This window comes from Danio aesculapii, chromosome 13, assembly GCF_903798145.1.
Source record: "Danio aesculapii chromosome 13, fDanAes4.1, whole genome shotgun sequence".
NCBI lineage: Eukaryota > Metazoa > Chordata > Actinopteri > Cypriniformes > Danionidae > Danio > Danio aesculapii.
The window spans coordinates 17,870,683-18,123,779 of record NC_079447.1 but is presented as its reverse complement, the minus strand read 5'-3'; the positions used below and the strand labels follow the sequence as shown (position 1 = coordinate 18,123,779).

The window sequence follows — 253,097 nt, the reverse complement described above, 5'->3', positions numbered from 1 at the left end:
GGTTCCTCAAAACCTTTCAAAGAATGTTTTTCAAAGAACAGATTTTTGTTAAAGATCATTTTTAGAACCTAAAATGACACTCTAAAGAGCCGTTTGTGCAATAAATCTGTAAAGGAAACATGATGCTGCCTTAGAATAATAATGTTCTAAAAAAACACAAATATTTTAAAAATGGCCCCATGTCACTACAGTCTGCCAACTTTAATAAGCAACAGGTGTTTATCACATGAACAGTTCTGGTGTTTTATGTTAAAATGATGGATTATGGAAAACATTATGGATGCAGATTTGACTCTTTTGTTCCCTCTGTGTATTAGCTTTCCAGTTTTTACAGTACAGTACAATATAATTAAGACCTCATGTCTGTTGTCGTCTCATCTTCAACAAATATCACTGAGCTATTTCAGCTCTGGGCTGTTTGGAATTTTTTATCTGCATGCCACACTTTTGTGCTCAGATCTAATGCCTTCCTCCTAATTAGTCTGAGAACACGCATTTCAAATGACGTCGATCTCAAAACAGATGTTTTCTCATCAACATTCCAACAGCTCCATTTGCACACATTTCCCCTTCTGTACTTTTCACATGGTTCTGTTGTTTCTTTTTGCTCCTTATCTCTCCCTCTTACACACGCAGCTCTTTAATAGCATCTACTACACGGCATTGAGTTACAGCTGTTCTCTGACTGCAATGCTTCTTATCTTTGTCCAGACCAGCATCCCAGTTGTTTTATGCCAAAATTCATCTGAAATCTTTGATTACAATCTCCAACATCTAACACACCATCAAAGCATAATTCACCTAAATGGATCATGTATCTGTTTTGTCTATGGATTTTAAGAGGCATTTGTAATACCTATTTGGGCACTTTAACAATTTTTAGCCTTATACTGTCAATTTGATCCATGAAATTTAATTTACCTCACATTACCCAGGTAATTTTTTTTTTTCACACTTGCGGTTCTCGTCATTTATTTTGGCAGACAATATCTATATATCTATCCATCCCAGTGCATTTTAGATGAAAATGTTTAATGGAATTAACAAGATACAAATACATTTTGAAATGTGCATAAAAATTTTTTACAACTGTTACTGTAAACTTTATTGTCCTTTTTTGGGGCGATTAGTTGTGCAGCATAATCGATTCAAAACATATATATCATACCACACACTTAGAACAAATATTATAGTGCAAAAAAATGTCCGACCACCTCATTCCATTAAAACTTAGCAAATAGCCTTAGGCAATAGCCTAGTTGTTAAGTGCTCTGACATATAGCACAGAGGTGCACACGGTGAGTTTGATTACCGGCTTGAGGTCCTATGCTGATCCTTCCACTCTCTCTGCTCCCAATGCTTTCTTGTCTGTCCTCCACTATCCTATCTCAATAAAAGATGAAAGCTCCTAAAAATATTTATTTATATATATATATATACATATATATATATATATATATATATATATATATATATATATATATATATATATATATATATATATATATATATATATATATATATATATATATGTATATATGTGTGTGTGTGTGTGTGTGTGTGTGTGTGTGTGTGTGTGTGTGTGTGTGTGTGTGTGTATAAATCAGTAAATCAATAGCACAAGGAACAAATGAAAATTTTAATCTGTTGGTCTTTGCCAAAGTGACCCTATACAGACAGCCCAAGGGAAGGGTTTTAAATGAATTAAAAACTTTTATAAACTTTTTATGCCACAAGAAAAAATGTTCATAAGCTATTATGGAAACACATGTACCAAACAAGTTCCAACATGCACATAAAAAAAAAAAAAAAATCACAATTTTGTTTTCATGTAACAAGAAAAAACTGTCTGAACAGGGGTGTGATAAGATGGCATTAATGGACAAACCAGCAGACCGACCACATAGCGCATCATCTAAAATGTTATTTTGGTTAATCTAAAATGCCTTGGACAAAAGCTGTTATGTGTATTTTTCCTTAAAGTATGCAAAATAAGCTTGTTTTTCCTTTTGACATTATATTATTTTGCTTACCCCATTGGCGAATTTTTTGCTTGTTTCAAGGATTGTCTTTTGCTTGAATTTTTTGATATTTGGACAAGGAACAAGAGAAAAAAAAAGAAAGAAAAGCCTTTTTCCAGTGTATTAGTAGCTTACAGATAGAACTGGGCGATTAATCGGAAAGTAATCAAAATCAACATTCAGAATCTATAATTGATCTAATTAGTCCAGGTCAATTTTTCAAATACTTTCCCTACCGCATGTGGAGTCAAGCGATTCCGCTCTGATTTATATTTCTACAGCCACATCTGATCTCTGGTCAAGTAGGACGATTGACCCATTCTTGAGTCTTAGTATGCACTTCATTGACGATGATTGTAAGTTGCACCAGAGATGTGGCGGCATATTTTCCATTACATTCAAATTACTATTTACATTAAAATATTTGTTTACAGAATATACAGGATATGCACTGTTTAAAATAGTATTTACATGATGTACAAGAGTTACTTTATTCAAAAAAGATACTGCTTATTTTCTACTTTTAATATGAAAAACACTGAAAAATAAATTATTTTTTTTTAAAAGTGGCTGTTGGTTTTAGGTAACGTGTGTTTTCCGTTGTTCATTGTTGATGTTCAATAAATAATCATAGATAGTAGATGGTGTGTTTCCTTCCTTCAGGTATTTTAAAATCTCTCAGGAATCTCTCACTTGTAATATGTGAACATATTTACTGTACAAAACCTGTCAGTGAACTATGGGGGCAAAAAAAAAAAGAAAGAAAATAATCATTTATTAATCGTAAACGAGTTAAAATGTTCAATTAATTGAGATTTTGATTTTAGGTCAAATCGCCCAGCCCTATTTCCAGAACTGTCAGTGATTCATGCCTCTGAAAATTTTTTATTACTATGTTCATAACATTTCCTTTTCTGAGCTGCAAGTAATTTATTATTTAAAAAAAAAGGCCACGATAACTTCTCCTACTTGCAGCAAATTCTTTTTCTTTCTTTCTTTTTTTTGGTATTCTTTTGATATTTGGTTCCATTTTATCAGAAAGTTTTTTATTTTGTTCTCTTTGACACTGATATTCCAGTTTTGTGCAAGTTTAAGTCACATCTTTGGGTGGAGACACTGCTATTTTCTAATGCACTGATCTTTGAAACAAAAAATAGAAGCACTATAAGAACACTGTAAAAAAAACAAAAAAAAAACGTGTCATTCATTTAACACTGCAAACAGGACACTGCACAGACAATTAAACACAAAACACACTTAATTACCCATCAATCCATCACAAAGGCAGGAAGAACAGGCTCATCGGTTTGGCATCAAACACTTGTTGATACGCTTCATGTAAGCATGGACTCGCTGAACCCCAAATGCATACTATCAAAATTCTTTACTCTGCTGTGTTTTTCCAAACAAATCACAAAACATGTAGAGTTGAAGTCAGAATTATTAGCCCTCCTGATTTGTTAGCCCCCCTGTATATTTTTCCCCAATTTCTGTTTAAGAGAAAGAATATTTCTAAACATAACAGTTTTAATAACTCATTTCTATAAACAGATTTCTTTAATCTTTGCCATGATGACTGTACATAATATTTGACTAGATATTTTTCAAGTAACTATAGTATTCAAAGTGACATTTAAAGGTTTAATTAAGTTAAATAGGCAAGTTGACATAATAAGGCAAGTCATTGTTTTAATGATGGTTTGTTCTGTAGACAATAAAAAACATATTGCTTAAGAGAGCTAATAATACAGACCTTAAAATGGTTTCAAAAGTTAAAAACTGCTTTTATTCTAGCCGAAATAAAACAAATAAGACTTTCTCCAGAAGAAAAAATATTATAGGAAATACTGTGAAAATTTACTTGCTCGGTTAAAGGGGTAATCCAGAGTGTATTTTTAAGGCTTTGTTGTGTTTATAAGATGCAAAGCAATGTGTGCCCATGTTTCATTTGTAGAAAATCATGTTATTTTTTTCAAATATCTTAGTTTGATTATATACAGCTACTCTGCTAACATTAAAACGACGGTCATATTTTCTAGTTTCTCCGAACGTCTGCCCTCAAGAGGCTCTGATTGGTCACCTAACATAATTGTGCTGTGATTCATGGATCGGCTCCACATCAACAGAAAAAGTGTCACGCTTTGTCTCTGCTGTGTAAACACTGTCAGTCAGAGTAGCTGTTAGCCATATCAATTTGAGCCTGAATCAGACAGAAAATTAAAAGAACACAGCTGAATCTCGCACCTGCTCTCTAAAATAAAATCAGACAAGTGTCTTTCATATATATTTGGAATAAGCATGTGTAAGTAATATGAAATGTTCACATATCTTTTGCGAGTTCATTATTTGCAATGTAGAACACACGGAAAGCGGCCGCATAGAGAGAGACTGCATGCACCGCTGAAGATTGTGGGTGTTTACAGGGGTTTGACGATAAAAATGAATTTGTAGCTAAATTTTTATAGGTGCCAAACAGCATTTCCCATCGTTTACATCCTTGTTTATGTCCTTGCTACAACATACAGTTAATGCTAGAAAATATGCATGTAATAGCTCAATTTTAACAAATAGAATCACTTACAGGTTGTGGCTCACAATCCACAGCTTTGTCTGTGATGGTTGGAGCTGCTCCTTCTTTGAGGAGTTTTTAGCCGAATCCAGCACTGAACTGGGTGAGATTCTGGAAGTTCTCCTTTGTCAAATGCTAGCTATATATTTTTTATAATTCTCTGGAACATAATTAAAATTGGATTGTAAGCACTTCTCTCTTTGTGTCATGTCCATTGGAAGCCCAAATACTAAAACAGAACAAGTTCTGTGGAAAAGCAATGTTTGTGCATTTTTGCTTTGTCTACTATAAAATTACAGCACCTCTTTGCTGTGCACGGTGTATACGCGTAGTAAGCGCACGTAACCTGAAGCGTTTGGGATTTCCCTAACCCGGATGTATTTTTTTGTAGTCCCCAAACTTTGTTCGCTGTGGGCTTGCTAAACTTATTCTGTAAAAGCCAATGTCTCCCTTTGCATTGAACTTTGAACGTATTACATTCAGAGATGCTGTTTATGTTCAGACAGCTACACGTTACACATCGACTAAAGTTTAAAATATGATATCATAGCGGACCTCTCCTTTAAACCTCATTTTTTTAAAAATCACAGGAGGGCTAATAACTTTGACTTCAGCTGTACATACAATCACCTAATAATATTTTATTAAAAAGTTAACAACAAAAATATGAACTCTCATTCTCCAACCTTATGGGAAATGGGATAAACACCTGGCTGTAACTTGTAAATCATTTTTATTTTACTATTAGATCAGACAACATTGTTTCTACAGCTGACTTTACCGCTAATACTTGCTTTTGCCATTTGTAAAGTTAAGAAAACAGTATCAATCCGATTTTACCCTCCTCCAGTGCTTCATACATTCCAGAGAAGGGAGAATGCTTAAAAAAAAAAGTGGAGGAAAGAGCCCCGAACACATAAAAACATACATCATCTTACGATGCTGCCTGCACCACATGAAGTTATTGCTTTATGCGTTCATATGAGCCGTGCGGATTGAAAAAGCTTTTGTTTACTTTGAAACTAAACGGAATGTCTATGTTAGATTTATTAATACTGACAGGAGCATTTGGAAACAATCATCAGAAGTGTCATGGAAAAACCGCTACGTCATGGCCTGCAAGAGGCTCCTTCACTCCGCCAGCATCAATATTTTCACCCAGCTTCAATTGGTCTGCTGAATGACATGGTACAGTTTCACAGTGAGGTCTGTACACTGTAATAAAACAAAAAAAAAATCTCAGTTGTTAGATAAACTTTATTATAATGGCTGATTGAGCTATATGATGCAGAAAAAGTGCATATAACAGAACGTCAACCTTAACATGACCAATTAAATAGAGTGAAATTCAAGATACAACCACATGTGGTGCACCTAAAGCCACATACAATAGTAAAAAAGTAGTTCAGGTTGACTCAGTGCAGTATTTTAGTAACTAGGGTGCTGATGTAAAGCATGACCATATTGTGGGTTTTTCTTTTCCGTAATATTCCACAATAAAACCAAACATATATTTTTTTTTGGTCACAGGCGTTAAATTATTTCAGCTGAGCAGGATCCAAATGCACCAAAGGGACACTAATCACCTTAACAATGACTCTGAATAAACCACAACTCTTAAAGTCTCTACATACAAAAAAATGAAGTAAAATGGGGCTAAAACATCTGCTCATTCTAAACAGCAATTATTTGCATGCTCTAAAATTTAATTATTCACTTGCAAGGGCTTATTGGTATTCTCCCAGCCACAAAGCTCACTAGCAGATGCTACAATATGAACACTTTGCCTTGATAGCTTTACAACAGCATACTTAACATTTCCATCTCACAGAAGTTTCCACAGACAACAAGTGGACAATACTGCCATTTGTAGAAATACTCTGTCAACAGTTCAAAGGTTCAAAGGTAAATATGCTTTCAGTATATACACATAATTGATATTTCCTATGTTACTTCAGAAAATGTTTCAACTTATATTAATGAGTCATTTACATAATCAATTTGCAGGTGTTATTTGGGAGGGAAAGATGGAAATGACTGTAAAAACACAATGAGTCATCAATATTTTGGCTGCTTCATTGGGAAAGAAATGAAATGGGAAACGCACCTGCTGAAAGCTTTACGATATAGTCACACTTGTAATTTGGTCCTGTTGTTTCTTTTGGTCTTGAACAAAAAAACAAATGACACATTTCATCCGGGTTTATTTAGCATTTATGGTCATTTGAAGACAAATCTTCAACGATTGGTTTCTATGGTTGGGTCATTTACACCATAAGATGCCTTTGAGACTTTAGGATTTCCAAGATAAAAAAAAGCTAACATATAGCTTTGTATTTATTGAATTAAAGGGCACCTATGATGAAAATCATCTTTTGTAAGCTGTTTGGACAGAATTGTGTGTAGGTATAGTGTGTCCACAGTTATATGTTAAAATAGGATCCAAATCCCTCCCATTCGTGGCTCATCATTGCAGAAAGGCTTGAATTAACTCCACAACATATACATCAAATCATTGGAAAAGTTCTTATTGTAGAATTTCTCACAGACGTTATGTGAGATCTGCTTCCTTCATCGCTGTCACTGTGCTGTTTATCTGACTCAGCAGGAGATGGAGACACGCATCAGAGCCATAGGGAAAGATCTATGTGGCTCTGACAGGCACGTGGGAACTGTGGGTGGGGAGAGCTAGCTCAAGTCACAGGCAACAAAAACAGCTACAATGTGCTTAGAGCTGAAAATTCCAATATTCAGATAATATATAATATGATGGGTATTTTGAGCTGAAACTATACAGACACATTGTGGAGACACAAAAGTCTTCTCTTAAATCTTGAAAAGGGTGTAAAATAGATGCCCTTTAAGAAGACAACAACAAGGTCCACAATATCATGGAAAGTATGATGTATATAAAGCAAAATGGTTACGAAAAGTAGATTTTCAGAAATATATTTTGTCCCATTGTTAATAAAGAATGAGAATATAGTTCATAGCCATATTGACCTAGAAAATATAAACTTGTCATTTTCCATCATCTTAGTACAAGATGTAACTAGTTATTCAAAGTAGTCAAGCTTTAAATAAAAAAAAATTTGAATGAATTTTTGAACGAGATGCTAATGGTCTAATCCAAATGAATGATTCAAGCTGGACTAAAAGGCTCGTGACAGACCCAGAGACCAGCTGAATGGATTAAAAAATAGTAAAACTCAACTGTTTAACTCTACACTGTTAACACTTTCCTGTAGAATCTACAGTAACTTACTGTAAATCAAAAATACTGGATTTACATTAACATCACAATTTATCTCGCCGTATATGTATTTACAGTATTGTATGTGCATCTTTACTGTAAAATATACAGTAACTTTCACAATGCAACTTAAAAATACAGTAACATACTGCATAACTGTCCTATAGTAAAATACAATTCATATTACAGGCAAATACTGTGTAACTTCTAAAAATTGTTAACAGTGTAGGGGATTTGTACTGTAAAAATAGCCTATTTCCAAAAAAGTGGAATGTTCCTTAACAGAAATATGATGTCATGTCAAAATTAATTGATTCATCCCTGATTATATTGCTGATGATATTATTAGAGTAAATCTAACTTAAAACTAGGGGTGTGCAATTTATAAATCATCCTGTCTGTATTGCCAAAAATGTTTCTTTTCAATGCTATTATTATCAGCTCAATAAAGTAATGACAAATCAGCTGATAAATTCTGGATTATTTTAGACAGATGACTCACTGAGGGTTATAAATGACATGCAAATGATTTTAAAGAGTTTTCAACATCAATAAAAATAGGACAGAATTGAAAATTGTAAATGATTTTTGGAAAAGTAAAACTTTAACATATCCCTTTAAGGTATTTTTTCTAAGACTAAGATTTTAAAGTAAAATCATCTCTCCAATGTATTTGTTTGCATTTGTTATATTGTTTACATATTGGTATGTCCTTACATAAAACTCTTACAGTACAGATACACCTTACTAGTACCGAGTTAGACCCCCTTTTGCCTTCAGAACTGCCTTAATCATTTGTGGCATGGATTCAACAAGGTACTGGAAATATTGCTCAGAGATTTTGGTACATATTGACATGATAGCATCACACAGTTGCTGCAGATTTGTCAGCTGCACATCCATGTTGCGTAGTGTCTACATGCCTAAATGCATTGAGTTGCTGCCATGTGATTGGCTGATTAGAAGTTTGCTTTAACAAGCAGTTGTACAGGTGTACCTATTAAAGTGGCTGGTGAGTGTATAATTATAAAATAATTATAATATTTCCATCTTAAAATGAAAATGTGGTATTAGTTTTGTGGTATTCTGCTGTAGCAATAATAAAATAATGTTTTACTGTAATACTCACAACTCTTTACTGTAATGCCCCACAAAAAGCCCATAAAGAAGATTCCTGAACGGACATAATTTGACAATTACATAAATGTTTATGATTTACAATATGCACTTGTACTGTTGACATATTTAAAAGGATAATGTATTATCTTCTCAATTCCAAACAAGAGGCTCTACCTGTTTAATGATGTGCTGAAGGAGGGCTTTAAATCCAACAAACCTTGTACTTTATACTGTAAACACTTTATGACAAATTCTGCACGAACAAGACATTAAAGCGTCTGTTTCTGGGCTCTTTATCAGTGCACAGGGCTGCATTTCATCACACAGCGCAGGAGAAAGAGAAGGCAAGTTTGTTTGACAGTTCTCATGCCTCCCCCCGTTAGCTGTTTAATGGGGCAGACGGGTGGGTGAGCGGCAAACTGGGTTAGTAAGACTCTCGCTGCATCCTCAGAGAAATCCATAACTTCCTTCCAACTTTAAAGCAAATAGCTGCACATTGAAACGGTGATTGCTGACAGTTTAACAGTGTGTTTTCAAGTTAATTAGCAACACATCTCTCATTGCAAGCAGAGCCATTACTGTGTAAACACACTTGGGGGAAAGAACACACACGACACTGAGCCAACATTTACACAGGCACAACTACCTCTTAATCCTCAGTGAAAGTGAAAAGTCTTGTTTTGAACGAACTGCAGTAGCAACACTGGCTAGAAAATCTCATGCACCCCTGCTTTGATTGCTTTATACACACATTTGACAGCTGTGAGGTGAAAAAGGAACTTGGATTGGCTGACATGATCGCTGATGGCCAATTAATAGCTTTATATTAAAGTAGTGTATATTAAAGTAGTGCTTTTTACAGACTAGAGTGGTTTTTATTACAAAATGGTATGATTTTATTATATTGACTAAATAATATCAGTATAGAATATACTGCACTGGATATCATTGGTGTCGCAGGGCACAAATTGTCAACAACCAACAAAAAAAAAAAACAGCATTTAAAAATAATATTAAATTAATATAATAAATTATTTATTAAAGATTTAATTACTGAACAGAACAATAGACTTTCTGGATGGACACGTCACTGCTTTGCTCTATTACTCTCTAATGTTTTATCATTTCAGAATTAAATTATGAACACAGAGATTAAACTGTACTATTCATTCATTCATTTTTTTTCTTTTTGGCTTAGTCCCTTCTTTAATCTGGGGTCGCCACATCGGAATGAACCGCCAACTTATCCAGCATATGTTTTACGCACCGGATGCCAGCTGCAACCAATCACTGGGAAACAACCACACACTCCCATTCACACACATACACTATGGACAATTTTAGCCAACCTAGTTCACCCATAGCACATGTCTTTAGACTTGTGGGGGCAACTGGAGCACCCGGAGGAAACCCACATGAACACAGGGAGAACATGCAAACTCCACATAGAAATGCCAACTGATCCAGCCGAGGCTCGAACCAGTGACCTTCTTGCTGTGAGGCGACATCGCTACCCACTACACCACCGTGCCGCCCCCTAAACTGTACCATTAAATTTTAAATATAGTTCTACCTCAGCAGCCCTTTGTGCTTTGGTACTAAAACTTAATACAAGGACTGATCGTTCCATCAGATTTGCAACAGATGGATGTTTGGCATTACCGGCTTTTAAAAACTGTTATGGACAGTGATCTTTCTTTTATGTATTCATAAAAGCCTGGAATGAGATCCCACAATATCTAAAAACAATACCAACACTGAGACTTTTTAAAAAATCCCCTGCTCGTCATCTGATGGTCAACTATCGCTGTAGCCACTGAGAGAGTAGCCTGTTTCTCTTTTATTTTGTATGCTTGGTGATTGTACTGTTCTCATGTGTTGATGGATGAGATGAGACTCAGAAAAAGGCATATTAATATTTTATTTAATGACCATATAAGAATTATCAGTCTCCAATTATAATGAGCTTCATCGGTAATCAATATCAGACCAAATTTACATCTTGGTGTAGCATTACATAAAACTTTTACAGTACAGAGATCAAACCATGTACATAGTAATTGCTGGGTTTCTGGAAATAAAAATTGTACATTCAAGCTAAGTGAGGTCCAATTGTCTTTTAATCTTTTCCTGTTTAAAAATATAAATAAATAAATAAATAAATAAATAAATAAATAAATAAATAAATAAATAAATAAATAATATGTGTACTCGTTAACGAAGACAATCTCCATCAAACACAAACAGAGCTACATGAATAATCACAGAATTGCTAGACACCTAAGAAGTTTAATTTTTATGAATTCAAAGGTGTCTTGGAAAGAGATAAAAGGATTAGACCAACCAAGAAGGAAATGGTGACGGAAGCGTTTGATAAAGTCAATCAAAACCCCCTTTTCCTGTGGATGGGAAATGTGAATAATTAGCCTCACGAGGCCCAGCAAGTCATTTCCTGTCCAAGGAGGACAGAGTTCCACCTCATTGAGAATCTGTCACATGGCACCCTGAGCTAGTGAAGTGGAACCTTCACAAAGTCCCGCAGATTTGAGTCTCGAGAGGCCGATGTGGGAGAGCTTGTGTTATTTCAGAGCGTGCAGAGAGATACAAGCAAGCGCTCCTCACTTCCTTCAATCGGTTCTCTCGTCACATCAATCATCTCCATTCCTACCTTTACCATCACAGTGCCAGCAGCTCCACACTTGTTTTCCTTCCTCTTTCCCTCTCACTTTTTTTTCTCTCACACTAATGTTAGCCCGTACACAGAGGATGTTTGGCATGAGGGGTTGTACCGGCGATGTGAGTTTCCCACACAGCTGTGCTAATGCGACCCTTCACGCACGGCTCAAGTATGTACAGTGGAGCTACTTATGTGCATAAAGCGAGAGCATTCATCTGGACTTGAGATGGCCCACTTATTGCAGAGAAAACAGTGTGCCATTTGACTTGATCACCATGCCCTGCAAACATCCTCTAATCAGTTTAACATATTTTTGCTTCTTCGTTCTCTGCTAAACATCTCACTCGCTATCTTTCAGCTTAAGCCCTGGTCAGATTACACAAATTTGTCACGATTTCCTTGACATAGGGTGTCGTGGGGATTCGTAAACGACAAATTGGCTTCGTGACACAAGATTCAATAGTTTCTTCTCGTGTAATGTGGTATTATTCACAACAACCTATATAAAGCCTGCGACGCCTCACGACACCATCATAGAAAGTCTAGTATGTTAAATTTTTTTCTCAATCTTCACTACTCGTTCAATCACATGGGTGACACTGTGCAATAAGAGTACATCATTTCTCGGTTATCTCAGCAGGTGCTGCTAATCAGGTAATCAAAAAAGGTTGCATATTTACTTATAGGTGTGTCATGGGTGGATAAGATCAATCATTGGTTATGCAAACTTTAACTACACTCAAAAAATATTTGTTTTACCTTGTTCAAACTACTTAATTAAAATGAGCTGAAACAACACAAATCTTGAGATTTCATTGGGACAACTTAATTTTTTTATGTTCAATACACATAAATTTGTTAAAAGTGTTAAGTTAACTTAATTTGTGTTGGGACAACATGAATGAATTGTGTGGAACCCTGCATTTTTTTACAGTGTACCTTTTCTAAAATCTCAAGGCGTTCAAGAAATGTTATCTGATAGACTGGCACAAATATGCAGACATCTCCATTCTCACAACAAGTTTCTGAGTTCTCTCATCCTTCCAGCAGATTTTTTCTAATCGGAGAACATGTTAAGTGCTGCGAATTTACTGCAAAAGCATGTCCTGTTTATTTAAATTTGTCATTAAAAATGAAAACAGTTCAATATAGGCTTTTCCAAAACTGTGAATATTTCACTGTACTTTTAGTTAGGCTAGATTATTATTTATTTAACAAACCAACACAATCTCACAATAATTTGTGTTTTGGCGCTGAAGCATAGCGGACTTGTTTTAAAGTGCTTCACCTCAAATGTTATTCTTTATTTTTGTTTATCTAGATAACTGACCAACAAAAGATACATTAAAATTAAGATAAAAATTATACAAACAAAATCATTTCAACAGGTCGCCACAGCAGAATGAACCGCCAACTTATCCAGCATATGTTTTATGCAGCGAACGCCCTTCCAGCCACAACCCAACACACATACACTACGGCCAATTTAGCTTAATCAATACACTTATAGCGCATTTCTTTGGGCTGTGGGGGTAAACCGGATCACCCGGTGAAAACCCACATGAACATGGGGAGCACATGCATATTCCACACAGAAATGCCAACTGTCCAAGCCGGGGCTCGAATCAGTGACCTTCTTGCTGTGAGGCGATCATGCTACCCACTGCGCCACCGGGACACTGGTTGCATTTTTCCAATATAATTATTTCACTGAACAGTTTCAATGTGAGATTGTTGCATGTTTAATATGCATCTGTAATCTTGTTACTGCTAAAATATATTAGAAGTGAATAAAGGGAAATATATTATTTAATTCAATTTGCCTTTTAGAGTGGTTAGCACTATCGCCTCACAGCGAGTCCCAGGTTCGAGTCCCAGCTGGGCCAGTTGGCATTTCTGTGTGGAGTTTGCATGTTCTCTCAGTGTTTGTGTGGGTTTTCTCCCAACATCCCAAAAACATGCGCTATAAGTGAACTGGATAAACTAAATTGGCTGTAGTGTACGTGTTTGTGTGTGAAAATGTGAGCGTGTATGGGTGTTCTCCAGTACTGGGTTGCAGATAGAATGGCATCTGCTGTGTAAAACATATGCTGGAATAGTATTCATTGCGCCGTGGTAACTCCTGACAAATAGGGATTTAGCTGAAGGAGAATGAATGAAAGATGATTTTTAGATTAAAATTAGCTTTTATATATATATATATATATATATATATATATATATAGCTATAGTTTAACACCAGTGGTTACAGCTAAACATGGTTACTATATCATCCAAATATAAACAAATTTCCCTCCATCTGCATGTGACAGAGTTAATGGTGAGCACAGTGAGAGCTAGAAAGTGACGACAGTCTTTGGTATTAGCATTAGTGAGGGATGATCGGCTCACTTAGTGTGTGCGTAGGCAACACAAGTCATCTCTGCCCCCACCTATGATATGACCGGATCAAAACTCTGGATTATTGAGCATGTTCTCAACGCCAAATCTGACTGCCACACACAGGCCTACAAGTTCAGTCTAATGACACAAAGACCTACAAACACACTCACTCTCATCCCTAATCCATTTGGATCCCTATACTGGTCACAAAACTGACGTACCATACAGCCGAGGAAGAAGGCTTTAACAATGTCACTGCTCCATATGACATCACAGGGGATGAAGTCACAGACTCGTGGCAGACAAGAAGCAACACTGTAGACTGTGATACAACATAACACCTTCTAAGCAGATTTAGGATCAGTCATCTCTTGGTCTGTTTCTCAGGTGTGGATAGAGAATACCTCAAAAGAAATACTGCTTATAAGTACTACTATACTGCACGGACACTTGTCATGCTGAGTTTGAGAAGATTAGGGTTAAAAACTTTTCTGAAGCATTAAAGAATTTTTTTTTAATCTTCATTTCATGCAATATATTAACTCACAGAATAATACATTATTCCAAAACACAATATGATCAATTCTAAAAATGACTTGCATTTACAATGTTGTCATTTTATTGTAGGCCTTCTTTTTTTAGATCTCGCAGATGCCTCATTTTAAAAAAGTTGTTGAAATAATTCACTATTTGTCTAATTTAGCAACTTGCAGTATGCCTACTGTTCCATAAGTGAATGATTGCTCCAAAAATGCATTCTGTTATAACGTTAATGGCTTTAATCCAAGTTAATTAGTCAATTAGTTTCAGACGTGATCGATGAAACAAAAACACCATTAAGACTTCCGGTTATGGCGCGCGGCTGTTAGGTCATGTTGATTTGAGCTGACGCTAACTTTCTTAAAATTAATCCTACAAAGTGTCCAAAACGTACCCACAAACGGTTTAAACCCAAAAGGAATAACCCGACATCCGACTATGCCACCAAAAAACGTAAAGCCGGGACAACAGCTGAGATCTCAACCGCAAACGGGCTCTGGCAACGAGGAACAAGCAAGCAAGCTAACAGCTAGCGAGCAGACTGACACTAATGACAGTGACTCGACAAACTCAATTCTCTCGGCTATCCAGTCATTAAGAGATGACATGACTAAGCAATCGTCCGATATGCTTGAAGCCATTAATGGTTTAAAAGCAGAGCTTATATCACATTCCAAAAGAATCGGCGAGGCCGAGGACAGAATATCGCAAACGGAGGAGGATGTCACTACACTTCGGCATAAGGCTAAGAAGCTGGAGCAGACGGTTGAGACATTAACCAACAAGATTCAAGACCTGGAAGATCGCGGGCGCCGTTCAAATGTAAGAATGGTCGGCCTACCTGAAAAAGCAGAAGGTTCGGACACATGCGCTTTTCTAGAGGACTGGCTCCCCAAAGTATTGACAGATTGCTTTTCCAAACCTCCTGTAATCGAACGGGCTCATCGGGTGGGCCAAATCAACGCGAACCGTCCCAGGCCAATAGTGATGAAGTTTCTAAACTATAAAGACCGCGAAATAACACTAAGAGCGGCCAGGAAATTAACAGAGCTACGCTACGGAGATCAGCGAGTTAACCTGTTCCCGGACCTGTCAGCGGAGACTCGTCAACGCCAACGCTGCTTCGACGGAGTAAAAGCTCAGCTGAAATCCATGGACATCAGGTACGGAATGCTCTATCCTGCTCACTTGATAGTGACCCATGCTGACAAGCGGCAAATCTTCAAAACCGTCTCAGAAGTGGAGGAGTTCATCCGAGAGCTGAAAGTCACCAAGTGAATAAAGCTAAATGGATAAACATTTGAACTATAATACTGTTTAATTTTCAAAAGGAAAATGACTGACATTACTCATCTTGACCTCACCTGCCAAAACTTTGAAAGCTGAACTTGGCTGTCATAAATCTCTAATTACACAGGTACAGACTTGTAAATTTCAGATTTCCTTTTCTATATTGGTATTGTTTTTTGGTTATTCCTCTCAGTTTCTTTTTTCCTTAATAAGGGTAACGTTTTTGGTTATTTCATATTATTTGTAGCGTTTTCAAGTTGGCCACACATTCACATAAGGTTGCTCCACATATTGTGGATCTATTGTTTTCCATAACCAAAGTTTAGAACAGGGGTTCTATTTGTGCAGGATGTTCAGGGAAATGCACAGTTTTTTTGTTCGGGAAACCCATCTGTTGAGTGAAGACACAAGTAGAGTTTCAAAAAGATGGGCAGGACAAGTTTTCTCCGCTCCATATACTTCTCATGCTCGGGGGGTTATGATACTTATTCACAAATCGGTTCCCTTTCAGCTACATAAACAACATGTCGATCCGCGGGGTAGATTTATAATTCTTAATGGTTTGATCGCGAGCACACAAGTAACCCTAATAAGTATATATGCTCCCAATGATGATGATCCTTCTTTCTATCAGAACTTTTTCTATACAATATCAACATTCTCCGGACAGTATGTAATTGGAGGGGATTTAATTGTGTACTGGATACACAGCTAGATCGTTCTACAGGTATAGACAGCACCCACCAAAAATCAAGAAAAATAATTAAAAACTTTATAAAAGATTTAAATTTAACAGAGGTCTGGAGAAATTTGAATCCTAATAAAAAGGAATACTCATGTTTTTCAAATACCCACAAAACCTACTCAAGAATTGATTATTTTTTAGTATCCAGCTCTCTGTTAAGTCAAATAGACAGATGTTGGTACGATAGTATTTTACTGTCTGACCATGCTCCAATATCACTTATAATACAGTTTAGTAACTTAAAACCTACCCCATTTAGATTTAGATTCCAAACAACCTGGCTCCAAAGTTCTAAATTTGTAGATTTCATAGGCAAAAGAATAGAAGAATATTTTAGTATTAACACAAATCAGACAAGTGCTTCTATAAAATGGGAAGCCTTTAAAGCCTATATAAGAGGCGAAATAATGAGTTACACAAGAAGTAAATCCAAAGAATATTATAAAAAACTAGGGGACCTCGAGCAACAAATTAAAGAATTGGAATTACAAGTTTTTGATAATGACGACCCCGAGAACAAAAATAAAAAGCTACTTTCGTTAAAAGCACAGTACAATGAGCTGACTAGCAATAAAATAGCCAAAAACTTGATGTGGTTAAAACAGTCCTACTATGATCAAGGTGAGAAACCTGGAAAACTACTGGCTTGGAGGATAAAAAAAATACAAACAAACAGGACTATAAATTCTATCTTGCTAGATGATGGACAAATATCGTCAGATCCATTGGAAATCAATAATGCTTTTAAATTATATTATGAAAACCTATATAATTCTGAATGTTTGAATACATTAAATCAAAACAGTTTTTTGGATGAACTTCAATATCCTCAGTTGGCAGAAGAAGAGAAATTAGGTCTGGAAAACAATTTAACTATCGAAGAACTGATGGATGCAGTGCAAAGTATGAGTAGTGGAAAGGCACCAGGGCCGGATGGCTTGCCAATTGAGATTTATAAAACCTTCTCTGGAAGACTAATGCCCCACCTTCTGGAAATGTATACTGAATCATATGAAACTGGAATTTTGCCCCCCTCACTAAGGTCTGCACTAATTACTCTAGTGTTAAAACCAGGTAAATCCCCAACAGATAGAGCATCCTATCGGCCAATCTCACTCATTTCCTGTGATACTAAAATATTATGTAAAGCTTTAGCTAAAAGAATTGAAATTCATATGCCAAAATTAATAAGGGATGATCAGAATGGATTTGTTCTTGGTAGACAGGCCTTTAATAATACTCGTAGAGTTCTAAATATATTACATAGAAAACAAAATGCTAAAGACCATGCAATTCTGTCTTTAGATGCTGAAAAAGCGTTTGACAGAATTGAATGGAATTATTTGTTTGAGACACTTAAAAGATTTGGATTAGGAACAAAATATTTAAAATGGCTTAAACTTTTATACAATGAACCGGTAGCCCAAGTAATAACAAATAACAATATTTCTAAGCTATTTACTTTGGCTAGAGGTACAAGACAAGGGTGCCCGTTATCACCTTTATTGTTTTTATTTGCAATTGAACCTTTGGCCATGACAATTAGAAGAAGCCCAGACATCAAGGGTATGAAGATAGGGGAGAGAGATCATCATATATCTCTGTTCGCAGATGACATTGTTCTATTTCTAACTAATTTGAAGAAGTCCATTCCAGCACTTACAAATGTTATAGAAAAATTTGGCAGATTCTCGGGCTATAAAGTCAATAATAGTAAAAGTATTCTGTTATTACTAAATGATCAAGAGAGAAAAGCCCCTTTGACTTATACACAATTTACTAATGAATCTGGGGGTTTCACATACTTAGGGATTAAAATAACACCTGATATAGATAATATAGTCCCCTCAAATTATGATCCTTTACTGAAGGGAGTTATAGAATCTTTGGACAAATGGAACACAATGCCTATTTCCATTGCGGGACGTATAAGTATAATTAAAATGTCGATCTTGCCTAAATTTCTATACCTTTTTCAATCTATCCCTCTTCCATTACCTGACATATTTTTCTCTACCCTCAAAAAAGACTTTACTAGGTTTATATGGAATAATAAACGCCCCCGGCTACGTCTATCCCTCCTCTACCTACCATACGATCGAGGAGGGCTTCAAGTGCCAAACATAAAATTATACTACTGGGCGGCACAGCTTCGAACAGCTATGTTTTACTTTTCTACAGACTGCCCATCCTGGGTTGATATTGAAAAAGTAGAATTGCCACTCCCTTTACAATCATATATATACTCTGCAGAAGTTAAAATACTTAAAAAATCTACCCTTAACCCATTTCTAAGAAATACCCTGTCTGTTTGGCATGAGGCCCATTCCTTTTTGGAGGAGAAAATATCAATTTCCCCCTTCTCACCAATATGGGGCAATAATTATTTTATACCTGGAAGAAGTGACATGGGGTTTAAAAATTGGCAGATCAAAGGATTATGTATGGTAAAAAACCTGTATGAAGGAGGTACACTCATGACTTTTCAGCAGTTAGCTTTAAAATATAATCTTCCACCAAAACATTTTTTTAAATACCTTCAGATTAGAAGTTATATATATTCAAGAATTAAAACCTATTCAGAACCCCAACTCTCTATACTAGAACAAATTACTTTAAATCACATTAACGATAGAGGAATGTTATCCATGTTTTATAAGACATTGCTGACTGGACTAAAGGAAAGCTCCCAATCATATCTTTCAGCATGGAAAAGAGACTTACAGGTAGATATCACTGTTGAGGAATGGGAACGTGCCTGTTTTTTGGCTCAAACCCAATCTATCAACACTAGATGTAGAATACTACAATATAAATGGTTGATGAGGTCATATATGACCCCGGTCAAATTACATAGGATTAATCCTAACATTCCAGATGTCTGTACAAAATGTCAAGATGAAATTGGCACATTGTTTCATTGTATGTGGGAGTGCAGAGAGCTGCAAATATTCTGGAAGGAGGTTCTTGATGTGCTTTGTGAAATGACAGGAGAACATATTCCTATGGAATCAAAGCTGTGTTTATTGCATATATATCCCGAAAATGTGTCTGTAAATGCATGCAAAAAGAAGCTCATAGATTTTAGTTTAATACAAGCTAAACGTGTGATTGCTTTAGTATGGAAAAACATCCAGAGACCTGTTCTTTCACAGTGGATTAAAGAAATGACTAATAACCTTGCACTTGAAAAATTAACATATGCAATAAGAGGTAAAGCAGAGGTCTTTAAAAAGGTGTGGTCCCCTTTTATGCAATTTGTAAATAGATAAAGTGGAATGGTATGTAAAATGACTTTTATTTGGATTCCAATATTTTTATTTCATTTTGATTTACATTTGTGAAGGATATTCTGCAATCTGTAGTTTTACTTTATTTTTCTGTATTTGTATATATTATTTTATTTTTTTTATCTTTATTTTTATTTTTACTTTTTGGGAGGGGAGGAGGAGGGGGGTGTAGGGGTGGGAAAGTCTATTTTGTAATGATATAAAAATTGATTTCCTGTAATGTTCATGGGAGTTTTGTAACAAAAATTAATAAAAAAACAAAAATGAAAAAAAAAAAAAACACCATTATAAAAATTAAGAACACATCAATCCATTTTGTGAATATTCAGTCAGTTCATAAACAAAATCCATTCTAAAGGAATGATATCCTTATCCCTGTGAATTATACTTGGATTTCTATTAATGCATTTATGTAGTGCATCACTACTGCACTAGTTAAAGGCAACCCAGGTAGCAAAGAATTCTGGCCCAGATTTGGCATAAAGCTGGCACAATAGGCATTCATCTGGCACTGGCATACAGCATGTGGACCAAACATGGTTTGCTGGTTTGACGTGGCACATAAGATATAGGCCAGATGTCAAATGTAGTCAAATGTAGTTTGGTCCAGATGTTAAAAATTGATATGTGGGCCATGTAGGTTTGGCCTATCTTGACCCACTTTTAAAATACATTTAAATAATTTTTTGACTAAAGAAATATTTTAGTACACAAAGTAATTTCCATCTTCCTGTTTGCATCTTTTAATGCCTTCATTTTAATCCAGGAAACAATCAAGTTTTAATTATATGAACTACATATTAATAATATTGTCTCATTGTACGCACAACCAAACTTGTTCTTCTTTAAAATGAAAGTAAAAAAATAAAAGAATTCTACCAATCGGGTCACTTCAATAAAAAGCAAGCCCATAGTTCTGTTTCACCATCGTCCACTGCTTCATGGATTTATCAATTTCTTTGCGGTTGTGACACACCAAGTCTGGCTTCCAGACAATAGTCAAACATGCACCATACAGCTAAGATCAGAATTATTAGCCCCCTGAATTATAAGCCCCCCTGTTTATTTAATTTATTTTTTTCCTAATTTCTGTTTAATGGAGAGAAGATTTTCTAAACATAATAGTTTTAAAAACTCATTTCTTATAACTGATTTATTTTATCTTTGCCATGATGACAGTAAATAATATTTGACTAGATATTTTTCTACACTTCTTTACAGCTTAAGGTGACATTTAAAGGCTTAACTAGGTTAATTAGGTTAACTAGGCAGGTTAGGGTAATTAGGCAAGTCATTGTATAATGATGGTTTGTTTTTTAGACAATCGAAAAAATATATAGCTTGAAGGGGCTAATAATTTTGACCTTAAAATGTTTTTAAAAAATTAAAAACTGCTTTTATTCCAGCCGAAATAAAACAAATAAGACTTTCTCCAGAAGAAAAAATATTATAGGAAATACTGTGAAAATCTCCTTGCTCTGATAAACATAATTTGGGAAATATAAAAAAAAAATGAAAAGAAAAAAATCCAAAGGGGGGCTAATAGTTCTGACTTCAACTGTATGGGTTATTAACTTGGCGGAGACTTGGCCCAGATATGGCCCTTGTCTGTAAGCCAGACTTGTTCCAGTCATGTATTGTAATTCACTGCAGCATGTGGGGCAAGCAAAAGCTGATTGTGTGGGCCAGAGCTGGGCCAGAAAAATTTAGCTAAGAGGGAAATAACTAACTTTCACATTTTTAATAATAATTTAGGTTTAAATATATTAAGCTCAAACTCACCTTGTTCTCCGCTACAAAACTAGCTTGTCACTACCTTTGATGATGATTTTTATCCAAGAGCTCAGTTAGTTATTTATATATACACTAACACACACAAACAAGCTGCATTTCATAAAGAACAGCTAAACTATAATCCGTTTAACCAGTCAAACTTTGCCTCCTCCTTTTGACAAGTGAAAAGGAGCCTCTCATACTGATGAGTGGTCAGTTTCCGCTCATGCTGATAGAATAACAGAGGTCAGATGGCATGACCCTGACCTTTCTGGAAATCTCATCATGAGAATGAAGCTGGCTAACGAGACTAATGTTCCCTATCATACCATAGTGATAATCCAGTAATGAAAGCCACATTTCCTTAACACTAATTGCACATGTGAAAGTGAAGAATGCACGATTATACCATTGTCCAGGTAAAAGAGTAGGCTTCGCACAACGTTGATATACTTCACCCAAACAGTTATATAATCATTTCAAAAGATGATCAAAGCTTTAAACCCAGTCAACTAAGTCATAAACCTTGATTGCATCTTTCTTTCCATCTACAACTCCACAGTCACTACTGAAATGTCCATTATTCACTGGTTTAAAGTAAATGTTGAAAATAACAGTTGAGGTCCCACGTTTCATGGGAGAATAATATTTATTTCAGAACCCACCGTCTCTGCCATCTAAGTAAAAGCTGCTCACGTAAACAGAAAGTAAATATTCCAAACGTGTGAGTGAGAAGAGTAAAGTAAAAAAATGGTACGAAGCACTTTATCTCTCTCCATCAAACACATCTTCTTTTACTGGGTCGTCTTTTACTGTCATCTGGTCAGCATCAGTTCTCCCAATCCTCACAAAGTCCCATCAGTAAAGACAACCTCACTGAACAGCTCAATGACCTTCAAAGAGATGAAGATCTACACAAAACTATACTCAGTACAGATACTGTACACAGTCTCTGAAAAGAATATAGCTATAATTTATACAGTTTGCATGAGTTGTAAATCTGCATATGGGTGTTCCTTCAGTTAGGCAAAGTGTCTGAAATCTTGCATATATTCCAAGGCTTTTGGCTGATAAACGTAATGTAATGTATTTTTTACTTAAAGCCATGTCAGCAACCAAGGCTGTTTTCATGGCAAGAACATTTCAATAATAAATATACAATTAAATCATCAAACAAAGGAATACATAAATTAAATAAACATTTTTACGCTAATACATGATTAAAATTATACAATTTTCACTTTGCTAAAAATGTCCTTAAGACAGAAGAGAGTTCATTTCATTAAAAAAGTCTGTAACACTTTATTCTGATGTCCCATTTGAGTATTAGTAGACTGTCCGCTTAATATTTGTTGATACTGCTCCTTCAACAGACATTTAACTGACTATAATAAACTTGGCAGGTACATGTCAATTTACACTAATCCTACTCCTAACTCTAACCCCAACCTAACAGTCTACTTATAATCTAATAAGAACTAGTTGGCATGTAGGTGCAATGTAACTTAAATTCAACAAACGGTCCATCAAAATAAAGCGTGACCAAAAAGTCTTCTGGAATCATTAAAAGAAGACAGTCCAGTGAAATGTGTTTTACTGTAAGAGGAATTGTGCAGTACAAACATTGACTAGGGTCTTCACCTTTGAGCAAAAAAACCATGGGACTTTTGGCTGATAAGATTTTGAATAAAAAAAGTAATTATTATTATGATTATTATTATTATCATCATCCTTTTTATTACGATATTTTTTATAAGGATGCATTGAGTTGGTTAAAAGAGACCGTAAAGACATTTATAATGCTGCAACATTTAAATTTCAAATGAATTCTGTTAACTTTCCAGCTCTTAGCAAATGTTTTTTGAGCACCAAATCAGCATATTAGAATGACCTCTGAAAGATCACGTGACACTAAAGTCTATTAGGCTTTACCATCATAAGAATAAATGACATTTTATCATATATTAAATTAGAAAACCGTCACTCTAAATTGTAATAATATTTCACAATAATACTGTGTTTATGTTTTTGAACAATAAACGCATCCTTAGTGATCATAAGAGAATTTTCAGAAACATAAATTGTACTGACTCAATTTTCTTAGTTTTTTTTTAAGTGCAAAGCAAAACATGTTTAAAACAATAATCCTGGAATGAGAGTAAATTAGATCTAGATTATATTGTTTTTAAATGATTTAATTTAGGAGAAAACATAATTGACTAATCTTTCATGCTGAATATGTGGATATAATCACATTCATTATTTAATATTTCAAAAATGTCATATTGCAAATTTCTGTCATTTTCTATGACATTTACCATCTTTCTTCCACGTTCCACCCTCCTCTCCCAACACAGACAGATTCAGCATGTATTATTTACTCTCTCTCTTTCTCTTTTCACTGTTGAGTCACATGTTGACAGTGCACAATGGTATTATTTTTGGATCAACATTAGTTCGTCATTATTTCCGAGAGACATTTGATTTCTGTAAAATCATGCGCCAACAATGTTCTGTTTCGCCATCGTCCAGCTGTGTGCACTTTGAAGATGCTCAGCACTGATCTTTCATAAATCCTCAGTGCATATCAAACCCTTCAAATCCGTAAACTTAAATATAACATGCAACGACCACCAACCTAGATGTGTGTGAAGAAAAACAACAAAAAAGCTAAACATTTTAACAATAATTTTGACTTAAAGTTGTGGTATGCAAGTTTGACACCCAGTGCTTGAACTAAGTGTTGTACTCCTGGATCAAAACAAACGCAAGTGCAGGTTGCCAGATTAAGGACAGAAGTGAGTGATATAAACCAAGTTCTACATAAAAGCAAGGGCACCCAATAGAAGTAATATTTTCCATTTTAAAAGGAGTTTGTGTCCTAACCAACACCTTGAATTGATATATTAGAAACAGCTTCTATTTCTCACAGGTGAACAACAGAAAACTGACAATGATCACCTCAGGTAAACCTTATGTGCTTTATTCAGTGTTAAATGCTAACAATGTAAGTTTGAATGCCATTTTACATGAAATTTATTGCCATATATGAAAGCAGCAGCAGATAGTTCACCTTTGATCATGGCTATTCAATTGGTGGCCCGTGGGCCGAACCCGGCCCCCGAGGCAATTTGTTACGGCCCTCCAAGGCATCAAAAATAAATTTAGTTCAGTTGAAAAACGGCCGTTGTAGTTATGAAGTGACGTGCATCAGTTCAATACTTCAACGCATTGCAGTTGAAGGCTGCGCAGAGCGTGAGTCACCTGACATTAAGCGAGCGGCGCGAGCAGCCGAAAATATTTGGATATGTTTGCAGAAAAGGTCTTTTATTCAATGCACTGATACCGTTAATAGGGATGCAACGATTTGACGATTCCACTATTAACCGCGCTTTAATTCAATCTGGTTAATTAATCTTAAAGGCTTCTCAGCGCCGCGTTTCTGTTGCACGGAACAAAACTGCTGCAACTAAACAAACTTATGCCAATACGCACACACGTTGGATTTACTATAGCAGCAGGCCGTTCTTCTTTTTCACACTTGTGTCTTTTCCACACGCAAGTTCATTATTTCCAATGGAGACGTGCGCATATTCGGAGTGGTGCGTGCACAGCTCGCAAGCGGACCTCAAGGTGCACACAGTGGAAATTATCTAAAGCTGTAGTAGTGAGAGTTGTGTGTGGCTTTCAGTGCAATGTGAACAAAAGATACGTTAGACGAATTATTACAAATGATTAAAATGATTATGTAAGTATGAACACATAATAACAACAGTTCATTTAAATTCTTAGCTAATATATAGCTTAAATTAACATTAGACAAATACTATTTTTTTATTCTTATTTTTATTTATTTATTGTTCTGTCATTTATTTTCATTGTAAAATTATCAGTTGTGTTTAAATCAAAAAGAAATGGACTATGTTTGTTTTTCATTAATATTTTGTGCTGTATTTGGTTATTGAGTAGCAATAAACAACATTTTAAAATATAAGCAGTTTTCATGTGATTTTCTAAACTAGTAGCGTTTAAAATATAATAAATGCATAATAATGGTGATAGCTGTGAAACCATGATTATTCTTCAGACTATAATCGTACAAACAAAATCTAATAATAATCATTAACTCTCTAATTGTTACGCAGTTTAAAACATAAGATATGAAATACAACATTTGAATATGTTTGTAAAAAAAGCCACATTTTACATTGAGTTTATGTAGTTTCAAATTACAACATATTAACATTTTAATGTAGAAAAAGCCAGCGTGGGTGTCTTAAGGAGCAAAAATACAGCATATGGTCTTTTATGTTGCTGTTGTGTCATCACTTATATTGCAAGTCATATTTCTCCGGCCCCTCATTTGGGATGCTTTTCATAAACTGGCCCCAATGACAAACTAATTGAATAGCCCTGCCTTAGATCTTGAAAATAAAAGAGGAGAGCGGGGCACAAAGTAACACTTTTTAGTAAAAAAGTAAGGGGGTTAGACAAACCATATTTTTTTTACCAACAACACACAAGCCTCTCCTTCAAATGAGAACTGGTTGTATGATCGCTGGACCTATGGTTTCTGTGCAGTATTGACAAAAGTGCCAGGAGTAAAAATGTTACTATTTACCCCACCTGCGGGGCAAGTTGTAACAGACAGAGGTTAGTTGTAAAACATGCTCAATAAGTTAGATTTCACACAATTATTTTAAATTCAGTTTACTTTAAATAGTTTATTTCCTCAGTACTTAACCCAATTTGTTTTCTACATAGCACAGCATGTTTATTTATTTACCTATTGAATAAACACATTTGGATTTATTAGCATTATTAGCATAAAATAAATTTTGTTCTTTAAAATTTTCTTTAAATTTTTTTTCTTTTAAACAAAGTTCTCTACATTACACTCAAAATTCAAAAACTATTTATTTTGTTAGTTTGTTTGTGGCTTATTTTTAACACCGTTACAACTAACCCCGCTGTGTTGTGTTTTTCTCAAAACTGGTTGGCAGTCACTGTGTGTTTTTACATTTTTCAAAATGGTCCCATCTTTTAGCCTAGAAGACGGTAATCACAACAATATAAGATTTTTTTTTAAATAAAAAATATAGATTATAATTAAAAAACACTTTTTTTGCTGCAAAAATGTTTTCTTTTGCGTTTCTCATCCAAATTTCGCCGAACTTTTTCAATAATGGGCAGGAAGACGTCTGCTGACACTGGTGAAAACCTCAGAAGCATGCCATGGTTAAACCTGAGCAAATACCTTAAAACTCGGTGTTACATTTCATCCCGCGTTATTTTGTGCCCCGCGCTCCCCTAAACTATTTGAAATTGAACTTCAGAACTAAACACTTATCAGTGATTCAGCATCTACATTTAATAATGTTAAAGACGGTTAATATGTATTAAATAGATTATAAACCTTACCATTTCGTGAGTGAGTGCATATTCTGTGCTTCTGAATGGCTATATTTAAATTTCTGTCGTGTTTTGTCTGGTTCAAATTGCTTATCACTGCGTATAGCATGTTGTTAAGACACAGGGTTACAGTGTATATATATTTATATTACTTGCTAAATAATAACCTCATGTGGAACTCTGAATCTGCGTTTCATTTTGGAGTCTGCTACTGTCCACCAGAGGTCACATTTTGGTCACGGACACATGCTTTGAGAGTCTTCCTGACTGAATGAATGAAATATGCGGTTTTTCACCAAGGCAACCCAGAGTGCTGAAATATAATTGGCTAAACTGGCATTGGGCATGTTAAAATTACCAAAACAAAGACAGCATTATGCCGCAGAAAACACATTTTCAAAGCAGAATATCTGGCTTCAGCATTGTTTTTCAGATAAACAAGAATGTTCACTTAGCATGTTTCTTAAATAACAGCAAATATATTATAATATTTTTATGCTTTAGAAGAGTCAGAAAGTTACATACAGCACCTTTAAGAATACATGGTTCATGGAATACACTACATGGTTCAAAGTAAAAAAAAAAAAACACCAGTCAGTAATTGTCAGAATCCAGCAGTGAAAGCACATGGGTTTTCTTATTAAGGACATAATCTGTTCCACCACATTCTTGTCAGGCCGGACTGGTGTAATATGAGAGGTGGCAACAAGCTTAAGTAATTGGATTGGTATATAGAAGTGAGTGTCAGACAATAGATAGTCATCTCAGCAACAGCCATCTGACCCTTTGTTCCTGGTTTCAGGCGTGATTTAGGAGCCCATAACTGCCTGGTTTGATCCCAGTCAAGGATGCAAAAAAGGGGGCGAGCAGGCAGAGAGGGACCGGAAAAGTGCAGTTCAATCTGATGACCCGTACACATCTCGGGTCCCCTGTTGAATTTGGGCTCCCCAAAGGTTTGCGGCTCACTTGTGTGGTCATTACTCAAATCACATTAGCCCTGGGGCAGCTTAACAAACACAGGTCCTGGCCTGTGGATATGCTGATATGTAAAAGTCATAAAACACACACACACACACACTCACACAGCTACATCGGGAATGATATGTAGAATTAAAACCATTTCATTCAGAAATTATTACAATTTTGAAGCAGAAAGACTGAAAGAGTATTTTTTTGGTAGACGATGTAATCCTGATGGTGCTCTTCAGACATTTGCAACACATTTGCAACATGTCAAACTACTTTCTTTAGACTATTTGGTAGACTATAGAGGAAAAAATATGATGAAATACTTTAAGTGTTACCTAACATATTTCAGAAATTAGACATTTGAATGTAGAAACTTCATAACTTTATATACGTAAATGATATATTTACATGATTGTCAGCAAAATTAGGACAATTTCTTAATGTAGTGCTGTTTTGGTGGTGGTCAGTAATGACTTTTGTAATGAAATGAATCTATTTTAGCACAACATTGTTACATTTATTTAGAATTATTTACAATAAAATCCAAATTCTGTATTTTTATTTTGTCTTGCACAAACAAACAGCCATGTATCTAAATCTCTGATGGAGTGGGTGTCAAGCACCAGCCAACAGCAAACTCTTTGGAAAAGATATTCCAGACTCAGTCCCTGTTTCTGCCAGTGAGTGAGTGGGCAAAAAACAACTCTTGTTAGACTTTTCTGTTGAATATGGACTGGACTCATTTCACACAATGTACGTTTTGTGCTCAAATAAATCACTCACTAAACGTTTCTGTATATTTTTTTACAATTAAAAAGAAGTGGTATGTGAAATTACTAAAATAGTTGTTAGAAACCTTCAGTACATGTGTTCATCAGACTGCTTCTCCACAAACAAGGGGAGGAAGAAAATCACAAGACATTGTCTGAGAAAAAAAATTCGAAACATTTCATTTAGCATATTATTGTCATCAAATTTATAACATATACTTAGGAGATGTGTGGCTTTTGACTTTAATTATTTTCTGTATTGCTCCAAGAATAATATCATATATTTGTTTATGAAATAATAAAATGTTTAGTGCTGTGCAATTTTTTTTACATTACTTAAGCATCTGCAACTTTTTTTTTTCATTATAAACTCAGGATTATGGATAATAAAGCCTAAAGTGTCTTCTTTCCAAAGATAAATAAACTGTGAATGAAGATCAAATTATTCAGCAATTGTTACTGTTTTAGTTTGGGAAGGTCATTTTTAAGAAAATGCCTATGACGGTGAGAAAAAGAAGGACACCAATATAGCCTCGAAAAACTGCTATCTTCATCAAATGTGAAATATAAACTCATGAGACACTTGGCTTTCCAGGTATATTTTTTCTAGATTATTACATGAATGTTTTCCTTTGTTTGTATATGAAAAAACAAAAATGAACACAATACAATTTTGCTTTCTCATTACTTCATATAGCTCACTGGGGTCAAGAACAGTTACTATATAAAGGTAGGTAGGTGTAAATCCCCAAAAATGACTGCTGGCTAACAGGTTAATATCTTTTTAGGTTTTTGTTACTTTTACCGTACTAAATATTTTTTATCCAGTAGTTTCAATCCATTAATAAATTAGATTAAATTAGAATAAATTAACAGCAATAAACATTTTGTGAGAATAGATCTGAATAGGTCTTTGCTTTTTAAAGCTTTTGTACTTAATTTTGTTCTCTTTTTAAAGAATACACCTGATAGATTTATACGTCATTTTATAAAGTTAAATAAAAAAAGGTGTATAAAAATTGTATTTTCAAATGTGAAATGAAATATACAGTATTTTCATATCATTGTTATGTGATTATCTATTACAAAAAAATGAAGAACTGTAAATAATTAAAGTGATATTGTGTTTCAGAAACTTTTTTAAACATTTTTTTTTATCATCAGCCTTCATTAGATCTTTATTAGTTACTTTTTTCAGGACTGTTTACAGTGCTTAGCATATATAAGTACACCCCTCACATTTTTATCTTTACAATTCATATTTTTAATAGGAAGCTACACAATATTTTATTTGTGCATATACATTAGATTAGTCAGTACTGAAGCCAAATCTGTAGCTTATCTAACAAAATGACAGTCCAGAAACTAGTACACCCAAATTTATGTTATAGAAAAATATTAAATACAAATTTAAAAAGGAGGAAAATCGAAGGAAAAAAAAAGAAAAAAAAAAGAAAAATGTAGTTGAAATTTTGTAGATTGTATTTTTTTTTATTTAAATTTAATTGTATTTTCTTTCAATTTATAAATATGTTTAGTGACTAAAATATTATTTTAATAAATATATCTGTTTAATAACTTTGTTTTGTTTAAATGTACCAAAATACATTGCCTATATTCACTGAGAAATAGATTAAAATATTCATTTTCAAAATGGGGTGTACTCAATTATGCTGAGCTCTGTAACATTCTTAAATCGTGTCCACAATTTTACCATAATATAAGGCAAAAACATTTTCCAGGTTTTGTATCATTTCAAAAAGCTAATAAATCTTCAAATTACATTCTTCAACCCAGATTCTGACTTTCAGACCTCCATCTTCAACAACTTTGGATGTTGCAATAGCAGAGTGAACATGATATTCTCTATATTATAGGACTATTCTTACAAATCCATAGTCGCTTTTAAACCAGCACCATCTTAAAAGTGGCTGGTCAAGATTCTCTAACAAAGGCATTCGCTTAAATCTGTCTGACTTTCAAAAGCAAGGCTTTGGCATCCCAGATGAAATGTGAATGCGGATATCAAAATGGGTGAAACCCTTTGAGAGGAAAGCGCTCAAGTTTTGAGGTCTAAATAGTCTAATTAACCCTTATTACACAGAGTGGCTATTTGAATGCAGTGAGAAACCTGAGACCTCTCTTGGGGGTCACAATCTTTTAAAGGCACAGTGGTCGGTACAAAAGGTCCAGAGCACCTTTAATCTTGAACCTCACCGACAGGAAATATCAGCCTGGCATCTTGCCCTCAACTTGCTATAGATCTCCTTTATGTGGCCACACACACTATTGAGGGCTGTGATTTTGCTGTCATTACAATATAAAGGTGAAGTGGTAAAAGGTTATATATCAAATAAAAATCTCAACTTAAAGTAGACCATTAAGTAAACCATTTGAAGTTTTTTTTTGCACTGAAAGGAATAAATGCAGACAATTCTTACCAATACGCCTTTTTCCTGATTCAGTTAATAAATTCAGTGAATCATTTACTTTTGGTTTGCTCTGACTGGATAATCTGAAAGAGTTACTCTACTTTTGCTATATTTAAGCAAGAAATCACAATATTTTATTTTAAAATAAAATTTCCTAAAGTAAAAATACTGATAAATAGTATTATTACAAACTAGATAAATTACTGTAGCTAGATAAAAATTGGGTAAGCGATCCAGTACACAGCCCTATCCACCCCTGCCAGCAGAACCATGCACATGAAATGAATGTATGTATTGTCAGAAAAGTGGCTAATTTGTATAAATTCATATGATTTAATTTGATTTAATTGCAAAGTGTTGCTTTAATTTTGAAATTGCCTTGAACGACTTTGACTACTCACCCCCATACTATCAAGTACATTGTTGTTTTGGGGGTAAAACTACGGGAGTTTTCTGGGAGAAATAACAAAATGGGAGGGTGGTGGGAGATGGGTCTGAAATACAGGACACTCCTGGGAAAAACAAGAGTGTTGGCAGAAATGGGTAAAAATGGTACCATTTCTGTTTAGGTATACTGTAAAAAAAATCTGTTATTTGGGGTGGGGTGCCGAAAAAAGTTTGATTCCCGGCTCGAGGTCCTATGACGATCCTATCACAATAAAAGAAATAAAAACTAAAATAACGAACATTAAATTACAGAAATTTCCTTAAATTTACAGTAATTTTCTGTAAATTACCGTCTATTATTTTATGGCAATTGTCTATAATTTAACGGCTGTTAAATTACATTTTTACTGTAAAATAAGATATTTTTTACAGTGTACCTATTGTAAAAGTGTTTATAGGTACCATAAATTTACATACTGTATTAGTACCTAAAATTTTGCTTTAAAATACTAATATGTATATAAGTTACGAACCTTTTAGGTACAAAAATTTACCTTTTAAAAAGGTTCTGAGAGTGTACAGTACTTCCTAACACAGATATGCAAGTAAACAGAGGCCCTTACCCATCTTTCAACATCAAGATTTAAAGACTCCCAAAGCTGTGACTAAAGAGCACTTTGACTGACATGTAGAAATGCAGTTCTCCAACTGAGGTTGCTTATCAGACGATTTCATACCACAATCCTGCCTGTTTCACATACTACAGCGGTTGTAAAATGATGTGGCGAAATAAGCCACTAGTTACTGATTATCCACTGTCTCATGCTGTTTGACTGTTTGAACTAAGGTTTGTGGTGTGACCTGTAGCGTGACCTATAACGTCAGAGAAATATCTGGAAGAGTAGAAGATATCTGGCAGACACACAAGTTTGGATTTGCTTTTATATAACCTCTGGATTAGAACAGCTTTTTTAGATTTACCCCATGCCCACAAGAGGGCAGCAGGGGCAATTGGGGCAAATAACTCTGGGTTACTGTATTATATGTGCAACTATAGTGCCTCAGGGAAGTCTAAAACTCAGTGGCATCAGATCAAGACACATTTCTTTCATAAAATGCTAAATGTCAGCATTAAGAAGGGCCCTTTTGTATCAATACTACTACACTGATACATTGTATTAGTTTCTAAATCACTTTCCACAATTGAATAACTCAATCTGCAAGACATTATTTTTAGATGTTGATTAGTTTATTGTTATTGCGGTCTCAAAGTTACTGATCCAAGTGAATAAATATATGGAAAAGGATGAATGCGGTAGATTTACAGTAAAATATAATTTTAACATCATTTTACTGTACAAGAATTCATGTGTACTGCCTGATTAAATAAAACTAGACGCTGATATGTTTATTGTTATTGTGGACAGACAAAATAATAGGCTGAACGTAGATTGGTGGAAGGATGGATGAATGGATGGATGGAAAGATGGAAATATAGATAGATAGATAGATAGATAGATAGATAGATAGATAGATAGATAGATAGATAGATAGATAGATAGATAGATAGATAGATAGATAGATAGATAGATAGATAGATAGATAGATAGATAGATAGATAGATGGATAGATGGATGGATGGATGGATGGATGGATGGATGGATGGATGGATGGATGGATGGATGAATGGCGGACGGGCGGGCGGAATAGATAGATGGATAGATGGATGGATGGATGGATGGATGGATGAATGGATGGAGGGCGGGCAGGATAGATAGATAGATAGATAGATAGATAGATAGATAGATAGATAGATAGATAGATAGATAGATGGATAGATAGATGGATAGATGGATGGATGGATGGATGGATGGATGGATGGATGGATGGATGGATGGATGGATGGATGGAGGGAGGGAGGGAGGAGGGAGGGAGTGAGTGAGGGACGGACGGACGGACGGACGGACGGAGAGATAGATAGATAGATAGATAGATAGATAGATAGATAGATAGATAGATAGATAGATAGATAGATAGATAGATAGATAGATAGATAGATAGATAGATAGATATTTCATCTTAATGTTTTGCATTATTTTATAGTGCAATCTTATACAATTTAAAGCATTTTAAATATTATATATTTTCATATATGACATAAGTAAACTGATAGTAAATCAAATAGATGGATGTGACAGTTCTGCTTAAACTGTGTTTCCTGTTACAGTGTAAATACACTTACGTAATGAGTAATTTGCATATTTTGTTGTTATCACTATGGTAAATGCATGGAACATGTGCAACAAGGACACAGTAAAATGTTTTAAAGCTACATTTACATATTTCATGTTTCACCATAATGTAGTTTACTTATAGTAAGTAATTTAAAACATTGTCCTACCATATATGGTGAGGTTAGCTAATTACTGTAGTATTCTGCCTTCATTTCACTTGAAAATACTAATCTTTTGCGATGTAAGAACATGCGGTTGGTCCATTGTAAGTCACACAGATAAACCCGTCATCTTGTGGGACTGGGGGACACGGGCGGGGCTGCCGCACAAACCACACCCTTTAACTTTTGAATATTAAAATTACGCATGCGTTCGCCACCCCCATTAACTGAACTTGGTGTATTGAATGCGCAGTCAGTCAGTCGCGGACAAACGCTCTCATGGCTTCTGTGTAATGTATACCCGCCGCTGAGAGAGAGACGCAGAACAAGAAAGATAAGAATTTCAGATACGCTGGGATAATAGGAGGCAGTTTCCTACATATTGGAAAATAGTCTTCTGAAAGAAATAAAAGTTGTTCTTCACCCGTGCATGTTAAATCGGGGAGTACATTAGAGCCGTGAGGCGGCTACAACTTCTGAGTCTCAAAGCAACACCAGCAAGAAGGCATGATTCTGCGACGGAGTTCAGTATTTTCTGCTTTTTACCTTCATGCCTTTTTGTTATGCTTGCGGACGACGGTGAGTCTTGATTTATGTTATTAAATAGTTTTGGGTCATTTGTTTAAAAGTTAGATATTTTGAAAAAAGCATATTGTATGTCTGCTATAGGAAAAACTCTTGTTTGTACCTCACACAAACAGTTCTGTATGCTGACACTGACAGATTGCCTGATCATTTTCAACACTGTAGTCACTCCATAAAACAGAGCAATTTCATCTTTCTGTACACGGATTTAAAGTTTGTTCTGCTCAACAGGTGTCTGACGCATCGGGGCACTTCGAGCTGGAAATCTTATCGATGCAGAACGCGAACGGCGAGCTGCAGAACGGCGCGTGCTGCGACGGCGCGAGGAACCCGGCGGATCGCAAATGCACGCGGGACGAATGTGATACATATTTTAAAGTTTGTCTAAAGGAATATCAATCGCGAGTTTCCTCGGCTGGGGCTTGCAGTTTCGGAACTGGATCTACAGCCGTTCTCGGTGGGAATAAATTTTCGACCAAGGGAACGCGCAGTGAAAAGTCAAGGATTGTTTTACCCTTCAGTTTTGCGTGGCCGGTGAGTACATGTTGCTTTATTCTCATCTTGTTTTAAAAAATATTTAACAAGGTCACGCTATGTTATGATAACGCAACGTTTGTGATACATTTTAGCAATGTTTTAATCCACGTGTATAGAGTTACCTGATAGTTTTGATCGTGTGCACCACTGTAAACAAAACAACAACAACGCACTGATGCCAAAGTTCCTTACATTTCGTCACAAGCTTTATGTGTGTATTTGCTGAGGAGGGGTTGAAGTTGTATCACTAAGCATTTATAAACGTAGTAATTAGCATTTCATTCCTGCAGTAAATTCACTCCTCATTCAGTGGCTCCTATAAGTTGTTTTTGGCTGTCAGCTGCTAAATAAATGTCAAATAACAGTCGTCTTGCACATACGCCTCATCATTTGTGTCATTGCATTAGAATGCAAATAAAAGAGGTTTTGTTTGTGTGAAGCACGTGTGTTAAGGCTCTATAGAGGAGACAGATTTGCCAATGTTTGTCTTGCAGCTCTAAAGAATTTATGAGTTGACCTTGATCTCTTGAAATGGCAGTCTTGGGTTTTAAAGTACTTTTATAAACTGTGTTATCAAGAAAGTTTAAACCGCAGGTGATTTGCAGTAAACCTCTGTGTTGTGATATGCACTAAGTGTAATGGAATCCCTTATTGGCGTTTGCAGTGTGAAGTGTGCCAACATGAGGGTCACACTTTGGCTTTATAAACTAAATAAATTGAGGGGCTTTTTCATACTGAGGGTCACAGGGTTGGCTGAGAGTCTGGTTGGGGTCATAAAGGTTCAAAAGCTTGGTGTAGTGTAACGTTAAACTGTTTATTTTGGTAGCAATACTTTAGTTGGAGCTATTTTGGGGCTATCAATCAACTAGTTGTTTGGGATTCCCCATTCAGAAACAGCTTAGCAAGACTTGCACATGGTTCCCACGGTTTTGGAAAACATTACAATTTCATCAAATGTATTTGCAAATTAAAAGTCATATAGCACTTGTGTAAATTCATTGTTCGGGAAGTGTGGGAACCCTGCATTCATGTTTATTTCTCAGGAGCTCTTGACTGTGGGGACACTGAACAGACCTTTCGTACTTTCAGTTGGCGTGAGCGCCAGTGCACCTGCTTGCTTGATGATGTCATTGTGGACACATTCTCAGCGAGGTCAAAATGATAAAAAAAAAAAAAAATCAAAGGACAAACTGTCGGCCTGACAAAGGAAATGTGTCCCTGTTTAAACTGTAAGCTGTCCACCTGTCCAGTACTAGATGATCAGTGGGCATGTTAAACTCTCCAGCTGTTTTTGTGATATGCTCTTCCAAGGCATATTGAACATGGCTGCTTTTAATCATCAAAATTACGATTAAATCCAAAATTGTGATATAGGACACTTCAGTCGGTCGCTAATTATTTTTTCAGTTGGCAGCTGCGAAGAGTTGAAGTTTAGGCTTTGTGTCAGTCACGGCTGACTGGAGACTAGGTATGGCACCTTTTAACTCTGCAACCCTCAGTAATTACTCTCAGCAAGTTCCCAGACACAACAGCTTGTCGCCAAACTTTAAATCCTTCATTTACAGGAATACCACCCATTTATTTAGCACCTTTTGCTGCATTTGCTTGCCCTGTGCTTTTAAAGAGGGATGTAGAGAGTCAAAGAGAGCAAGAGAGAGAGAGAGAGAGAGAGGGTTTTAGGCATTGCCCACCCAGACAGAGTTAGCTTCAGCGAACATGAAACAGGGGGTGACAATAGCTGGGCCAAACTGGCTACAGGGAGGATTACTGTGCATAATGGAGCCAGTCCAGGAATAATGCCGGCCCAGGGCAAGCAACAGGAAGCTGCGTTCGACTCAGCAGTGATGAGATCGGCTCCTAGACAAACCCGCCCCAGCCCTAACCTTACTTCTCATACTGGCCGTTTCAGCAAATTACATCGCTGCTCTCTGGCCCCGTGGCCTTGAATGCACATGGGGCCTGTCTGCTCAGCATGAGCCAAAAAGCTGGTTCACCAACAAATTGGATAATTCTTTTTTTCCTGTCCCATCTTCCATTCGATTTAATGTTTTGTGAACCCGTTCCCTTTCCTATAAGCCAAACTAGTATTTAATACATGTCTCTTTCAAAGTAAATACAAAAGTAATCCAAACCAGATTTGGACAGTCTTCCTTTTGCTTCTCCAAGCACATTCCCTCAATTTCTCTTATGCCATTGTGCTGTAAAATGATTTTTTCAAATATTATTAGAGTACACTTTACAAGAAAATACCACTTCAGTCTCTCAGCTTCAAAATGTAGCTTTAATTCAAGGTAATCTTTGTAATTATTTGTGACATTTACTAGCAATTTATGAGTGAAAATTGTTTCTACATTAATTTCTTTTGCAGTGTGGGAAAGAATGAGGCTGAGGATTGGTGTGGGAATACATATGCAGGTGAACTGTCCGAAAGCCTGAGGGAAAGAGCTACGGGCAGCTAAGGGGATAATTACATGTTTGCTTTATATGGTCCCTTCTGATGTGGCACTTAAGTGCAAATTACTCAAGCCGTAGGACAAGGAAATACATCGTTTGTCTTTTTCTCTCCCTTGTTAAAGTCTTGAATGAGGCATTGTTAGGCCATTGTCAAGTAGTGCAGTACTGTGCTTCTAATGTTCTGTTTAGCAAACCTTTCTCAATCATCTCAAACAAGACTCGGACTTCAGACTCAGATGTGTTACCAGGAAACAAGCTTTAAATACTCATCTTTTGACTGGTTATCTGACAGCTGATGTGCCGTTTGATCCGTTTCTCTACTCAGTCCCTGTCCGCGATCACCTTTGTGAGTGACAGGAGATTAGATGGCTGCCAGTAGCGCTTGTATTCACACAGGTGACTGACAGACCTGTTATCAGAAGAAGCCTGTCTCATTTTCCACACCAGAGAGAGCAATGAAAGATTGTCAAAAGCTTTCCCTACGACCCCCCTCTTATCTCCGGTCACAACTCCTGATAAGAATCTCCCAGGAAAAAAAGGCTTCCCTTCTATGATTGCACCTTCTGGAAGGCAAAAAAGGGTGTCTACTTTCTTGGTCATAATCTAGTTTTCCAAGCTGCTAATGCAAACCCTGTTGACTCTGATTGATTAGAATTTGGCGGAGTACATCCGGAGCCATTGTTGAGGCCGCTTGTCATTCTTCATGTCAGCTTCTCCTTATTAGCAATTACACTTTTACCAGCAGAGGCATCAATCGACAGGCTTCCACCTCAAAGCGGTGGGTTAAAAGCAGAAAAAGTATGATACAAAGAGCCTCACTTTGTGGAACCTGCCGCATATCAGTGCTCAGTGTGAGTGTAGACCTTATCAGATGTCTGTGCAGGCCTAGATTGATAAGGTAAATGCTATGTAAAGTTTGGGCGATTGGTACTGGGCATTGTGAGAGTTCAATGATGACACTGAGGTCAATGACAAGCATGGGAAAAATTAACCTGCTTGGCGGCAACAGGCGTTCAGAGTTGATAACTAGATTGTGAGATCCAGCGCAAGCTGTTTCCTTAAAACCTCTTCTGAATGAAAAAAACATGTGTTTGTTTTTCATTGATTTAGCCTGTTTATTTCTTAATTACTTCCATTTTGTTTCGTATTTGCCAGCTCTTAAAATAAACAGATGGAATGAAACTCTTTCAAGGGAAAAAACAGAACAGCACTTGCTTTGGCAAGGTCATGGGTGTTTGGTTCCCAGGGAATCCAAGAACTGATCAAAAACATTTTTCATGAATACAATGTAAGGGAGCTATTCATGTAGCATGGATTTTTGAGGTTAAAACTTGAGACAGAGCACTGAATTAAATAGAATAAAACCTGGAAAGTCTTTTAAGCTTTTTAAAAGTTTAACTTCTTTTATTAGTGGACCAGCTATGAAATGCAAGACATGGAAGGCTCAATTGTGTATCTGAATCATGTTAGTCTAGCACGATTATGCTGAATTATGTCATTTTTGATAAAGCCTTTGCAAACTTTACGACTCTATACTAAGTCCATCAGCAATTTTAGTTATGCTGTTGCCCCTGGTGTAATGGGAGATTTACTGGCTCATGTCTGGACATGTCTGTTATATCCCGCAGCGGGCACTATTAAAGGTGGTTTGTGGAAGTGCAGGGCAGTTGAAATCAATGATCCATGTGCTTGATACACAGTACATACACTGGTGAGATTTATCACTTCAATAGTGATTCAACTACATGTTTGTGTCAATAAAGCATTCAAGTGTGGACAAGGAGAGGAAGGACAATGTGTACCTCTACGGAAGAGGAACAGATTGCATCAAATTAGCTGATATTTGCACATAACAATGACAGCTGTATCAGTTTGTCACTGTGTGATGGTTTAGTATTTGTTAAGTGAGCTTGGATATTTTACACAGTAAGAAAGGATGTATATTTCAGTTCAAGCACTGTATATGCAGATGAATGTCCTGGATGTTGAATCATGCATTTAAGTGTTTTATGTATGAAACGGGTTAAAAAGATCAGTATCACATATTCATATTATATTATAATATTATATATATTCTGTATCACATTATATCAGTGGTTAAAATAAGTTATTATGTAATTAAATAATGTCAGCTTTTAAAAATGTGTCTAATTCAATATTGTGCACTCCACACTGTATACATTTTTGGCTTACACTATTGGCCTAACTGATTTACCTTATTCTACAATGCGCTCGTTTTTGCAATTGTTTTAGAACTTCTAAATCAGCTGCCTATGCGAGAAATGACTAGGAATAATAAACATCAAAAAACAGTCAAACTACTCACTCTACAAACAAGTGTTTACATTATTGTACAGACAAAGCAGAATCGTATAAGAAAATATCAATTTGCAACATCAAGCAGCAGAACGAGCTGTTTTTAACATCTAAAAATGAATGAAAGTAAATGAGACCGGAAGTCTCGAGCCAAAAAAATTTAAATGGCTGCGCCCGCTCATACGCAAAGAATAAGGTGAATTGGAATGCACCGCAACTAAAATTCTGGACTGAAACTGAAAATTCTGGTGGCAGTTTGACAAAAACTGAAACTGCTTTTTAATAATCATGAATAATTTGATTAAATAATATAATTTTATTGACAGTGAACTAGTCGAGAGACATTATTTTACCAGTGTTGCCATCGTTTGCCAGCATTGCCTATAGCGCTATTGCAAGCAGCAGAAAAATATGCTACATGGAAATAAACAGTATTTGAACTTTATTTAGTATTTAGTATTTGAGCATGGGTGGTCCATTCATAGATAAGTATGTGGGTTCAGTACTATATACAGAGGCGGAATATTGAGCTATTTTGAACTTTGACCATGGTGTGCACACAATATTCTTTCACATTTGTCAACGCATCAACAAACCAGCCTTTCCATGACACTTAAAAATTGAATAGGTTTTATAGAGCAGAACTTTCCGCATCTGGTGTGAAAGCCGTTCCAATCCATGCAGTGACTATGTATGGAAGTAGAGTGAAACCAGTGTGCTGAACACTGCTGGGCAGTGCGGCAAAGCATTACCTGTTTTCAGATCCTATTTTTAGCCATTTTTCTGTTTCGGCAAAAACCGAAAATGTCATTGCATCCTGTCTAAAAATAGAGTGCATCCCTTCTAAATTAGATACTATTATATATAATTTCATATGCTTTTGTTTAAATGTGCCTTTGGCATTTTTTATTTTTTTTTGACGAAGTAGAATAGAATTTATTTCAACTAAGTATTGGACATTAATGAGTTATTTTGATCAACACTTGATTGACATTTATCACTCAAGGGGCTGCTTTGTATTGCGAGGTGGTTGTCAAGATATTCTTCAGGTCATGGAGATCAGAATGACCCAGTCTAAATATAGCTCTTTTTACAGTTAGAGGTTGGTTTGAATGGTCTGGCATGAGCGACTCAAAAGAAAGTGAGAGAGAGCGAGAGAGAGAGAGAGAGAGAGAGAGAGAGAGAGAGAGAGAGTCTTTGCTGCAAATGGACAGCGAGAGCTTTGGTGATGTTGGAAATTCCATGGTGCCTCGTCAAGAGTACGAGTGTGTGAATCTGACAAGTAGGTGGCGAAAAGAGACGCTTCAGTTCTGGCACAGAAGCATTCGCACAGCCACTCGTTTTCTCTCATATACTTCTGCTTTTTTTCATTCAACTTCTAACACTAAAACCTAGATATGGACACTCATTTTATTCTCTCAGGCGGAGCGATTTCTCTCTGTCTCTCTCTCTCTCTTCGTGACTCTTGTTACCTGATACCGGTGAGAGCCATGATGACCTTAAGTCAGACAAAGCGTTTCAGAAGTGCTGAAATGTAGCCAAGCCCTCCAGAGATCTCGGCCTGCATTGGAGTCATGCTAAAAGCAGCCCACCCCCCGCAACTCCCTCAGATCCTCACTCCACATTCCTCTCCGTGGGGAAAAAGAGGAACAAAACGCAGCACACAAAAGACCTGAAAGCGAGAAGTGAAAGGGGATTTTTGTGGGTTTTTCAAAGAAAAAAAGTCCACTTTCAACCTGCCATTTTATTCTCCTGCGCATAACTCTTCCTGTCATATGTAAGGTAATGATGCTGAATGGGCATAGTGGAAATTTATTAGTATGTCTGCCCCTTACTGCAAGGCATTCTGTTCCCCAAACATGTACCTTAACATATCTAAGGAGGTCTATAATTCCTAGAGAAAACAATTAGCATTCCCATTGGTCAACTAGTTTATGGGTAATGTATGCTAACATTCAGATTAGCATACATTACCCATAAACTTCGCTAACAAATGTGATCAATCACATGATCAGCCTACTAGCAGCTCTGTGACTGTCAGAAATTTGCATCATTGAGATGTCTTTTCATTGACAGATAGCACCGGAAAGATTATTATCAATACTACATTATTGTTCACTATTGAAAGCATCAATTTTTGCATTAATTGTAGAACTCAGTATAGAGTTCAGATAGGAAATCGAAGGGTGCGGAAAGGGTAAGTTGGGTGGTTGAACTCTGAGTTGTGCGATATCTGTATTTCAGATGCCAAGTTTTAAAAGTAGTGGCCTGCAAACATATATTTTGTATGACTTAATGGAGATGTTTTAGTTAATACTTAATACTGTACTTAATTGTGTGTAATTACAACATCTACCAGTGGAGGATAATTAAGACATTGTCACCAAACCTTGAACCTAGGGTAAAGCCAAGAAATGTGGTATGCGAGTATGACAATCATTCAGCATCTTTATACAGTGTATTTCCCATTCTCAATTATATATTCCATTATATATTGCTGTGCTTAATAAAACTAGCAGTATGCAGAATGTTGGACTTAATGTCCTTGCAATGACCACTGAACTTATGCCAAATAACTGTCAATGAGACTAACAAACACAACCCAGTGATTCAACAGATCCTCACACATAATAAACACACACATGTAAAAGAAGTCTGAGATTTCAGGAATTTGTATTATTATCTTGAATTGGGTGAAACAGCTCGATCCTGCATTGTTCAAGAACAATGAAAAGCTTAAATGTGTTTAATATGTTGCAGTTTTTTCATAATTTGGGTTTTATTTGCTTTTTTTTAATGACGTACAATGTGTACTAATTTGATTTATTATTACCATTCCAAAGTGGATTTTTACTTTGAGCTACATTCCTTGTAAGAAAGAAACTATACAAATAAATTAAGATAAAAATATATAATAAAGTATGTCACTCATTTTTAGACATTATTTATGGCAGTTCAAAAATGCATGCTCGTCTTCTTCGATGTTTTGCGTGACACAATACTTCCGGTTCAATGAGACCCAATCAAAATCCCCTGAGCCAATAAGAACGAATCGCAGGTACGCCTGCCCCCATGAGAGCTTAGTGTCAGAATCGCAAATGTGAATTTGAGAAACGTAAATGAAAACTCTGGCAGGAAAATCAAAACTGCGTTTATCGAAAGCGAAGCAGAAAGTAAAGCGAACTAATAATAATTTTTTTTGAAGACAGTATTTATTTGTTTGCCATTTGGTTGATTTTGTTTTTTGAGTGTTTTTTTAATTTGTTAATATAACCCTACTAAAAAAAACTGTCTAAACCAGCCTAGGTTTTAGCTGGTTAACCAGGCTGGTTTTAGAGGGGTTTTGGTCACTTCCAGGCTGGTTTCCAGCCATTTTCAGCCTGGTCTTAGCTGGTCAGGCTGGGAGATGACCAGCTAAAACCAGCTTGACCAGCCTAGCTAGGTTGGGAGCCCAGCCAAAACCAGCTATGTCCAGCTTAAAGCAGGCTGGTCAAGCTGGTTTTAGCTGGTCATTTTCCAGCCTGACCAGCTAAGACCCGGCTGGAAACCAGCCTGGAAGTAACCAAAACCCCTCTAAAACCAGGCTGGTCAACCAGCTAAAACCAGCCAACCAGCTTAGGCTGGTTTAAGCTGTCTTTTTTTCAGTAGGGAAATTTGTGTTAATTTTTAGAAAGGTTTTGTGCATTTTATTTGGCACAAATCGAATTCCATTTAGTTTGACTAACTCAAAATGACAGACAGACAGAGAACAGTTTTTTTCTTATGTCTTTGATTGGTTAAACAATAGTCTCCCCCAGTCTGAATTGTAAAATTACCATACTACATCTGTCCAAAGTTTCAGGAGACACTACCAGATCAGATATGGTGAAGGTTGTGCTATTCCTCTGATCTTTCACGGCACATTTCTCAGCATGTCCCCATGGCCACATTTTGTCATTGGTGTTTATTGGTTACGAGTCGACGTCCCTGACTAAAGCTCTGTTGATGTAAAATGATCTTTGATGTTTCTGTGTTTTGGTTTCATTGCTAAACGCATGTGTGTTTTTTCTCTTCCAGAGGTCCTACACGTTGATAGTGGAGGCCTTGGACTTCAATAATGAGACTGCCAGTGAAAGTGAGTAGCAGGATTTTTTAAGCTCACTAATCTGCTGTGTTGCTTCGCCTTTTGTTTGACTTGATTTCTTCATGTTTGTTTTGCCTCTCTATTTAAGGGAACGCTCCACTTTTTTGGAAATAGAGTCATTTTACAAGGCATCTGGAGATAAACAGTTGAGTTTTACCATTTAGTCGATTTATGGTTCTGGCAGGAGCAAATTAGCTCAGCATAGATCATTGAATCTGATTTAAAACTATAGCATCTACCTTCAAAATAATAAAAAAAGGAGTTGATAGGCTGTCTAGTAAGACTATTGGAAAATAAAAAGTTTGTATTATGTGATATGGCTAGGAATGGACCTATTAATTGTCTAACCTGATTCAGGGATTATGCTAAGCTAAGCTAAGCTAAAAGTGCTGAATGGATTCAAAAATGGTAAAACTCAACTCTTTAACTCTAGATGATTTGTAAAATGAATCTATTTCCAAAACAAGTGGAGTGTTCATTTAAAGTGCCTTTGTTTGGGTTATTTCAGTTTTTTTCCTGTTCAGTTTTAGCTTTAGAAAATCTAAGATATTAAAGTTTGTTTTTGTACCATTTCCGCTCATAGTTTACTGGTCTTTAAACCAAATGTGCTGACAGGTGTGTGTGACAGGACAGGGAACAGAAGAAGAGGAAGACTGTGTGTGTGTGTGTCTGTGAGAAACATTGTTAAGGGGGCCTCATGCTTATGAAAATGTTTCCGAATACCTGATGACTAATGGCAGGTGTTGGCAGTCAAGGTCTCACGGCTTCTCTGTCACGGTGCATAGCTTAAGCGCAAGGTTATGTTTGCTATAACCTCTCTCTTCTTACACCTCAACAGGGCTTAACACTCCAGAAACAATCCCATTTAGACACTAAACTGAGTCTGGCGAAGTTCATTTGAATAGCTCTGCAGGGTTGTATTACCATTAGCTTTGATAGAGCGACTTTTAGATGTGTAGAGTTCAAAGGTGCTGTTGCAGAAAAGCACACATGTTGGGAGTTTTGTTTTCTACTCTACAGAATTTATCAGGTTTAGCCAGCGTGTTAATGGTTTATCCAGAACTTTTATCAACCACGTTTTCTCAACCACGTTTCTGAAGGACCACCAGCACTGCTTGTTTTGGATGTCTTCTTTATCTGTCACAGCCATTACAGGTCTTTCAGTCTCTGCTAATGAAGTGATGATCTGAATCAGGTGTGTTTGGTTTAGTGTTGTCATGATACTGAAATTTGATATCAATCGAGACTGAAACTTAAAAAAATGTCCATTTCCCGCTATCATTTAAGCAGAAATAACTGTGGTTGGCCGTGGAGGTCATAAGTTCACTAAACTCACTGCTGTTTACTGGAGCGTTTTAAAGCTGCGATTCATCAGCGGATCCCTCGTATGTCAGCGTATAGACAAACCAGCTGATTGACGTGACTTTGAAACGCTCCAGTGTCCCTGTATCTGTGGTTAAGCTCAGTAAACAGAGGTGAGTTTGGTGAACTGATGATCTTCACAGCCAATCACAGTCATTTCTGTTGAGCATGTGAACCCAATGGCAAATCAGCAATGTTTAAGAACGTGCTCAAATGTTCGTAGGAAATGGACGTTTTTAAATTTTCATTATCGATTGGTAATGAATTCCGTTATTGAGACAACCCTAGTTTATTTAAAGAGACATAGAATGTGCAGTGCTGGTGGTCCTCCAGGAAAATGGTTGCGAAACGCTGATCTACATTATCGACATTAAAAAAAGTTGCACTGCTCTTGTAGAATTACTCAATAATAGGGTTAATCAATCAAAAGTTAAAACAACAACCGCAGAAATCTTGGCGTTATACATTTTACTTTCACTTTTGAACAACCATCCATGCTAAATTAATGTTTTAGGGACAGATTTGTTAACATCTTGTATTAAACCCTCGCTTATCTTGTTAGCAGCTCAATGTTTGTAAGATTGGATTGGATATTGTAAAAAAAAAGAGTTGCTGCATCTGCTGCATCTTTAATTTGTGCATTGTCAGTAAAATCATCCGCAGAACTTTCCACTTATATCAGCTTTTCTATGGGATTGCAATCTCTTTTTCTTTCTGTCTTTCTTTCTTTCTTTCTTATTACTTAACCCTTAATTTTGGTAGTATATTTCCATTATAGTAAGAAATATCATTAGTTTTTTATTTTTACCTGCAGTATCTTATCTTAGGCTTTGTCCTGTGAGTCTTTTTTTCTGTCAGTTTAATGTGACTTCCTCACCCCACAGTGAAGTGGATCAGGCTGCAGGTAGTAAAGACGTGACACTTGGCTCAGGCCGCAGGGCTCAGGGTGCAAGCGAAATGCCACAATGACCCTCTGCATTCCAGTGTGCTATGAACTGTAGGCCCACCTGGCCTAATGCTATCGCTTTTCTTTGACTATTTCTATCTCCTCTGGAAATTATAGCTTGTTGCATTTAGTTTGCAGAGAAGATTGTTTTTTGGTTTGGAAGATAAGTGTTCATGTGAAAGGGAGGAATCGACATTTCACAGTCCACTGTCTTAGTCAGATTCAGTAATGAAATGGTGAACGATGAGAGCTGTCAGTTTACCTCAACTTCTGCGGGTAGAAACAGCACGGTTGGGCGTTGTGACAAAAACTGCTAGGAGTCATTTCACATGACTGTAATAATATTAATCATTTTTATTTTTGCATTTTTTTGATGAGAGTGTGATGAGAATTTAAGGATGAAATCTGTGGTTGGTTGTGTGTTTGAGAGTGGTCATAGTGTCTGATGGGAATGCAGGTCAGTTTGCTTGTATTGTTTCCAGTAAGTGTCTCACAAACAGTTAGGCTGTGTCCAAAACCACCTACTACTCAATAGGTACTGCATTTGAATTTAAATGTACTACTCGGCCGTTAGAAAAGTAAATTCTATACAGTATGAATGTGAGCAGTATGAATGGAACTTGGATGTACTACATCCGCCACTTTGTCATGATCAAATGAACTGCCCTTGTGCGTTGCGTTGCTTCACTCCCATTCACGAATTCTTTTGCGAGGCATTATGGGATAGCACAGCATGCATAGGATGTGCATTTTAGAATCTTTTCAGAAGTAGTGGGTCAACCGGGTACTTCTCGCATACTGATTTTCGAATTCTATGAATTTGGACATACTACTCAGCTCACATACTGTTTTTAGCATGCTATATAGTATGCAAATATGCGATTTTGGATGCAGCCTTACTTTTTCAATCCAGGTGTTTTCAAAATGCATAACAAGAATTATCACTAAACAACTTTGTTCTTAACAAAGAAAGGCTGCTATGTACTTTAACACTTTTTTAGCGTTTGTTCACACAGAACGCAAAACTGTTGTCCGCTATGTAACTTTTCTATTGTTTTTCTATGAAAACATGGTGTAAATAAATTAGAGCTGCACAATATTGAAAAAAATCTAACATTGCGATTTATTTTATTCTATATATATTGCAATATGAATACAATTGAGTTGAATAATCATTTGGAAAGAATGTATCATTTTAGATTGATTGAGGTGATTCTGTATAGGAGTGCATAAAATATAATCTACAAGCGTTGATAAGTTCAATAAAAAAAAAATAGAAATTAAATAAACAAAGTTTTATTGTTTTTAGAGGAGTCGAACTGTATTTAGGTATACAGTAATTGAATAATCAAATGTAAAATAGTACCACAAAATCTTCGTTTTATAAACAGTTCAATAAAATGCATCCTTATTAATTTGTCAAAGTTACAAATGGTACAATTTCATAGGCCTCGATGCTTTTAAAACCCTCACACAGCCACAGGCCTCAAAAAAAAAAGTATTTTCAAAATGATAAATTATAAGCCAGACTAAACACTGCATATACATGCGATGCTATTATTGCAGATGATCACATTGCGATATCGATGGTGAAACGATATATTTTGCAGCCCTAAAATAAATGTATCAAGCCCAAGGATGTCCATGATATGGAAAACATTGTGGAATCTGGTCATGAAATGGAATGACTGTATAATTAAAGCATTAAGTGGAGATATGGATTAGTGTCTGTTAATATTTATTGGCAAAACTACTATGAAGTCTTCGGGTCTGTGTGAATGTATCATGCAGTTTTGAATAGTACACACTAGGGCTGCTCATTTATGGAAAAATTATAATCAGGATTTATTTATTTAAATCTATAATAGTAATGAGCAGTGAGTGATTTTTGTGTGATTGTTGTTTGATTACTAATGATAAGCATAGTGGGAAGCAGGAATATAGAGCACTGTCACATTAAGAGCCTCACAAATACAATTTACTGGTACATGCGTGTTTTTATTCTTAACTCTTTATGTTTATTTATTACATGACAAACAAGGGTTATGTAAATAATGGCTAAGTACTGCATTTTGCCATATTTGTGAATGTATTTGATTTAGGTGCACAGCTTAAGCTGAAAGAAAACATGTCCGTGTTCTATTCTAAGAGCACGATCGCTTTTGCAATTTTAAAAACATGACTAAATCTAATACACTTCCATAAATCGAGCACGTCCCATGACGTCATAAGTCTGATTGCATGATTTGACTAATTTCCATGTGAAAATGGGCTTTGCGGAGGAACGAATGTTGGCTACTGGAAAGAGCAGGATATGAAGCAATAATCATTTTATCTCGATTATTCATCGCTGGAGGCCAAAATTGGAAATACGAATTTAATTTTAATTGATTATATAGTAAATAGAGACTCAGAAATGTGAGATTTGTGGTGTTTTCAGCATATGCCATCTCTCTATAGGAGGACTTCAACAAATTAACTTCATTTCCAGAGCTGCTCTAAGAGAAAAACTGTATTCTCATATCATGTACACAGAATCATAAGCCTCTTCATGATCATGCTTATCTTGAAAGTGCGGCAGAAATATATATTATCATTGAACTGTACAAAGTCACTGCCTTAAATGCACAAATGCATTCTGTGTGAAAGCTCCTTTACATCAAAAAATAGTGTGATGTTACAATGAGAGCTTTTTGTTTAAATTTAATTACATTTTGGATAAATAGGCCTTATTCAAAATTAATAATTCAGATATTTTCTCTTAACAAAACGTAAAATTCAATGTTAACCACAGTGTATTTGTAATTGTGAAATTTACTACCAATTTCTGAGTGAACATTATGTCTATGTCAATGTTTCAGTTTACTGGGGTGAATGACAGAGAGAGTGCAAGACAGTGTTTATTCACTGATGTCACTAGAGCTGACTGCCAGTGGGATTACTTATTGTTTGCACAATGTAATTTATAGTGAATGTGGCTTTTCCTTCAGCTGTACACAAGAGAGGTCATTTAAGGCCAGCGATATCTTTAATCTGTGAGCAACCAGATATCGAGGCATTAAGGTTTTCTCATTCACCTTTAGCTTCTTGAGTAGTGTGTGGTGTTATTGTGTCAAGGCCTTTTCTGATTGTCACATATCGACTGTTCAGGTGGAAAGCTCATCGAGAAAGCGTACCACTCTGGCATGATCAACCCAAATCGACAATGGCAGAGGCTCACCCATAATGGCCCCGTCGCCCAGTTTGAGTACCAAATCCGGGTGACCTGCCTTGAACACTACTATGGCTTTGGGTGCAACAAATTCTGCCGGCCCCGTGACGAGTTCTTTGGACATTATACTTGTGATCAGAATGGAAACAAGACCTGTTTGGAAGGATGGACAGGTCCTGACTGCAACACAGGTAAGAATTTGATTCTGCCATGTTTTGACTAACACTGACCCAAAAAGCCACTTAAAAGGTCCAATTTTGTATGGCATATTTTAAAGTTTTTGTTAGCCCACTTTTCATGATCAAGTCATTTTTATATGTAGAGTGAAGAGTGTAAAAACAAAAAAATCCTGCTTTAAATACAAAACTGATATTCAGACGAGGAAAAGTTTGACATTTATATACTGACATTTACTAAATGTACACTACCTGACAAGTCTTGAATCATCTGTTGAACTGCTTCCCAATCATCACAAATACTGCACAAGACCTATTGAAACCTGCATGGATCCAAGATTCTCACAGAAATCAGTCACATTTAGTGATGTAAAAATCATGGTTTTAGGTTAAATTCAGTATGGGGGTGAGCGAGAGATCTGCAGAGTGGATGGCAACATCAACAGCCTGAGGTATCAAGACATTTGTACTGCCCATTACATTACAAACCACAGGAGAGGGCAAATTCTTCAGCAGGATAGCGCTCCTCATACTTGAGCCTCCACATCAAAGTTCTTCAAAACAAAGAAGGTCAAGGTGCTCCAGGATTGGCCATCCCAGTCACCAGACACGAACATTATTGAGCATGTCTGGGGGTATGATGAAGGCATTGAAGATGAATTGAAAGAATCTTGATGAACTCTGGGAGTCCTGTAAGAACACGTTCTTTGTCATTCCAGATGACTTATTAATAAAGTTATTTGAGTCATTGCAGACATATATGGATGCAGTTCTCCAAGCTCATGAGAGTCATACACATCACCATGCACCATGACTTTATATTCTATACTGTATATTATTTCATTCAAGTGACAAGAGTTTTGTCTAAGCAAAGTCCGACCTTACTGTCATAATTAAATAATAAAAATCAAGGCATAATCATACTATATTTTGGTAAAATAAGTATAATCTAGAGGCGTTTGCCTTTCATAAAAGCCACTTCTAAAACCAATTGATCAACTAGAAGTCAGGTTATTATTTGTTATTCTTAAACTTAGATAGGCAACAAGACTTTTGTCAGGTAGTGTACTTTAGGTTTAACTTGAATGTTTTTAAAGAAGTGTCTCATGATAAAAAATAAAGTAAGAATTGTGAAAGATACATTGTAAAATATGTGAATAAGTGAAATATTATTTTAAAAATTAAAATGTTTTATTTTACAGTATTTAAAAAAAGTATTATATTTATAAAAAATATATGTTCATAAAAATCTATACATTATCTATTTATTTGCAACTAAAATATTATTTCTTTATTTAAAATTCACAAAGTACTGGAAAATTTATGAAATTTGTGCACACCTGAATGCATCTGATGAAATAACGGTGACTGTATTTTATGCTGACTTGAAAGCTTCCTAACAGTTGCCATTTTAAGAGGGTGACCATAGTTTGGAACAAGACAGAAAGAGCAGCACCCAAAGCCTGACGACAGGCCTCAAATTAGAGCAGAATTCAGTGGGCTGGACAGGGGATTTAAAGATTCCAGTCCTATGCATTCCTGAAACATTTTCACGGGTGAACAGGGGACACTGATGCCCACTGTGTGATTTCACAAGGCCCCAAATCTCATCTTTTTTCCTGTTTTCTGTTTTCCAGCGATCTGCAGACAAGGCTGCAGCACCGAACACGGATCATGCAAGCAACCAGGCGGCTGCAAGTAAGTTATTTGCAATATTCTTCATTTATTTTTTAGCCATTTTACGCATTGAAAAAGTGTGTCAGCAGGTTTATTTTGTCCTCAGCTTTGCTCTTTAACATTCTGAGCAACAAGTCGAGCCTTGTTAAAGATGCAACAGTACAAGCTTTCACTGCAACTAGAGGCTCATGGTTAAATCTAGTTAGAATCCATGTGTCCTGTTTGACCCATCAGAGTCTGATAGCTCCCACAGACAACAAAAGCACAGATTACTGGCAGCCACCTACAAGAGTGGGCATTTGGCGTTTAGCACAGTGTCAATAAGGCCATGTTGTGAAGATGACTGAAGCACAAAGTTATTTATAGGCATTTAATGTTTTGCTATTGTCTGGCAAGATGTCGAGGCCTTATCGGCAAACCGTAATCTCACAAGTTGAACCTTTAATTGGGTTTTAAAATGCACTGCTTGTTTTACTAATGATGTATGAATTTGGCCACAGGGGAAGAGAAAGCGATGCATATCTGCTTGTGTGTGTGTTTGTATGTAGTTACAGCTCCCGAGTGGATCATAAGTGCCGTTGTTCTCTTTTGTGACATTGATTCACATAAAAATAAGTCGTAAACAAAATGGCTGTGTAATAAAATAACATGGTGGTTTTATTCTATTGTTTTTTTTTTTTTCTCTAGAAAACAAAATTAAGCATTTTTTTTATTCCAGCCATAGCTGCCTGTTCCTCGAAAAGGAAAACCTATAGATGAGAATTTTCCGCAGATATTCGCTACGTCATAAAGGAATGCATCATGTGTTGCTCATTTGTGTTGAGTGGGTCATTCAGTTAATGAAAATTGAATTTCTTGCACAACAAACCAATCTTCTATTCAGTAGGGCAAGTCTTGGCAGGTTTTACATTGAGATTGTTCTGCTTTGTTTCTATTGGTTCGTTACAGTTATTTGCATGTTTTCGCTCAAACCCGGTCAACAGCTTGATGTTGTTACGAAGACCTTGTGTGTTTGGCTAATTCTCGCCATTGTACCATTTCTGAAAGCATTGGAGATCAAGGCTAGAACTCAATGTATACTAAAACCTCAGCTCTTTGTTACATTTGGCATGATTATATCCCATTACCTATTCATCTCTCACTGAAAGCTTGCCAGAACACACAACCATCCAATTGTGCAACTGTTGTAACAAGAGCTCTTACTGTGCTAAATCGGAACCAGCGAGGCCTACAGGGTGAAAATGTTTCTCAGCCATGCAGATTTAACGTCACATCTCGGCTTTAATATAATTCTAAGACCAAATGCGGTGTTTTTGTGAAGGTTTCTCATAGTGAAATCTTCTCGCACGTTCAAGAATAGTTGCCTTTAATCACAGAGAGAGGTTTCCTCAACAACCGTGTTTATTTTTACAGCTGAACTGCCGCCTCAGGCTAATTGTTTTCTTTTTTCCCTAGAGGCCGGTCTGTTTTCCTGTGGCTGAGCGCTCAAGTGACTTACTATCTCCTTTTTTTAAGATGCAGGTTATCGTTTTGACTGTTTATTTACGGCCATCGTAAGGGGGAAGTGTAGCGGGGAGCTATCGCAGAGTCGTTTTGGAGATGGCTTTTAATTACAGGCTTGGAGATATTCTGCGGCTGACTCTTTTCTTTTTTTTTTTCTTTCCCGGGTACATGGGAACAGGAGTGAGAATGCAAAAGAACCCGCCGTAAATACATTAGCCAATAGAGCAGTCTGCAAACACAATTCTTCCCCCCACCCAAACGGTCCGAGCAGTTTCGAGGCCAAGCCGCTCCGCTTTTATTGAGACAGAGTGTCCTGCCACAAGCTAATGTTAGTCTCTCTAAAAGACCCAGAGGAGTTTTAAAGCTGCTGTTTGTTGTTTGCATGGCTTGGCATTAAATAATCAGACAAGAAGTTGTCGGCGGTTCCCTTTTCCCCATAGGACTGGAGTGAACTTTTAAAACAGTTCACAAAAGGGTAACCTCTCAGTGTCGAACATCCTGAATAACAGCCATTTTCTCAAAGTTTTGATTTGAGTACAATTATGGCACATTATACTTCAGAATATCACTACACGCTGTTTTTGTGTGGTGTTGCCATTATAGTAGAACATACTACTACACCCTGACGCCTTCTGACAAAATGAAAGAATTGAAAAAGAAAGCTCTCATAAAAGGGGTGTTGGTGTATGCCATTTGAACTTTTCAGAGGGTAAACAAGAACATATTCTGCTGTTTGTTGAAATGACATGTTATTATATTACTATCGGAGAACTCAATGTGACATTGCTGATTTAATCGATTTTGTCCATTATTTTTTGTCCATGAACTTTTCTCTCGAATGCAATGTACATTATTCAAAACAAAAACATATGTTTGAGTATGTGTTTCTGTGTGTTTAAAATATTCTCATTTACAACAAATCTTTAATGTCAGGTGCCAATGCAAACTTGTATATTATTTTGTGGGTTGATTACATTTAATATATGCAGGGTATCCGCAGGGTCTTAAAATGTCTTAAATCTCAAAAGCTAAATTTTAGGTCTTAAAAAGTCTTAAATCTCCAAAAATATTGCGTCGTAGGTCTTAAATATTTTTTAACAGGTCTTAATTTTCCTTTGCTCATGTATAGCTACCCAATCTGGCCATTAACACCCATACAACCACCAACAATCCCAATCTCGATAAAACTTTTTATTTCAAAATAGCATTTATTTACTTTCCTTACAGTAATTTTTGTTTAAATGTTCTCCATTTATTTACTGTTGAGGATACTGACCTGACCTATGTTTTTATTATTAAATTATTCTTATTGTATTATTAAATTATTATCAATATTTGATAGGTCAAGTAAAAATCTTTTCCAACTGAGATTCAGCATTTAGCCCTATATAAGTCTAAAATTTCATTCATAATGGTCTTAAAAAGTCTTAAATTTAACTTGGTGAAATCTGCAGAAACCCTGATATAAGGCATTTTCTAAAAAACAAGAGTCTGGTAAAAAAAAATGCTTTTTTGTACGATTCGGTATGGTACAGGGGCTTTTTCACTGTTCTGTACCTAGTACCTGTTTTTTCTTTACCATTTTTTTAAGGACCACCTCAATTGAGCTTCTAAACTAGCCTTCCCATTACCAAAATGTGACATATGCACACTGCTTATCACTGATTGGACTGAGAGAACTGTCAGCCTCATTGAACCAGGGGGTCCAGACTTTCCTTTCATTGGTTTGTATGGGTTGATCCGGAATGAATACAATGATGTCACGGCAGTAGAGGCGGTGCAACTACAGTAATAATCCTACCCACTTAAGTGCTACTAAACTGCAGTGGACATGCAAATCAAGGCCACGCAAAACTGTTGCAAAGCAATCCAAGCTATGCCAAACCATTCCAACAGTGTAAAATCAGCTTAACAGATTATAATAGACATTTTGCATTTATAAAGCCATACCTTACCTTTATCTGTTTATTTCAGGTGTCTTTATGGCTGGCAGGGTCCGTACTGTGATAAGTGCATCCCTCACCCAGGCTGTGTACATGGAACCTGCGTTGAACCCTGGCAGTGTCTCTGTGACACTAACTGGGGCGGACAACTCTGTGATAAAGGTGAGCACACTTTCATTTCAGTTAAATCTGTCTCTGCATTTGCTCCCTAATATTCAAAACACATAACAAACGTTCTCACCTCTCAGATCTAAACTACTGTGGAACTCACCAGCCATGTCTGAATGGAGGAACGTGCAGCAACACAGGGCCAGACAAGTACCAGTGCTCTTGTGAAGATGGATACTCGGGCGTCAACTGTGAACGAGGTCAGTCCGTCTCTGCATAAAATCTGGTGAAGTTAGCAGATTCTGCTCAAGATTATCTATTGGACTTGAAATGACATGCAAAGAAGGCAATGTTTCAATTATATGTATTATTTACATGTATTTACTTAATGAAATAGATCTCATTACATCTTTAATAATAAACCAATTGGAAATGGCTTTTTTATCACTGTCATTTGATAAGCAGTATGTATTAGAGATTGCCATCAGAGGATCAGACTGAGTATGTTTGCATAGGCACCAATAATCAGATTTTAATATGATTAAGACAAAACTCTGATTAAGAATCTACCGTATAAACATCGATTTTAAGGTCATAATCGAACTAAACAGAAATCTAATTAAGACATGTAGAGTATGCCTATTTTAGTCATATTATTGAAGTGCAGTACAGACAAGTAAAAACCTTTAGTCAAACTATTACCGGCATCCATGAAATGTTCCTGAATGAAAGTGAAAGTGCCAAGCTGCAGATTAAGTCAACGAATTGAAAATGAAACCCCCGTAAACTCTGGACAAAACATGGATACCGCTGTGACGCAATGACGTTAATCGAATTGTGTGCTATAACATGTCAAATGGGATCATGAAAGGCACATTCAACAAGCAATTCACATGAACACCTTAATCATATAATTATAATATATAATAATCATATTATTGTCTTATTCAGATTAAGGCAAATAATTTGATTACTAATGCCCATGATAATGTAGTCACTGGTTGTGTTGTGGAAATGTCATGCTTGTGCTTTCAGAAGTCTTCCTGTTCCTTAGTTTATATTAGCATTGTTAATCCTGTAGCTCAAACAGTTGAGCATGGCACTGGCGATAAGAGTTCAATTCCAAGGAAAAGCATAAACTGATAAAATGTAAATGAGTACCTTGAACACAATGCAAGTTGCTGTGAATTAAATGTCATATGCGTAAATGCAAACCAAAATTTACCTTCCAATTCCCGCAGTTTCACTTTACATCGTGTCCTAGCAACATGTGGCATGACAAGATCATAGAAACAAGAAGATTTGCTGGACGCACCAGACGTGACATGACACACTTCTAAAGACCATAGAGATTCAGAAGCACAGAATAGTGCTCTGCACTCCCAGCAAGTTTATAATCTAAATAATAAATATTAAACCTCATTTAAAATTACTTAAAGTACATGCTGATTGACTGATGTTGAAAGTTTGTCTAGTTGAATCTAGTGTTCATGTTTAAACTATAAGCTAGTTATTTTATTTTCAAAATCTGATGCAAACTATCTGCTAGCTTTCACTATGGCTATAAAGGTAATGAAAAATGGTATTCAAACTCTGGTAGACTAGTAACATTTAACACTGAATAACGCACATAATCAGTACCTGAGGTTATCATTAACATATAATAGTAGTTCCAGTCGTGATGTCACAAAAGTATAAACTTCTTAATCCGAAATTTTGCGGATGGTTATGCAGAGTTACATGAGTAACAATCACACATTATGAACTATCAAAGACGTGATCTAAGAGAATGCCCGTGAGATATGCCTGTGGCATGCTAAATATCTAGACTTATCAGCGATTCAAATCATGCCGTGTGAAATGTGTTCTGATTGAAAGAATTGAGAGTGAAGAGAAATTGCTAATTCCCTTCAAAGCCAGGTGAGCAAAAGAAGTACATTTTCTACCCCACTAAAGACTTCTTTCTCATTATGTAATTAACAACAAAAGATATACTACGTGACCGTGCTTCTCGTCACTTCTCATGTGTGTTTGGTTGTGAGACGTAGTTTGCAGACCAATACAAAAGTTGTCGGCAATTCTTCCTATTTTAAACCCATGCAGTGTGAAACTCCCTGTCTCCAATCCATCTTGCAGTGTAAACACAGCACCGACCAAATGCTACCCCAGATAATCATGCAGTGTGAAAACATCTGTGATACGACTACTTTAAAAATCGTGCAGTTTGAACTCGGCATTGGGAGGACAAAACCTCATCTAACACGTCACAAAGTTGCGTCATGTTGTTACATCGTGTTGTGTTGTTACATATTAAGGTATTGCTTTTTTACATTTAAATATGGTTCGTTTTGAAGTGCATAATGTTTACAAAAAGCTTTACGCTGCTCCAATAACAAGCTGTTGTTTTGCTAAAGGTAAAACATTTTACAGCACTACCCAAAAGTTGTTCCACGATTCCCCATTTATGACTCTAGTTTAATAAATCTGTGCTGCTTTCTGTGTTTCTGTTGGCACACGTCACTTTTTCGACACAAAGCCATTTTGTTACCGACACCGAGTTAAATTACTTCAGCAATGTCATTGTGTTCTGGTATAAATGTAGATGGGAAAGGGCGTATAGAAGGCCTATGGGGGATCAGATGATGTCAGACTCAGGCCTTAACTGTCTACAGTGTCAGGAAGGGCGCCCAGGTCTGCTAATCCTCTGTTATGATATGTCCTGCCAGTGGATCTCGTCTGTTTTGACAGTCAGTGGTTGGATGGGTATAGTGATGAAATGTGCCAGATGGACCGTCATGGCTTTTTCCCCCCTCCTCATCCTCCTCCTGGATTCATATAATCCAAATTCAGGCGCTCAGTGTAGTTACCGTGTCCTCAAAAAATGTTTTCCAGTACAAACATCCAAATGTTCTTAAATCAAGATACACTGATTTGAGAAACAAAATCTTGTTTTCTGAAAATCTGATCAAGTGGCATGCTTAGAAAAAAATATCTGCCAATGGGGTAAGATAACTTGTTTTGTGATAAAAGTCACCTATTTTGATGTGTAAAAATAAATGCACTTTGATTTAGTAATGGTGGCTCAGTGGTTAGCACTTGCCTCACAGCAAGAAGGTCATTAGTTCGAGTCCAGGCTGAACCAGTTGGCATTTCTGTGTGGAGTTTGCATGTTCTCCCCATGTTTATGTGGTTTTCCTCCAGGGTGCTCCAGTTTCCCCCACAGTCCAAAGACATGCTCTATAGGTGAATTGGGTAAACTAAATTGGGCTTAGTGTATGAGTGCATGTGTGAATGTGAGACTGTATGGGTGTTTCCCAGTGCAGAGTTGCAGCTGGAAGTGCATCCGCTGCATAAAACATATGCTGGAATAGCTGGTGGTTCATTCCGCTGTGGCAACCCCCGATTAAAAAGGAACTAAGATGAAGGAAAATTAATGAATGAGTGATTTATCAATGTTGCTAAACTATTTTTACTAGAAAGACAGAGCAAAACACAGAAGGAGACCTTTTTTTCATTATTATTTTGCAGTAAGGTGAAGAAATCGCTCTCGTTACAAACAGGAAGAATCATTCTGGAAGATAAAGCTAAACTAACTGTTAAGTTGTTGTGGTCAATCATGTGACTACAGTGCAAAGGTCAGATCAGCATGCTTTGGTGACTGCAGAGGTGAACCTATAGTTCACACAAAAATAGAAGTAATGTCTACACTGAGCTGTAGTTTCAAACCTCTATGACCCAATTTTGTTCACAAGAGAGTTTTGTTCAAAATGACTTTAGGGTAAATACGATAAAGACTGTTGGATAAGTTACTTAAAAAAAAAAATAAAATAAATATATATATATATATATATATATATATATATATATATATAATTAATTATTTTTTACATAATTATATATCATGTTAAAAGTAATCAGATTACTAATTACTTTACTTTGAAGTTACTTTTAAAACATAAAATATACCTATAAAAATACAAAATCAACAGGAGCTCTGTCAGTATATTAATACTCACTGAAAAACATTACAATGGGTTGATCACAGCAGCTGGACATATTCAAAAGACTTAAAGAGTTTACTCAAAACTTACAATTCTCTCATTATTGACTTGTTGCAAACTTTTTTTTAAAGTCAAAATTAAAACATGAAGAAAACTGGATACCTGTAACCACCGACATCCATAGTATGAAAAAGCACTGCAGTGTTTGGGTGTTCTGTTTGTCTGAGGTAATTAGTCTGCCTAAATGTGTATGTTCCAAACTATGAAACTGATGGGTCAGTTCTTGTCTAACTCGTGGTTTTCAACTAGTGTGCCTGGAAAATGTGAGCACGTGCAATATGCGCTCCAAGCACGCTCCACACCTCCATTGGAAATAACAAACTCGCACACACAAAAGACGCAATTTGTGAATGGCCCCATAAGCAGCAACACTTCTCTTCACATTGAGAAGATACATCCACTCCTGATCCTGCACAAAAATTCAATTTAGCTTGTTTAGGCTGAGTTGGACTGCCGTGTTTTTGGGTGCTGGTGTCCTCCTTGGTGACGAGTGTTGTCGTGAATGCTTTCTATTCAAGTGCTTGAGCAAGTTGCTAGAGTTAAAAAATCAGTCGAAATTTCTTTAGAGACTATATATTTTTGTTTTTACGCCCAATGAAATCACAGTAATGTCTGTATTTCCACTTGAAGAAGCAGCCACTCTCGACCATTTCAGTTTGCGTTCTCCAGCAATTTATAAGCACATGCTCATTAACTGACGTTTCAGCGGAAAACTTTATTTAAAAGAAGCATTTTTTCTTCTTAAATCTATATTTGTAATGCAGGTAACACAATTACACTGACTTTAGTAACTGTAATCAAATTACACAGATTTAAAATGTATTCGTTACATTACTGCGTTCCCCAAAAATGTAATTAGAATAAAGTAAATCGTAAATATATATTGTATTGGCATATAAAAAACCCAATACAAAAAAGTAACAAATAAGTCTTATGTTTGAATTTACAGCTGAACATGCCTGTCTATCCAACCCATGTGCAAATGGAGGGACGTGCAAGGAGACCAGCCAGGGGTACGAATGTCACTGTGCAATCGGCTGGAGCGGCACATCCTGCGAAATCAGTAAGTAGCCACACTCTTTTTATACATTTATAACATTAGAAGAGACCCATCAGTACTTGATGTATCTAACCGGCTCTGTTCTCATAGATGTGGACGACTGTACACCTAACCAGTGCAAACATGGAGGCACATGTCAAGATTTGGTCAATGGCTTCAAATGTACCTGCCCTCCTCACTGGACTGGCAAAACATGTCAAATTGGTGAGATAGCAACTCATAATTGAACTATATTTTCCCCCAAACAAATATGTGCATGCTTTTACAATAATCAATTAATATTTTCAAAGATGCCAATGAATGCGAGGACAAGCCATGTGTGAACGCCAAGTCATGCCACAATTTGATTGGTGGATATTTCTGCGAGTGTCTTCCTGGATGGTCAGGCCAAAATTGTGATATAAGTGAGTATACTCGTCTAAAAGTAGAATTTTTTTTAAATTGAATATACATTTTTCATATAATATAAACATATTTTTCCTCCTTTTTCAGACGTAAATGACTGTAAGGGTCAGTGTTTGAATGGAGGAACTTGCAAGGTAAGTGATCTCCTGATCTGACTACACTTTCATTTAATCATTAGGATTGTTGATGCTCCAATAAAAATAGCCTTTTGCTATCAATGTTGTATTCAGAAGTTTGATAAGATTGTAAGAGGTACTATTTGATTGTAAGAGTATACTATTCATCAAGACAGCATTAAAGGGATAGTTCATCCCACAATGAAAATGTACTCACTATTTGCTCACGCTCAAGTGATTCCAAATATTTCTGAGTTTACTCACACTACTGAAGATGCTTTGAAGAAAGTGGAAAACTTTAACCATTGACTTCCATAGTAGGGAAAAGAAATACTATGGAAGTCAATGGTTATGCATTCAACAGAAGAATGACAAACAGGTTTGGAGTAAGTGGAGGATGAGTGAATTATGACAGAATTTTCCATTTTGAAATTGACTTTCTATTCCAAGGCCATTCATCCATCTTGTATTAACATGTTTTTCGTGATCCAAACACTAGCAGCCTGATGCATTAACATTTATTTTACATTTGGTATTGACATGCATTCAAAGCATCCACTTGTATTCAAATTTCCGTTATACCCTTTCTATTTACTGCATCACAATTTGGTCAAAAGTGGACAAGTTGTTAAAGTCTACACTAGTGTTTATCATCATCCACAACCACACTATGCATACAGATAGATGGCAGCACTTGTAATATTTGGCACTTAAGCATGGCAAGCAGCCAAGTACAGCAAGCCATTTTGAAATCTAAAATAGGTTTATCTGAAATCAGATATAACTATGAACCAAGTCAAATATACAGGTGTGCTTAAGGATATCCCTTATAATTGCTACTGACTATTTCAAACAAACCCCCTGGGTGCCTTCTATGGCTTAACATCACGAAGCTCTCAAACTGACAAATCCAGTGACTAGTAGGGCTTACTGTAGAAGCCTAGAAACTGTAAACATCCAGAACAAAAACACGAACAGTTCATGGGTGTGCCGTCTGAGGTTGACATCTTGATACCAGTCATTCTTGTACAAAGCAAAAGTAAGTGCTCTAAACTGGATAGTCATTTTTAGGAGGTCGGTGCCAGGAAAGTTTGTCTGGGATTTTGGCAGGGAGAATATTTGACTTTAATTGCTTCAGCACTATGTATTTAGAATAAAAAAATGTCTTCTTTGACAGGATTTGGTGAACGGATACCGGTGTCTTTGCCCTCCTGGTTACACCGGTGAACAGTGCGAGAAGGATGTGGACGAGTGCGCTAGCAGCCCCTGTCTGAATGGTGGACGGTGCCAGGATGAAGTTAACGGATTTCAATGCCTGTGTCCTGCTGGCTTCTCGGGTCAACTGTGTCAGGTAATTTATGCTTGTTTATTTTACAGTATTTAAATATTTAGCGCTTCTTACATGTTTTGAAAATGCCAACTTTTAAAAACGAAAGGTTTCAGAGTGTACGCTTTTAAAAGATACATCTAGACTCTCATGGCCCCTTTCCACTGAGTGGTACATTATGGTACGGTACGGGTCACCTTTATCAGGCTTGCGTTTCCACTGCTAAAAGGGACAGCTGCACGTCTAGCTCCGGGCTAAGTACCCTTTGTAAAGGGTACCCAAAAAGTGGTACGATACGGTTCGCTTTTAGGTACCTTTTGACAGTGGAAACGGCCATAACAGCATACCGAACCGAACCGTACCATACCACTCAGTGGAAACGGGCCATCAGTAAACTGTTGAAATTGGTGACGTCTTGCATGTACATTATGTTCAGTCCATAGCCATACTAACCCCAAACCTTTAAACAATATTGTATACCTTCAGCTGCCCAACTCTAGTTGTATCCTAAAGAAAGACGGGCTAGGTTTGAGACAGGCATGGTTTTGGCTCACTCTTTAAAATATTCTTCTATTTGTTTTCATTCTCCTGAGCGTTTAGTGCACTTTTTCCTGGCAGACGGCGTGTCGAGGGTTGCTCAGTGTTTTCTAAGAACCCAAAAATGCCTGGATATCTTTTTCCCCCCTCCTCATTGAGCACTCTTTTCTCCTCTTGTAAATCTTTGGTGCAGTTGGATATCGATTACTGCAAGCCCAACCCATGTCAAAACGGCGCACAGTGTTTCAACCTGGCCTCCGACTACTTCTGCAAATGCCCCGACGACTACGAGGGCAAAAACTGCTCTCATCTGAAGGACCACTGTCGAACCACATCATGCCAAGGTGAGAAATCTCCCTCTCTCCAGGACAGATCCCGTCTCTCGATCTCTTTGTAAACCGCCCCTAAAACCCACAGTAAGCTGATCCGCTAGCTGCATGCCATTGTTCAGCTGCTGAGTAAAACTAGATTACAGGCCCGTGGACTCTCCCACCACCTTCGGGGAGAAAGAAAAAGAGCTCATATTTTGTTACATGAGGCTTTTTCAGCCCGTACTGAGCTATTTGACAGTAACCTCTCTGGACACGCAGCTCACATACACACACACAGTCTCTTAAACACTTTCTCCATTCCCAAATCCTCCTGAACATTTGCCAGTTTCTTAACAGCTCTGTGTGTGTTCTTCGTGGTAATGACTTGGTGGGATTCTCTGCCTTGGATGTTTTAAAAAGAGAAAGTGTGTGTGTGTTTGAGGAGGGGCAAACCCCACAGCTAGATAAGCCCATCAAATTTCTTTTTGAGGAGAATCAGGGCTTATGTGCATTAAATTTGCTGTCCCGCACATTCTTTCTGCAAAAGCAGATGTTAAAAAAATGGATGTGCTTTGTAAAATGAGCCCCAAAATATCTATGAATAATGTGCTATAAAGCAAAAGAAGGAGTGGTGCTGCAAGCTTTTTTCACTTGCTTTTAACAGCTGGATTTTTGGCTCTTTATTGTAAATCTTTACAGTGATTGACAGCTGCACGGTCGCCATGGCGTCCAACAGTACACCGGAAGGAGTGCGATACATCTCTTCAAATGTATGTGGGCCTCATGGACGCTGCAGGAGCCAAGCTGGAGGCCAGTTTACATGCGAGTGTCAAGAAGGTTTTAGAGGAACCTACTGCCATGAGAGTAAGTCTGAACAAGTTCCTTTTGGATTATAGGGATGCACTGATATTGGAAAGAAGTGATTGTCTTAACCGATAAATGCCTGATATTAAAAGTGTACAATATTATGTCCAAGTAAAATTAAATATTAAACACATTCGTAGAAGGGATAGATAATTTGCTATAGATTCTTTATAATGAAACATTATATTCTTAATATAAACATAAAAAAATCCAATATCAGCCAACACATATTAAACTTTACCAGATTAGCAAGATAAATAATACACTTACTGCCATGAAATTAATGTAATGTAATGTAATTTAGGGTGGGGTGTGGGGGGGGGGTCTTTCCACTCCACCACCAGTGTGCAGCATCCACTTAGATGATGCTACAGCAGCCACAGAACAACGGCACCAGTGTGCTCACCACATGCTAGCTATTGAGACAGTGAGAGACAGTGATAGAGTCAATTCGTTGGATGGGAATGATTGGGAGGCCCCGATCGGTAAGGGCCAATAAAGGTAATTTGACCAGGACACCAGGGTTACACCCGTACTTTTCAGAAAAAGTGCCATGGCAGTTTTAATGACCACAGTGAGTCAGGACCTCGGTTTAAAGTCACATCCGAAAGCGCTCACTGACAATACAGTGTCCCCTTCACTATACTGGGGCATTAGGACTCACACATACCACAGGTTGAGTGCCCCCTGATGGCCTCACTAACACCACTTCCAACAGCAACCTAGTTTTCCCATGTGGTCTCAGTAACCAGGCTCAGCCCTGCTTCTGTGAGTAACCGGACTTGGGCTGGATGGTGATATGACTGTGGATATTAAATTAAGGTTAAAAACGTATAACTTCAGTCACTGATAAAATACTTGTTTAGTTAGTATGTAATTATATTAACAGATAAATATTTTATTTAAAAAACCTACACAATATATAGACTGATCAATATCAATCAGTTATACACCTCCTTCCATAAAAGACTAAAAATAATTGTCACATTGGACTACACAGATGTTACTTCTTTCCATTACTTTTATAATTGCTTTAACAGATAACTAGGGTAAATACCTAATTGCCAAAAATCAGTAATACATCCTAATCCGTATGAAGTTATATAAATGTGCATCCTTGCTGGATTATTTCTAAAACTGTGATCATTTATGTGGAGTTTTGCTAAAGATTATTAACAAAAATATACGTCTATATATTAAAAAAGCTTAATATAAAAAAATCGTGCACAATTAAAGATCTAATATCACCAACACATTAAAAATCAATAATATAGCTTGAAAATTATTCATTGTTATTGTATCATTTGCATCATAGTCTAAGATGATCCTAAATGATATGTTGGTTATGGTACTTTTTCAGATATTAACGATTGTGAAAGTAACCCATGTCGCAATGGTGGAACCTGCATTGACAAAGTGAACGTTTATCAGTGCATTTGTGCTGACGGTTGGGAAGGAGTTCACTGCGAAATCAGTAAGTTCAAGTATAGATTTTTTGCAAAAGATTTTTGTGTTTCATTGAGCTCATATTCTTGATCTTTTCTACTCATTTTTTAGACATAGATGACTGCAGCTTGAACCCCTGCCTGAACAAGGGAGCATGTCAAGACCTGGTGAACGATTTCTATTGCGAATGTAGAAATGGCTGGAAGGGAAAAACCTGCCACTCCCGTAAGAAAGACTATTTTTATGACCCACCCAGTTTGTTGAGATTTTTTTTTTGTTGTTTGTGAGAGCGTGTGCAAATGAAGTTAGAAAATACTGTGGGATCAACTGTAATTTCAGGTGATAGCCAATGTGACGAAGCTACATGCAACAACGGAGGTACATGCCATGATGAAGGGGACATCTTCAAATGCAGATGCTCACCTGGCTGGGAGGGAGCCACATGTAACATAGGTCAGTCTGGGTGATTTCTTCTCACGTGATACAGCTCATGTGCGTCAAGCCCTTACAAAAACAGCATTCCCACAAACCCCTCCGGCACTCTTCTTCCTGCAAAGTCATACGTATGCATGAAAATGCATTTAACATACCGTTTTAAAGAAGCCGCCAAAATACAAGCTGCAAATTACTTTGGAATGCAAGTTTTAACTGGTATCAAAGACGTTTTCAAACTTTACAATGCTCAACATACAAAAAAATAAACCGTCAGATTCAATTATTTTGTGAAGTAGCTCTCTCTTAATGTGAATACGGCAGTTTACATTTTACTGAAAATCAGTTTACAAAGAAAAGTGTGGGATTATGATTTAAATTTACATAAAATAATTAAATATAGCAAGTATGATATTAGACAATATTTTTTTTCTTGTACTATAGCCAAATATTGCGTAAATAAATTAATTATGATCATATAATAGCTATATGTTGTATTGTGTGTGTATATATATATTTATAACTTTTGAAAACAACATTATAATCATCTGTGTATAAACTGCATATATGTGATTTTGTAACATGGTGATGTGATTCACGTGTGTTTTACATATACAGACTAATGTTCAACCAAAACTAAGGCTGTTTTTGCTTCTGAATATGCTAAATATCACCTCCAATTTTGGTCTGACGTGCATAATAAAGCATTATTAGTCGTATTTGTGAATTCGTATGCTCAGAGGTTAATTTAACAGCACTATTATCTTTATGAAGCACTTATCAAAAATCTAAAGAAAAAGCATAATCATACTTCAGCATGTCATGATTTTGCCAAGTACAATGCGATTCTGGATTAACATCTATGTTGATCCTGGAACATCATTTTTGTTGGAAATGTAATCCATAGCTATTCCCTACCCCTAAACCCAACCAAAACTCTAAATTATTCCCAAAATCAGAGGAGAATAATAGTTGGATAACAATCATGTTGAAGTGGTTAAACCTAACCGTAAGCCTAAATTTAACATAAACAGTAAACATATCTCTTAATTCTGATTGGCTGATTGCAATTTTGTTCCAGGATCAACATAAATTTTAATCCAGGAACATGTCCTACTTGGTGAAATCAGGTTGGCGCAACATTTTAATAGTACATAGTTGTCATATAAAAGTACTTATTGCTCTGCAATATTTCAAACTCAGTCATTCTAGCTCTCAAACCGAACCCATCACTCTCTTTCTGTCAATGTTTTGGCCCTAATTTCCTTCAAACAGCACAATCTATAAAAGGACCCTTTGACATTTTGGAACGGGTATTCTTTTGTGTGCGATACAGAAAATATCATATCTGCCTGCTCCAGTTCTTTGATGGGAAAAGTTGAGTTGGAACGGGCCTTGGGAAATGTTATACTTGGTAACACTTCAAGATGTTTTTAAGTGTGGCAGTCTTGTTGTGGTCGCTGTCTTGTTGATCTGTTCAGTTCAAAGAGTTCTGACCTCTTTTGTGGTTCCTCTTCAGCCAAGAACAGCAGCTGTTTGCCCAACCCGTGTGAGAACGGAGGCACCTGTGTGGTCAACGGCGACTCCTTCAACTGCGTCTGCAAGGAAGGCTGGGAAGGATCCACCTGCACTGAGAGTGAGTACATAAGTGGATTTTTATAAGAGATGCACAATATTGGATTTTTGCTGAATTCCAATAAGCCAATGCCGATACCTTTTTTTGTCTTTGTGTTTTTTTTGTTAATTTAAATGTTAGGTTTGTAATTTTAACCAAATCAAACAGACTTGATCTAACTTGATCATTTTGTATGTATTGCACTTGCATTATATTATTGTAAAAAACAGACCCCAAATCAATCTCAATTTCAGACAAGGGGGAGAAGGGGGGGGGTTGCATAGGAGCAGATCAGATACTGAATTAAGCTGCATTTAGCTGTAACAGAATCCATGAGTCTCCATTCTGAAAATTCAATCAAGTCAGACTCATGCATTTATGACATAATTTCATGTTATTTGGGCATTTGACATGTTTTCCTAGCCTAATGCTTACATCACCCTCTTACCGTTCAAGCAGTAGGATCTAGAGAGGCTGAGGCACACGCTACTCTATTAAATAACTTACTAATGTATATTGTACACTCCTTAGACTACCGTTCTAGCCCTTTTGGCAGACAAGTGAGTTGGTGCAGGCTCATAATCAACACATCTTATTGGCAAGGCCAATACCAATACCAATATTTAGATTTCAAATGATTATCGGTTGATTTAATTTATGAATCAAATGTTACAATAATATTGTGCACCTATAGGTGACCATGCTAGCACTTCTGGCAGATATGTAAGTTGCTTTAAGCTCATAATAAACACATCTTATTGGCAAGGCCGATACCAATACCGATATTTTGGATTACAAATGATTATCGGTCGATTTAAATTAGAAATCAAACGTTACAATAATATTGTGCACCCATAGGTGACCATGCTAGCACTCCTGGCAGACAAGTAAGTTGCTGCAGGCTCATAATCAACAAATCTTACTGGCAAGGCAAGGCCGATGCCAATACCGATATTTAGATTTCAAGCAATTAACAGCTGATTTTGCAAATGTTACAATTGTATTGTGCATCGATAGACTACCATGCTAGCACTTCTGGCTGACAAGTAAGCTACTGCAGGCTCATAAACAGGCCATCTTATCAGCTAGACCAATACAGATATGTAGAATTTAAGCTATTATCGGACAATATATCAAAAATTAAAATAATATTGTGCATCTCTACACTACCATGACAGCACTCAGGGCATACGAGTCAGTTGCTGCAGGCTCATATACAACACATCTCATCGGGAAGGCAAGACTGATACCAATATTCAGATTCCAAGCAATTATCGGCCGATATATCAAATGGTACAATATTATTGTGCATCCCTAAACTTCTATGCTAGATCTCCTGGCACACAATCAACACCTCTTATCAGCAAGGCAATCTGATACCGATATTTACATTTTAAGCAATTATTGACTGATTTATTAAATAAAATCATGCCTAACTAGCTTAAAGTGACATCAACATTAGATTAGTGTGAGAATAAAGCAAGCATCCATTTTCCTGGCTTTTGTCTGGCTCATTCTTTTCCATTCTTCCTCTAAACCCACCTCGCCCTGGCTGGACATTGTCGACTGCTGCCAGCTATGAAGGAAAAAATGTAAATGAGGGAAAGTGGAGACAGATGTCCCCCCCTCTTCCCCAAGCCCACCGTCTCTCTTCTTTTTTTCTTGTTTCCCCATCTATGTGCCTTTCACATGTATTGTTTTGCACCAAAGAAACCTGGAGTCCAAAGAAAAGCTGGAGACGGCGAGTCAGTTAGCACCCGTGCCAAGCCGAGCACACAGTCGCACAAGCGCACACAAACACAAGCTCTGACATGTTCACTGTTGTGTTCGTTCTTATGCTCACATGGGTGTGAAGTGAAACAAACCTCTCTCTCTCTCTCTCTCTCTTTTTCAGATACCAACGACTGCAACCCACACCCTTGGTAAGTCCTGGCAAAACATTTACGCACACAGAGCTTGCTGTTGTAAACAGGCCTGTACAGCTGTGCCGCACTTTCTCACACTCTCTCTCAGTCCTGGGAAACAGACACTCCCATTGCTTCTGTCATTCCAAGGGTGCGTTAAGCTCGGTGCCTATTGTGCTACTGACATCAGGTTCATCTGCTCCAGAAGTTGTCTGAGCAAGATATTCTGAGTGTACAATAATATTCAGGGACAACAGTTTAAGCATGGGTTCATTTGGAATCAAAGGCCAAAATGTGCTAAACACTGGCCAATACCATGTGAACTCATAGAATTGACTAGATTTACCCGTTCACATAGCTGTTCAAAAACCTGCAAGCTGCGACAGATGTTTTGTTACCAGACAGGTTTTCTTTGAAGCTTTCCATCAGTTTTGAACAAAACAATGTATTTTGGAGAAAATTTCCAATTACAATTACTGCTTATTTTATTGTAAAATATGGTGGTGGTGGGAGGGGGGGGTGGTTATATACTATATACTTTTTAAAATGGATCCGTGGAAGCTATAAAAAATCTGCATTATGCATGCCAGGCCTGTAGGGGGCCATGTCACTTTGTAAATAGAAATAACGCACCTTTGCACATACAGTCCTGTAAATCGGCAATGTTATACAGTGGTCCCTCGCTATTCGCGGGAGTTACATTCTAAAAATAACCTGCAATAGGTGAAATCTGCGAAGTAGTCAGCTTTAATTTTTACAATTATTATAGATGTTTTAAGGCTGTCAAACCCCTCACTACACACTTTATACACTTTTCTCAGACAGGCATCAACATTTTCACACTTTTCTCGAACACTCTCAAAGTACAAACATCTGTAGAAAAATAAGTCCAGTATTATAGAATGACACCATTTGATCTTTGTTTATTTATTCTGTAATGAATATAAAAATAATCTTTACACAATTTTCCGCTTTAAATTTAAATATTGTATATAAAAACTTAAAAATTATTTTGTTTATATTTTCATTTATATTGTATTATTTTTATTTTGTTTTATATACAATTTATTTTATCCTTATTTTATTGTATTATTAGTTGACATTTAATGTTTTTAGATTTTTTTTAATTAATATAATTCATTTTTTTTTTAAATGATTGCCGTTTTCCCATTTTAGTTGACTGAACTCAAACCTTGCTCACCATGAGTTCTTATACAGTAAACAGTATTTCAATATGACATTTTATAACAGTTTATTGGTGCTTTGTGGGTGTTTCCTTTGGTTCCCGTTTGTAAATGATGGCTGAATTGAACTGTATCTGACCCTCCAACTTTCTCTCTCAACAGTTACAACAGCGGGACGTGTGTGGATGGTGAAAACTGGTACCGTTGCGAGTGCGCTCCAGGTTTTGCCGGACCAGACTGTCGCATAAGTGAGTGCTTGATGATGCCTGATCCTCTTGCCTGTCAGCACTGTTAATGTGCAACACATTTCATCAAAAACAAACAGAGCTGGAGCAAAATGCTCGGTCTAGCCACCCAATTAGCCAACCCTCTGGGCACAATGCCAACAACACAGCAAGCAGTGTCCTCACATTCTGCAGCGCTGATGTTCACAGCCCCTCGGGACAAACTGACCCACAGTGACCGAAAGCCAATCAGCATGGTTATCCAGCACTGATTAAAGAGCTCAATTTTCTCTTTTAAAAGCTTTCATCTGGCTGCGGGAGTCATACCTCAGGCTTTACTGTTTGATGCATCAAAACCTGTAAATGAGCACATGGCATTACTGTCAGCTGAGCTCAACATGATATAGTCCATCAGCATAGAGCGATTGAACTTCAGTCAGAATGATCTCTTGGAGCTTTGTCAACATTGCATGACATGAAAAAACAATGCACTTAGCATCTTAATCAAAATAACTTGAATACAAGATATTCTGGAAGATCAAGTCTTTAATATCTCAAACTGTTTTGTTTATTAAGTAAATCAATACATATATATAGTGGGAAACAAGACTATATCTGTTGCTCGTGTGTTCCTTGCATGCTTCCTAACAGATTCTCTTCATTCCTTTCAGATATAAATGAGTGTCAGTCTTCCCCCTGTGCATTTGGCTCTACCTGTGTTGATGAAATCAATGGTTACCGATGTCTTTGTCCACCTGGAAGAATAGGACCAGAGTGTCAGGAAGGTAAGGGTTTCTTTTTGTAAACAGGCCACACTCAGCATAACCCCTCAAACCTCATCTACACCCTCAGGAGACTACAATTTCTTGTTGAAAAGAACAAGACTTGGGATACTTTTTTTACAACGAATTTATTGAAGCTACTAAAATAAAGCTGTATTATGCATGCCAGGCCTGTAGGTGGCAATCTCATTTTGTAACTAGAAATAACGCGCCTGTGTACATACAGTCCTGTAAATCGCCAATGTTTTACAGTGGTCCCTCGTTATTAGTGTTGATAAAATAACCCACAATTGGTGAAATCCGCAAAGTAGTCAGCTTGATTTTTTACAATTATTATAGATGTTTTAAGGCTGTAAAACCCTTCACTACACACTTTATACACTTTTCTCAGACAGACATTAACATTTTCAGACTTTTCTCTCTTGTTTAAACACTCTCAAAGTTCAAACATTCATGAAGTCTAGTATTATAGAACGACACCATTTGATCTTTGTTAATTTATTTCATAATGGCGCCCTACAAATGTGTAACATCTGCCTTCCTTTAGCACGTCCAGAACAGTCCAACTTTTTGAGCGATGGTTAGCATCTTCGTCTGCTCTTTGGGTGCTACCACAGGTGACTTTGACGGTGCAGAACGTTTCGTCAACATTGTGTGGAAAAAAACTTCCAAACATACAATACAGCACTTCAGAGTCACACTGATAGTGATTGAAGATTTATGTCAATTTGGCGAGCTGAACGCATTCTGTGCTGTACAGGAGACACGGCACGGAGGAGATTGATTGACAATTGTCTACAGCCAGTCAGGACTTAGAACCAGGGTGTCCGCTATCTTAAAAAGCATTAAAAGTTGATAAATCAATTATGAGAAAATTGAGGCCCTTAAAAGGTATTAAAAAGTCTTAATCGTGTTTTTACAAGGTCTTAATTTTTGTTCAAGTGTTGTTCAAAGTGTTAACCTCCAGAGAAGCATAAATATATTTATTTTCCTTCTAACGTTAACAATGGTGTGCTTGATCCATGTGATTGGTTCAGCCCGGGGCACGTCCGGCCAAGCTCCTCCATCCGGGTGATGTCCATAATTTGCGACAAATGCAGGAAGGCGATGTGATGCTCTCCGCATGTAACTAAGCAATAGAGCGAAACAGATGGCAAAACTGGAAAAATGAGTTTAAACAGTGGCTGAAGCCTGTCACTGAAAACAACCGCATAATTTATTTTTTCAAGCTCTGTTTCTTCAGAGCTTATCTAAGTTATGTTGCACAGTTGTGCTCCATTGATTTATTTAACTACAACTGTTCGTTAACAACTGTTTATTAAGTTAAAGGTTTGATATTGATTAGAACTTAAAGTAGCGATGAGGTCTTAAAATATTCTGAGAAGGTCTTTAAAACGTCTTAAAAAGTTATTGAAATTACCATTTGGATTCCCGCATATGCCCTGAGAACGCACTAATGCACTAATCAGGACGCAGAACACGATGCTCTGTAGGAAAAAAAGCATGTCAAATTGCACAAAAAAAAATCTACGAAACTGCTAGGTCGAGAAAAGTGAACCTTGTTATAGCAAGGGATCACTGTATTTTATAAGTACACATGCTTACAAACTGAAAATGTGCATGTTGTCTGAAAACAAATAGCTGGTTATTGCTAAACCAGAGCAAAACCCTTCTTGCCACATCATGATCTTCTTTTTGTGCCATTCACAGTTGTTGGAAGACCCTGCATTGCTAATGGACAAGTAACTGCTGATGGTGCCAAATGGGAGGAAGACTGCAACATTTGCCAGTGCCAGAATGGAAGGATTCATTGCACTATGGTATATAACTGACACTTCAACGTATTCCTTACTCATTTAGTAACATTTCTCTTAATTAAAACAACTTTTTTTTAATTTAGATGTGGTGTGGACCAAAGTCATGTCGCACAGGAAAGGCCAGGGGTGGATGCCCTGCAAGCCAATCTTGTGTTCCCATCAAGGAAGAGCAGTGCTTCGTCAAGCCCTGTCCCAGTCTGGGAGAGTGTTGGCCCTCTGCATCCCCTCCACCCTCCAAATGCCACGCCAGCTTCTCTTACCAGGACGACAGCTGTGCCAACATCACGTTCACCTTTAACAAGGAGAACATGCCTCAAGTGAGTCATACTTTCAGAGTCCAGCGATTGAATTATGAGCTTTTGAGCCGTTTTCCCCCTTCTCCATACGCCTCCTCCACCCTTCTCTAATTTGTTGGAGAACTGAGAGCGCGGTGGGGCATGAAAGATCAGGTTCTCTTCGTCTAGGAGACAACGTTCCTCATGGGTGAAGTTTTCCAGGCTAGTTGGATATCTCGCAAGCTTTGTTGTCATATCCAAACGCTCTTTCTTTGGATGAAAAAAAAAAAAAGCGCAAGAAATACATCTTGTACAATAAGCCCTGGCTCTGTATCCCTTTCCGAACCAAGGCATTCCTGAGCTAATATCCCGTAACGGTTTAATACTTAGGCAGTCATTGTTTGAGAGCAGAGAAACACCGCTGGCGACTGCCCACCAGCCAGCCTGAATGGTTGAACAAGAGACAAGTCAGTGCAACAAAAGACTGCGACAGCCATTAAAAATATATGCGTTTCTTCTTCTCATGGGCTGCGGGAGAAGAGGGAGGTGTCTTGAATTGATATTTGACAGGGGAAGCCATCGTTTTCTCTTTTTTTACTTTCTCCAAACTGACTAAATCTTTTTTTTCCATCCTGCCCACACATTTCTATGTAAGACAAACCTAAAAACCGAGGAGCCATTTGGGGGATTTGGATGAATATTGCACAAATTTGTTAAGTTGGAATGGGTTTAAATATGAACAAACTTACAAAAGATCTTTGTGTTCTGACAGGGCTTGAGTGTGGAACATGTATGTAATGAACTGAGGCACTGGTACCTGCTGAAGAACCTCACGACAGAGGATGCTGTGTCCATCAGCTGTGAGCCATCTTCTTCAGCCAGCAATGAGATCCACATCAGCATTGTAAGTACGGCTTTTCTGCAAGTTTATATGGGTTTAACATTGCATTCAAAGGCTGATTTATACTTCTGCATCAAGCGAACTCGTATGTAACTACACGTCTCGATGCATAGCGCAATCTCTGTGATTGGTCGGCTTCGTGGCTGTGACAAGTGTGGACGTTGCTGAGAGCCGCAAGTGTTTTCAAGTGTCGAGTCACGTAAAGGAGCTCCAGTTGGAAATTTTTGTTTTGTGTTTACTTCATGATTAAAGTTGTTGCACGTGCGCTTCGTCCCGCCTCTAAGTTTTAGCTACTTGTACTAAGGCAGCATTCAGAAAAAGCAAAACACTTGCAAAGAAACTCGACACAGAAGAACATAAAAACCTACTGCCATCTAGCGTTTCGGAAGGGTTATTGCAGAGCAACACAAACTACATGCAGAAGTATAAATGCAAGGCAACGTGCAAGGTAGGTGCTGTGAGTTACAGCGATCACTCGACGCAGAAGTATAAACCAGCCTTAAAGACACTACTGGTGGGCTAACTTTATTTTCAACACACCTGAATGATTGGGTGTTTGCTGAAGTTTCTCTGGAAGACTTGATCAGTTGGTTTAGGTGTTTGCCTTTTAGGTTGCAGCTATTCTCATGAAGGTAGAAACTCAGGATTGACAGTCATTTTCTGATATTGTTTGTATGACTCCCTTTTCTTGTTGGAACACCATAGAAGGTGTTCTTTTGTCCTACCATTGAGTCAGAACGGTCCAGAGATGTTTTGCTTGAATAGTTTTTTGTACAGAAATTCACAGTCAATGGGGTCGCCAATTTTCTTCTGTCCAAACATTGACAGTTAGTGAGATGCCAGTTAGTTTTGGACCCCACTGACTCAAGGGCATAATCAGTTAAAAAATTCTTCAAACTATCTTAAGAAAAGCAGAATTTGTAAAAGAAAAAATAATAATTGCAATACTTCAAATCGTATGGACAGTCAATGGGGTTCCCAATTGTTTTGGACCCCTAGAAACATCATTTTATGGATTAAAACAGTTGAAACTTTAAATTATCTTTAGAAAAAGGAAAAAAATTGCATATTGTGTGATATTTATGTGTTCTTCTTTGGTACAGTCCACAGAAGGGCCCAGGACGGACAGGAGTCCTATTAAAGACATAACGGTTCAAATCATTGACTTGGTGAGCAAGCAAAATGGAAACAGCACAATCATTAAAGCCATCACCGGCGTACGGGTTCATCAGATACCAAGCCCCAAAACTGGTAAGTACCACACTGGACATTTGGGTCAATCTTTGCAGAATGCAGCCAAAAATCAATGCATTAAGGTTTCCAGAGTGTGGGCCAGTTGTGTTGAACTGTATGTCCTTGGTCTGTCTTGCTTGAGCAATGTTTAACTGTCAAAAGAAGCTTTAAGTCATTGAAGCTCTGGAATGTTATATCAGCTCTGCCAGTTGGATGAAACTTCAGTAAGACATCAGGGCCCTCTTTATGAATGCTGTTCATCAAAAATGGCGTCCGATGTTTCTGCCAAGCTGCTTAGTCTCTTCCTAACTTAAGAAACCTTTAAAATATGTGTGCCAGGCTCTGTAGATTGGGCCAGGGGAGTAGGTATAAACAGGGTATATGTCTTGTCCAAAATAGGAAATTGTTCTGTTAAATTGATGTTAGGATTATTTTTTCCAACTTTGCTTCTGTTCAAACTCCAAGGTTTTCCATTCCCAACACGCTTACGGACAGCAGTAAATAGGAATAAAACAAGCTTTGGGTCTTTTTAAGAGATTTTAAAAGATTCCTTTGCTGTCTAAAAGCAGGCCAATAGCATGATTCATTGAAAATATAGAAATGCATAAAAACAGCATTCATCCATATAGTTATAAATTAGCTTTCAAGCTGATTTTTAAATGCTGTTTTGAATTAATTTAGATTTTGTTTTTATACAATAAAAATAACAGAAAAAAACATATCACAAAACTTTTACATCACTTACATTGACAGTTGCTTTAATTTAAAGTGACTAGTGCTGCATTCAAATTATTAGCATTTCTATCAGCCTTTGTAATCTCTGTACCATGTTCTCCAGGAATATATTTAATGATTATGTCTTAAAAAGAAAAAAAAAATGCAACCAAAGTCGCATGGTGTACGCAACATGCAAAAATTATTTATAATAGACAGTCTAGATTGCCAATGTCTGTAAATGATCACAGAATTTGTACATTTCCTGTGGTGCAAGCAAAAAGTAAAATTTTTAACTGATATTTAAGTACGTAATGGCTAAAGTAATGCTCAATGGTTACACCACAAGACATTTTCGTCAGTGGATAGTCCAAACCTTTCTTGAAAATGACACAAACAATTTTCCAAACCAGATGCAGTCAGTATCCAGTGTAATAAAATGGACAACAATGTGGTCAAATAATACACAAAAACAGCTAGAATTGCTCAATATGCATGACAGGCCAGTAGTTGGCCATACCTCTCTGTAAAGAAACACTATAGGTGCTTTTCCACTGCATGGTACAGCAGGGTTTGGTTCAGTACAGCCAGCTTTATCTCACGAGGAAACTTAAGTATTTTATGTTATGTCAGTTTATTGACTAATTCATACAAAAAAATGAACGTTTGAAAAATCATAGTAAATTGTATGAATGAGATCGTAGAAATTCATACAAATTAGCCACTAAATCAAAAAGTTACGAATTTGTGTTGGCACAGCTCACTTTCAGGGGCTTTTCCTGCATTCTGTACCTAGTAATTAGTACTTTTTAAAATAGTTTTTAGCAAGCCATACAATTACCAAATGTCACGTATACACAAGGCTGGCCACTGATTGGTTCGAGAGAGTTATCATCATCAGCTTCATTGGATTTACCGCATGAGACACTGAACCAATGTCAAAAATTTGTTTCACGTCGTCATTATTTCATAATTTATGCTGATGTCATGGCAGTAGAAGTGACGCAACTATAGTGATTATCCCACCCACTTTAAGCAGTATTAAACTGCAGTGGAGCTGAGCAGGTAGGATTCAGAGATGAAGGTGAAGAAGTGAACTCGGAAGCAGGATAATCAATGCAAGTTTCTGTTAACAAGCACTCAGTGGCCGTGTCCGCAGTGTGCTTTGTGATGTGTTTTGTTTAGTTTAATTTCTTTAAACCATTTCTGAGCGAATTTTTAGAAGCAAAGATGCTTTCGGTGTGAATGAGCCCTTAAAAATTCATGTTTGTTTTCAGGCCACCTGAATTTAACCCTCTGGGGTCTTGGGTGATTTTGGGGCCCCTAAGATGTTTTGACATGCCCTGAGATTTGTGCTTATTTCAGCTACTTATTACATAGTATTCAGCACAAACAGTTCTACAATAATATGTGAGAATTATTGATATACATGCGTGCGTTTTTTAGAAGGAAACTAATTATGCGTGGTTAGTAGGTTTGTAGCTGAATAAAATGTAGCTGAAAAAAGGTTCAAAAAAACCACACTGAATGGGCCTGAAAAAGACTTTTGAGTAACCAGTCTTGTAGGCTAGAATATTTACTTCACAATTACGTGAAAATTATGTTGTTCTCTCATTTACAGAAAACATTACAATTTTGTAAAGTCTATTTTGGGTTAGCATACTGTATGCATGGGAGTAACAATAGTCATGAATAATTCACACCTGGAGAGACAAAAGACACTCCCCCACTGGCTAATGTTCACCCATCAAGGGTATTGTAAAGTAAAAAAAGGCTTAAATATTTCTGTCAAATCCTGACTGTCCTTGTGCTTGTTTTCCCCCAGACTACCTGGTTCCTCTGCTGAGCTCCATCTTCATCGTGCTCTGGATCTTCGCTCTCGCCTCGGCCTTCCTGTGGTGCATCCACCGGCGCCGGAAACAGAACACCCACAACAACACTACTACCTCAGCCACCGAGGACAATACCACCAATAACGTGCGCGAGCAGCTCAACCAGATCAAAAACCCCATCGAGAAGCACGCGGCCCACGGCGTGCCCATAAAAGACTACGAGGGCAAGAACTCCATCATTGCCAAAATTAGGACGCATAACTCTGAGGTGGAGGAAGAGGACATGGACAAACACCTGCAGAAAGCGCGCTTCACCAAGCAGCCGGCCTACACGCTGGTGGAGCGAGAGGAGCGCGCACAAAACAAAAACCCAAACTGGACTAACAAACAGGACAACAGAGACTTGGAGACAGCACAGAGCCTAAACAGGATGGAGTATATCGTATAGCAGGCAGCTGTGTTGCCCCTGTTGCACTTACCGGTCATATGGCAGGGTTGTGCTTCTGAAAACTGTTGCGTCGTGTTCTGAACTTCAAGGCTGTTATCTGCCCTGTGTTAATTTAAGTTTTGACAAGCTGGCTTCACACTGGCAATCGATAGTCGCTGTGGACGGCTGGAAAACTCGTTTCGCATCCAGCGTTTTCCTTCGTAAAAGGACACAAAAAGAAAAAACAGTAAAAAAAGAAAACGTACACATTTCAAATGTCTATATTTTCGTGGATACGTTTGAGTATCTCAGTAAGTTTGCAAATAGTGTTATTTTTGTTCATAATGACAGTGCTCTCACAGCTAAAGTAGTTGTTTCTTCCTTATGCAGCGGCTGTGCGGAAACTCTCTCTAGTTGGTTTTATTTCTAGTTCTGAACTGAAAGTGCCTTCACAGCTACGCACCACAGCAATTGTCGGAAAGGAGTATATTGAAAAAAAATTATAATAAAAAAAAAAAAATTAAAGAACAAAAAAATTATTTATTATTTTTTCTTTTCTTGGGGCGGGATAGGTCGGTTAGCATTTCGCTGCCAATATGAAGAATCGTGTCAATTTAGTGTAGATATGTATATTTTTTTTAATTAATCACTGTGTATATTTGATTTATTAACTTAATAATCAAGAGCCTTAAAATATCATTCCTTTTTATTTATATGTCCTGTCTAGTTTTGAAGGTTTTGATAGCTTTGTAAGCCTATAACTTTGTTCGGACGACATTTGTTTCATGTTTCACACCAAAATTTTTAAAAAGCAGTCTATTTTATAATTTTTTTAGAATGAAAAGACACAAGAATTTTTTTTTAGTTTTTTTTTATACATTGTCGGATATTTCAATAATTGAAAAGTATTGTACAGAGCATCCAGAAAGTATTCATAGCGCTTCACTTTTTCCACATTTTTTTATGTTACAGCCTTATTCCAAAATAGATTAAATTCATGTATTTCTTCAAAATTCTACACACAATATCCCATAATGAATTTCAAAGAATTTTTGAAATTGTTGCAAATTTATTAAAAATAAAAACCAGAAAAATCACATGTACAGAAGTATTCACAGCCTTTGCTGTGAAGCTCTAAATTGAGCTCAGGTACATTCTATTTCCACTGATCATTCTTGAGATGTTTCAGCAGCTTAATTGGAGTTCACTTGTAGTAAATTCAGTTGATTGGACATGAAAAGGCATACACCTGTCTTTAAAAGGTCCCAGGGTTGACAGTACATGTCAAAGCATAAACCAAGCATGAAGACAAAGGAATAGTCTGTAGACCTCCGAGACAGGATTGTCTCAAGGCACAAGGCTGGGAGCGTTACAGAAAATTTTCTGCTGCTTTGAAAGTTCCAGTGAGCACAGTGGCCTCCATCATCCGTAAGTGAAAGATGTTTGGAACTACCAGGACTCTTCCTAGAGCTGGCCGGCCATCTAAGCTGAGTGATCGGGGGAGAAGGGCCTTAGTCAGGGAGGTGATTAATAACCTGATGGTCACTCTGTCTGAGCTCCAGCTTTCTTCTGTGGAGAGAGGAGAACCTTACAGAAGGACAACCATCTGTGCAGCAATCCTCCAATCAGGCCTGTATGGTAGAGTGGCCAGACGGAAGCCACTCCCCGCCTGGAATTTACCAAAAAGCATCTGAGGGACTCTCAGACCATAAAAAAACAATCTCTGGTCTGATGAGACTAATATTTAACTCTTTGAAGTGAATGCCAGGTGTTACCATTGGAGAAAACCAAGCACGGCTCATCACCAGGCTAATACCATCTCTACAGTGAAGCATGGTGGTGGCAGCATCATGCTGTGGGGATGTTTTTCAGCAGCAGGAACTGGAAGACTAGTCAGGATAGAGGGGAAGATGAATGTAGCATTGTACAGAGACATCCTGAATGAAAACCTGCTTCAGAGTGCTCTTGACCTCAGATTGGGGCGATGGTTTATCTTCCAGCAGGACAATGATCCAAAGCACACCGCCAACATATCAATGGAGTGGCTTCACAACAACTCGGTAAATGTCCTTGAGTGGCCCAGCCAGAGCCCAGATCTAAATCCTATTGAACATCTCTGGAGAGATCTGAAAATGGCGGTACACCGTCGCTTCCCATCCAACCTGATAGAGCTTGAGAGGTACTGCAAAGACGAATGGGCAAAAATTCCCAAAGACAGGTGTGCCAAGCTTATGGCATCATATTCAAAAAGACTTGAGGATGCAATGGCTGCCAAAGGGGCAGCAACAAAGTATTGAGTAAAGGCTGTGAATATTTATGTACACGGGATTTTTAATAAATTTGCAACAATTCAAAAAAATGATCATTATTGTCATTATGGGGTATTGTGTGTAGAAGTTTGAGGAAACAACTGAATCTAATCAATTTTGGAATAAGGCTGTAGCATAAAAAAATGTGGAAAAAGTGAAGTGCTATAAATACTTTCCGGATGCACTGTATGTATTTTGCCAACTCTTACTTGCTCAACGCAGGTAACATCAACAAACATGGCTGCTTTTTGTTTGGATAATTAACGGCAGACACATTGCTTGCCACAGTTGAAAAATAAATGATTAAAAAGTCTCCATTAAAAGGGAACACGAGTCTTCTAGTTGCTTGTTGGTAAACCCGATTGACACGGATCATTTCTATTCAGCTTGGATTTGCAGTATGTCATAAGCTAGGCTGTGAATACTTGAACAGTAGGGGGCCAATGGAAACACTGTAGACTGCCTTGCTTTCAGGAGTCCATTTCTATTGCTGTGCACATGTAGTGTTCTTTTCATAATTCTTTTATATCGAGGCTCTCTAAAACACCAAACCGACATGCTTATCACATTTGTCAATTCTATGAGATCATGGCAATGTTCAATGTTCACATTTGACCTTATTGTAAATTTGTTTTCTTTCTTTTTTTTTAGTTTGTTCCTGGCAATATTTTTTGAATGTTATATTTATTAAACATTTTGTATAAAAGGAAGATTAAATGTTTGTTTTTTCGACTTGTGCGCCATTGTCCTGCTTTGGGAGGAGATGAATTCTGTCTTATGTTAACGTCATGTTATTGATGCACAAATGGGTTTAAATGGTAGTAGATTGCGGTCGGTGCATAAATACTTTCTTCATATGATGACTGGATGAGGTATTTAGTAAAATGCCTGAAGGGAAAAAGGCAAAGCTAAGGGTGGAGAGTAAACAAAAGGGGTTTACCCAATGATTTTTAGTCAGTTAATATGTAAATTCTGTCTTCATTTACTCGACTTTGTGTTGTTTTGTACAAGTTTTACTTTACTAAATGCAAAAAAAAAAAGAATTACGTTGATGTTTTCAATATGCAATGAATGGGGAATGGAAATGTCAAGAATATGCATCATAATAGTGGTTCTCAACCCTATTTTCAAAGTGTTCTAAACTCATAACGTGAGAAATTTAAGTGAAATTGACATCCAGCTTGACTGGTCCAATTTGTGATGAATCACTGTTTTGAGTCAGATCTTTTCAGTGATTCAGAGTATACATGATTTATAAATCAGACTGACTCAATTTGGTTGCATCAGAGGATTATCAGTGAAAAATAGCTTCATATTTCTTTTATTTGAATTGAATATAACAAGCAATTCACTTTTACAATAAATCTATGGTGCTTTATGCTATTTTAAACCTCATTCACCATTCACTGTAATTGTATTGAAATGAGAGGCCAGCTCAAACTCCAGAATTTCATTTTGCATTCATGAAAACAGAATGAGTTTAGTATGGGTTGATAACATTTTTATTTATGGATACACTTTGTTTTAGCTTGGCAAGAAATTAATATTCACAACTACGCTGCCTGGCCAAAAAAAGAAAAGATGTTTGGATTCATGTAAGCAATTACTTGATGAGTCTGTTGGAGTCGTATTGAATCGTTACTGCAGTGATACGTTTCTGGCGTCTATTATTTAACCCTAACTGATTCAATGTGTGGCTTTTTTAAACAATCATCTTAGAAGATGTATCCCATGGTCATTTCTCATTGCTATAACGCAATGATTCATTGAGCCAAAACTGTGAAACAAGGCTTAATTTTCACACACTGACAATTAGTTGACACAGAAAGTCTTCAGATGTGCTGTAGTAGATGAGAAAGAGCTTCAGCTTGATTATATAGTGGCAATAAATCATGTTTAATCTGTAACATGCATGTAGGCACAAGCAATCATTTTCTGGCTGCAGTTCACAAAAAGACCACCGGTGGCGCTAATAATGTGTTTCTTTAGCATTGATAGCCTACTGGGCAGTGTGCTGTATAGGAATATATAGCACAACTGTGCTGCTGCAGGCAGCCCAACTCACGGATCTTTCCCAATTCCATCTCTTATTTACTGTCAGCCTACTGTACCATCATAAAAAAGTTGCCAAAAATAGATAAATAAATAAAAATAGGTTTCTAAATACTACATATTGCTTAAGTAATAGTAAAATATGAATTATTGTGTATGGCAGCACATCAGATTACATGAACAAAGTGACGATTGCAATATCTCATTAAAACAAACGATTTCCATCTTTAATGGTTTTCATTACAGAATATACAGTGGAACTGCTTTAAAAAGTACTGTACTGTAACTCTAAACTCTGCATTGTTACGGTGCTATTACGAAACAATATTCGTCGATTTTCATAACATATTCATGACACATATCAATTATCCTAAAGACATAAACATCAAGTAATTTGTAAGTACGATTGGAAAACCGAGCATGTGACTCTCATGTGAGCATTTCTGTCCGTACGTATAATCATCCTGCCATCACGCACTACATCAATGTCGACTGCACCCGTGATTAGCCAAATATCGGACGCGAGAGGCACTGCAGAGTTCCACAACGTTGTCAATCATCCCGCAGAAGACTTTTAGCTGTTACGAAAAGCAATAACACATTTACAAATAATAACCGCAAAGAGACGGCAGTCGGCTCCAACGGTGAAAAGCCCTGATCGCTTAAAGAGCGTTGTGTGTGTGTGAGAACACAGCGAAATCAATCATGTGCTCAGCTGAAGCTGGAAGAGGGGAGATTTCAGACGGATGGAGCCAGAGATTTGGGCTTGAAGCCACAGTGTGCTCTGCGGCTCCCGTTAGTCTGAAATACAACTCTTACGCAGAATACGCAAACTGCATTTGTGTTTTTGTTTAGAGTGAAGTTACGATTTGTACGAGTTGCTTTAAAGCTAGTGGAGCTTATTCAAACTTTAAAAAGCTTCTCTGTAATCTAATATAAGCAGTTTGTGTGTGTGTGTGTGTGTGTGTGTGTGTGTGTGTGTGTGTGTTATTACTTGGAAGGCAGAAGCAAAATGCTGTATGTGCAACGGCTGTGTGTGGTGAACTCTTGTGCAACTACTGCTGACAGACAGCATTACAGTAGAAGTGTGTACTGTAAGATCCATGGAGGTGGCGTCAGATATCCGCTCTCGTTGTATGCTGCTGCACCCCTCAGGACTTCTTGAGCCGGCGTAATCGGGATGTTCTGGGTTCGCCCCCCTTCCTTCCCTCTCTGGCGGCCGGTCTGGAACTAATAGAGGACCCAGAGGATACGGGCTTGACGGATAGGCCTCTTAGACTTGTGGCCAGCCCGCTTTGGTTAGTCTGTGAAATCTCAGGCTGGGGACTGCAAACAGAGTCTTGTGCGGCGATGCCGGAAGAGGGATTGTTGGAATCGCTTGACACTGTAGGCTGTCCAAGTCGCAATCTTTTTGTCTTTTGGTGGTCAGCGTCCTCTCCTGAGCTACTCGGGGCCCGTGGGCGTCTTCTTGGACCGGTGGTGTCAAGATTGGATTCAGTGACATCTTTATTGTTACCTAATTTAGATGACGACAACCCTTTCCCGTCCACCAATGACTCAGTGCTTGATACTAACATTGGGGGAGGGAGACATGCTTCCGCAAACTCCTCTGCTACTTGAAATTGGCCTGATTTGAACTCTTGATCATCTTGTATGGAATGTGGGGATTGGATGTTTGCCTGTCTGGCACTGGAAAAATTAGGAAAAAGTTAAATGAAGATGAGAGATGGATGACCACAAGCTAAATCAGAACAGTGCTTACATCTTCTGATGGACAGATCTAGATCCCTTCTCTAATTCGTCTGCTGAAAATTGCTCTGATTTGGACTCTTGATCATCTTGGGATTGTGGAGGTTGGGTGTTTGTCTGTTTGGCTCTGAAAAAATGAGGAAATGTTAAATGAAGATAAGATGGATGACCACAAGCTATATCAAAACAGTGCGCTCTAGACCCCTTCTCTGCTTGGTCTGTATGAAATTGGACTGATTTGAACTCTTGATCATCTTGGGAATGTGGGGATTGGAGGTTTGCCTGTCTGGCACTGAAAATATTAAGGAAAGTTAAATGAAGATGAGGATAGATGACCACACGCTAAATCAGAACAGTGCTTACATCTTCTGAAGGACAGATCTAGATCCTTTCTCTGATTGGTCTGCTGGAAATTGGCCCGAATTGGACTCTTGACGATCTTGCGATTGTGGAGGTTGGACGTTTGTCTGTTTGACTCTGAAAGAATGAAAAAATGTTAAATGAAGATGAGGATAGATGACCACAAGCTAAATAAGAACAGTCCTTACATCTTCTGAAGGACAGATCTAGATCCATTCTCTGCTTGGTTTGCAGGAAATTGGTCTGAATTAGACTCTTTATGATCTTGTGATTGTGGAAGTTGGACGTTTGTCTGTTTGTCTCTGAAAGAATGGGTAAATGTTAAATAAAGATGAGATGGATGACCACAAGCTATATCACAACAGTGCCCTCTAGACCCCTTCTCTGCTTGGTCTGCTGGAAATTAGCCTGATTTGGACTCTTGATCATCTTGGGATTGTGGGGGGTGGACATTTGTCTGTCTGGCTCTGAAAGAATGATGAAATGTTAAATGGAGATGAGATGGATGACCACAAGCTATATCACAACAGTGCCCTTTAGACCCATTCTCTGCTTGGTCTGCTGGAAATTAGTCTGAATTAGACTCTTTATGATCTTGTGATTGTGGAAGTTGGACGTTTGTCTCTGAAAGAATGGGTAAATGTTAAATGAAGATGAGATGGATGATCACAAGCTATATCAAAACAGTGCCCTCTAGACCCCTTCTCTGCTTGCTCTGCTGGAAATTAGCCTGACTTGGACTCTTGATCATCTTGGGATTGTGGGGGTTGGACATTTGTCTGCTTGGCTCTGGTGAAATGTTAAATGAAAATGAGATGGATGACCACAAGCTATATCACAACAGTGTGTTCTAGACCCCTTCTCTGCTTGGTCTGCATGAAATTGGCCTGATTTAAACTCTTGATCATCTTAGGATTGTTGGGTTTGGATGTTTGCCTGAACTTGTACTGGAAGAATGAAGAATTGTTAAATGAAGATGCTCTTCAGAACAATATTTACATCATCTGACAGAAAGCACTTGACCCCCTTCTCTGTATCATCTCTTGATTATCTTGGCATTGTTGGGGTTAAACACTTATTTGCTTGGCATTGGGGGAATGAGGAAATATTAAGTGAAGATTACAATGGATGACTCCAATCTACTTCAGAACAATTCTTACATCTTCTGAGGGACATCTCCAGACCCTTTCTGGAGGTCTGCTTGAAATTGGCCTGATTTGGACTCTTGATCATCTTGGAACTGTTGAGGTTGGACGTTTGCTTGTCTGGTTCTGAAACAATAAGGACATTTTAAATGAAAATTAAATAGATCAACACAAGTCATATCTCAACAGTGCTTATGTACATGCTCTGAGGGACAGATCTAGACCCCTTCTCTGCATTGTCTGCTTGAAATTGACCTGATTTGGACTCTTGATTATCTTGGCATTCTTGGGGTTTAACACTTATTTGCTTGGCCCTGGGGGAATGAGGAAATATTAAGTGAAGATTACAAAGGATGACCCCAATCTACTTCAGAACAACTCTTACATCTTCTGAGGGACATCTCCAGACCTTTTTTCCTGCTTGTCTGCTTGAAATTGGCCTGATTTGGGCTCTTGATCATCTTGGCACTGTTGGACGTTTGCCTGTCTGGTTCTGAAATAATAAGGAAATGTTAAATAAAAATTAAATGGATCACCAAAAGTTATATCTCAATAGTGCTTACGTACATCCTCTGAAGGACAGATCTAGACCCCGTCTCTGCATTTTTTGCTTGAAATTGGCCTGTTTTGGACTCTTGAATATCTTGGGATTGTTGGGACTGGATTTTTGTCTTCCTGGCACTGGAAGAATCAGGAAAAGTTAAATAAGATGATGAAGGACAACCACAGTCTATATAAAAACAATACTTACATCTTCTGAAGGACAGCTCTTTTTGTAGCTGCGGAGCTTGGTAATGGAATTGCGTTCTCACCAGAGTTAGAAAAGTATTTTGACTGACTCTGTTCACACTGTTAAATAAATAATAAATGCATCAATTATTAGGTTTACATTTTACATTGTTAGGTTTACATTCAGGTGGAATGCTGTCTTAGAAGAAAGCATGCTAAGAAGGCAGCTCACTAGGTTTCAGAACTCTCAACACCTGACAGAAACTGATGCACATTAGTTCTTCCTTTTTCTTTTTTATGGACTCAAAGAAAAGTCCATTGTACTGACAAGAATAAACTTGGGAGATATTTGGTGTAGCCATGGGAACAAATCCATGGGATGTTTTGTTTTGACGGCCATACCCAAGAGACCAAGCAAAAACCTTGTGTTGAACTGCCAGTATTCAGAGGAAGCACTTTTTTCTCTGTTCTCTGGCGTAGTCATCAAATGTCTAAATATAAGAATATAATATTTGTTGACTTGCTTTTAAGGACAACATGCTTGTTCATAATGCTTATTGTACATGTGTGTATGTTTATTTTAAATCATATTAAACATTAATCTAAAGCAACAATAATAATAGTTGCATGGGTAAACATACAGTACTTGCCTATATATTAAAGGTGCCATTGGTTTAATAAGTTAAATTGTTCTTTGATATCTACATAGTAGCTTTATGGCTTCGATGAGTTAAGAAAATCTCCATAAATGGATTTATAAGCTCATTTATTACTTCATAAAATACCCATATAATCAGAAGGGTCATGATTGACCATATATAGTTTGTGTTGTGAATATTAATGAGCTACGCTCTGATGTGCCGCTCTAACAGACACACACTGAGCATGATGTACGTTGAACACAGACAAATATAAACCCAATCACAGTAACGTTAACCTATTTTGCTCACCAGATATGTTGTGGATAAAGGATAAATTATTATTAAACTTGACAAATGAGAGTGATAGAGATGTATCATGTTGTATTTTGAAGCTACAGTATAAAGAAAACACAGCCAGGAGTTATTATCAACCTCTGCATAAACATACAACATTTGAGCTTAGTGATTTGACACGATTCAGCAGTCTAGTTACACGTGTTTGTTCAAACATACGCATCAAATTTTACAATAAACACAATAAATTAACAAAAGATGTTACTAAACATACCTAATGCCTCTTCAGAGTGAAGATGAATAATGTATAATCTGTAAATCTTGCAGTTTGTGTCCTGAGGCGAGTTTAAAGTGAAGTGGTTGTCCAGTAATGCACAGTAAAAAAATTTGAAGCTCGCGTTTTCAAAATAAAAGTCCGACATAAATAGTAAGTGAAATATATGATTAAAATAACTAATGGAGGAAAATTATCACTGTTGTGTCCCTGGAAAACGTTTGGCTTATCAAACGCAGCCCGAGGCGTGCATGTTAATGATTTCAGGGCTTTTTTTATGATCTCATAGCTGCATATGAGTCGTGTTCTCTTGATGATGTGGCTGCTCGTCAGGTCTGGATGAATGACCTAAAGTAGGCATACATGCAAATGCGGAGGGCATGAACCGTAAGTCTCGTCACAGTTTGTTTTGTCCTCTGATTGGCCCGTTGTCCACCAGAGTTTACACTCTTGGAATTTACATGAAAATCAGGAAACAGTGGTGTCTGAGGCTCACAGTATGCCCATATACCAATCTTTTATTATTCTACTATGCCTTGGTGTACCCAGATTTTCATTATAGGGCACCTTTAAGTAAGAATGCATCAAACTGATACAATGTAGCAGTGACATTTATATTACTGTACAAAGGTTTCTTTCAAATGTATAATGCAGTAAATTATTTAAAGAAAAAAAAAGAAACTTATATTGAGAAAAATAAAAACACATTCACATCTTTTATTGCTGAAGTGTGGCAGAATAGAATTAAGACTAAATCAGGAAATCAATAAACAGACAGATTTAGCAAAACATCTAATATCAAGACTACTTCAAATGGACGTACTTGCTTTTCATAAGACGCTAAATCTCTGAAGCTTCTCAACATAATATTTCCATTGTCTGTGGGTGTTTCTCAAGACCTGGCTTGACCACCTGAATAGTCTGACAAACACTTTGAAGTCCTGGTTTTAGTACTAGCCATCCTTAACTGGGCAGCTCTGGGAAGAATAATGAGACGAAGCAGCTTATTGAATCCCACCAACATACACCTTCAACAGTCCTAATGAAGCTCTATCAACAGAACAATCCTTGACTGAGCAAGAACAGAGCGGGCGCTTGTGGCCCGTCTTCTTTAGGGGCACAGGATCATTGAACTGCGATTAACTGACACAAAACAATCATTCCAGTCCAAACTGATTGGATTTCATAAAAGTGTAGGTTTACCAACTGGCCTCTGAGCAGGTTCAAGATATATAGGCTATTAGTTCTATTTTAGGAGCAAATGGTCAGATAAGCACAAGCTCCGTCAAGTCATTAGAACGAAATGAGGAAATTGCATAGGGATGCGTTTCATATGAAGTGCACAGACGCTGGCCTGAAGAAGGGGCCTTTATAGATCTTAAAATAATGGCTTGATTTATAGACAAGGGTGGTGTGGACTAGTGCATGAAGAAATGTGATGGTAACCAAAAGGTTTGAACCTAATAGTGATCTAAATCCAGAAAGAAAATCAGATGACAGAATGACTCTTTATGCATGTTGCGTTTTGCTCAGCTTTGAGTGAAGACATTGTGCAAAGTCACGCTGAATAATTCTGAATCACATTAGATCCACCTATATCATATATAACTGATGCATGTGACAGTGATGCAACCTGTCTGATGATCATTTGACAATACTTTGCTGTTTGTTTAGTATCAACAAAAGACTAAATGTATTACAAATTCTCATGATAGGATCTTGGTTGAAAGCAAAGTCTTTATTTGGATTCCTGAAACTCATCAGTATATAATGATGCTTGCAGTCAAGATGTCATATAATGCAAGAACTGAATTGAAGTATCGTAAATGTAACAAATGTAACTACTTTTGTGTACAAAGTGAAATCATCCAGCCTAAGTCAAGATGACAAAAGCATTACTTACAGTGAAACTGGAGCAAAAATAGAAACTAAATGATCTTATATTAATTGCAACAATGGTATTTGCAGTTAACTCTGCTGAACTTGGTACATGTGAGTTACAGCAGACTCTACGGCTAACTGGTTAAGAGTAGACAATCATTTTTGACATTTTAAAATGTCTTAGCAACATGTGTTTTTGATGTCTTCCTGAACCCTCCTCAGGTCCACTCATCTCATTTAAAATTTAGTTGGGTTGTTTGAAACCTTTGTCTCAACTTCTAATGTGAAATTTAAACTGGCTTGGGATGGTGAACTTGGAACTGAGATATCAGAGGGACTATGGGATAAGTGACTGACTGCAGTACGGTTGTTTTCAGTAAACAGTAGGCACCAGTTAATACAGTTCAAAGTCATTCATCACCTGCACTTTACCAAAACCAAACTACACATTTTTACCTCTATTTTACTTATGTGTGACAAGTGTAAAAATACAAAGGACAAAACAGCTCATGTGTGGTGGCTTTGCCCCTCCTTGTTCGATTTTTGGACAAACATTTTTCATTTATACTCCAAGCCCTATAACATTTCCTTCCAACCAGACACAGAGCTTGCTATTTTTGGTGTTTCAGAACACTCCCTCACCCTTCCAAAACATCTTCAACAAGCCCTCACTATAGGCATGACTGTAGCCAAGCGGCTAATACAAAAAAAAAAACTGGAAATCTCCTTTACCTCCTTCTTTTCGAATCTGGTTAATGGATATGGCCTCCACCATCCACTTAGAAAAGCTCAGATTTATGAGGTCAAATTCTAACGGAAAATTCTTTGCTACCTGGGAACCCTTTCTCAGATACTTAGACCTGAAACGTGTTCAAATCCAAATCCAGCATCCCTCATGAACACTGACTGGCACACTACCTTTTAGTGCTGTTTGATGAGATACTCCGTAACACTACATTTTGGATCTCCAACAGCTGAACCCATATGTATGGCAATTCATATTATATTTACCTGTAAGGTGTGCATATTCTGAGACAATGTTGTTTTTTTGTTCTTTTTTACTTAAAAAACCTTAAAATAAATGTATTTTTAAAAATGTCTAAGCAGAATATAAGATGGAATAAGATGATTTTTAGTCATGTGACTTTTTCATGCACATAATAAAGTATTATTTCACAGATTCTTTGTATTTCATGTACAGTTGAGTTATTAGCCACCCTGAATTATTGGCCCCCATGTTTATTTTTTTGTCCAATTTCTGTTTAATGTAGAGAAGATTTTTTCAACACATTTCTAAACATAATAGTCTTAATAACTCATTTCTAATAACTGATTTATTTTATCTTTGCCATGATGACATTAAATAATATTCTACTAGATATTTTTCAAGACACTTCTATACAGCTTAAAGTGACATTTAAAGGCTTAACTAGGTTAATTAGGCAGGATAGTGTAATTAGGCAAGTAATTGTATAATGATGGTTTGTTCTGTAGGCTATTGAAAAATATATAGCTTGAAGGGGCTAATAATTTTGACCTTAAAATAAAGGGGGGCTAATAATTCTAACTTCAACTGTAAGTGTGTTGAGATTGAATAAAACATTTATCCACCTTAAGTGATTCTATGTTTTTTATGTGCATTTTGGTAATTATATTTTCATCTTAGCTTTCCAATCAAGCATTTATAATGTTGCACTGTAAAATTAACACTAATTGCTCTTAATCAGAAAAAATTAATCAGCCAATCACTTGACAGCTCAATGCATTTAGGCACGCAGACGAGGTCAAGGTATACTGCTAAAGATCAAACCAAGAAAATGTATAAAGGTCATTTGAGTTTCATTGAAACTGACATGGTTAGTGGTGCCAGACAGCTTGCTCTGAGTATTCCAGAAACTGCTGATCTACGAGGATTTGCAAGTACATCCATCTCTAGGGTTTACAGAGATTGCTCAGATAAGAAAATATTCAGCAGTCCTATGGGTGGAAATCCCTTCTTGATGCCAGAGGTCAGAGGAGAATGACCAGACTGGTTTGAGATGTTAAAAAGCACAACAGTAACTCAAAGAACCAGCTATTACAACCAAGGTCTGCAGAGGAGCACATTAAAGACACAACATGTCAAAAGCATTGAAACAGATGAGCTCCAGCAGCAGAAGAAGAGCACACCGGCGCCACTCCTGTCAGCCAGGAACAGGAAAAACTGGACAATAAACGATTGGATAAAGGTTGTCTTTTCTGATGACTCTCAATTTCTGTTGCAACACTCAATTTGTAGGGTCAGTATTAGGTGTACAAAACATGAACGCATGGGTTTATTCTGCTGGTAGTTGTGTAATGTGAGATGGACATTTTCTTGGCACACTTTTGAAACCACCATTTAAATGCCACAGTTTTGTTGTTTCTTAGGCCTGGGCGATATGATAAAAATCTCATATCACAGTATAAGTCATCTCATATCCTGATGATATTTGTACCTACAGTTGAAGTCTGAATTATTAGTCCACCTTTGAATTTTTTTTCCTTGTTTAAATATTTCCTAAATTATGTTTAACAGACCAAGGAAATGTTCACAGTATGTCTGATATTTTTTCTTCTGAAAAAAGAAAGTCTTAATTGTTTTTTTAGCAAGAATAAAAGCAGTTATATTTTTAAAAAATTAAGCCCCTAAAATTAAGCAATATTATTAGCCCCTTTAAGCTTTTTTTTTTTTTTTTGATTGGCTATACAGAACAAATCATCGTTCTACAATGACTTGCCTAAATACTCTAACCTGCCTAGTCAACCTAATTAATCTAGTTAAGCCTTTAAATGTCACTTTAAGCTGTATAGAAGTGTCTTGAAAAACATCTAGTCAAATATTATTAACTGTAATCATGGCAAAGAGAAAATAAATCAGTTATTAGAAATTATTAGAAGTTATTGGAACTATTATGTTTAGAAATGTGTTGAAAAAAATCTCTCCGTTAAGCAGAAATTGGGGAAAAAAATAAACAGGGCAGGATAGGGTAATTAGGCAAGTTATTGTATAATGATGGTTTGTTCTGTAGACTATCGAAAAAAATATATAGCTGAAAGGGGCTAATAATATTGACTTTAAAATGATTTTTAAAAAATTAAAAACTGCTTTTATTCTAGCCGAAATAAAACAAATAAGACTTTCTCCAGAAGAAAAAATATTATCAGACATACTGTGAAAATTTCCTTGCTCTGTTAAACATCCTTTGGGAAATATTTAAAAAAGAAAAAAAATTCAACGGGGGTTTAATAATTCTGATTGCAACTGTATATATAATCACATTGTACAGTCCTATTGGGTCTACTATTTTATCACCTATTCTTAAATCATTTTCGTTAAAGTCACATACAAAATATTGGTAAAAAAAAACTGCCACAGACTGAAAGGGCCAACTCAGTGAAGGTTCTGTTCCCACAAGCTGTCTAAAAGCAGCAGGTTTAGCAGGACTGCACATAAATCAGAATGACTCTGAATGGGCTGATCAATAGCTAGTAGGAAGGTTCACTTTAAGGCAGTGGGAAGGTTAAGGCGTGTTAAGATCTGAGAAAACACTCTATGCTAGCCCTTGAGACTCTCTGCGGTGTGTGTTCACCCACACAGACAAGTATTCATCATGAAATCATGTTGTAACATGGGCCGCTAACGTTCGAAAACAATCCATTTCAAAAACAAATGCTGTCTCATCTGTAGACTGTGTCCATCCATGACCGCTGTCTGTCAAACTCTCTCCTAGACGCATGCAGAAACATTTACCACATCCCTCCGGCCTCTGCACCAGAGACTGGATGGTTTTTAGGGGGATATCCAGACACAAAAGCAGACCAAAACACTCTCATGCTCTCTAACGATAAGTCCACTGAAAATAAACATGCCCGGGAAGCGTCAAAGATACAGTGCACATACGCACGCTTGAAAACATGGAGGACAGGGGAGGAAGAGCATTTGAATTTCAATGTCTTCATATGCATTTTACAAACCTTTGGGAAAAAAAGATGAAAGAGACGGTAACAATGAAGCAGTGTTTCTTTCCCAGGGAAACTCACCCAAGAAGCAATTCTCTCATGTACTCTGCTGGCCTTCAAAGAAGAACAAGGGAAGGAGAATGAGTGATAAGGAAAGAAACTGAAGTCAGAAGTTTAGAGTGATTTGTTAGCTGAACAGAGAACTGAGAGAGTCCAGTCAGCCTATGGGAACAGGGAAGTTCTATGAAAATAATAATTAGGGATGTCAGTTAGTTACACTAACATTCAAAATATGAGGTCATTAAGATGTTATTTTATTTAAACTGTATTTATTTATTTATTTATTTTAATGAAGGATGCAAAAAAGGGCTTAAAGATATATCATTTGAGCATCGAAATCGCAATGTGTGTATCAGCAATAGTCACATCGCAGGATTATATTATTTATAAAAGATTAAAAGACAGATATTTTGAAATATTATTATATAAAACAATTTCTACAATGATCATTATGTTATTTTATGTTTGACTGATAATTTTTCTGTATTTGACTCCACAGACAACCCCAAAGCTCTGTTTATTCTACTTTTACTTTTGCTGTTGCATTTGAATACAGTGCTCAACATAAATCAGTACATCCCATTTTGAAAATTAATATTTTAATCTATTTCTCAGTGAATATAGGCAATGTGTTTTAGTTCATTTATACAAAACAGATTTATTAAACAGATATATTTATTAAAATAATAATTTATTCACCAAACATATTTAGGAATTGTAAGATAATAAATTTTAATTCAAGCAAAATATTGAAAAAAAAAACAACCTACAAAATTTCAACTAAATTTTGCTTTTTTTTTTTTTTTTTTTGCCTTTCTTGATTTTCTTCTTTTTTAAATTTGTATTTCATATTTTTCTATTACATATACATTTGGGTCTACTAGTTTCTGAACTGTTATCATAAGTTATTTTGTTAGATACGCTCCAGATTTGGCTTCAGTACTGACTCATCTAATGTATATGCACAAATATAATATTGTAGAGCTTCCTATTAAAAATATGAATTTAAAAGATAGATTTGTAAAGAAAGTACTTATATATGCTGGGCACTATATGCTGGTAATTTATTACATTTTACCCAGATGCACTGCATAGAAAAAACACTTAATCACCCCAGTCAATCTAAAACCATGAAATCTTTCAGAATAGAGCTATTTAGTTAATAAATCATCCAATGTATTTATATTAATATCACAATTTATATTGCTGCAAAACAAAATATCACAATATTGGATTTGTGAAATAATTAAGTCTAATTAATCGTCTTGTATTAACGGTCAAGGTACAAGCAGCTGGGTGATCGCTCTTTTGCAGTGGCAGGTCTCAAAATTTGAAATATCCTGCCTACTGTGCTTCATACAATCACTGACCTGCTGTTTAAAGCCAAGCTTAAGACCCACTTGTTCAAAATGGCTTTTAATGCATAGTAGCACTTTTCTCTGTTTTAATGTTTTGCTGTATTATTTTGGCATTTCTTGTACTGTTTTTGCACTGTTTGCTTTCTAGTTGTGTTCATTTGTTTTTACTGGTATAAAGTACTTTGGTCAACCTTGGTTGTAGTAAGGTGGTAAATAAATAAAGGATGACTGATTGATTGATTGATTGATACATTATTAAAGGGGTGGTCCACTATGATATTATATTTTAAACTTTAGTTGATGTGAAATGAAGCTGTGTGAACATAAACAACATATCTGAAAGTAATACGTTCAAAGTTCAATGCAAAGGGAGACACTAGCTGTGTCTTATTTCAGAGGCTGCATCCTCCGAAGGATGCAGACTTCAAAGGTGAGTCCTTCGAAGTCCACACAGGCTGAACCGAGCGTTTTGAAATGAGACGATCTAGCCTACAGAGGACAGGTCTAGTCACCAGGCAACTGTAACAGCTGCTGTTCATAAGCACTGATAAAATTTCTAATTACTTTTTTCAAAGTGATTTTAAAACTTATTTTAAGCGTTCTGAAGGCAAAACAAGGTATACAGAAGCTGGAAATATATTTCCTTTGATCCATACATGTACATATAAAAATGTAAACAGTCTATAAAATCACTCTTTACTAAGACATGTCATACTATGACATGTCAGCGCACTTCAAATGCATCCTTCGGAGGATGTAGCCTCTGAAATGAGACACAACTATAGGCTTTTACAGAGTTAGCTTAGCAAAGCCTACAGCCTCTAAGATAAAATGAAGATAAGATCAAATAAAAAAGATAAATGATAAAATTGACCTCTAAGATGAAAATGAAGCTAATTCCAGCAGAATCCAGAATGGAGAAAGCAGCCCACATACTATTTATTTATGTCTCGACTTTCTACGCTAAATGATTGTTGAACATGTAAGCTAGAAAGGCACTTCTATCAACTACAAGTCATTTTAGAAAGGAAATGAGTCAATCTTTTCCATAAGCACAAGCATTCATAATCAGCCATGAAATGAGGTTGAATGAGTCAAGCTGAAGTCCTGGCACACTTAAAGGACACTCTTACAACGGCTCATCTGTACTAGTAAACAAACAAACATGTAGCGCTAATCACGTGATCTGAACTCATTAGTAACCAGACAGATCAGTGTTACAGAAGCACTTGAAGGCCCTCAATGCGGGCAGTGGAAGTGCAGTTACGGATCAGGATAAAGATCAGTCAGGGAGAGGTGATCCATGACCTGCTGTTTAACCGTGACCAGAATGCCCTTGAGCCCGGCACTTAACTCTAGGTTTCTCTAACAGGACTGTCCCAACAAGTTTACAGCAGTCACTGTGAGTAAAGGTCACGCAAGGCTGTCTCATTGACTTGAGAAAAAAAAATGCAGGAGTGGAAATGCAAGCATAAGCATATGGTAAAAAATGTAATGACATATCACAGGTTATATCTTATAGGATCATTAATTCAATTATAAATTCATGCACTTCATTAATTTACTGTTTAAAATATTTAAAAGCAAATACATGAATATTATATTAATGGGTTCTTATTATGCGGAAGCGCAAACATTCTATCATGTATATATATATATAGATATATATATATATATATATATATATATAGATAGATAGATAGATAGGTAGGTAGGTAGGTAGGTAGGTAGGTAGGTAGGTAGGTAGGTAGGTAGGTAGGTAGGTAGGTAGGTAGGTAGGTAGGTAGGTAGGTAGGTAGGTAGGTAGGTAGGTAGGTAGGTAGGTAGGTAGGTAGGTAGGTAGGTAGGTAGGTAGGTAGGTAGGTCGGTAGGTAGGTAGGTAGGTAGGTAGGTAGGTAGGTAGGTAGGTAGGTAGGTAGGTAGGTAGGTAGGTAGGTAGGTAGGTAGGTAGGTAGGTAGGTAGGTAGGTAGGTAGGTAGGTAGGTAGGTAGGTAGGTAGGTAGGTAGGTAGGTAGGTAGGTAGGTAGGTAGGTAGGTAGGTAGGTAGGTAGGTAGGTAGGTAGGTAGGTAGGTAGGTAGGTAGGTAGGTAGGTAGGTAGGTAGGTAGGTAGGTAGGTAGGTAGGTAGGTAGGTAGGTAGGTAGGTAGGTAGGGAGGTAGGTAGGTAGGTAGGTAGGTAGGTAGGTAGGTAGGTAGGTAGGTAGGTAGGTAGGTAGGTAGGTAGGTAGGTAGGTAGGTAGGTAGGTAGGTAGGTAGGTAGGTAGGTAGGTAGGTAGGTAGGTAGGTAGGTAGGTAGGTAGGTAGGTAGGTAGGTAGGTAGGTAGGTAGGTAGGTAGGTAGGTAGGTAGGTAGGTAGGTAGGTAGGTAGGTAGGTAGGTAGGTAGGTAGGTAGGTAGGTAGGTAGGTAGGTAGGTAGGTAGGTAGGTAGGTAGGTAGGTAGGTAGGTAGGTAGGTAGGTAGGTAGGTAGGTAGGTAGGTAGGTAGGTAGGTAGGTAGGTAGGTAGGTAGGTAGGTAGGTAGGTAGGTAGGTAGGTAGGTAGGTAGGTAGGTAGGTAGGTAGGTAGGTAGGTAGGTAGGTAGGTAGGTAGGTAGGTAGGTAGGTAGGTAGGTAGGTAGGTAGGTAGGTAGGTAGGTAGGTAGGTAGGTAGGTAGGTAGGTAGGTAGGTAGGTAGGTAGGTAGGTAGGTAGGTAGGTAGGTAGGTAGGTAGGTAGGTAGGTAGGTAGGTAGGTAGGTAGGTAGGTAGGTAGGTAGGTAGGTAGGTAGGTAGGTAGGTAGGTAGGTAGGTAGGTAGGTAGGTAGGTAGGTAGGTAGGTAGGTAGGTAGGTAGGTAGGTAGATAGATAGATAGATAGATAGATAGATAGATAGATAGATAGATAGATAGATAGATAGATAGATAGATAGATAGATAGATAGATAGATAGATAGATAGATAGATAGATAGATAGATAGATAGATAGATAGATAAATTAATAATGCATGTTTATTTAATGTGTATTTTATATATGTGCATTTTATTACTAACATTTTGAAGCTTATATTTGTACAAAAATATAATATTATTAATTAATTATACAAAAATATTGCACTTGAGATGTTTATTATTGCATGATTTCAATTACTTTTATAATATAGAATGAATAATTTATACATTTCAATTTATGTTTTCCATTTCTAAGACTTATTTAAAATTATTTACAAATACATATTTAAAATAATTAATAACATATTCATAATTTAAACAATCATTTAGATTATTTACATATAAATTCATCATATATCATCATATATCAAAACTGATCCCAGATTGATTGATTGATTGATTGATTGATTGATTGATTGATTGATTGGATATGTTGTAATAGTGGTCGCCAATGAAAGCAAATGAAGGCTTAATCAATCAATCAATCAATCAATCTGAAATGCTGCAAAAGTAGAGACCAATGAAAGCAAATGAAGGCCTGATCAATCAATCAATCAATCAATCAATCAATCAATTGATCTGAAATGTTGCAGAAGTAAAAACCAATGAAAGCAAATGATGGCTTGATCAATCAATCAATCAATTAATCAATCAACCAATCGATTGATCAATAGATCTGAAATATTGCGAAAGTAGAGATCAATGAAAGCAAATGAAGGCCTGATCAATCAATCAACCAATAGATTGATCTGAAATGCTGTGAAAGTAGAGACCAATGAAAGCAAATGAAGGCTTGATAAATAAATCAATTAACCAAATTAGTTCACTGATCTGTTGCGAAAGTACTGTCCACTAAAGGCTTGTAAATCCATTTAATTATGAATAATGTACTGAGATCATTCAGAATATTAATGTTTGGAGAGACTAAAGCAAACCACAGACGCACCCACCACACATTTGTCTTTTGCCATCATCGAAAACCATCCAAACATCATTCTCTGCTGTCATCCCAAAGATGAAGTCTTTGAGGAGGCTTGAGTCTAACAGAACACAGCCTTGCTTCCATCCACATTCATTTCAGTTGATTTGATCAATTACATTTCTGCACACCACAGCAAGACCAATGGAAACAAACAATACGACCAATGCATTTCATTAGGATGAGCATCTGCCTGTATTAGCTGAAAAGCAGAAAAAAAACTGGGAGTGATAAAATGCATGAATGGTGTACGTCTTCTCTAAGTACCTGTCAAAACAATTTTCCAGCCATCTAAACCAGAGCATCTATAAAACATAACCACTCCAAAAAAAACAAAAAAAAACCAAATAAAAATCCACCTCTTGTTTCAGTGGAGACAAACCAGATTAGGTGACAATGAGCTTGTCTAGGCCAAGTAGCCCTGAACCGTCGGTGTACTGTGACTTGCTGTTGGAAAGAGTGAGAAACGGAGATAGGAGAGGAACAAAGAAAGGATAAATTATGTCCATAAACACTGTGGCTCTCCCCAAAGAGAGAGAGAGAAGGCTGTAAAAACACATCTGCCCTGAGCTTTGATCCACCGCTTCATTACAAGGCCTCTATCTGCACAATTCTTCCAGCACACATTCAGAAAAACAGATGCAGCTGCATCAAAATGCTAAACTGACTCACAAAATACAACACTATACACCGTATTATACTGTACACAGACATTATGGTCAAAGTATAGCATTTTAGATTTTTAGGTAAGCAATTTGTTTAAGTCAACAGTTTTTTTTAACTAGCTAAAGGTCCCATGAATTTAAAATAAAGTTTTTTAGATGTTAGTATCAGCTTTGTTCATTTTTAGGATATCTATAAGCCAGTGTGCTCCAAAACAGTGACAGCGGTTTTTTTTTTTTAAAGTGGAGGAGCTACACTATGTCCCACTCTATCTTCATGTTTTGGTTGAGAATGAAAATGCACATTTCAAAGCACTTTAAGGGACCTTTAAAGATTCACATTTAGACAAACTAAGGACCAGAGATGCCCAAACTAAGGCCCGCAGGCCAAAGTTGGCCCATGTTAATGTTTGATTTGCCCGCCATGCCATCTGAGAATGGTTTAGAGATTGCAATTTCAAATTTTAATGTAACCTTATATTTCTTTGTTTTACTGTTAAGCTACAAAAAAGCTATCTGAAATGAAATGTTTCAATGTAAATGATAGAAATTAAATAGATTTAGTTTAAATGTACATTTAACTATGGATATAGAAGCGAGACCGAATTAAGGCAAAGGCAGCTTCTGCTTGACTAGTACTGTGTTATGAATGTGATTATGTTTTGATGACAATAAGCTCTAATTTAAAAAGTTATACTGCAATTCAAAGTATTTTTTTTTTTATTTACATTTACATTACATTTTACATTTAGTCATTTAGCAGACGCTTTTATCCAAAGCGACTTACAAATGAGGACAAGGAAGCAATTCACACAACTATAAGAGCAGCAGTGAACAAGTGCTATAGACAAGTTTCAGGTATGTAATATTATGAAATAGGAATTAGGAAATTACCCATGGCAGTTTATTTGTAAAATAGTTTGTATTAATTTACGTTTATCTTCGGCCCATGGCTATCAATGATATTTGGTTTTTGGCCCTTCATACAAAAAAGTTTGGGCACCCCTGTTCTAGAGAAACAAACTAATATAGTTTGGTTTTCAGAAATAAGTCAAAATGATGAGATGTCTTTAAAACAAACTGAATTATCTGCCAGTGGGATGTGTAAAATATTCTTATTTCAAACAAACATTTATTTATTCATTCATTCATTCATTTTCTTTTCGGCCTATTCCCTTTATTAATCAGGGGTCACCACAGCGGAATGAACCGCCAACTTATCCAGCATACGTTTTATGCAGCAGATGCCCTTCCAGCTGCAGCCCATCACTGGGAAACAACCATACACTCCCGTTCACACACATACACTACGTTCAATTAAGCTTACCCAATTCACCTATAGCGCATGTCTTTGGACTTTTGGAAACCGGAGCACCCGGAGAAAACCCACACGAACACGGAGAGAACATGCAAACTCCACACAGAAATGCCAACAGACCCTGCTGAGGCTCGAACCAGCGACCTTCTTTCTGTGAGGCGACAGCGTTACCCATTGCGCTACAGCGTCGCCCTTCAAACAAACAAAAAAAAAAGTTTATTTTTGCTTACCTCGCTGGCAGATTATTTTGCTTGTTTTAGAAAAAAACGAACTTAGTTTTGACTTATTTTTGAAAACAAAACAATATATTTTTTTACTTGTCTAGAAACAATTTATTTTTTCACATTTTAAATACAAACAAAAAACCACAAGAAAGGTTTTTTTGTATCGACTTGTAAAGTCACTGCAAAGTTCAATAAAGTGAAAGTTTACATGCCTTTATAAGGCCTTTATAAATGATGATGTTTGGAGGTGTAACAAACATTTATTGTATTTAATTATTCATCCAATGAAGATTATACAACATTATTTTACATTTGATTACTGAATTTCGCTCCCTTAATACTGTTAGACTGCCCGGAAAAATTAAAAATAGAGCTATTCAAGCTGGTGAAAAATTTTTTATATCCCAATATAGATTGCAGAAAAACAAAATATCGCAATACCAGATTTTTCCTACTGTATATTGCGCAGCCCTAATTTTATTGTCACAAAAGATCAAGGTAAATTGTACTTTATTTGTCCTTGTCAACATGCAAGTATGTTCTTACACGTCCAAAATGCAGGACTAAATGAAGAAAATTTTTTTTGAAAATATGAAAAAAATGAAAGATATCTATAGCTATTAAATTGATTAAATGACAGTAAAGACATTTACATTATTCATCAAATTCTAAAAAGAAGAAAATCTTAAGCAGCACAACAATTTCCAACAATTTTAAGTGAGCATATTCCAATAATTCCTGAGAAGTTACGTGACACTGAAGATCAGAGTAATGGCTGTTTTTTTGCTTCAGAATATTACTGTTTTACTTTATTTCTATTCAATTAAGTCTATAGTACATTTACTGAGCATAAGAGAGCCCAAACAATACTTATGTGAGGTGTGACCAAAAACAATGTCATTGTAAGAAAACCTCTGCAAGTGTTTCAGGAAAAGCATTAAAAGGAAAAGGAAGACATGTCTGTCGCCTCAGTTGTGATGACATGATGCAATGCTGACTGTGCACAGCACCCGCATCACTTATTTGCTATGCAACAATGCAGGATCCATCCAGCTTGACCACTTCAGGATGTGAATCATTCAAGAAACCATTAATCTTGGCCTGACAGGGAATACAAGTCACCTTCCAGTTCATGAAACATCCCTTCCAGGGTTCGACTTTCCAAATAGCACCACATATCTTTTTCACACTCCTTCAAGCAAACCACACGCTGTATTAGCACTCGCTGTCAGAGTCCAACCTTCTGACCTCTGGATAGGTGTTATGGCAGGCCAGTATAGCTGATATAAAGGTTGTTTTCCAAACTGAGCACTAAATCATATAGAAGCACCACAGACAGACAAATTCCCAAACTCCCTGAAAACATGTGGCGTCATTCAGACTCTCGCTGTCAAGCTCTGCGGTGAGAGCAGCTCACCATAAACATATGACAACACTGGAAGAACAAATTCACCGAGCCATTATCATTTTCAAATTGAAATTGTACATTGTATATGACTCATACTGTTGAGCCACATTTCTTAATAAGATTCATAACTTTCCTGGTTTACAAAAAAAAAAAAGAGAAAGAGGCTGAAAAAGCTCCCAGTGACAAATTAGTGCGGAGCAACTGAAATAATTGTTTTGTCATGAGAGAAACTCCAGCTCGCTCTCCTGATGCCTCTCTTCTCCAATCTGCCAAATAGTGAAAGCACCACCGCAAGCTCCTGCTAACCCTTCCTCGCAGCAAACACAAGCACAGAGAACCACATCCTGAAGAGGGGAATGCAAAAACAAGGGCCCTGCTTTCCCTGAACTGGAAAAGCGGTTACACAATGTGAACTTTTCACTGTCGAACTGGATAACTTCACTCGAATTATTACAATTCTTGCTTTCATTGAAAGCCAAAGCAACGTAGGAAAAAAGGGCTGAAACAAAACGTCTTAAAGAAAAACAACGGTAAATGATTCAACCCGAAAAAGTACCGACTTTAATGGCAAAACAGATAGGAAACTGTCTTTGTCCTTGATGTCCGACCAAGGTGGGCGGCCATGTGCAAATTTCCCAGGATTCTATTGGAAGATGAAGTAGGATAAGGCTCAGAGGGAAGAAGTGGACATGAAAAGACTTGAGTGGGGTGAGGATGCAACAGATTGCAGGACTTGGGACACTCAGCGGGATGTCCAAACGAGGATGCTTTTGCTTGGACATTCGTGGCTCCAGAGATCTTACCACTGAGTATCCTGCTGAACCAAAGCGCAGTCTTCATATACCCACACACAACCGTTGCCATAAAAGTGGGTGAGTAAGAAGACATATGTGTGAGCCAAGTTAAACTGTGGCTTTGCTTCCAAAGCAAAACACATAGTGTACCAGTGATGCAACTCGTGATTTCAGAACACACTGGATTTCATTTCCTACTGTAAATAAAACATTGAAGGTGTTTTGAAAGAAAAGACATTTCTGCTAGGGCTGCACAATATATAGTTTTAGCATTGATATCACAACGTGATCATAGGCAATAATCAAATCGTGAACATTCGCAATGTTGAGTCTGGATTATGAATATTTCGTAAATGTTTTTATTGAGGCCAGTGACTGTGTGGGGGTTTTAAAAATCAGGCCTAAGAAATTTTACCGTTTGTAACTTTGACAAATTAAGAACGATTTAATTGTTTATAAAACAAAGACTAATGCAGTATTATTTTATTTTTGATTATTCAATTACTGTACAACTGAATTTAGTTTGACTCACCGGAAAACAATTAAACACGGTTTATTTAATTGGTATCATTTTTGTATTTAATTTATCTACACTTGAAGACTGTTTCTTATATTTTATGCACCCCCCTACAGAATCATTCCATATCAATCTAAAATGATAAATTCTTTCCAAATAGTTATCCAACTTATCTAGTGAAATTGTATTCATATCTCAATATATAAATCGCAGAATATTGCAATGTTAGATTTTTCCAATTTCGTGCAGCCCTCATTTCTCCCATAATTACTCTTGCTAAACCTGTATGACTGACTTTTTTCTGCGGAAAGTTTTTAAGAAAATGTATTTGTCTTTACATTGGAAGTCAAGGGTAAACAAACTATCTTTCAAAATATCTTTATTTGTATACCATACAGAAAATGCTACAGAATATATGTGTTTGGGTTATCTATACCTTTAAAAACTATTTAATATTCCATTTAGAAATAGCGTGATTGCAGCATAACTTGGGGCTTAATTTTTTTCCCCCTAAACTCTGGAATAGCCTTCCTGATAATGTCCGAGGCTCAGACACACGCTCTAAGTTCAAAATTAGATTAAACACCTATCTTTTTAGTAAAGCATAGAACAAATGCATCACACAACTGTAGAACGTGCGAGTTTTCTCTCTGCAGGTGAGTGGGCTTGACAAACGACCTGTAGGACACACTCCTGATGTCTTATTTCACCAGGCACTTTGTTAGAAATACTGATGATATGTTTTATATGTTTATTTCTATGTTTGTTTATATAACTCCTATTTTCATTTATAGCACTTCATTTTCGCATTGACATTTATTATCTCTTGTTAAATTGCACTTTCAACAGCAGCTACGCTAATTATTTTCTTTTATTTCTATTTCTACTCACCCCCCTAAACCTCACTCCCATTCGGGTCACTGCACCAATGTAAGTCCAGCACCACCCAAGCTGCTCCGAGCTGGGATCAAACCCGGCAGCTTTTTGCATCCGAGTCGGTTTAGCATCTGTCACTAGAGCACCTTTGGAGATAAGAGGAGTGAGTTGTCTTCACTAGCACTTAACTAGCTGGTGTCCGTTACACATGGACATCACCTATATGCTTTAAAACTGCAGGTTAACCATGTTTATATATAATAACTTATATTTGATTGTATGGCTGGAAACCACAGGAAAAGGGTGGTTTGCCATCTACAGGTTGGAGGAAAGTCCTTACCCCAGATGGAGGACTTCAAGTATCTTGGGGTTTTGTTCAAGAGTGAGAGACTGATGGAACATGAGATTGACAGGTGGATTGCTGCAGCGGCAGCAGAAATGCGGTCGATGTATCGGTCCATTGTGGTAAAGAAGGAGCTGAGCCGAAAGGCAAAGCTCTCGATTTACCGGTCAATCTACGTTCCTACTCTCGCCTATGGTCATGAGCTTTGGGTCATGACCGAAAGGACAATATCTTGCATACAAGCAGCTGAAATGAGTTTCCTCCACAAGCTGGCAGGGGGCACCCTTATAGATAGGGTGTGGAGCTCTGTCATCTGGGAGGAGCTCGGAGTAGAGCCGCTGCTCCTCCACATCAAGAGAAGTCAGCTGAGGTGGCTCGGGCATCTGTTTCAGATGGCTCCTGGAAGCCTACCTATGGAGGTAATCCAGGCATGTCTCACCGGGAGGAGGCCTCGGGAAAGACCCAGGACACGCTGAAGGGACTATGTCTCTCGGCTGGCCTGGGAACGCCTCTGGATCCCCCCGGAGGTGCTGGAGAAAGTGTCTGGGGAGAGGGAAGTCTGGGGTTCTTTCCTAAGACAGCTGCCCCCGCAACCCGGGCCCAGAAAAGCGGCCGAAAATGAGATGAGGTGACATTTGCAAGTTATAACTCAATTTGATTGTAATGCTATAATATGAAACTTTTCTAAAGCTGCTTTGAAACAAGAATTATTGTATAAAGCGGTATACAAATAAACTTGTCCAGTTTTTGTCCAGTTTTCACAATATTTCATGTATTTCCATTTATAAACCAATGTCACTGCAAATTTGGAAATATGTTTGACAATTATTTAACATACATTTACCACTACATGCTTTGCTAAAATTACAACATAAATGCTGAAAAAAAGCAATAATATCTTCCATAACATTTTTTTACACATTTTTCACATAATTTCACCCATTTGTTGTTTGTATGTATCATAAAAAGCCTTTCAAATTTTAAAAAGGGATCTCATTGTGTAAAAAAAGTCTGATATGAACTTTCAACGTATGTGCTTCGTGGTCTTATTTACATGCTGCACTCACTGGAGTATAGAAGCAAGGGCTCCATGTCTTAGGCCAAAGGAATTTAGTGGTCCACCTCACAGAACAGTATAGAGCACAAAGAGCCTTACCAATCAGTCCAATCCAACTACTCATTTGTCACCCCATAATAAGAGAGGGGAAGAATAAAACGCATAGGAATCAACTACATGAGTCCAGAACCCACTTCATGGCATTTGCAGAGAATGGGTTCAAGATTGGGAAACACTATACAGTAAAGACACATGTACTTCATTTTCTTACATTCTTTATATATTATATAAAGAGTTGGAGAATAACTAGTCACCACCTCAGAAGTCAAGCCCACAGATTGTCCACAGAATAAAATCAGTTTAGTTTCAAAACAGATACTTTTGGGCAGACAAATATATATACATATTTTTTTAAGATGGTCACTTGACTGTAGTTTAACTACATTTATTTAAGTAGACTGTAGCTTGGCAAGCTAGTTAAAAAGGAGCTTCTCCAACACTGATTATAAACATTATTTTATAACATAAGCAGTTCTTACCACATCCAGGTTCAGATTTCCATTGGGAAGTGCGGAATTCTCTGGAGGACTGGCACACACTACAACACGCTCGGGAAATACACGCAACTCTGAAGGTCAAAAACAAAGTGGTGTGGAAAGCATTTCAGGCAATATTACTGTATATACAGTCAATTTACAATGGCAAAATGAATGGTTGAAATGGAAAGGTGGGTGGGAAATATGCATGATATTCATATAAAATTTTCACAGACGATGAGTTTTCAGGAGCATCAGCAGGATAGACTGACCCCAACGCCCTCTTCATGGGAAAAATTGAATACTATGCAATGCTACGCTGTGTTGTTTTTGAGAAAATGGCATAAAGTTGAACATTAACATTGGGCGACTTCATGTCCCCGCTGCCCCTCAGTCAATAAAGTTTCAAATATGTAACTCGATATAACTAAAACAAACCACATTGTTTGATGTATTCCGCTTTATTTCCTCCAAACTTGGCCAAATTTAGCATGAAAAACGAAGGCCAAGCAAATTGTTGGTCGGCTGCTTTTTCTCCTTGTTTTTCCTAGATCACTTAAAATAATCTATACCGGATAGCCTTATTAGTCTGTAGGCTCATACATTGTTTGTATTTCTTTGAGCCGTGTTGAACATAAATCACCTACAATGATGTTTATAATCTCCTTCACAAATTCTGACATGCATACCTCTGAAGACACACTGAAACTTTAGTCTAAACTTGTTTACTAAGATAAGCAAACCACATTTTCCTTGTGAGCTGCTGTCAAGCCTGGCTCAGACTGACTTGGCTTTGGTCTCGAATATTTGAGCTCTGCTGCTATAAGTGCATTCGTCTCTAACTGTCTAGCCAGATATAAAGGGTGGTTTCTTCAAAGACGTTTCTCTTAGATCTCTATAAATTTGACTTGAAACCAGAAGTTCAGCATAAAATGTATTTTCAATCATGTTCATCGTGAGTTTCCACATATTTCAGTCAACTTTTTCCAAAATAAAGTGATCCGGACAGTGACCTCCGACTGAGCCTGACAGCTGTACGAAGTAGTAACAACACAGGTGCTTCTGATACAATCATAAGGCAAGTTAATGTGGAAAAAAAAAAATACACAAATCCTTAGCCAACGAGGAGAAGAAATAAACTACCTCTGTAGTGCTGCCTGACAATGCATCGCAGGTTGACATGTCGTTTCATGAAGTGCACCGCTAGGCGAACATTCCCACCTGCAGGAGAAAATACATTTCATGAGGTAAATCTATACGTCAAAACATTGACATCAAAAAAACTACACTGAAACAGCGAACAGTTTGTTGCTAATCGCATTTGAGAACACCTGTTGGTTTAAACAAATCTTCATTTACGGATGAGGAAACATTTTTCTATGTAAAATAATTTTAATGCAAATCAGCACTGAGACGCATCTGAATTTGGACGTTATCAATTATATGTGGCCATGCAAACGGCCAAAACAAAGGCTGCCAATGTCTGCCAAACATGACACCGCTCAAAGGCGTTTTAATGTCTGAAAAATACCAAAGCGTTTAAGCAATTGAGAAAAAAAAGTCTCATCATAGTGTAAGCGTAAGCAGTGCCGGGGGTGTCACGGTCTTTGAAGACCACAGTTAAAAGACTGATTGAACGCTGAAACTATTTACAGCCTCTATTGGCAGAGAGAGTTTTATGAATTCACGCTTCATTCCTTTGTGAAAAGCATGTAATGTGCCACTTTTGCAGGCATAACCTATATTTTACAGTGCAAAAAATTCTAAACACTTGCTGAGAATGAGCACTGAGGACTGTTATTAATCATTCTTACACAACTTTCTGGAATACTCACTTGTGATTGGTCAACCGCTGCATTCTGAGGTCAAATATCTTAGTGTAATAACTGCTTACTTGGTGGATCACACTGTGCTAGTTTCATTCTTTTTGTGATCTATTCACAGATATCACTCTTCTAAACATCAACTCAACATTGAATAAAATGGGATAAAGTACAGTCAGCATGTAATTATCGCAGCATAAACCCCTTTAAACATATATAAGACCTGATCATTCCCTCGGTTTACTTTGCAGAAGTCAGAAGGCAGGTAAATAAATGATGAATTATTGTCAAACATTCTGTTTGCACAATTATGCTCAACAAAAGAAGAAATGAATGAACAGGGTGTATACAAGAGCTGAACGAAATGTATAAACCAAGATTTGTTTGTGACTCATTCATAATCAACATTTTTCAAGAAGGGTCAGAACTAAAAAAGAAAAAAAGAAAGAATACTGTAAATGTCCAACAAATATATGCAAGTTTAAATTAGAAGTCTTAACTTAAAAAAGTTTTACAATATTTTATATTTAGCTTTTTTTTCCCCTTAATATTTCAGTTTTAGCATTTTTTTCCTGGAAAGAGTATAACATTACTATACACTGACACTGTATGTAAAAAAAATATATATATTTATCTAAAGTATTATAAGCCTGCATGATACTGGGAAAACATGAACTATTGCAACTAAGCATTGCAATATTTCTTACAATATAACATTTCCATAGAGAAATTTCATGATTAAACTAAAGTATACTCGCTGTCCAACTGCTCATTAACGCAATTTTCTAATCAGCCAATCACAGGGCAGCAACTCAATGCATTTAGGCATGTAGACATGGTCAAGATGATCTGCTGCAGTTCAAACTGGGCATCAGAATAAGGAAGAAAGGTGATTTAACTTTGACTTTGAAAGTGGCATGGTTGTTGGTGCCAGACAGACTGGTCTGAGTATTACAGAAACTGCTGATCTATTGGGATTTTCACACACAACTATCTCTAGGGTTTACAGAGAATGGTCTGAAAAAGAAAATATCCAGTAAGCTGCAGTTCTGTGGGCACAAATGTCTTGTTGATGCCAGAGGTCAGAGGAGAATGGTTTAAGCTGATAGAAAGGCAACAGTAATACAAATAACCACACATTACAACCTGAGGTGTGCAGAAGAGCATCTCTGAACGCACAACACGAGTCGAACCTTGAGGCTGATGGGCTACAGCAACAGAAGACCACACCGGGTGCCACTTCTGTCAGCTAGGAACAGGATTCTGAGGCTACAATTTACACAGGCTCACCAAAATTGGACAAAAGCAGATTGGAAAACGAGTCTCTATTTCTGCAGCAACATACTCATGATAGGGTCAGAATTTTCACTTTGGGCCCATTAAAACCACTTGAGCATCATGTCAACGCCTCAGCCTACCCGAGTATTGTTGCTGACCGTGTCCATCCCTTTATGGCCATAGTGTACCCATCTTCTGATGGCTACTTCCAGCAGGATAACGCGCCATGTCATAAAGCGCGAATCGTCTCAGACTGGTTTCTTGAACATGACAATGAGTTCACTGTACTCAAATGGCCTCCACAGTCACCAGAACTCAATCCAATTAAGCACCTTTGGGAACAGGAGATTCGGAACTAGGTGTGCAGCCGACAAATCTGCAGAAACTGTGTGATGCTATCATGTCAATGTGGACCAAAATCCCTGAGTAATATTTCCTTCACCTTTTTGAATATTTGGCACGAAGGATCAAGGTAGTTCTGCAGGCAAAAGGAGGGTCCAACCCGGTACTAGTAATGTGTATCTAATGAAGTGGCCGGTGAGTATATATATATATAAAAATAATTTTTTTCTTCTTCTTTTCCTTGTCCACATTTAATAGACCAGAGTCAATTATTCTTTGCATACACAGCATTTTTTTCCATTACCTACAGTATAAAAAAACATTGTGAGACGCTGTAAACGTTTCTAAAATGTGATTTTTAACTTGAACCTTCATTATGTGAAGCATTTAGTGATGTCAACGTTGTGTATTCATTCATGTCTTCAGTTGCTGGAGCAACCATACCCATTCACTATTAACAAGCCAAGAAAACGAGTTCATTCAGCCCTAGAGTTGTAGCAACGACACGACCATTCTGTTTTAATTTAAGAGACAGCGGGCAAAGGAAGAATCCAGCCTAGGTCTGTTTGTCATTGTTCAAGGAATGCAAGATCCACTAGACTGCGAAGGCACAGCACTGTTGCTTAATCTGGGAGGAATTTGTCGGCAAGAGAGGGGGCCTGATGAACATGCTAGCTATCTGCTGTTGCAGCTGTAAACAAGAAAACAGGCATGGGAATCCATCAGCTCTCACTCTGTGCCCTGAATAGACCCATCAGCCACTCTGTCTGTCTGTGAGAGACTGCCCTAGGCTGCCACAACACCATAAAATACACACCAAATTGATCAGACAACTATCTTACGAACTGAAGTGCATGAGCATATCAATTCACATAATAAAAACTGCTTCACCACAATACCTCACACCTAAAAACATTCGTCTTCATAGCGTGTGTTGGGTATAGCAGAAATGCATTAGAGGAGACTGTTTTACCAGCTGATGTCATCACAGGTCTCTTTAACAGCTAGCTAGTCTCTCAAACGGGAGCTTGGTGTGCTCCTTCAAGTAATGATATGCAATTACAGTGTCTGCCAGCCACAAAACTGTCATCAGCACCCCAGTATGTGATTTATGGATCTACCTCCTACTTTCTTCTATTGCACAGGTAGCTGCTCTTCTCCAGTTGACTGAATTATTTACAATGGGTGTGTCCCAATTTGCACATTTATGCATTCTGTGCCATGTATGCATTTTTTTGTAATAGAAATAGTGTAATTAGCTGTTGTGGGTTTGATTTGGTATTGAGACAACATATATATTAATCAAAATTTTGCTCTCAGCAGTGTGAATAGCATCTTTTAAATCGAAACGAAAAAAAATGAGTAGTTCAGAGCATTAAAACTCTATTAGTTTCTTGAACGTTACATGATAACAACCTTATCATTCTTTTTGTTGGGAAGTCTCATTAACACTAAACCAGAATTCTAGAACTACTTGGATGGACATACCGATCATTCTGACCATTCATTCAAGGTACAGAATCCATTTTTTGTCATGTCATATATAGATTTAAAGCCCAACTGATGATTTTAAAATGAAACTTTGTGATGAATTTCTGTCATCACAGACCACTCATAAAGGTGTGTACCACACTTCAGCACAAGCGGGAGAGCAAAGTTTCATGTGAAAATCTCATCTTTGGAAGTTTGAAAGACATGTTTAAAGTAAAGGTTTTTATACCAGAAAGTGTGTTTTTGTTAGCAGACTTTGCTAAGCAACGAGGGCACGCATATTCAAATGCACGGGAAAATGTAGAGGACCCTTAACTGCATGCAATTACTCAGTATTCTTTTATAATTTTAATAAATGTTAGAATTAAATATAGAAAAACTCTTAAAACCAAATATAGGAAGAGTTAGATACTGATACTGATGAGGAAATATGGGATGATATTTGGTCTAATGCTAAGAAAATATCTGTTTGCACACGTACAAGAAAAATACAATATAAAATAATACATAAACTCCATATCTCTACTAACCGCAGGCATCTTTTTAACCCTTCTAATTCGCCTGTGTTTAAAATGTAAAACTGATATAGGTACTTGAACGCATTGTACATGGTCATGTAACAGACTGCAAAGGTATTGGTCTTCGGTGCTGGGGGAAATGGAAAAGATCTTTAACGTGCAGCTGGATTTTGACCCAGTTTCATTGATTTTTGCTATACCTAATGGACACATTTTTTCATCAGCTAATAAGAAATTGTACAGTATAATATATTAACCTTTGCTGCCAGAAAAATATTTTACTTAACTGGATTAGTAATAAATCTCCATCACTTAAAGGTTGGGTCAAGACTATTTTTGAGTTAGTTCCCTTGGAACATCATACCCATGTATTATACAAAAAACAGAAAATTTTGGACTCCATAATTGGATTATTTGGAACCTAGTCTATGCCCTATCATGCTAAAATAAGCAATGTTTTTAGCCCTTTTTCCGATCCGTTTTATTTGAGGTAGTCCTGTTTTATATATAATCTGAGCTCTTTTTCTCTCTCTCTCTCTTTTTTCTTTTTCCTTTTTTTCTCCATTGTTTTATGTTTATATTTTTTCTTTGTGTGTCTTTTAAAGATATTTTATTGTTATGTATATCGTTATGTCTGTATTATTGTGAAAATCCAATAAAAATTATTATAAAAATTATTATAAAAATAATATATATATATATATATATATATATATATATATATATATATATATATATATATATATATATATATATATATATATATATATATATATATATATATATATAGGAAAAGTCAGGGTTTTACACAAGTTAAATTGGTTTTATTTCAACATTGTTCTTAAAATTACAAAATTCAAAATAACTGCATCTGTTGTTGCTAAGTACATTAATAAACTTTCATGTTTAAGTAAATATTAGTGAACTATACAATTATTAAAAAAAATAATAATAAAAATAAAAAAATTCATAAAATTCATAAATTCAGCAGGCTTGTAACCTCATAATTGCATATCTACATTTCAGACATGACCCTTTATAGCTCATGTGACAGCAGTTAGAATGTTCACACTGGATGTGACAAAGCAAAGGTTCCAAATCAAATTCTCAGGAAATCCGTTTACTATAGGAGATTTGTCACTTATGTGGTGCTGGACATACTGTATTCTTAATTTAATCACTCATCTGGATGACTTCATAAACAATTCAATAACAGATTTTCTTGTTCCAGAAGCCTTTTCAGTCGGATGCAAGTCACAAAAAAAGAAAAAGAAAAATCATTGCAACTTACATGCTGGCTGTAATTCGTTCTCATATTCGCACCTATTTTAATTAAATTATTTTATAGTAGAGGTTGTCTCTGGGCAAATGAGACATATGAAGTTATTAAAACTGCCAATAAAAAAGTTAATAAAAAAAATGATTTCCAGTACTCATAAAACCCACAGCCCTCTTTATGTACTTAAGGATCTTTGATGTGGTCATAGTGTTATCAAGAAAATCCCAGATAAAACTCTGTGGCCAAACCATTAGTCACTCATTTATTCAGTTACCACTACATCTAAAGTAAAATCTAGTACTTCCACCATTGTGGCGATATTTCAAAACTGCACAGTTTGAAAATATTGCATGATGGGCTACATAAAAATATATTTTAATGCACAAGCTGTTGACTGCTTAAAATACATTCCAGCTATTTGAACACTGCTGGCATACTGCATAGCCTATATTATGCCAATTGGGACACAACTAATTCCTATTCCTCTTTTAGCAAGCAAAACCTATACAAACACTATACAAACAACAGCACAATCTGTCATAGTAAAGAAAGCAGGTAGATTACCATACTTGCTTTGAAATATCTTCCATTGAAGGCTCATACATGATCACAAGTGCTAATCAAAACAACAAACAGAGCATTTAAAACCAATTAAACCCCAAACTCAAGTCACTGTATCCAAGATACAAAACAATTACTATAAATGTTATTTTATCCCACCTACGAGAATAATAGGCTATGGTATAAGAGAGAAACCCCGGTGAGCTTGCCAAACAGGCTCCTAAAGTTGATATTCATGTCAAGTTTCCAGGAATTTGGTGCTCCTTTTGCTTAAGGGAAGTGATACAAGACTAGTGGGAACGACAGCATGTCCCTTCACAGAATGGTTCATCTTATAGAGATGCAGGTTAATATGAATCAGATGCTCCCTCAGGTGTTTCTCCCCATCACAAAGAATCAACCAAGGAGGATTTCGATATCAGATTTATATGCTTTTGAGATGGCTTGGAACTTAAAAGGCTTAGGGGAGAAAACCTACACCGGTAGAGAGATTAAGATGGCACATGGAACCCAACCAACTTCAGCGAGGGTGAAATAAAGCGTGCGTGGACAGTATCGGTATCTTATCTTTCCTGCTCCTAATCATTCAAGTATGCAACCAGCTGCCCCAAAAGCTTGAGAGAGTTATGGGAAAATAAAAAAAAACTCTTCAGTAATAACATGAATCTCTCTGCTAAGCATCAGAGGCCTAGGGCATGTTCTTTCCCTTTTTAACTCTGGTGTGGATATATAGAACAAACAGCAGACTGATAATCTGCATAGTTCAGGAGATAAAGAACTGGGCATCTTTCCTGTGAAACCTTCTTCAGTGCATTTCATTCATGTCCATTCCAACTTAGGCTGACCCATCCTCCCGCCTCTTTACTGATGGGAAAAAAGGTTGATAAAATTTGTACTTCCTCTTTTTCTTCATTTCAAAGAGCAAATTCCCAGGACAAAGTGGAGAGGGGAGTGTGCTTTAGAGTGGAACCATAAGACAGCTTGTTTTGAGAAATCAGCTGTTGGATGATTAAAAAGAAAAAAGGCAAGGCAGATGTGAATCTAGTCCTTCAGCATTTTGAGCACTTCTGCAACATTCTCTTGAAGGGAAAAAACTGCAGCTATGTAGATAACGACTGATGTTTATAAGTGTTTTTGATTAAAGACCAAGATTTTACTTATAATCTCTATCAAGATTTCTTATCATGTCAAAGTTAACAGCCCTGACAGGCCATATAAATTAAACAGTTAAATAATTTATGAAACTGACTTAATTCTAAGCCATTTTATAGACTGTAAACTTATTTTTTCCTGTGATATATGCTACAGTGCTCAGCATTATTGAGAGCACCCCATTTTAAAAATGAATATTTTGATCCATTTATCAGTGAATATAGGCAATGTATTTTGGTGCATTTAAACATGCATTTATTCATTCATTCATTTTCTTTTCGGCTTAGTCCCTTTATTATCCAGGGTCGCCACAGCGGAATCAACCACCAACTTATCCAGCACATGTTTTACGCAGCGGATGCCCTTCCAGCTGCAACCCATCTCTGAGAAACATCCACACACTAATTCACACCGGAGCACCCGGAGGAAACCCATGCGAACACAGGGAGAACGTGCAAACTACCACACAGAAATGCCCAGCCGAGGCTCGAACCAGCGACCTTCTTGCTATGAGGCGACAGCACTACCTACTGCGTCACTGCGTCGCCCAGCATTTAAACAAAACAGATTTATTAAACATATATCTTAGTCACCAAACATATTTAGAAATTGGAAGATAATACAATTAAATTTAAGCAAAATATTGCAAAAAATAATTACAACCTACAAAAATTTGTTTTTTGCTTCTCTTGATTTTTCCTCTTTTTATAATTTGTATTTAATATTTTCTATAACATATACATTTGGGTGTACTAGTTTTTGACCAGTCAGTCAATTAAAGTCAGAATTATTAGCCCACCTTTGATTTTTTTTGTCTGATAATATTTAACAGTTTTTTTTTTTTTAAAACCATAAGGTCAAAATTAATAGCCCCTTTAAGCTAATAATTCAGGGGGGCTAATAATTCGACTTCAACTATATGCACAAATATAATATTGTAGAGCTTCCTATTAAAAATATTAATGTAAAAGATAGATTTGTAAGGGGTGTACTTATATATGCTGAAGATTTCCACTCCATCTATTCAATTCAGTGAAATTCATCTTAATTCCTATAGCGCTTTTACAATGTAGATTGTGTCAAAGCAGCTTAACAGATGAAGTTCTAGTAAATTGAAACTGCTTCAGTACAGTTTTCACAGTTGAAGTTTAGTTCAGTGCAAAGTAAATGACACTACAAATAGCCAAAACACAGAAAAGGAAATACGATGCTCAAATCAGTAACACTGAAAAAAAATGACTTTTGGACATATCAGCAAAACTGTGCTGAAAACTACTTACTGATAACGTTTTGCATCATATGGCATCATCTTCAGACTCAGACTCAACTTTATTATCCCGTTTAGGGAAACTAAAACTGCAGCAAGATGCCGAAACACAGGGAAAGCTCCATGTACATATTAACAAAATATAACCACATAAAATACATAATTTTTTAGATGCATCTCCCTCCCCGCTGGACTCTTTTAATGACCTAATGGCCGTCATTATGAAATAATTTCTAATTCTTTTTGTCCTGCAAATAGGAACTCTAAAACGACATCCTGATGGCAGCAGCTAAAACACAGAGTACAATGGGTGATCCGGGGTGCATAGGATATATTATATAATTCAATACTATGGCTCTAAAATACTGGCGGTGCCACGGTAGTTTGTAAATGGTAGTATCGTTATTATAGGTCTACTAAGCCACTAAAATGCTCACACGCTTGTGCAACAATAGACCATTTCACTTTAATAGTCAGTGGAGCCCTTTAAGATTGCATGTTTTCTGATGTTTGCTGACATGTCAAACGCACACCTGAATCGATTCATTTCTGTCCCTGTCGATATGATTTAGTAGCTACAACAGCCAGAACAATCACACGACTCACAAAGTAAAATTTGGAATTACTTTGGATTGTTACCTGATGAAAAAAAAATAGCAACAGGAAACATTGGAAAATTTACTGTATAGCTGTATAGCCTAAATTTGTTGTTAAAATTTTTGTAACAAATTTTGATTGGTATAATTTGTATCTTTATTTTAACATATTTTCTGTTGGTCAGTTATCTAAAAAATAAACAAAAAGAATGAATACATTTTAGGTGAAGTGACGTAGAAGTAGACCTATTATAACATGTAAAATATAGTATTTCTGACCATTTTCTTTATAATTTGAGTTATAAATTTCAGTATCGCAACACTATTTGGTATCGTGATACTTCAGCTGGTATAGTATTGTTAGATGAAATAATTGTATCGCGACAACCCGAACCCTGAGCTCGCTTTAAAACATAATTATGGTAAATTACCATTGGACCAGATTGGTTAAAACTAATGATATTGCCTGCCACCTTCACAAAGCTACTCAACCTGTTCTTATTTGTCAAACTCAGATTACCGTACCAAGCTACAATGCAGAAAGTTAAAACGGATTCAATAAATTGTTTATCATCCCGTTAAAGTTGTTTAAAGAGCTAAATTAAAAGGGATAGTGCACCTAAACATGATAATTTGCTGTTAATTTGCTCAGCCTCGAGCCATCCATGATGCAGGTGACGTGTTTTCATCTGCAGAACAATAAAAGCCTTTTTTTTTTGCTGAAAAGCTGGTCATTAAAAGCACTGGTAGCCATTGAACTGCATGAGCAGAGTAAAAAAACACAATTGCTCCTGAAAAGTGGTTAGCGGTCACCTCACAGCAAGAAGGTCACTGGTTCAAGTCCCTGCTTGAGTCAGTTGGCATTACAGTGTGGAGTTTGCATGTTCTCCTCATGTTCGTGTGGGTTTCCTCTGGGTGCTCCAGTTTCCCCCACAGTCCAAAGACATGCTACAGATGAATTGAATAAACTAAATTGGCCGTAGTGTATGTGTGTGCATGTGAGAGTGTATGTGTGATTCCCAGTACTGGGTTGCAGCTGGAAGGGCATGCGCTATGTAAAACATACGCTGGATAAGTTGATAAGCGGTCATTCCGCTGAATTAAGCTGAAGGAAAACGAATTAATGAATACTCCTGACAATGAGTTCTTATGAAGCAAAATGAATGCTCTGTGCAAGAACATATATTTTTTATAACATTAATTTTAATCCACATCCTTTGCAAATGACTATCCTGAATGCATACAGGGCCAGATGCTGTGGCTTGGAGTTAAATAAGCTTAAAAATAATTTTCAGTTACCTACATCATGAAAGCCTGAGGGTGAATAGATAAACAGCAAATGTCCTTTGAAAGAATAAAAATTGCACAAGAGAAAAAACTGCTTCATTTAAACAGTAAATTCTTGTATAGTTTGGTTTTGATTGCTATCACTAACAAAATCAGAATGTGGCCACCAGAGCGAAAAGAAGTTGCAAAAGGCATGTGACGTTCCAGTGAATAACTGAGAAAATACCTTCAGAGTATAATCTTCTAAAACCCAAGCCACATGTCAACAAAACATTACAACATGCATAAATAAAAAAGGTTTCAGTGACACTTAAGGCATTAATACATACAGTGCATCAGTAAACAGCCCCCCCTTGAGCTCTTACCACTTCCTGGGAAAACAATAGAAAGAAGGAAAAGTCAACAAACCAGAAGAATGTAAAGAGGAATGTGAAATAAAGTGGAATAGCAGGGTGAGTGATCCCTTGTCTCCAACTAAAGGCATTCTTTCCATTGATTCCGAGTTCAAAGACGAACACGAGCTATAAAAACCTCATCAGCTCTAAACAAATGGAGAGTACAGACAGCTCAACATGTGAAAGAATAATAATCATCTCTCAGCACAACAGTCTAGATCGAGACAAGCCAAAGAGGTTGTACTATCTAAACACATTGAGCTTGAAAAACAGGCAACGTCAGATACGATTTTTGGTGGCAAAACCGGGTACGTCAAGTGATATCTGAGCATATAGCTACTGTGTGTGTGATGGGTGATCCTGAAGTGATCTTGAAGATGTGAAAACCCAGGAAAGCCGGGTGGAAAGCGGGCGTCTAGGTGACCGAGTAGGAATTTGTAGAAATATTTTCTCTCTGTCCTCACTTTGATGTGAATGATCACCCTCTAAGATCTTGTCCTCTGCTCTTAGTGGGTCAGGGTGGGGCTCGTAGGCGATTGTGCGAATGTGTGAGCGTTTCACGGGGGTCGCCACATGGAAGGGCCGAGCGGGGTTTTCCTGGAAGCACATCACACCCGGCTGCGTAACTGTAGCCTGGGCCGAGCGGGCGGTGTGTCTTATCACTCTGTTCAATGTCCACCTGAAACAATATTTGCACATGAGCGTTCAATTTAACATTTGGGTGACCCCTTCGACGTGGTTATGAAATGCAGTGTGGCCCAACAGGAGGATGCAACACATGATCAAAAGGAGAACTATAAAGATAAGTAAAAGGACTAAAGCGCCTTCAGAAAGCAGAAAGATGAAAACTCAGTGTAACGCTGTGACATTATTTTGGCCAAAAGCCCATAAAAAAACGTTACTATGACACAGTAAAATGAACAAGACTACCATCAGTCGCATTCAAACAGAAGATCCCACCTTTTTCTGAAACATGTCCCCTTTAATTAGAGCTCCTCCTAATGCAACACTTAGCTAATTGCCTACACCTCCTCTATAAACGCATCTGACATAGGTATGACTGTGTAACTGGATGAGAAGTGGAACATCCAATTTATTAACAAACATACGCACTATTTTGAATGAAACTTCATCATTCTTTTGGCTGACACACATACTCTGACAGAAAAGTTTATGGCTGATAAGATATTTGAAAGTCTCCATGGTGAAATAGTGTAAAACATTAATTCTGTGAAATATTATCATAGTTGAAATAATGTTTTTCCATTTAATATATCTAAAAATGTAGTTTATTGTTGCCCTGACAGCTGAATTTTTGCAGTCATTACTTAAGAAGATACAAAAAAGATCAAAGTTCAAAAGAATTGGTCTTGCAATATTATAAACTTTATGTCTTTCAATTTAATGCATTCTTGCTGAATAAAAGTATTATAATATATATATATATATATATATATATATATATATATATATATATATATATATATATATATATACACATACACACACATGTAGTGCATATATGACACATTGTGTATATAGGAGAGACTCGAGGTGCGAGAATGTCAATAAAACTTTGTATAGATTAATTCACCATTGGATCTCTCAAAATTTACTTATGGGGTGTTGCTAGGGATGCACCAATATGGATTTTTTTGGCCAGTATCGATAACTCTTTAGATTTGGAGGCCGATAGCCGATATACTATAGCCGATAATTATAAATATTTCTACATTTCTATAAAGCGAACAACTGATTTTATTTTAAAAACTTTATTAAAGTTTAAACTGATCTTATGAATGGAATAGTCTACACAAAGCAAAAAAAGCTATAATTTCAAAATTGCAAGGTTATTAGATAGAACTATATTCATGAATTTTTACAGCATTGACTGTTGCATAAAAATAATAGGTAAAATAACAAAATGTCACTTAATTAACAAACAAGTTTAATAAACATTAGAAGTAAAATGAAAATAACAGAACTTAGAACTGAAACCAGCACAAATGTTCTTAAATAAAGTGTGTTACAGTGATGTACATTTGTAGAAATATACCATTTCCGGAAACGTGTTTTAAGAGGTGTTTTGACAGTTCATGGCCACCGTACAAGCGAAAAGCTAAATACAGATAGCATTACTTTAGAAAATGCGGCATAAATTCATCGTATTTAATGTTTTAAATTCTTTTCAACACATGTGGGTGCTGTTTGCCAATCAGACAACGCTTCTATGTTCCTTCTTGCTGTCAATTGCGGGAAAAATGATTGATGAAAGGTTTATGATAAACCGCTGTGAGTTTGAAACGAACTGAAGGCGCTGTGTGACGAAGCAGAATCAGATTTGTCCTCGAAAGTCAGATTTTGAAACAACACCAGAGCATTGAGCACAGATGACTTTATGACAAACACAGTGCATAATATAAGACAGAATGTGATGAACGGTTGAGAACGCCTATGCTGGATTCAGTGTCTGGCGCACCTCTCCCCCGTGCTGCTGTGAAGGCTCTGTCGGCTCACTACGTGTGTGCGTGCCTGGTAATAGCCATCACGAGCACTCGTTATAATCATTATAAATATGCCGATCAAACTGAATACAATCTTACATCAACAACACATGGCAAGCAACGTGTTAATAAGAATAAATAATCATATTAGATTACAAACAACCCAAGGAGTTGTTTAGCACGTGTGCATCGCTGCTGTGATGTTATCAAACTTATCTACATTGATAAGGAATATGGTTACTTACTGAGTTATTAACGCCCAGCAATACCACACAAAGAAAGGATGGACTTTGAAGAAATAAACAATGTGAGGAAATCTCCATACAATGCCCTGGACAAGTCTGAACAAGTTCTGTTAATTATGACATCGGACCGATAACGATAACCTTAAACATAGCATTTATCGGCCGATAACGATATGGCCGCCAAAATATCGTGCATCCCTAGGTGTTACAATAAGTTTTTGTTGTTGTTGTTTTTCTCCTATATCAAAAAGATGAATTTTGAAGCTCTTATTTATTATTTTATAAAACATACATTATGATGCCAATAAATAACTTGATAATAAGAATTGGGCTGGAGGTCTGTGCAGCTTGTTGTAAAGAAATTCATGGCAAATATTTTATTCCTTGGTTCTCATTCCTGTTGCACTCTATTTAATGAAGAAATTAATGCAAGAATTATGCCCAAAGTTGCTACTACAACTGCTGTTGTGAACAGTTGAAATGCCAGCAAAAGTTCTTATTTTACCAAGGAAAATTGGCATACATTTCTAAACCATTAAAGATGTATACCAGGTCGTGCATTTAGAATTTTAGTTCATTTGACAAAGGTCAAAATAAATAATGTGCCAAAATCAGACAAGATTAGACCACGGATGGATGGATGGATGGATGGATGGATGGACGGATGGATGGATGGATGGATGAACAAATAAATAATAACAATAAACTCCTCTATAATACTTTGAAAGCCTGAAAAAAAATCATTCCATTTGAAATGAGATGAAAATCTAAGTCGGTGTAAAATAAAACTATAAAACCTTCTCAAGGAATCCTGTCCGAACAGACAGCAATTAGACTGAGTAATGTACATCATTTTTATAAGTGCTGTATATACAGATTTTAATCCATGAATACTTGATATACAGGTATGGCACAGTAAATAATTGGGGGCTCTTTAGAAAGCCCCTGGAGGGAAATGTGGTGTGAATGAGGGCAGGGAAACACATTCCTCCTGTTTGATTCCAGCAGATTAACGGTGTGGGGAAGGCTTCTGAAAACTTGACTTATGTGTTGTTCTCCAGGGCTGAAGGTTTTGAACCTGAACTAAGCCTGTCATTGAATCCAGACCTTCCCGTCTCGCTCTCCCAATAAATCTATCTCGCTTGTGAGATTATGAATTTGTGTGCTTTAAAACAGACTCACCTAGACAACATGCAAGGCCTTAATGACGAAATATGACATGCCATTTACAGTGAAGAAAAAAAAAACAAATCAAACTTCATCCGCCAGACAAATATGCATTTAATTATAACATAATAGCAGCCAAAAAATAACGATGGATCCAAAGCAGAAAAGCACCAATAACCCCGAGCACGTGACTTGCTATTTGAGCCACACTATGAAACCAAAACGTGATCCTTTAGAAACGACTTAGCAATTCCTAAAGTGAAGTTTGGTTAGGCGGCCTGGGTTCACAGAGGCTGTGTCTGTATGTATGTACTGTATGTGTGTGTGAGTCTGCTGACCAGATTGTGGTCAAAAACAGTCCCATGTATCCCATACTGATCAAGCTCTCCTTCCCCAATCCCTAATTACATACAGAGCCCTGTGGTGGGACAGAACCAGAGGAACACCGCTGACCCCGGACAAAAGACAGGGGTGTGTGTGTGTGTGTGTGGTGGAATCGAGTCATAGTGAATGTATAAACATCAGTTTCAGGTGGGTGTGAGTTAAAACTTGAGAGTCTGAGTGTGAAAGTGCTGTCCGGCTGTCCAGGGACTTTTTTGTACAGTGAGACGCAGGGCTTAAGAGGTGGATTTGCACAGCAACTGCAACATGACAAAGCATCAAGGGCTAATTCTAGAACAAGGAGACAGACAGACTGACAGGCAGGCAGACAGGCCGTCAAAAGAGACCAAAGAATTCGACAGCTCCTGCCTCCCAGCTCTCCATTTCCCATGCTGGTAATCCCTGCCTAGTCCCTCTCACATGTTCCAGGGCAGGTAACTGCTGCTAATGCCGCCACATGCTTTATATTTAAAGGCTACAGGGGCACATGGGGCAGAAACAAAACGCTCTTGTTGTTGCAGCACAGATAGAAGGAAAGCAAGTCAGAAAGCAAGATAACTTATAATTATCTACAACAAAAATATACAAATTAAAACCAATCGAAATCATCGGTTTAAAATACTGCAAGGTAATTTAAGGTTTCTTTTAATGTACTTAAATTATAGATATTAATTTAGAGATTTTCAAAGATCAATCAAAAGTAATTTTACATTTTCTGAAAATGTAAAGTTGACTTTATGTTATGACTAGGCCCACACGGAATTTGCTCGCGCATAATTCTGCATTAATTCTGTTTATTTACTTGAGTAAATGTGTGTAAATATATATTTATTCACTTAATTACAGTAATATTATTGACTAATATGAAATTGTTCATTTGATTTTTGTACAATGCAGTTTGTACAGTGATATTTTCTGTCTTTTAGTAGATATATTATATGAGAGACTTGCTTTGTTTACCAAATAAAGTGGATCTAATTGGATTTGCATTTTAAACATTAAATAAATGTTAAAAAGATAGTATTTTTTATTTCGCTGATATTATTATTATTATTATTATTATACAGTGATTTTTAGGCATGGGCTGGTATAAGATTTTGATGGTATGATAACCCTGGATGAAAAGATCAGGGTTTTACGGTATCACAGTATTGTGATTACGGCTCTAAAATACGATATTTTAAATGTCTGGGTAAAAAACAACAACTTTATTTCCCCATTGAACACAATATATTTCATATTAAGAATCATTTCAGCTTTTTTAGCTGTTTTAGCTGTTGATGTGGAGGTTCCTTTTCCACTGGATGTACTGTTTGTTACAAAAACCAACCAAAAAAAAAAAAAAACCTTAGGAATGGTATAACAGAAAACTTTTCCAAAAAAAAGAAAAGAAGACTTTTCCAAATCGTGATGAACCTTAAAACCAGTTAAAGTCCCATGCCTGTTAATTATTTCATATTCTGAATAATGTTTGACTAAACATTGAAAATTATTAATCATTGTTTATTTGATTCTTTTGTCTGTTGTATTTAACTATGCTTGTCATTTTAAGGGTGTTTTCACACCTGCATTATTTAGTTCAGTTGAATCGCACTAGGGTTCGTTTTTCCTCCTGGTGCAGTTCGTTTGGGTAGGTGTGAATGCAGCAATCGCACTCGAGTGCGCACCAAAAGCGGACCAAAAAAGTGTATGCTTTCAAACATACCCTGGAGCGGTTTGTTTGTGGTGAGAACATGATCCGACATAAAACTGACTCAACCGCAAAAAGTACTGCACCTGAGAGGAAAAAACATTATCTGATGGATTGTTGGTAATATTTGCGGAAGATGATCATGTCGCAGTTTAGCTAAATTAATTCCATACATTAAAACATTGTTTTCCAGCAGCAGCCGAGCTTCATTCTCGAAATGTATAGTTTGTCTAAAGTAATGTATGCAAACTATTTAGTATACTATAACCAGTGATACAATCAGCCATCACAGTAGTCCCTTCATAGTAAAAAACGACATTTTGTGTCTGCCGGTTTGTTTGCTTGCGGGAGTTCCATTGGCATTTTCTCGCACGTTAATTCTGACTAATCAAAAAACAGTTTAGCAAATACGTTCAATAATATCTGGCCAATGGGTGATGTGGATTTTAATCACATGACTGCATTTTGGTTCTTTTCAACTAGTTCAGACCAAAGCAAACAGTTTGGTGTGAAAAGGACCAAAAACAGCAGAAAAATGCCACAATGTATCATTTGTTGCCCTTGGTCTGGACAAAATGAACTGAACCACAGATGTGAAAACACCCTAAATTATTTTATGCAGATACACTCCTCTGTACAATCATCCAAATCAACCTAAAATTATGTTTTACAAGCTAAACATAATTACTCTTTACAAGCTATTCAAGTAATCTGGTAAAATTGCATTTATATCGCAATATATATTGCAGTGAAAGAAAATATTGCAATGTCTTTTTTTTTTTCAATATTGTGCAGCCCCACATCTCTATATATTTAATATATTCTGGCATTAAGTAATTTTTAAAATTGTTATTAATATGAAAACCCATACTGTGCATCACAAGCCAAAACGAAACATTTTAAGAACTATTCAAATTCTACAATTGCTGACAGCTGCTTCAAACTCATTGTCAAACATATCCACATTTCCACCAGCACCATATCCTGCTGCTGCAAGAACGCAAGCAGAGAGAATCAGAAGAGTATGAAGAGCCCCACATCCCTCCAACCCAGAGTAAGATTTCATTGTAAACACATTCTCCAGCGGTAAGGCTATCTGCTGCATGCAGTGCACTTGTGCTGGCTATGGGGCTGGGTCATAGTCAGCCCTGCTTTAAGCCCTCCACTCAGGGCCTGCCAAGAAGAGTCAGCCTGGTACACTGTGCAGCGCTCGCAAAGCCCTCTCCCACGGCTATTAGTGACCATTCATCTGGGGAGCCTGGGAAAATGCCTCTGAACCCGACAGAGCATCAGGGGGAACAGCCTGCCAGGTGTTTCTCCCCCTCTGCCACACCAGCACTGTAAGCCCTGGCACCTGCGGGACAGAGGAGGGGTGCATGAAGGAGCAGCCCGCCTCTGTTCTCCTCCCCTTCATGCAGTGAGATCTGCTCATCAGATCAAACGCACTGATGTGGGGGAATTTGGATGTAGGTAGAAAAAGAAAAGAAAATGTTGAGGATGCAGCCTCATGCAGATGTTAATGGTGTATTGGTCAACTTGGATGGAAGACATCTTGGTTTAGACTACATTATGTGCAACAAAACATAGAAGAATATTAGGGCTATTTCCGAATAACCTTTGCAACAATGAATGAAAAAATGACCTGTACACTGTACAATTTACAGTATTAGTGGCAATTTTAGTTGCTGGTAATACTGTAAAATTTACAAGTGTACTGTACTTCAAATGAACAGAAATTATCAAAAGTGGAAAAGGCACATGAAGACATTAGATTAATTAAAGGGGTGCTTGATATTAGAGCTGCACGATATTGGAAAAATTTTGCATTGCAATATATATTTTTTATTCTGCGATTATGTTTTGCGATATGTTGCGTTGGCAGGTGTGTTTGTTTGTGTGTGTTTGTCTCTCTCTCTCCCTCTTTCCACCTGCAGGCCCCGCCCTAACCACGCAGGCGACGTGCCATGGGATTGGAGGAAGTAACCCAGGGCGTCCTTTAAAAAGAGATCAACGGGCGTAGGGAGGGAGAGCGAGTTTTGTTGGCGTGTTGTTGAAATTGTGAAAAAGTTATTCCTGTTGTTGAGTTGTTTTCGTTGATTGTGTTTCTCGTGCTATTGTACTAGTGTTGACTTTGTGTTGCATACCCATCCGTGTTTCCCCTTCCTATTATTTTTGTTTTGGTTTGTGTGTTTGTTGATTGTAAATATTGTAAATATATACACGGTAAGAGGCAGTAGGGGGTAGTTGGTTTGTAAATATTTTCACCTGTTTTTTTGTTAGTCAGGGACATAGGTGTAGATTTTGTATTTTTATTTCTGTTATTTTATTAGGTGTAGTAAGTTTCATTTGGGTGTTTAGTTAGTGTATTTTTTGTTTATTATTTTTCTGTGGGTTCACCCCGAGGTATTTGGCTTCACTTTTTTTCTTGGTGATAAAAAAAGAAAAGACAAAAAAAAAAGACAAATAAAGAGACCCTACATTAGGGGTTATAAAAAGTGAATTTTATTTGTCGGGTGTTCTTTTATGTTGCGGCCTTGACCCTAGACCAGGGTTGTAACATAAAGTGGGGGCTCGTCATTTGTTTTTGTACAGCAAAAACGTTTATTTTCGTTTATTTACTTCTTGTGGATGCGCAGTGGGTAAGTCATTTCAATTTATTCTTTGTTTGGCTGCTTTCTTTTTGGTGTGGAAAGGAGTAGCGAACCGTGTTGAATTCAATTTCACAAGATAAGTTGAAAAAACTGTTCGGAAAAAAATTATAATTTCAGTTTTATCGGGATGATTTTATTGGGATGAAGAGTGCATAAAATATAAGGAACAACCCACAAAGAAAAATATAAAAATGATTGTTTTCCTGATAGTCAAAATATACAATGATTGAATGTAAAATAATAACGTATAGTCTTCGTTTTATAAACAATTCAGTAAAATTAATCGTTATTATTTTTTCAATGTTACAAATGGTAAATATTTTTATGTCTGAATGCCTTTAAAACCCTCACACAGGCACAGGCCTCAAAAACCACTTGCGAACAATCACATTGCAATATTGATCCTGAAACGATGTATTGTGCAGCCCTACATGATATGTCCTCCTTTTTAAATTCTTTTGAATGGGAATTTTTTATAACCAAAGCATCCAGCTACATAAACTACATGGTTTTGTCTAAACTACAAGGTTTTGGTAATAAAGCAAATGGCAGTGACACTTTAACCACATAATCATGTTGCAAGAAAATGAAGTCATCAGAATCCTACTGTTTTGTCGATCAAAATCCTTGCAAATGTACAAATTTGATTCACTGCTTCACGCTAAATCAATTTCACAAAAACTAGTTACAATCCTGCAAGAATGCAATGCGAGTCATTTATTAAGTTCCTAAATTTGTGTCTATTCAATTGAAGGAGATCAAACTGGAAAGCTTTTGTGAACTCGACTGCCAGAAACTGACCTTTGAATTTACAGGTTTTCTCAGTAAAGGTACTCCTGGAAAAATGAGGTGAGAGTAAGTTAAGAAAAAGAAAACAAGCGTTTCTTATCGTGTTATAACTCTTGCAATGAATGACACTGAGTTGATTTAGTTTCTTCTTAAAAAAAGGTTTTGTTGGAAGAACCATTGAGCAACAATCTAATTAGGTCATGTTCTCGATTTAAACTCTGTTTTAAAGGGATAGTTCTTCCAAAAACAAAGATTCTGCCATCATTTAGCCTCCACTTGTTCCAAACCAGATTGTTTCTTCTGTTAAACACAAAAAAAAGATAGTTTAAAAAGTAGCTTTTGTTGTTGTTCTAGTATAGATATCAACTGCTACAGGTTTCCAAAATGATTTAAAATAGCTTTTTTGTATGCGTTTAACAGAAAAAAGAAAAGTTTAATTGGTTTTGGACCAATTGAAGGCTGAAATATATTTCTGTGTCGAGTGATTGCCATTAACCCCTGGAGCATGCCTTTCTTAGGCGTCCATTTATCTGCATTCAAAGAACATCTGCATCTGCATTCTGTTTGTGTTGCTCTGACAATAACACTTTTGAAACACTATAGCTGGCAGTGGGGTTTTTATGTTCTTATATTCCTCTGTGTCGAGTTTTGTTGTGGGTGTTTTGTTTACATCGGACATACTTGGAATCCTGACATCCTCCCACATTCGTCATTGCTAGCAAGCCGACCAATCACAGGGCTTGCACTATATGCCGTTGCGATGTGTGGTTTAGGGCTGCACAATATATCATTTGAGCATCGATATCGCAATGTGTGTATCCGCAATAGTCACATTGCAAGATATGCAATGTTGAGTAGGGTTGGGTACCAAAACCAGGTGCAATTATAGCACCGGTACCTTTGTAACCAGTATGTACCTGATCAAATCAGCATATGAATTTTGGTGCCTACTTTCAGTGCCGCTGCTACTGCGACAAGGACGTAAGAAGCATCAAAGGCACACATAGGTACGCGTTGTCACACCATGTCTAAACATTTAATTCTAAACAACTTTGAGAAATACGGACAGGCGATGTCAGGTGTTTGTTCTTGTTGCTTAGGGAACGGACGCACACAGTACAGCGCATTTGGTGAGCATGAACGACTCTCTTCAGATTAACACACATGATTGCGTTCATCAAATTTGCTTAAACTAAGCGTTCTAAAACATATTTTACAAGCAAGAATTCTGACACAGCAACGTGAAGCACATGCTTTACAAAAGTTGCGTGTAAGGGGGAAACACGTCAAGCTTAATGACACATTTAAGGGCTCGAAGGCAGAGGAATACACTGTCTCTAACATCATATGGCACTTTCAATGAGTACGTACATGGACACCAATGCTCCGATTTTAATATGATTAAGACAATACTCTGATTTAGAGTCTAGACTACCATGTAAACAGTGATTTTTGATAACCTTAAAAGGACCACAGACATCTGCGTCGCAAAATGCGGAGGTTTTTTTCTTTCCGTTTAACATGCGGTATCAAATTCCATTAAAAGAGCACTCTTCCACCAGTCCCCGTGTCAACAAGCTTGGCCCCCACTCTGGCCCCCCTAAATTTGAACGTGTATTTTTGTGTCAAAACGCCACAGAGAAGCGAGATCAGCCATCGGTGGCAGACTGCGGAGATATGACTGAGGCCTCTCTCTGTGCGCTCTAGGCGTCACGTGCACTCACTCTCTCAAGCAGGTCGCACACCGGAAGCGTCGCTCTGCGCTGCAACACGGCGCGCACATAACAGTTAAATTAACAGTGTCCTGAGTCGTGGCTGGGCGCCGCCGACAGCCGCAGACTTGCGGTGCCGGTGTGTGTACCCTGATAGAAACCTATGTTTAGAATTCTGAAATGTATGGCGCTGAGTGGCGCTAATGGTGTGTGACCTGCTTCAGGCACTCGCTACCTCGGGCACTAGCTCCCTCTGCTTTCGCGCGCACTTGATGGTGCTGCGCGCATTAGCCTAGTTCCTTGCATTCGTCAGAGGTTGACACCCAAATGACAGGTAATAGCGATTTTAACACTTTTAATATAGAAATCTAGTGTACATAGTTTTACGTTAGGAAATACAGCAAGTACCAAAGAACAGAGGTAACACATTGATCAAATGTAGTTTTCAGTCACACACATGTAAAAGTCATATTCAACTCGTTAAGTTTTGCTTTCATTCATTTTTGATTTCCGTCTTGATCACATGACTTATTTACAACACATTTTTAAGCATAATAGTTTAACTAACTCATTTCTAATATCTACATTTTTATCTTCCCCTTGGTGACAGTCAGTGCATAACATTTTACTAGTTATATATAACATTTTACCCCCAGTTTCTCTGGTCTAGAACCACCACTGACTATAACATGTGAGACAGGATCATGAAAGGAGCATTCAAAATGCAACTCATGTAAACACCTTGATCATATTATTGTCTTATTCAGATTAAGGCAAATCATTAGATCACTGATACCCATGTAAATACAGTCACAAGCCCCAACCCTAGAAAAAAGGAGTTCAGTATTTTGCTGACAGCCTTTCCACAGGTTATAAGTAAGCTAATGTAATTTCATAATGCAAATCTTAAATTCATGCCAAGCAACAAATGATCAAAGGAAATATATTAACGTAATTCAAATATATAAAATATGAATTGGTGTTTACTTTAAACTTTAATTATATTGTTCTTTTAAAATTATTTTTTAAAAGATTTTGTCAAATAAAAGATTTTTCTAGAGTCATTCACCATAATTTTGTGGCTCAAAAGTATCGGTTCGGGCACCGTTTTATCAACGGTATTGTTTTAAAAGTATCGATTTAGCAGCGGTATCGAAATAGCCCCAAACGATACCCAACCCTAATGTTGAGTTGGGGTTATAGTTGACCAGAAACCACAGATCAAAACATGACGTTTGTGGAGACTTGGCAGAATTTGACCATAATAGAGTGTTTTAAGGGCTGTGACTGTGTGAGCAATTAAAGAGAGTTTAAAGTATTTTAATAGCACATAAAGAAAGATTAATTTTATTGAATTATTTTTACGATGAATATTATGCAATGTTATTTTACATTTTATTATTCACATTCCGTGCCTGAATACTGTAAGACTCTCCCCAGAAAACAATAAAGCACTGTTTATTTCACTTTAATATTTCCTCCGTTGTGTTATTTACTTAAAATATAAATAAATGTAAAATTACATAAAATATATTTACAAAATCATCCAAGTCAATCTAAATGAATGACTTTCCAAATGGAACTGTTTAAGTTGTCTGGTGAAATTGTATTTATATTGCAATGTATTTCACAGAAAAAAAAGCATTGCAATGTCAAATTTTTACAATATCGTGCAGCCCTAGTGTGGCTCCAATTTTTTAGAGGTACGTGTCAGAAAAGGGTCTGCGACTGTGCGGAGGCTGCACCAGATCATCTGCGTGCACTCGACGCAAAAGTAGAAACTAGCATTAAGTGTAAGTAATACACCTTTAACACCAAGGCTGATCCAGAGCTGGTTCGGAACCAGAGCCTAGTTCCAAATTGATTCTTTGTCTTTTAACACCCAAAGCACCAGCTCTAAACCAGAAAAAGTGGTTCTTAAGTAGCACTAAAACATTGCTGGGTAAGTAAGGGAGGGTTTCTGAAGGTTTCACAGAATTAAACTTAAGACATTTTAAGACCATTATGAATGAAATTTTAGACTCATAAAGCGCTAAAAGCTAAGGAATTTTTCAAATGGCCCAGATGGAAAAGATTTTTATTTGACCTATCAAAAAAAATATTATAATTTAATACATTAAATAACACAACAATAATAAACAATTAAAATATTTTAGATTTTATTTCTTAACAAAATATTTTAAACATTGTTTAAAAACAAGCAAGCTCTACTTCCATATCCATACACTTTTTTCCCAACATAAACTTTCTTTAAAATAAAAAAAAAGGAACAAATCTTTAAAAAATTTTAAAAACTATAATAAACTAAATCTACGGACAACAATCTGTCCAGGTCAGTGTCCTCAGCTGTAAATACATGGAGCACTTTTAAACAAATGTTATTGTAAGAAAAATAATTAAACCATTATGATAAATAGAGTTAAAAATTACCTTTTCAAATAAAAAGTTTAAAGTTTTATTGAGATGAATTGATGGTGATTGTATGGGTTTTGGCCAGATTGGGTAGCAATACATTAAGGAAAATTAAGACCTTTTTAAAAAAGATTTAAGACCTACAACGCAATATATTAGTAAATTTAAGACTTTTTAAGGCCTAAAATTTGGATTTTGAGATTTAAGACTTTTTAAGACCCTGCAGAAACCCCGGCAAGAACAGCTTGTGTCAGGGGCTAAGGATGGGCTTACAAAGGCCAATGAGACAAACAGTTTTAAACTTCATATTTGAAACAGCAACAAAACACATCATCGATTCGAATATACAAACTATGGCACTGTGCGTGAACACATTGGATTTGCTGTGTGTGGATATCGATATTCATGTTAACAGAATTCATTCATTCATTCATTTTTTTTTTCAGCTTAGTCCCTTTATTAATCTGGGGTCGTCACAACGGAATGAACCGCCAACTTATCCACAATATGTTTTGCACAGCAGATGCCCTTCCAGCTGCAACCCAACACCGGGAAACACCCATACGCTCTTACATTTACAGACATACACAACGGCCAATTTAGTTTATTCAGTTCACCTATAGCGCATGTGATTGAACTGTGGGGGGAACCGGAGCACCTGGAGGAAACCCACGCGAACACGGGGAGAACATGCAAACTCCACACAGAAATGCCAAATGACTAGCTGAGGGCTTAAACCAGCGGCCTTCTTGCTGTGAGGCGATCGTGGTACCCATCACACCAACTTTTGCCCTTTAACAGAATTATTAATATTAATAGAAACGAATTGTTAATGCCGCGTTTTTATTTGACGCATGTGTTTGCTAAATGAGATGTATGGAGTCATTTCAGAGCTGGGTCTACAGTGGCTCTCCAGCCAGTCGAAAAGCAAAGCACTTCATAAAAGGTTCAGCAGAGAAAGCAGCTCTAAACTGGCAATAGCTCTGGCTCCAAACTAGCACCTGGTTCATACTGGTGGAAAAAGGGTTTAAATTTTCATTTACTCATTGAGCTATCTCTTTTTAACTATCCCAGTTCAAGAATTTGTACATTGTAAAAAATACATCCGTTAAATTTACGGTAAAAAAACAGCAGCTGTGGTTGCCAGTATTTCACCGTTAAAAATACGGTACAAACCGTAAAAGTAATTTCTCATTTTTACAGTAAACTAAAGTATTTCAATAATTTATAGAGGTAATATGTCTGTATTTTGAGTTACCAACATCTACACATCTTTTGTTACACAGTTAGACATGTTAACACAGTCGTATGGAGGTGGTGATAAGAAAGTTACATAATGAACAAATGTTCATCACTAACAACTTTTCCCACAAGCAGAAAAGTATATCAGTGTATAGAAGGTGCTCAGTGTCATTCACACAGCTACTAAACACCAGTATAGTAACATGCATAAAATTAAACTCATGAAATAAACATTGTTTATCAACATTAGATGTAACATAAATCTCTAACGTACATAACTGATGGGGAAACAACTAAAAAGATCCATAGTAATGTCAACAAAAATCATAAAAAGTGATGTGCCATACAGAGAATTCTGGGAAAGTCAATTTACCGTTCTTCACCGTATATATTAAGGAAACATACTGTTAACCAGGTTAGGGATTTTTACTTTTTTTTTTTTAGCATTTTTACAGTTTTTTATCATTGAAATCACTGCCATTTTTTACAGTATAACACAGACACAAATAGACTCCCCGACAAGGTCATAAAGATTGTCTTCCTTCTTAGGAATAGTAAAAATCTGAAAGAAAACAGGCATGTGCCCCGAGTGCTACTCAAGTCGCTCCAAAAAAAATCATTATTTCTTAAAAAGGGGAAGATTCGAAAAGTAACCTTAGTTTTGCCCTTTTGAGGGCAGATATGCTTAAACAAATGACTACATAAAAACACTGCAATCTCCTGTCTTCCAGCAGAAAACATTTCCTTGGTTAGCATGCCAAGAGTCCGGCTCGTGCTTACACCAAGCCAAGACATTTGGTGGGAAAAGTTCCCCCTTTCCCGCCCTCTCCAAAGCATAAATAAATCAACTCACTATGAGCTAATGGGGAAGCATGAGGTAGCCAGTCAGGGAGAATCTATGAGGGCTGACATTTGGAAAATGGCCTTTGCAGCTGAGAGCCGAGCAGACCACTCAGGAAATGTGTCGGCATGTGACACGCTCGCTGCATGTGACAAGCACGTAAACAGAGACACATAGGTTGACAATAGACACGTCTATGCTGAGAATGAACACACAACACCATGACTGGCGCATGCATGATGAAGCCATGTAGACCCAAGTTGGCTGACACATACAGGAGAAGGGGGGAAGTGTGTTCTCTGGTACATGAGTAAGTTCACACAAAAGGATCTGGGGAGAGTTAATAGCTGTTGATAGCCGACAGCTGGAGTGGTCACATGTTCTGTGACTGGGAAATCGCAGTCAAAAACTCTTTGGGTACGTTCCAATGGCCTGAAAGTGTGCTGCGAAGTGGACTTCACAAGGTATTTGACCAATTTAAATGAAATTACAAATCGTAAGGAGCCCTTACTGTATATGCTCACTCTGACAGCCTCTGTAAATGACATGAACCAAATGTGTTTAATGTCAGTGTCATACAGTAAGTAATTGAAAGTATTAGATTTACATGTATTGCACCATCCAATGTTATTTAGACAATTATTAAATTTCATGGAAGGAAGGGGGGGTTGGGGTATTCCCCTGAGGCAACCGCTGATACAGAAGGGAATAAGACAAATAACAGCGAGTGAGTAAATTTAAAGGTTAACTATGACAAATGATTACATAAATCCTGCCCAGCCAAAATAAGTTGCACGGTCAAGAATGAATGCTTCAGCTGTTGATGGAAACAAACTTTGACATTGCATTAGGTTGTTGAAACAATAACATGACGAATGCACACTGTAATCAAAGCTTAAGAAGATACTAAAGATGTGCAGGAGAAAACAGTGGACCCGTCAGAAAAAAATTATGCAACACACTATATAATTAGGGTGAAATAATTTGAGCCAAGCATTTAAGCCAAAAACACACTCACCGGCCACTTTAATAGATACAACTGCTCGTTAATGCAAATTTATAATCAGCCAATCACATGGCAGTAACTCAATGCATTTAGGCATGTAAACATGGTCAAGACGATCTGCTGCAGTTCAAACCGAGCATCAGAATGGGGAAGAAAGGTGATTTAAGTGACTTTGAACGTGGCATGGTTGTTGGTGCCAGACGGGTTGGTCTTAGTATTTCAGAAATTGCTGATCTACTGGGATTTTCACGCACAACCATCTCTAGGGTTTACAGAGAATGGTCCAAAAAAAATAGAAAATATTCAGTGAGCAGCAGTTCTGTGGGCTAAATGCCTTGCTGATGTCCGAAGTCAGAGGAGAATGCAGAAGAGCATCACTGAATGCACAACACGTTCTAAAGGCAAAAGAGGAGCCAACCTGGTACTCGTAAGGTGTACCTAATAAAGTGGCCAGTGAGTGTGTTAATAATTGAAAATCCAGTCATAGACACTATCAGTATTTGCTTGCTTTAATTCAAAAAAGCAACTTTTTTGTTTACATTTTACTATTATAAATAATATATTTTTCCATAGTTTTTTTCATATTTATTTAAAGATGTATTGGTAAAATGAAAGTCTGGATTAGTACACACTTATGCCCCATTTACACTAATGAGTTTTTAGCTTTAGAACAGCGTTTTAGAACTAAAAATATCCACGTATACACTGCCGTTTCATCTAGCGTTTCTGTAAAGCTCTCAGTCAGTGCAGTGTCTGCGCACGTCTAAACCCCAGGCAGTCCGCGGGTGCTTTGAGCACATCTCCCCAGATGAGAGCAGCGCATGTCAGACAGTTCACCAAGATCTTCTACAAGATTTCATCTCACCATAGTTGCTAAATGTGATATTTAATTCATTTTGTCTCTATCTAAAGACTATTTGGTATTTTGAATATATTAGGCCTACTTGTTCTCAGGTAACGTGTTTTGGCTGAGCGCAAAGATAAGTTAATATATTAATTTATGTAACCACTTACAGTAATTCTGCATATTTGACTGATTGCTTGCCTATTTTGTATAAACTTATTGTCTGTTATACTTCTATAAAGGCCATTATTGATTAATAAAACTGATATTCAGCAAGAGATGTGATATCGTACATTTCAAAGAAAATGAAAGCAGGCAGTTATGTTATAGGCTCCGTTTGTTACAAATATACATACAGTGAAGATGACGGTCATATAAATATGTAGCTAACACGATGACTTAACATTTTTATTGTCTGTTAAGTTAACATCAAAATGAAAATAAGCAGTTCCTTATATCATGTTTCCATTTCATCGTTAATAAACAATAGCCAGGGTGATGCAAATGAAATTATAAAGTATACTATTCCCTTTACGCGACGTGTCCTCGGGAGTTTGTTTTCCATATCAAATTTGCGAAGTCTAAACTTATGGAAAGGGTGTAAAACTGAACTTTGTGCACTAGCCATTGACTTAGAAGCCCCAATCAGAAAGGTGAATGTCTGCAGCCACATCTCTGTTTTCCCCCATCCACACTGACACAGAGCAGCAGCGTTTTAAAACCAAAACGGCCACTTCAGCGTTTTCAAAACGTTCCGTCATCAAAGCTCGAAAACTCCAGGGTAGTGTGGACAGAAGCAAAACCTTTGCATTTTAAAACTAAAACGAATTAGTGTAAACAGGGCCTTAATGACAGTTTTGCAGTTTGCAATATTGCTTTACCCACATTTTGACCTCTTAGTAAGCAAGTAAAGTTTATTTATGAAGCACATTTATCTTCAGCTTTGCACTGACCAAAGTGCTGAACAAAACCAATACAACACATTTTACCACAAGTTATTTGAAACATTATACACTTTCCATTTAATGTTTTATTTGTATATCAAATTAAATGTAAATTGAATTTACTGTAGACACCAAACTGCCTCTGAATGAGAGAAAAATGAACGAATGATATGAGGGGATTGTCTCCTCACATCCACTAGTATATAATATATATTTGTTCACATTAGAGAGCAATATGGGTCGTAATTCCTGCATGTCTGCTAGGTGATCACGCTGATGTGCGTAACTGGAAAGGAGACCAGCAGTTTAGTATTTGACCTACACACTGAACATGTGACCTTTACATTAATTTCCTAGTCACAGTCCAGATCCATTTCCTGCCGGAGGCCTAAAAATACTTGAAACTACTATGTTATGGACACAAGTGAGGGAGACAGTCTGTCCGTGCACACACCCTATGTGAGCGTTTCATCATTTGTTATGCTTATCTGTCAGAGATAATGAGTCAGTCTTTCTGATATATTAGACAATAACCCTGTTCTCACCTGGTCCAGGGGTGAGACATCGCACTTCTCACAGCAGTTAGATACACAGCGAGCAGTGATTCATGATGTGTTTGTCAGATTAGCTCATCTGTAATCGATCTCTAATGAGAGGTGCTGGACACATACACACACCGTGTCATGAGTGAGCATTGAGGCAAGTCAATCATTATCTGGCAAACCAGCTACTGACAGACCATAAAAACCCCAATATTCAATGCCAGACTATAAACAAGCACCTCCTTACTTTTTTATTCTCAGACTTTTATCCCAGCAGCAAGAGGAGAGGTTATACTTTTTATTTTGTTCATATATATATATATATATATATATATATATATATATATATATATATATATATATATATATATATATATATATATATATATATATATATATATATATATAAAATATGAAGAAAAAAAGTAAATCATTTCAAATTACGCTCTATCATTTATTTTGTGGTGTCACAAAATACATTGTTTATGGTAATGTTTTTTGTAATTTATTTGAGTGCAGAACTAACATGCCATTATCGGGATGCAGACAGAAACCCAAATAACAGCATTGTGAGAAACTTGCAATCTCGTAATGTTTACATTTTGCATTTTATTAAGAAAAAAAAATTTCGGGCTGTAATCATTGGTTTTTGTAATTTTTTAAATATTTATTTATTTAGGATTTCTACATTTTAATTTAGACATTAGCCCTGACATTCTAAATAAAGTGAGAAATATGATCAAATATCATAACACTTACTGGTCACTTTATTAGGTACTAAATACCGTCGACAAATCTGCAACAACTGTGTGATACTATCATGTCAATATGGACCAAAATCTCTGAGGAATATTTCCAGTACCTTGTTGAATCTATGCCACGAAGGATTAAGGCAGTTCTAAAGGAAAAGGGGGGTCCAACCCAGTACTGTTAAGGTGTACCTAATAAAGTGGCCAGTGAGTGTGGATTAGATTAGTCAGTACCATAGCCAAAACTGGAAAAAAAAATCTCACAAAAAAAAAAAAAAAAACCCTTCAGACCACTGTCTAAAAATTAGCACACCCAAATGAACATTTTGGGATCAAATATTAAATGCAACTTTAATAAACAGGAAAACTAAAGAGAAACCTTTAAAATATATCAAATGTAGTGGAAATTTTGTAGTTGGTCTTTTTTTGAGTGCGCTCGGGTATTCTGTTTGAATGGGAAAACATCAAATTCTCCAAAATTGCTTGCCAAGCTTACGATTTAATTTCATATTAGAAATCATAATTAAACAACAACTGAGTCTTTAGTTTCATTTCTAAACGTCCAAATCACACAAAATCTGCAGAAACTCATGTCTGGTTTGAGCCCCTCCCCCAGAGTATCGTCAGTCTGTAGTGATCGATGATTGGCTACTATTAGAAGGTGGGCTTTTTTCACCATATAGCAATCGATGATTGGCTCCTGTACTAGTAGGCGGGGCTTTATTCACCATATTGACTGTTACACTTTTCCCCATTCAAAAAGATATGAGTGACATGTCTTGTGTATTCTATAGTCTTTGTTTGCATTTAAATGTATTGTCTTTCTATTCCGAAAAATACTAGGTGACCAAACTCTTATTTTAATTCACTGAGAAATTATTAAAATATAAATTTTCAAAAGAAGGTGTACTCATTTATGCAGAGCACTGTGTATCGATGTTATTAGGCTGTGAAATGACTTCTATTGTGATACACAGTTGAAGTCAAAATGATTAGCCCTCCTGTGAATGTTTTTTTGTTTTTTAAATATTTCCCAAATGATGTTTAACAGAGCAAGGAATTTTTCACAGTATGTCAGATAATATTTTTTCTTATTTTTCTTAGTCTTATTTGTTTTATTCGGCTAGAATAAAAGCAGTTCTTTTTTTTTTTTTTTTTTTTACATTTTTAAGGTCACCATTATTAGCCACCTTAAGCAATATTTTTTTGAAGGTCTACAGAACAAACCATCGTTATACAATGATTTGCCTAATTACCATAACTTACCTAAATAACAAAATTACTTAGTTAAGCCTTTAAACTGCACTTTAAGCTAAATACTAGTATCTTGAAAAACATCTAGTAAAATATTATGTATCATGGCAAAGATAAAATAAGTCAGTTATTACAAATGAGTTATTAAAACTATTGTGTTTAGAAATGTGTTGAAAAAACCTTTCCGTTAAACAGGGGGCTAATAATTCAGGAGGGCTAATAATTCTGACTTCAACTGTATATCATTATCGTGATATGAAATATCATATGAAAATTATCATGATATGAAATGTCATATCACCCAGCCCTATTGAACTGCATGCAATACTAGTGCTGAACAAGAACAGAGACAGATGAGCAGCTCTGCAGCCGTGCCTTGACGTGCCGTGAGAGGGGCAGCAACATCTAAAGAGGAGAAATTTCTTTTTATGAGCTTAACTGCCCTGTAATCTACCTCTCTCAGCAGGACCTGGCCCATGCAGTGAGTCAGCCTTTTACAGGCTTTAAGTGCTACCTGTGCAAAAAGAACCACCACCCTTCAAGGCCCCAGTATATCTCAAACGAAATCGAAGAACGAACTGGCATGATGTCATAACAAACTACTGTAAATCTGCCCAAAATTATGTTAGCTTGTACTTAGTTTCAGTGGATTGACACTGCTTGTTTTAGATGAAAGAGACAGGGCCAAATAGAGTGGGAGGCCTTATGAACTAGGGTTAGGCTTATAATATGGATAACTGATTTTGAATGTATACGATCACTCAATCATTATTTCAAACATGAAAAGACATTACCAAAACAGGTTGTAAACAATGTCACACAACGTTACATGAAATAACAGGTTGCAACAGCCACCACTGTTTATTTTAAGAAAAAAAATTGTGTAGAAACATAATTAAATCTTGAATACAAGACTTTAATAGGCTATAGCAAATATTTCTTAACCCATGTTTTGTGACTCATGGGTGTTTTCTGTTTATTTTCAACTGCATCGTGGGAACTTGATCTCTGACAGCTTCAATAATGAGAAGTATAAAGTGACTGATTTACATTTTAAGTAGTTAGAAGTTGTCAGAACAGAGATCAAGGTCCCTTAATGCAATTCAAAAGGGCTAATGCATCTAAAAATAAAATCGATTAAACTTGGGATCTGTTATTCATTTTCAAAATTGTGATATATGACAGGTTGTCCACACAATTTGCAGTTATGTGTATTATATATGAACACATCAATACGGAGTGTAAAACAATGGATAAAAGAGCTTTGGAAGGAGTTGAATGCATCTGTTAATGCTAGATCAATGTCCAGGTATCACACTGGATATCACATTTTTTTCTGATTTGATTTGGATTCACAAGCTCCTGATTGAATTTGTTTATACATTTTATATTGATTCACCTTGATTCTAAATATCATTTGTTCATAAAAAAAAAAACTGTATTTGAATTTTATTTTATATTAAGTGTAACTAATTGGTCAAAAAGTTGACTAGAAAAACTTGCTCATAGATCAAATACACAACAGGAAATATTAATGCAAGAAACATTCTTCAATGTAATTATGATTTAAGGTAATTATGAAAACTGAGCAAGTTCAAACAATGCAAAACAAAAAATTTAACTGAAAGATCACTGACAAGAGTTAACGTTTAACTTGTAACAATACTGATATCAGTTCCTAAAATCTCAAAGTTAAATGCATTATGCAGTTTGAGAAAAATATATCTGGTAGTCTTGGCATCCCTGATCAATATAAAAGAAAACTTAAAGCCAACTGCAGTTTAAATGCAACATGAGAATATCAAGAGAAAAGCAGAGGTGGGCGGGTGAGACATATGGCCTGCATACATGCTGAAGAGAAAGCCAAGTTAAACACATTCAGCACATCTCTATGGGGGCGGTCGAGACACTCCTGGGGAGTGCTACCTAGTCTCAACTAGTTTTCATTTATGCTGGCATGCAGGTATGTCATCAATTTCTCTATGTTGTATGAAATCTCTCCCTTCCTGCTGTGGGACAGCAACATACTGAGCACCCGTGCAGTAAAGTAGTGCGACATGTCTCATGTTTATGAAGGAGAGTTCATTTTTAAAATAGGTGTGAGAGAAAAACGCAGGTCTTCACTTGCAACTTGATCACAGGTAATTATACATTTCAATAGCCTATAGCAAATTGTCAAATATGCAGGTGTAACCGATATTTTATGCATCTTGACAGATGCATTTGGTATTGTATTGGAACATTACAGTGGTAATTGTGGTTCATAAGGGTACAGCTAAATAGACATAAATCAAAATAATGTTAAGTATTAGTAGGCATTAATTAACTTAAGGATGGGTCCATTCATCACCATTATCCCAATGCATGCCAAAGGTTTAAACTAAATAATGTAGTTAAATATCTTACATTGGCAAACAACAACAACTCCAGATTGTTTGAAGGGCATATCTTTAATATCCCATGAGCCCACAGTAAAGGAGTTGCCATAGGCAGTAAAACAACACAAATGATGCTGGTAGGTCAAGTTTCATTCATACTACCCACATTCAAACTATATAGAACATACTTTACGATTGCAAAATAAGTGTAAAACCAAATGAAGTACCTACAAGACCAAGGGTGTCCAAACCAATGTGCTCCAGAGTTTACCTTCAACCCCAATCAAACACACTTAAACCCGGTTTTCAGAGTCAATATAGAATTTCAGACAAGTGTGTTTGAGCAGGTTGGAGCTCAAATTTGCAGGACATTGGCCGCCCTGGAGCAAGACTGGACACTCCTGCACTAGAAAGTATTCAATTTCAGACACAGCTTAGGTTTTGGAACAGAGCATATGTGTTTGTACCTTCAAGACAAAGAGGGGCAGTCGGGGTGAGATCTTTCCTTGGTTTGGACTGGATCTTTTGGTATCTGGCCTCTTGGAACTGCCTCACCCTTGGCTCCACTGCATCCCTAATCAAAGAGCCCACTTCCTGTGAATAAAAACAAGTAACAGTTTGTGCAAACGTTAAAAAAAAAAAAAAAAGACAAACCTCCCAAGGTGACATTCACACGAAACCTTTTATAAGGAGCTCAAATTTAACTAGAAGTGCTGCATGTAGAGTTAAACCTTGGTGGGGAAATCATTCAAAGCCTCTCCGTCTTTAGGCACTGTGGGCCAATGAAAACATATATCTTATAAATGCAGAAAGAGGATGGGGGGATCCCCAAGAGTAGATCCAAATTCCGGATTCCTGCAGTATAAGAGGACATACACAAACAAACAGAAACACACCCTCATTCCCATACCTTCCTGTGCGCTGGAGAGAACCAGTTGGCATTGTCTTCGCCTAAGGCCAATATGTGAAGATCCACCAGCACGGCGTAATTCCCACACTTTTGAGAGAGAAAGAGAGAAAGATAGGGGTATTAAACGCAACAAAAAGAAGTCATCACTAAGCTGATTGAATGACACCTTCAAATCCATAGCTGAGGGCAAGTCACATCATCCCCTTCCTCTCGTCTTTGTGCATCTGCTTCCCCCCCTTTCTACCCAGCAGTTTTACAAGCTTTGTAAACGCACCTCATTAGCATTATGTCAGTAACCAGATACACTTGATCTCAGAGATGGTGGCGTTAAAACCAAAGCCATGCAGAGGACTGACACAGCAAAGGATTTGCAGGCTTTGCCAAAGGATGCCCTCGCTAACCTGTTAGTTTATGGAAATGTGACAAGAAAAGAAGAGGGCCCGAATTGGGGAGTCTGCAGAACTTCATCCAAAGACTGGAATTCTTAGAGTGCTGCGTCAGCACGTCAAGGACAATAAGTCATTGCAGAGTAGGGGAGCCAGAGACGTCGCGGCCGTTTAAGCACTCGTTACATCTCTGCTCCACACCGGCCTGATTATGTTTTACACATGAGCGCAAGAGCAAGCCTGTCACTGCGCTCCAGTCCACTCACACGGGTCTTTCCCAGACCACCCGCAAGAGGACGAAGAGGAGCCGGCACTGATGCATGTCAACACCTGAACTCAGAGCTAGATGTGGCTGCATTGATTCCCGCATTGATGACATCAGAAAGAAGCAGACGGGAAGAAATTCCCCTATTCAAGACACTAACCAGAACACATTCTAGAGCACTTCCAGAGTGCTAGATAAAACCCTGATAGAACACGAGTGAGCGAGTGTGCATTTTAGTGGGCCCTAGAGAGGAGCTAAAGTGGTCCGGGCCAGGCGGTAATGCTTTGGGTCCATGTTTCCCCAAAGCCAGCTGAGAAGAGATGACGTGAGAAAGTGAATTAGTAGGGTGTGTTGGGTAAAGCCCATTGTTCAGCACCACTCTCTAGCTACACTCATTTTTCTCTCTCTCCTTACATCTCCACTGTCTCGTTCTCTCTCGTCCCATAAGCGATGATTTATGCCTCCCATACCAGAGGAATCTACAGTGACTGAGTAAATAAAACGTCTCCAGCATTCTCGTTTGGCTTCTAACCTCCAAATTCATCTCCAGTCAAGCAGGATTACGGCACATTATTAGCACAAAGACAGGCCAAATCGTGCTGCCAAATAGCTTTGTTTTTGACATGAAAGCATATTTTCCTCTAATTGCTGCTCTGTGTACATGAGGGTTAGTTTGGTGGCAGTGGTGCTAAACTTGAGGGACAGGCTGCCCCCTTGTGTCACACTACGGAAGTGTGCTTTTTAGGGATTAGCAACTATATATAGGTGTAGGCACGAGACAACTTTATCAGAATCTGTGTCAAGTTTGTTTGTATTTCACAGACATCCTTAAACATACATTCATTCCATTATCCGTGAAAAATCTCATCCGACGCTGCTTTTGAAGCTAAGAAAGAGTTAATCCTTTTGCGGGCAAGCAGAGACAAGAGCTAAAACAAGAAACAGAGGCATCTTTATGTATGCATGTATGTGGAGGACAGCAGATCCTTTAGAAAACACTGGCCGGCTTTCTCATCAGGTCTTTGTGTTGTGGCCATTCTGCGACTGACCAGTGGTTTCGGCTGACTGACTTTTACAATTACTGTGGCGTGGGAAAGCATCAGAGGGGATGGACGGGAACTGTCAATCAGGCAGTGAAAAGGAGCTTGGCTTCGATGGTCCCATAATGTGTCTTCTTATGCTGCTTCTGGAACCGCCACGTTATCGCATGCTGTTTTGTTTTTCTCCACTTTCTTTTCAAAATCTGAAATATGCCATTACAGAACACTGTAGGAATGTTCCCAGTGTTTGTGAGGCATGTTCGCTCGGCTTTTCCAGGCCCTGTGCAACTATGGGACAGAGAGAAACAGTGAACTGCATTTGCCTGTTATGGGAGTCATAAATGTGCAGTTAGCATGAGTCAAGTCCACATTGTTACAGAGTGTTTGGAAGGAAAAGCAATGGTTGGTTCGTGAAGGATTGGTGAAATTGGTGTTTTGAGGGTTGTTCTGTAAAAACTGAAAGTCATGTGATCATTTACTTACATATATGTTGTTTAAATCTGCTTACGCCATGCATACAGAGCACAAAAGAAGGTACAACATCAATTCATGCATAATATAATGCATAAGAGTAAAGGTCAAAGGGGTCTGATGTTCACTGACTGGGCAAATACAGGCGAAACAGCAGAAAATGAATAAATGATAACAGAACCTTCATTTGTTGGGCAAATCTCTTTAAAGCAGGCAGTGAGAGGACACATGTTTTTAGAAATGAAGAAGCCAAATAAATTAAACTTGGGGTTTTTGTACATTTTACAGCCTTCCTGTTTGCATAAATACCAGCAAATGAACCAATGTTGCATTAACAAGCAACAATAAAAAGATCTGGATTTGGATTAATTTTTGTTGTTTGAATTCCCAAAACAGTCTGCGAAACTTTACAATAACAAACACTTAAAAGCCATCTAAAGTCTATTATTATACCAGTAAACCAGCAAATCCTTGGCTGTATTTGCAGAGTGGTGTAAAAACATAACAAATTTTGCAACAGTTAATTTTGCAATGATTTTCTAGAATGTCTAACAGAAATCTCTTTCAGAAAAAAAAAAAAAAAAAAAAAGTAAATCAGTCTGAAAACAGCTGAACCCAGAGGTGATCTCTGACCTTAGCCGCTACACAACCTCTGTTAAACTATTCCCTCAGCGGATGCATGAAATTTCTCAGAAATGAAATCTACTGTACGTATGTTTCCAGAGTTCCTTTTGTTTGTGGAGTTCCATGTTTATTTGCTGCTTCATTATTTATCCCAGTCTTATTTACAAGCTTATTTTTGAACACTTACAATGGAGCCTTTTCACAAGACTGTTATGATGCATGTAACAGTCATTATTCTCTAAAATACTTAAAAGTTTTTAATATTTAGATTTTTTTTAAACTATGAACATTTATATGCATTTATAAATGCATTATTTAATCTTTGCGTCAAACTAACTAACTAACTAACTAATTACCTAATTATGGGGCTGAGAGTAAATTTGACATTATTCTCTCCTTTGGCTCCTTTTTCTGAAAGTCTTGATAACACTATTGTGGCATTTTACTTTTATTATTTCAGCAAATAGGATTATAAAAAAAAAAAAAATTGCTGTACTCTCTGCGCTTTAAGTTTACCCAACTATGATGGCTTCCACTACTGAGAAACCCGGAAATGTGAAAAGGGTCTATGGTTTTACCAAATCCTTCACTATTGTGCAATGAAAGTCTTGACAGCTCTCTGTCACATGGTAGAGGAAGAGTGATACTGTCTTCAGGAAATCCTTTGCAGATAGGATCATACAAGGTTTCTTTAGTCTTCGCCATATTAATTATTGTACATAAAGCTTGAGGCAAAGAGTTGCTTTTTCGTTTTCCTTTGGTTTGTTGATCCTTGTTGAATACACCTGAGGCTTCTTGTGGGTCAATAACCTCCAGATTAAACTCGTTCTTACATTTCACTCTTTATCAGATCAGCATGACCTGCCAAAAACATAGTACAAAGGCCCTGAAACCAAACAAACAATAAAACACAGTACCAAATCAGTCCCTGCCATTCTGACTAAAGTCCACGGCTAAGCTGTGCTATTTTCTGCTCCCTATCGCTGAGAAAACACACAAGGCAAAGCAAAGTCGCTTTCGGCTTTTTGGGCTCCTGCTCTGCATCAATTGCAGTTCCCAAGATGCTCCCCTGCTACCTTCTCTTATCAGTTTCACCCCCCTAAATGGACTTTCTCCTGCCCTCTCTCTCTGATTAGTGTTGGGAAGTCAGCCCAGGAGCATTTGTGTAGCAGTTGCCTGTTCGCCACCACACCTCCCTGCCCTTTTACCACTGCTATCGCTGCTGTGAGAACCAGAACCCCTTTCTCTGCACTTAGCTCCGGGGCTAACATTAACCAGTCACAGATGTTTATACTGAGAGAGAGAGAGAGAGAGAGAGAGAGAGAGAGAGAGAGAGGGCAGCAGAAGCAGTCTCACTCAATAAAACTCCCCCCTCCGTCTAGCTCCGTCTTTGTCTTTGCAAGAGCGTCGCAGGTCGACGAACAGTCTCCGGAGCCTAAGGGAACTCTTTAGATCTCTGGGTGTTGCCTGTTAAAGGTTTAAATCTTTAGTCTTGACTTGCTGATTTTGTGCAGTGTGAGTCACCTGGAATTCTTTCAAGAGGGTCAACATTGGTGCTGTTAATTTCAAACAAGCAAGAGAGACATGAGACACAAACAAGTTTACCTAGATTTTTACATGGAAAACACGGAGCCATGATGCTAGTGTGATTTGGGTGGTTGCCAAGATGTTGTTGTGTGGTTGCTAAGGTGTTCAATGGAGGATTTCTATTGGTTGAAGTAAAAACTGCCTACCCCAACTCTCTAACATCATGTCTATACTTGACGTTGTCACAGCAACAGTACTTGTTGTCAACACTGAATGTGAGTAAACTAAAGTTTCCATTACTCCCTCTTACTTTCATCTAGTATAGATATTATTTTAGAAATTCTGACATCTAGATGCACATCAAGCCCGTCCTTTGATGAATATCTATGAGATCCAAAGTGGGATTTGTTATGTGCCACTTAGCAGGGCTCTGGTTCCAATAAAAATGAAAGAAAAAAAAAAAGATTTGCAAAACTATCTTACAAAACAAAAATCTATTAAAAGTTACAGTATAAAAACCCAGCTATCATAGCCAATACTCAGATATGACATTATACCAATGAAAGAACATTAACTAAATTATATTAAATAAATAAATAAAACAATGCTTGGGGCAGCACGGTGGCGCAGTGGGTAGCGATCTCGCCACACAGCAAGAAAGTCGCTGGTTCGAGCATCAGCAGCGTCAGTCGGCATTTCTGTGTGGAGTTTGCATGTTCTTCCCATGTTGGCGTGGGTTTCCTCCGGGTGCTCCAGTTTCGCCCACAGTCCAAAGACATACGTTATAGGTGAATTGGGTAAGCTAAATTGTCTGTAGTGTATGTGTGTGAATGGAAGTGTATGGGTGTTTCCCAGTTATGGGTTGCAGCTGGAAGGGCATCTGTTGGGGGGTGTCCACACCACCACTAGTGTGTAGCATCAACTTGAATAATGCTATGGCAGCCACAGAACAACGGCACCAGTGCGCTCACCAGATGCTAGATACAGGTGGAGAGGAGAGACAGTGATAATTCAGTGGATGGGGATGATTGGGGGCCATGATCAGTAAGGGCCAATGGAGGGAATTTGGCCAGGATACACCCCTACTCTTTAGGAAAAGTGTCATTGGATTTTTAATAACCACAGAGAGTCAGGACCTCGGTTTAACTTGTAAGGTTATAAAAACAAAAGCCTAGTTTTGTTAGGTATCACATTATAAGGTGTTTCATTAGGTGTCATCTTTGAATGTTTGAACTTGCGATGTCCACTTTGTGATCAAATGATGACTATTTTCAATCTTTTATTTTAAGTTAATTAAATTAAATAGATTCCCAAAACACTCAAACTTGATTGCCGGTTTGTTTCTGGGTCTCATTCAGCCAGTAAATCGTTACAAAGCATAATCGAGCTTTAAAGAGACTCTTAGAATACCTCCAGTCATTTTCCAGTTATGCGATTCTAAACAAACCTTTTTTATTTAATTGTAATAAATGTTGCACAAAAATTCTGTATTTTTCCCCTACAAAAAAGCTATTTCTATAATTAAAGTGTTTAACTTGTTTAAAAGCCAAATGTTTATTATAGGTGCCAGTAAATCCTTAATCATTTTTTTAAAGTCTGGAGCCCCTATTTAGGGTGAGAGGTTTTTAAAACCTCAACATGAACCACTAATAAATCAGTGTGATTATAACTAAGCTGGCTTTTATTTCTAGCAACTCTGAAGCACTCTGCGAGTTAAGCTCTGGATGTTAGCACACCTGAATAGATTTCTGTTTTTCCATAAGCGAGGACACAACCCAGGAGCAAAATTCCAACAGCAAGAACAGGCAGGAATATCACCTGGTAAAGCTCTACAAACAATTGAACAATATTTGAAAGGTCTTAAGAATTCTAGTAAAAAGGAAGTGTGAGGAGACAGGAAAAAACCAAACAACTATTCCTCCATACCCATATGCTGTGGGTTTTTATATAAGAATAACTGCAAAACTAAGTCTGTCGATCTCAACATCTGCTGTAATTTTCAGTATTATCAAAGAACGCCAAGATTAGAATTCTATTACATCCTCCCATGTCTGCTAAGTTGCATCCATCCAAATTTTCCCTCTGTGTTTCAGAAACGACAACAGATTTCCTTGATCCGATGACAGTAACAGGATGCTTGGAGGTCCAAGTGTGTGGTCCGTATCTACCAGGGAAGTCGACCTAGCACATAAACCAGAGCCAAGACATCTGTCATTCTACCCAGCACTTAACGTTCATACTCAAAAACAAAGAATCTCGCTCTCCCACCATCTCATACACCAGATGGGTATAACAGTAGAGTGGTGTGGCAGGTCTTGTGTAAATATTCAGTGTCTTCTGAGGCGTTAAGGAGAAACCCAGGGTCTCAAAGCATGAGTCAACTATTGTGGGAGTATCTCATCGCCTGCAAGAACTGCAGTGCACAGTGGAAATATGACATCCAACTTTATGCTGCTGTGTAAGGCTGGACGGAATGTTGGCTGATACTCTGCAAGAATCTGTAGTAGCGTTGAAGGCACAATGCATTGTTTTAAAGTTACTATTTTTATGGAATGTTGAAGTATTTATTGTAACTTATTTATTTATTCCTATTTTTGATCTATCTTGCAATGACGAAGACCACAGGCTGCAACAGCAAAGATGACAATTCAATGATCTATTCAGTCCTAGTCTACATTAGGCTTCTGCCACTATCAATTGTTTTTTGTTCCAATTAATTGCTGATGCTTTTATCACGATATACAATATTGACCTAAGCTGCATATAACTAACAGGTATAATATCCAAATGATATTTAGTGTAATGCTTTATTGTATATGCATGTTAAGACCATATAAATGTTTTAAACAAATTAAACTGAAAAAAGCACAATAGGTAACAACATGTTACAATTAAGTCTCGTTTTTGAACGTTAGTTGATGCTATCTGAAACATATAATTGAGTTATTTGCTTTAAAACAATACATTTAACGCATCACTTCTTGTCTGTATATCATTTATTTGATTTGCTTGTTATATTTATTTTAATTAAACAATATGCAGTTTGCTTTTATTTTATCCTGTAATTATATTATTAATGTAATTTCTGGTGAAATAAAACTCCATGGTTTAAACTTAGACTATAGCAGTTTTTAGTAGTAAACTTTATTGTCTTCAGCTCAATTTACATGCTACTGTTTGTGAGTGCGTGTGTGTGTGTGTCTGTATATGTGATTGGCTTTTACACACTTTTTACCACTCCTGCATGTCTGTCGCAAGATCTTGTGATTTCTTGTGACAAGAAAATGGAAAAAAAATGATCAGCTTAATCATTTAATTACAGTGGTAAATTAATCGATTAATAAAATAATCAATAGCTGAAGCCCTAGTTGATGGATTAAAATCAACAGTGAGAAAAAGCCATATTATGTAAAGATTTTTTTTCAAATTGCACAGATTTTTATTAGTTATTAATTATTAATAATTGATATCAATAATTATTATTAAAACAAATTTTTATTAGTTATTAATTATTATATTGCATAAATAATAAAAGTACTACTTCTGTTTTTAGTGCGTTATTAGGCATTAACTAGGAAATTAACATCACCTAAGATTAATAATTGCAGTTTGTAGTTGTCATTACATTAACTAAGAGGGCGACACGGTGGCTCAGTGGTTAGCACTGTCGCCTCACAGCAAGAAGGTCACTGGTTTTAATCCCGGCTGGGTCATTTGGCATTTCTGTGTGGAGTTTGCATGCTCTCCCCATGTTCGTGTAAGTTTCCTCCAGGTGCACCAGTTTCCCCCAAAGTCCAAAGACATGCGCTATTGATAAATTGAATGAACTAAATTGGCCGTAGTGTCTGTGTGTGCATGTGAGTGTATGGGTGTTTCCCAGTATTGGGTTGCAGCCGAAAGGGCATCCGCTGTGTAAAACATATGCTGGATAAGCTGGCAGCTCATTCTGCTGTGGCAACCCCTGACGAATAAAGGGACTAAGCCAAAGGAATATGAATGAACAAATTAACTGATGCTAAATGGTACCTTGCTGTACAAAGTTAATAAACAAATTCCCTGTAAACAGTCACAGAATTTTCAATGTCATAAACCAGATTAGATTACCTTGTTGAAAATGTTAATGTTTGAAAACAAAAAAAATGCCAATTAAATCTTAAAGCATTTGGTGATCTGATGAAGAACTGCCAATAAAAAAAAATCAGCTTAATCTCAAAAGCACCCTGAATGTTTGAATGATAAATAATTATTCATGGAATTCTGATAATATTGTCTATGTTCATTTTTACAATATATTAATATAATTATTGAATACCAACATGTCTACTCTACATGTTTTCTTGTTCAAGAAGGTTTTATACTCATGTCATAATAGGGAATAAAACATTATTGCAGATTCTATTTCATGCTATTACAAAGATATTCCATAAAAAAAAATTCATAGGTGTATTGCCTTAAATTACACCGATGTTCTCTTTAGTGTTCAAGAAAATTCAAGCAAAAACTAAATGATCAGTAACATTTTTCTATACATGTTTGACTTCGCAGTTGTTCTAAATAAAACAGTTCACAGAAGAATTAAATGAGTCTTTATGTAAACTACACCTAAATTTCCATTCAAAGTAGGAACATTTTGAAAAACATGACCGAATTATAATTTTTATTAAACGATAACTCTTAATCCGATATAATTAATTATTTTACAAATGACCCAGGTCTTATACTGTCCTAGAAAAGTTTAGCTGAGAACCGGGCCCAGCTGACGGTATTGTTTGCTTCCCCATTTTAAATGTCTCTCTGTGGTCGCAGTGTTGGGCATGACAGTTTCTTTCTCAGGGAGAGCAACATATATAACAGTATCATTATGTGCAGACTGGGAGGGTAAAGTTGGTGAGTGGTGCTCTCCCACAATGAAAAACAGAAAGACGGTAGAGATGATGAGTGAGAAAGACAGAAAGAGAGAAATATGCAGCCAAAGTCTGGCACTCAACGCGGATGTGTGTGATCCACAGCCGCGTCCAGGAACTAGAGTTAAAGCCTTCACTATATGAAACATCAACAAAGAAAAAGACCTGGGGCTTTTCTAGTGCTTAATAGAAACATCTGACAAACATTAGTACTGACATTCATTCATCTGGCCTGTGGATGAATAGACAGTGCCGGTCCAGCATCTGTGCTGCTGAGACAATCAACTGGATAGATATACATACATGATTATTAAAAAAAAAAGAAACATCAAACCGGGGTGTAATGTAAAACAAAGAAGCTGGGATATATGGAAAACATAATATAATCTAACATACATTACTATGAAATCTGAGTTTATTTGATTTTTCTGCATGGTAATAAAGCACAGACTGAACATGTAATGAGTTTAGAACATGAAAAATTAAGAGCTGTGCTTTTTAAACAAAATAATTATATATAGACAACTCAATGCTCTTCTATGAGCTAATAGCTCTCATTGCTAAGACAACTGCTCCATCTAGAGTTTAAATAGGGAAGTACAGTCAGCACTTCTAAACAACACCTATAGTTCACACAAAAATAAAATTCACTCTGGTGTTTTTTAATGTCCTATGCACATCTTTAATCTGGTATTATATATATTTACAGTTAGATACTTGTAAAACTGTACATGCCTAAAATGGTATACCCAAAGTAAACTGCATGTTGTTGTTGTTGAACTATTTGGCGTATATGCATGGTTTTTGTCTCTTTAAACAGGTAAAATGGAATAGAATCAAGTCTTAGCAGTTTAATGTAAATGTTATAATAAATAAGAAAATTAGTATTTGGTTTTCAGCATTCAAATCTCAGTTTTCCAAAAATATTTTTTTTGGGGGGGGGGGGGGGGGGGGGGGGGGGGGGGGTCGTTGTTTTAGGATATGAGGTGAACTCTCAAAGCAGTGGAATGCTGCCAGGGGGGCTAATAATATTAACTTTACATGTTTTTTTTATTAAAACTGCTTATTCTAGCCCAAATAAAACAAATAAGACTTTCTACAGAAGAAAAAATATTATAGGAAATACTGTGAAAAAGATTCCTTGCTCTGTTAAACATCATTTGAGAAATATTTGAAAAATAAATTCAAGTAATTAGGTAATTTTGACTTCAATTGTCTACATATTTATAAAAATCCAACCCTTACCTGACCCTAGTCTTTGTACCTGACTTACATCCATGAGACTCTGGTGCAGCATAAATTCATGCAAATCACCCACAAAAAAACTAAAGTTTTGAGAAATCAAAATAATCGTAACTACGACACAAAATAAAATCCACCGACTTTTATTCTCTGAGGTAAATATACCTTTTGCGTCAATAATAACTCCAAGTTATTATCAGACTCACCCTTAAAAAACTGAAAACAATTCTTTTTTAATCCGGAATTATTCATTTCAATTAAAAAACTACACGGGGCATATCTAGGCATTGTTGTATTAATCTTAATTTATCAATGCATTCTTTTTCTTATTCTGAATTAAAGTGACCTGTGGTACTAGCAGGGTCTATTTACCATGTAATGATGTACCAAGACAAACAAGGTAAGCATTTTGATTGAAAAAATTAATTAAACATCACTTTGTTTTCAACAAACTCTATCATATATTCCTGAAACACATGGAATAACATGAGACACTTATGTTATACTTGTATGTCTTAAAGTCCCCATGAACTGAAAGCTGCGACCATTATTTTTTTCCTATTTTGGCGCAATTCGTAGAGAAATGGAATATTAAATGACAGAACAGTGAACATGGCTTGTTTTGTTCTACTGCAAGCTGAATAGATGTAGCAAAGTAGGCATTTCATTCAGAAAGATCAGGGAAAGTGTTTTGGGAGAGTTATTACATCCTAACAGACACCTCCTCCTCATCATCATCATTTCTGTTTGTTGTCAAAACTGACAGTTGGAGGGGTGTGGTTAAGCATGTTAGCCATACCCAATAACTCAAAATATACATATTCTAACAATTTAACTGAAAACATACAGGAAGTGCATTTTCTGATTTTAATTAAAGATTAGAAGAGCAAAAATTGTTTCCTTAACGACATGCACAGATTAATTGTTGACCACAAAAATTAGCAATTGTGAGCTAACAAAATCATACAGTTAGTTTTGATTTCTTGGATACTTTAAATGTTTTCTTATAGTTTGAACTGTCTCTTTAAGAATTCTTTAGGTTTCTCTTAACTTATATATAGAAATAAATACATCGAAGCCAAATTCAGCTCCATATGGAAAAGTGTGTTTTGGTAAATAACAGTAATGACTTAAAAATTCATAATTAACGATATACAAGTCTAAACTATTATGGCAAATAATTATCGTGAGCCTGACATAAAAACATTAAATTTACGAAACATAAAGCTATAATGCTGGGATAACGTTACAGGCTTAAAATGAGTAAACATTTTGACACCAAAAGTCCAAATTACAAAACTACATCTTCGATTTTATTTGTCTCAATTACTAACTTTGCAATTACTGTATAAATAAAATACAAAACCAACAAAGTGTCTAAGATAAACTGATCAAATGAATAGGTTTACCTTGACCACAAACTTCGAGGGCTCCATCCTGTTCAAATGCACTCGTCAGATTCTCCCCATCTAGATAAACACAGATACTTTTAATTTATTGCTGGAGATTTTGAGCATTCAGTGATGAACGTCAAGTCATTAGAGTGAAGCAGCTACTCACGTGTGTGTGACAGATACAAACAAGTCAAAATCAAAACACAAAGCACTAGGGCGGTTACGCGGCACTCACACCTGGCTTACGATATTCATGGGTTGTTTGAATGTAACTCACAATACACATTCCACATGTTTAATCACAATTTAGTCGAGGATGACTATAAAAAACCACAATGAACGAAACTTTAATCTCCCGCCTATGGTTTGAAACTTGCCGTGTGTCACGTAAGGACCCCAGCGCTACCAGTTGTCATAGAGACGTAGTCGGATGTAGGAGGCTACATTTTTGCCAGACAGGGGTGATTGCTATTTTAAGTCAATTGTGAAATATCCTAAACGATATATCTAAGCTTACATAAAAGCACACATAACATGAATAGCACTTGCTGGTTAAAATTCAACCATTAATTTACCTCTTTATTTTGTAAAAGACTTTATAACTGGCATAGTTTAGTTACTCTATGAAATCATGTGTAGCACGTAAACACCATCTGCCTGGTTTTTGCGTGACAGTTTAATGGTACTATGGCTGTTCTTTCTTCAGTTAGTTAAGCTATAAGATGAATTTTGGGTAAGTATGACGCTAAATTTGCGTATTTTATAAGCTATTGCGTTTGTTTTGAATATATATCAAAATAAAGAGTTGTTATAAAAGAAGATATTGCCATTAAGTAAAAGATGAGTGTAGTAACGTTATGTTATGAGTGATTAAAGTACAATACTTGCTAGACTACAAATAAAATGTATTGACCTCATAATAAATAACCACATGACACTATCTGAATTATTATAACGTAACTATTTATACGTTTATGTCTGAAGAATATTATTTTATAACTTTGTATTTTTTTAAACAAAACCAGATTAGTTTTATCAGCAACATCTCGTGAGCGAATTAAAGTAGTGAATATTTTCAACGTTACCATTTTTTTACCATGTTATTACTACATATGCCCTTTTGTTAATTAAGAAAGAAGTTGCAAACTATAAACAGAAGCTAAATAAATGTAAATAAAAATCTAATTGTATTAGTTTATATTATAAATTATATTATATCGTATTTAACATATCAGTGTTAATATTAAATATAGTAAAATTTTATATAATTTATCAAAAGTAATCACTTAATATTTATGAAAAATGTATCACTGTAAGAAATTTTAAAAATGCACATATATTCCAATGAAATAAATAGATAATAACTAAAGATTGCTCAAAAACTGTCAAAATATATGAAACATACATAATTATTTATATCAAAACATTGCAAAAATGAATTTTCTTACTGTAAACAATGCATTTTTAGACATTTTTATTATTTTATTATTATCTGGTTCAGGTTAAATGGTTCCAATGTGTTACGATTGTTCAATATTATTTTGTCAGCCCATAGTGCAATTTAAATAACTAGTGAATGGTAACAATCATATGACATCCTATATACAGTTACCTATAGGTAGGGCCAGACAGAATCTGCAGGGATTTTTAGCTATTTCTGCGAAGAATTAAAAAAAAAATTCTGGATTTATGCGTAAAGATTTTTGGGAGTATCATTACTAAAACTTAATATACAGTATGACATAAAAAAAAATACCTTTTAAACTTTTATTTAATGTATACAATGCAAAACCAATTAGATCCACTTAATTGTTAAATAAAGCAAGTCTCTCATATAGTATATCTACCAAAAGACAGAAAATACTACTTTACAAATTGTAGTGTAAATAAATCATATGAACATTTTCATATTAGTAAATAATATTAGTGAAATTCATTTAAAAATATATAAATGTACACACATAATATGAGTAAATATATAGACACAATGATGGGCTAAAAATCTGCGGATGTCTACGTGCACTGATAATGTAAATATTGAATATAGTATAATTTAATATATTTAATCAAAAATAATCAATTAATATTCATGTGAAATATATCATTGTAAGAAATATAAAATATATACATATTTTCCAAAAAAATAAATAGATAATAACCAAAAATTGCTCAAAAACTGCAAAATGTATCAAACATACATAATTATTTATATCAAAACATTGCAAAAATGAATTCCCTTACTGAAAACAATGCATTTTTTAGACATTTGTAATTATCTCTCCTAAATCAAAAGGGTTCCAAATGTGTTATGATTGATAAAAATGATTTTGTCAACCCATAGTGCAATTTCAAATGAACTAGTGAACGCTTACAGTCATAGGACGTTATATATACAGTTACCTATAGGTAGGGCCAGAAAGAATCTGTGGACATTTTTAGCTATGTCTGCACAAAATTTTTTAAAATTCTGTAAAAGTTATGCGTAATGTTTTTGGGAGTATCATTACTAAAAACTTGATATATGACATAAAAAATAATACTTTTTAAACTTTTATTTAATGTCTACAAAATGCAGATCCAATTAGATCCACTTAATTGGTAAATAAAGCAAGTCTCTCATATAATATATCTACCAAAAGACAAAAAATACTAATTTACAAAATGTATTGTAAATAAATCCTATGAACATTTTCATATTAGTCAATATTATTACTGAAATTAATTTAAAAACTGAATAAATAAATGTAGGCTACACACATTTATACAAGCAAGTATATAGACTCAACGATGGGCTAAAAATCTGTGGATGTCTGTGCGCACAGATTCCGTGTGGGCCTACCTATAGGTATTGATATACCAATTTAATCAGTGCTTAAAATATTCTATAATATTATATACATGTGATCTATTCTTGTCAAAGTAACTGACCTGCAATGATTTAGAAAATTTCTCTGAATTAAACCACAGCATGTCTCGCATTAGTAAGAAGAAGCCAGCATTATGCACAGATGAACCACTCTCCAACAGTACCATCTGCCAAAAGATTGCTCTATTAAGAAGCATACTCAGCACAGCCTATGGACCAACCGGCAGACTGAAACAAATACACAACAACGTTGGGGGCCACATCTTGACAACTTCAACCTCAACAGCGCTTCTCAAACGACTAGATATGTCTGAACCGCTTCTCAAACTGATCTCAACCGCTCTTCAACATCACACTGCACGTTACAGTGACTCAGGGCTGTTTATGGGGATTTTTACACTGACGCTTATTGAAAACACCAAAAAATATGGGCTTAGGACATCTACGGCAGTCAAAGTATACAAACACCTTGTGGGACAATGTAATGTGTATCTTAAAGGAGACTCTTGTGGCTGTAAGGTGCCAGTGGAGTTTAGCAGCTGCGGTTCACTTGTTGCATTGGCATGCAGCATGATCACCAGCAAACCAGCCTGCATGTTGGACAGCAGAGAGATGCAGCAGATCAGTTCATTGATCACACAGGCTTTTCTGTACTCCATCCCTTGCAACTCTTCTGGTATGGCCTGCTTTGGAAGAACGGTCACTATTGGCATTGAGGGCCAATCAGTAAGCCATTCTTCAGTTTTTCCTGGACTGCTGCTGGATGTTCCTGAGATGCTCCAGCCTGGAGATCTTGAGAGGCTGGGAGATGGTCCGTTTAAGGTGGTGCTTTTTGGTGTGTCGCTGTCTGGGGATATTTCTGAGGTTGGCGATGTTGCTTTGGAGATCCACAGAGGGGTGAACCCAGAGCGAGATCTCCTTCAGCAGCTCTTGAAGATTGGGGAACAGGTTGTAAAGGATAATGTGAGTTTATTCGCATGCCAAAAAGTGGTACATCCAGTTCTTCAGCACTACTTAAAGGAGCATGGAGTGGTCGTGATAGAAAGGCTCGGACTTGCTCTGATGGAGCCGTTTGCCCAGATAACAGGTAAATATTTAGTTCAGGGCTTCATGGAAATTTGTTTTTGTGTAATTTAATATGAAGATTAAATTGTAATGGAGTTGTGAAATACAAGTTTTATAAAGTGTATCTGGGGTGGCACAGTGGCTTAGTGGTTAGCACTGTCGCCTCAAAGCAAGAAGGTCGCTGGTTCGAGTCCCGGTTGGGCCAGTTGGCATTTCTGTGTGGAGTTTGCATGTTCTCCCCATGTCCGCATGGGTTTTCTCTGGGTGCTCCGATTGTTCTAAATACTGGGTTGTGGCTGGAAGGGCATCCGCTGCGTAAGAACATATGCTGGAATAAATGCCGGTTTATTCTGTTGTGGCGACCTCTGAAATAGAGATTTTTGAAGGAAAATTAATGAATGAGTGTACTGTATGTGCAGTTATTAATACAAATGGCAAATGTTCATTCATTTTCATTGACCCCTTTATTAATCCGGGGTCACCAAAGCAGAATGAATCGCCAACTTATCCAGTATATGTTTTACGGAGCGGATGCCCTTCCAGCTGCAACCCATCACTGGGAAACACCCATACACTCTCATTCACACACATATACTACGGACAATTTAGCCTACCCATTTCACCTATAGCGCATGTCTTTGGACTGTGGGGGAAACAGGAACACCCTGAGGAAACACGCCAACACAGGGAGAACATGCAAACTCCACACAAAAATGCAAACTGACCCAGCGAGAGCGCTACCCACTGTGCAACCATGCTGCACTGGCAAATGTGTTTGTTTCTAAAAACTTTTAGTGTAAAAAAAGGATTTAACTTAAAATGTGTATTTGACTTTAAAATAATGTAATTATGAAAACTGACATATATAAATGCACAACGAAATGTTGTGAAAAAGCTTAACTATTAAAAATGTTGTTATGAAGGCTAGCATTAAAATATTAGTTGAGTTTCTATTCTGCAAACATGCATTAAATTGATTAAGAGTAAAAATTTCCAGCTTTTTTAAAGCTTTTAACTTTTTTTTTTAAAAACAAGTAGTCGGCAGCTAGGCAGCTAGCTCTCTGCAACTCTCACATGATCACCCACTGAAGCTGAGCAGGGCTGCGCCTGGTCGGTACCTGGATGGATGGGAGACCACATGGGAAAGCTAGGATGCTGCCGGAAGATGTGTTAGTGAGACCAGCAGGAGGCGCTCAACCTGCGGTCTTTGTGGGTCCTAATGCCCCAGTATAGTGAAGGAGACTCAATACTGCTTAGTGAGTGCCGTCTTTCGGGTGAGACGTTAAACCAAGGTCCCGACTATCTGTGGTCGTGAAAAATCCTTTGAAACCCCAGCATCTTTTCCAAATTTGCCTACTGGTCTCTGTCCATCATGGCCTCCTAAACATCCCCATATCATAATTTGCTTCATCACTCTGTCTCCTCTCCACCAATCACCTGGTGTATGGTGTGCGGTCTGGCGCAGTATGGCTGCCGTCGCGTCATCCAGGTGGATGCTACATACTGGTGGTGGATGAGGAGTTTCCCCTAATGTGTAAAGTGCTTTGAGTGTCTAGAAAAAGCACTATATAAATGTAAGAAATTATTATTATTAGTAGTAGTAGTAGTACATTAGAATGATTTCTGAAGGATCATGTAACACTGATTCCTGGAGGAATGGCTTCAGCTTTGCATCACAGGATTAGGTTCTATTTTAAAATATAATAATTCTGAAAATGGTTATTTTAAATTGCAATGCTGTGGGATTATTTTTTTTACCCTAATATTTGTTGACTCTAGACATTTGAACTGTAGTCTATATCAGGGGTTCCCAAACTTATCAGCCTACGACCCCTAAAATAACAATGCCAGTGACTCGCGACCCCCAAATTCCTCGGAGGTAGTTATAAATATACAAACGTTGCGCACACAACAATACGCCTATATAAACACGAGAATATTGACAACACAAAATACTGCAACAGTTTAACAATCATATCATTTTATAGTCATTTATTAATTTGTTTAATTTAATATTAACCTCATCTAAAGAGACTGTTGGGCAAATTGTTTCAACACAAGTCTATTCTTGATCACTAATCAGAGATCATCCTCAATATTCAGTTGTGGCCTGTATTTATTTTTAATGTATTTAAATGCCATAAAGGTGTCAGAAAGTTTAACCTGGTGCTATAAAATTAATCTGCTGCAGCTGAAGCTATTGCTGTGTTGTTAATCTAACATAAACACACTAATGCTATGAAAAAAGTCATTTAAAGGCTGATGGATTTTCATGTGCATGTTGTTTTTTACTATTAAAAACTAGTTTTTTATCTTCTGTGGCTTATGGTTAAAATATGGTAATTCTAATAGTTTAATAAAATGTATTTGACTTTTAAAAATCACCAAGCGACTCCCTGACATTGACCCCTCAGGGGGTCCCGATCCCCACCTATATATATAAATTTACTTATTATTTTTATTTTATAAAGCCATGCCTTTGTTTCCTTTATTGGTAATAACATGTAATATTATAGTGCAATGCAGTAGAATTGAAAATAAATGTTAATGTCTACATTCATAGAGGCTTAATTTCAACACTTTTGCTGATATTTTAGGGGCACAGGCTGTTGCATCTCTTTTCTCTCTGGTCCCGATAGAAGCTTATGGGCTGGTTGCTGGATTATGTTTCCAAGACTGTGGATCCAGGAAGCTGCTTCAGCTCCTCTCCTCTAAAGATGCTGCAATTAGCACTATGGTTCTCTGCCACAGAAATGAAACTATGCTGGAAGAACTAAAGGTTTGTGGAGTTGAGCGCTTCGTGTTATTTAAGCTTTTTTAATTTAAATTTAAATTATTTTGTTTAACAGTTTGTATTGATTTGATTCAGATGTTTGAGTCGATTAGGTTCTGCTTCACAAGCTCTCATTTTAATACCATTAATTTCTTTATTCTCAGTTCAATTCAATGAGTATAGATCTACTACATATGATATATGATCTACTACATGTGAAATAGATCTACTACAAATGCTATTGATATTTAATTATTCGGTTTATTGATGCAGTCTCAAAAACACTAAGATAACTTTTTCAATTAGTCGCTTGAGACAATTATGTCATACTTTTATGTTTTAAATATGTTCTTTTTGTTTGAACTAGCTCTTTAAGAATTGATCTTAAGTCTGTATTCGTTTTTTAGGTTTCTCATAACTTAATATATAGAAGCCAAATTCTGCTCCATAGAAAAGCATGTGTTACTCACCATTAGGTCATCCAACATGTAGGTTAGTTCTTGGTGTTTCATAAAATGCAAATCAGTGGCTACAGGCAGTTTTTAGGGTCATAAAACATATAAAGGTGAAACTAAATGAATACCTGCCATCTGTTAGTTCTCCAAGATATTTATTTAGTTTCTTGTATTTGCAAGTTTGTAACTTTTCAAGTGATTCCAAATTAAGTCAAACTTTTCCCAGATTTACTGGACTCCATTTGTGGCTCATTGAAATGTATTGCATTGATTTCCTCTTTCATTGCTCTGAAATGATGAACATTTGTTCCATTTGTCGGACAGATGACATGCCAGAGAGCAGAACATGTGTTGCGACTGACTCTGAGGGAGCCCTACGCCCTGCTTGGAGGAGGCTGTACAGAAACACAGCTGGCCACCCACATCTCACACATGGTATTCTATTACACTGAGTTACACATCAGATTGACTTGCAGTTCTACAATATTGATTAGAAACTTTCACAAGTCAAAATTGTATGAAAAAGTTTGTGTATTTTACAGTACATTCTTATTGAGAAACTTTAACCGTGTTTTTTATTATTATTTGGAGGGGAGGGGTACAAACCATTACAATTTGCAGATTTTGTTGGATGATTCACAATATTTGGTTACATCATTTTAGGAAATATGTGTGCACCTCCAAAAAACAAACTGGCATAAAACTATTCTAAAAATATTTTGGGGGAAAAAAAACAGACAATTTCATTTTTGCATTAATAAATCCAAAAAAAGATTTGCTTATTTTGAGGCTGTGCTGGTAAACATTTATTTAAAAGACTTGACAATGTTTGGAGACGGTATCTTGGAAAAACTTTGACAAGGAGTTGTGTATGCTCTGAAAGGAAGGATGTGTTCCTATTAATGTTGTTTACGGCAAATCAGTTGGTCCAAGTAATACTGTAAGTCCTGGCGAACCCCTATAGCTGGATGTTGCAACTTGGACACTTCACCTATCAGATATACAGTCACAATAGACATGCAATTGAAATACCCATCAATTAAGATCTGTTTTAATTCTTGTTATTTACTTTACAGAATCAGTCCACAGCTGCAACCACTGCTGCAGCTCTGGGTATTTCTCATTCAGAGTTCCTGATGGCAGTCAAGTCATTCTGCAGTTCTTTACTTGCTGTGGCTCTTTCCTTAGAGCATGATGGACAGGATTGTCTCATTGACCTGACATATGCCCACAGATGGGTCATGGACATCAGTTCTCAGACCGAAGTTAAGCACACCTGTGGTTGTGGACTGCTGGAGGACAGATTCAACCTGGAGAAGACACATCTAAATACAGCTTGCCAGACTTTTTCTCCTGTTTTCTTAGAAAACTGTGACACTCAGCCTAAAATATTAGATTCATTTTCTGCCAAGCTAAATGCTTTAAATGTGGCAGTTGAGATGGCTAGTTTGGTTCTTGACGTAAAATATATAATCAAGGATGTTAATTGAATTTTGCTGAAGAATTGTGATTTGAATAAAGGATGATTGGTTTGGTGGATTTTTATAATCAGATGTATTTTTTCTCCAAGTGATAACATAAAATGTGTAATATTTCTTACTCAAAACAAAATATGTGAGGAATATATCTATAAAAAAAACTGTAATGTCAATTTTTTTTATAAAATGTTCCTAGCCTGAGCTAAAATGAACACATGAACAATGAGCATGTGGCTAATGCAAGAAAAAATCACATTTGCAAAGTAAAAACGCTTTACTTGCTAATAGCCAGTAACTATTATTTCATAATTCTACTACCTGAGAACGCAATATGTGATATGCGATGTAGATATGCAGCCTGGTGTTCAGTACTGGGATCTTTTCAGATAAGAAGTTCAAAGCAATTTTTTCAGTTTCTCATAGTAATTTGGTTTTCGTTAAATGCAGCTTCACATGTAGTGCTGCAAAGTTGGATCACTTATAATGAGCACTGGAAAATGCAACATGAATGAAAGTTTCTCGTTTTCAGACCCTGATTTAACGTTTGGAAGCAAGATTTAAAACAACTATAAAAGTTCGTTTGGCAAATACTATTATCAATGTTGATATTATTTTTATCAAATAATATATTATAATTAATTAGGCAGTAAAAAAAAATATGGCCAAAATTTAACTTTAGGTCAGCTTCAAATGTCAGAATGACTTTTTTAATGCAAACAGCTAAACGTGTTGCCGCAATGACGAATTTTTAAAGGCACGATAAAGTTTTGTGACGACATGTTCATTTCCTCAGTTCAGCCGTAAAAGGTGTGGTAAATTTTTTATTTTGGAGTCTGCCTGAGTCACTGTCATTGTGCCTTTGAGCAAGCACTTATCTCCAGGTAGAGTTGATGAAACTATTGCAGTAAGGGAGAAAACATCAGCTTAATTCCCACACAAGTTTCTAATTTAAACGAAATTATACGTTGTAAGAACGAGCATGTTTCCTAGTAATTCTTCACAAAATGTAAAGTTTTCCTTTCAAATCTATATTGTATTTTAATATCCAGTTGTTAATCATCTAATGTATCTATGGCTCAGGAATTGAAGATTTGTTTCCTGTCAATTTCTCCTTATACGGTAATAGCTTATTGAACGATTCACTAGCATACATGTTTGAGAGTTCTTAGTTCACTCAGCCAGTGAGTCGACTCGCTTTATGCCTTTTCAGATTCAAGGAAATCACTGGACATTTTACTGAACCGATTCAAAACAAATGAGCGATTTGTTTTCGTTGTAAACATGGTTTATTCGAAGTTGGCAAATTCTATAAGGTCTGAAGGTACACTAATCTGGTTCAATGTCCATAATTGACGACTGAGGAGGAGTGAGGTACTGTAAATACTTGTCTTTAAAATAATTTATGTATTTTTCTTTTCCAAATGTTTTGGCTTTTTCTGATTCCACAGCTTGCTTACAATATTCCCTGCTGAGAAGTCCAACTTAAAACATCCTAAGCTGGTTGGCTGGTTTTAGCTGGTCGACCAGCCTGGTTTTAGAGGGATTTTGGCCATTTCCAGGCTGGTTTCCAGCCATTTCCAGCCTGGTCTTAGCAGGTCAGCCTGGAAATTGACCAGCTAAAACTAGCTTGACCAGCCTGGTTTAAGTTGGGCATAGCTGGTTTTGGCTGGGCATTTTCCAGCCTGACCAGCTAAAACCAGGCTGGAAATGGCTGGAAACCAGCCTGGAAATGGCCAAAACCCCTCTAAAACCAGGCTGGTCGACCAGCTAAAACCAGCCAACCAGCCTAGGCTGGTTTAAGCAGTTTTTTAAGTAGGGTTTGCTTTACTGTAGCCTATATGCTGGCTTTTTCCACTTTGCCTTTTCAGAAAACCTTTCAAAATGTTTACAGTTTTACACCAGATATACAAATACCTAACGTTACAACTGATATTTTGAACAATTAGCTTTTTTTTTTTTTTTATCTAAAAGCCTTCCATCCTCCTTTCATCTTCTTGATTAAAAAATATTCCTAGTAAATCACTCTGAGGATTAACAACGTTTCTAAAACACACATAATGTAATTGTTCCATTCATTTCTTCTTACTTCAAAGATAAAGTGAAATTAGCATCACCGACTTGCAAAATTGTGTTCAGAATTACCAGACACCGTCAATACCCCTCATTGTTCAACAAAATGTAATTACTGATTTTTAAACAAGCTGGTTAAGACGCTTAGGTTTTAATACTGTAGCATCACAGAGTCAATATTTACACTCTTTAGGGAAATCAACCCACTTACAATTATCGCTAAAAATGACAGTTTTACACTAACAACTGCAACTACATACAAGTAATAAAAACATTTTGTTATATGATTTATCCTTTATCAAGGAAATAAAAACCATTACATATTTGAGTATTACATTTTAGATACTTTCCTACGTGTGGCAAAATTTCCCACATAATGTATGGTAAATCAGGTTATGAAAACAACCCCAAGAACAGCTCTTCATTGCAGCAGTTGAGAAGATGAATTCATTTTATCCGTCGTGGCTCCTCAGAAGATGAAGGGAATGAGAGATCTTCTTGATCTGGGGAAATCTTTGAACTTCTCATTATAAAACCTGGAAGAGATTAGAAAAACCACTTCTAACATTTATTTCGGTGCATCACGGCATTGTACTGTCGAAAATCAATTTACTGAATCAATCAAAATTCCAAATGAAAGCATGTCAGATTAGTGCAGTTTGTATATTTCTGAGTAATTGTTGAATTTCGGGTTTACTTGTGATGATGATAGGCTCTGGGGCCTATGAAGCAGATTGTGAAAAAAGCAAAAGCGAATGTTGGTAAAGACCATGTAGCAACAGCGTATCCCAGCCACTCCACAATCTCTCCGAAGAAATTTGCTCCAGACACATACTCGAACATGCCGCCTGCAGTTAAAACAAACACATAAATCAGCTCAGCATTTATTCGCTGACACTAATTGCGGTTTGCTTACAGAGACTGAGATAGAGACAGTAAATGATGAGTGTTGCTAACATTACAAAGAACCCGATGTATTTGTACCTCTCGGAATTTTATAGGATATTTCTCCAGGATTTCTCAGGCTTCGAAGAATGTGGTCGCTGTGGATATTGATTCCCATTCCTAGGAAAAATATGATCAGACCTAGAAGCACAGATACAGTTTAAAATAATTATCATATACAGTTGAAGTCATATACAGTGAATTTTTTTTTTCTGGAGAAAGTCTTATTTGTTTTATTTTCGGCTAGAATAAAAGCAGTTTTTAAGTTTTTTAAAATCCATTTTAAGGTCAAAGTTTTTTCTCGATAATACAGAACAAACCATCATTATAGGCCTACAATAACTTGCCTAATTACCCTAACCTGCCTAGTTAACCTAGTTAAGCCTTTAAATGTCACTTTAAGCTGTATATAAGTGTCTTGAAAAATATCTAGTAAAATGTTATTTACTGTCATCATGGCAAAGATAAAATAAATCAGTTGTTAGAAATGAGTTATTAAAACTATTATGTTTAGATTAGAAATGTGCTGAAAAAATCTCTCCGTTAAACAGAAATTGGGGGAAAAAATTTACTTCACAAATTCTTTATCACATTAAAAGGCACTTTAACTGCCTGGTTGGCCTTTTGCCCATAGTTTATCATTAAAATCAAAACATTTTTACTTAGAGTGCAAGTTATTTGCAGGTTATTTAATAGTGCTGTTATTACACGTATACTGTACAATTAAATCCATAGAAAAATGTATATCTGAGACCAATAAAATTCAGTTTTCTTTCAATTTACAGTGATTTCGTTTAATAATAAACCATTAAACTATGCAATGAATTATTTAAAAATTGTGTAAAACGCCTATTAAAATCCACATGAATAGTTCTAGTTCAAGTTGATCATTTGGTATCAGAAGTGGCTTATATGAAAGGCAAAGGCCTCTAGATTACGCTTATTATACCAAAATAAAATATCATCATACCTTGATTTTTAATTTTCTAATAAGGACAGTAGGTCTGACTTTGCTTAGACAAGTCCTGTCACTTAACAGAAATAATGTACAGTATAGAATATAAAGTCATGGTGCAGTGGAAAAAGAATAATATTGTGTATGACTCTCATGAGCTTGGAGGACTGCATCCATACATCTCTGCAATGACTCCAATTACTTATTAATGAAGTCATCTGGAATGGCAAAGAAAGTGTTCTTGCAGGACTCCCAGAGTTCATCAAGATTCTTTGGATTCATCTTCAATGCCTCCTCCTTCAAATGTCTTGATACCTCAGGTTGTTGATGTTGTCATCCATTTTGCAGATGTGTCGCATTCACCTATACTTAATGTAACCCTAAACCATGATTTTTCCTTCACCAAACTTGACTGATTTCTAAGAGAATCTTGTGTCCATGTGGGCTCCAATAGGACTTGTGCAGTATTTGTGATGATTGGGATGCAGTTCAACAGATAATTCATTGGTCAAATCCACCTTCTGCCACTTTTCCAAATGATCAACTAGAAGTCAAGTTATTATTTGTTGCTTATACAACTGGAATCGATGATAAGACTTTTGTCAGTTAGTGTAGTAATTTACAAATAATAACATAGTGGTTTTGAACCATACTATAGTAAAGTGTTTTAAGCTGTATATATTACAGTAATCACAAGTCTTTGTTAATGAATGCCACAGCATACTATTAACTATAGTGAACTGATAAATTGTAATAAATACTGTAGAATAAAACTTTAGTTTTTACTACAGTAAACTCTGGTAAATTAGGTTTTACAGTATTGGGTGATTTGTTTATATTACTATAGTTATTGTGTAGCCATAACTGTACAGTACCACATAACTATAGCATAAACACAACAGATCAATTCAAGGACTTTACTATAGTATGAATCAAAAACATTTCATTCATTCATTTTCCTTTGGCTTAGTCTTAGGAATGAACCACCAACTATTCCAGCATATGTTTAAAACAGCGAATGCCCTTCCAGCCGCAACCCAGTACTGGGAAACATCTATACACTCTCACATTCACACATACTCTTTAGCTCATCCAGTTTACTTATAGTGCATGTCTTTGGCATGTGGGGAAAACCTAAGCACCCGGAGGAAACCCACGCAAACACGTGGAGAACATGCAAACTCCACACAGAAATCCCAACTGGCCCAAATGACTCGAACCAGCAACCTTCTTGCTGTGAGGCAACAGTACAAACCACTGAGCCACCATGCTGTCTATCAAAAACATTACAGTATTTACTACAAATTACTATAGTATTTTTTTATATGTGAATTTAATAAATAAAATTCTTTCAGTAAAATTAGGCTGTAAATTCAATGATTGTTTATTTACTATAGTAATAGCAGGTAATTACACATAATAACCTTAAACCAAATTATAATGCAACAATCCCAACATTATATTAATAAGGGTTGTTAATTAATATTACTTAGTATTTAACTGAGCAATTACAATGTAACAAGGGCACCGTAGTGTAACCCCAATTATCTTGAGCGTACCCTAGATTTAATTCCACTTTCTTAAATAAAATTGTAAATAATAATTTTCCATCACCTTATGCAACGGTTTTGGCTCTCAATTCAGTTCTGATTATTGCACAACCACCTAGTATTAAATTAATTATATCAGTAAACAAGTTTTACCAGTCAGTAAACAGGCATCAGAAAACCATGTGTTGTGAAATGTAGCACAGTGGAGCAGATAGTGTGCCTGCAGGAAGCCGTTAATAGAGCAAACCACCACCCCTGTTAGCATGATGTTAAATGGATACGGCCGTCCTTTGGTCAGCAGAGAGTAGATACAGCTCCTGGAAACCGGAAAGTACATACATATTAAATTCAATCTTTTGGTTGTCTGCCTACAGTGCATTACAGTACTTTGGTAAATTTGTAGTACCAGATCATAACACCATCTGACAAACCTGTTGTGTTTTGTCCAGATCATGTTTCTGTTAAATTATTCAGGCGTTTCTCACTTTATTCACACTTTATTTAGAGGGCAGTTAAGTGTAATTACTCAAATTATTTCTGCTGTTACATTTCTGCAGGCTTGATTTGTTGTGAACAGAACATGATTGTCGAAAGGGGCAGGAATCTAGAACATTCTGCCTAGCGTGATCCCTTTTGTCTTTGGATTAAGGGTATTTTTTTCCTCATTTGTTCTGGGTGAGCTAGATAGCACATCCAGGTTGGTGAAATGGCGTGACTGGATTTGGGTTCACAGCATGTTAAATAAACAAATTACTAGCCAAAATGCACTGTCTTAGTTTCACACAATTACTTCATGTTGTCACAACACAAATCGATTACAAATTTAAACTAATTTTATGTGGATTGAACATAAAACAATTACATTGTCCCAAAAAACACAAAATAATTGTATTGTTTTAACTCATTTTAATAAAGTAGTTTAAACAAGAAGCAAAATAATTTTTTCAGTGTGGTCTTATGGCATGCTAATGTAATTTTAAAGTTGTTTTGATCCACACAGAGTCATCCGCTCTAGCAAATCAGCTTTTTTTTACACTAGCAATGGTAACACTTTCGAAGAATTTAGAAGAATGATTCATTAGTTATTAGTAAATGGTATTGTATTTGGGACATTCTACCAGAATTGTACATTTTCATCATTGTACATTGTCAAATGTGACAGGGCCTGACCTTTAAGCTTGTCGTCCTCAAAAAACCTACAAAAAAGAAGCATAAAATCATACAATTCAATGATAGAAAGCATCCTTGATCACTGCCAGCTTCTCCTTTATCAAATGATGTCACTTCCGAGTCATAGCCTTAAAGGTGTATTGCACCCATTTTTTGTTAAATATAATGCAAATGTGACAGGACTGACAGCAACATGGGGACAATTGTAAATTGTATAATATATTTGAAGTATTTGTAGAATCTATTTATAATTTAATGTTTTTAATCAATTGATGTGTATGATAACAACTTACACTTGCTATTTCTGCTATTAGTTTTTTTTTCTAAATAACAGTTTTTAGCTTAACAAAACTATTAAAGCTGTAGGTTCAGTTGGGCTGAGGACAAGGACAATGACAGGGTTTGTAAATTTGTAAAGTGTTTTTAATAAAAAAAAAACAATCTGAGAACCAAATGAATGACTTATTCCTTTACAGAACACAGAAATCAACATTCAGTGCATTTTAGACATTTTTGGGATAAAATACTTTATGTTTTTATTTCAGGGTCAGATAATGTACGTTTCTGGTAGAATGTCCCATTTACTAAAATTAGTTAGATATGAATAATCTTGTAAAGCTTTTATTTATCATAGTTCATCATTTACTAATGCATTATTAAAATCTAAAGTTATTTTTAAAGTGCTTATAAGTGCTTATTAACATTAGTTAAAGGGGTGGTCCAGAATGTAATTTTAAGGCTTGGTTGTGTTTATAAGATGCAAAGCAATGTGTGCTCATGTTTGACTTGAAGGAAATCATGTTATTTTTTCATAAATCTCACTTTAATTATATACAGCTACTCAGCTAACAGGAAAACGACTGATATATTTCCTAGTTCCTCTGAAAGGCCCGCCCTCAAGTGACTCTGATTGGTCATCGTCATAACGTGCTGCGATTCGCGGATCGGCTCCACATCACGCCCATACAAGCACGCGCTTTTCTGCTGTGTAAACAGTCAGTCAACCTCCTTCCTGCTCTCTAAAATAAAATCTGACATGTGTCTGTAACAAGTGAAAATGGGGTGCGGCTCCTTTGAGAGAGATCGTCTTTGTGTGTGTCTATGTGTGTGTGTGTGTGTGTGTGTGAATGTGTGACTTTCTTTTACTCTGATGCTCGGATTAAGTTATTTTCTGTAATATGTCGTGACAGAAGAATAAAGCACAAGATGTGTGATGCGACCTGTGTGAGCCTTGATTTATTTTTCTGCTGCTACACGAGTTAGTTGAACTATCCTGTATATTTTTAACTCAACGCGTTACACAACGTCTGTCACATATATTCCGAATATGCATGTTTAAGTGATATGAATGATCCACATATCTTTTTCGACTTCATTATCTGAGATGTAAAACGCATGGAAAAGCTGCCTATAGAGAATCAATGCAAAGTCGCGCACACACATAGAGAGACACGAACGCGCTGGTGAAGTGTGTGTGTCTGTGTGTGTGTGTACTGCAATTTGATAAATATGAATTTGTAGCTAAATCAAATTGTCAAATCATGCTTGCTATGTATTTTATAATTCTCTGGAACATAATTAATATTGAACTATAAGCACTTCTGTCTTTGCGTCGTGTCATTTGGAAGCCCAAATACAGAAACAGACGAAGCTCTGTGGAAACAGCAGCGTTTGGATGCATTTTAGCGCTCTCTGCTATAACATTACTGCGCCTCTGGCCATGGCCCTTAGCTGCGCAGTGTGTGTGCGCGTAAAAGTACCTTTGTGATCTCACAAGTGCCGGAAGTATTTTTTGTAGTCCCCAAAATTCATTCATAGTAGGCTTTGCTAAGCTAACTCTGTAAAAACCAAGGTCTTCCTTTGCATTGAACTTTGAGCTTTTTACATTCAGAGATGTTGTTCACACAGCTACATTACACATCAACTAAAGTTTAAAATATGATATAGTAGTGGACCACCCCATTAATGCACTGTGGGTTAATATGAACTTAACATTAACTAAAGTTAAAAACATAAATAAATACTGTAATAAATGAATTATGTTAGTCCAGTAATCCAGTAACCAACATTAACTATTGGACCATTATTTGAAAGTGTTACCATAGCATTCTTTTATTAACGTTGTTAAATTAAAGGGGCTTTATGTAGAATACAGAAACCTTTATTGATGATATACCATTAATTAAGGGTCATTAATTCATTGGTTCACTTTCAGAATGAACATTTCTACTCAACCCCTTGTCAAGATGTTAATTCCATTCTTTGAAATAACTTTTTTTTTACAAATAGTGGATGTCTGTGGTTCTTCCAGCTTCCAAATTGCCATTTCAGTGTAGCATCAAAGGGCTCTGCAAGATCCCAGAGGAGGAAAAAAATGATTAGTCATTTTCTTTAAGGAAAAAAAAACGAAAGAAAAATCATGTAATCCCAAAACCTTGCATCCCAGATGAGCATTCTGTGGTTAAAAAGAACATACAGTTTTTTATTTATGTATTTACTTATTTAGAAAATGACTAAGACAGACGCTTATTCCTCTATTGGGATCACGTAGCCCTTTGAGGCTCCATAGAAACAGAAGTTTGAAAGTCCAAAACATATATATATATATATATATATATATATATATATATATATATATATATATATATATATATATATATATATATATATATAAATAAAACATATATATCTAATAATTTATTTTTCACTGAAGAAAGTAAAAAATGACAAGGTCACTTTTAATAGGTGAGTAAATTATGAGGATTTTTGTTTATTATTATTCTTGAAGTGAACTAATCCTTTAAGTAAAGTACTGAACTGAAGCCAAAAATGCATTGCTTGCGCTTGCAATTGTGCCATACTGTAGGTATGAAAGACTGAGTATAATTCAATACCTTAATATGCTCAAGGCAAAGATATTTTGTGCTATTTGATCAGGGGAATCAGATTATCCAACATAAGTTTATGTTCATACAGTGGACTTCTGTGGTGCTCAGTGGTTTGAACTTTCAAACTGCAGCATCTGTGCAGCTTCAAAGGGCTACATGATCCCAATAGAGTCTTACTTAGTCATTTTCTTTTAAAAAAAAATGTATGTACTTTTTTATTGGAGGTTTTGTGGAGTTGGTTATGTTTAACTGTTAGTTTTATATCTGGATATGCATTATATTTCATTATTATAACAGAATGCTTTCAATAAAAAGTATCACTTACAGTATGTCATTTTATTACAGAAATATATATCACTTTATAAGAATTGTGGAAGCAAAACCAACCATTGATTCATTCATTCATTTTCTTTTCGGCTTAGTCCCTTTATTAATCCAGGGTTGCCACAGCGGAATGAACTGCCAACTTATCCAGCACATGTTTTTTACGCAGCGGATGCCCTTCCAGCCGCAACCCATCTCTGGGAAACATCCATTCACACTTACTCACACTTATACACTACGGACAATTTAGCCTTCCCAATTCACTTGTACCGCATGTCTTTGGACTCTGGGGGAAACCGGAGCACCCGGAGGAAACCCACGCGAACCCAAGGAGAACATGCAAACTCCATACAGAAACACCAACTGACCCAGCCGCATATAAACTTACATTATCTTGCAAGGATTTTTAACATTTCAATGAATCATCCCTTTAATGTTCATTTTTATTTGTATTGTAATTGTAAATTGTTAATGTAACTATCGTCTTGCAAAGTTTATAATTCTTGCTCACAATAAAACAAATATTAAAGAATTAAGAGCAATACTACAAATAATGAACAACTACCAAGAGATGCGATAAATTTTAAGAACGTAATCTATTATTAATCTGAAGAAAAAGAAAGGAGAGGTGTGGCACACTGCTTTTTGACCTCTGTTTCTATGGGGACTTGTGGTTTCGACGTTCTGTAGAGAATGTATTTTATGTTCGCGGTTAACATAAAATGAGATGACTGAACTTATTCCCAGGAGCAGTTTTGTAACGGACATACATCGAGTAAGCAGGTTTAGATTTAATCAAGCCATTAATTCAGGGTTTAGCAGATGTTAAGTTAACCTTGCTTTCTGGAATACAGCCCAGAAGTGCTCTTGTAGTCATATACTGTTAACAAACATCCCAGTGCCATCTGCAATCCTGACAGTCTCCAAGGTTATTAACAAGCAAACAAAAACGGCAGTGAGAAGACAACACTTTAAAAATCATCTAATGATAATGATATCAAATCGACAGATCTGTTCAGTAATTAAAATACAGTGATGCTAGTTGGATTTCAGAGTTTAGACTACAGTGTATAGATATGACTGTAAAAGAGAATTCCTATTGCAAAACAAAAGTAACCCTCCTTTACACAGTAAATACCAGTAAATTGCTGTAAAATTACCAGAACCACTTCACCGGTACATACAGGACAATAATCCTTATAGCACCATTAAGAGTTTCAAAACACCAGTAAATTCTGAGAAGCCCATTAACCAGAAATGACGTCAAAATGGCTACAACTTCCTAAAGGGGCACACATGGTCAACGTTTTGGTGAAAAATGAAAACCTAATTTGGTCTGACTTTATATTAAGTGGCCTTAATTACTATGTACTAATTTTTTAATTAATCATTTGGTACAGTGCACTTTATATGTACTGTACATACATGTTTTAGAATGTACTTATCTTTTTAAAATGATCTCCATGTAATTAAATTTGTAATTAATGTCTGTAGTTACAGTTATAATTACAGTGTTGACCCATCCCCTCACCCTTAAACCTACCCACACCACTAAACATGTTCCTGACCATACCTATATAATTCATATGCAATACAATATGAACACAGTAACTACACTGTACTTATTTTTTTGATGTAAGTGCATAGTAGTTAAGGCTTTATATAAAGTGGGAGCCATCATTTTTGTTTCAAATGTTCACATTCATGTAGCTGCATTGGGCTCAGAGACATCTTATTAAGCAACTTCTAATGCTAGCATCCAAAGGAAGAAGCGCTACATGCTGCTAAAAAACAGTGCTGTTTACACATATTACTGCACATACTAGGTTTGTGCTTTGGACATTTGCACATCTAACAGCACATAAATGCATCATCTGGATCAGAATCTTCTGACTCGCACAGAGTTACTCTTATACCAGTGCGTTCTAACCTTGTACATGCTCATATTAGTAATTTCATTCTGCTTTCACACAGTGTTCACACATATCTGGTAAATCTTCTCATAATGGTAAATTCCTAGTAAAAACTGACCTATATTTTTTGACAAGGTCCTGTTCACTCATCATCTCTTTAAGGCAGGGTATGTGATTTGGTTCAAAAAACATTTTTGTTATGCTGGTTGAAAGTCTTTTCATTCCTCAATAGTGCTTGTTAAGCTAATAAGCTACAACCCCAAATCAGAAAAAGTAGGGACGGTATGGAAAATACAAATAAAAAAAGAAAGTAGTGATTTCTAAATGTACTTTTTTACTGACTTGCATTTCATTGCAGACAATACAACAAACATTATTTAATGTGTTCCATGTTTTTTTTAAACACATATTCCAATCAAGTTTGTTGCAACACCTTTTCACAACACTTAAAAGACATTTAGGGACTGAAGACAGCAAGTGATGAAGTGTTTCAGGTGTCATTTTGTCCCATTCTTCCAGAAAAGTCTTAAAGTGGGCAGCAGTTGTCGCATTTTGCACTTCAAAATGTGCCACATATTCTCTATTGGAGACAGGTCGGGACTGCAGGCAGGCCAGTCAAGTACCTGTATCCTTATCCTTATCTTTTTCCATACTTTCCCAACCTTTTCTGATTTGGGGTTGTACATTAAGCTACTAGTGAACTGCTGATTCTCTACACTGTAAAAAAAACTACATGCATGATAAAAAGTCATGACAGCAAATGTTTAAGTTACTTAAACTTATTTTAATAAATTTAAACTTTTTATGTTATTAAAAGTTCAACTTAATATTTAATATCAGTTTGACTGATGTAAGTTGAGATGACTAGAAACTATCATTTGATTCAACTAAAAACATTAATGCAGCAATATTTTTTTAGTGTATTATCATTCAAATGTCAACTTAATCCCATCTCCTCTGCAATCAACTGCCCCCCTCTTCTCACCACATGACAACCCAAAACTGAGTGTGTCTCACTTAGCTGAGTGGGTTTGACAAACCACCTGTAGAAATCACACTTTTTCTGCAATGCTGCATTTAACTCAAAGTTGACTATTCTTCATCTGACAGTGCATTTTCAAAAAACGCTGTGTAAACAGTGCGTTGTCGTGCTGGTGGATTAAACTTCTTTGAGGACACATGGCTTTATTATGTTTCCACTGTAATATTATGCTTTTAGAAGTACAGTATAATATTTTTTAAATGAGACATAAGGTAAATGAGACATAAGGTAATCTCTTTCAACTTCTGGTCTCAGGTCTGCAACTGCCTGTTCCAGTTCATGTGTTTTGGAGGAATCAAACCATTGCCAATAAAAATAATAACATACTGTATAATACAAGTTCTTAAATATAGTATATAGTATATAGTATATTGATCAGTTGATAAATTTTTTTGTGTGTTCTTTTAAAATTAGAGCTTTATCCAGTCACATTTTACAGCCCATAAATAAATAAATAAATAAATAAATAAAATAAAAAAGGCCTGATCAAAATGGTTGAGCAATCTTTTTAATATTGTCACCAACAGAGGGTGCTGCCATCTATTAGGGGTGTCCAAACTCGGTCCTGAAGGGCCGGTGTCCTGCATAGTTTAGCTCCAACATGCTAAACTATGGAAGTTTAGAAGTTTCTAGTATACCTAGACAGAGCTTAATTAGCTGGTTCAGATGTGTCTAATTAGGGCTGAAACTAAACCTTGCAGGACACCGGCCCTCCAGGACTATGTTTGGACACCCCTGAAATCATTCACAGCTTCTTTAGCCATGAAGATCTGAACCTGGACTAAAGCAGAACAGTATTATCATCAAATATATCAAAAGAGACAATATTATTTCTATTAGGGTAGTCACGTACATTCAGGGTAATCACGTACATTCATAAATTAACAGGGCTTGAGGGTGTAGTTTTGTTGTTTTACCATTTGTGATAAGAATCAACTAAACAATAATGCTTGCAGCAATTACATATACAGAAAAGCAAATACTTTGCATTCAAAATGAGCTTAAAATGCTAAAAAATAATCCAGTTTTGGGCTAGTAAAGATCTAGTTTCAAAAGTACAAACATATAATAATATTTAAAATGTTAAAAAAAGTTATTATTACAGGGTTAAATACAAAATGAAATTGTTTTGTTTTCACATTTAACCACTTTTAGTTTTGCCGCAACATTCTGTTTTCTATTTATTATCATTTAAAGTGCAATATTGGGGAATTGTATTAAACAAGTTGGCAAAGATTCTCATTATTATTTATAATAATAATAATTCTAATTCTGTGGGATCCACAACAATTAAAACACATACAAAAAATGATAAATTATAGACAGCAAGTGTGATTTCAATGACATTTCGACAGTTGAACTTGGAAACGTCTCCAGTTTCCATTTTAGAATCATGATCACCCTAACAGTTTATAGCTTTTCATCATCCGCGCCAATGGTTTCTCCATCATGCACACAGTTTGATTTTCCAATAAAAAAGTCAGATTTTCTACTCTCAAATTTCACATTTAAGCGTTACTTTTCATTTCTTAGTGATTGTAAAAATTTACCAGCAGATTCTGAGTAAAAACTCCCCCATTCTTTACCCCATTTTTTTTCCAGATTACCTTTGGAAGTAGTGCAGGCAGAAGGTCCAGAGCATCAGGTGTTTCCCAGTGTCGTGGTTTCCATCGGTGGTCATCATCAAAAGCAAGGGCACCAGTAAAGCTGGAATCTCCTGGAGGAACCACGCTAGCCTTGCGGGCACCATCATGGAGCTGCCCGAGGTGTCCACGTAGCGGCCATAGGCAGCGTGAGATTTCATGAGACAAATAAAGTGCATTACCCCACCCAGGATCATCCCTAAACTCAGGCCCCGAACGAGGAGCTCCTGACACTGCATTGGAGGTCGAGTATCCGTCCGTTTCCAAACCAGGTATGAGCCTAATGCTGTATCTCCCCTCTTAACCCCTCAGCAGATTTGCACAAACACAGCGTCTAAAAGCAGCTCCTCCCCAAAAAAAAGCAAGGCGAGAGTGGAGTCCTGACCGTGCTACAGCATGCTGAAATGTGAGAATGCCTTTTTCAAAGACATTTCCTTTTTTTGACATTTTGAGGGAGATTTTTCCAGAAATGCACTAGTTGATGGGGGTGGGAGGGGGGATGTGGGGGGCATCAGTTTTCTGTTCACAGAATGGTCTAAAAACAAAAGCGTGTCTGTTTTTTTGTGCACGTCGGAGAGGATAGACTGATGTTTTTGTCATCAGCAGGATGGAGGTTACCTGCTGAAGGCACGATCATATATATTTATGTTCCAAAAGATTCAACAGAGGTATTGGATTCTCATTTGTAATTATCCACTATCTGTCCTTGATCAACCTGTTTCAAGTCAAAGCATGAAAGGCTTGGAGAAAGAGCTTATTCTTTTGAGTATCGACACATTTCTGGGCGTTATGTTTGTGTGTGTGTGTGCGTGCATGCGTGTGTGTGTGTGTGTGTGTGTTCTTGTTTTTGCTGACGTATCAATACTTATCAAAAGAACATCTTCTCTCAGACTGTAAAAGCATGTCTCATATATGCAAGGAACTTTGCATTTATAATGTAAATACATTACAAATATTATGTTATATATGTATAGTTGAAGTCAGAATTATTAGCTCCCCTGTATATTTTTTTCCCAATTTCTGTTTAACATTAAGCAGATTTTTTTCAACACATTTATAAACATAATAGTTTTAATAACTCATTTCTAGTAACTGATTTATTTTATCTTTACCATGATGACAGTAAATAATATTTCCCTGGATATTTTTAAGACACTTCTATACAGCTTAAAATGACATTTAAAGGCCTAATTAGGTTAACTAGGCAGGTTAGGGTAATTAGGCAAGTTATTGTATAATTAGTTTGTTCTGTAGACTATCGAAAAAATATATAGCTTAAAGGGGCTAATAATATTGACCTTAAATTTTTATTACAAAATTAAAAACTGCTTTTATTCTAGCCGAAATAAAACAAATAAGACTTTCTCCAGAAGAAAAAATATTATCAGAGATACTGTGAAAATTTCCATGCTCAGTAAACATCATTTGGGAAATATTGAAAAAAGAAAAAATTCAAAGTGGGAGCTAATATTTCTGACTTCAACTATATATATATATATATATATATATATATATATATATATATATATATATATATATATATATATATATATATATATACACACACACACACACACACACACACACACACACAGTTGAGGTCAGAATTATTGTGTTGGGACAACATGAAGGAACTTATTAGTTTTCACAAATTTAAGAGGATTGAACATAAAAACAATTAAGTTGTCCCAAAAAAAACTTAAGATTTTTTGTTTTTGCTCCTTTTAAATAAGTAATTTGAACAATCAGCAAAAGTCATTCTTTTTTCTCAATTCTTAATTCAAAAGTAATTCTTTGGTAATAACAATAAATTATACATGATTACATGCAATAAACATAAACCAAACCCTAACCTTATAGTAAGTGCTGTACATCTACATGAAGTATTTTATGTACAGTTGAAGGCAGCATTATTAGTCCCCCTTTTAATTTTGGTTTCTTTTTTAAATAATTCCCAAATGATGTTTAACAGAGCAAGGAAATTTTCACAGTATGTCTGATAATATTTTTTCTTCTGGAGAAAGTTTTACTTGTTTTATTTCAGCTAGAATAAAAGCAGTTTTAATTTTTTTAAACACCTTTTAAGGAAAAAATTATTAGCCCCTTTAAGTTATATATTTTTCTGATTGTCTGCAGAACAAACCATTGATATACAATGATTTACCTAATTACACTGTCCTGCCTAGTTAACCTAATTAACCTAGTTAAGCCTTTAAATGTCCCTTTAAGCTGTATAGAAGTGTCTTGAAAAATATCTAGTCAAATATTATTTACTGTCATCATGGCAAAGAGAAAAAATATATAAATCAGTTATTATTGTGTTAAAAATATCTTCTCTTCGTTAAACAGAAATTAGGGAAATAATTCTGGGGAGCTAATAATTCTGACTTCAATTGTAAATTATATAATTTATATACTAATTAATTTAAATATAACTAGAATGTATATTGTATAAGTACTATAATGTTTAATGATATGAATACTCCAAACAGTTACTTATTTAATTGAATTTATTGCTGTTATGTTTTTTAGCATTACGTGATCCTTCATAAGTCTTTGGCTAGTGCTCAACATTTCTTGTTCTGAAAATTGAAAACAGTTGTACTGTTTAATATTTTTTATGGAACCCATGATACATTTTTGGCTTCTCTAATAAGAAAGTAAAAAAAATGTTTATTTAAAATAAAAACATCTATTTTGTTACTTCTAAAAAATAAAGTAAATAATAAAGTAAACAATAAACACTAAAGCTCGACGTAATAAATGTTGTTCTACGTCACTACTGATTACCTCAAATGGGGACTCAAGGCTATACGTTTTTACACAACATTTCCCTAAATATTTCGACATAATCATTAAACAATCAAGTTCAGACAGTTTTCAAAATTGTGGGCAAATAGTTTCAGATTGTACTTCCCTCAGGTCATTAATGTACAGTATGATGAAATCAATTGGTTTGCAGAAAAGCATGCGGTTTCTTCTATGGCTCGCAACAGGTTATTTCCTGTAATTAAGAAAGTACCCGCTGAGAACAGTGTACGCGTGGATTCTGTGTATGTAAAGAACTACATCAAACAGCAGGAAACATGCCTGAGTATTTCCCCTCGCACCATTAATCCATATTACCAATAACCTTTCAGTGTTTATGTCCCCAGCATAAACCAGCCACTCCATAAAAGTCACTTAAAACAACGGGGTGCATGGCAAAGCTTCCTTCACGTTACGTTTCCAAGGAAACACTTAAAAGAATACATTTTACAGCCTGACCGCTGATAAATGAATCTTGAAATAGCCATTAATTTAATGACTTCTTTTTGATTGATGTGCATTTACGCAAACATGTTTACCTGCTTGACAGAAAATGAAACAACGATAAAAAAAGAAACATAATTAAAAATTTTAAATGTATTCAATTTTGGTTCCTCTTCATATTAGATGGCCGTAACTAATATATACTTATATTGAAATGAATCATTTTTTACAATGTACTTATTGTGTAAATACATGTTTTTACATTGTACCTAAAGGGCAAGACAGAATCTGCAGACATTTTTTGCTATTTCTGAGCACAATTTTGCAAAAGAATCTGTGGATTTATGCGGTATCATACTATCATAACTAAAAACTTTATATATGAAATAAAAAAAATCACTTTTTAACTTTTATTTAATGTTTAAAATGCAAATCCAATTAGATCCATTGATTTGATAAACAAAGCAAGTCTATAATATAATATATCTACTAAAAGGCATAAAATCTTACTTTACTAATTGTATTGTAAATAAATCAAATGAACACTTTCACATTAGTCAATAATATTACTAAAATTAATTTAAAAATATAAATTCTCACATATTTAGGCACACAAGTAAATAAATAGACTCAATGATGGGCTAAAAATCTGTGTATTTCTGCACATGCAGATTCCATGTGCACCTACTCATGACTGATTAAATACCTGCATGTAATTACATCTATAATAACATTTTTAATTACAATGTTGACCATCCCTTACATCTTAAAGGTTCAAGACACCCTGGAGTACTTTTTTTTTTTAATTTTAACAGATTTGTGTGTGTTGAGCATCAGTATAAACATTGTTAGCACTTGTCAGCCTTAATTGTAGGGAAAAGTGCATAATTTTGAGCTTTTGTCAGCTCATTTTCATCTTCCGCGCTAATCTGCTAGTGGAATGAGGACGCGTCAGTTTCTTTTCTTACTATTATTCGTACTGTAGCAGTTTTTATCCTATGAGAAGACCCTGCTTCTTAATTATTCATGTTTGGAGAGCACATGCTTTCCGAAGACAGACCAAGCTGTGAGACCCAATGACTGGGTAAGACTACGCACAGCACGGGTCATGTGTTTGTTTACACGATCCACAGGGCTTGTTGCATGTTTTTCCCCATGATACTGTCAGGGCTGATAGAGCCAAGCTGTTTGTTTGCAGCAAGCATTTTTGTCGGGAGAGCTGTACGAGATTTGGAGAATGGCGGATTTGTCTTTTATCAGTTAAGTTCTTACCATTCAGACACATCACCTATGTCCATGCTGCTGTGTTCACCTGTTTCCAAATTCTACAGATTACCGGCAGGGTTAATGGTTGGAATAGACAGGGCAAGAGATCTGCTGCACTGCTATCCACTGTGTCTGCATTCAGACCCGGGGATTGAGGACAAGAGTAGTCATCCTCATTTATAGTGTTTATATAAACACGATTATCTCTATGTTGATGTCAAATTTTGGTTATGTGAATGTGAAATTACGAATAACAAATGTAGCAGAGCATTACATTTCTTTGTAAACTATAAAATCATGCGTCCCCTCACGGTTTGTGTCTCATTTTGTGAGCCAACTGACAACAGTTGTTCCTTCCCCTTTTTCTCTCCTGCTTTGCCGGCCACACTTACTCCCCCCTCTGCTCATCTCAGAGCATTTTTTGAAAAAAATCTGAGGTAGACTTGAAGTGAAAGAGGGGGGATTCATGGCCCTTTAACCTTACACTGTAATAATGATATGACAAAAAGTCATGACAACAAATGTTTTTTATGCTACTTTAACTTATTCCAATAGGTTAAATCAGGTTTAATTTTATATATTTTTTGTCAATTTGACTGATCTAACTTGAGATGACTAGAATATTTAATTTTAAAACAAAATAAAAAACATAGGCAGCAACATCTGTGTTCTGTAATATACTATGAACACGGTAAGTACATTGTATTTCTTTTTTGATGCAAGTACATAGTAGTTAAGGCCACCTAATAAAAAGCAAGAACAAGCCTTTTATTTTGTTCAAGAACATAGTGTAAGGCGGAGAGCAACACTGAAGGCATATTAGAAAGTTGCGGTCACCACAGCTGACACCTGTGTTCAAAACTAATTCTTGACGTCCCGAATGAATTCGGTGCACCCTGAAACGACTCATTTGAAATGTTAGCACTGCTAAACTGAGAACTGATTGATGAAGTGATATATTTGTTGAGCTGGTCCAATTATTGGGAACCACCATCTCGTGTTCCCTTCTGAATGACTTCACAAAAAATGAATTCTAATTTAAAACAAATCAATTTTTGAAGAAAATGAATTAGAATTTAAACTCTAAACCAATGCAAGAAGTTAAAAAACACAATTGAAAGAGCTTTACTTCCAATTCTGGCAATAAAAACAAGCTATTTATTCAAATGTCAAAACTTTTCCAAGGCGTTTACCACTATCTATTAATGTTTATTTGACCACAGTTTCTGCTACGAAAATCCTTAATCCTTAAGATTGTCTATAATTGCACGTAAAGTAGTTTATTCAGTCCAAATCTATCACCTCAATTACTTAAAGAGCTTGAGATTGTTTTATGGCCCCAACTATCTACAGAAATCAATGGAAAATAAACAGGAAATTCTCATTCCTGCAGGAATTCAGCTGAATAGAACCCAGAATTAAAAGGTAAACTGGCCTGCCGTGCAGATGCACAGCCCTGCGTGTGCTCTTCTTATTTAAAAAACATGCACGATAATCTGACGATTGCGTGAGGTTGGCAGAAAAGTGCCTGACTAATCTGTTTTCAATATAAGACTTTGCTTGCAAGAGCGATTGAATAAGACTTGTCATTCATGACCACTTTAAACATTTGGGCTCGATAAGATTTAAAAATAAATGTTTTTAATACATTATACAAAATTATAAAAATGCAGAACAAAAAATGTAATATAGTACAATTTAATTTATGTATATTTATATCATTTAAATGTTTTATAAAAAATGATTGTATATAATCAAAATTAAATATAATTTAGACATGAATATATTTTTTTTGATTATTTTAAGATAAATTTGTACAAATATTTACATTGACATTTACTCATTTAGCAGATTCTTTTATCCAAACTGACAAATACGAATAAAACTAAGTTCATTTAGCATTTTTTTGGATTTTTTTCTTCATTTATTGAGTTCATATAACAGAGTGTTTGTAGAAAAGTGTCTGGTGCATATGGAAAGAGTGCGTTTTCTACAGTACAAGTGGTTTGTCATGGCCACTTACCAGAGTGAAGCACACTCAGAATGGCAGTTTTCCCAGAAATGTGAAGCGTTTATATGAAGGTGACTGGTGCAAATGGAGAGGAAAAATAGTGTCTCTCCTACAGGAGGTTTGTCAAGCCCACTTTCTAAACATAATTTATTAATAACTAGTCTTTAAATTAATTCAATTATCATTACAATTTTTAGGGGTTAAAAAAACAACATCTTAGACTACACAGGCAGCCCTAATGCTTGTATATTACTTCTGCATTTAACAACAGAATCAAATCTATTTTATTCTAAATATAATAATCAACATTTAAACATAACATTTAAATCTTCATTATATAATTTTTTATACTGCATTTCAGTTCCTTAGTTTTTTTTTATTTTATTTTTAATTTAAACAGTGGATTTTATAACCAAGCTAAGTAATTTAGGCTAATATAATGTCAATATTTAAAGATTTCTAAAGGTGGATACTGAATGACTTGACTGACGTTACATTACAGACAGGTTTTAAATAAAGTGTGATAATTTATTCATGTTTATTTTGTGCTGTAACTAGCAGTACAGAGGAAGAAATTATCATATTTGCTCACTGTTTGAACTGATATGCCAAATAAAAGTGCATAAAAACTGCACTCTTAATTTCTCACATTATCCTCATAAAATGGACTGAATTTTAAGTGTTTTCTATTCAACACAAAACCCCTTGCGATTATTAGTTGAGATTTGCGTACTATATAATAATTATAAAAATATAAAGTTTTATTTACGCATCAACTACAACCACACAGACTAAAAGATAAATGTTGATATTTTTAAGGATCAATATCGATTAATATCAAGATGTATTAAACTTGAAGTTTCATATATGCATGTGTGGTAGTTAAAACAACACTGTTTTGTTTGGTTTATCGAACACAAAAAACACTGTAAAATGTTCACTTTATCTAAAAAGTGAGTAAACCATAAGCTTTTAACTAGGCCTGTCACAATAATCAATTTATCGACTTATCGTACAATACATGGACATGACCTCAATAATTTTTGGTGTTACAATAAATATTTACAAATTCACAAATATTGTTATTGCCATTTTACCATTACATTTACATTCTACCTCACTGGTGTTGAGGTTTATATTTGGACATTTAATAGTGTATAAATGTTGGAATTTCAACATCAATATTTTTAACACGAAATTACACAATCTAAATAACCTAATAATGGAAAGTCTTTGTCTCTTGAAAGTCTTTATGGCTATTTACATTTCTATGCTGTTGTATTATAATTCTACAATCAGTGGCATAAAAAGATCTCAATAATATCACTTTTCACAACAATTTCTGTGACAATATAATCACACAACAAAAATTATTAAAGCAAATACTCCATTAGGGACTCAATGGAGTTTATTTTATAAAATGTGGAACCCTGTGAGTTCTTTTGTTGAGACCTTACCTTCTTTATCGATGTAACCCCCAACCCCACCCACCATTTTTTTTTCTTCTTCTTCTTTTAGTATTTAGCATATTATTTTGGGTTTTGGGTTGGGATAAAGGTAATGTTTTGGTTGTTTGCATAACAGTATTTCATTATTACTCTATGTTCAAAACCAGCAGATTATTCAGTTTGCATGTCATGTACTTACTGTTATTCAAGTTTCTGCTTGATAAATTATTATAGAAAAAAAATCTTTATCGTGACAGGCCTACTTTTAAAGCAATTAGTTGACTTTACTTGAAGTGAGTAAATCCGTTGCCATAAAATTAAGTAAATGTATATTAAATTTCCCTAACAGTTAAAAGTTGGGTTTACTCACTTTTTAAAGTAAAGTCAACTTGTTGCTTTTAAGCCAATTGTTTACCCTCTTGTTTTAAGTACAGGAGAGCTGGGATGAAAACACCATTTTTTTATTTAAATGAAAACCTTTTAGACAGAAATATATTTTTGCTCTGGTTACAAACTCATAAGTGTGATCTATCAATTTTTAGGTGGCATTTAAAAAAAAAGTAGAACAACTTCAAAATAATTTCACTATAAACATAAATTGCACATTGTTAATTTTGACCATTCCATCAGGAGGAACAAAAGTAACACAGGGAGGGTCAAAACTGGCTTAATCCTGTTTATTTTTAATATATCTGACTAAGACCTTGTTAAAGTTCACTGCAAACATATTTTGGACAAAAATATTAAATGGCTTTTTCATTTTAAATGTCACTTCCATCAAATGTTACAAAAAGCAATCCAACAGTGCAATATGGTAAAAAAAATTTCATTATTATTATTTGCAATGTGCATTACTTTTGTAACACATGAATCAAAACACTGATACCTCTAACGTGGAAGTGAAAAATAAGGTATGGCTATTTGTAGTGGGACATAACTGACAGTGTTACTTTCGTCCCCGCAGGAACTCATGCCATTTAAACCTGAATTACTTTTAAACTGAAAAGACTGCTAACTTAAGGATGTGTAATTACACTAAATAACCTGTAGATTGATCATTCCAGTCATGCATCAAAAGAGAAACAACTTGAAGAAAAAAAGAATCACTACAATATTTACTTTTAGAACTTAAAAACTGAAATTCTGACCTAACCGCGGGACATGGTCCTGAAATCAGCTGATATTTGGCAGATCCATCAAGGATTGCATGCTGAATGTGCTGCTATAGCCTGGAAAGCAAATGTTGTCAGGGCTTTGAGAAAAGTGCTTTGTTACTTTCGTCCCACATTACTTTAGTCTCCACTCTCCCCTAACTAATTGCTTTTTACAGTGAAAACTTTCAGTACAAATATCAGTACTATACTATATACTATATACTTTACAACTGCACAATTCTAATCACATCCATAACTGATAATGACCGAAGCATGTTAAGGATTGCTTTTACTGCAAACAAATCATTTAAACATACACATTTAGATTGTTTCACTTAGCACGGATTAGAGTGCGGTTTAAACTCATAGATCAATCATTCAGCTAACTTTCAATTAAAGACAAAATGTAGCGGCAGAGAAACGACAACTTGGGAGGGAAGCACAATTAAATGAATGTGGTCCACTTCAATAACAAACTTGCTCATAAACATGTCACAAACACTGAAAGAAATTGCAAAACACTTAGGACGAGTAAAAGGAACACCACAGCATATTAACTTTGTCATTATTACACTTTATTGTTTCTTTGCAACATTAGCCATGACCCTTTGTCATATCTGGCGAGAATTCTGTAATGCTTCAATGTAACCTGAGATTCAAAAAACGACTCCCATGTGGAGTGCTTCAATTAACTCCGACATTGGTTTGACAACGCGTGAACTGCTATTTTAATAGTTTTGAATCATTATAAACGGTACTAACATAACAAAAACTCTAACAGTACAAGAACAGGTGTTGTGCTGGGTGAAGCCGATGAATCTCTTCCCCTACTTTGAAAACAGTGAAAACCGATTCGAGACAGACTAAAATCAAGTCTTTTTTTTTGTGTGGGCAAAATGGAGAGTGGATAACACAGAATGAAAAATAAACGTTTTAACACTGACCCAAGGCACATCTGCATGGTACGACATGCTTTGATTTCTGTTTGAAGATCTGGTTTGAGGCTTTCAAACCTTAGTGAGGTTGAAAAGGAGCATTTCTGTTTTCCTTCTGATGGTTATCCAAGAAAATAGACAAAGAAAAGGACTTGCTGCATTGTGCTCTTTGGGAGGCTTGGAGTTGATGGATTAAAAAGGAAACGCCTATGCCTTTCAGAAAAAAAAAATTGTTCCTCGATACGGGTGTGCATCACTATTAGATAAACATGGCTGCTAACTTGCGTGAAATTGGAATAAAAAAAAAATACAATTAAATAATCCCCTTACCATTTAAGGTTGATGGGGCAAGCTGTCTATGGAGGATGAAACCTTCAAAAAAAACAATACATAAATAAATATGCAAATAAACAATGACTGAATGAATAAATAAATTCACAAATTCCTGCGAAAAAATACAACAATAATGCAAATAAATAAATATAAAATCTACAAATTCTTGCATAAATAAATATATAAATAATTAATAATGCAGGCAAATGAATAATTAATTATAAATTACACGAATGTAGTGGAAATTAGAAAATGCTAAACTGAAATTCGATTTTCTGTCCCATTTTAAACCTTTATTCGTTTTTGAAAAGAATTTCATATTTACTTTTTCCTCCTCTCAACATGCTAACGAGAGAGTGTCTGTCAATCATCGAAGGCAGTTAAAATTAAAAATAATAAAATAATTCGAGGGTAATGGGCGACACGGTGGCTCAGTGGGTAGCACTGTCACCTTACACCAAGAAGGTCGATGGTTCGAGCCTCGGCTGGGTCACTTGGCATTTCTGTGGGAAGTTTACACGTTCTCCCCATGTTGGCGTGGGTTTCCTCCGGGTACTCCGATTTCCCCCAACAGTCCCAAGACATGCACTATAAGTGAATGTATGTGTGTGAATGTGAATAAGTGTGTATGAGTGTTTCCCAGTACTGGGTTGTAGCTGGAAGGGAATCCGATGCGTAAAAAACATATGCTGGATAAGTTGGTGGTTCATTACGCTTGATAAGGTGGCGACTCCTGATCAATAAAGGGACTAAGCCAAAGGAAAATAAAATGACATTCCAAAACAAAATTTTTCTATAGATCAGTCAATGTTGGTATAAAGACCGCCTTCTGATGATTGACAGACGTCCTCTCATTAGCATGTTGAGCTGAGGACAAAAGTAAACTCGGAACTACATTCAAAAATGAATAAACGTGGGAAGGGGGGGGGGGGGGGGGGGGGGGGATAGGGGATCAACTTTCAGTTTAGCATATTCTTATTCACCCAGCATTCGTGCAATTTATTTAATTATTTATCTGCCCGCACTATTAATTATTAACATATTTATTTATTTAGAAATTTATGGATTTATATATATTTACAGTGCTCAGCATATATGAGTACACCGCCTCACAAACCTCTCATTTAAATTTATTTTTTTCAATAGGAAGCTTTACAATATTATATATGTGCCGATACATTAGATTTGTCAGTACCGTAGTAAAATCTGGAGCTATATAACGTATAACGGTCAAAAATTAGTACACCCAAATTTATATGTTATAGAAAAATATTAAATAAATTTTATTTTTTAAAAGAGCTAAATTCAAGACACAAAAAAATGTATATAATTTGGTTGAAATTTTTTAGTTTGTAATTTATTTATCCAATATTTAGCATGAATTTAAATTATCTTTCTATTTCTAAAAATGTTTTGCGACTGAAATATTATTTGAATAAATATATCTGTTTATTAAATCTGTTTTGTTTAAATATACCAAAATACAGGGCCTATATTCACTAAGAAATGGATACAAATATTCATTTTCAAAATGGGGTGTACTCATATCCAGAACACTGTATTTGCCAATTTACTTACTCTAAAAAATGTTTAATGCAGGCATTTATGGATTTATTTAATCATTTATTTATTCAAATGCATAAATAAATAAATGAATGCATAATTCATTGTCTTTGCAAGTTTCGTCCTCCATAGCTATTTAAAAAAGGGCCACCTGAACTGCGCTAAATTAAAACACTTCCTTTAGACTTTAAACACCACTAAATACTTCCACACATTGAGATTACATGTCAAACGCGTATTAAAGCTAAATAATCGTGAGGAAATAAAATAAACAGAACAAAATATAAGAATCAGAAAAAAAGACTTTAATTCGACTACAAGAAAAGATTAGATGAAAGAAAAGCTATTTTTGGTATATCCAGTACAGTGGAGGGTTAGTGGGTATCGTGTAGCCCTTTAAAAAAACTACAACAGGACCATCGCAGTAGCTATTACTACAATTCTCAGGGTGTACATGGGCATGTTACAATCCGTCAACTTCCTTTTTTTCCCAAATCATTATGTGAAACATTATATATGTAGACTTGCGAAAAGAGTGCAATGCCAATGGTTTTATTTCTTTATTTAAACTTTAAGTGTGTCTTGCTTTTCAATTATACAAGGGCTCATCGGACACCTTAAGTCCTTTGTGGGTCAAAAGTGGATTCTGCCTCACAACCCCCAACTAAACGATCCAAAAAATGAAACACAACCAAAAAAATCTGACCTTGCAACACCCCCAAAAAAACTGCGGCTGTATTTCAAGCTATAGCATCATCCGAGTTGCCTCTGTAGGAAAAGCTGTAGTAAGAGGAGGTTAGTATCTAACGTTACATCTGAATTGGGGGTATGTTTTGAGGATTCCCAGCTGCGACGAACTTCGCATGTCCTTCCTATAGAAGAGGCAGGGAAAAGATGTGGGGGATAGGTGGGAAAGGATCTTCTAGGAGGCTCCAAGGACAGTTCACCTCAATGAACGATGAGAGCTCCAGCAGCATAACTCACAGAGCTGTCCGACCAGTTTCGGCACTGACTCGACTGCGCATAGTTTAGGAAAGAGAAGTTCATGTCTATGCCGTTCTTTTTCAGTTCCGCCACGGCCTGAGAATCAGCAATGAAGAGATGCTTTTAGACCACAGACAATAGTAAATCTTAAAAGCTTGATAATGAAAGACATTAGTTGGGGGGGAGGGAAGAAAAGATGACATTAATAAAAGCTCCGCACCGGTTAAGTGCTTGACTAATTACCATGCTTACGGGCTAGCCATTATTTGCATTATTCTGCTTCTGCTTTATTGAGTCAACAATGGTTTGCTAAATAAAATGTCCTGAGGGAAATTCACGGAGCCGTTCGAATGAATAATTCATTAGGTACTTACATTTAGAAGAACGCCGATGGGATGGCGACCACAAATCGTATTATGATATTTCTTCAAGTAATTGCTAAAGGACATGGGGTCCAATTGTTCTATAATTCCCATTCCCTGAAAAACATGAAAACAAAGAAAACACATTAATGCATATGGGTCCCATTTTGGTTTCAAGGGTGATTTATATTAGTGCTGGTAATGATTAATCATATCCAAAATAAAAGTTTATTTTGGCATTACGTGTGTTTATTCATTTTATATATTTTTTATGTATATGTGATACAAACACATACAGTTGAAGTCAGAATTATTAGCCCCCCCATTTTTCCCACAATTTCTGTTTAACGGAGAGAAGATTTTTTTTTTCAACACAGTTCTAAACATAATAGTTTTAATAACTCATTTCTAATAACTGATTTAATTTATCTTTACCATGATGACAGTAAATAATATTTACTAGATATTTTTAGCTTGAAGTGACATTTAAAGGCTTAACTAGGTTAATTAAGTTAACTAGGCAGATTAGGGTAATTAGGCAAGTTATTGTATAATGATAGTTTGTTCTGTAGATAATTGGGAAAAAATATAGCTTAAAGGGGCTAATAATTTTGACCTTAAAATGGTTTTCAAAAAATTAAAAATGGCTTTTATTTTAACCGAAAATAAAAAAATCTGACTTTCTACAGAAGAAAAAATATTATCAGACATACTGTGAAAATGTCCTTGCTCTGATAAACATCAATTGGGAAATATAAAAAAAAAAAGAAAAAAAATATTCTGGGGGCTAATAATTCTGACTTCAACTGTACATCAAAACAAAACTATACAAAACTGTCACATAGATATTTTAATGTATATATAATTTGTATCTTATATTGTACATATATACAGTATTTTATAACTACACATATATACATGTATATATAAATATATATATAAAACTATAGTTTTTTTTATGTGATTATTTGTTATTAATCTTTACCCAGCACTACTTTATATACATAGAAAGCATACTGAATGCAAGTATCTACATTAATGTCTCAACTTTTGTTTAAAATGTGTCAAAATATGGTTTCATGTTTCATCATCATTCAGAATAACCAATATATGTGTGCAAAAAGAAACATTCTTATTCTGACCTGTAATTATGAAAATATAGCATAAAAAATAATGGGATAGTACTAAATTTGATTGTATTTTAAATATATGATTTATTTAAGAGCAAGATTTTTGAATGTCATTAAATGTTTATGATAGATTTTTTTTGTAATATCAATCCACTTTATTTATATAGCACTTTATTACAACCAGGGGGCTGCCCAAAGTGCTTTAAACATTAAAAAACACATAAGATGGTTAGAACACAATCTAATCAAGAGTGTCAATAAAACAATAAACCGGCATTTTGCACTACTGAATATCAAAAGCAGTTCTAAATAAAAAGGTTTTAAGTTGTGCTTTAAATAGTGCCACATTCTTGATGATGTGAAGTTCTATAGGAAGGGTATTCCACAGTGTTGGACCTACCACTGCAAAAGAACAATCACTCTAGTATTTATATCTTGATCTGGGGACTTCAACCAACAACTGGCCTGCTAATAGGGCCCTGCTAGGTTTTTGAACCCTTAAAATCTCTCATAATAATGAAAACTATTAACTGGATTAAAAACAAACAACAGTAGTTGTCAACTACTGAAAATCAATTGTGAATTTAACATTGAGTCAGTAAAGAGTGAGTAAAAGACAGGTGTATTGTGCTCACTTTACGACTATTTGTAATACATTATTAATAATAAATTAGTAATAAATGATTTATATTTTCAAAACTCTTGAAAACCACTTTTTCATCTTTGACCCAAATATTTCTTATCAACATCAACAAGTCATTCTCATTAAAACAGTTAATAATATTATACATTTCATTTTTGTTTTGGTTATGGCTCTCTGATGATGAAATGCAGCATTAGACATCTGGTGTAGTTTAATTGCTTGATATAAACTATTTAACTCTCCAAAAGCAAGATGGATTTTCAGGTACACAATAATGAATGCCTATTTCCTAGAAGGAGCTGCAGATCAAACACAATCCTTGTCCAGTAAATGACCCTACAGATGCAAAAGGGCTCTGCCCAGTTGGTAAGCCTTTAATTAGGCTTGGGTTGCTAAGAACATCTGCTATTTGATAGACTGTCATGGGTGGAAAGTATTAAAATCGGTCTTTGAATCACCGACTTCCACGTCAGAGTAACCATAACAATGACTCTTTAGCTTGGAGAAAAATTCCTCACTTTTCTTTTCCCCCTCTAGAAACACCAATAGGATTAAACATACTGTGTTTCCCAAACCAGAATGGACCGCTTGCATGTAAATCTCATATATCAGACATTAACTGAGTTAACCAGAAGCAAAGGGCACAAAAGTTTACCATTTTATCAAGGTGCTCGATAGATCTGTAAATCTCTCCTTGGCTTTCATCGTAGTAGGTGTAACGGAAACGCTGACCTGCAGAACAGATTAAACAAAATATAATCACAGATCATTTAACTAGCAAAAAAAATCCTACAAATATACAGCATTAATTATGACCTTTATTTTGATTTGAATCTTGCTACAGAAGTCAGCTGGCTATTTAGGCAGCGTTTCTCAAGCTTCATAAGTGATGGAGAGGCTGAGAGTCTGTGCTGCTGAGATGTTGTGGGTGAGAGATGAAAATGAGCATATCTTTCTTACTAGATTCATGCTGCTTTCGTTATCATTCATTTCAGACACTTCATTTTATGAGTGGTTTGCAAGAAATTCGCCTCGCACAAATGAGCACACCATGCATGTCAGATGTCCACAGTGTTGCTTATTATAGTTTTTTTTTTCCTTTAGTTGACTTTTTATGCATGATTGTCGAGCATCAGATCATTAAAGTCCAACGGGTTGAACAGGAAGGAAATTACTACAAATATTAGTTAAGTATTGTGACGGATTTCCAGCTGAAGCAGAATATTGAATAAAAAGATGAGGTTTTACTTTAGTGTCAATCATTCATTCATTTTCCTTCAACTTAGTCCCTTGTTTATCAGGGGTTGCCATGGCAGGATGAACCGCCAACTTATCCAGCATATGTTTTACGCAGCGGATGGCGTTCAAGCTGCAACCCAGTAGAGGTAAACGCACATACACTCATACCCTTTAGACCAATTTAGATCATCCAATTCACCTATAGCGCATGTCTTTGGACTGTGGGGGAAACCAAAGCACCCGGAGGAAACCCACGTGAACACGAGCAGAACATACAAACTCCACACAGAAATGCTAACTGGCCCACCCGGAACTCGAACCAGCGACCTTCTTGCTGTGAGGCTTTAGTATTAACCACTGAGCCATGATATATTGTGAGATGAATCGCAATACATTTCAGAAGTCAGAATGAGTTTAATTTTTGATAAATATACCTATAACCCCGTACATACAGTATATACACCCCGTATATATATATCCCAAAGACAGGGGTTATAGATGTCTGTCAAAAATTAAACTTATTCTGACCTCTGAAATATATTCTGATTCTGAGAAAATATGTAAATGAATTAGCAGTAATTTTTTTTTTTTTGTGATTTCTTATTATTAAAACTTCATTGTTGCAAATGGTAGATTTAAAATGACAATTCATATTTTGGGAATGCACTTGAGGATTTTAATATCATTATATGATGATTCTAATTATGCATTTCAAATATGCTTGTGAGGTTTTTTTTATATTACCGTTACAATAAATTATTAATTATTTGGAGTGTAAATAAAAATAACAGTCACTAAATAAATCACTAAAATAAATTCACTGAACATGAGAATGCACACACACGCAAAGCTAAATTAAAAGTACTTGTCATAATGTTTATTGAGCAATTTCATGCAAATGTCAACCTTGTCAACCAAAATAGTCAAATCCTTTCTAAGTTTATGTAGGCTTGTATTTTACAGTACTCAAAAAATACTCAAAAATGCCTCTGTCAATGTTTTCAAACTATTATATTTGATTTACCAAAGTCACACAAGTGCTAATTTCACATCCGTTACATCCATAACGAAGCTTTTTCCTCATAGATGCAAGGATGTAAAAAAAATATAATCTGTAATTTTTGTTCTATAGTGAGAACTCATCCTTTTAATAAGCATTTTTTCTTTTGGGTTGTGTAATTTAATATAGTAGCAAAAGATCAAAAGAAAATCGGCACACTGCCACTTTAGCTCTCAACATTTTTTTTAATATTATAACGTTTTGACCTACATGGTCTTCATGATGAAGACCATGTAGGTCAAAATATTGTGATATTAAAAAAATTTGAGAGCTAAAGTGGCAGTGTGCCGATTTTCTTTTGATCTTTTGCTACTGCGTTTATTTTTTATTGAGATTCTTAGATGTGCGCACATTTCGGTTTCTTGTGTTGTTTAATTTCTACAAAGTATGTTGTATACTGCAAACTCGCATACTTTTTTGGTCACATCCATTACGCATGTTTATTTTTCTAATTTAAAATCTAAAATATGTTTGCAGATTCATATTTTTCAGATTCAAGTTGTTTTGGAAAAATATAAACAGATGCCTCAATATAATGTTGACATACAGTTAAAGTCAGAATTATAAGCCTCCCTGAATTATTAGCCCCCCTGTTTATTTTTTTCCCCAATTCTGTTTAGCAAAGAGAAGATTTTTCAACACATTTCTAAACATAATAGTTTTAATAACTCATTTCTAGGGCGAGACAGAATCTGCGGACATATTTCTGCAAAGAATTTTGTAAAAAAAATCTGCGGATTATGTGGACTGATTTTAGGAGTATCATAACTAAAAATGTAATTTATGAAATAAAAAATAATACATTTGTAACTTTTATTTAATGTTTAAAATGCAAATCCAATAAGATGCACTTATTTGGTAAAAAAGCAAGTCTCTCATACTATATCTACTAAAAGACAGAAAATATTACTTTATAAACCGTATTGTAAATAAATCATATGAACATTTTAATATTACTATTAATATATCACATAATATTAGTGAAATTAATTTAAAAACTGAATATATATAAATTTACACATTTCCATGAGTAACTATATAGACTCAATGATAACGCAGATTCTGTGTGGGCCTACTCATTTCTAGTAACTGATTTATTTTACCTTTGTCATGATGACAGTAAATACTATTTGACTGGATATTTTTCAAGACTCTTCTATACAGCTTAAAGTGACATTTAAAGGCTAAACTATGTTAATTAGGTTAAATAGGCAGGACAGGGTAATTAGGCAATAGTATATAGTATATTATAATTATCGTTATAGTATAACGATGGACTAACAATAGACTATCGGAAAAAATATATAGCTTAAAGGGGCTAATCATTTTTACCTTAAAATGTTTTTTTTTTAATTAAAAACTGCTTTTATTCTAGCCGAAAAAAAATAAATAAGACTTTCGCCAGAAGAAAAAATATTATCAGACATACTGTGAAAATTTCATGGCTCTGTTAAACATCATTTGGGAAATATTTAAAAAATAAAAAAAAATAAAAGGGGGGCTAATAATTCTGACTTCAACTGTATGCTTTCTCTGTGAATTAATGTTTTAAGTTTTTACCACCCATGTCACATCCATAATGCTCAAATTGCTCAATTGTTTTTTTTTCTCATTCATTCATTTTCATTCATTTCTCAATAATGACATACCCAGAGCACTGACCAGTACCAGAACGTCAAGAGCAGTCTGTACAAACCTTAGTAGATTTAACACTGACAAGATGTCAGCATCTTGTCATCAGTACTTCTCGTGTTAAGAACAGGAAATTACAAACTATAAATAAATGACACTGATCATTTTACTACTTTTTTTGACAGCTGAAAACTTAAAGCGTGCAAGTGGACACACACCCCAATGGCAGAAGTCAGAGGAAATGATGAAGAGATTGGAGGGGTCAGCCAGGTATTTGCTTAGCAGCTTGCCATATTCCTGCTCTTTAGATTCGCTCAGAGCTCCAACCAGCACAGGGACGATGCTGAACTCATCTTTATGGCTGTTTTTGAGAAACAAAAGCACAGAACAAATCATTTGTCTGCTCCCAGATGGAGATTTGACATTTGCACGTTCTTTTGTCAATGTGTTTTTAAAACGGTGTAGCCATTTCACATCAATAGCTCTGTAAGGGCTTTCAATTCTCCAAATTGCAGAGGTATGAGAGATTAGTGAAGAGAAAATGCTGAAAACCTTTAGAAATATTACAGTTGCTCGGCAACTAATTGCTCTGCTTGGGATAAAAAAAAATCCAAATGTCTAATCAAACATTCTGAGTAAATGTTAACTTCTCTATGCCCATATACAGTAATGTTTTAAGGGAATATTAGAAGCAGTTGGAGGTTTGAGTTCAAAAAAACTGAACATCCATCACATCACAGCAAACTAATTGCATGCACTGCACTAGGTAAACAGATCCTGACAACATAATTAGTAGATCTGACAGAGATGAATGAGCATTAGAGTGGGACGATGGGTCAATAATGCTGCTCATGGCCTCTGCATGGAGATGAGGTGAAACCTTGATAGTTTATTTTTCCCTCTCTTTACATTTTTGTGTGTTCTACACAAAGACATGTAGGTCTCAGGTAGAGGTATACAAAACTTAAGTACCACAAAAACATATTTTGATATAATATAATAATGATAAAGCAGAGCAGAAGATGAGACTTCTTTTGCTGATGTGTAGCATCACTAATATTCCTATACAGTAGTCATATGCATGATTTTTCAAAGAAGTCTTGTCCTCAAAAAGGTTATAGTTACTATTGTATCGTAAACACAGGAACAAGTAGCAGTAATGGTGTTGAATACTATTAATATTTCAAATGACTCTCCTTGTTTTAGTATAATTTAAAAATGCACTGTTGTAATGTTGTGAGTTTTCAGCAGTCTTCAGTGTCACTTGAATACTCTCTAATATAGTAATTTGACTTATACCTACACACACAGCGGGGGGAAAAAGTATTCAATATGTCATGTTTTATTCTGGGAAAATATTCTTAAGGAGCTGTTGACATGGAATTGAACCAGATTTTGGTAAAAACCCAAACAATACAACCATAAAAACAAAGCAAAAACAAATTGAAAAAATAGTTATTTGTAAGAACAATGGAATGACACAAGGAGAAAGTGTTGAACTACTAAAAACAAATTTAATACTTTATATAAAAGGCTTTTTTTGGTAATGGTAGCTTAAAGACGCCTCTCATATAAAGAGTGAAGTCACATAAATTGCTCAGGTGTGAGTTTTTTACAGACTTCAATAGAGTTAAAAATCTTGATGCTTCTGTGGGTCTTCTCTATCCAAACTGATCTTTATTTTGTATTCTCTATTGGATTCAAGTCAGGTGATTGGTTGGACCATTCTACAGCTTGATTTTCTTTCTCTGAAAGCATTTGAGAGTTTCCTTGGCTGTGTTTTGGATCATTGTCTTGCTGAAATGTCCACTCTGGTTTCATCTTCATCCTCCTGCTAATGTTGAACTGAAGCAGCGAATATTAATTTACACTGATGAAGAGCAGAGGGTTGCTGAATAACTACTGAGAGATTTTAGCTGCTATCTGAGCTTTCACTGTCTTTCTAAATCTCCCTTTCTTCATGTGTTCAACACTTTTTTCTGTGTCATTTCATTTTATTACACATAACTTCATTCATAAACTAATTAATATTGTTTTCTTTGTATATATGGATTTCTTTGGTTGTTACCAACATTCAGTGAAAAATTCAATTCAACAGCACTTTTAGAAATATGTTTAATGAAAAAAGATGATGTATTGAATACTTATTTCCCCCACTGTATATCTACCTACACATAGACATCACACATATACTATATAACTGCAAGTTAACTATGTTTATATAGAATAACCTTAACTGTTAAAGCTACTAGTTAATTAAAGTTATTAGTAACTAATAAAGTTACAGTAACTAATAAGCTTAACTTTTTTGTTATAGATTGCAATTGATTATAAAGCTGCTTTGAAACAATAATATTGTTAAAATGCAGAAATTATACAATTTTTGCAGAATAAAAGCATTTCTTTATGTCTCTGAACTAATCAAAGCCAAAATTATTAATGTTTGAATTCTTTCAAATATTTCCCTAGTGCTATTTCATGGAGATGTTTTTTATAACATTTTTAAAAAAATAATAGTTTCCATAGCTAATTTCTAATAAATCATTTCTATTGTCTTTGTCATGATGATAGTACATACTATTTTACAAGATACTAGTATTAAGATACTAGTATTAAGTGAAAATTAAACTAAGGTTAACTAGGCAAGTCATTTGGAAAAAGTACTTTGTTCTGTAGCCAATCAAAAACTAATCATTTCTTAAAGGAAAACTGCTTTTTTTTTCAACCAACTTAAAAGGAAAAAGGCAGGAAATACCGTGATAATATTTGAAAAATTATTTGAAAAAAAAAATTCACATTATTCTCAAAGGACTGTTTATGTTATATAATTCTCCAGTAACCTATATCACAGTTCTAGGTGATTCCTGAAATCTACAAAACAAAGTCACATTAAAAAAAATAACGCTAGTTCTTGACCTACATTTCATAAATAGTCAAGAATCATGGCTGCATCTTAAAAACTCAAATACAAAAGTCATCCACATCTTGAACAGGGGTATGATGTCATCTGGTTGGTAGTTACCTCTCCATGGCTTTAGCGGTATAAGGCAGGTGCATCTCAATGCTGTGTTCATCTTCATCTGTCTGCAGACTCATCCTCTCAAACATGCCCGTTTTCCACAGATCAGCGTAAACTGCCAAACAGAGATGTGAAGACAATCAAAGCCTTTGTTTATTGCACTGAGATGTTGCAATGACAATCACAATATCACAAAGCCTCCTTAATACGAAGCATCATCTAATAATTATATCTTATCGTTTCATATTGCATGTCTAACATCACAACGGCTATGGGAAAGCTAACAAAATGTGATCTCCTCTCCAAAGCACCTTTAGAAAGCAAATGAGCCTGAAGTTAAAAACAATCTGGGTGACACCTTTTCTGTGCATTGTTATTCAGTCAGCATTTAATCCTGCCAAGGTTTTGGTTTGAGAGCGGGCAGGGAGGAAATGAGTAGGCCTGTCACGATATCCATTTCTGTTGCAAAATATATTGCACCAAAATATATTGCAATAAACTACATTATTGTCATTTTAAGACCATTATAAGCCACTCAATATATAATGCCAGAATGACAATATAATATCATCACAATGCAAGTACACTCTTCCACAGAACACAACATATTTTATTTTTAGGAATATTTTATGTAATTATAGTCATTTAAATAATTTAACAATGAGGCATTGGAATTAGAACGTGAAAACAAGTGCAAGGTAAAAAATGAACAGAGGCTGCAATATCTGCTTGCAGATCTATTTTCAGTTGACAGATATCCACATGAAAATATAATATAGTAATTTATAGTAAATACTATAGTGTTTTTGACCTTACTGACACTGACACCTCCAATAGAGATAGAGATGTTGCATAATCAGCTAAAGTGTATGGGCGACATATATATTGCATCACTAAAAATGATTGAGGTCATGTCCATGTGCTGCACGATAAGTCGATATATTGATTTTTGTGACAGGCCTAGAAATGAAACTTCTTACCCTTCTGGTCGATCCTCAGATCGTACAGTGGTGTTCTGTAGACCTCGGCGGGGGAGAGGGCACAGCGAGACAGCGGCACGTGGTGAGAGGGGCCGAGAATGAACACCCTCCGACTGATGGATGAGAGAGCAGCGCTGCGGTTACCCTCTCTCCCCATGGCAAACTCAATATTACGGCTACGTCAAGAGAATGCCAAGTAAAAATGTAAATTAAAAAAATGCTTACGTGATGGAGGGGTCCACCTGCTTGTAGGCGTGAGCGGCACACGCACCGCAGTAGGTGTAGCCGGCGTGCCTGCAAAATACAGTCCTTTGAGAATGCAGAAATACAAGTGAAAGTGTTTTCTGGTTTCATTCCACTTACGGTGCTATTATGGCTCTGGCTGGACCCGCTATAGATTGTGCTTGAGATAACCAGCCCTCAAGTTGTGCGTTAAGCTGGGATCCTAAATATAAGGAGAGAGGAAAAATGCCATTAGTAAACATGGAGAATGTTTTTTACACTAAAGCTGGGACGATTATTTATCATCTTTTGAATGTAGTTTATAAACTGTCATACTGACTGTGTAGAAATGTTTTTATTCAGTCAATAGAAGTATTTCTAGTCTGACTTTATAACCTACAATTGATATTTTAAGGGCTACTTTGACAAAATCTGTCAAGACCATGTTAAAGTCAAAACTGAAAGATTTGTGTGGATATTTTTGACTAATAATGCAAATCAAGTGTTCATTCTGGCTTTAAAAAAAATCTAATATTTTGCCATTATTAAAATGGCACTTTTACACAGAAATACAATTCTGTCATTAACCGATTTACATTTAACACAAAAAAAGATAATTTGAAAAATGCTGGGGCTCATCGCCTTCTATAGTTATTTCAGTGAGTCCCAGCAACTGGCATTCTTCAAAATTTCTTTTTTGTGTTCAACAGAAACCCATAAACAGGGTTTCTGCTGGTTTCACCAAGTTAAAGTTAAGACTTTTTAAGGCCATTATGAATGAAATTTTAGATTTATACATAGGCAAAATGCCAAGGATTTTTTTTTTATATCCCAGTTGGAAAAGATTTCTACTTGACCTATCAAAAAATGCTTATAATTTAAGAATACAATAATAATAATTTAATAATAAAGATACATGTAAGGTCAGTATGCTCAGCAGTAAATTAATGGAGAACTTTTACGTAAATGTTACTGTAAGGAAAGCAATTAAATGTTGTTTTTAAAATAAAAAGTTAAAAGTTTTATTGAGATTGGGATTGTTGGTGATTGTATGTGTGTTAATAGCCATTTGGGTAGCTATACATGAACCAGGGTTTCTGCAGGTTTCACAAAGTTAAATGTCAGACTTTAAGACATTTTTAAGACCATTATGAATTACCTTTTAGACTTTTATAGGAATAGATGCTATGGAAATATATTTTTTAGAATATCCCAGTTAGAAAAGATTTTCACTTGCCCTATTAAAAAATTATTAAAATTTTATACATTTAATAACTCAATAAAAATTATTTTGTTGGGATATATTTGAAAATTAAAAAAATATATTCATTTACAAACCCTAAAACACTTTCCAAGAATAGAACAAAACATAGCTGTCAATTACTTCAGTCTAGAATAATATATACAATAATAATTCAGTAAATTAATTGAGACCTTTTCAACAAATGTTATTGTAAAGAAAGTAACTAAAGGCTATTTTTAAATAAAAAGTTAAAGCTTTTATTGAGATTGGGAATGTTGGTGATTGTATGGGTGTTAATGGCCAGATTGGGTAGCTATACATGAACAAAGGAAGAACAAGACCTGTTAAAAAAGATTTAAGACCTACAACTAGGCATGGGACGATAACCGGTTTCAAGGTTTACCGCGGTTTGGAAAAGTCAAGGTATTAAAACCGCAAAAATATTTTGTTATTTTGAATCTGTGTTTTTGAAGCCGGCCCATGCCTACCTACAACACAATATTTTAGTAGATTTAAGGCCTAAAATTTAGCTTTTGAGATTTAAGACATTTTACGACCTTTTAAAACCCCACGGATACCCTACATAAAGGTTTAAAACCACATGAAGTACAATAAATGAGGTAACTTTAATTTAACAATACCTTAAATGTTTAATACCAATACCTTAATTTAACAATACCTTAAATGTTCAATACCTATACCTTAATTTAACAATACCTTAAATGTTCAATACCAATACCTTAAATGTTCTTTTATTGCAAAAATGTAAAAAAAAAAAAAAAAAACACACACCACGCCACAAAACTGTATAACAGTATATTCAAGCATTCACATGAGGATTACTCATACAATTATAAATCAATCCAACAAATAATGCCTCAATAGGTGAAACGGCTTTTCTGAATGTTGATTTCAGCAATATTTCAGTCTCATACAGAGCCATTGTGCCTGCTCTAATGACTTTCTTATCAGTGTCAGACAGGACAAGATAACGGTTTTGAGAACCAGTCAACAGATGTACTTCAGCTGATTCTTTAAAAGGGATCAAGAATGCAGGCAATTTGGTCAAATTGTAACCGTTGTTAATCAAATCTCTAAACTGCGATGAATCATATGGTTACATCCCTAATGATATTCTCAAGAGCAGCCAAGAATGAATATTGATGAATGTGAAAACACGTTGATTTTAGCGTTGGGCGGATATGGATTTTTAATGGCTGATTTGGATACTAATATCTAGAGAGTTGGGTGGCTTTTTTATCTAATACAAATTAAATGACAACCAAAGAGACTATTTATGCTTTATTTGTGCACACATAAAGAAAATAGACAAATCAGTATGGAAAAGAATCAGTTTTTCTGGATTTATTAATTATTATTATATTATTATTCATATATAATTGAGCAAATAATACTACGAATAATATGCTTCTTGCATACAAAGAAAATTGGTCAAAATAGCAAATGTATGCCATGTTTATGCTCATTTTATATGGTGCAAATCCAATGTTTTAACTACAGAAGAGTTATGAAGTAAATATTTTAGGGAATAACTCATTTGCAATCACAAGACTACATTGTGATCCTTAAACAGAATTTAATAGAATCACTTTAATTCCATTATTACCTTTTAGGTTACAATCTGGATCTTTAAAATCAAGACATAACATAATTAATATGTTTTTATTAATGTATGGCACATCACTTTAAGTAAATTTCATTATCTATTACATATTGTATTATATATATTAAATATAATGTGTAAAATACACATTGCAAAATATCAAAAAATGTTTCAGACAAAACAAGATCTCTAATGCCATTGGCGGCATGCAGGTCATCCTGTAAAGCCAAGCAGACTGGTGTAAACACATCTGATCTAGTGTGTGCAGTACTAGGCTTTTGTCATGCATCCTTTGTTACTGCATGAGAAAAATACATCACCGGCCCTCTACAGACTTTCATGTGGTGACTGAGTGTGCTCTCTGTTTTTACTGTAACGTTAATGGAACTAACCAAATAAATACCGAGCGATGTAACAGTAAACACAAGATTAAATGACATCAGCATGAGAAAAAAAAAACAGTATTTTATTTATTCTAAAAAACACAGCTGTCATGTACAACTGTCATAGATACTTCATCAAATAGCTTTAGCCGTTAGCAGGGTAAATCCAGCCTTATGAATAGCGACAGAAGTTCATCAGTATGGATTTACTGATCCGGTAAAGCTGGGCTGGGTGAAGTTAGCGTGGATGGTATATTAATCTGTGGTATTAGTTTGTGTAGTTGTCTTGTGTAAGAAAATACACAAACACACACAAATACACACTGGCTACAGGCTAACCCGCTAACTGCTGGCCTGTTTTTGTTCTCTTCTGCTGATTTACACAGAAAAAAAAATGCACGAATATACTAGATACAAAATAAATAAATAAATAAATAACAAGGCAAATATGCCAGAATCCGTCTTTACGGCTTAGATAGTGGCATTTGAACTAAAATAAGTGGTTTCACTTCAATTCGAATTAATTTCCAACATTTAAAGTACTTTATAAAAGAATCACATGGGATAAAATAAACGACATTTTATGACCAACACCCGAGATTGCAGATTTAGAATAATTGCTGAGCAAAGTAAAATCCCTTTAAAGTGATACTATAGCAAAATTAAGCTACAATCATTCAGCTTTACATTTTAAACACAGTAAATTATAAAATGAACGACTGTCCTTTCAGAAAAAAATCTACACGTTATGAAACGCACCCTGCGGTCTTTAAACAATTTTAGCAACACCTATTTAATAATTCCCAGCTGATCTACAGGGCTGTGACTAAACCCCAACTGAGCTGTCTACGTAGGCAGCATCCTAGTCATCAAAGGAGCGGTCAAAATTGCTGTCTGAGCAGGCAGTTCACTATGTATTGACACACTTCCAGACTCTCTCACACACAGTAAGCAGGACACCGGACCTCAGGCCCGGGCCGCTCTCGGGTCTCTGGCTCTACCTGAGGCCGTGTACCAGCTGCCGGCGTGGCTCGCTTCTCTGCACACCATCCGGTTCGACATCTTGGTGCCCGCGCCGCCTATCTTGGTCCAATAAAACCTCGTCGGTGGGGGGAAGAATGAACTAAAAACACTATGAAAATATGCTAGCTCAGAAAGTAACGTTATATGACTGTGCTGAAGCTGCGTGCCGAGGGAAGCGGTGCTTTATATAATCTTGATAAAAACGCGAGACATATAACTGACGATACGCTTAAGTATAAAGAGGTTGATAGTCTGCCTGTGAAGAACAAAGATCCGACCAGTTCATCCGCTCGCTGCCAAGTTTGTCTCTGTTATCCGGATGGGCTGGTTTGGCCCATCTCGGCTTCCGTTCCGTCAGAGAAACTGGGCTGGTAGAGTTGATTGACAAACCAAAGGCGACATTTTCATTGGACGATGACTATAAGAGGCGTGACCTAGATGATGCATATGCTGATAGAGCTTTGATGATTGGATAGCTCGGTGTGTTTGTCTAGGATCTATTGGCGAAGAACATGTGGGCGTGGACTCGTAGCTCGTTTTGTTTGGTGAAAACATTCAGCAAATGTAACAACCAGACAGGATTAAACACACTTTTTTGTTGTGGTTTATTTTTTCTTGAAGAGTAATTGTGTGAATTGTTTTAGGATTGTCAATTGGTACAAAACACAGTGAAAGAATTAATTTGTATGACACATAAAACGTTGTTTGCTATATTGAATAACGTTTTTTTTATATTTTATTGGACTAAAACAACCTGTCCATCTTCGAGATCTGCTTACCTGTTGTTTCCTTTAATTTGATATATTTTTCCTTATTGTTATGATTATAAATACTTCACTGACTGTACATTTCTACTGTCTACCTGCAGTTTACCACCAGAGGGCACTGCTGTATAAAAGATTAATTGCCTGGCTTTTGGACCTAATACAGTGTTTCCTAAAGGTTGGTGTTTGTTTGAACAGCTTGTTTAAATAATAAATCCGAGGTAAGAGACCGGCTGCACTACAAAAGATATCGATATATCAAATTAAAGCAATTCAGTCAAATAGCCAGTTACTGGTTCTGTGTTAGATGTATTAATAGTACAATTTTTATTGTAGATATTAAATAACATTTTGTAATAATTTATAGACACAACATAAATGTCCTGCAATGCGTTTACAAAAAAATATTTAATTAAAGAAACTCGCAATCCGACAGTACAAATGTTAAATAATAATAACGATAATAATAATAATAATAATAATAATAATAATAATAATAATAATAATAATAATAATGCGTTTTATTTAAAGGCGCCTTTCATGACACTCAAGGTCACCGTACAGGACAGCTAGAACAATCAGTTCAAATAAAAACACAATAAAAGACAATAGAATACAATACAAACTTTAAAAATGCAGTCGGGTTAAAGTGACTAAGCTGTTCTAAACAGATTCGTTTTGAGTTTGGATTTAAATTGTGAAAGAGAGTCTAAATTACGGAGATCAGGAGGAAGTGAATTCCAAAGCTGAGGAGCAGAGTGGCTGAAGGACCTGCTCCCCATGGTGACAAGGTGGACAGAGGGAACAGTGATGTGCATGGAAGAAGACCTTATCAAGTGTTATCAATTGTCCCTCCTGGTGTGCCGTCCCAAGAAGGTCCCGTTTCCAAAGCAACAGCGACGCGGTGTCACAGACGCAACTTACGTTACTGTATGAGTATTTTACTTTCAGGTGAGTGATGATAAACGTAAATAATTTAGTTTTTCTGCTGGTGTTATTTCCACATTTCACAAAGCTCAAAAGCCGTCTCGGTAGTTTTCGACTAATGGCAAAAAAACAATTGTCTAACGTTAATCTTCAGAAGACCATCTATCTGAGGTGCTAGCTAACGGTAATGATAGTAACGTTAGCTTGCTACGTTAGCTGTTATCGATAAACATATTTACCCTCCAAAAAATTAAAAACACTATGCACATTTTTCCTAAAGTTTTTTTCAAGTGTGTTATTTTTTTGAGGTATATTTGTTTGTTTGTGTGTGTGCGCGTGGGTGTGTGTGTGTGTGTGTGTGTTTTAGAAAACTTTTATTGCAAAACAAAAACAATAACATGCAAAAAATTGAGGCATACTTTGAGGAATAATTGAGGAATACAGTGCTTACATTTTTTACTAAATAAAATTACAGGGGATATATAAATCACAAGACATTTGCATAAGAAAATTATTCCAAAATTGCATACATCCTTATAGCTTTTTTATTTTTAATTTCTTTTAGGGTTTCGATAAAATGCTTCAGATCAATTTTAAATAAATAAATTTTAGGTTTATCATTGGACCATTTTTGTTTGTGTACATGGTACTTCCCATATATAATCATTAAATCAATAAAAAAGTGTTGCTCCAAAGTTTTATTATTATTATTATTGTATTTCAAAAAAATATCTTGAAAAGAAAACAGAATTTTTAATTTTGTAAGTTTAAATATTAGATATTCAACTGATTTTTCACAGTGCCATTTGCAGTATTTAATAATAAATAATTAACAATACATTGTGTTACATTAATTTCAGTCAAAATTATGATATCGAAGATGGTGGTCCAAAACCAAACCCCAGTTTTAAAGAGGGCGACTGATATGTTTAACAATGCCCTCTTTACATGGTAGAATAATTTAGATTAATTATGAATTTTAGAGGTGTCACTGTGGCGCAGTCTGTGGTTCGAGACTCGGCTGGATCAGTTGGCATTTCTGTATGGAGTTTGCGTGGGTTTTCTCCGGGTGCTCCGGTTTCCCCCACAGGTCCAAAAATATGTAGTATAGGTGAATTGGGTAAGCTAAATTGTCCCTAGTGTATGTGTGTAAAAAAGTGTGTATGGATGTTTCCCAGTGATGGGTTGCAGCTGGTTGCATTCGCTGCGTGAAACAGATGCTGAATAAGTTGGCAGTTCATTCCGCTGTGGCGACTCCGGATTAATAACGGGACTAAGCCGAAAAGAAAATGAATGAATATTAGAATAATTATTATCAAATAATTTGATGGTGTAGTTTATCAACATTCTGATCCACTAATACCACACAAAACTCTCACGGGAAACTATAGCGTATTGTATTCATGAAATGTTCCTTTTTTGATGCTATTCTGCCCTGCAAAACACTGTTCTAAACACTGTTTCTCAGCCAGACTTTTATATCATTGTCTGTTACAGGGCACTGTTGAAGACAGCATGGCTGATGTGACCTCAGAGCAGTATTTTATTGAAAGATTCTCTGTAACCTGCAGCAATCCGGTTTCCCATCTTCAGTTGGCGTGCTGTCCTTCTCATTGTGCCATCCCATGGAAGGACAAGAATATAAGGATTTATGAAAACAAAAACAACAACCTGGAGGTTATTGTGCACTAAAAGTACATCTACTCTCACCAGTCAGTTCATTAGAAACCTTAAGTTTACTGGATTTGTCACATTTTCCTCCACTATTGCTTCAATTCATCATGGCATGTATTCAAAAATGTATTGCTGTAAACAGTTCTCTGAGATTTTGATCTATATTAACATGATAGCACCACACATTTGCTGCAGATTTCACCACATCCCAATAGATGCTTTTAAGGCAGGGGTGTCCTAACTCGGTACTGGAGGGCCGGTGTCCTGCTGAGTTTAGCTCCAATTTGCTTCAACACACCTGCAAGTAAGTAAGAGCTTGATTAGCTGTTTCAGGTGTGTTTGATTAGGGTTAGAGCTAAACTCTCCAAGACACCGGCTCTCCAGGACCAAGTTTGGACACCCCTGCTTTAAGGTGAAAGTTCACTCAAAAATTACTCAATTACTCAATTTTTTTCTAAACTTTTATGAATTCCTTTCTTCTGTTGAACACAAAGCAAGATATTCTGAAGAATGTCAGCCATTGAGATCCACTCTAGGAACAAAAAATACAGTGGAGGTCAATGGGTGCTGCTTTCTAGAATTCTTCAGTATAACTTTCTCTGTGTTCAACCAAAGAAAGAATCTTAATTAAGTTTGTAATAAGTAAAGGTTGACTGATTTTTCATGTTTGGGTGAAATATCCCTTTAATGCATATAAATCTGGTGAAAGTGGAGGCCGTTTGAGTATAGCGAACTCATTGTCATGTGTAAGGAGTCAGGTAGAGATCATCTGAGCATTATCTTGTTGTGGTCAGCAGTAATACTGTGTTTAAATGGAGTTAAACACAAAGGTTGTTAACAAAGGTTTGGTAGTGGAACCACGCCTCACCTTGTCTGCTTAACCAATCAACTACTCCCTAAAAACTTATTTAAGGCAGACCAATCCTCTAGCACTGTTCTTCCCCTTCCCTCAAATACACCCTCCCTCTCTCCTGCCTCTATTTTCTCACTTTCCATTAACAACCCTGTAGTCCTCTCTTTCCTCCTAGGTTGAATCAAGGGGTCCAATCACTCCAACAAAATATTACAGAGATGGTACCCCCACTCTGAGTCTCTGGGAATCATCATAGGATGCCCAATCAACCTATCTACCTGTTCACAGTTTATCCTCTTACTTCTCTTCCCCTTCATCCCACTATTCTGTTATCATCCCTTTCATCTCTACATCCCTACAATAAAGTCTAGCTCAGAGTGTGGCCTGGTCCATGCTGGTGTACACTAAGAAGATATCCATCACACCCAGGGAGTGCACAATACTATAAAATATACAATATGCTATATTGCTGTTGAGTATAATGATATTTCGTACGCTATAACATTTGCCTTGAAAAATGCTATTTTTATTAGCTATGTTTTAAAATCGTTTATTTATTTAATTGTATTAAATAAACAGGTAAAACATATTTTTTCAGATCTAATTAATTCTATAGATATACCGAAGAAAGCTGAAATGTTGGCTTAAATAGTATTTTTTGTTTGTTTGTTTGTTTCTGCTATAAATGTCAATGAATTTTCACAAAATATTTAGATTATCTTATTTTGTGTTTAACACAAGAGAGAAATTCATAAATGTTTACAACCCTTTAAGTTAAAGTTTCATATTTATGTGAACTATCCCTTTAAGAGATGCTTTTATGATTTAAATCACTTTTCTTTCCTATTCTGAATATTTTGTTTCTATATTGACTAGATATTTGTGTCATTGAACAAGTGTACCTAATAATGTGCCTGGTGTATATATTTTATTTCACATTGAATCACATAATAGGAATAAAAAGTAATTTTAACATTTTCTACAGCCTCCCTTGGAACTGACCGGCCACCATGGTGATGTGTCTGCCATGGTGTTTGGGACAGTAAGAGATCGTCTCATCCTCTGTAGTGCTTCTGAAGATTATGTTATTGTCTGGGACATCAATCGCTGTTACAGACAAATCAAAGACGGTAATAAGCTCCCAAAGTCCTAGATTCAAAAACACATTTAAAAAGTCTGGAGTTAAATTCATCCAGATATATAAAACGGCGCCACTCAAGAATGTTCTACTCTGAATGCAGTTATTATTCTTTGTCAGTCACACTTTTTTGGTCTCGTCTCCCAAACATGACATCTGTATTCCAGGTGGAATTGCTGCAGGTAGGGTTGTTGGCACGTTGCTCGGGAGGGTGGTTTATCTGTCGCTGTGTCCAATGAGTGCGAAAGTGGCAGTGTGCTCTGGCTCCAGGGTGGTTCTGCTGAATGCTGAGGTATGTAATTAGTTACACTATTTTTGTTCACCGAATTCTAAAAACAAAAGTAGTTGTGCTGAAATCGTAAAAAGGAAACAAATGTCATTGCTGACCCATCTCCAGATGAAATGCTGAACAAAGTCTGCATGCAGAACATTCTGTCTGGCCAGACCATAAATATTAGAGATAACATTGAAACCAGCAGTAAATTAGTGTAGAAAACAATACTGAATCGTCAGCTTCTGTTTTGTATGTTAGAAATGAATTACAGTATCACATTCGAAAACTGTCTGATTTAGCCAGACTTAAATATATGCTTTACTTTGCAGTATGTACTGTAGTAAAACATTTTTTAAATGATGAAACTGTGAACATGTTAAGGTTAACAAACCCTGTGTGTGTGTTTCTAATAGAGAGAGGAAGTACTTGGAGTGCTGAAAGCTCATCTTGGTCCTGTGACAGCATCAGAGTTTTGTCCATGGGATGTTAATCTTCTCATCTCAATTTCAGAGGACAGAACATTTAAGGTGTAGATATGACATAAACAGGGACAGCCAACAGTCTATAACTGATTTAAATATGGATTTAAAATACAGTGTCTATTCAAAGAGTTTTAAATAATTATTAGAATACATTAAATTGTTTAAGTGACAGTAATGATAATTTAATAATGCTAATAATAATACATTTTATTTATATGTGACTTTCATGACACCCAATATTTCTTCCAAAATTTGTTCAAATAAATATATTTACTATATTTTTATTCTGAAATTTGGAAAAATTCACCTCATGAAAGTCACCTATAAAATATGTTATTATTATTAGCATTATATATATTCGGCTGGAATAAAAGCTTTTAATTTTTAATTTGTTATTATTTATTATCATTCATTTGATTGAATTCTTTCAGAACGGCATGTTGTAATCTGTTGTGATTGATAATCATGGCTTTCCCCTTAAAATATTGTTTTGAATGACAAAATTTTAATTTAATTTAACTATAAACCAAACCAGGGCAGCACGGTGGTGCAATGGGTTGCACTGTCACCTCACCTCAACCTTCACCTCAAGAAGGTTGCTGGTTCGAGCCTCTGCTGGATCTGTTGGCATTTCTATGTGGAGTTTGCATGTTCTCCCTGTGTTCCTATGGGTGTCCTCAGAGTGCTCCGGTTTCCCCCAGTCCAAAGACATACATTGTAGGTGAATTGTGTTAGCTAAAAAATTGTCCTAAGTGTATGTGTGTGAATGAGAGTGTACAGTATGGGTGTTTCCCTATGATGGGTTGCAGCTGGAAGGGCATCCGCTGCGTAAAACATGTGCTGAATAAGTTGGCAGGTTGATTTCGCTGTATCGACTCTTCATTAGTAAAGGGACTAAACCGAAAAGAAAATGAATGAATAAACCAAACCAGCAAAACTTAGAATTTCTTAAAAGGTATCTTAGAAGGTATCTTAATTTTTCATATATCTTTATCTATATTAATACTTTTTTCTTTTAAATATATCAGATATGGGATGTGAAGAAGGGGGATATCCTCTTTCAATCTGCTGTCCTGTCAGGTGAGTGTGTACCATTATATATAATACCATTATATCTATTATCTAGCATCATACTTACACAACAGAAAATGAGTTTCTTCACACATTATATCCTGTAAATGTAGAGAAATTGAAGATGCTTACATTTTTATTTCAAAGCATATCCACTGTTAAGTCTGTCCTTCATTGAGCAAAACGGTCAGTTCATCACAGGATCTGGTGATGGACAGGTCAGTCCCACACACAAACGCACACAATTTGATCTCTATAATCCATATATACCATATGTAAACTGAATTCTTATTGTGATTCAAGCTTTGGTGCTACACTCTCCCTGTGGACCATAAATGTCGCTTGGTGACAAAACTGGACCTTTCAAAACTTGAACAAAAGCATGAGAGAAACCTCAGGAAGATCAGCCCACCTCAAAGTAGAACAGATGGTTAGTAAAACCATAAGCCACATTTCAGACTGCGTATGACTACTGTTTTCACATGCCTACCTCACTGTGGAAACAATACAACTGTTTGAAGTGAAAAAGATCTTTGTATGCTTCATCTGTGTACTTTTCTAGGAACAGCTCGGAGTGATGAGAGAGGAGCAGTCGAGACGGCAAAGCCTGTACTCAGAATTTGGGCACAGACACCAAAGATTAGCCATGCTAGCTTGCAACAGAGGTACTGTCTTTGGACTGTTTTTGTTGTTCACCTTTATCTGGTTGAGCTCTTGAAAAATAATGTAATGGTATTTTTTGTAGGGCTGTCACAAGATCAAATTTTCACTACATGCTTGTCAAGGACAAAAAAAAATCCATTATAACTGGATATTGGATGTCTGTAGATATTTAAAAAAAATTATATCAGTCTAGGTTTTCAATTTTTTTAGATGTCATTGACTTTAAGTATGAAAATGTAAAAGATATGTATATAGAAATGTAGACATTTGTTTGCTTTAATACATTTATGATTAATCAGTTTGTATTAAAATGTAAATAAATGAATTAATTGAATTAATATTTATTTATTATTGTGTATTAATATGTTCAAAATCAAAATCCATTTCACTCTGTTTAGTTTTGTTGTTTTCTTTAATGTTATATATTTATTTGAGTCATTTTAATCTAATTTAATCATTTTGTATAACATTATTATATTTGAATGTATTTTAGTTTTTTATATTACTTTATTTTTATATTACTTTTTAATATTACATCAGATTTTTTATTTCACTTAGACCAGGGGTGCCCAAATTTGTTCGTATAAAAGGGCCAAAAACCAATTGTCATTATGAGCTGTGGGCCGAAGATAAATATACCAAACTATATTACATTGAAGGTGCCATGGGTAATTTCTTAATTTAATTCCTAATATTTCAAAATAAATAAAAAAAAAACATTGCTTTAAATAATATTAACTAATGCAGTATAACTTTTTTTGCAATAAAAACATAACAGTGAACAGTGGAGTTCAGTGCTAAATCCACTAATCAAGCAGAATCTGCCTTTGCCTTGATTTGCTCACCAAAGTCTCTGTATTGTCCTCTATCCATCAGGTGACAGTATGTACATCTAAAGTAAATCTAATTCATTCACAATATTTAATTTAAACATTTAATTTCCGGTAGCTTTTAACAATAAAACAAACAAAAAGTTACATTACATTTGAAATGCCAATCTCTGAACCATCCCCATCATTCTTCCTCTCTTCTCAGATGGGATGTTGGCCCAAATCAAAGGTCACCATGGGCCAACTTTGGCCTGCGGGCCCTAGTTTGGGCATCTCTGCCTTAGACTAATGAGTGATTGTATATCTTAATAAAATGTTTGGTTATTTAGTTTAATGTTATATTTTGTCAATTAAATGATACATTATTAAGTTTTTTATAGTTTGTAGTTTTTTCATTGCTTTTCAAAATGTAATCAAGTTGTATTTATAAGTACAGTTACAAATGTTAACATTATACTGTATATGAGTTGTTACTGTAGTAGTAATGTTGTACTGTGTATATAGCAGTGATACAGAGCATGCTACACCTGTCTTTGTTGGCATGAAAACTCATTGAAACTTTTTTATGGTCATAGCAGGAAATGTCCAATTAGGAAGTCATTTTACCCCTATTTATGGTTTCATGCTGTCCAAGAGGGTTGTCACATCACTGCAGCTGTTGGCCTTGTACAGTAGGTTATGTAATGCGTTTCATCCCTGATGTCAGAGTTTAACCTGGAAGCTTTTGCATGACAAAAAATCATGTCATTATAAGCTGAAATTTGTAATCTATCTTGCAAAAAATTTGCCTATTTCCCAAAACAGCATATTAGCCCAAAAACTCTATAGCGAACCATAGAGGTGACCCTTGACCCCTGCAACATTATGGTTTGACTGCAATAAGCCTGACCTAAATCAAGCTTTTATTGCAGCAAGTTTAAGTCTCTAATCATGGATTCTCCAACTGTAGACTCAATTAAATATGACAGGCTTCCATAAATGGTCTCTATGCGAGAGACTCTGTGGCATTGAGGGCCTGAATTCCTTGTACAATACAGATCTTTTTCCTTTTCTTTTTTTTTCTCTTGCACTCTGTGACATTAACCAGGCCTTAGTTCTTTTGTAGTGTCTTTTGGCAAACAGTCTCCTCTTTGTTCTTTTTCCGTAGAGGAAGTTATGTGTGGATCGGAAGTTCAGATGGGCTCTGTCTGCTTGACCTGGATACTTCAGAGCTTCTCAGCTTTCTACCACTCAAAGGCATCATACGTTTTCACTTAAAGAGCAGGTCATATGGGTTTTTAACAACAACAAGAAATTATTTGCAGTTTGTAATAGCTGTTCTTCAGTGTAAACAGTCTGTAAGGATGTTAATCCAAAAAGTGCATGATAAACTAGGATATTGTCTCTCAAAAAGTCGAGTTTGAATCGCCTTAACGATATGTTATATATTTTTGAATCTTTTAGCAGCCACCAATCTATCCCAATGCAATCAAAGAAAAGCATTTGCATAATCCCTGCCTGCCCATGACATAGAAACACTTTTAAATAGTTGTTCTGTTTCAGACACGGAATAGATACAGAAAGACCAATCAAAACAGACTTTGCCAAAGTTGACTTATGAAATGGAGGCATTTTTACAGACCTTAACCTCTGAATTGATTCAATCAAATCATATCAAAATTAATTAAAATGACTCCAATTTTAAATGCGCGTTCTGACAAAATTACAACGTTTTCAGACCTTAGATGCATTTAAACCTGTTGTATGGGATTTCAACACAATATTAGGACATGTTAAAATACTATATGACCTGCTGTTTATGTCTTAAAACATATTTTAGTTTGGAATTTAGCTATTCTTCAAGCAGATGTTTGACCTGTTGTCTTTTTATCTCAGTTTCTGCTTAGCATTAATTTAAATAGCATAAATGTAATGCAAATAGATAAGTGTGTAGCTTAGTGTATTGTACAACAGACCACATTCAGTGTAGACAGAATTTTATTTATTTATTTTTAGTTTTGGCAAATCTTGCAACCTCAAAAATAAGCATGCATTATGAGTGGCTTTGCAGAAATTATTTTTTATTGGAAAATACAATGTCAGTGTTAATGCTTGAATGTCTGAGTGTTAAGAAAGTTTAGTTTTCAGATATACACATTTTTAATATATGATAAACCAAATTTAGTTGACTTCTGTCTACATTCCAAAAATGATGCTTGTTGTTTGTTCAAAGTACTTGACAAATGAGCTGACACAACACAATTCTTGAGGGTTTTTTTTTGAGACAACTTAATTGTTTTATGTTCAATCCACTTAAATTTGTAAAATCTAGGGCTGCACGATTTTGAAAGAAACTGACATTGCAATATTTTCATTCACTGCAATATATATTGAAATTTAAATGCAATTTCACCAGATGACTTGAATAGCTTGTAAAGATTGAGATTAATGTGTTGGTCATCTGCAAAAAAATATCATTTTAAAATGACAAGCATAGTTAAATACAACAGACCAAAGATGCAAATAAACAAAGATTTATGATTTTCTGGGGAGTCAAACTGTATCCAGAAGCAGAAATTAAGTAATCTTTGTATAATAATAATAATAACACTAAATAATTTTACTTGAGTACAAATGTATAACAAACCTTTAAGCTACATATGTTTAATTTATTGTGCCCTAATTTTTAAGTTTGCTTAGAATTCTTACAGCCATACCATAAAAACACATGCAAATAATAAACTATAATCCTGACTACACTGCAGATCCCTGCGATGTGATTATTGCTGACTCGGACATTGTGATATCAATCCTGAAACGATATATGGTGCAGCCCTAGTAAAATCGAATAAAAAAGTGATTTTTTCATGTCTTAACACAAATCCATTGTGTGAAACCCAGCATTATTTTACAGTGTATGAGATATAAATATGGTTGTCATTCAAGGCTTCAAAACTTGAATTTTGCAGGTGTTTAGTAACAGTTTTTGTCCTTGCAGGTGACCTGAGCATTTCCATAGCAGGCTCATGGGTGATCTCTGAAGGACTTGATGGCAGCGTAAGTCAAATTCTAATAATTGTAATTGATACAAAAAATATTGTGTATGCAAATAAATTTGATTGATTGAATTTCTGACTGTTGCATAATGTTTTTTATTAACAATAAACATCCATATTTACAACAAACTATTATGATCTCCTTTATAAAATCTCCTTTTTTAACAATCCCAACAGTTAACCTTAAAGTGCTCTAGATTCACATGTATTGCACCTTCGGTATTTTTACAGCCCTGCAATTAGCAGTTTACGGTTTCAAAAAGCCAGGATTATTTAAGATGTAAAGCTTTTACGAGGTTTGGCTGCGGTTTTCATTCTGGTAGGAAAGTAGTGTGTGTGTGTGTGAGGCATAACAGTATAACATGAAGACTACTCTCATTTCTCTCTCTCTCCCTCTCTCTCTTTCTCTCTCTCTCTCTCTCTCTCTCTCTCTCTCTCTCTCTCTTTCTCTCTTCACTCTCTCTCTCTTTCTCTCTCTCTCTCTCTCTCTCTGGTCAGATGTGTTGTCTGGTGTCCTCTCTGTTTGAGACTTCAGTCGTTCTTTTAGTGGTTAATGGTGTCAGACTGGATGAGCTCTGCTTAAGGATGGCAAAGAGCTTTTCTGTGGAAGAGCAACTTTCAGTCATGCCCAGGTAACCACACTCGTCTTTCTGCCTCTGAGAAGCACTTGGTCCTGGTCAGGTGGGGCTCGGATTAAGGATATTCAGGCAGGATATCATTTCATAGCATTTTATAGAGAATAATTCACTCTTTGTTTGATTTTGTCGTTTGCCAGAATTATTTTCAGTAGACCTATTGTAAGCTTCTAATTATTGATGAGTCAGTTACCACAATGGAAAATGCTATATTTTATTATATCCAGACGTCTATTTATGTTGTTTTTTCCCTAACTCTTTATTTTTCTGACATTTTTCCCCCCTTTATATTCACCATTTTTAGTTCTCCACTGATGACTACGTCCCCTCTGAATGCTGAGCTGGCAAAACAGGGCCCAAAACCTCAAAGAAAAGGAGGTTGGAGTTCACAAAACTACACAAAACACACACACAGGCATTTTGTTTGCCAAATACATAAATCACCATCTTTGGATTAACAAGCATTTCAGTATCATTGACACCCCCTATGTTAATTCAAGATAATTTAAGATGCTAACTCATTACTGTCCAAGATGTTAATCTTTCTGAACTGGCAAAAGGTCTGTACACTTTGTCGTTAGTCCCAGCAGCATTTTTAATATACTGCAGTTAAAGATTTTTTTGGGTTGATTCGAAATACTTTCGAAATACATGGAAAGGAAACCATCCAGTAAAACTGTCAGTCTTCATAAAACAGTCTGATGACATCTGGTGTCTGAGGTCACAGAGATACAGAGTTTTGATAACCACAGAAAGAAAAGACGAGCCACAGACCACAAAAAATATCGGTATTAAATCAAAATGTACTGTTTTTTACCTTAACACAACGGGTTTGGTTTTAATTTGCATGGTTTATCACAGCATATTATTCTAAAAACTAAAATCCACCAATAAGTAAGATGTGTTTGGAAACTTTAAAATAGAATAAACTGACATAGGTGATGCGGTGGTGTAGTAGGGAGTGCTGTCGCCTCACAGCAAGAAGGTCGCTGGTTCGAGCCTCGGCTGGGTCAGTTGGCATTTCTGTGTGGAGTTTGCATGTTCTCCCCGCATTCGCGTGGGTTTCCTCCGGGTGCTCCAGTTTTCCCCACAAGTCCAAAGACATGCGGTACAGGGGAATTGGGTAAGCTAAAATTGTCCGTAGTGTATGTGTGTGAATGAGGTTGTGTGTGAGTGTTTCCCAGTGATGGGTTGCAGCTGGAAGGGCATCCACTGTGTAAAACATATGCTGGATAAGTTGGCGGTTCATTCTGCTGTGGCAACCCCAGATTAATAAACGGACTAAGCCGAAACGAAAATGAATGAATGAATAAACAGACAAAGTTAATTTACACCCTACTGCTGTTAAAAAGTTTAGGATGCAAAATGCAAATATAACTGCAAAAGATAAATAGAAGAAGCTAAAGGGGTAAACTATGTATCAGTGCTCTTCAGATGAAATTTTAGATTCATTTAAATCAGCAAACAAATCATCAGTCCAAGACAAATGAAAAACAATAATGAAAACACACTGTTAGACCTTACCAGGCTTTTTTACAGTAGAATACTGGTTACACTGTTGCCAGCAACTAACTAATGTTTTGGTTACAGTGAGTACCTGGCAACAGTGTTGCCAGTGAATTACTGTAACCAAACCATTACTGTGACTAACTGGCAACAGTGTTGCCAGTTAATCACTGTAACTGAACCATTACAGTGAGTAGCTGGCAACAGGGTTGCCAGTTAATTACTGTAATAGAGCAGTAGCCATAACTAACTGGAAACTGCTTACAGTTAATTACTGTACTGTTACAACTCACAGCATTATACTGCATACACATTATTGGTATGTCATTTATGGTTTTTGAAGTGTTACTAAAATTAATCAGTATTCTTAAGTGTTATTAAATTAGAAAGCATATAAATTCTTTAGACAAATGTATTTTATTGTTTTGGCAGCAAACAAATATACAACAAAAAAAGTACAACAAAATCAAAGAAATCAGCAGATATCAATACATTTTCTTTTTACAATGAAACAAAAAGGTTCAATTATTAAACAACACATGCAGTGTATATAGCACAGGTGTCAAACATTTAAATATAATCTGACATAAAACAGAGGGCCACAGGTCTGCACAGTTTAGCTTTAACTCTAATTAAACACACCTGATCAAACTAATTGAGGCTTGTTAGAAGTCTACAGGTAAAGCTGCGGTCACACCTGGCTTTTCCTCCCATAGACTTCCATTCATACGCACGGGAATGCGTCAGACCAGAAACGCAGGGTCATGCGCTGCGGTGCAAAGTTCAAGCTTGGTGAACTCCGACCTGCGAAATCGCATCACTTGACTGCGTGAGACCAATTGAGGATCAAAACAGGACCTCGCTGGACAGAAATTTAAAACATGGAGCAAATCGCTCGCTTTTTTAATGTCTAAACATCTTGTTTAATCCCGCCCCTTTTCGCAGCGTTTCTATTGTCCTTATGAAGTCACAGTTGGAAACACAGCTCTGAAAAATACTTAGCAACAAATTAACAAACTGGGACCTGACAATGGAGGTTTGCGAATCCCTGTGATGATTCCTGTGCATGTTAGCTACCTAACTGAGGAGATTGGAATTTAATCATTTTTATGTGTATAAAATCTGCTTATTTGCCAAAAAGACACATTAAACTGTTTGTATCCGTACATTATGGAAATAGGCAATATCCAATGAATAAATATACTTGTTGAAAGTAATGTAAGAAGTTATATGAGGAGAGGCTAACTAGCTAACAACGTAGCCTTCAAGCACACAGTTCAAGACAACAACAACAACTTAATACACAGACTTACTTTAGAAACCCTCAAAAACATTTGAACACATTTTATCTACTCATTGTAGATTCTTATTTATGGCTTACAACATCAGACTCTGCATCTGAACTGCTAAACAGAGAATGGAGGACACTCAGAAGTAAATAAATCAAACACCTGGCTCCATTAAAGGGCCAACATTTTCTAAAAAACTTTTCATAATTTTTTTAACTTTTCACAATTTTATTTTTGGAATAAGACAGTCATCCTGTGTATGTGTGTGTCAATGTCTAAATCGTTGTTTTCTGCATTAGGATAAATGCACTATTCTATATATAGCACAATAAAAGCATCAGAGTAGATGGGACAGTAATGGTTGAACAGTAATTTACCGTTTATTACACAGTTACTACCTGTAATGGCTACATAAGGTAAATTACTGTAATTTATTCTTTGCACCACACAATTTCATACAAATCCTGCTTGTTTTACTGTAAAATACTGTTTCCTTTTATTACAGCAAAACACTGGCTATTTTACAGTTAATAACTGCATAATCTACAGTAAGGGTTAACAGTGCAAGTGAAAAAGCCTTTATTACATTAAAGGGATAGTGTACCCAAAACTGAATCATTTACTCATTCTTCGCTTGTTCCAAACCTGTTTGTCTTTCTTTCATCTGTTGAACAGAAAAAAACCTGAAACTTGTGAACGTTGACTTCCTTAGTATTTGTTTTTCCTACTATGGAAGTCAGTTGTTACCGGTTTTCTTCTTTCTTCAAAATATCGTCTTTTTTGTTCAGATTTGGAGTCACTTGAAGGTGAGTGAATAGTGAGTAAATTGTCATTTTTGGGTGAACTATACCTTTAACACATGTTCACTGACGTGTTGCGGCTAACATGCCTTTATCAGAGTAAAAATATGCATGCACAACTGGAGTTAATTTAATCCATTAATATATCGCTAATCAGGTGATTGTGTCATTTGACATATTGATTGATTAACTGAACTCTAGTTGCGCCGGTACAATGTCAACCTAATTAAGCATTTGTAACTTTTTCACATTTCTATCGAGTGCCTTGGACCGATTATTTGTTTGCTGAAGGCAACATAATGAACTTTAATCCACAGACTCAGCACAAAATATACATGTGAGCTGATGTTGTTTTTACCCTGTATGTTTAGAGGAAGGACACAAGTGTTGTATTGCTTATCAAAATTAAATTCAATTTATTTGTATAGCGCTTTTTACAATAATTGTTGTTTCAAAGCCGCTTTACATTATGGCATATTATTGCATTACAATCAAATTTGAAAAAGTTATCAAAAGGTTATTAGTTACCATAACTTTATTAATTACTAATAAATTTAACTAATTACCTAGTAACTAATAGCTTTAACAGTTAAACATGTAGCTATAACTAAGCTATATATAACTGCAGCTATATATAAGCTATGTACTAAGCTGAAATCAAAAATGAATGAATGAATATAGAATTAAAATAATATAGCCCACTTTTTTTCTTTTAAATTATAGTAGGCCTATATAAAAATAGCCTATATAGAGACTGTTTAGACGAAGTGTTTTCTTTTTTATACTTCTGATGTATTTTAATATAGCTCATTTTGACTTAACTTTTGCGCGCCTTATATTTCACACACATATGCAAGGTGACTGAAATTAAAATGAAATCCCAAAAGATACTGAGGCATTAATAGTTTAAAAAGTAAAATAAGAAAAACAATTATAATTTGAAGAACATTGACGTTTTGAAAACTGAACTAAACTGAAATTAAATTATTAAAAATAAAGTTGCGGGACTTAGTTTACATCTTGTGGCAAAATAATTTTTATTATTATTTTTTAGTGATCTGCTTGAGGTAGGTCAATTTATTTTTATGCTTTTGATGAAGTAGGATTTAACTTAAGAACCCTTAAGACCATGCACCGGACTGTTTCTCTGTGTTTCGCTGGTAATGTCTTTAAATAATTATCTGGCATATTTAATTATTCGTTTATTATTTATGTACAATAATTAAGACATAAAATGAGATAGTAAAATCAACAACGAAAATGTAAATGAAAACTGTAAAAGAAAACGTCAATGAAAAAGCTTATTCATTGACTGTCTTAGTCACTTTAAAATTTCAAAGACTGTACATCTATTTGTATCTATGTGGCAACCCCAGATTAATAAAGGGACTAAGCCGAAACAAAAATGAATGAATGAATTAACAGACAAAATTAATTTACACCCTACTGCTTAAAATGTTTAGGATGCAAAATGCAGATTTAACTGCAAAAGATAAATAGAAGAAGCTAAAGGGGTAAACTATCTATCAGTTTACCCTCAAACTGCGGTTATACCTGAAAACACATTCTTAATCCTTTAGTGTGACAGTGGTGCCACTCTCAGCGGTAATGGTCAGTTTGACGTGTTACCAACTGTAGTCATAAAAGGTACTTCTGCATATCTCAGCGTTGCAACCCTTAAGGCCAATTTAGTACACACCACATTGAAAAATGGATACTCATTTAATTCCTACAAAAATCTCACCACCTCCAACCTTTTGAGCATTCATGTATGCACAGTAATAGATATGACCTACATATACTGATACGCCCTCAAATATTCATTCATTCATTTTCCTTCGACTTAGTGCCTTATTTATCAGAGATCACCACAGTGGAATAAACCGCTAACTATTCCGGCATATGTTTTACACATCAGAGACCCTTCCAGCCACAACCCAGTATTAGGAAACACCCATACTCTCGCATTCACACACACATACACTACGGTCAATTTAGTTTACCCAATTCACCTATACTGCATGTCTTTGGACTGTGGGGGAAACTGTAGCACCTGGAGGAAACCCACGCGAACACAGGAAGAACATGCAAACTACACAAAGAAATGCCAGCTGGCCCAGCCGGCACTCGAACCAGCGACTTTCTTGCTGTGAAGTGATAGTGCTAACCACTGCACTACCATGTCACCACTCCCTCAGATAATTTCTCAAATGAAATAGAATGAATTATAAAATACCCTTAAGAGTTCTTTTACTTCCTTGCGGACACTTTTGTGTGTTTTAACTGCATATACAGATTTTTGTTTTGTCACATGTCTCAGGGATGTGAAAGCAATCCGTCATCATCATCTCTCTCTTTCTCTCCCATAAGGGAGGCTCTTCTTCCATCTCCAACTGGGCATTATTTCTCTTCCTTACTACAGTTACACATCCTCTGAGGTTTCAATTTTATTCCATCGCTTTTGCTGGGGCCTAAGTCAATACTATAACTAGGACAACTCATTTTCTTCATACTTCGGGGCTTTGACGTGCACTGGTAGTCGGTATCCAGCAGTTTAAGGTCTACGTGATTGAAGGTCTGATAATTTGAAGGCTGATCTCAGAGCAGTATAACGGGGTCTTGAAAAATGGGTTATGTCAGGATGTGGTTTGTTGACAATGACCCGAAACCGCTACCTCACTTGAGTACGCTGTTTCAGTACTATTTGCCAATGTAAACCAAAATCATTTACAATACCACAGTAATAAGTATGATCTATGAATGTACACTGTACATGGTTTCTTACTGACAGAACTTTTTATATATTGTCCAAAAAGCAATTTTTGTATATAGTAATTTGAGTTGTATTAGCACTATTTTGTTATGGGATTGTTGAAGTCATTAGAATAATGATCGCGCTCAGTATAATGAATTTATTCTGCTCTCACAATAGAATTCTTGGCCAGGTCCTGCTGCAAGTCTGTTATTTTTCATTTTTAAGTGGTTTAAGTTGTTTGAAGATGTTTCCTAAGAAAACTGCATGACCAAAAGAAACAATTAAGTTTAAATCTCAAAAACACAAAAATAATAGCACATTTTACTGATTTTAATCTTTGGCTATGTTAAGCTTTTAGGACAGGATAGTACAATTTGGCTCCAATCCCAACTGAAAACCAGCTAATTTTAAGTTACAAAAAACTTCCAGGAAAGTGTGTTGGAGCAGGTTGGTGCTCAGTTCATTACATGAGCAAGATTGGACACCATCTTCTTTAGTAGTTGCATTTCTTTTGCCAGTTTCTCAGAATATACATTTAGTCTGTGTTTGACAGTGGAACCGCTTTTGGACAAGTGTGCATTCCTTTTTTAATAGAGCTGGAAAGCATTAACTCACTGTGAGAAAGGAGAAATGTCAGTTCTTCATGTTGTGATCATGTTGTATCATTTAATATCTTTTTACTGCAATGGGATTTTTAAAATAAATTTGTATTATTAATTAAATTATTATTGATTTTGTGGTTGATTAAACTAACATCAAATAATAATAACCCTAATCTTATTATGGAGTAATAACCACTTGATTCTGGGCAGAGCAAGGAAAGTTTATTTATATAGCACATTTTATACTTAACGGTAATAAACACGAATAAAAGAAACATGCATTACAACAAGTATAAGAAATAAAACATTTAGAATAAGAATAAAAATACTTAAAATCGGATGAAAAATGTTTTAAATGAAAAATTAAATAAAAAAAGAAAAGAATGACAAAAATAGTGGGATCTTTTGGACGTAAAACAATGCTCATTCAGTAAAAGCACAGCTAAACATATGTGTTTTAAATCTTGATTTGAATGTGTCTAATGTTGGAGCACATCTGATCATATCTGGCAGCTCATTCCAGCAAACTTTGCAGCAGTGTTGGGTGTCGGTAGTTACCAAGTAACTAGTAACTACTAGTAACCACTTAAAAATATATACTATGCATAAATTCAACATTTCTGTATAAATCAGTTCAGAAAAGTGTTTGTGTGTCTACATATGTATATATGTGTGTGCATATACATTACCTGACAAATGTCTTGTCGTTGATACCAGTTGTAAGAACAACAAATAATAACTTGACTTCTAGTTGATCATTTGGAAAAGGGGAAGAAGGTAGATTTTTTCTGATGAATCATCTGTTGAACTGCATCCCAATCATCACAAATACTGCAGAAGACATATTGTAACCCACATGGACCCAAAATTCCTACAGAAATTAGTCAAGTTTGCTAAAGGAAAAATCATAGTTTGGGGTTACATTCAGTATTGTGGTTACATTCAGTATCAAGACATTTGTGCTGCCCCTTACATTACAAACCACAGAAGGCAAATTCTTCAGTAGGGTAGCGCTCCGTCTCATACTTCAGCCTCCACATCAAAGTTCCTGAAAGCAAAGAAGGTCAAGATTTTCTAGGATTGGCCAGCCCAGTCACTAAACATGAGCATTATTGAGAATGTCCCGGCTAAGATGAAGAAAGAGGCATTGAAGATGAATCCAAAGAAACTTGATGAACTCTGGGAGTCCTGCAAGAATGCTTTCTTTAGCATTCCAGATGACTTTATTAATAAGTTATTTGAGTCATTGCAGAAATGTATGGATGCAGTCCTTCAAGCTCATGGGAGTCATACACAATATTAATTCTTTTTCCACTGCACCATTACTTTATATTCTTTACTAAACATTATTTCTGTTAAGTGACAAGACTTGTCTAAGCAAAGTCAGACCTTACTGTCCTAATTAAATAATTAAAAATCAAGGCATGATCATATTTTATTTTGGTAAGATAAGCGTAATCTAGAGACCTTGGCCTTTCATATAAGCCACTTCTGATACCAAATGATCAACTAAAAGTCAAGTTATTTGTTGTACCTAAAACTTGGATATAGGCGACAAGACTTTTGTCAAGTAGTGTATATATTATTGTTACAATACAAATATTTAATATTTATATAAATATATATTTTTGCTTATACAAATATATTTGCATAACTTGATTTTTCAAATAAAGAAACCTAGATTTGTCAGATGATTACTACTCATGCTTAAGAAACAATGAATTAAAGAGGTCAGACATTGATGTCAGTATATCATATTTATGAAATATGATGTTTTTATTACTTTGAAACATTTTGTGCTTTGATACACATTTCTTATGTGTCTTTTAATAAAATAAAAATAAAAATAAAGTCCATCAAATGTAAAGAATTAAAAGAGTTTATTTGTATTATGTATGCTTTATAATTTGTAATGATTTTAAGTAGAATTTTGCCAATAATTAAATTACTTATTGATTAATTAAGTTAGTTTTCAGGCACTGTAATTACAAAGTAATTTAAACACATTTTTTTATTATGTAATTATTCTTTTTTTTAAGTCACTTACCCAACATTGTACAGTATCAAGCTTATAATGGAGTGCCTACCTAATAATGAGCAAAAAATGTGAGCAGAACAAGCTTGTAATAAAATTTATCACACTTATTTCAAACGATAGTTTTAGCCGCTCACAATTGTGATGAATGCATAGAGCCAGAATTTAATTATGGGACTGACCTGTTCTCTTTTTGTCTTCTAGGTGTAAACTGTCAGAAGAGTGTGAAAGATCAGGCTTTAGTGTTTCACACACAAGTGAAGTCATCAGGATACAGTACAGCTCCTCAGTAAGTCAGTAGATCACACATAGAAACGCATTTTAGCGTCAACAGTCTAACAAACCTCAAGTCTCAGGTTTACATCTGCATTGTTAACATGGTTTCAAGCTTTGAAAATTGTACAAATTACCTACCATTTCCACCAAAGTGTGTAATGACAGCTTTAAATATATTTATACAGTGCTCCATATGTCAAATGTAATATTTGGAAGAAAATTAATATACATTGCTAAGCTCATTCAGATGAAATTATTACACAGGCTCTGTTTTGGTAGCTTTAAAATGTGACTTAAAACCAATTACACTGATTGCACTCACATGTAATATGTTCCATGTTGTAACTGTGGGGTTTAATCTGAGGTCACTAACATTATATTCATTCAAACACTGTTTAATTCTGTTTCCATGCAACCAACAGGCCTGCTCAGACTCATGTTACTGAAAGGCTGTGTGCCATAGACGTTTCTGCTTTAAAATAATGTACACTGTAAAAAAAAAGTACATTCATAAAATAATTATGAGAATACTAATTATTATTATAAAACAAATTATTTAAATGGATTTAAAGTAAAAAAAAAAAAAAAAGCAGCTGTGGTTACTGCAAATGTACTATTAAACAAACGGTAGTTAAAAATCGAAATGTTTCTGTAAATTCAATTCAAGTTTATTTGTTCAATTCAATTCATGTTTATTTATATAGCACTTTTACAAAGTAGATTGTGTCAAAGCAGCTTAACACAGAAGTTCTAGTAAATTGAAACTGTGTCCAGTTTTCAGTTAAAGTTCAGTTTGTGTATTGCTTTTCACAATAATTGTCATCAGGTTAAGGAGTTGTGTATAGGTTGGACAGTATATAAACAAAGTTAGCTTGCAGTTATACAATTTATAGTGTCATTCCCAAATGCTGATGCCTATGTGTTTAATACATGTTCAATGAAGTGTTTTTTTTTTGTTGTCCTCAAAGTCCTCATAAGGTTGCGTATTAATTAGCGTATTTCATGAAGTTTTTTTAGTCATACACCAATACTACAGTACTAACATCTACACAACATAACTTAATACAGACAAAAACACAACCATAATCATGTGTGGATGAGATGGTTAGATAATGAACCAATGATCACAACAACTTTTCCTACAAGCAGAGAATCATACTAATAGAAGCTGCTCAATGTAGTCACACAACTATCATGGTAACACACTAAAGTTAAACATAAAGTCATCATAATGTTTATGATGATAAACATTATTTATCATCATTAGATCTAACATAAAATTCTAACGTGCATAACTTATGAAAAAAAAATCTATAAAAAAACCATAGTAATGTCAGCAAAAAAGCATGCAGGGAAATTCTGGGAAAGTTTTTTTTAGTTATTCATGTATATATTAAAGAAACACTGTTTTCCAGGTTACAGATTTTTACAGTGAGGTTAATGTACAAAGGGATCTTGGGGATGTATCTTCATGATGTCTTTAAAGTTTATGTGGTCTGTCTTAGTAAAATTGCTCTCAACTCAAAGCATTGAGCCACCGTGGACCATGTTCAATTTCTGGACCATGGTTTATTTAATAAAAATTTCACCAAAGAAACAGATGAGAAGAACCTCACTCATACACATCACATCACAACATGACAATGACAAAATGGCGGTCAGTGTTGCCAGATACACTTGTATGTTTCCAGCCCAAAATGTCCAAAACCTTCTTAAATGCACAAAAACACCTAAAAACTAAAAATGAGGAGGTGCACTCATTTGGTTTTTGTTAAATATTTAACATAAAATGCATGTTCAAAACATTCAAACGTATATATACATATAAATGATTACAAAATGCATATAAATACTATTTTAAAGTGGATTTACACGCAAAAAAAAAAAATGTTGCTTGTTCAAACTTCTTATTTAAAATAAGCTGAATCAACACAATTCTTGAGATTTCATTGGGACAATTTTATTTTGTTTAATCCACATAAATTTGTTAAAGTGTTAAGTTAACTTAATCGATTTGTGTTGGGACAACATGAATTAATTGTGTGGAACCCTGCATTTTTTTGTGTATTTTATGAAATATTTATTCATTTTCATCTGCACTTATTTATATTATTTAAAGCTCAGATGTTTACCAAAAGTTAAGTTTACCAATATATAAGAGTTCAGCTGACTCTTTTTTTATAAGTATAATGCGTTCAGTCAAGTAAAACTTTGATATATATAAGTTATGTCAACACATTCAATCCAGATAAGTTAACGCAACTCAAAATATTAAGTTGTCATAACTAATTGGCACAATCATTTTTTACAGTGCATGTATACTATTCTCTTTTGGATATTTCAGGAATAAGAGTTTAACCTATAACATATCTCTTTTATAGTAGGACAATGTTTAGACCAAAGACCAACGTAAAGAAGAAAAGCAGCTCCATCACAAAAACTAGCACAACTGTGTAAGTATTTTGACAAATCTTTACTCAAGAGCTTTAAGAATTCAGTAGTGCTCAATAAATCCATTGTAGAGTTTTAAAATAAATAAATCCATGAGCTTTTTTCAACAGGAACGGCCTGTTATTAAGTGAGTATCCATCCCACTCTGAAGCACCAAGTGTGTCTTTTGCCCATTTGATGGTTTCTACAATTCCAACTACGATGAACGCTCTGCAGTACTCGGGTCAGTATTGGTATGAACACATTTGGATTTAAGAATATGTGTTGTTGTTTTTTTTTTGCATCAAGTATGGGCAACCAGAAATAAGTAAACCGTATTGAACATGCAGTAAAAATATAAATGTAAATACTGGGATCGTACAGGAACGAAAAAAAATGATGGTTTGGTATATAGCTTGGTACAGAAGTTATTTTGTTGCATCAAAACAGTCTTGTTTGAATCTCCTGATATTACAATATAGAATTTCCTAGGATTGATGAGATATAAAAAAAAAATAACATAACGTGATTTAATGTCTAGTGCTAAAGTATTGTTTTATTCATTGAAACAGCATATATTAAAAGATAGATCTTGTAAAATAAGAATTAATATGGATTTTTAAAATAAGGATATATAAAACTATACATTCTGTGGTTAAAACAAGACAGTATTTTTTTCGCACGCATGCATTCCAAACCAAAAGTATAAATACTTTATTTCTTTCCTTTTTATACAGTCATATATTTTTATTTCTACCTATTAACACCCTAATATCCAGCTGCAATTTCATTAGTTTAACAATACATAACATAGTTTATTTTCCAACTTTATGCACGATTAACAAAACTTAATAGCAGCGACTAACGATCCTTTGCCTGTTAATTATTTGGTTCTCCTGTGGTCTCACATAAATGTGCAATATATTGCAGTACCAGCAGCATGTAGACTCCTGGAGTTAAACACAATAAAGTTGTATGCCTGTTTTTAAGAGTGCTGTAGTTGTTATTTTAGACCCTGGCCTCGGGATCATCATTTTTGAAGTAATTATGCCTTCATTTTGTCTGGTAACTTTCTATTTTTGTGTCTAGGAGATGGAAAGCAGATTGTGTGTGGTCTTGGGGATGGATCTGTTTTGTTGTATAACTCTTCACTCACCGGCAACCCAGATGTCTACACAGGTAGGGGGAGAGCTTCAAATCTGTACTGTTTATTTTACTCAAATTCCTGCTCTTATTTTCATTTCCTGAAAGAGTGGCACAAAGGAATTGGAATTAGAATTTGCACATACCATTCTGACAGTACTTGACATTGACTGCTGAAACTGACAGTTGAGTTGTAGAGATTTAAATGTTTATATATATGGGGGGAACCCAGAGGAAACCCTAAGCAAACTCCACACAGAAATGTCAGCTGACCAGCTGAGGCTCGAATCAGCAACCTTCTTGCTGTGAGGCGATCGTGCTATCCACTGCGCCGCCCTTTACTGAACCAATAAGATAAAAATACAAAAGTAGCGAGCACATTGCTTTCAACTTTCAATAATCTGTTTAAGGGGCATGTATAGCGTCAGGAAGTTCTCCGAAGGTAAGATTATTCAAAAAAAATTTGTTTTTTTAAAGGTCAATGAAGGTGTATGTTATACAGTTTGTCATTAAATGCAGAGATCCTCTATTTAAAAAAAAAAAACTAAATAAATACCCTGTAATTTCTGAAAGAGATCAAGTCTCTGGCAGGTATAAAAAAGTAACTGAAAATTTACACAAAAGTAACGCAACACATTACTGTCCATAAAAGGTAAATAAGTAATGCAACTAGTTAATTTTTTGGGGAGTAACTCAATGTTGTAATGCATTATTTTCAATGTTGTAATGCATTATTTTTTACATGCATACATACATACATACATACATACATATTTATATATATATATATATATATATATATATATATATATATATATATATATATATATATATATATATATATATATATATATATATATATATATATATATATATATATACACACATATGTATATATGCTTTCCCGAAAGCTACGTTTGAAAATAAATATATATAAATATATATTCTTTTCGGCTTAGACCCTTTATTAATCAGGGGTCACCACAGCGGAATGGACCGCCATCTTATCCAGCATATGTTTTACGCAGCGGATGCCCTTCCAGCCACAACCCAACACTGGGAAACACCCACACACTCTTGCATTCACACACATACACTATAGCCAATTTAGCTTATTTAATTCACCTGTACCGCATGTCTTTGGAATGTGGGTGAAATCGGAGCACCCGGAGTAAAAACCCACGCAAACGGGGAGAGCATGCAATCTCCACACAGAAATGCCAAAAGACCCAGCCCGGGCTTGAACCAGCGACCGTTCGCCTCACAGCGAGAGAGAGAGAGAGAGAGAGAGACATTCTCTGTATTTACAATTTATAATTACGTGTTTATTAGTAAAACATAATTTTAGGTTTATTTAAAGTTGCCATTTAGAGCATTTTGTTTTTGTTTAAAATAAAATGTTAGGGTTAGGATTTATATTCAGTTTTAAACAACACAAATTATTTTTTAACTTGTGAACAATTAACACATGAATATTTATAGTAATAACCCCTATTATTAACAACTTAAACTTGCTATTCTAAGCAATTGTTATTTACTGAAATAAATATTTTCCAAATGACTATATTTTATTTGAAATTTAGAAGAAATTTTATTAGACCTTTATAATATTCACATTTTACTGAAACCCATACATTACTAATAAATCCAATAAAAGTGCTCAAATTTTTTTATTTAATAAACCTAAATATTTTTGTATGTTCACTTCATGTCATTCAGTATTTTATGTCATGCAGTTTAATAACAGATATTCAGGCGTCATATGACTTTATGGCAAGATTTAGACAAGAATGAAGTCGTAATTCTGGCCAACACAGAATACCACATTTTTTCAGATTTGACTTTTGTGTTTTTTATAATATCATATATATATATATATATATATATATATATATATATTGTTGTTTTCGGCAGGGCACAGTAAGGCTGTAAACACTGTATGCTGGAGTCACAGTAAGCGGTGGTTTTTGAGTACCTCCGAGGACCCCACCCTTTGCATCTGGACCACAAGTGGTTCTGAACCTGTCTTGACCATGGTAACGTATCAACAATTCAACTAAATACAGTCCCTGCACTGATGTGAACAATTTAAAAAGTGATGTTAGTTCTGAGCTTTTGCAGTACTTGTAATTATCATCAAATTCACCTCAGAGTGGACGAAAGAGCGAAGCATGTGAAGAAAAGTTGTAAGATTCAAGAAATTAATTTGCATTTGAATGCATACTCCTGTGGGAAGTGTTTCTTTTGGCTTTCTTTCTCTCTTGGAACGTCAAAGGCATCTTTGCAGGCCCCCGGTCAGCACATCAGTGCTCTAAACACTTGCAGACCTCTCTAAATCGTAATTTCCCCCTTTCCCAGAACCCCCAACACAACTAAAGTTCATTCAAATCAGTTTTCTTCAGTCACATTCTGGCTGACAGTTTCTCTCTGGTGTCTTCCCACCCTGCCTTCTAGACCTGTGCATCTGTGTGTGTATTTGGAGCCAAATATGACCCAATGCATCAGTGTCTGTGTCATTTATATGAAAGAGAAAATCCTGAGTCTGCAATAATAAACACTGTAACTTTGTGTTGAAAGCAGAGCATAAATACATTTTGGATATTTTGACCAGAAATGTGCTCAAGTATCTTTGCGAACGCAGACCAATATTTCCAGCACATTGCAGACAAAGGGTCAAGGTTTGGCCGGTAGCATAAAAAACAATTCCAAAGTAGCATAATCAAAACAGACAGCTTATAATAATTTCCAAAACAGCGGCCCGTGTGGTATTGATTATAACAGAATACGTAGTCATGAACATTTTGAAATGCACGTCAACTGAGTGCACTATAGCATCAGCATAGAGTGAATGAAAATGAATGAGAGTATTCAGATGTTATTCAGTGTATGAACACTCACTCAATATCCTTTGTCTTAGTCCCTGATTTATCAGGTGTCGTCACAGCAGAATGAACCATCAATTTCTTTGGCATATGTTTTATGCTGCAGATACCCTTCCAGCCGCAAACCAGCACTGTGAAACACCCATACACTTTCATTCACACGCACATTTACTCACTACAGTCAGTTTAGTTTATTCAATTCACCTATACCACATGTCAAACACAGGGTGAACGCGTGAAACGTGTCAAACTCTCGAGTTGCAGTGTTCCTCGAATACACCTGAGGTATAAGTTGCTACTATTATTCTGTATTGCTCTATAGCTACCTTACATTGCATTTTGGGAAATAGCAATTCAGTGAGTGTACATCAGTGGATATCAAAATCAGAGAACAATTTATAAACACTTGATTTTTCAGGATTAACCTTCATTGTTAGAAATTTTAAGGAATTCTTTAGCCACTTATTTTGTAGAAAAAAACATTAAAGCTGCCAAAGAATGCATTGGTACTAGAGATGCGCGTATCAGCTGAAACGACACTCAAATCCACGGCTTTATACTAATCATCCACCCGCCACCCGCCCGCACATTTTTTTTTTCTGATATATGTATCCGCACCCGATTGTCGCTTTAATCATTTAATTCTTTGTTTTAGGCATGATAATAGGTCACCGTGGATATTAACAGCAGATTCAGTGAGCTATAATCAGCGCATCTCTGATAGTAAAATAATGCGTTAATCGTAAACGTTTTAAATAAACATTTATTTATAAAAACAAAAGTTTGTCTTTAGACAACATTTTCTTTATTTTCAAATAGATACAGAAAGTAAAAATAAGACATTTTAGCTTTTACAGATACAGGAGTTACTTAAACAGTTAAAAAGTTTACTTAATCAACAGATGTCATGTTATAGTTTAACACTGTCAAGTGATTCACTGAGAAACTCTGCGCTTGCTGCCTGTAGTGTTATCTAACATTATGCAAGCTCACTATCCTCGGCCCGTTCTTAATTTTGATGCTGTAAAATGCCCAAGAAACACAGCGAAACTGGACCTCATTAAGTCTCCACCTTTATTACAGCTCATGACTGACGTTTGTCAAAGAGGAAATAACAAAAATCTTACCTGAGACCAGACCCGGATTAAGAACTCAGGGGCCCCTGGGCACATAATAATTATAATGCATAATAATTATCCCATGTGGATCATCAGAATCAGTGTTTTTTTTTTTTTTTTTAATTTTACACATGAAAAAAAATCATGAAATGAAATTTACATGAAAACGAGGAAACAATAGTGTGGCTCAAAACATTTCATTTCAATGTATTGAAATTAATGATGAACTATGCCTAGTTGAATTGTGCATTCAATGCACCATTAAGGCCCTCACTCACATAGTACAGAATGGCCAGCATACACTATAAAGTGGAAAGAGGGTGGAAAGCTAATGCGCTCCATACGTTTATATCTTCATATTCCTCTCACCAAATTGTCTCTCATTGACTTTCATTAGTCTCAAATTTTCCAGACGGAGAAATAACATTCCTGTGTTCCTCTGTCCTCATTTATCTCTTCGCACTCCATCTTTGGTAAAAACGAAAGAATAACTGAGATCTTGATATTTTAAGCTGATATGGTGCTGTGTTTTATGCAGTGTGACATGAATACACTTAGCACTTATTTAAAGGCTATTAATACATTGCAAATGTTGATGTGACTTACCGACTGTCTGTTTATGCAGCGTTTGTTTAACTTTATGGTTATCCAGAGAGAAGACCAGTTTGCAAAGCCCATCAGAAGTGCTCAGTTTTATTATCTGGACAAGTTTTTACTGCTGGCGTCAGGATCAAATCTAATGCTGTACCTTTATCATCTGGACAACACAAAAGATGACATCAAGAGGTACAGGACACACAGATGTTAACAGACAGTGAGCAAGTAACAATAAGCACAGGTGACCTTATGATTGAAGATCTGGTTCGGTTCAAGAGCTGGTAAAAATTAAGAGTATGCCAAGCTATCAGATTTTCCAGAATCCTAGTCAGCACTGTTTTATGTAACAACCACATAGTTCAGGAGCATTGAATTTCTGTATTTATTTTGGTCATGGTGAAATATAGTATGGATGTGTGTGTTTGAGGAGTGAGTGCTCATCAGTGGAGAATCTGTGGGTTATTCCTAAAAAAAAAAAGTGGAGAAGAAACCTAGTCTTTCTGTGTTTATATGTTGGGGAATTCCTGGAAGAGATGTACTTTAGGAGACATGAGCCAGATATTGCACATCATTTTCTATTTAGGATGGTAAATCTTATATCCCTCTTATAGAGAATAATTATGTGAACAAGATCTTTTTCCTCATTATGGAAGGTGGTGGAAAATCTTTACACACAGAAAACAGTCTGTACTTTCTTCCCGTATTCAGTGTCACATGATCTTCAGAATTCATTTTGTGAATAGAAGTTCACAAAACCTTTCTTATTGTTAATAATGTTTAAAAAATAGCTGCTTAACATTTTTGTTCAACTAAATATTGGTTTATTTGAGGATAAAGTAAAAAGAACAACATAAAAAAAATGTTGTGGAATACTAGATTTTTTTTTCACTTTCGCATTTGGTTTATTTATTCATTTTCCTTCTGCTTAGTCCCTTTATTAATCTGGGGTCGCCGCAGCAAAATGGCTTATCCAGGATATGTTTTACACAGCGGATGTCCTTCCAGCCGCAACCCAGTATTGGGAAACACCCATACACACTCATTCACACACACTCATACACTACGACTAATTTTCATTTATTCATTCATTTTCTTCTTTGGCTTAGTCCTTTTATTAATCAGGGGTCGCCACAGCGGAATGAACCGCCAACTTATTCAGCATACGTTTTACGCAGCGGATGCTTATCCAGCCGCAAGCCAGTACTGGGAAACATCCATAGACACTTATTGACACACACACTACGGCCAATTTAGTTTATTCAGTTCATTTATAGCGCATGTCTTTGGACTGTGGGGGAAACCGGAGCACCTAGAGGAAACCCACACGAACACAGGGAGAACATGCAAACTGCACACAGAAATGCCAACTGGCATGGGACTCGAATCAGTGACCATCTTGCTGTGATGCGACAGTGCTAACCGCTGAGCCACCGTGCTACCTTCACATTTGATGAACTTAATGGAAAATTGCTAAATATAAGAATTCATATTACACTGTAAAAAAAAAAATGCAGGGTTCCACACAACTCCTTCATTATGTCCCAACACAAATCGATTAAGTTAACTTAATTGTTTTTACAAATATAAATGGATTAAACATAAAACAATTAACTTGTCCCAAAAAAAACTCAGGAATTGTGTTGATTCAGCTCAATTTAGATAAGTAGTATGACTAATTTTGTGTGTGTGTGTGTGTGTGTGTGTGTGTGTGTGTGTGTGTGTGTGTGTGTGTGTGTGTGTGTGTGTGTGTGTGTGTGTGGTTTAAAAAAGGGACTGATCCTAAAATTGATTAAATCTATATTTTTACAGTATATGTCCACACTGTTTCGATTGCAGTGCTTGGTTATTATTCCTATAAAGTGTTCTGATATTCATTTAAATCTTTGTTTCATTTTATTGTCTTTTTCTTTTAAATAACAGGTATAAGCAAAGAAGCAAGTTCAAACTGGCTGGCAAATTCAGTATGAAGTCAGGAACAGACATCACTTCAATATCAGCGGTCAATGACTTCTATTCCTGTATCCTACAAATAATCTGAAAGGGCATTTTGGCTTTTTGCAATTTAGCGACTGCCTGCTGAAACTATTGAAGGGATATTCCTGAGGGACGCTGTTTACTAGGGCTGAGCGATACAGCAAAAAAATAACCATGTTTCATATCATGCTGTATCAATAACCATTGAATTTTTTTAACAATCCATTTAGAAAAAAAGTCCAGTATATATATATTTTTTTTATTTAAATACTTTATTTTAGTTTAACAACTTTACTAAGCCAAATAGTTTTAATAGTGAAAAACAAAAACATAAGTGTAAAAGAGACTCTTAAACTTAAATAAATAAATAAAAAATATATAAATAAATAAAATGTTACAATGAGTGTGCAATGGCAGGCAAACTTTAAGGTGATCAACATCTGTAAGATATACTAATAATACAGTACACCTCAGACTGCAAACAAAACTAATTATGTTATCCAAATCTGAGCTTTCAATTAAAGGAACCAATTATCATTATTCAATTGCATATTGCAACATTACAAGAAAGACAAGTTGATTAACTCTCTCTGGTTTTTCTGCCAGTAGCGTGCATGTGACTAAATTTCCCCATGATAAAAATTTTTTCAGATGGGGTGTTAGTGACTGGGATGCACAGAAAAAGAAACCAAAAAGCCACTCTAGCAACCCGACAATGGTGTACTGTCAATAAATACTGATACCATTTTATCGCCCAACCATACTGTTTACTATTTTTTTTTTCCAAATATAACTCATTGACTGAATAATTCTGAATAATTTGTACTTGGAATATTTTACAGTATAACATAAATCTATCATGTATACATGAACATTTGTATACAAACAGAATTAGAAATATTTAAGGATGAATTAAAAGTACCTTTTTTTGGTTCAAAATTAATGAGCGAGTACATCAAGAGTCCATTCTTGAAAACCTCTTGATGTCCATTCCCACTGTATTGTTGTCTTATCTTGAAACACTTCAGGAAAAATATATTATGCTGATATTCAGACTCAAAAACTAAAAGTAGCAGCTCTTGCTACAATGTTCACCCACAAGAAGCCTGCAGTTTTGTTTATTAATTTCCTACAGCGCCAAAAGTTACATACTGTCCCTTAAGCATAACATTTTACATCTAAAGGTTTTTTAAGTTGTTAAGAAACATAAATTCAGTCAAGTGTGAGGAAGCTGGAAATTGTACAGATATTAATAATTTACACCATGTCTTCATCCCTTTTAATGTTTTCAATTAAATTTATTAAGCAGTAAATGTTCTAAAACTTGCAGTTTGTTGAACTCATTTAGTTCAGCCTACCATTGCGTAAGATAATGTGTTGGACCTAATTTGGCTACACGTGCAGTGGAAAAAATCTGTGTAATGATAAAATTTTCCTGTGTAAATCTGATATAGTTTTTCTGCTTTTAATTATAAAATAAGGAGTATAATGTCTAGGGTAATCTCATGCCTTTTTGGTGGTGCTATAAAAGTCATGAACTGTTTTGTTATATAATATTGTTGGATTTCATTCAAGGTGACAGGATTCAATCTGTAAGTGTGAGTTCAGTGTATCTCTTTAACCCCAGTGTGTCAGATATTGTCTTGGCTGCTGGCGCTGACCGCACCATCCAGGTTTTTGATATGAACCGAGGCAGTTTGGTCACACAGATTTCCGATGCCCACTGTCGAGCTGTCCACCACCTCGCCCAGAATCAGGTAGGAGTTATTAGCCCTACTGAATTATAAGCCCTTCTGTAAATTCCTTTCCCAATTTCTTTTTACTTAAAGAAATTTAAAAAAAAAAAAATTTCTGTAGACAATCTAATAAAACATTTCTTAAGGGGGCTAATAATATTGACATTCAAATGTTTCTTAAAAACTTAAAACTGCTTTTGTTCTAGCCAAAACAAAACAAATAAGACTTTCTGCAGAAGATTAAATATAGGAAATACTGTGAAAATTTCCTTGCTCTGTTGAACAAAATTTGGGAAATATTTGCAAAAGGAGGAAAATATTCACAGGAGGGCGAACTGTATGTTTTCTTCAATCCAATCACAAATGATCAGTATACTTGAATGAAAAACCCACGTTTTTCAGCATACAAGCAGGCAGGAAAGCAAATAAATGAAAATGATGTGGATGGCAACTGTAATTGTGGTCTTAAGCCATGTGTTGTTGTTTTTGTTTGTTTCGTTTTTTGTGGCTGTTTGAACACATCCCAACAGGAACTGTTTACAGTCTAATAGACATCTCATAGACATCTAAACATGGACGTCTTGTCTAAAACAAGTCAAATTTTGGACTTACTGTGAAATTATAATATATTTTTTGCGGTTATTGTTTATTAGATTTTTACTGAAAACCTAAATTGAACCTTGTTTTAGCCAAGACAACTTTGTTTAGACATCTATTAGACATCTTATTTATTTATCTTTATTAGACAACAAAATTGATTGGTGGGATTTGACTTTATGTATTTATACACTATGAGACATGCTTTACACACACTTTTACTGTATTCAATTTAATTTAAAAAATATAAAACAAAAAAGTATTGATTAATTTTTTACTTTTTAAATTATTTGATGTTTTTTTACATTAAATATAAAACATGTCCACTCAAATGTGAGTGCTTGAAATGCAATAACCAATGATGTTTGTTTTCACACAGCGTAGCTTCAGCTCATAATTTTCATTAGAGAAATATCTGGCCTCAGAGGTTGATCCTAAAATCAGAGGAAGCACTCTGAATTTCAATTCAATTCAATTCATCTTTATTTCTATAGCGCTTTTACAATGTAGATTGTGTCAAAGAAGCTTCACATAGAAGATTATAGTGGATTGAAAGTGTCAGTTCAGTTATCAGTGTTGAAGTTCAGTTCAGTTCAGTTCAGTGTGGTTTAATTTTCACTGCTGAGAGTTCAAACACTAAAGAGCAAATGCATCGATGCGCAGCTCCACGGGTTCCAAACCATGCAAGCCAGTGGCGACAGCAGCGAGGAAAAAAACGTTACCAGTTGACGAAATTGAAGAATTAAAAAACCTTGAAAGAAACCAGGCTCAGTTAGGCACGACCATTTCTCCTATGGCCAAATAGGAGTAGCAAAGTGAAGTAGCAAAATGACATTGAATCCTACTTATATAATTATATGTTTTAGCTATTTGATTTTTTTTTCATTTGCACTCACCTATGAGTGGTTTGCATACTTAACAGTAAAGTTATTTGATCTCCAAAAAATGTTGAATCAAACATTGTGTGTTAAATCAATTGTAAATCAGGTTTGGTGATATCCTTATTATTTAATAGCATGGGTGTAATTTTGTACCCAGCAGACACACAATGTCATAAGACATTAATATTAGGTTAGATTTAGGTCACCAGCATTTAAGGACAAGGTTATTTTGATGTCCAATAACAATGTGAAATTACGTTAAGATATTGTTGATTTTAGGTTGTGTTGGAAAGTGACCAAAATTCAATGTTATATTGACGTTTATATACTGACATTTATTCGTCAGGTATGGGAACCAAAATCCCATCTCTCATAGATGTCATATTGGTAAGGTCCACATACCGTCAAGCTGGAACAACATTATACATTGGATATTTTGTAGTTTTTAGGTTGCATTGGCAAACAAAATGCAACGTCTGTCTGACTTTGGACACTGACATTAGCCTGATGTTGGGTTCTGACATCACACCATTTTCATTTCCAAACAACATTCAACATGCATGTTTGGTTACAAAGTCAATCTGACGTCATGTTGATGTCATGTGCCTGCTGCATAAGATGCGATCCCACTAACCTCTTGGATAAGGGCTATTATAACTATATGCTGAGTGTAAAACCTCTATATTCTGTATTTATATGTGTGTAATATAATTAAACATTTTAATTATACATGTCATTTTTTATGTATTCACATTGCAGTATTTACAGGAAAATGAGGAAATCATATTTATTTAAAACGTTAGTTTTAAAACATAGGAAAAAAGACTACACTTTTAATGATAAATTAATACTTTTATTAATCAGTAATGCATCACATTAATCAAAAGGGACAGTAAAGACGTTTAGAATACTTAAATTGAAGCTTATTTCATATAAATGATTCCTCTTTTGAACTTTTTATTCATCAAAGTATTAGAAAAAATCTAAAATAAAATCATCAAACAGCACATTGTGCAACAAATCAGCACATTAGAATGACTTCTAAAGGATCATGTAGCTTTGAAGACTTGTGTACTGAGTGCTATAACAGAAATAAATAGCTTTTTAAAAAAACGTCTCATAGAAGGCATTTTATTTTATTTCAATATTTCTCAATATTACTTTTTACTATGCTTTTGAATGGTAGTAATGGTGGTTCACTTCAAACCGCTAAAACTTGTTTTGTTGCGAATGTCTCGACTCTTTTAAAAACAATGCAATGACGTTCATGCTCCAGGGAGACCGCTCCGAATTTTCTGACCTCAGTGGTCTGTAACAAGCTGCACACAACTCCACACTGCTGCTGACCCTTGGGTTACAACACTAAAATTGGAATTACAAACCACTTAAGTTGTTTGTGGGTTGTTTATGTTTTTTTTTTTATTGTGAGGCTGGACTGCGCTCTGGGTTCGCTGTAAATCCAAACTAAGACGCTTTGCTTCTGACTCACTTTGCTCTTTGGTTAACCTCATACCCATGACAACCATGATGAAGTCACTTTCAGAAACAATGCTAAGGAAATACTGACTGATCCAGCATCTTAAATATAATTATAATTAATGGAGCTGATTGCTTGAGTTTGTTTGCTGGGAAATCACTGTTTTGAAGGGAAACAGGGCCCATGGAGTTGTTTTTTTTTAATGCTGCTGTCTTCACCCATATATTAGTTTATTCAGGCTGCTTTGAACAGGAGCTTAATGGAGTCAGGAAGAAGTAGATGATTCTGCGTATCCAAGTTTAACCTCAACTTTGATGTGTGGCATATACTTGAAGGGAGTGAAAGCAAATGAACGGATTCAGCTTGTGTTAACAAATCCAGTTTCCAAATCAATTTTTCTCTGCAGTTTGGCGCTCCCACCCTCCCATTATATAAGGTCTCTCTCTCTCTCAACGTTATGCAAGATCTGATGTATTTTTTTGAAGGATAAAAGTTCACCGCTTTATTCGGGATAATCCAAACCACAGTTGTGTGAGGTTTTCCAAGGTGGGCCTAAGTTGTAGGTCTCGTGTGCCCCATTTATCTCTTTGAGTATCTTGATCTAAATCCCCCAGGTTTGCAGATTAGGTACGGAAACGTGAAATAAGTTAAGGGAGGATCTGATTTAAGCTGAGGATGTTGGGTAAGCACATTCCATCCGTGAAGTTGGATGAGCACATACTGTCTGTGATGTTCCACTGCATGTCCCTTTGCATCTGTTCAATTTTGTTGGACCAACGTGTATTCCATCGATGCATTGTAAAAAATCCTTGTAAATTGAACGTTTTTCCCTATTTTTGTGATTCCTTTTTCACATTTATTTAGGCTTTTGAATTGCTCTATGGGACCTTGGTCTTTTTCAACAACTTTTAACCTTGAAAAGTTTGAAAAAGTGACTTTTATGAACATTTTTAATAGTTTAAAATGATATATTGTCTTTGTTGGTGTTGTATATTATGCTGCAAAAACCTGGTAATAAGCTGCCAGTACATGTTCTGTTATTTACAAACTTAGTCTTCTATATATTATTTCTTAGTAATGTGTAGTCTCAAACTACTAAAATGTCAATAAAAGTAACTTTTTTAAACCACAGAGTTGAATTTTCAACATCAAAAGTTGACAGAGCAGAGATCACAATGCAATTCACAACCGTAAATAAACGGAAAACACAAAATGCGGGAACTGTTGATTAAAATATTTTTTTGTGCAATCTTGCAACCTGAAAATGTACGTTTAAAAGTTTGTTTGCACAATAATAAAACATCTGTCGTTATTTTCTCACACTGGTGTTGCTCCAATGCTTTATACTTTTCGTTTCCCTTTCCAAGAGTTTAAAAGGTCATGATTCTCACTCATTAAGTAATTACTTTATATAGCTTTATTTTAAATTCTTAGAAGATACAAAACACAGACATTTCGGCACAATGCCTTCCTTGTCAACTGGCCTGTTAAGGACTTGAACCAGTGACGGAAGCAGTTGAAGGGATATTCTTCAAGGCGAAAATAACTGAAGTAGTGAACTTGACTTAGGAATTGTCTGATTGGTGAATGATGCGTTAGCTAATGCAGGACCAGCCGTGAGCAATCATAAGCATGTGCTCATCTCGAATTTAGTTTATAAAAAACTTCACTTGTGGAGAAATCTAATAAAATGTGCTCATTCATATGACATTGAACTGTGACCAAATGCTCACATAAAGAAATCAACATTTTAAGTTTTCTCAATTGAATTCTTCAACAAACAGTTCTAAACATGCAGTTAAATAGTTTTTAAGAGTAAACTCAACACTGGGCTCAAACATTTTGTCAGTTGTTTTTTTTATAGTGCAGCATCAAATCTTTTTTTAAAAAGATGCAAAAACTGAATGAATCCATGTGACACATTCCATATATTAAGTGTTCTGGCATATGATAGAGTTTGGTAAACAAGCCTTATTATGTCCATTTCTTTTTGTGAACTACTGCAAGTTCATAAAACTCCTTTGGCCGATCGCAGTTCAATTGGATTAATTCAGAAAAAGCCCAAAACACTTTTATGTATTTCTAGAAGCTTAGGTCTGGTCAATATTCATTGACATTATATGGCAAAGGACAAGCAGGACTTTATTTAAATTATTTTTGATATATGAAAAAACAAAAAGTGTGTACAGCATTTAAACACTCCAGGGCAAATTAATGATTTCTTTCCCAAACTGACTTTTAAGTCTCTCAAACTCCCAAATGCAGATCTAAAATGTAGTAAAAACTTTTTTATATTGCACATTTCATACACAATGGTAATTTAAGTGCTTGAATTTTGAGAGGGGTCTGGATGCAGACCTGTTGCATTGCAATCTGAGCTGCATCCAATGTTTTTTTAATGCGCTCACCTAAACCCACCCCTAACCCTACCTTTCACAGTGACGTCACTAGCTTCATTGAGTGCATTCACTGAGTGATGCAATCTCAGCTTGCATCATCAAGGCTGCATCCAGATACTATTGAAATTTTGGAGCAACTATCCTTTAATTTTTTGTGGGGAATTATGCAGTTTTTACATTTTATTGGCACATGGTCCATCAGAAAATCTTCTGATGTTCTTCCCCTACAGAAAAAGCACACAAGTTTTACATTTGCAAAATCATGTTAAAATTACATGTGTAAGACATGTAAAACAATGCTTTAGAACCTTTTTTAGATGTGGAAAAGTGATTGCGTGTTTCAAATGAAGATGTTACAATATCCTATATCATGTCTTTCATGCATTGCACATATTATGCATGTGATTATAATGTGAAGCGTTAATGTGTTTTAAAAGGGGGATTTGGTGCTTAAGTAATATTCCTGATTATATCATAAAATGCTAAACCCATAAATATGGTTGCACTGCTTAATATTTGTGTGGAAAACAATGTATTCCGGGTGACGCAGTAGCTAGTGCTGTCACGTCACAGCAAGAAGGTCGCTGGTTCGAGCCTCGGCTAGGTCAGTTGGGTAGGCTAAATTGTCCAAAGTGTATGAGTGTGCCTGAGAGTGTGTGTAGATGTTTCCCGGAGATGGGTTGCAGCTGGGAGTGCATCCGCTGCATAAAACATGTGCTGGATAAGTTGGCGGTTCATTCCGCTGTGGCGACCCTGGATTAATAAAGGGACTAAGCGGAAAAGAAAATGAATGAATGAACAATGTATTCCTTTCAGAATTTTTTGGAACAACACTGTAAAAAATGCTGGGTTTCAAACAATCAATTTGAGTTGGGATAACATGAAGGGATTAAGTTAACTTGTTAGTTTTTGGCAATTTAAGTTCAATTTATGATTGAACTTAAAATAATTAACTTGTTAAACTCAAGAATTGAGTTGTTTTAGCTTATTTTATATAAGTAGTTTGAACAAACAGCAAATGTCATTTTTTGAGTGAACATAAATGTTCTATTTTTAACAGTAAATTTATGCACCCTTATTGTAGAGGATCCACGTGCAGTTTATTACAAAAATGGTCAGGCAGGCAACGGTCAACAGGGTCAAACACGTACAAGCAGAGCAATCCAAAGTTGTGGTCAAAGAACAGGCGAATGATCGGTACAAGCAGCAATTAATTAAAACGATAAAATAAAGGCAAGGGTTCAAAACACGGCAAGGCTAGACAATGGAAAACGCGTTGTAATGTCACAAAACAGTTAACAAGACTCAGCACTGATGTGTGTGTGTGTATTCGTGCTTTATAAATAGTTCTAGTAATTAGTCATTAAGCAGCTCCCAGCTGTGTGTGTGCGTGTGTGCGTGCGTGCGTGCGTGTGTGCGTGCGTGCGTGTGTGTGTGTGTAATCAACAGAACACTGGAACAGGTGTGTGTACAACGTGCATGACAGGATTAGAAGTTCGTTAAGTGACAGAATTGAGTTCAGGTAAAGATACGTGCTTACCACTAGATCACTGGTGATTATAACACTTATTTCCTTCAACAAAAACTTTTACGGTTTATAGGCCTAAAAACAAACTTTTAAATCATTTGGTCAATATTTGATGATATGTAAAGAATACTGCTGAAGTAGTTCCTAGAAAATCTGGTCTTTTTATATTTATATTTATTTATTTATTTATTTATTTATTTATTTATTGAGTATCAAAAGATTCAAGCATACTTCTGCACACATTTCCCTTTTCAAATTCTACTCCCATTTCTTTTATGACGTGTGATAAGTGTTTGTCATCTTGACTGACCCAGAGTCTCCCCAGTTTGACAGGGTTAGCTGAGATTAGTTGTGTACACAGGTAGACAGTGAACTGGATTAACTGATCCAGTGCAGTGTAATGCGTTAGCCACTCTCCCACATTCCCTGAGCGGCCACTTTCCACACCAGCATACCAACCTCCAGTCACGCTACCCATTGTTTGCTGTACGTGTGAATCTGATCTCCTCAGAAAAACACAACCTTGCTCTTACGTGCGTGTGGGATCTTCCATCAAGAAGCCCACGCATTAGAGACGCCTAGAGGGATCAAGAGAGCTGATCACTGGGAATTTCTGCCAGCTGTGAATGAGCTACAACAAACCCAGCTACTCCATGGGCTCCACGTTCCAGTTTTTGAAGCCACATTCATAGAGAATATTTCTGATGAATGTCTTAATTGTGTGCGAGTAACCATGCAGAACACTTTAAACCATCTGTATTTGTGTTAGGGCGAGAAAGAAAAGGTTTCACCATTCTTCCACAATGTATAACAAACATTTCCATTCTGTGGACATTTCAAGCTTTTTTGGGATGAACTGCAGTTCTGGAAAGTCTGCACACTTTCAGCTCACACGTGCAGCTTGTTTGCAATCCCCGGCCAAATTTGTTTCTCTTTTCTATGACCGGTCAACAGCTACAGTAACTAAATTTGAAGATTAGGGATGTTGTATCATTTATTTATTTAGTATCAAAGTGTTATGTGAATAAGATGCTTAAGACTAAATAAATGACGGACGCTTATCTTTTCTGCAATTAACATCAGAAATATATTTTTAACTATATTATGAATGCTCTTATTCAGTAAGAATGTATTAAGTAAGGGATAATGTCCATCCAGCCGGATGCGCTCCTGGAATAAAGCCTGAAATACTTATCAGCAGCCCAACATTATATTCCGAGGAGACGACTAGCTAGATGTACATTATCACACTTATTACACTGAAGTACACAATTAAACACAAACATTACTTTTTAATAAAAACCTAGTGGGAAAAATGGGCAGAGTGATATACAATGTTGAAAAAGCTGGATCAGTGCTGATACTAGTAGAATACTGCATGCCTTCCAGCCAAACAGATAAATGAAAGAACTGTTTTGTGTGTAGGCCTACATATATGGACCAATAGTACATATATAGGGCCCTATCATACAACCGGCGCAATAAGGCACAAGACGTGTTTGGCGCCACGTGTGTCAAACCAGCGCAGCCCTAATTTTCCCATTTTGCGGCACATTGATAAAATAGCAAATCCATTTGCGCCGCTTCGTGGACTCATGGGTGTTCCGGTCTATAAAGGAGGTGTTAATGTGTATTGTTGGCGCGTTGCTATTTTGAGAAACTAAAATAGACTGCGCGGTTGACTCGCTGAAAGCAGGTCCAAAGTTCAGTGCAGAGCAAGTTAGTTGTGCGCCTTAAACGCTTACACATATTGCTTAATATAATACACACAGGATGTACAGCAATACACAAACATCTGAAAAAAATTAAAGGATTAAAATATTACAAATTTTTATGACAACTTGCTTTTGTATAATGTTATTATTATTAGTAGTTTATATTTATATTTGTTTTAATAAAAACAAGCTTAGATTTGTCCACCTGTCAAGTTTTGGTCCATATGTGGCATAGGACCTGTGTTTGGATATAACTCAGTTTTTTATTGTTCATTTATTTGTTTGCTGGAAATTAGATCAGAATTTAGAAATAGTTTTGAAACAAATCTGTGTGCTTGACACACAAAATTAAATATGTAGGCTAATAGATGTCTTTTATCTAGTGTGTACAACACCGTTTCCTTATCCACGAAAGTAAAGGAGTAAAGTAAAGAGTAAAATTAAAGAGAGAGAGAAAGTAAAGAGGCCAAATAAAGGAGGCTAATTCTTTATCCTCGCACTGCAGATGGTCTGTTTAACTGTTTTCTCACTGGTGAAGTGTTCAATTTTTCCACTTATAAAGTCCGCAATGTAAATAGCAAATGCGCCATGGCGCGACACACCTGACTCTTAAAGGAAATGGTAGATGAGATGAAACTGATTGGTTTAATGCAAGTTATGCTCAAAACACACGCATAACTCATTTAGAGAATAAGCACAACATGTTAGACTATGCGCCGTGGTGCAAAGCATATTTTTCCGTCCTTAAAATAGCAAAAGTGGATTTGGACATGCCCTTAATGCTTTTACGCCATGTGTTTTAGATTTTGCACCTAGAATGTTAAAATAGAGCCCATAGAGGGGCTAGGGAGGGCCGGTCAACTCAAATTTAGGTAAAATATGGACAAACTAAACCATTGGGTTAATTTTTCAGTTCTTTTAAATGAATTTCCTTTTTAACCCAGAGGTTGGGTTTGTCCATTTACTAGAACCAAATATGAGTTGAAACAGCCCTGCATTTTTTGAGTATAACTGTACAATGGCCATTTAGGCAAACTTTTGCTCTTGCAGTCTGTCTGTTTTATGATAGTATGAGTTCAATTTTATTCAATGAAATAGTGCATGAGAACAGTTCTAGTCTGTTTATACTTGCGCTCCATCAAATAAGGCATTATACTTAGGATCTTAACTGTACCTTGTGTATAGAAGTGCCTTTCAGCCTTTTTTTCCATTGCTGAGGTAAAACAAAAGAAAATGGCTATTGTATGTTCATTTGAACATCAGGCTATTTAGAAGCTTTATATACAACATTTGACTTTTAGTGTCTTCATCTAGTGTCTATCTGATGTGGTTTTTATTCTGTTTTCATTTTCATTGCAGGGATCCTCATTCTGTACACAAGCTGTGGAAGGATACAATCTCTTCCTGAGCAGTGCCATAATGGATGGTCTTAAACTGTGGGACCTGCGTACTGCAAGGTAAGCTTCAGACTTTTGCACCTAACACCATTTACCAAAACCAAATTCCTTTTTTTATGTCTACAATACATATTATCTTGATGTTGAGGTGTTAATTCTTTGAATAATCATTTAAAGTTGACTATGGAAAGATTGACCTCTACATAAATTGCATGGTTTTTAAGACCTCATATCATTAAAGCACTGATAACTTGTTCTTCAGGGCAGTGAATAACGGTCAAATCCTAGGATGTTTATAGGTGATATACTACCCTTTCATAATGCCCTTAATATTGTTAAGAACAAGCAGGATTATAGCCAGTCAGAAAAATACATCTATCATTTAAACGAAGAATCTAAAGTTTCCAGATTGTCCAAAAGCTTAGGCTGCCCGAATCTCAGCCAAGAGGACTTTGGAAAGAATTCTCTCTGTTGACCTAAGTGTAACCGCTCTGATTTAGGTGGACGCTGTGTAGATTTAGCAATGCTGTTTCTTTCACAGTCTTTTGCTAATCTGTTGAAGACCAAGTAAAATATATAGATAAACAGACACAAGTACCAAAGGAATCTAAAAAATAAATCTGCCAATAAATTCTAAATTAAATCTTAATTCAATTAGTTCTAGTTCCAAATCAATTAATTTCTTGCATAACACAAGGTGTTTCTTTATCCGTCCTTCTTTCATAGAGTCTGGAACTTTCAACACAGCTTTCTGTAAATGTAGTTAATCGGACAACAGATTAGTTCAAAATCCTATATTCAGCTTGATGTGTTAACAATTCAACCAAACATTCATTTGGCATATTTATGCACCCTGGTGGTATATTATATGTATATGTATTTAATATATTTAAACTATTATGTGTCAAAATGCAGTGCATGTGTTTTCACTGGTTAATCCATACAGTTGAAATCAGAATTCAATTATTAGCCCCTTTAAGCTATAAATTTTTGGATAGTCTACAGAACAAACCATCGTTAGATAATAACTTGCCTAATTACCCTATCCTGCCTAGTTAACCTAAATAACCTAGTTAAGCCTTTAAATGTCACTTTAAGCTGCATTGAAAAACATCTAGTAAAATATTATTTACTGTCATCATGGTAAAGATAAAATAAATCAGTTATTAGAAATGAGTTATTAAGACTATTATGTTTAGAAATGTGTTGAAAAAATCTTCTCTACCTTAAACAGAAATTGGGAAAAAAAAAAAATAAACAGGGGGGCTAATAATTCAGGGGTTTAATAATTCTGACTTCAACTGTAACTTGTAAAATAAGTGTGTAAAATCAGCTCCACTGAACACCACCCCAAAATGTAATTCAATATTTTATTTAGCATATTATTGATAGAAGCCTTTGTTTCATTATTTCTTTGGCTTTCATACACTCCCCATCCGAAAAAAGGTCACCTCCTGGATTTAACTAAGCAATTAGGTAAAAAGCTGGTAAAAAGGTATTTAACCCTGATTGCTGGTAAAATTGGGATTTCAGATGGTAAAAAGATATTTAATCCCAGTTGATTTCTAAACAAGCATGTCAGAAGAGCTAAGAAAACATGTACATCCAGCTGAGAAAATGAGTATGGAGATTGCGGAAACAACTAAAATTGAGTTAAGAACTGTCCAATGCATTTTTAAAAACTGGAAGGATAGTGGGGGACCATCACATTTGTGGAAGATATATAGCCGGGAAAAAAAAATTGAATGATCGAGATTGGTAATCACTTAAACACCTGGTGGAATCAAATAGAAAAAAACAACAACAGCAGACCTCATGGCTATGTAAGTGAGAGCATTTCCACATGCACAATGCGAAGGGAAGTAAACTGCTCTATAGCCTTTAGAAAATCACTTATCAGTGAGGCTAATTAGAAAAAAGCTTCAATTTGCTAGGGAGCATAAGGATTGGACTCTGGAGCAATGGGAAAACTGTAGGTCATGTGGTCTAATGGGTGAAGATTTATCCTGTTTCAGAGTGATGGGCACATCAGGGTAAGAAGAGAGGTGGATAAAGTTACAGTTGAAGTCAGAATTATTAAACCCCTGAATTATTAGCCCCCCTGTTTATTTGCTTCCCAAATTTCTGTTTAATGGAGAGAAGATTTTTTCAACACATTTCTAAACATAATAGCTTTAATAACTCATTTCTAATAACTGATTTATTTTATCTTTGCCATGATGACAGTAAATAATATTTTGCTAGATATTTTTCAAGACACTTCTATACAGCTTAAAGTGACATTTAAAGACTTAATTAGGTTAATTAGGTTAACTAGGCAGGTTAGGGTAATTATGCAAGTTATTATATAACGATGGTTTGTTCTGTAGACTTTTGGAAAAAAATATAGCTTAAAGGGGCTAATAATTTTGACTTTAACATGGTTTTAAAAAAACTGCTTTTATTCTAGCCAAAATAAAACAAATAAGACTTTCTCCAGAAGAAAAAATAGTATTAGACATACTGTGAAAATTTCTTTGCTCTGTTAAATATAATTTGGGAAATATTTTAAAAAAAGAAAAAAAATCAAAGGGGGGTAATAATTAACTTAAACTGTTTGCACCAGTTATGCCTACCATACATTCTGCAGTTGATTCTGGGTAAAAATCAGCAATGTTATGTGCCCAAATAATGAGGTCAGTTGACTACCTGAATAAACTAAAAGACCAGATTTTTTCTTCCTAGGATTAATTGGGGTCAAGTTGTGAAAGAGTGGTTCAGGGAGCATCAGAAATATTATTTATACATAGATTGGCCACCACAGGGTCCAGATCCTAACCCTATTGAGAATCTTTGCGATGTGCTGGAAAAGACTTTGCTCAGTGATCCGACTCTCATATCATCAATACAAGATCTTGGCTAAAATTGTATGCATTTATGGATGGGAATAAATGTGGCATTGCAGAAGCATATTGAAATGATGCCATGGAAAATGTGTACTTTAAGCTGAAGGCGGTCCAGCAAAAAAGTAGTGTGCGTGATTTTTTTTTTTTTCTTTGAATGGCCGATGTATAATTAAAAATCTCTAAAATAATTATAATGAAGCATAGTTTTATATATATATATATATATATATATATATATATATATATATATATATATATATATATATATATATATATAAATATAGTTTACAAAAAAATTGTCTTCCTTGAATAAAATGAACAGGTAAAATATCTATGTCTAAATGACCAAATTCTGCTGAACAAGATAATTGTTACCTGAAACAAAAAAAAGGTTTAATTCATGCTGAAATGTTTATTCAAAAAGTTTTACATAATATATTTACAGAAAAAGAGTACCCAGGATATCACTTTAAAACTGTGTATCCTTGGTTTTCCACAGACGTCATAACACCCAATTGGGAAAAAAACATGAGAGTAAGTGACGATGATAGATTTTCATTTTTGAGTGAACTGTTCTTTTAAGAACACTCTGTAAATGCATCAGGGTGGAAAACAGATTTTAGACCCGTCTGTCCTCCTATGCAGGGAGAAACAAAACAAGAACAGAGACGGCAACTACAGATACCGGAAAGTTCCAGACTGCGAACATACTCTTCTCAGAACTTAGTGATATTTCATGTCTATATGGATACTCTGCACCTGAAACTCTCCATTCAGTTTTATTACCCTTATAAGGACAGCTGAAGGAATTGATTAAGACATATTGTCCTACTTTGTGAAATGGTGTAAATTGCTTCTACATCCTTCCTCCTATTATTCTTGGAGATCTTTCTGCCTATACATCCAGAAAACTTCAGAAAGTGTCAGATCTCTTTCATTTGTCTTTGCAAAAATTCCTGGTCAACTATTGGTTCCAGGTCAACTATTGGTCAGAAGCATATAACAACTTCGTATGTCATGTAAGCATGCAGTAAGTTTCACAATTGCCAGTTTCCTCCCCGAGGTGGTCTATAACACCTAAG

General features: G+C 35.8%; 6 protein-coding genes across 6 annotated transcripts in view; 3 read left to right on the top strand and 3 right to left on the bottom strand.

The window, feature by feature from the left end:
• The first annotated feature begins 34,270 nt into the window (after positions 1–34,270).
• Positions 34,271–81,473, top strand: jag1b (jagged canonical Notch ligand 1b). The gene is made up of 26 exons (XM_056471102.1): positions 34,271–34,603; positions 34,841–35,143; positions 43,973–44,030; positions 49,498–49,749; positions 51,372–51,432; positions 54,889–55,019; positions 55,106–55,225; positions 59,976–60,089; positions 60,177–60,290; positions 60,377–60,490; positions 60,579–60,625; positions 61,785–61,958; positions 62,665–62,815; positions 63,482–63,646; positions 65,007–65,120; positions 65,204–65,317; positions 65,432–65,545; positions 67,044–67,160; positions 69,034–69,061; positions 70,390–70,475; positions 71,123–71,236; positions 72,944–73,053; positions 73,134–73,367; positions 74,098–74,229; positions 75,330–75,477; positions 77,999–81,473. The coding sequence occupies exons 1-26, from the start codon at positions 34,532–34,534 to the stop codon at positions 78,451–78,453; spliced, it is 3,642 nt and encodes a 1,213-aa protein (XP_056327077.1). The 5' UTR covers positions 34,271–34,531; the 3' UTR covers positions 78,454–81,473.
• A 1,524-nt stretch (positions 81,474–82,997) lies between these two features.
• slx4ip (SLX4 interacting protein) lies at positions 82,998–155,371 on the bottom strand. Its single transcript, XM_056471103.1, has 14 exons — positions 155,171–155,371; positions 155,020–155,079; positions 143,152–143,238; positions 142,709–142,835; positions 108,045–108,122; positions 106,905–106,993; positions 86,799–86,896; positions 86,615–86,728; positions 86,433–86,540; positions 86,063–86,173; positions 85,091–85,204; positions 84,906–85,019; positions 84,556–84,669; positions 82,998–84,482 (listed from the first exon to the last, which is right to left on the bottom strand). Exons 2-14 carry the CDS (start codon positions 155,044–155,046, stop codon positions 83,945–83,947), a joined length of 1,719 nt encoding a protein of 572 aa, XP_056327078.1. The 5' UTR covers positions 155,047–155,079; positions 155,171–155,371; the 3' UTR covers positions 82,998–83,944.
• Positions 155,372–155,654: 283 nt separating this feature from the next.
• Positions 155,655–163,705, top strand: mkks (MKKS centrosomal shuttling protein). The gene is made up of 5 exons (XM_056470904.1): positions 155,655–155,737; positions 157,972–158,957; positions 161,533–161,714; positions 162,488–162,598; positions 163,240–163,705. The coding sequence occupies exons 1-5, from the start codon at positions 155,727–155,729 to the stop codon at positions 163,651–163,653; spliced, it is 1,704 nt and encodes a 567-aa protein (XP_056326879.1). The 5' UTR covers positions 155,655–155,726; the 3' UTR covers positions 163,654–163,705.
• A 2,141-nt stretch (positions 163,706–165,846) lies between these two features.
• On the bottom strand, positions 165,847–178,491 carry srd5a2b (steroid-5-alpha-reductase, alpha polypeptide 2b). Its single transcript, XM_056470639.1, has 5 exons — positions 178,106–178,491; positions 169,315–169,478; positions 166,696–166,797; positions 166,409–166,559; positions 165,847–166,247 (listed from the first exon to the last, which is right to left on the bottom strand). Exons 1-5 carry the CDS (start codon positions 178,378–178,380, stop codon positions 166,181–166,183), a joined length of 759 nt encoding a protein of 252 aa, XP_056326614.1. The 5' UTR covers positions 178,381–178,491; the 3' UTR covers positions 165,847–166,180.
• Positions 178,492–190,129: 11,638 nt separating this feature from the next.
• On the bottom strand, positions 190,130–205,986 carry memo1 (mediator of cell motility 1). Its single transcript, XM_056470638.1, has 9 exons — positions 205,626–205,986; positions 201,516–201,597; positions 201,378–201,446; positions 201,153–201,265; positions 200,176–200,287; positions 197,372–197,514; positions 193,878–193,954; positions 191,462–191,566; positions 190,130–191,183 (listed from the first exon to the last, which is right to left on the bottom strand). Exons 1-9 carry the CDS (start codon positions 205,684–205,686, stop codon positions 191,052–191,054), a joined length of 894 nt encoding a protein of 297 aa, XP_056326613.1. The 5' UTR covers positions 205,687–205,986; the 3' UTR covers positions 190,130–191,051.
• A 2,861-nt stretch (positions 205,987–208,847) lies between these two features.
• wdr27 (WD repeat domain 27) overlaps positions 208,848–253,097 on the top strand; it is an 86,589-nt gene continuing 42,339 nt past the window's right edge. The window contains exons 1-21 of the mRNA XM_056470637.1: positions 208,848–209,015; positions 210,851–210,995; positions 211,171–211,295; positions 211,691–211,804; positions 212,788–212,839; positions 212,978–213,048; positions 213,134–213,260; positions 213,393–213,495; positions 215,471–215,559; positions 217,301–217,359; positions 217,857–217,990; positions 218,298–218,371; positions 227,185–227,269; positions 229,638–229,709; positions 229,818–229,930; positions 230,776–230,865; positions 232,744–232,865; positions 235,482–235,615; positions 237,347–237,444; positions 239,036–239,157; positions 249,093–249,190. Coding sequence (XP_056326612.1) covers positions 208,854–209,015; positions 210,851–210,995; positions 211,171–211,295; positions 211,691–211,804; positions 212,788–212,839; positions 212,978–213,048; positions 213,134–213,260; positions 213,393–213,495; positions 215,471–215,559; positions 217,301–217,359; positions 217,857–217,990; positions 218,298–218,371; positions 227,185–227,269; positions 229,638–229,709; positions 229,818–229,930; positions 230,776–230,865; positions 232,744–232,865; positions 235,482–235,615; positions 237,347–237,444; positions 239,036–239,157; positions 249,093–249,190 — 2,189 coding nt within the window. The 5' untranslated portion in view covers positions 208,848–208,853. The remainder of the gene's footprint in view (positions 209,016–210,850; positions 210,996–211,170; positions 211,296–211,690; positions 211,805–212,787; positions 212,840–212,977; positions 213,049–213,133; positions 213,261–213,392; positions 213,496–215,470; positions 215,560–217,300; positions 217,360–217,856; positions 217,991–218,297; positions 218,372–227,184; positions 227,270–229,637; positions 229,710–229,817; positions 229,931–230,775; positions 230,866–232,743; positions 232,866–235,481; positions 235,616–237,346; positions 237,445–239,035; positions 239,158–249,092; positions 249,191–253,097) is intronic.

What these genes read in the sequence shown, in the direction of transcription:
- jag1b (XM_056471102.1), top strand. Translation starts at nt 34,532, where the DNA reads ATGATTCTGCGACGGAGTTCAGTATTTTCTGCTTTTTACCTTCATGCC. An exon ending in AGGTCCTGACTGCAACACAG is followed by an intron (nt 49,750 to 51,371) that starts GTAAGAATTTGA and finishes TCTGTTTTCCAG; the next exon opens with CGATCTGCAGACAAGGCTGC. An exon ending in GACTGCAACCCACACCCTTG is followed by an intron (nt 69,062 to 70,389) that starts GTAAGTCCTGGC and finishes CTCTCTCAACAG; the next exon opens with TTACAACAGCGGGACGTGTG.
- slx4ip (XM_056471103.1), bottom strand. Translation starts at nt 155,046, where the DNA reads ATGGAGCCCTCGAAGTTTGTGGTCAAG. An exon ending in AGATCTGTCCTTCAGAAGAT is followed by an intron (nt 84,670 to 84,905) that starts GTAAGCACTGTT and finishes TCATTTTTTCAG; the next exon opens with AGCCAAACAGACAAACACCC. An exon ending in AGATCTGTCCATCAGAAGAT is followed by an intron (nt 84,483 to 84,555) that starts GTAAGCACTGTT and finishes TAATTTTTCCAG; the next exon opens with TGCCAGACAGGCAAACATCC.
- mkks (XM_056470904.1), top strand. An exon ending in GCCGTTTGCCCAGATAACAG is followed by an intron (nt 158,958 to 161,532) that starts GTAAATATTTAG and finishes CTGATATTTTAG; the next exon opens with GGGCACAGGCTGTTGCATCT. An exon ending in CTATGCTGGAAGAACTAAAG is followed by an intron (nt 161,715 to 162,487) that starts GTTTGTGGAGTT and finishes TTTGTCGGACAG; the next exon opens with ATGACATGCCAGAGAGCAGA.
- srd5a2b (XM_056470639.1), bottom strand. Translation starts at nt 178,380, where the DNA reads ATGCAGTGTCAGGAGCTCCTCGTTCGGGGCCTGAGTTTAGGGATGATC. An exon ending in TGATGCCTGTTTACTGACTG is followed by an intron (nt 166,798 to 169,314) that starts GTAAAACTTGTT and finishes CTGTGCTTCTAG; the next exon opens with GTCTGATCATATTTTTCCTA. An exon ending in AGAGCCTATCATCATCACAA is followed by an intron (nt 166,248 to 166,408) that starts GTAAACCCGAAA and finishes AATCTCTTCCAG; the next exon opens with GTTTTATAATGAGAAGTTCA.
- memo1 (XM_056470638.1), bottom strand. Translation starts at nt 205,686, where the DNA reads ATGTCGAACCGGATGGTGTGCAGAGAAGCGAGCCACGCCGGCAGCTGG. An exon ending in GCCAGAGCCATAATAGCACC is followed by an intron (nt 201,447 to 201,515) that starts GTAAGTGGAATG and finishes TGTATTTTGCAG; the next exon opens with GCACGCCGGCTACACCTACT. An exon ending in TCTGAGGATCGACCAGAAGG is followed by an intron (nt 200,288 to 201,152) that starts GTAAGAAGTTTC and finishes TCTGTTTGGCAG; the next exon opens with TTTACGCTGATCTGTGGAAA.